This window comes from Natrix helvetica (genome assembly GCF_964273705.1).
Source record: "Natrix helvetica genome assembly, chromosome: 4".
NCBI lineage: Eukaryota > Metazoa > Chordata > Lepidosauria > Squamata > Natricidae > Natrix > Natrix helvetica.
Window position 1 is genome coordinate 105,654,880 of NC_138550.1, and position 288,358 is coordinate 105,943,237.

General features: G+C 39.0%; 9 protein-coding genes across 19 annotated transcripts; 2 read left to right on the forward strand and 7 right to left on the reverse strand.

The window, feature by feature from the left end:
- Window positions 1-252: 252 nt before the first annotated feature.
- Window positions 253-19,820, reverse strand: ADNP2 (ADNP homeobox 2). Of its 2 annotated transcripts, none has more exons than XM_081952114.1 (4): window positions 19,436-19,820; window positions 14,763-14,880; window positions 6,354-6,443; window positions 253-5,480 (listed from the first exon to the last, which is right to left on the reverse strand). In XM_081952114.1, exons 2-4 carry the CDS (start codon window positions 14,868-14,870, stop codon window positions 2,550-2,552), a joined length of 3,129 nt encoding a protein of 1,042 aa, XP_081808240.1. In that variant the 5' UTR covers window positions 14,871-14,880; window positions 19,436-19,820; the 3' UTR covers window positions 253-2,549. The 2 variants fall into 2 exon arrangements, with proteins under 2 accessions (XP_081808240.1, XP_081808241.1); XM_081952115.1 differs by lacking the exon at window positions 19,436-19,820 and adding an exon at window positions 9,995-10,170 and having other exon boundaries at window positions 14,763-14,881.
- Window positions 19,821-27,889: 8,069 nt separating this feature from the next.
- LOC309391302 (nuclear transport factor 2-like) lies at window positions 27,890-33,858 on the reverse strand. Of its 2 annotated transcripts, XM_081951613.1 has the most exons (6): window positions 33,786-33,841; window positions 33,492-33,550; window positions 30,861-30,968; window positions 29,469-29,540; window positions 29,174-29,272; window positions 27,890-28,801 (listed from the first exon to the last, which is right to left on the reverse strand). In XM_081951613.1, exons 3-6 carry the CDS (start codon window positions 30,957-30,959, stop codon window positions 28,688-28,690), a joined length of 384 nt encoding a protein of 127 aa, XP_081807739.1. In that variant the 5' UTR covers window positions 30,960-30,968; window positions 33,492-33,550; window positions 33,786-33,841; the 3' UTR covers window positions 27,890-28,687. The 2 variants fall into 2 exon arrangements, with proteins under 2 accessions (XP_081807739.1, XP_081807738.1); XM_081951612.1 differs by lacking the exon at window positions 33,492-33,550 and having other exon boundaries at window positions 33,786-33,858.
- A 3,311-nt stretch (window positions 33,859-37,169) lies between these two features.
- On the reverse strand, window positions 37,170-47,095 carry RBFA (ribosome binding factor A). Its single transcript, XM_081950122.1, has 7 exons — window positions 46,836-47,095; window positions 44,926-44,968; window positions 43,811-43,987; window positions 41,590-41,702; window positions 40,843-40,927; window positions 38,441-38,517; window positions 37,170-37,761 (listed from the first exon to the last, which is right to left on the reverse strand). Exons 1-7 carry the CDS (start codon window positions 47,039-47,041, stop codon window positions 37,404-37,406), a joined length of 1,059 nt encoding a protein of 352 aa, XP_081806248.1. The 5' UTR covers window positions 47,042-47,095; the 3' UTR covers window positions 37,170-37,403.
- Window positions 47,096-48,585: 1,490 nt separating this feature from the next.
- Window positions 48,586-56,284, reverse strand: LOC309390902 (putative 2-ketogluconate reductase). The gene is made up of 6 exons (XM_081950783.1): window positions 56,146-56,284; window positions 55,319-55,703; window positions 53,889-54,060; window positions 52,639-52,817; window positions 50,889-50,985; window positions 48,586-49,256 (listed from the first exon to the last, which is right to left on the reverse strand). The coding sequence occupies exons 1-6, from the start codon at window positions 56,164-56,166 to the stop codon at window positions 49,103-49,105; spliced, it is 1,008 nt and encodes a 335-aa protein (XP_081806909.1). The 5' UTR covers window positions 56,167-56,284; the 3' UTR covers window positions 48,586-49,102.
- A 6,361-nt stretch (window positions 56,285-62,645) lies between these two features.
- On the reverse strand, window positions 62,646-70,844 carry LOC309390900 (putative 2-ketogluconate reductase). Of its 4 annotated transcripts, none has more exons than XM_081950778.1 (7): window positions 70,529-70,844; window positions 69,988-70,144; window positions 67,957-68,335; window positions 66,552-66,723; window positions 65,355-65,533; window positions 65,091-65,187; window positions 62,646-63,030 (listed from the first exon to the last, which is right to left on the reverse strand). In XM_081950778.1, the coding sequence occupies exons 2-7, from the start codon at window positions 70,123-70,125 to the stop codon at window positions 62,874-62,876; spliced, it is 1,122 nt and encodes a 373-aa protein (XP_081806904.1). In that variant the 5' UTR covers window positions 70,126-70,144; window positions 70,529-70,844; the 3' UTR covers window positions 62,646-62,873. The 4 variants fall into 4 exon arrangements, with proteins under 4 accessions (XP_081806904.1, XP_081806903.1, XP_081806905.1 ...); XM_081950777.1 differs by having other exon boundaries at window positions 70,653-70,842; XM_081950779.1 differs by lacking the exon at window positions 69,988-70,144 and having other exon boundaries at window positions 70,653-70,844.
- A 311-nt stretch (window positions 70,845-71,155) lies between these two features.
- On the forward strand, window positions 71,156-81,213 carry TXNL4A (thioredoxin like 4A). Of its 4 annotated transcripts, none has more exons than XM_081950784.1 (4): window positions 71,156-71,305; window positions 72,902-73,075; window positions 78,935-79,038; window positions 80,839-81,213. In XM_081950784.1, exons 2-4 carry the CDS (start codon window positions 72,923-72,925, stop codon window positions 81,008-81,010), a joined length of 429 nt encoding a protein of 142 aa, XP_081806910.1. In that variant the 5' UTR covers window positions 71,156-71,305; window positions 72,902-72,922; the 3' UTR covers window positions 81,011-81,213. The 4 variants fall into 4 exon arrangements, with proteins under 4 accessions (XP_081806910.1, XP_081806911.1, XP_081806913.1 ...); XM_081950785.1 differs by having other exon boundaries at window positions 71,259-71,278; XM_081950787.1 differs by lacking the exon at window positions 71,156-71,305 and adding an exon at window positions 77,233-77,309 and having other exon boundaries at window positions 72,937-73,075.
- Window positions 81,214-84,331: 3,118 nt separating this feature from the next.
- On the reverse strand, window positions 84,332-87,897 carry HSBP1L1 (heat shock factor binding protein 1 like 1; the record flags this gene model as incomplete). Its single annotated transcript, XM_081950788.1, has 3 exons — window positions 87,737-87,897; window positions 85,638-85,736; window positions 84,332-84,424 (listed from the first exon to the last, which is right to left on the reverse strand). The coding sequence occupies exons 1-3, from the start codon at window positions 87,779-87,781 to the stop codon at window positions 84,332-84,334; spliced, it is 237 nt and encodes a 78-aa protein (XP_081806914.1). The 5' UTR covers window positions 87,782-87,897.
- A 6,251-nt stretch (window positions 87,898-94,148) lies between these two features.
- On the forward strand, window positions 94,149-170,057 carry SLC66A2 (solute carrier family 66 member 2). Of its 2 annotated transcripts, XM_081952538.1 has the most exons (6): window positions 94,149-94,304; window positions 96,471-96,814; window positions 109,265-109,398; window positions 112,218-112,271; window positions 141,171-141,387; window positions 166,499-170,057. In XM_081952538.1, the coding sequence occupies exons 2-6, from the start codon at window positions 96,585-96,587 to the stop codon at window positions 166,704-166,706; spliced, it is 843 nt and encodes a 280-aa protein (XP_081808664.1). In that variant the 5' UTR covers window positions 94,149-94,304; window positions 96,471-96,584; the 3' UTR covers window positions 166,707-170,057. The 2 variants fall into 2 exon arrangements, with proteins under 2 accessions (XP_081808664.1, XP_081808665.1); XM_081952539.1 differs by lacking the exon at window positions 112,218-112,271.
- Window positions 170,058-173,840: 3,783 nt separating this feature from the next.
- KCNG2 (potassium voltage-gated channel modifier subfamily G member 2) lies at window positions 173,841-233,144 on the reverse strand. 2 transcript variants are annotated; one of them, XM_081950272.1, is made up of 3 exons: window positions 233,077-233,144; window positions 192,276-193,111; window positions 173,841-176,457 (listed from the first exon to the last, which is right to left on the reverse strand). In XM_081950272.1, the coding sequence occupies exons 2-3, from the start codon at window positions 193,059-193,061 to the stop codon at window positions 175,645-175,647; spliced, it is 1,599 nt and encodes a 532-aa protein (XP_081806398.1). In that variant the 5' UTR covers window positions 193,062-193,111; window positions 233,077-233,144; the 3' UTR covers window positions 173,841-175,644. The 2 variants fall into 2 exon arrangements, with proteins under 2 accessions (XP_081806398.1, XP_081806399.1); XM_081950273.1 differs by lacking the exon at window positions 233,077-233,144 and adding an exon at window positions 207,417-207,468.
- Between the last annotated feature and the right edge of the window lie 55,214 nt (window positions 233,145-288,358).

Sequence of the window (288,358 nt, forward strand, 5' to 3'; positions counted from 1 at the left end):
CCAGCTGAGTGACCTTGGGCCAGTCACTCTCAGCCCAATTCATAGGGTTGTTGATGTGAGGAACATAGGGGGAGGAAGGAGTGATATATTTGCCACCTTGAGTTATTTGTAAAAATAATATAGGATACAAATAATTAAAATGAAATTCAGGAAACTTAAGCAAAAGCACTACTATTGTAACAACTCCATTTCCAATGTTGGCAAGAAATCAAAAGTTATACAGTAGTTTTAAAATAACAATAGAAATGACACCCAGTAAGTGTATTTATTCTCCTTTTCTAAAAATAAGACTATATTGTATGAATTTTGACCAAATAGCAGCTTAAACTCCCCTCAGTTTAATCTTGGAGTCTATCATGTTATCTTTAATTGGCTGCAGTCCTTTTATTTTGTGCGTGGGTTTAGTCAATGTTATTCTTCACTTCAGAATCTAATATTTATCTCAATAATCCTGAAAGATGAAGTGAGAGCCAGGAATGCTTTCAATGGCCAGGTCTTCCAAGTCCTTCATTCCTGCTACATAATTATCAGTGCTAGTGCAGGTGTGACCTTTCAGTTTCTGTTTCCAGCGATATTAAATTGTATTTAAATATCTCTGCCTTGATATAACTCTTAGAAAATGAGACTTTGTGAAAGAACAGAAACCAAACCAGTAAACCCTCTTACAATTCTGTCATTTATAGAAATCTAACAGCCTGCGATGTAAGTGCTTAAATTGCAATTATTTACATTTGGTTTTATCAAAACAAGTCTTGCCATAAGAAACATTTTAATAACTAAAATGCACTGTAAAGTCTGCACACAAAATGTTCTCTGATCGGGCAATAAGAAGCTATGCTGTTCAAATTAATAGCTAGCTATCTTCTAGGGACTAAAGACTAACCTTCTGGATCAGGAAACTCTTCAATCATCCAATGCCCCAACATATTTTAAAAAGTAGTAATAAAACTGCCACAGCTTTAGCCTTACTTTTGTTTTAAAATGTCTAACAGGCTTATATCTCTTGAATAATTTTAAACAAAACTGTTGTCTATTCGTAGTATCAAACCATCGACATGACAGAGGTTTTCACTCTGCATTTTGAAGAAAAATTATCCTAATCTTATAAATGGCAAGCATTCTTTCACATTCTTCCATTATCATATCCCAACACAATACCCAGTTACAATGCAACATATTCCCACACTAGATTGCTGAAGAAGTTGCCTTTAATCCCATATTCCAAGACAATCTTCACAGCAAGATAGCTAAGTGTCAAGAACTTATTTCCAATATCGCTCTTGACTATTTGTCAGCACAAGGGATTAACAGTCATGAATGCAATACCTATACTTTTCTGGAACAAAATGCAAACTAGAATGCTCACAGCAAGCTACAGCATTAAGTAAAGTTAGCTCTAGATAGCCATTTTAGACTATATCGATTTTTCCAACCTGGACATCTTCCAAATATATAAGCTTCGCCTCACAGAATTTCTAACAAGAATGGCATAATTAAAAATTATAGTAGCATATTTGGGGGATATATGATAAAGACAAATACATCTTAATTGAACATGTAGCTCCTAACTTTATTTAATCCAAGATGCATTATCAATACTTGGAAACCAAGGCTACAGAAAAACAATGGCACATCTATAAAGATCTAGAATTTCTTACTAAGGAAAAATTCAGAAACAGCATTTGAAATTATCCCATGAGTACCATTGTACCTACAGGAACAAGTAAGTGTTTTAATATCAGTATTTTTGCATCTGGTACTGCCTATACACTGCCAGGTTTGAATATTTTTAAGTGTGATAAGGTCATATTAAAAGCCAAGCATCTTAAACGCTGTTATAATCATCTACCCAATTTTGATATGTTACCAAAACTATACACTTTATTTTTTTTTAGAAAAAATTGTTTTTTTAAAAAAAAAGTCTAGAAATTTGTTACACAATTGTATAAAATCCCATGGACAAAAACTACATCATAAGCAAGGGAACAAAACAGAACAAAAGGAAGTAGAACTTCAGGTATTCTGAAATACACCCCACGGCAGTGATTGTGTTCACACAAAATAGTGAGCTATGATTCTAAAAAAATCTAGTTTATCATTCAGGAGCAGCACATTGCCTGCAACTCAACCTTGGTACCAGTCAGAACTACAGTAACTTGTGTTTACCTAAATGAAGAAACCTAAGATTCACAACTGTTATACATCTAATGAGCCAGAATTCAAAGTACACATCCAAGTCAGCTCATTTGGGAGCAAAAGCCAGGTCTAAATTTGAGTCTTAATTTGGCATTAAGCCTTTTCTTCTTGCTGATTTCTTATTATAGTCAGTGTTAGTGATGGACCAGAACTAAGGACTGATTTGGGCAAAGTAAAAATGCTTGTGAATGATAAATCTTTTTTTTTTGTAATTCTAATTTACTACTGTATGCAAATGTAGCCAGAGAACAGTAATATTTTAATATTACAACAAAACTAAGTAAGTGGAATAGTTTCTGATGTAATATGCAGTCTTGGTTGCCTGATATCAGGTCTACTTTTTTAAAAAAAAATTATACATCTTCCAGTTTACAATTTAAATTCAAACTGTGCTTTACATTTTTAAGTTCTGACATATTAAAGCCCAAAAGCACGGATGGCTTCAAGTTTTTTATTGCCTTTAGGCAGAAGTATCTCTTTCTCCCAAAAAATGATGCAACATCCACTTTCCATGCACGTAGCATGGACGACAGCAATTGTAGTTCTTTTTTACTGGGATATGGCTTCTTGTGAAAATAATCTGCAAGAAACCTTTTTTGGACTTCATTTGAGCTTTGTTGGAATGGCTTCGGATTCAACACCAACAGATGAAGATCTTCAACTGAAGTCTCTCCCTTGGTTTCAGTTTTATGATCAGACTTTTGTCGTTTTGAAGGCACACAATTCACCTCCTTTGCTGGAACTTGGGCTGTACCATTATTTATAATGAAGAATGGCGGCTCCTCATCGCTTTGGTCTTCTGAAACAGAAGCAGCATAAAGATGATCAGACGGTTTCCTCTTTGCTGAAAGAGGATCACCCTCATGGTTCTCCCCATTCATAAGTGGTAGATCCTGCTTCACATCAAGGTCAACCTGCATCTTCATATCTGGCGAGGTCTCTTTAGGAGCATTGCGGCATCGAAGCAAATGCACAGCTATAGCTGTTAGAGTCATGTTGCCAGTGTATACTCCGCAGCAGTGGATACATTTAAAAGCAGGAGTCTTCAAAATGGTGTGCACAGTTGGCATGATGTGGTGCCGCTCTTTCAAGTGCATCTCATAAGCATCTCTGCTAGTGAAAATACCGTAACAAAAAGGGCAAGTAGAAACTTTCTTGCTCTCTCTGCTCGTTTCGGCATCCTCTTGATGTAGTTTGATATACAACGGAATAAGTGTCCTTGAATTTACACCAGCAAGTAAAACAAGATGCACTTCTCTATCACAAAGTTCTTTTGAAATTATACTGAAGTCAAAATGAGGGAATACTAGCTGACCTTCAGAATCACTCGCAAGCTGGAACCCTTTATCATCGTAATTTGAGTGCAATTCCTTCTTTCCATTATGTGCAGTTTGTGTGTGAGTCACAAGGCATTTTAAATCATAGAAAATATTGGTGCAGAAGAGGCAAGTTAACCCATGGACAAAAATATGTTTTAAAAGCTCTGCCTGAGTTAGAAAGCATTTACAAGAAAAACATCTCACCGTCTTATCTTTTAGCCACCTCAGAAAAGGTGCACAGACTGCAACTTTGTCTATTTCATGAGTTATCTCCCTCTTAGATGTGGTACATTTGTGGGCCACTTGCATGTGCACTTGATAGACATTTGATGGGAAAAGCTCACTACAAACTGGGCAAGTCTTCCATTGCTTAGCCTGTTTAAGAACTAGATTCATTGCAGTACTGGTTGGAGAAGTCTTGGTAAGAGTATTTGTAGAGGAACTTACTGCAACAGGAGATGGCACAGTAGCAGCACCCTGAGACAGCTGGGCAACTGGGCCAGATGGCATCAACTGAACAGGTACCTGAGGCGGTGGAACAGTTGCCATGCCACCACCTGGTGGCCCAGGCAAAGTCACTGAAACTGGTGCAAGAGTGTATGTAGGTATTCCATTAACTTGTTTGCCAGTTGGAATTAACTGTCTGAGCATAGGTCCAGTGGCAAGTAAAGTAGCATTCTGAGACACTCCAGGTCTACCAGACTGATTTACTGGAAGAAGTTCTGGTGGAACAGGGTGATTAAACTGTACAATCCCAGGTCCAGCAGACGAGTTTACAGGAAGAACCCCTGGTGTGACTGGATGGTTAAACTGAAGAACTCCCGATGTAATTGTTTGGGGAACTGGAAGAACACCAGGCCCACTGCCAGTAGGCCGATTTACTGCAAGGATGCCAGGTGATGAAGGTCTGTTAACTGGAATAGCACCAGGCCCCGGCATAATTGGATTGCTGATAGTTCTGACTGATTGATTACCTACAGGAAGCAGAGTAGGCCTGATAGGTCGAGTGAAAGAAATTACTCCTGGAGGAACAGCTCTGCTTATGTTTCCTGTGGGTTGATTTAGACAAAAAACTCTGGGTCTTACTGGCTGTTTTAAGGGGAAACGATGAGAAACAAAGACTGGCTGAGAAACTGCAGGCTGAAGACCAACAGTATTCTGATTTGCTGGGCGAGAACCAGGAAGAAGAGCAATATGTAACCGGTCAACAGAAGTTGAAGCTGTCATACTATTGGTGCTACCTGAAACACTCAAAGGTGCAACCACGTTATGAACTGCTTTCGTCGATACCGTATTTTGATTCTGATTAACTGATGGAAGTGGAAGCTGAAAACATGATGTAGAATTTGATCCTACAGAGGTAGGATTCAGTTGTGAAACAGTATTGTTTGTAGATGGCTTTGGAGCAATATTGATAATCTGCAGTGACTTCATTTGTCCTGTTTTTTTAGGCTGAACTGAAATTACACGTCCCAATATGTTCTCCAGATCTTTATGTACTTCAGATGTTAAGACATGATATATTAAAGAATCCCGGCTATTTGCAAAAGCATTACACTTTTTACAGTAGTGGTCAGTAAAATTCTCTTCGCTCTCATCAGGCCTCTCCTCAAAATATGTACTTATTAGATTTTGAAAATGGCTTACCAACACATGTTTCTTTGTATTGTAGTACAGCATGTCAGAAAATTGACATTTCTGGCATACAAAGTTTACTGCATCATTCCGGAATTGTCTCATACCACCACTCACATTATAGTTTTGTATTTTCTTCTTGGAGTGAAACATTCGGAGGTGTTTTCCTACTGTCTTAGAATGAGAAGCAAATGAACATTCTGGACAAGGAACAACTAACTCTTGATCCATTTCATCTTCATGGTAGCGAGTCAGGTGATTTTTGAAAGAATTAAGAAATTTTGATGAAAATTTGCACAAGCTGCAGCAATATGGATTTGTTCTGTATCTCTGAAAAATAAGAAAAAGGGGCATCTTTTGTAGAACTCTCAAATAATATGTGTATCAACTGGTCAATGCACAGTACCAAAAAAGCATCACAGTCTTGTTAACTGGATATGAACTCTTCTCCAGGAGATTATAATGATCTAGCTTTCTTTTTTGTTTTAAATAATATTAATATAATAATACAAATAGTATGAGGACCAAGCTAAATGAAATCTAAGCTTTTTGTTGCTGTTCACTAAGAATAAGTAAAATTACTACAATACCAGCAGTGTGGACTCCAGCTTAGTCTAAGACCAGAAATAAATGAGGAAAGAAAGGGAAGAAGCAATGTCCTTCTATGTTATAAGTTTACACAAGAATTACCAAAATAAATATCAAATATCTATTAACATCTATGGTTAAAACAAAATTAAAGGAATATATCAATGGAAATCTTTAGTCCATCAAATTAAGATAAAAAAAATTAAGCAGGATATCAAAAAGTTGTTACTGAAACTGTAGAGGAATAAATATGCCAATTAGATGTTCAATATATTTAATTACTGAGTTATCAAAGAACTAAAAGCTGTAGTAACTTGTTTTCAAAATGCAGAAAAAGCAACTACTTATTCTGTATGCAATTCTGACTGTTTAATGAAGAAAACTATCATAAAATAATAAGGTGACTGACAAAATATAGAATAAATCAATTTTCTTATTCTATTTTCAGAACATTTCCCCCTGTTATAGAACATTAGCTTTTGAAATTAAAGAAAGTCTTATTATACAACGTAGTACTAACTTTTCAAATCAAAATTGTTTTTTTTAATCCAACAAAGCATGCTCAAACAACTGAATCCATTTAAATCTTCAAATGGTGATAACTATATTACATACCTTTCTTTTAGCAACATTGTCCCAATGAGATACATCATTCCATGAAGTACTAGAGAAATATTTTTCTCCTGGATCAAAACTTTTCAGAGTCTAAGAAAAAGCAAGGTGTGTTAAGAAAATAGCCCATAACTAAAATAAAATGTTGCTTAATGCAGTTACTTTAAAATTAAACTGAGATTCCAAAGCCCAGTGTAATACCCCTTTTTTTTTCAAATCGTATAGCCCAGTGGTCGGCAAGCCGCGGCTCGCGAGCCACATGCGGCTCTTTACACCCTTTAATGCGGCTCTTCTGTATGCCGGGCGCCCGCTTGCATGCAGAATATTCTCAATAAAAACTTATTGAAACTAAAAACAGTGTACCATCCTATGTATTTTCGGTTTTAAAAATGTGGCTCTCAAAATAAATTTCAATCGTGGTTTTGGCGAGATTTGGCTCAGTTGAAAAAAAAGGTTGCCCACCACTGGTATAGCCCAAGCAAACTACAATTACCAAAAAGCATAATGTATAACCTTTATTATTTTAATTTTTAAAAAGAATCCACTCCAAACAAAAGGTGAATTATGGTCTCACGGACATAATTCGGAATGCTTTAACATTCCTAAATGATTTTTAAGAATGGCTTTTAGCCAGCTAAAGTAGGCCCACGCATTTGAAATCAGTAATTTTATCTGCTTTGTGCCAATCCAAGCTCAGCACTTCACATTCTCACAATACTGGAGGTCTCACAATACTGGAGTGAAATTTCTGGCTCAGTTATGGAGCAGGAAAAAAGTATGGAAGTCACTGGGTGAGCAAGTCCCTATTGAGGAAAATTCTCACCTTGCCCTGTTTTCTCTCTCCTTTTGAAATGAAGATGGCAGGGCATTCTATTGTGGTTTTTAAATTGAGCAAAGAAATGGCATTGCATCTTTTCTTAGTGCTTTTGTCCTCTCTCAGAAATTAATAAAGAACAAGAAAGGGGATGGATTAAGTGAGATGTTGGTTGGATGCTGTTTTTTTGCATTTCCCAATTGGATGGCAAGCTAGCCTGGCTCATTAATAGCCCTAAATGTTTGTGAAGATGCTATTCTGGTCTCTCACCGTAATAAAGTATTGAAATCTTCTGAAGATGGCAAGAGTGAAAATTGTGCTGATGCAGAATTCCCTCTGATGGTTTGGGGAATGAAGTAGGGAGCACAGTGCAAGTACAAGTAAACCTTACAGCCATGTTTTCAAACATTTAGTAGTGATAATCAACCCAACAATAGTAAATTTTTCTCCCACCTACTTCTTAATTCAATCAAATTAATTGAGTTTTGAGGCCACCTAACTTCAAAAGGACTCAGAGAAGTTTACAATATTTAAAATTTGAGGAAGATGGGCAGTCTAGAAACACAAAATATAAATAAATATAAATAAAAGGTGAATGTTCAGACACATCAACAACATTCACAAGAGATTTGACAGGGGCTCCAAAATACCCTAGCCCCAATCCTGGGAGCAAAACTAGTCTTTTAGGGAATTCAAAAATACTTGAAGAGTGGGAATCATACATAACTCTGAGGGAATGCTGCTCAGGGAATGTATTCAGTATGTTTTTCCCTGGCATCAATTTAAATGTACAGTAAAACTAAACTTGAAGTATTAACTCAACCATGGATTCAATTTTTAAGGTTTCTCATCAACATTAGAAATCTATGATATTAAACACAGAATATATTTTCTTCAGTTAAAATGCATGACATCTAGTTATGTCGAATGCTATCTTATAGGATTGTAAATATAAACTACTACATTTTAAAACAATTTCTACATAGGTATATTTGACTAATCTGTATTCATGCACACATTATAACTGCAATATTAAAATATGTTTAAGAAAACACAGAAAACTATGAAACCTAAAATAATATTTATTCAGTTGTTTAATTTAGACTTCTACCTAGATGTGTACTGTAGTCAAGGAGACTAGGCAAAATAGATAAATTTAGGCTTAAAAGTAGCTTTTTTTAAAGTATGTATTTTTTTCCTTTAAAGACCCATACATATAGTCCTCATTTAACAGCCACTCGCTCAGTGACTGTTCAAACTTGCAGGAAAACTGAATGAATAGTATTTATGATCTATTCCTCAGAATTCTAGCCATTAGTGTTTCCATGATTGTAATTTCCAATTGGCTTCCCATGAACAAAGTCAATGGAGAAACCAACAGGAAGTCAAAAGTCATGGTCAAGCGAGGTCCTCGCTTATTGATGGCAACAGCACTGCCTTTGCTAAGAAATGTGGTCGCATAACATCACGCTTTACAACTGTATTGCAATCACCATTATTAACTGAGGACGACTTGTATTAAGTCCAAGAAAAGGGTATTTTATTGAACTTTTTGAAAAAGTATTGCCCCATGTGAAAAATAAATAAATTATGGATATAAAAAAATGAGGGAACATTTTCACTTTAGAAATAGTCAGCAATAAATGCAGAACAATAGCAATAGGTTTCCCTATTTGTAAGTTTGATTTTTTTGAATGGTCATTTATACATTCAAGTAAGCAAAGAACATTGCAGGAATCATTCTAGATTTGAATGATCTGACTATAGATAGCCGGCTTGTTCCTCTTCCTTGCCCTTTCTGATCCTCAGCGTGCACTACTACCCAAGTGCACTGCTACCAATGCGGTAAATATGGGCAACGAAAATCATAGAATATAGGCCCAAGGAGAAAAATGGGAGATGCCTATGATATTATAGGGAACAGCCACTCAAAAATAGCATTTGCTCAAGCCCAAATATCCAGTGTACAAAAATAAAAGGATTACCGGTAATTAAATATTTGGATGCAGAGTCTGTTGAGAAAAACAGAGACAGCAGAAATTACAGTAGAGGTGGGCAATTAATTTTCCCATGGGGCCATGTGACAAATTGGGACTATTGTGGGGGACTGCCGCCGCCCCCACTGCTATCCCCCCCCTCCCGCTGTAGGCTAGGAGGCACAATCAAAGACTTGGATGTGGCCTATAAAATGCCCAGGTCTGATCTAGCGCTTAACCAAAAAAGGCCCCATGTAATAATATAGCAATTGACAACTTTCTAGCCTAAGCAAAAAAGGGAAGATAAAGTATTTCAAAAGCTGAGACAAAGCTGGTTGAACTATTCTTCTATCTTTGTTAGGAAATGGATCTAAACAGCATAAATAGAAGAAAACTGCTTTATAAACATGAAGAAAGTGAAATAAGCTTTATTGGTCCCGATGAATTGAAAAATAAAATAAAGTTGATACTCTGGTTTAAGTTAACTGTAAAAGCCCTCTTCATTAAGATGTCTGATTGAAGAATGACTTGTCAGATAAAATGGTAAGTCCGAGATCACTTCATGAATGAAAAACACTAAAGAAGGAAGAAATCCACCAACTTCTCTAAGTTAAGAAACAAAACAATAAGAACAAACCATACATACCCAAGAACAAGACTACAGTAAAGAACTGTACTCTTGATTTATTCTATTAAATGATCATGTTCATCAAAGTCCCAAGTCTTCAGTACCTGACAATCCCAGCAAGTTGTTTTCAAAATTAACATGCTTCCTACCCATGTTTAGCTATGTCCCCAATTGCCTCATTCTCCCCCCAGTGCTAAATTAGATGCTATGTGGGAGACAGACTTACTTTGTCATCCAATCCTCTGAAAGAAGATCCTTATGCTTTGAACCCTTGGCCTCCCCACTCCTATCTTCCTTTTCACCATCCCTGTTCTGCCTCAGTTAGGGACTGGCAGATCCCCTCCCCGTTTCCATCTTGGAAAGTGAGAAAGATGTTCTCCTGCATCTCCAAAGAGAAAACACCTAAGAAAGAAAAGTTTGTGCAGTTTAAATCCTCACCTCTTCACAGAATGAGGAGGGTGTGAAAAAAAAAGATGTTTAAAAGAGAGGGTTACCAATTTTAAAAATAAGCTTCCAGGAACAGGAACGAAGCAGATAAAAAGTTTCCTTAGAACGAGAGAGACTTCAGTGCAGTCTAGGGCAAGCGATCCTGGAGCCAATATGGAGAAGAACCTCAGTCTTCCCAAGTGTTGCCTGATATCATCTGTGGGGGTTGGGATTGAGGCTTTCCCCTTCTTATCCTGCCTTCAGCAAAAAGATCTTCTGATTTGAAAACACACCATGATTTCAAGTCCTGCCATGCAAATCGAGTATGATAACCACAGATCATTTAAAAGAAAATTCTGCCCAAGAACACAACTTTTTAAAAGAATACTATGAGAAGACAAAGTGAGGATCCAGAACTTCTCCAAGAACAGCAGACTTCGAAAAATGAATTCTCCACTACAGAGGGCACAGAAGCACATGTTAAGCTAGGGATGGGATGATCAATTTCAAGGCTTTGTAAAGAGTTACATGGGTTTTGTCAGAAGGAACAATTTCCTTTTAGGTTCGCCAAGCTCCCTTAAAAAAAACATGGCTGCAGAAATCAGGGTTCCCTTGCAGACTGAATAGCACAGAAGTACAGACACTGAGCCTGAGAAGAGAAGCCGGAAGCGTCGCAGCGAGACCAGCTGGAAAAAAATTGGCTCTACTGAGCCTCGTGGAAATTCAGCCGGACAAACCACTTTCGGGAGGTCTTTGGACTGAAACCTGTCCTGGAGGGGCAGGGGAGAAGAAGTGACGGCTCTGATGATCTAGAGGAACCGGCAGTTTCTCGGGAGGTCGGAGAAAAACCCTTCAAACTGGCGGTGGGGGTGGCGGCCATAACTCAATGACTGCTACAAAGCTGGGGCATGTGGACTAACTTATTGCGCTGGAGCGGTGTTGGAAATGGAGTGTTCAAACCGAGTGAGTGATTGACCAACTCAAAGAAAAAAAGAAAAAGCTTATCTTCATCTTAAAAAGAGCAGTATTAGTGGCTAATTGGCTTTCGGGGAATGTTATTGAAAAAAGGAGGCAGAGGATGTTAATTACCAAACCCTCAGAGGATTTTGTCTTCTGCAATTTGGAAGAAGAAAAATTAACGACTAAAAGTCTCTTTTCTCCTTATCTTATTCTATTCTTTGTGGATTAAAAGTGCTTTTGACAGCTATTGACAGGTAGCTGTGGGATCGTATTGCAGTTTGGAGACAGCCATTTACTGACAAGCAGAAAATACTACACCGGCTAGTGAAGAAAAATAATAATAACAACAACAACAATAACAACAACAACAGAGGGGAATTCTCCTTATTTTATTTTTATTTTTTGTGGATTTAAAACTTTGAAAGAAAAGGGGGGGGTGAGCATTGCAGCCACAGTGTGACCTTGGATTGAGGAAGACTTTGAAACCGTGAGCATTATTAAGGAGTACCGTATATACTTGAGTATAAGCCGAATTTTTCAGCCCACTTTTTGGGCTGAAAAATCCACTTCGGCTTATACTCCAGTGAACAAAAAAAAGGAGGGAAGCTTCTGCAAAGGCGAGTGACAACAAGTCTCCCAGGCTTTAATTTGCCTGTTTTCCACGGCGTGGAGCAGCGGCGAGATTCTGGGCGGCGAGCGATGATTCCGGGGCCATCAGTGGGGGGGGGCAGTGTCCCCCCTCGCGTTCCTCATCTTCCCGGATGGCCCCTGGAATCATCGCTCGCCGCGCAGAATCTCGCCGCTGCTCCACGCCGTGGAAAACAGGCGCGTGCACACAGCTCGGCAAATTAAAGCCTGGGAGACTTGTTGTCACTCGCCTTTGCAGAAGCTTCCCTCCGAAGCGTTCCGAGGGAGGGCTGTAAACTTCCCTCCGAAGTCTTGGGATGTTCTGAGGAGCCCCCCAAGGCAAAACGCCGCTGCCAGGTAGTTAAAAGTACGTCTCTGATTCGTCTCTATCAGTCTCTCTCTGATTCGCTCTCTCTCTCCCTCTCTCTGTTCCTCTGTCTGTGTGTGTGTGTGTGTGTGTGTGAATGAGACAGACAGACAGAGAGAGGAACAGAGAGAGGGAGTGAGGGAGGGAATCAGAGAGAGACTGACACACACACACACAATTAAAGCAATTTTATTGTTATCTACCTGTATTTTTATTTTTGAAATATACCGTGAGCTGCTGCATTTCCCAGCCTCGGCTTATACTCGAGTCAATAACTTTTTCCAGTTTTTTGGGGTAAAATTAGGGGTCTCGGCTTATACTCGAGTCGGCTTATACTCAAGTATATACGGTAGCTGTCTTTGTAACATTGTTTTGACTACAACTAACTACAGCTGTGGAAGAGAAAGGAAACTTTAACGTGGACTGGACGAATTTTAAAATTGAGCCACAGAATCTGGAGTTTAAATTTGCAGTTAAATGTGGTATAACCCAAAAATTTAAAAATCTGTTAAAATAGTTAAATTTGCATAATGGAGATTTGGATGTATGATGAATTATTCATGATGCTGAAAAGTGTGCGTGAAACATTAATTGGTAAAGAAAATCTGGAAAATAAAAGGGAACATACAGAACAAGAAATAGGAGAGGAGGGGGTAAAAGAGAGCACAAATGAGGTACAGAAAGATAAGGTGGAAAAAAGAAGAATTGAAAATAAAATGCAGATAGAAGATTTCCCTGGGATTTACAGTCACAAAGGAAAAGTAGACAAAGGGGAGATCTCCCAAAAAAGAAACTACAAAATAGCAAGGAAAGGAGGAGAACAGGGAAAACCCTGGGGAAAGTTACTAGAATAATATATGTAAATACCCTGAAGAAAAGATACAATAACCACAAAAATAGGGAAAAGAAAAAGAAGTTAGGAGAAAGGGGGAGAAGAAGGAAAAGAATTAAAACTGAGATTTCTGAGAGCCCAAGAGAAAATGGTTAAAAGAAGAAGAAAGGAAAAAAGAGTTACATTAGTAGACTAAAGAGAATAGTAGTTTGTTATTGTTGTGTAACTAATTAAGAAATAAAGAAATGATAGCATATTGTTAATGGTGGAAAAAATTTGAAAGAAATGCTCTCTATGCTTAAATTGAATTAGAGGATGTATGCCGTTTATAGCAAAATATACCAATGGAGAAAATAAGAAATGAAAATTTGGTGTAACTTTGAAGGGGCAATTGAAGGTGTTGTTTATGTATTAAGAAAAAATAAATATAAAGATGAAAAATAATGGAAGAGAATAATTTGGCTGAAAGCGAAAACAAAACTATGATGTAAAAAGGACTATGTAATTGAGAGGATGTAAAAGAAAAGACCCGGACAACTCTTCCTTCCTATAATATGTATAATTTGTATTAAAAAATAAAAAACCTTGGAAAAAAAAGAAGTACAGACACTGAGCCAAATGACTGGGAAGAGGTTTGTACCATAGCAAACCAAATACCCTTTCTCCCCGATTTTGGTGACTAAAAATGACAATACAAAATGAAATCCATATTTCAGGAACTATATAAAAGTAACCAGTTTATATAAAAGGTTTACTTTTATATAAAAGTAAAAATAAATATATAAATATTACCCTTCCCATTAACACTTCAAGTGATCTTGATTCTATCCCTCTGTTTATGCAGCCTAGGACTGCATTGGCTTCTAGGCTGCATAAACAGAGGGATAGAATCAAGATCACATGAAGTGTTAATACCACTTGATAATGCCTTGGTAACATTGGAACATTGGAATACTGCATTCAGTTGTGGTGGCCACAATGTAAAAAAGATGTGGAAATTCTAGAAAGAGTGCAGAGAAGAGCAACAAAGATGATTAGGGGACTGGAGGCTAAAATATATAAAGAACGGTTGCTGGATATGTCTAGTGTTATGAAAAGAAGGACTACGGGTGACATGTTAGCAGTGTTCTGATATCTCAGAGGCTGCCACAAAGAAGAGGGAGCCAGCCTATTCTCCAAGGCACCTGAGGGCAGGACAAGAATCAATGGGTGGAAACTAATGAAAGAGAGAAGCAACTAAGAACTAAAGAGAAATTTCCAGACCACTAGAACAATTAATCAGTGGAACAACCTGCCTTCAGAAGTTGTAAATACTCCAACATTGGAAGGTTTTAAGAAGAGATTGGATAACCATTTGTCTGAAGTGGTGTAGGGTTTCCTGCCTAAGCAGGGGGTTGGACTAGGAGACCTCCAAAGTCCGTTCCAACTCTGTTATTCTAAAGCATGTCTTTAATTTCTGATAAAAGACTTTTGAGATATTAAATTTTAAGCATTAAAAGTTAGTGAAATATTTCTTGACCTATCCTAATTTTAATGAAATTGCTAATTTTATTCATGAAAAACTTGTACAAACTCGTTTATTATTTTACAGTCACAGTATTGCACAATTTGAAAATCCTATTATTTGAAGTATAGGAGCCTACTTTTAGTTTTTCCAGGACAAAGACTTATCTCAAAACATTTTTTCACAAGAGATCTCATGAGATCATTTCAGAATAGTCACAAAATTTTATATACGCAAACATAAAGGGCTTTCTCATTTTCAAAAGTTTTCTTCTTTACCTGAAGTAACTCTTGACAGCTGTCAAGTCCAATATCCACAAGAATACCCTTCACTTTCTTCCGAGATCGTCTTATATTGTCAAGATTTTGCACAGGAATTTGAAACATGTCAAACTACCTGAAAGACAAAGATACAAAACAGAGGTACATTTTTCAATATAACTTCACATGTGTTATAACTGTAAAGATAAACTTTGGTAGAAAGCTACATAATGCCCAGAACAATTGTAAGATTTAAATTTGAAGAACACGCAATTTTGTCTTAAGTGACTGCTACAGTCTAATTTCTTTCTTGGAAAGAAGGCCTTGCTACACTTTAAACATAAACAAGGGGATTCAAGAAATGAAAATGTTTTGGAAATGGAGCTTATCATGAAAACCAATCTGGAACAGCAGTGAATTAGCATATCTGGAGCTTTAATATGGGCTCAGTAGAGGACATTCATGCCCATGGTTGTTCTATATGTCATAAGTTAGATGTGGGGTGAAATTTAACTCAGATATAGTGGTAAGTCTACCTAATGAAAATCACCAAAACTTGCTAGCAACTATGGTTGGTCAAAATTAGTATATTCTTAAGGCCATCAAAGGTGATTCTAGCAATGGTTTTAATTACTCACAAAGCTTATTGGTATTAAAAACATATACAGAACAACAGTGAACCATGTTATAAATTTGCAGTGAACCATCTGTTTCCCTAGAGGCACATAGCAAAAACCAGCAGGAAGAGTTGAGGACAGCTTGTAGACAATATCTAGAATTGGTATCTCAATTGTTCCATTCTTTTTGGTTTGGTTTGGTTTGGTTTATTTGGATTTTTCATGCATTATGCTATTATAATGTAAACATGCATTATGAATCTCAGTTGATGTTTTCATCAATGGCCAGGCAAAGGGATATTTATTATATCTGATCAACTTGGAGACACTTGGTGATAATTTGTCACCTTTGCAATATACTTTAATCACCTCAGTAATTTAAAATTACAGACATGTGGAAAAAGTAGGTATAACCACATTGAATTTTTGCACCTTTTAAACATATTTGATCTTCATTTCAAGAATGAAGATAAAAGGGATACAATGTAACAAATATCATGTGCCATTTATATTTTGTAGCCCACTATCTGATTAAGATAAATGTAAAGTCTGCATGTGGAAAAAGTACTCCCCTATATTTATCACTACCTCGGATATCTAAAATTAGAATAGGATGTATGGATCAAGACATCCTTTTAGACAGGATTTAGGAGGAACGTGTCTTATTGAAACATCAGACATTTAGTTAGATTTGCTCTTTGTTGCTGAAGCACATGTTATCACCATGCCTAGATTGAAAAAGTTATCTAAGGCCTTCAGAAAGAACAGATGTGTATGTCTGTCGGAAGGAATTTTAAAAGATTGCCAAACAATTGGACATCAACCATTCCACTGGCCGGAATATTATCTACAAGTGGAGAAGATTTCAAACAATTGGTCCACGCCAAGCATCTCAGCAAGAACAGAAACAAGACGCTGAAAGAAGTCTAGAAGAACCCCAGAATTTGATCATTACTTACTGGTTGTTTTTCCATTATTGACAACAAAGTGCACGATTCTATCAGTAGAGGAAACTACACAAATTAAATCCATGTGGGAGGTGTGTGAAAGAATATCAGGGCAAGACTAAAGTTTGTTCATGAACACCTATGCAAAGACCAGGACTTCTGGGCCAAAGGACTCAAAGGGGACAAAGATAAAAGAACTCTTGCCACAGTACCAGAAGACACATTTGTCAAAAACCAAGACAGCATTTCACTGGAAGCTCCTGATATCATCAATTGTATTAATTGATGGTGGAAATATTATGGTTTGGAGATGCTTCACTACATCAGGATCTTTTATTATCATAGAATCCACTATGAATTATGCATTGTACTTACAAAATGCTTGATAACAAGAAACCATCTGTCAGAAGATTGAAGCTCAACCAAAAGTGGACCTTGAAACATACCAATGACCTTAAATATTCTAATAAATCCACAAAGTAATGACCAAAATAAAGCCCTGATCTAAATCCCACTGAAATGCTATTGGATGAATTGAAATGGGCTAGGCATGCAAGAAACTCCTCAAGCGTTACGTAGCTGAAAAACTGCATGAACAAATGGTTAAAAAGAAATCTTCCCATTCAATGTCAGAGACTGGTAAACAGTGATAAGAATGCCTTACTGGGATAAGATACATGCATTTGTCAAAATTTAATTGTGTCATTTACTTTTTACATAGATAGGACATTAAAATGTTGTGCAAGGCCTAGAATGCATGTAACATATTTAAGGAAACGGTAGGCAGGGCCCATCCCTATCGAATCCTTTGGGCATGAATTGGCCCCAAGCTTTCTATGCCACTCTTAACCTGCCAAGACTTCCTCCACCAGGTCTACAGGTTGACTCTAGTCAGTACCTAGTTTATGGCATTGGTAAAGTTCTGAGTGAAATACTAAAAAAATAAACAATTTCAATTATTATTACTACCCAAGGAAGGCAGGTTCAGAGAGGACCTCATATCTTGTTTTAGTTACAGTTCCAAAACCTGAGGATATAAGCCATTTTGAGTTGCTTAGTCCTTCAGCTAAAGCTGTCAATTTCAAACCCCTCTTACAATACCATCCTGCACAATTATTTCCTCAAAATTTAAGGTCATTAATTAAAAGAACAACTCTGGGCAGAAAAAACAAATGCATCTATAACTCAGTAAACTGTGCTAATGGCATTGTATTTGGTTTATCACTCTTATAATAACTGTTTGCTATTTTAGAAGAGGCTCTTAAGCACCTTCAACTCCTAAGGCAGGGATGGTGAACCTATGACAGGTGTGCCACAGGTGGCACGCGGAGCCATTTGTCAGGGCACGTGAGGTGCTGCCCTGTCAGCTAAGTTCACCCTTTTTTAAAGCCATTTTTCGCCCTTCCCAGGCTCCAGAGGCTTTATAGGAGCCTTGGGAGGGCGAAAAGAGCCCCCCCTCCTCCCCCGGAGGCCCTCCGGAGGCTTCATGAGCTTCCCTGAAGCCTCTGGAGCGCAAAAAACGGCCCTACGGCAAACCGGAAGTTTGGGAATGCACTTCCTGTTTGCTCGGAGGGTCATTTTGACTGCTTTGGAGGCTTCAGGGAAGCCTCCTGAAGGTCCCTAAAGCCTCCGGAGGGCTTCCCGGGGGGCGGGGGAGGCTGTTTTCACCCTCCCCATGCTCCTATAAAGCCTCTGGGCGAAAAAAGCAAGCAAAAATGGGGGAGGGGTCACGCCTGTAGTGCGCATATGCGCACTGGGGGATTGCACATTACATTATGGGTGCGGCACGCCTGCACACGACCCCCCCTGCGCTCCCCCCACTTATGACACGCAAGCCAAAAAAGGTTCGCCATCACTGTCCTAAGGTCTTCCTGCCCCAATCAGTCTCATATTTACTTGCTCAAAATCTCATTTTAGAAATAACAAAAGATAGAAATAAGGTTCCAATTTTCCCATCTCTGAACTTAAGATCTTAAGGTATTTGAATTAAATCAATGAATTACATTTTAAACTCTCAATCTTATATATAAGCGGAACATTGCAATGTTTTTAACAGAGTCACTTACCACTAGATTAAGTATGTCTTGTAGAACCACCTCTCATATTTGGTAGCCTGGGAACAGCTCTCACCTCATTTTTTCCTCCTCTGCACTTCTGTTTGTCTGGCTTTTCTTGAACATCTTGAAATCTTTCTAATCAATATTCTTGATCTACTCTGACATCACCCTTAGACTTTTTATTCATCTAGTGTGTTTAAATTGTGTGAATGGCTTAAATGTCACTTAGAATTTCCCCCAGCCAGCTGCCCTCTAAGTAGGTGGGACTACAACATTTATCTCCGCAGTCATCATTACCATGTTTTTTCTCCCATACCGGAGGCCTTGCAGCTTTGGGAGGCTTATTTGTTTTGGAAGTCGGGTCGATTGTGCAAGTTTACAGAAGAGAATACATCATGTTTTGACTGCCACAAATTCAGTTGTGAAGAATGCCGGTTCCCAACTCCAAAACTTGAATAATTTTGGCATAAATGTAGACTAAGATGCAGCTATGAGATAGTCTATTTATGCATGGAAATGTAAAGGTAAAGAGCTCTCATATGCAAGGCAGGGCCGTTTATTACGTTTACATAGTTTTACACACACACACACACACACACACACACACTGTAATCTGGTAGACAATGAAATATCACGAAGAAGAAACCACCAGTTGAACAGCACAGGCAGGTTATTTTATCCTATCCCTAGAAGCGAAAAACACTGAAGCTCCTTCCTAGTTTCTTCTTCTTGCCGATAGAAATATAGGAAGAAGTTTTCTTTCTCCAAACCGGGAGCTCCAGTCCAAACGTCAGGAGAGTTGACCGGATCACTTCAGTCACACAGAAAGCTTCAGGCCGAGTTTGGCGAACGGTGAACAAACGAGTTCGGGTCGAGCAGCCCGAGCCAGCCCCGGGGCGCAGTTGCCTTGCAAGGGCGGGCCTCCTTTCCCTCCATCGCTGCCTTAAAGACAGCGAGCAAGCCCGGGGGGAGCGGGGGGTTCACGGCCTGCGGGGCTGCCGGCCGAGCTTCGGGAAGGTGCGTTGCGCCAAGAGGTTCTCGCAGGGCGCGCGGAGTCCAGCTGCACTTACCTGTCCCGGCTGCAGGGGGCGCCCGCCGCCTCTTCACTTTGTTCCTCGACTGCGACTCCCCGAGGCGGGCGGACGCGTTGCAATCTCGCCCGGTGCCGGTGCCGCCGCTCCTCCTCCTCCTCTTCTTCCTCCTCCTCCTGCCTGGCTATCTGCTCCTGGGACCCTCAGTCAGCGGCCGCCCCACCCGGCTCCGCCTCCTCGCTTCGACCTGCAGCGCGCGTTCAATGCACCTCAGCAACCCCGGCGGCGGCGGTGCAGCATCATTGCCTTGGTGGCGTCGCCCAGCCGGCCGTGCAATATGGGACGCGGCTTTCCCCCCGGGCACCACTAACTGAGCCCCTCAGCTCCCATCCACCCACCTCCGGCTGCTCCTCCCTCCTTCCAGAGCCAGAAAGGGAAAATGGCGCTCGATTTGTCCCAGGAAGTGACGTTTCCCCTCATTTGCATATCAGTCAGTGGACCAATCAAGAGGCTCTGGTTCCACACCTCCTATTGGTTAGTTCCATCAGCATCAACCCTGGAGGGAAAGGTAAGGTTCAAAGGGTAGCTTTGGGGGAGCGTGGTGGGGTCCTCCAGGGTGCTCTCCCACTTGCTTACCTGTAGCCTCAACTTTCCCTCTCTTTACTTTGGCACTTTTTCATCTCAAAAAAAGTGACAAGAACAACGTGATTGGGTGCTGTGACGTCATCATTGAGGGTGTGGCGCGATGACGTCATCCCACGTGGTTCTATCACGTGGTAATGCAGCAGTGCTCTTGTTCATGTTCATAGAATGTTGTGGAAGGTTTATTTGCATCAGTGTATTCTGGAAAGCCCCCTTCATACCCAACAACCAATGAAATCCATCCTTGTCAAGATGCTGTGATTTTCCCTAGGACAAAGAAACCCCTGGACCCCTTTTTTTTCCACTTGGTGCCCATTCTACAGAAACTCAGAAATTACTGCTTTGAAAAGATGATCCAACCAGGATCTTCTTCCCAATTCACAGTAGGCAATCCTTTGAGCTTCCCTCAAAGAGCAGGAAGGCTAAAACCATCGTAATGTCATGTTAAATGTACTTAAGATTATTTCGAATCATGTTGAAAAATTGATGACAGGTTTTACTTTCCGCCCTATGGTGGATGATGAAAGCTGGCAATGCCATCACAAATAACTTTCATGGAGCATCTCAGTTGCAAACAAATCTCTTGCTCAATAAATTGCAATGGTATGACTTTGCTCTTGGACTTTTAAGGTCTATCCAAAGAACAATCAATAATTAATTAAAATAAATCCAAATTGCATAATATGAAATTCTATTTTCCATTTAATTGCAAACCATTGTTTCTACTTGTTGAATGTAACATGAAATTTACAAAACCAGCCATGATTATTACTGGTTTTATTTAGACTTATAGCTGCCCACTCTAAAAGACCCATCTTCCCAAAGCATCTATTTTTTTAGATAGATCATTAAATACTGTGCGTCCAGATGCCGTATTACATGGAATATTATTATTTTCCATCCTACCTCTAATCAAAACAGTGTTTTCACTGGTATGGAATTAGTCCAAGTAGGTGTAATTCCATACTTTAAAGAAAATATTTCTAGCATATTGTAGTTTGGCTTCCGAGATGGAATTTTAAATAAAGTGTAGACATCTGAAGATGATTCGGAAATGAAAAATAATTTTGAAGGAGCTTAGGATCATGCTACATGATCACCACTAGTGTAGACTTCATTATCATGTTTTGTTTTGTTTTTACTTTTTAGATCTCTTGGCTGTCATCTTTCTCCAAGATGTCAAACAGAAAAGATGGGTCAAGAACAAGTGTACAACTTTTAAGTTTTTCTTATCTTGATAGGAAAATTGTTAAAATCGTTTGGAGATGATCTTTCTGAAATAATCCTTCAGAGACTCTCCATACTTGTCTATTCTACAGCCTGGTTTTTGCCAACTACATAAAATACTGGTGCTTTAGAATGGATCATCATCAGAATGCTGGTGGCATTACTATACTTAAGGATGGCTTTCCTGTCTGGATTGCTTTCCCCTAAAAGAAGATATTAGCAGTTTGAAAGTACTCCTAGATCTATCTGTGTCTTTAGAAGCTTAATGGTTTTCTGTGGCAGAAAGCACTTGGAAGAGCTTAGGCCAGAGAGCCAATTACAACTATACTTGGATAGCCTTCCGTCAAGAATCCATGCCCTGGAAATTTCTTACTTGCAGCAATAAGTTATATTGCTATCTTTGAAAGTAACCCAGAAACTTCTGGATATTTCAGCAACGGTACCAACATATTATCATATTATTTTAATATTACACCACCTTCTCTAACTTCTACTTTGTTTCCAGTCTTAATTTAAGATCCTACTTTCAGTTACAAAACTCTTCATAGGTTGGCACCAATAGCTAAAGGAGAATCAGTGATGGCCATCAACTCAGAAAGCCTAATAGAATATTTGTGACCTATGTGCTGTAAGAAGTTAGCACCCACCCCTCTCCTAGAAAAATGAAATATTTTAGGAAATCTTAAAAAGAGCAGAATATTTCCTCTAAAAAGGAGGCAGAAACCCAGCCCCCACCCCATTTTTGTCAATGGGCCATTAAGGCCTGAGCCAGTCTATTCTACATAACAACAATCTACCTCTTTCAGACAGAGCCATAATAGGAATCCCAAAGCCCTTTCATTACATCATCATCAAGCAAGGCTCAACCAAGCCTGGGACACAGGACAGCCTACAGAGTTGCCCCTGCATGGCCCCATGGGAGTCTGGCAATCAATCAGAATACAAGCTCAAATTCAAAAGCCCAGAGAGGGCATACAACCCAGGGCACCCTCAGCATCTCTTCTCTTTTCCCACAAGAACTCAAACCATGTGGTCCTGTCCACCATTAAAACCATCTTTCCAAGCAGTCTCCATGTTTCCAGTGTCTTTCTCCCCACTTGGAACTGAACCCAGATGGACATTTCTTCCAACAATGCCAAATTTACTATTTTTCTGGCATGAAAGACATTTTTATTTTCTCTCTCTCAATATGTCAATATACTACCATTTTAAGATTACTTCTCATACTGCAATGGAGCATTTTAGTTGATAATTTTGCTGATGGTTTACTATTAATGACCAGTTTAGCTGTGTTTTTAATGAAAAATGTGTTTTAATATTTTGTGAACCTTACTGGAAAAGACAGATTGTAAGTTTTATTATAAATAGAAATATAATAATAATTGTGAAAAAAACTCAAATTCTTTTTGTACAACTGAACATTCCCCTTCTTTTTTCTCTTACCCGAATCCCCAAATATGGAGGCTTCCCAATTCTTCAGAGCAGAGAATGAGGAAGAATTTATTAACTGTACATATATCATTGTTAAACACAAATTATTGTCCAGAATCTCATTGTACTGGAATGCTTTTATCACAGTACTCACCTTATTTAGTTCTGTGCATAAAATTGAATTGTCCCAAGATCTGTACTAACGTTTTGATAGATTGGTCTTAAAAAGTCGGTGTCAATTCTTAATTACACATAGATAGTCCTGATCCTGGGTGATCTCTCCCCAACTTAGCCCTAAGATTACTTAATTTTTATTTCCTTCAGTGTTGTGTTAGCTCCTGAAAATAGAGAGTTCTCAATATACCTTAGATCAGGGGTCTTCAAACTTTTTAAACGGGGCCAATTCATGGTCCCTCGGTCTGCTGGGGGGCGGACCAGCTGTGGGGCATGGCTAGGTGGTCATGTGACCAGATGGGTGTGGCCAATGTAGTAGTCCAAACAATACACAAGAAACTTTAATTTGTTTTAGGCCTTGGGTGGAAAGGAGATTAGTGGAGGGATGTGGCTGCCATGGGGTGTGTATGAGAGACTTCTGTTTGTGTGTGTGTGTCTCACTCTCACTCTCCTACCCTCACTCTCTCTCTGGAGGCCGGGGAGGGGGAAAATGGGCCCGTTTTTGGCCACCCTGGCCTCCAGAAGGCAGGTGGTAGGCGGGGCGACGTGGGTGGGGCAGCCTTGTAGTCCTCCGCGGGCCGGATTAATGGCTTCAGCGGGCCATATCTGGCATCCAGGCCATAGCTTGAGGACCCCTGCCTTAGATAAACAAGATAATGGGACAAAAAGTATACCAAGAACTGACAAATTGTTTCAATAGAAGAGAGTATCTAACTCTAATGGTATGTGGGAATGATCTGGGAGACACGAAAAACAACTAGACTAGGCGATAATCAGATAAGTGGCAGCTTAGCCTGCAGAAGCAATGGACACCTGGTAAATGTCTCAGGAAGGACCCACTCTAGTTTTCTGGACTGTAAAGGTGAGTGGATAGAAATCTTGTAAGTCTGAAAGTACTTCTTGTCCAGTTTCTTTAAAAAAATCATTTCAACTAATCAAAATGAGGAAAGTCCAACTGATATTGTATGCAAACAATTTAGGGGGGGGGGAGGAGAATGTATCCTTTCTTGTGTTTTGTGATGGGATACTTGCTTTTCCAAAACTAAACAATTTCACAAATTCATCCTTGATGTTAAGATACTGCATCTTCCTTTAATGTCAAAGCTTGGTACAAGAAACATATATTCTGTGATGCCTTACTAAACGAGGAATATCTTAAAATTTCATTTCAATGAGTACGTTAGTAGAAATATTTTATCCACAGGAAGAAATCTATAATCCAAGATTATTGTTTACAATAGTACTTATATCTATTTTATAATCTTATATTTCAGAATATATGAATGGCACCTGATGTATATAGATGTGTTAATTTCCTTCCAAAAGTGCTGTTTCAAAAGAACCCTCATTAAATTATGTAAATAGGGTGAAACAATAAAATCTTTAAAGCATCTTTATTTTTTTAAAAAATAGTTAGGTTTAGTCAAAGATCTGTTTCATTTTATCAGAATAGCACCAGGGAAACATGATTGTTGACAATAAAGAATAGAAAAAAAATCTGAAAATTATCTAATCAGTTTAATAGCTCTGTTGAATTGTCACTTTTACCTATTTTCTTAATGTGGTAGAATTTTCCAGATAGCAAAGTTCCTGAAGTTATTAGTTGCTACCAGTGTAGATCTCAAAATGTAACAAAATTATACTTTTGTACCCTTATTTCAGTATTATACTGTATGTGCATATAAATATATCCATGTATCTTTCTTTATTTACTTGATGGAAAAATACTGTTGAAAGAATTCCTTCCTTGCTCAGGTCAAAACACCACACGCCACAATTTAGAATCCAAATTTTTATTTAGCACACAAGGCAAAATCACTGAGCACTGAGGGCAATCAACCTCATGGAGGGATGGAACATTTTTTATAATCAGGTATAAAAGCTTTTAGAGCACATCTAGTTCTAAAATTTTCAGTTTTTTTTTTTAAGAAATAGCCTAAGTTGTCACTTTCTAATTGACGTAACATTTGTCCTTACATTCCATTCTAATTGATCTACACTGGTTTCTTGCTACTGTGCAATGGTAAAGAAATAACTCCCCTTCTAACATGGCATTAGGTTGGCTTTCTACTACTTTCTAACATACCTACTTGAAAATTGCAGGAGTATCCCCAGGAAAGAATCCTATCCATATACGAACAACTGGTATCATTTATCAAAATAGACACCTCATCTTCGAGAGGCATGTGGTTCTGAAGGGTGATATATGAAATGAGTTATTTCATTTTGTAACTTCAAGACAGCATTGATGGTGGCATTTACAAAGATACTGAGCTGTTTAACAGTGCCTTTTCAAACTCTTATCCCAAAGATCAGCCAGTGAGCAAATGTGAAAATTGATCAGCTTTTCAACTAAAGAGGTGGCACTTATTTGAACCTAAGGGCCCTATTCTGATGTCATCCCTTCAACTCACCTTGAGAAAGTTATGTTTCCCAAGACATAGTACAGGTTGTTTGCCACCACTTACATTCTCTCCCCCACCATCTCCCTTTAGGCTACTCACAAGAGGACAAATAAGAGATAGTGAGAACCACTAAGAAATAAATCAAAGACAGTATTGAACATAGCCAAAATTGGCCACTGCAGAAAGCAATAGTTTATAAAGAAGGGATCATCACTGAATGAACTGCTGGTATCACTCAAAGAGACTGGCAGTTGTCCACTCATCTGTCCAAGCATGCTTCAAAGTCAACAGCTGTACGTCTGCTGGGTTGTGGTCGACAACAGCTGTTTTAACTATGATATAGACAGACTTACTTTCTAATAACTATTTTCCAACTTTTCCAAAGTTACATAATTGTTATATGACCGCAGAGGCCGGCATTAAGGGAGAGAGTTCAATGAAGGAAAAGAGTCAAAGCGCATAATTAATATCTTCTTCAGTTACAGTTGATGACAAAAATAGGAAGAGCTGAGTGATGTGATGGTTTAAGTTACAGTATTTAGAATAGTTTGGCTTTTGAAAAATGCTGGACAAGTTTCAAACCAAAGTATATGGTTGTTGTTGTTTTTTGAAGTATGTTGTATGTTCCTTTGGTTTGCTAATCCCTACCAACTTTTCATTATTAAACCAAAATATTCAATTATTTTTTTTCCTTTGGGGACATCTCTGTACTGAAGCCCCACTAATCAGGGATAATGTGCATTCAAAGGACAACAACCTATAGCTTCAGTTTAACTTGTTTTTGAGATATATATGTAACTAATATACCTATCTATTTGGAGAATCTACAAATAACTCAGGTGAGAAAGTTCTCTTGTGAGAACAGTCCACTGGACAGTCAAATTCAAGCTGTAATCTTCTAACAGGAGGCATCATTCACAATTAGGGAGGGGGTCCTCATCCTTTCTTCCAGTCCATGCATTTGGCCAGTCTAAAGATGGCTCTAAATTTGGAGCAATGAGATGGAGGATGTGAGCCAATCAGCATCCCACTTGTATATACTTTTTCTATAGCAGATATGCAAATACATTGATGCTGACGTTTCATATGGTTTCTAAATGGGGAGGTGGCCAGCATATATGTAAGAATCAAGAGGAACATCTCCTGAAATTAACAATGCTCTATTCTCAACCCATTGTTGGAAGAAATGTCCTTCTGGGTTCAGTTCTAAGTGGGGAGAAAGACACTGGAAACATAGTGGCTGTTTTGAAAGACGGTTTTTAATGGTGGACAGGACCACATGGTTTGAGGTCCTGGGGGAAGAAGGGGATCACATTCCTTGTGAAGATCCTGAAGAAAAAAGGGGAGAGATGCTGAGAGTCCCTAGGTTTTATGCCCTCTCTGAGCTATTGAATTTGAGCTTGTATTCTGATTGGTTGTCAGACTCCATGGGGCCATGCAGGGGCAACTCTGTAGGTTGTCTTTAGAGTCCCAAGCTTGGTTGAACTGTTGCTGGCTGATGATGTAATGAAAGGCCTTTGGGATTCCTATTATGGCTCTGCCTGAAGGAGGTAGATCTTTGTTATGTAGAATAGACTGGCTCTATTATATAATAGAAATCAAGATAAGATGTATTTCTTTTTCCTGGAATCTGTATCTTTCCTTGGAATCATGGATTAGCAAAAAATAAGAGGCCTAACATCAGGATTCATATCATTTCTGGAAAAAATATGTCATGGTAAATGAAGAAAAAATATTTATTTTGCTGCCTTCAAGTCAACAGTCCTTAAAAAAAACATTTAAAAGCCACTTTTCTGCTTTTTCTAAGCAAAGGATAAATAATGCAACGTCTGAGTTAGAGAGTGCAATGGAGCAGAAGGCTGTGTTTTAACCACTGCAAGCATTTTGGAATGTTAGATGGTTCCTTCTAAATCCAATTTAAGAGATATGCATTGGAGTTCCATCATAATATTTAGGTGGCAAACATTGCACCTCTCTTAATAAATCTAAATAATAAAATGGTAGCTAGTCTTCGGCAATCTCTTTCCAAAGGAAACTAAACCTGAGTAAGAAACTACTTCAAACATCTCACTGCTCAGAAAACAAGGTACAATATGCAACTGAATCACTACAAATTAACTGCATGTTTATATTCTTATGATCTAAGCAAAAATCTTCAAAATTTTTAGCAAGGGGTTCTCTGCCCGGTTGCTGCATGGGTGTGGTCATGGTGGGCATGGCCTGGTCGTCCTCCTGCACCATGGTTGGGGGGGGGCGTTTTTGCCCTCCCCACGCTCTGGAGGCTTTCCTTGAGCTTCTGGGAGGGCGAAAATGGCCTCCCCAGGTTCCCAAACCTCCTGTAGGCCTGTTTTTTGCCCTCCCCGAGCCTCCGCACACTTACCTGCATCCAAAACGGGCCACTTAGGGACTCCTGGGAGGGGAGGGGTCAGCCAGGAGTGGTATTTGGGGGTTATCCGAATATACAGAATCGTAGCTAGAGGTTCTCCCGAACTCCTGCGAACCCCCAGCAGCCCACCCCTGGAAGTTATTTTATTTCCTAAGAGAAGGCATTTTACTTTAGAAACTGCATTAAACATTATCATTTTTTAATAAAGTGAAAACAGAGTGGTGTAAATTTAAGGGGTTTTGTTGGCTACATTATACATGTAAGGGATTTTTGTTCAAAAACAAAGTACTACAAAGATGCAGTTGAAAGAGGATGGATGCAGCAGATGTTACGTGACTTCTTTGCTACCATTTTAAAAGAATAACTACCGTACGTGACTCCACGGTCTTTAAACTAAATCAATATTGTGGATGGGAAGTTTTCATCTTGGCACTTGGATTGAGTCTTGTAATATAGAAGGGAGACCCACTGATCGTATTTCTTTTTCTTATGGTGATTTACAATATCAGTTTAGTCAGCTTCAGTTTTCAATTACGGTATGTGCTGTTACATCACTGACACCCTTACATGAATTAACATCTATATGTACATGGCTACAGAACATTTGCAACAAACAAGGATTACTTTTTAAAGTAAACATCACATTGTTAAGAAATAACATGAAAATATTATTACATTTGAATCATGTGAAAAAAAAGGGTATTTAGACATAACAAATCTTTTTGGTTCACTAAAACTGCATGCAGATTATTTTATTGCCAAACTGTTGTTTGTATAAGAAATGTGTATACACTGATACACTGTGTTATCTCCACAAGCTTCATATAGTTAAAATGGACAAACTATTTTCTCATAAAGTATTAAATGTTTTACATTAAAGGGTATGTAATACTGCAACTATTTACAATTATTTCAATTAATAGATAAATGCTTTTCAGTTGCAGTTACAGAAAGAAAATAACTCAGACACACTTAAAAGCCAACATTGATATGATATTTGTAGTGTGTAAACTAAGAGCAGAAATTTCAGGCAAAATTATACAGAGCCAACCTAAATATGTCATTAGAACAAACCCATTTGTCATTCATGTTTTTGAGAACAAACATCTGGTGGAATCCCATTACTGGATCATTGTCTACCTACCGTGAGAGAATACAAGCTTAATGTTAGTGGTTTAACACATAAATACATTCCACACAGTAATTTACATATGATAGAAAAAAATAGCAAGCAAAAGCATGCATTTTTGAAGCTCAACAATTTCAACATAAACAAATCAAAAGGATTTAATGCTTTTGATAAGATTGTTCTGAATCTGATGTGATATTTTGATAAAGCTAGTGTATGCATTATATTGCAACTAACATATTTCGAGAAAAATAGTTTCTGTTTATGCAACAGTTAATACAGCGTTAAATGCATTCTGGATGCTTTAATATTCACAGTTTTATGTTAAATCTTAGAAGCTTTGAACAGATCTTAACCAAAGATAAAACAATAACAAATCTTACCTTCAATTGGCCAACAATCATACTAAGGATACAATTGTCAGGAGCTGGCTGATGATCCTGGGATGTTATATTATGCTGAATTTTTTGGAAAGGAAGCGTCTGTTATCCAAAAAACAAAACAAAACAAAAACACCATTGAGACCTAAAAAGATACCACATATCCATAGAAAACAAGGGAGTCCACAAGGACTCTTATCTGACCTTCCCAATAAGAAGCATGTTCCAAATAATTATTTGGAATAAGATGTTACACATAATATTGAACAATTATGTATTTATCTGATAAATAACATACCATTAATTTTTCCATAATTGAAGCTTTTCCTTGGAACTGCTGGCCTTCCCAAGACAAACAGGAAGCATCTGTCTGTGAAACAGGGACACATTTCAGTACCATGCGTATCGAAATTATCAAAGGAAAGAAAATATACAGATATATAATCACAGATCTGGACAGATCGTTCTTGCAAACTCCATGTGGGCTTTCAATAATCTCAGATCTAGGCATAGATCTAGTCTCGGGCATGAAATTCTCAATGAATTAGCCACCTACCCTCCCAAGAACTTTTCCAATATTTTCTACATATTGGACCTCAGAATGATATATAGAAATGATTCTTATCAGAACCTGTCAAGAGAAAGAAAGAAAAGGAGCTGGAGAGAGAGCAAAGAGATACCAAAAATGAAAATAGAAACATATGTACCAATATCCTTTTTTTTGCCACTGACATCTTCAACTCTTCCATTCATCACTTGACAGAAATTTCTTAAAAGTTTAGCCTATACGTCCCTCTCCAGAAAATAAAATAATAATAATTGTCCATTCTGGTTTCTAGATTTAATCTCCATTTGGCACACTCACAGTGTTAATGGTAGCAAAGATAGTGTAGCAGCAAAAAGGATGCTAATATAATGGACATGGACCGAAAGCCATAAAAAGGAGTTGGATTTCAAACCAAACTAGCCCAATCTCTCAGAGCAGCTAGTAAGAGCTCACCAGCCATGCCAACTCCCCCCAAAAATGTGAGTTATAAACACAAATGCTAAACTGCCTATTGAGAACAAGCTTCCAAACTTCTACTCTGGCCAGCATGAAGCAAAATAACTTAAAAGTGAAGCAACTACAGGCAGCCCTCAACTTATCAACCGAATAGAGCCTGCCCATTATGGTCATAACTCTTGATGGTCATAAAGTACAGTAAGTTATTCATGTGACCAATCAATTACACAACTTCTTTTGTGATTAATTGTAAAGCTATGGGGCATTTTTGCCAAAAATTGGAAGTAAACACTGGTTTTCAGCAAAAACATTGTAAATCACGGTCACTTGACTTCAGGATGCTGCAACTGGCTATAAATTTGGGTGCCTTGCCCAGTGCCCAAAACATGGTCATATAACTGCAGGGGGAGAGGCTGGGCTTCAGAATTCTGAACTGGGTGCAATAGGAGGGTAACTACTGTAATTTCAAACACTTGCTGAGAATCGATCATAAGTCAAGGACTAGCTGTAGCTGTTTTCCATCCAATTTCTTGAAGTTGCTCAATTAATGCCTGGGCTGGGAATTAGGCCTTTGAATTACAACTTTCGCTGCTTTAGTAGAAACAACAGCACCCTCGAGCCAATAATCCATTCATTGCATCAACAGGATAACCACTGTTTTGAACAAAGAGATGTTACTATACATACATAAAGGGCGCCTAATTGTTCTCTATTGGTATCAAACTGTTGATAATACAGCTGTACAAAACTTGTTCCAATTTGCTCCCACATAGGTCTTTCCGCCATTTTGCAGACCTGCAAAGAGAAAAAAAGAGGACCTTCTTTATTACTAAAATGCAAATACTGGTTGAAAATCAAGCAAGGTAATTGCAACCTCACCTTATGTAGAACCAAGTCTGCTGGTATAAATGTACTAAAATATCTTTCAATCACACTGAAGTTAAATGAAAGAACATATAGAACTCTACAAAATTTGAATCACTCATGTCATACACTATATGTACTTAAATTTAGTCCTGACATATACACCAACTCTTCTAACTCTTTCCAGTTGATTTTATATTATGTTTCTAACCAGGAATTTGAAAATTGATTGTTTTAATTCTGGATTAGTAAGAAGCCCATGGTGATAAAATCTTGGTTTGTGCATTTTCTGTTCTAAGAGCCTAAAACATATGTATAAATTTTTGAGTATTTTAATCTTCAGTATTTGTTTGATTTTTCATCCTTACTTTCCTTACTTTTTAAAATGGCATTTGTCATGATTTAACCACCCAGAAATGTTAAAATGGCAGTTAATACATTGTCTAGATAAATCAGTATGTCGTTTGCTTTTGCTTAATACACAAGTGCAGCACTGCAATCTGTAAATGATAGTTTATGGCAACTGGGAGACGTGAACAATATTTTCAAATCCCAGATATTTTTACTCTCATTTTTTTTCCGATGTAGCTAAAAATTTATCCTGAAATTATGGGCTAGATCCCTGGAATCTTGTAAAATGTGTCAAGGTTCTCAGATTTCAAACATGTTTCGTTTTAATTTGAGGAGAGTACAACAGGTGGTATTTTATTTGGTATTGGATTCCCTGGCTCTGCTAGATTGCTGATTCTTGTAGACTAAATCCTATGCTTCACAAAGAGAGTTTGGAAATCAAAAATCTTCAAAGATGGTTGTTGAGACTTTTCCAGAAGACTTCCGTTAGATTAAGCCTGCCATCTCCCAACTAACTGGTTCTACTGTCAAAATTTCCTTAATGATAAAGACATTTCTCCAAATTTCAATCAAAAATGAATTTTCTATACTTAGTCAATTGGATTTACAAGAGCTGCCTTTTTATCTACCTGAAGAAGGTGAGGCTGTAACTGCAGTGAAAATGCAGCTACAAGTAGTAAATAAGTGATAAGGTTTTCAGGCTGGATGCTTTGTTTATCTTGCCTTTCTTGTTTTATTCTCTTTGCTATTGCTGATCTTTGATTGTATTGATAAAATTTAATTGGAAGAATTGTACTACAGGCCGTCAATATCCATTTTTTTATAGATAAACAATAAATTAAGTCTCCTGTATTAAAATGCTGGCAACCAGATCAGCCTAGAATTACAACTAACATATAAACTTGTCCGTTATAACATCTACATGTGAAAGGAAAGGGTTGCTTAAAAATCCTGTCTGCAACTCGACCAATTTAACCATAAGTAACCCTATCCGTGTTTTATGAAACCAATTCTCAGGCTGTTATAATTATTTAGTTGAAAGTAAATTCCAATACCATGCAAGCATGTTTACTATTGCAACGCTGACAGAATTCCTAGGTATGAGTAAATCCCATTTAACCCAGTAGGATTTCATACTAAAAACCTGCACCGAACTGTGTAGAAGCTGTAGATCCATTGGATTCACACGTCCCGCAAGGCGGCTGTTTGGCTTTGGCTCAGCATGTTGAATGAACAGAAAGAACGGGTTTGTTCAGCATACCCTTAACTGCGCCATGCGAACCCCGCTATAAACCTGGCAAATAATTCCCAGTGAACACAATAGGTCAGATCGGAGTAAATAATGGGGGTGGAGTGTGTGTGTGTAAGGAAACTGGATAATCTACACATTGGGGGGGGGGGGATCTGTTTGCTTGAGTCTCTGTGCCACACGCTTCTTCCAAAGAACAAGCACTTTCCCGTTAATCTTGAAAATACACACTATCCTCGGACTTGCGTATTAGCGATTGTATTTCCTAGAACCGCTCTCCCCGTTCTCTGAATGCCAGGGGGCGCGTCTACCCGGAGCAGGCGGAAGCTGGCTGGCGAAGATGGTTTGCAACTGCCGGAGGCAACCAAACTCCTTGGCGCCTAGAAAAATATTGCGGGGTCTGGCGAACGTTAAAAGCAGCGCCTCAAAAAGTGCTTTTCCCAAAAGACAACTAAGACGATTCTTTTCTCTTTTAAAAAAAGTTTTGCTTTTCGTTTTCAAAGGAAAAGAAAACCAAGAAAAGTCCAGTTGCCTTTTTGGAACCTGCACGAGTGAGAATCTTCATAGACAGTTGGAAGCAGCGTTTCTCCAATCTGGCCACTTTTTAAATGTGTGAATTCTGGCAGATGACGTTTAGCCATCTCTGTGGCCAAGTTTTTTTTTTTTTAAAAAAAAACACCACCCTGCTTTAAACCTTTCAATCTCACGGCGGGCAATTGTCCTTTTCTTGGTTGCTGTTTTGTGGAAAGCCACACATACTCTTAAACTACGCAGACGTCCCCTAATCCTGCACCTACACCGCCGTTTGCACGCCAATCACTCCAGGCACCACCAAAGTGGCTCGAATAATGTACCTGTTGTAGACCTCCGCCTGAGCTGCGATCTGCTTTTATTCTCGCCTATCGCCAGCATCCTGCAGAAGAAGGGGAAATGGGGCACTTCCCTTGGTTTTGGGGGAAGGATTCAGCCACCCAGTGCAGCGGCTCGGCTGGGAAGCGTAAAGGGATCTTTCAGAAATTGGAGCAGGCAAGCAGGGCATAAAAAGCACACGAGATCAGAATGGTGTCCACCCCCCCCCCCTTTCCCCACTGTTTATAACGGGGATGAATAAAATACGGAACGAAGTCACGTTAGAAGATGCAACTCACAGGAAAGGGTAACTCTGTAAATCCAGAACCGCAAAATCGCGCAGACAACTTTCTTCCAAGTTTATCAGCCCATCTGCCCATTACATATCTCGGTCAGTAACCTTAACGCTCGACCGCCAGCAGGTGGCGTTCCGGCCGAGCGGCAGAAATAGGATACGTCACGCCTAGTTCATCCAATGGTGGCCTTGACCGCCAGCTCTTAAATAAAAGTACTTCGCAGGCGGGACGTTTCCGTTGATTTCTGTGCTGATTTCGGTTTCAGCCGGAATGGTTGCTGCAGTAGTAAATTAAGTATCAGTTGTATAATCTCTAAGATCCGCTGAATTCAGTCGATCATTTGAAATTGAATTTCTTGGCTTGCAGATAAGAAATTTTGCATTGAAGAATGACCGTACTGCCATTTTTGGAGTAAATTAAATTGGAGTAGAAAAAGGCATTTCTGGATGCAGTTATAATAAATGCTAGCACGTCAAAAAAACGAGGTTTGGAATAATGCTGATGCTTTTTAAAATATATATATATATTTATTGTTTACATATAAATATATTGAATACCGTGTAATTGTCCTGGCATTCCACTTGCCATCAAACAAAAGTAAAAACAAATAACATATATACTATTTTAAACAGTGCTAGTGTCATGCACTTATTTTTGACCATCATATTCTAAAATGTCAAGTTATCTATCATTCTAATACCTACATTCTAATACCTACATAGTACCTTTCCATGTCCACCTAACCTGATTCTTTCTCATTCCAACTTCTACCTCCTGTTTCTCACCATTTGTAGAATCTATCCCACATTGCATAGTATTCTGTATCTCCTTTATCTTTTATTTTTAGCCTTAGTCTGTCCATTTCCAAACAGACTAGTATCTATCATCCTTATCATGCTGATGCTTGATCACTGCTTCTAATATAGTTCTTGCAGGCTGCAGAAATGCTACTTAGTGAGTGTATCCTTATTAGGATTATATATTGCACCTGGTTTTCTCTAGGTAGTAACTTGAGTACTGTGCAGGTAATCCTCGATTTGCAACTATTCATTTAGTAACCTTTTGAAGTTACAACAGCACTGAAAAAAGTGACTTATGACCATTGCAGCATCCCCAAGATCAAATTGTTTTTTCATCACTCTTTTAGAAATAATACAAGAATAAATAAGGTTTCCTACTTCTTACACAGCATCTGATCTACATCTGGGAGAATGGTTGACGTCATTTGCTAGAACTTTCCTTCTGGAATCTCACTGGGCAAAGGAATCTTGCAGGAGCACCATGAAAATTGGATAATTTACTGTTTTACACAATTTACCCGTTAGAAAACCTCTCAACATGGATTGGTAAAAAGCCAAAGATATCTTCAAGTTTGTGTTCAACTCCTAGTGTCTGTATGAATGAAGCCCTACAACATTCTGGACATTATGATGGAGATTGTTTGCCTTGGTCGTTTTTTTAAAAAGTTGTTTGTGGGTACCTTCAAATCAATATGGATTCCTGAGAGCAATAGCACTTAAGACTTACATGCCATTTCATAGTGCTTTACAGCACTCTCTAAGCCAGGGGTGTCAAACTCGCAGCTTACGGTCCGGATGCATGACACACTGGCCACGCCCACCCCTGGTTTAGTGAAGGGGAAACTTGCAATGTGTCACATGACGTGTCATGAGTTTGACACCCCTGCTCTAAGCAGTTTAGAGAGTCAGCCTATTGCCCCCAACACTGGGTCCTCATTTTACCGACCTTGGAAGGATAGAAGGCTGAGTCAACCTTGAGCCAGTGAGGATCGAATTCCTGGAATGAGCAGTGTGAGTTAGCCTGAAATACTGCCTTTTAACCACTGCACCAGCAGTAAACATTTGTTAATAATAATAAAAGATACTGGTGTTCAATTCTGATTTGTATGCACTCTTGTAACCTGTTGGGAATCTACATTTAGCAAATCTAGAAGCATTTACAGGTCAGAATGAGGCCTGGTGAATTAGTCTGCCATACTGTCTTCTAACCACTGCGCCACCAGGGCTCCTGTATGAGTTGTGATATAACTGTATAGACCAGCCATTGTGGGTTTTCTGGCACCATTTTCTAAAAGTGGCTGCTCTCGTCTTCTTCCTAGGGCTGAGAGAGATTGGCTAATCCAACATTAGCCAGCTAAGGTGAGACTGATACTCACGATCTCCAGTTTCTAGCTTGTTGTTTTTAACCACTATGCAAAATTGTCCAGCCTGAAGTCCAAGCATTCCTTGGTAATCTTCTACCCAACAAGAGGCTGACACTGCTTAGCCTAAAATTGGCTACACACGGACACATGCAGACCTAACAAGGCCTCTGTCAAATGCTGCCACCGAAATGAAATATCCCTTTGATGCTTAAATAAGATCCAGCATTATTGTGTATGCTGGTAGGTGGGGATCCTTGAGCATTTCCTGATGCTGTGGACTATTTAGTCAGAAGGCGCTAGGCAAGAACCTAACCATGAGCTCTTGAGCACAAGACTAATTCTAACACATAAAAACTCTTAAGAAAATAAGGCCTTCAAGAGGCAGCAACATCGACAATGAAATTACAAATTATGATCAGCCTTGTCTACCTGCTCTTTACAACTAACAAGTCAGACTATACATTAAAACAAGTTTACCTATTGATTTACAGTAGTTCTCGACTTACAACCATTTGTTTAGTGACTGTTCAAAGTTACAGCAGCACCAAAAATGTGACTTACGACCATTTTTCACACTTACGTCACCATGGTCACATGATCAAAATTCCGTTGCTTGGTCTCTGGCATATATTTATGATAGCTGTAGTTTCCTGGAGTCATGTGATCACCATGTGTAACCTTCCCAACTGGATTCCAATAACCAAGTCAATGGAGAAACCAGATCTGCTTATCAACTACATCAAGGGTGTCAAACACAAGGCCGGCGGGCTGGATCCAACCCATGATGAAGTACGATCCAGCCCATGGAGGAGGCCTGGAAAATGTAAGGGGCCAGTCTGGGTTGCTTCAGCCCGGTCTACCCAATGCAAAGAGGAAATATCGGGCCAGCACAGCTTTGGCTCAGTCTACCCAATGCAAAGAGGAAACCTGCCAGCAGTTTGGGGAGTGGCATCAAGTTGGCCACGCCCCCCCAGCTGCCCCCCCAAGATCAACCACAGCCCTGATGTGGCCCTCAATGAAATTGAGTTTGACAGCCCTGAACTATATGACTCGCTTAACAACTGCAGTGATTTGCTTGACCATGGCAAAAATGTCATAAAACGAAGACAACTCACTGAAGTGTCTTGCTTGCCAATGGAAATTGTAGGCTACATTGTGGCCGTAAGTCAAGGCCTAGCTGTATTTTTTTTAGAGCTCATCTAACTCAAAAGATTCCACAAGGGTTATAGCAGGTTAACAAGTCAATTTTAATAAAATAAATGATAGGCTGCCAGAGTGGGATATAACAGCAAATTATGGTCATATAAATAAGGAAAAGGGGAAATGAATCATAAAGGAGGGGAGAAATGAGGGAAACTTCAGCTGCAATATATTCTCCACTCAACGATTGGATGTTTTATAATGGGGTAGTTCAAACTGACTCATAGTTTTATAAAATTCATTTAACGTTGAGAGTTCTACTTTTCTTTTTCTAATTCATTGCCATCTTCCTTTGGCTTGTACTCCAGTTCCTCATTCTCCGAAGATGAAATTTTACTGTCCCAATCATCTTTACTGTATCTCTCCATCAAATACGCCTCAGGATGAAGGTCGTCATCGTAAATTTTCCTCGCTTTCTTCCTCCTCATTTTCTTTTGGTGTTGCCGTATCTCAGCCAACTGCATTTCTAGTACCGAAGTCCCTTCCAGGACCTCCTTCTTTTTCATTTTTTTGTAATCCATTATTTGCTTATTTAATGCTTTATGATCAATTCCAAATAGATTGGTGTGGATGGAGCGCTCCCCGAGGGTATCAGCTGCGGTGGATTTTTCCTCACTGCAAGGAATGGAGTAAACAATGAAACATACAGGCTGAAGGTATCTGATGTTTGCATATATTCCTGATTTTTCCCGATTCCCTGCAATTTGTACCACTTGGGCAAGTCTCCCTTACCCTCCCAGAGTTTTTAAGTCATCCCTATAGTTAAAAGAGGGGATGGCTATAGAAAAACCATGCTATATTATCAGCTTTTCAACTGCACAATTGGAAATTTCTACAGTCTTCCAGTAAAAGGCATTTTAATAGATACAGACTTTAGTGACTACTTGAAGTTACAACGGCACTGGAAAAAGTGACTTATGACCATGTTTCACACTTATGACCCTTGCAGCCTCCCCAAGGTCATGTGATTTACATTCGGATGCTTGACAACGGTCTCATGTTTATGAGGGTTGCAGTGTCCAGGGGTCACGCGATCCCCTCTTGCGACCTTCTGACAGGCAAAGTCAATGGGGAAGCCAGATTCACTTAACAACCGTGTTAACTAATTTAACCACTTCAGTGATTCACTTAACAAATGTAGTAAGAAAAGTTGTAAAGTGGGACAAAACTCACTTAACAAATTTCTCACTTAACAACAGGAATTTCTGGCTCAGCTGTGTTTGTAAGCTGAAGACTACCTGTATTGAGGATATTTTTCACTAGCTCAGGATTGCACCTGCCTTTACTAATTTACCTGAAATCATTCTGAATTAATTCATTTTCTTCTTCTTCTTCAGGCCCCATGTCAGCAATTGCCAATAATTTCTCAACCTGTAACAACGTAAAAGGAAAGAAAACACTGAAATTGTCCAGAAATAAGACTTTTCTGTTCACAATCAAAATGAATAGTGTTTAGGGGGCTTGCAGAGTTCTCCTGGGGGGCGCCCTCCCCCCCAAAACGAGCAGAAAACGGGCCCGTGTTTTGTCAAAATAGCCTTTAGGAGGCTTATAGAGTAGTCCTGGGGGCTGAGGGGGGCAAAATTGAATGAAAAACGGTCCGTTTTTCACTCATTTCTGTCCTCCCCATCCCCCAGAAGCTCTCTGAAAGCCTTCTACAGGTTCTGTACGGACATGTTGGTGAAGGGGGCAGGGCTTCGGGAGGCAAAAAAATGCTGTATTCAGTGTATAAGACGCACCCAGATTTTCAGCCTCTTTTTTGAGGGGAAAATACGGTAATTATAAAGAATCCTCCTTGTGGAAAAATTATTTTTTTAAAAAAAACAAAGTTTTAAAAATTGAATACTTGAGGGTACTAAATATTATAATGAAAGGAGAACACATGACTTACAGCTACAAATAAAGCAAAATATTCTAAATTTTGAACATATTGAAGGCTATTTTTGAAGAACGGACTCAAAAGTTAATAGCATCAGCAGAAACATCTGCCTCTGACAACATCTGGTAAGACTGAGACAAATTTGAAAGTGGATTTATAAAAGTCAGGCTACAAGAACAACATGGAAAAAGATGCTACCATGGATGTACAAAAGAAATAGGCTGATGTATTAACAATTACGGGAGATATACAAATAACAAACCAAGAGGATAATTTTCCTTTATTGGATTTACAAGAGGGAGGTTTGTTAAGAGTTTTGAAGAATCTCATGAGAAGAGACAAAGAAAAAATGAAAAGAAATCAAGTTCTAGTCTAGAATATTATTTGAAAGAATTAAAAATTAAGATTAAGTGAAGTTAAAGGTACATATAATTGGTGTTTTTGAACTAGGTTAAAATAGATTATTCCTCTGATAATCCTTGATGGACTTTTATTGACATCAGGGCTAAAATGACAACGCATTATGGATGGCTTTATGGAAAGAATAGATCCTTTGTTGTATTTTAAGAGAAGCGCGATTAATTACTAAAAAATATATACTTTTGATAAAGGGGGAAGTCATTTCTTTATAAATTTGTTTTCTTTTTCTTAACTCCATTCTTAATTTTCTCCTTTTCCTTTTTTCTTTCTTTTCTTCATCTTTTACTCTTTATTCTTCTATATTTAAAACATGTATTATAACCTTTTGTAATTATAATATTTCATAAAATTACTGTTAAAAAAGGAATCTTTGAGGGAGTTATTTAAGATTTTTCTGTTGCCAAATGTATAAATAGCTCTCATTCATGAGTTCTGTTCCAGCATAAACCCAAAGGATTACAAAATGCCAAATAATGAGATCTTGAGCCTTGGGAGGTGGGAGTTAGGTTTTGGAGAGTATGGTCATACTCCTTGTGCAAGTACTTCCTCCACTTTGCTCCACACATAAAACTGCTTAAAGTGCAGTGTTGCAGACAAACTCTGCCCACAGCCTGGAGTTCGAACCTGATGGGGCTCAAGCTTGACTCAGCCTTCATCCTTCCAAGGTTGGTAAATGAGGACCCAGATTGTTGGGGGCAATATGCAAATAATACTTCTACATTGTGCTAGAAAGCGCTATTATATAAGTCTAAATGCTATTGCTATTCACCAACAGGCTCCTTAACATAGGTCACAGCAACTCTCACTAGGTGACTGTGTAGCAATATATGACTCTCATGCTGCAACTGTTTGTAACTCGGCACCAGATAGTAATCAGAATGAGCCATGTGGTTCTTTAACAATATTGGTTGTCTCTGGTGCAGACAACTTTTTTCCTCCTAATTATGTTACTCTACCTTTACAAAGCATAAGATAGCTATGTACTTTACATACATATTATACACATACTATAAACATTTAATATAAATGTAAATTGTATACATGTAAATAGTAGGTTTTAGCTATCTTAAGTTTATAGCCTGTTGTATAGTAAACTACAATTTTAATAGCAATAGCACTTAGACATATATACTGCTTTACAGTAATTTTACAGCCATAGTCAGCATATTGTCCCCAACAATTTGGGTCCCCATTTTATCCACCTTGGAAGACTGAGTCAACCTTGAGCCTGGTGAGATTTGAACTGCCAAATTGCAGGCAGACAACAGTCAGGAGAAGTAGCCTGCAATACTGCACTCTAACCACTGTGCCACCGTGGCTCGTACAAGAATTTCATTAAAGAAAAGAACTTCAATTAAATTACCCTAAAAACACAGACATATAGGAAATTTATCTCTTACCTCTCTTATAGCCTCTTCTTCTCTGTCTCTAACAAATGTTATTGAAGGAACATTTACCCGGATACGATACGATATCAGAAGATGTCTAGAAAGAAAAAAACGTTAACGCCCACATGATTACTTATGAAGACAACCTAAAAGCATTATCTGCAAGCTTCTCTTTTAAAGATGGAAGGAATAGGTTTAAGTTATAAATACATGTAATCCTCGACTTACGCCCACAACTGAGCCTAAAGTTTCTCTCACTAAGCTAGGCAGTGGGCAAATGAGTTTCCCCCCTTTTATTACTTTTTTTTTTGCCAGAGTTGTAAAGCAAATTGCTTCAGTTGTTAAGTGAATCATGCGGTCATTAAGCGAATCTGGCTTTCCCCATTGACATTGCTTGTCAGAAGCCAGCTGGGGAGGTTACAAATGGTGATCACATGACACACACACCCCTGGGACAGTGCAGCTGTCATAAATAACATGAGAATTGCCAAGCGCACAAATGTTGATCACATGACCAATTATGGGGGATGCTGAAATGGTGGTAAGTATGAAAACCAATCATAAGTCACTTTTCTCAGTGCCATTGTAATTTCCAACAGTCACTAAGTGAATAGTTGTGAGAATGACCTGTGGGCCATTATTCTGTTAATTCTGGATGTCCCACTGTATTTTTTTGTAAGTATCCCCCCATTTTACAGACCAAAACCAGCCAATTCTTTAAAGGATGTTTGCTGGACCAAAGATACACCATACCAGTACCTAATATATGATGCTTTTCTCTGTAAGGCTTGCTGAATATAGTCATCCTTTTCCGCATTGCCCGAACTCTTCCAATATATGCGACATATTGCAAAATCTGATGTGAGGGAAGCCTAAGAAATTTAAAATACTAACTTTAAATGCCCATTTCACATTTGAAAGGAGCGCGACAAACAATTCTATTACCAAACTGCATGCGAGTGAAATAAATTGCTATTAAAAATAGTGCTACCATATCAATCATTGAGAGTGGAAAGATTTTACTTCACAGACATTCAAGAAGGAATTATTAGGTAAAGGTAAAAGTTCTCCTTGCACATATACTATATACTAGTCATTCTCAACTCTAGGGGGCAGTGCTCATCTCCGTTTCAAAGCCGAAGAGCGAATGCTGTCCAAAGACTCTCTGTAGTCATGTGGCTGGCATGATTAAACGCCAAAGGCGCACAGAATTCCCACCAAAGCAGCCCCTATTTTTCTCCTTGCATTTTTACATGCTTTCGAACTGCTAGATTGGCAGACGTTGGGACAAGTAATGGGAGCTCACTCCGTTACGCGGTGCTAGGGATTCGAACCGCCAAACTGCCAACCTTTCTAATCGACAAGCTAGCGTCAGCCACTGAGACATCGCGTCCCTTATAAGGAATTATTACCAAGAATATAAACTGAAGGATAATCATTCTGCAAGGAAACGGAAGAAGGTGTCAGTTATATATCAATTCAGTTTTACCAAGAAGTACAAGTTCCATTTTAAAGTAGGGAAGTTCCAATATTGCAGATACAATTGAGTTTAATCTTAAGTCTGATGAATATCAATGGAAATTACACTATTAATGATGTGTTGAAGAAATCTAGATGTCAATACATTTCTATATATTTTATGGGATATATAGAAATGAAATAGTTATAAACATAGTTAAAAACATCTGAAAGTATCACACCCAACTCTCCAATGACAAAAGCAAGTTATCAATACAATTGGATTTTAAATCAGAGAAAGTCAATGTACACTGAATATAACACATGAACAGGAAAGCAAAATGCCCCATTACTGGAAGCATCAAATATCAGGTATTAAAAACTAACAAAAACAATGAAGACAGCAGTGTTGCCGGAAGTTCTCTGCAAAAGAGCAAAAAATCTTTCCTCTTCCCTGTTGGAAAAGAATGGTTAGGAAGTGATTCTTCCAAAGAAACAAAATCCTGGAGAAAAAATGTAGGGTTAAACACCAATGTAAAGTACAGGTAGTCCTTGACTTACGACCACAATTTCTGTGGCTAAACAAGACATTTGTTAAGTGCATTTTGCCTCATTTTACGACCTTTTTTGCCAAAGTGGTTAAGTGAATCATTGCCATTGTTAAATTAGTAATACAGTTGTTAAGTGAATCTGGATTCCCCATTGACTTACTTGTCAGAAGGTCACCAAAGGAGATCACATGAACTCAGGATACCGCAACTGTCATAAATATGAACCAGTTGCCAAGCATCTGAATTTTGCTCATGAGGATGCTGCAACAGTCATAAGTGTGTGAAAAACAGTCATTAGACTCCTTTTTCAGTGCTGTTGTAACTTTGAAATGGTCAGTAAATGAACTGCTGTAAGTTGAGGACTACCTGTAATAGCCTCTCTCAAAGGGATACATTTTTGTAATAAAGATTTTTTGAAGCCTTTATCTACGATCATTACTAATATATGAAAGGAATACTCTGTTTTAAGCCCTCCTAATACTAGATCACGAGTAATGGTACATCTATGTCTACAGAGCTTCTCTTCCATAACTTCCAGCTGAATAGGGCTGCAAATTAAATGTAAAAGCATATGCAGGTCTGGTATAAAATGGCATTATCAACTTATAACAAAGATGGGGAACAACAGACCTTTCATGAATTGTACACTTCAACTCCCAGAATTCCTGAACCAGCCATGCTGGCTCAAGAATTCTGGGAGTTGAAGTCCAGAAGTGATAAAGGGACCATCGTTCCCTACCTCTGATTGATAATACAGTACAACTGTTCTTGATACCTTCGCAATCCAATGCAATAAATAAAGGCAATAAACCATAAGAAAATACATGTAGAACAGTTCTCAATGCAATCCAAGGCAATAAAGTAAATCACAGCAACATCTGCACAGTTTCCTGGACGCAATCTCAAAATCAGATGTTTCTGCTTCAACACATAATTAAAGGATTTTGCAGACCAATATGATTTGTACTTGCCTTAAACACATCCACATTGAGATCATAAAGTTCTTGGCCAGCTAGAGGGGTGCTCAGTAGGTCCCGTACAGCTTGAAAAAACAGAACGTCCAAAGTTTTCTTGCGAATGCTATCTTGTTTCCTGATCTTTGCAGGTTGTAGTTTTAAAACATCTGTCAAGCTGGATGATTTGTACAGCTTTAAAAAACAAGGGATTGCAAAAAACAATTTTGTCATTAGATATAACTTTTTAGACAGTAGTGCATTTCTTTAAGGATCCAGTACAACTGCCATTGTTTCTCTGCTTTTCATTACCCTTATTTTCCCATACTTTTAATACCAATCTGCCTGATAATAATTAAGCAGAAACAGCAATCCCTAACTGGAAACAAAGTGCTGAATTTCAATTACATCTCATAAGTATACAGCTGAATTTAAATTTCAAGGATTGCATATCTATAATAATAAATCACATTTCATTATATTTTAACTTTTAAAAAGAACTGCCTCCTCCACGGGGAGGTCAATCATAACTCAATATTAAACAACAGTTCCAACTATATTTGTTTATCTTATGTCTCTTTGTGTACAGTATCATATTTTTAAAAAATATGTATATTGGTTTATGGAGGTAGCATAATTCTTCTATGTAACCTGATTATGAGCAAGACTTTTCAGCCCAGTTATTTCAAATACCTATATTCTTAAATTTTGATATTTTGTATAGATATCCCTTTAAAGAAGAGCTGCATAGCTGGAAATATAGTACAATAGCAAAAACCTAAAAGTAAATCAAACATAAATAATCACAAATAATTGGATACCTACTAAATGTCTGATAAATCTAAAAAGAAAAAAAAGTCAAATCTAAAAAATAGTCAAAATAGTCAAAAAATAGTCAAACAGACCACCATCCAGTCAGAGCTAAAGAATACAATACAACTTCAATGAAAACACAAGTAGCTGCCACTGATTTATGCAATTATGGCAACAAATGTTGCACTTTAGGGTTTACCTGAACCCCAAGAAAGCCACATGATCTAGTACAATGATCATAATAGAGGAATTAAACAAAATTTATGAAATCTGCTCATTAAGACATTAAGACATTAAGATTAAGGGATTTTTTTTCTTACCACTTCAGATCCAAGTGTAGGACTAGAATACCAAAACTTCTTCCTTTAAAGATTAGAGAAAAAATAGCGTTTATGCTTTAATAACTCTAAAAAAAAAAATTGGGTGCTATTTTGCAAAATCTACTTGAAAAATAATTTTAACAAGGGCACTAAATAGTTTAAAAAGCAGTCACAACTCGCTCATTAGTTATATATTGTTCATGAATAACGATGACATGCTTCACCATTAAATCATAATTTACTAATACCCCTTATAGCAGTTTTTCAACTTGGACAACTTTCAGATGTGTGGATTTGAAAATTCCCAGCTTGCACGCACGCTATCTGGGAAATTCTGGGAGTTCAAGTCCACACATCTTAAACTTGCCAAGTTAAGAAGAACTGTCTTACGAATCATTAAAGGTTCATATCACACACAAATAAAAGTCAATTCAGCAAAAGAAGATGGGAGTTCAGAGTTCCAATCCAAAATTCAGAGCTCCAAAATTTATGAGTTGAGAGTCAGTATTTTACAACACTCTGTCTCTCATCCCCTTGATGGATTACTGCCTTGTCGTGGCGAAGGGGCTTGCGTAGCTCAACGAAGCTATGATCTATGCCGTGCAGGGCCACCCAAGATGGACAGGTCATAGCAGAGGGCTCTGGCAAAACGTGGTCCACTGGAGAAGGAAATGGCAACCCACTCCAGTATCTTTGCCATGAAAACCCATGGACAGTATCAAAAGGCAAAAGAAGGCCTGGAGAAATGTTGTCCATGGAGTCACGATGGGTCAGACAAGACTTCACAACTAACAACAATGTCACAGTAGAACTAACTTAAATACAGACTTATTCATAACAGCTAAACAGGCAATAAAGCATGTATTTATTATTGTCAGATGATCGAGTAGTACTTAAAGCATTGGGCAATATGAACTTTACACAAGCGGGTATTTGTCCTAATCAGTGCAATTTACTTACTTGAAATGAGTCAAGTGAATCACTCAGGCTGCCTTCCAAAACCACGCAAAGGATGGCGCTGTTAAGGCTGACTCTTAAGTATTTTTAACTTGGAACCAATTTCATGTAACTACCGTAAGTACAGGTAGTCCTCAACTTACACAACAGCTCACTTAGTGACTGTTCAAGGTTACGTCACTGAAAAAAGAGTTATGACCATTTTTCACACTTATGACTGTTGCAGCATCCCCATGGTCATGTGATTTACATTTGGATGCTTGACAACTGACTTGCATTTATGACAGTTGTAGCATCCCAGTGTCTCCCCCCCCGTGACCCCCTTTTGCGACCCCCTGACAAGCAAAGTCAATGGGGAAGCCAGATTCACTTAAAAACGATGTTACTAATTTGACAACGGCAGTGATTTGCTTAACAAATGTGGCAAGAAAAGTTGTAAGATGGGGCAAAACTCACTGAACAAATTTCTCACTTGGCAACATAAATGTTGGGTTCCATTGTGGTATAAGTCGAGGACCGCCTGTACAGCTTGCTTTTAGGTATATTATAAGGCAGGGGTCCCCAAACTTGGCAACTTTAAGAGTTGTGGACTTCAAGTTGAAGTCCACAAGTTTTAAAGTTGCCAAGTTTGAAGACCTCTGTTGTAAGGCATAGATTTGCAAGTGCAACACCTATTTTATTATTTCAGAGAATGACGGGGGAATCGGGACATTCCCGAGAAATGGGATCAAACTTTTGTTAACCAAATTTTTTAAAAAATCAGCAGGGCTGTAATTCAGAAGGAAGAATTGCGACCAGGATCGTAAGGGATCTCAGTTTAGGAGAACGACCCTGCCTATCACGCCGCATAGGAGGATTAAGCGAGGCAAACATCTCCTACCCACGAAGCCATTAACGCTCCGCAGTTCAGCACCCATTCCGGTTCGGGAGCAAAAAAGAGAGGATCCACTCACTTTTTTTTAACGAGGAACTTTTTGATCAACTCGCTAGGGGATCGCCAGAGTCGTCTGGAACAGTGCAGAGCCCGAGAACAGCCGGGGCAGGTTATCCCGGACGGGCCTCCCAAAGCAGGAAGCAACCAAGGCAAACTCGCTTGTTTTCTCGTCGAGGTGAGAGCCAAAGTGGCAGCCGCAGAGAAGCCGTTCCGAACGTTCCACATTGTAAGCCAGAGTTCTAGAACGCCTGGGAAGGCGGGGCCGAGCCGCGAGCCGCGCTTCCTGCGGATGCTGCCTCACGACACCGCTTGTAGCAGAGCTCTTTCTACAGCGCCCCCCAGCGCCTAGGAAGGACTTCTTGGAGGCAGGAGCTTCGACAGTCACCACCTTTATGTTCTGTGGAGATTCTTCGTCATCCAGCTCCTGGCTGTCCCAAAGGAGCTTTTTTCAAGAGGCAACTGGACTTTCTGGTTTTTCCCTTTGAAGACGTTTCGCTTCTTACCCAAGAAGCTTCTTCAGCTCTGACAGGATAGTGGGGAATGGAAGGATTGATGTTCCTTGCAGACAGCTGGCAAAATTGAAAAACTACAGGAACCAGAAGCAATACTCAGGTGACCCCGAGGACACAGATAAACCTCCAAGTGCTTCAACCACCCTCTAAAAGGATACAAATGACCAGCTGTCTGCAAAGAATATAAATCCTTCCATTCCCTACTGTCCTGTCAGAGCTGAAGGAGCTTCTTGGGTGAGAAGCGAATTGTCTTCAAAAGAAAAAACAAGAAAGTCCAGTTGACAACTGAAAAAGCACCTCTGGATGACTGATTTGGTAGATTTACTGTCCGCTTTTATTCAAGGAGTTAAGGCAGCTTGGCTTCCTTCACTTTAGATTGCGTGCAGTCAGCCAGACTGGATTTGGCATTTATATCCAATTATTGAGACCTTCCCAAGGACATGAAATAGGCAGATATAGATATTTGATAGTATTTGAGGGATCATTGAAAGGTGTCAGCTGTTCTGAATAAAGCTGCCTTTTGCAATTGACTGATAGTAACTTTGTCAATGCTGATGGTGCTCAAGAGGTGCTCCAGTTGTTTTGGGATCATACTCAAGGCACCTATTACTGTGGTCCATTGCAGTGTCAGCCAGATGTTCAGACTGAATTTGGCATTTTAGTCCACCCATTGAGTCCCTCCCAAGGACCTGGGATAGACATTATTCATTATTATTTCTCCACACAAAAAACAACAACCTTGTGAAGTAGGGTGGGCTCAGAGTGACTGGGCCAAAGTCATTCAGGGAGATTCCATGGCTCAAATGTGGGTCTCTCCAGATCTAGTCTGATATTACACTATGCTGATGTATATATTTGTTCTTTTTCTGATTATATTATGGAACGTGTTTTCCTGTCGCCCAAACTGAAAAAGGGCAGTTTCAGTAATCTATAACTCCAGTCACATCTGAAAATTACTGCTCTGCTAATAAAGTTGCACATTTCACTTCAATAGTATTTTAAAGGATCAAAAGTCCAGGAGTTCTTCAGTAGCATCATAGAGTATTTGCAATAGTAGACACTACAAAAATTGAACATGTAGAATAGCTTAAACTATATGCCCCCAAATCTCATATGTATTATGCACTCCTAATTGCATCAATTATCTTTCATTTAGAATATATATTTATACATATATATTAGCCTTATTTCAAAATTTGACATATTTACAGTATTTGGGAATAAGTTCTGTTAATTTTAATGCTTAAATTTAATCTTCGTTAAGTCAGCTGCTATTTTAGCATAACAGCCTATCCCACAGATGATATTTGGAGAAATATCTCAGATACCTTTAGCAGTAATCCTTATTTGACAACAAACCCTTTAAATATTGAATACCACTGGGACACTCATCCGATGCATCTAGTGAAAAGAGATGACAGATACTTTTATTTTTCAGGTTTGTTTTGCTCTCCGTTTAACAAAGCCCTATAGAACAAACGGAACAATATAAATGAACAAAACATACTCAAAAGCATGCTCCCCCCTCACCCAAAAGCTAAATGGAGATCTGTTGTCAAAATCAAATTCATTACTTTGGTATAAACTAGGGACTTCCAAATCTGGTGACTTTATGCCTTGTGGACTTCAACTCCCAGAATTCCCCAGTCAGCATGGCTGGCTGAGGAATTCTGGGAGTTGAAGACCATAAGTTTTAAAGTTCCCAAGTTTGGAGACCTCTGGTATAAACATTTAAAGACAAATGTAAAAATACTTTATCTCATCAAAGCACATATTAATCATGGACTTCATTAGCGACTGGGAGCCCATTTACAGCTGCCAGAATATTTTCAACCATCCTTTCCATCATATGGCGGCGGGCTTGTGAAGTTGCAGATCCAATGTGGGGTGTTATGAGGACATTCTTTAACTCCAATAAAGCATGATCTCTGAAGGAAAGGAAAGACAAAAGTTCTCTGTTTTTTGTTTTAAACTTGATGTGCCATACTTAAGTAAAACAGAACTGGGCATTTATAGACAGTACTTTGGTCTTTCAAAGTTTTTAGAAAATAGAATCAGATCATTAATATTTTGCAGTTCTTAATTCAAGCATCTCCTCACTTCTGCCTCTGGTAGCACATAAGCACAGTAATGGGGAATACACAGACCTGTCCATTTTTTTCTTGGAAGGGTTTATTATCCCATAAGCCACTTTGTAAGAGAGTACTGGCAGGCAACATAACATGCAGCCAATCCATCTTGTAGAAGTGTGTTCTGCACTGCAAGCATTGGGAGTTCTGAAGAGGAGAGTTGAGAACTGTAGCATTTATCAGTGGACTCAGTTTAGATGTTCCCACAATATAACTGATTGTGAAGAACTAGGACATAGATTTGGACAGGGATGAATATAATCCTTTCATGGCTAGTTGACTGGATCTGTTGACCTTTTTTTAGTGTCCTCACAACATGTTCACCCAGTTACATGGGTACAATACTGTGTATACTATATGTACAATCATTCTTAACTACTGAGAAGACCAAGCTTAGCCAACTAAATGGGTGTATCTTGAATAAAGTTGAGCCATGGGGAGCCGGTCATTCTTAGCCCAGTCTTCTCATAGAATGAATGCTGTGTGAAAAATAGGAAGGAAGCTACACTGTCTTGAACTTCTGAATGCAAGGCAGACATAATCATATAAAAATAAATAATTGATCTTTAGCATTTAATTGTTACTCTCTACTACTTCCATTTCAGTTCCCTGTGCTTTCCTGTGGCCAGCAAGACCAATCAGTCCTTCTACGGTAAGTCCTTAGATTGTTTTGAGTTGCTCCATAGAAGGGGAAGCTAGTGTCCTAAGCATTTGTAAGACTTTCTTCTGGGGATATATCTCATTTGTCTTGGAACATTTAAAACTAACTTCTCAGTGTAACTAGGGAAATGACACATTCACATAATGAAATTAAAACCTATAAATACCTATAAATCTAATGTTTAAATACTTATAAATCTAAATGTAATTCTTTGTGTGCGTATTTGCTATTTTCCCTACAATATTAATTGATTTGGATTAATTAATATTTACATCAAACAAGAGGTTGAACGTGATTACCTATATGTATATGTGTTTCCTTTCAATGCTATGATTCTTTGAGTTTGAATTCAAAGCTTAGTGAACAGCTTCTGCCAAGTTAACTCCATAATTGTTGTCTATTTATCTTGGCTAAAATAATTATGCTACATTGCAGCTGCAGATTAATTTCACATTTGGAGAACTTAAATAAACTTACTGTATCATATAATATTCACTGAGACAATCTATCCACGTTGTCTCTAGGAGTCAACAACACACATAAATCAATAAAGGTGTATACTATTTAGTCAAATATAACCCTATTGATTAACATAGAACATTTGTTTTCTTTGGCATCAATGGTCAACTTTCTTATCTTAAATAACCCTCAGTCTAGATGAATCTCAGATGAATCAGAGTATATTTTGGGGTAGAATACCTAAAATGAAAGAATAAGCAGAGCCCAAAAGTTCACACTGACATTTTAATTCTAAATGCATAAATTTTTACCTTGGAAGTGGCTCTGGATATGTTACATCCAAAGCTGCAGCCTTAATTGTTTTTGTTTGGAGGGCCTTCAGAAGTGCATCTTGATCAACCACTTGACCTGAATTTAAAGCAAACAAGAGAATAATGGTTTTATTAGCTCTATCAAGAGATACTGCTTACCAAGCTAAATGGGGAGAGTAATTTATTTGAATGAGAGCAGTAAATCATTGCTAGATGCGACATACCACTTTCACACTAAAAGATTGGCATTTCTGGAGACAGCCATGTTGGAAACAAAGAAAAAATGCCTTATATTTTAATGAGGAGCATTTTGAATGAATGGGGTCTAAGCTAATGCAATCTTATCACAAAACGAATTTGGGGTTACAAGAATTGCTCAATACATAACAATAACTCAGTTTGAAATTGTTGGGAAAAAGAAAAGTTATTGATTTGAGGGTTAGTGGAGAAACCCTTTTATGACTTCCTACAACTCTATGAAGCAACCATAATCAAAATATTGAATTCTGTTTTGCTTAACACACTAGAGCACACAAATATTGCAAATGTGAAAAGGAGAATCAAAATGATTAGCAACTCCACATTATAGTGAAGAACCTGAATAATGTGCTGCTCCTTTCAGCTTCTTACTGTCAAAACATTAATTTTCTTGGCAGGAGAGGAATGGTTAAGGACTGTGAATTTAAAAAATATTTGACATTTCAGAAAATTTGGAATGGAAAGAAGATGAAAGTAAGCATAAGGGAAAGGAATACAAGAGTGCTTATTTTAGAAAAATGATAAAGGAAATGCTTACTGTTACCTATCTGCTTCATGTGTACATTTGGGTCTTTAATTAATATTTGTAGTTCTCAGGTTGACTATTATTTCAAGGAGGTGTTTTAGATATTGACTGATATTTACAAATTAAAGTGAACATTTCAGTATCTCTGCTGATTTGTTAACTGAAAATATTCACCATGTCCTATGTATGGTTTACTTCTGGAGATCAGAAGCCCAAGAGCAGTAAGTAGCAAGAAAAATAATCCTAATATAAAATGGATACAGGTAGTCCTCAATTTACAACAGTCCGTTTAGTGACCATTTGAAGTTACAACAGCACTGAAAAAGTTACCTAGGACCATTTTTCACACTTATGACCGTTGCAGCATCCCCATTGTCATGTGATTCACATTTGGATGCTTGACAACTGGTTCATATTTAGGATGGTTGCAATATCCCAGGGTCACATGATCACCTTTTGTGACCTTCTGACAAGCAAGGTCAATAACCATGTTACTCATTTAATAACTTCAGTGATTCACTTAACAAATGTGACAAGAAAAACGTAAAATGGGTCAAAACTCACTTAACAAATTTCTCACTCAGCAGCATACATACATTCTGGGTTCAATTGTTGGGCTACCTACCATGACTACCTATAATGGTAGTCTACATCTAAGTATTTCAGGAGAACATTCCTTAGAACACTAAGGAGATTTGCATTTAGGGAAATGTTAGCCAGGAATTCTAAAAATGGGATGGGGCATGAACTGGGAAGAACAAGTTTAATCCAGTATGGGTATTTGAAAATATTACAATATCTCAAGCTCTTTAATTGAGAGATGAGGCAGTTGAGTTATATTCTGTCTTAAATTTTCATGACAGAATTTTATTTGCAATTCCTTACTTTCCTCTGGTCATAAATGATTTTTATTTCATCACATTCAAGGAAAGTGTGGCTATAATGAGTTTGAAATCATTATACTACCTCTACAGATGTTGATAAGAGTGGCCGTGGGCTTCATCAGTTCTAGTTCCTTTCTCCCGATCAACTTGCATGTCTGAGGGGTCAGATTCACAGTCAGCATCACAAAGTCAGCTTGTGGAAGTAAATCTTCAATTTTCTGGCAATAAACTGCACCAACAGCCTGTTCATCTGCCTCATTCCTGCAGGACATAATCACTTAGTTCTAATTATTAATGCTAGCAATATTTCCACTGATGTTTCATACATCCACAGAACTAGTGACAAGGGCAATCTGAACATATATATATATATGTTCGTACATCCACAAGGCCTCTAACCTGTTACAAAGATGCCTTATTCTAGCCATTCTTGAAGAATACCGCTTCATGATACAGCCTTCTTCCCATTCTCATACCAGCGCCAATACTACTTAGGTCAGTGATGGCTAATCTTTTTATCGCCGCGTGCCAAAAGCGTGCACCCATAACGTAATGTGTGCGTGACCCCCGTGCTCCTCCACCCCCATGCATGTACACATGAGTCCCCAGCTCCCCCTGTGCATGCATGCGCAACCCTCCCCGCACTACATTTTGGGCCTACTAGACTTCCCTGCAATTTCCTGGGAGCAAAAACGGACCGCAGGAGGGGCACTGTAGCCCCCACAACCACGCATGCATGCGCCCCACGCATGCATGTGCCCCCACACATACACGGCAGAGATCCAAAAACCAGCTGGCCAATGGGAGGCGCATGCGCAATGGAGCTAAGCTGGGGCAACGGCTTGTGTGTCATGGGTTCGCTATCAAGGATTTAGTTTCATACTGTATTAATCTGATTCAGCGTTGAAAATGCTTTTTTCATATCTTCTCCCAACACAAATCTTGATACATGTACAATATACATTGTTTTACTGGCAAGTACAGTGAAAATGAAGCTCTAGCTTAGGAGCCTCCAAACTTGGCAAATTTAAGACTTGTGGACTTCAGCTCTCAGAATTCCTCAGCCAGCCAGCCATGCAAAAGTCCACAGGTCTTTAAGTTGCCTAGTTTGGAGATTCCCTGGTCTAGCTCCTATTTGTCTCTTTGGCTGACCTGCAACATTCATTTATGGGTTTAAAATGTACATTTGTGAAAGATTAGGAAAAACATACTGTTTTATACAGGTATCCCTGCAATGGGAGTTATTCATGGTGACCATAAGAGAAAGATAAAAATAGATAGGTTAAAAAAATTCTTTTAGTGTATCTATGATCTAATCTGAGAGCTGGTTACCTTTGGTTTCGGTTATGATAAAGAATTTTCATCTCAAAAGCTTTAGCTCTTTGAGCCACCTTGTAACCAATCCGGCCCATTCCAATGATTCCTAGAGTTGCACCAGTTATTTCTTGTCCCAGCCAGTCAACAGTAAAATGTTTAGTGTCAGGGGAAACTGCAATTTGATAACCTAGATGTTTAAAAACAAACCAAAAAGAAGTGGATTACGGTAGTACGAAATCAGCCAATACTCAATAGCGCAGGTCTCACTCTTTTGTGGCAAAGTATGTCGAGATTCCCTGGTCTAGCTCCTATTTGTCTCTTTGGCTGATGCAGGCATGCCTTCCCCTGCAACACTCATTTATGGATTTAAAATGTATATTTGTGAAAGATTAGGAAAAAAGTACTGTTTTATACAGGTATCCCTGCATTAGTAAGTGGTTGTTCAGAACACACTCTATGTTTTTATATTCCAGAATTGCATTATGGCATTAAAATCAGTCTATGGCGTCACTAGAGTCAAATTTAACTCTGCTGGGTTTGCAAGCTATGATGGCAGATGTCTGGGCAAATCTGTACATTGGATTGGAAGCAGGGGGGCGGGGAAATGGGATGCGGGCAGTACTCAAACCACGATCGCTCTGGTCTGCGGAAAAACCTCTCTCTACAGAATGTGTTCAAAAGGTTGGGGGGCCCTGATCTGATAGTTCATAAGTCCAGCAGGTTGCTATATCTTGAAAGACCACAATATAATCCTTAAGCAGAGGCAAACCTTGCTAGTTCTTGGATGGGAATCATGAGAACATTTCAGAGATGTAGACTCAACTGAAAAATTTTAAATTTTCTGGGTTAAAGACAATGGCAAAATACTTGGTTACATTGCACCTACAAGGGAGTTTTTTTAAAAACAATATGAATGCATCCAATTATGTCGGAACATACAAGGTTTAAACCAGTGGTAGTCAACCTGGTCCCTACCGCCCACTAGTGGGCGTTCCAGCTTTCATGGTGGGCGGTAGGGGTTTGCTGTAACTCTTGCTTTATAAATTTTATAAAGTTACTTCCCTACTTTATAAATCACCATTACTGTGGAACCGGTGGGAGGTTAGAAAATTTTACTACTAACAGAGATACAAAAGTGGGCGGTAGGCATAAAAAGGTTGACTACACCTGGTTTAAACAGTCTCTCCTCCCCCCCCCCCCAAAAAAAAATAAAGGAGAATATTTGTTGCTCAGAGTTGAAATAAGGGATCCTAGACATTCTCTGAGTTTGTTTTCTTGCAAACGTTTTATTACCCAAACAGTGCGTCAGTGCACTGATGATGTTACCTACTTGGGGTAATGGAACATCTGCAAGAAATCAACCATGCTCAGAGAGCACCAAGGACCCCTCAATCTCTCCCTTCCCCCATCGTACTGTCATTGGGTTAACAAAACTTAAATTTTACCTTCCACAACCCTTCTAGCGGAAGCCAGCATCAAAGCCATTCCTATATCAGCTGTTGAATTGGACACTGCAAAAGGTGTATTGGTTACTCTTATACCAAAGCCAAAGATCAGTTTTAAATCAAGGTGGTCTATTCCTACACCCGAGACTGCAATCACTTTTAAATTACGTAGCTCTTTCAGAAGATCCCTGGTAGCTCCAGGTTTAAAGGCCCACATGAATATTGCTTGGATTTTTTCATTAAGCACGTGCTTGTTTTTCAGATATTCCTGCATGGTGACAAGTTTCAGATGTTTTTCCAGAAACTCTATGTGGTCTTCATAAACTCCATCTGGACCGCCAATGACATTTATTAATGTATATGGTAGCTCCTGTTTTTCCACAATCTACTTAAACAAAACCAATAGATATTACTTTTATAACACATAACTTCTATAACAACAGTATACAATTATTAATCTACTGATCTTAGAAAAGCGTATTGGTAATAGCATTTTAACCTTTTAAGAGTTTTTGAGACTTATCACCATTAAAACTAATGTTCTTTTTTTAACTGATGCGAAAACCGGGACCTTTTACTTGTTTTCCTTCATTGAAATTAACACATTGTACAAAAATACACATCCATAAGATGCCAGGTTAAGAAAAAAATTGCTGCTATACTGTAAGTGCAGAAATAGCACTTACAATTGCCCCCTTTGCCCCCCTCAAAGCTCCCCAATTCTCTCTCCATTTCACTTGATTCAAAGCGCAAGTTTGCCAGAGATGATCAATGGCAGTTTTTGTTCCTCGTGTCCCTCTTTTCCCATCTTGACAAAAATAAATTACCTCGCTAAAAGTATCAGCCATTGCACAAAATAATGCAGCTTAGCTTGCTTCTGAATTGCTACTTGTTTCAAAGTACAGTCTGGGAAGATAATCTTTAAACATCTCCCAGCCAGAGTTCCAAAGAAGCCAACAGTGAAGGACTTTGGAATTTAGAGAGTATACAAAGTTTTCCACCTCTGTTTTATGTTCACAACCAATTTATCTCTCACGATGGGGATTGGCTCAGTTTATCCTGGAAGCCTGTACTGGTGAATGAGGATTTGAAGAGAAAGATCCTAGTTTGAGATTTTATTGTCCTAAGATGGAATATGGAATAATATGGGATGATAGGAATCTTAATATATGTGACGTATTTTATAATGGAGCATGTTAAGTGTTTTGTAAGAGGAAGTATCATAAGCAGGAAGTCACACATAGCCAAGCAAATGTAACCGCAGACTTGAAGACAGGAAACTTAGGCAGGAAACGTAGATAGATGCAAGAATCCTGTGACCTGCATAGCAACAGAGGGGGGGGGTTGAGATGAGTGGGCTGTCAGAAATGTAACCAATCAACAGATGTCAAAAGTATGTACAAAAGTACCTGCATTAGAATCCTTCGGGGTTCAGTCTTTGCTTTTTTGTGTAGCGACTGAATCTTGCGCAATAAACCTTTTCTGTTTGATCCCGGAATTCTGTGTCAGTTCCTAGAATTCCATAATAGTCCTATTTATGAAAACCGAGTCTCTCTCTTTAGTGAAATTCTTAATTGAAGGCTACCACCTCTCATAATTTTTCTATTGGTTATTTCTATTTTGGGAGCATTGTCTTAACCAGAAAATAGCTATTTTAAACTAGAATGTAAAAGAAAATATATCTTCAAGAGTACTCCTTTCAGTTGAAATTACTAATACAGTAGAAAAACCAGACAACTGGTATTTTAAACAAATATTTAAAAATGGTAGAGCACCAGCATATCAAGAAAAGCCTTTGTTTCCTGAATCTGTAAGTCTCTTGAAATACAAACTTTAATGTGCATTCTGAATTATCCAGATTCTATGTAATAACTCAAGCTATAGTATTCTCACTTCTATTAACAAAGAGATCTTTCATAAGAAAAGGGCAAAGTTTAATGGGCAACTTTGAATCAAGCTGTAATTTAATAAGTTATTTGTTAAACTTTTCTCTCTTAACCAAATGCAGCTGGATTATGGTCTTGATCATATTTCAGTCTTTTTATTTCAGTTGAATGCGTCTACTTAATTTTTTACTCATAAAATACAAGTGTAGTTGACTTTGTGGCAGAGGTGAGTTGCTGCTGGCTTGGCCCACTTCGGCCGAACCAGCAGTGGAATTCAGGCCTGGTCACAGAACCAGCAGCAACCCAGGCCTGCCACACCCCCGAACCGGTTCCCTCACTGCCACTTGGCCGCCGCCATTTTGGATTTTAGGGACTGCATGTGCGCAATTCACTGTAAATTGTTCTGCACATGTGCACAGAACAATTTAATTGATCTGCGCACGCACACATGAAACGCATGTGCACGCACTTTGCGTGTGGGTTGCGAACCAGCAGTAACACCAGCAGCAATCCACCCCTGCTTTGTTGGGCTTATGCCATTTAAAAAACAACAAATGGTAGAACCACAATGCATTTCTTTACTGGATCTTAATTTCATTGTTAAATAAATTATGTAGGTACAAACAAAGCAAAAATACTGCTTTTTAAAAACTTCCTAATTATTGCATGAGTGTTCTAAGTTATCATTCAAGTCTCTTTATAAATCAGAATGCAGTTTGAAAATATTGATCCTATTTGAAAATACATTTTTATTAGCAGCTTTATATTGCTGATTTTGAAAAATTAGATGAATCAAATTAAAAATAGAAGAAAAATAATCAATAATTAAACATTCCGTTGAGTACATCCTAAAAATATTTTTCTTTGAATAATTGGAATTTAAAGATATGGACTTTTGTTTTGGTTGCAAAATAAGAGTCACAATGGGCTTTATATACCTCCTATGAAGTGTTTATCCAAGACTGATCACCTATCTTAACTATATTATTTTGGAAACAGATCGCTCTTATCTTAACAAATGTTACATTTGTAAAGTTTAAAGTGCATTGTATTTCTTTCTCTTCCTGTCAGCAATACAACCATATATTTTGGTTCCTCTTCCTGATTTCCAAATTATGTCTTGAAATTTGTTTGTTCTATTAAAAACACATAAAAAGCAAGCTGATTTAGAACAATTTGTTTTTCAGGCCTTTTAAAATACCATTATCTAATCAATTATGTATCATTAATAGATGCAGCTTTTGAATGCCATGAAAAATTTGAAAGCTTCAGCAGTCACCACTTCCTAGTCAAGATCAGAAAATTATGTCTTGATTCACAACTATGTTTGGCAATATTGTTTTGCTTGTTTTTGTGTCAATTCAACCATAGCAACTAGTTAATCATATGTATATGGATTAATGGGTTTTGTGAATTCAGTCAACTGGGTTTTATTTAATAAATATACAATACAATACAATAGCAGAGTTGGAAGGGACCTTGGAGGTCTTCTAGTCCAACCCCCTGCCTAGGCAGGAAACCCTATACCGTTTCAGACAAATGGCTATCCAACATCTTCTTAAAGACTTCCAGTGTTGGGGCATTCACAACTTCTGGAGGCAAGCTGTTCCACTGGTAATTGTTCTAACTGTCAGGACGTTTCTCCTCAGTTCTAAGTTGCTTCTCTCCTTAATTAGTTTCCACCCATTGCTTCTTGTTCTACCCTAAGGTGCCTTGGGAAATAGTTTGACTCCCTCTTCTTTGTGGCAACCCCTGAGATATTGAATCACTGCTATCATGTCTCCCCTAGTCCTTCTTTCTATTAAACTAGACATACCCATTCCTGCAACCATTCTTCATATGTTTTAGTCTCCAGTCCCCTAATCATCTTTGTTGCTCTTCTCTGCACTCTTTCTAGAGTCTCCACATCTTTTCTACATCATGGCGACCAAAACTGAATGCAGTATTCCAAGTGTAGCCTTACCAAGGCATTATAAAGTGGTATTAACACTTCACGTGAACTTGATTCTATCCCTCTGTTGATGCAGCCTAGAACTGTGTTGGCTTTTTTGGCAGCTGCTGCACACTGCTGGCTCATATTTAAATGGTTGTCCACTTGGACTCCAAGATCCCTTTCACAGTTACTACTACTGAGCAAGGTATCATATATTCTGTACCTGTGCATTTCGTTTTTGTTGCCTAAATGTAGAACCTTACTCTTCACCATTGAATTTCAGTTATTAGATAGTGCCCAATGTTCAAGTTTGTCAAGATCCTTCTGTATCTTTAGCCTGTCTTCTGGAGTGTTGGCTATTCCTGCCAGCTTAGTGTCATCTGCAAATTTGATGAGTTCCCCATTTATTCCCTCATCCAAATCATTGATGAAGATGTTGAAGAGTATTGGGCCCAAAACAGAGCCTTGGGGTACTCCACTGCATACCTCCCTCCATGTAGATGCAGTTCCATTGAGGACTACACGTTGAGTGCGGATGGTCAGCCAGTTACGAATCCATCTGGTGGTGATGCTGTCCAACCCACATTCTTCTACTTCATCTAGTAATAGGTTATGGTCTACCTTATCAAATGCCTTACTGAAGTCCAAGTAAACTATATCGACGGCATTCCTCTGGTCCACTAATTTTGTCACTTTGTCAAAGAATGCAATATGATTAGTCTGGCATGATCTGTTTTTGACAAACCCATGTTGGCTTTTGGCTATTACTTTGTTTGCTTCTAGGTGTTCGCTAATTCGTTGCTTGATTATCTTTTCCAGAATCTTTCCTGGTATTTAGGTCAGGCTGATAGGTCTGTAGTTTCCTGGATCTGTTTTTTTCCCTTTTTTGAAGATGGGAACCACATCAGCTCTTTTCCAGTCCTCTGGTAGTTCCCCGGTGCTCCAGGATCTCTGGAAGATATAGTTCAGTGGTTGTGAGATCTCGTCTGCTAGTTCCTTCAGAACCCTGGGGTGTAATCCATCCGGTCCTGGTGATTTGAACTTGTCTAGGGTAGACAGGTGCTTACTTACCATTTTCTTCCCTATTTCAATTTGTGTTCCTAATCTGATTTTTGTGGTGCTGTTTTTGATAGGTTGGATTGTTTTATTACTTTGTGTAAAGACAGATGCAAAACATGAGTTAAATAGTTCTGCTTTCTCCCTGTTGCTTGTCACCTTCTTGCCACTTTCTCCTAGCAATGGACCAATTGTTTCCTTAAGTCTTTTCTTGTTTTTAACATGTTGGAAGAAGCTTTTTTTTATTATTTTTTACTTTTGTGGCAAGCCTTTCTTCATTGTGAGCCTTAGCTTTCCTCACTTCATCTTTACATGCTCGGGCTATTGCTGATATTCTGCCTTAGTTATGTCTACCCCTTTCCACTTTTTGTACTTATCTTTTTTGTCTTTCAATTTGTCAGAGAGTTATTTATGCAGCCATGCTGGTTTCTTTTGGGAGCTGTTATTTTTCTTCTTCATTGGCATTGTGCTAGACCGGGCTTTTGTAATCTAATTTTTCAAAATTTCCCAAGCTTCTTGAGTTGTTTTCCCCTTGAGGATTCTCATCCATGGAATTTTTCCCAAGCTCTCTCTAAGTTTATTGAAATTAGCTTTCTTAAAGTCCAAGACTCTAGTTTGACTTTGTTCTACTACTTGTGTTTGCATAATGTTGAATTCCAATATTGCATGGTCACTTGCCCCCAGGATTCCTGTGGCTTCAACACCTTCTATCATTCCTCTCTGTTAGTGAGAATTAATTCCAATATGGCTGATCCCCTTGGTCCCTTCTCTACTTTTTGGGAAACAAAATTGTCTGCTAGGTTTGTTAGGAACCTGTTGGATTTTCCACTTGGTGCAGAGTTTGTTTCCCAGTTGATGCCAGGGTAGTTAAAATCCCCCACTACTATTGTGGTGTGCTTCCTACATACCTTAGTTAGCTGACTAGCAAAAAGTTCATCTACTTCCTCTACTTGGTTGGGTGGCCTGTAGTATAGACCTAGGGCAATGTCATTTCCCCCCCCCCCAACCTTTAATATTGACCCAAATGCATTCAAGATAGTTCTCATCATTGTTGTGCTCTATTTCTGTAGAGAGGTAATTATTTCTTATATATAGTGCAACTCCACCTCCTCTTTTATTTGGTCTATTTCTTTTAAATAATTTAAATCCTTCTAGCTGTATGTTCCATTTGTCGGTTTCATCCCACCAAGTTTCTGTAATGGCAACAATATTGTATCTGCCCTCATTTACTTGAATTTCTAATTCACCCTGTTTATTCCTCATACTCTGTGCACTGGTTTATAGACATTTGAGTCCATTTTGATTGACCCTGTGTTTACTGTCTACATAACCTGTGTTATGCCTGACTGCCCCTATTTTCTTGCCACTTGTATGATTCATGCACATGGTATGGCACTCACTATTAAATGCTTGGTTTTGCTTGACAGCGGGAGTGATAATCTTACCCGCACAAACATCTGTGTTACATGCACTGATAACCCTATGAATTTTAGATTGCTGGGGACAGAAATGTTCTGTATCAATTAATTCTCTGTCCCTGCTGTTCAGTTTAAATGTTTATCCAGAAAATCTGTGAATTTAATGCCAAGTAACTCAGTCCCTTTCTTGGATGGGTGCAAACCATCTCTTTTGTATAGTTTTTCATTGGACCAGCTGCAGACATCATGACTAATAAAACCAAAGCCTTCCGTTTTACACCACTCCTTTAGCCACACATTAAACTCTGCTAAACACTGGCCCTTCCCTTTTTGTTCCTTATATACTGGTAAAACCTCTGAAAAGATAAGCCTACAACCTATACTACTAAGTTCATACCCCAAGTTCTGGAAATCATTCTTCACAGAAAGCACATCTTTTTGGGACAGATCATTTGTGTCAAGATGTATAATAGCATCAACATCACAGTCCTTACTTGCATTCTTAACTATCTTAAGAATACGCCTCTACTGGCAGTAGTACCTGGCAGACACCTGACCTCTTTTAAAACCTCCATATCCTTTCCTAAATTTACATCCCTTATGATTGAATCACCAACCAGAAGGTGACTTCTCTTTTTGCATACCTTGTTCTTCTTGTGCGACTGATGGGTGAATAACATTTGACATTTCTAAGTAATCTCTCATCTAGTCCAGCAAACCAAATGGGCAAGCCAGCACATTTTGTTATATTTGGGTTGTGCTCTTCTTTGTGTAATTGTCAAAAGACGGCAATAATTACCTGCAGGTTAAGAATGCAGGAGAAAGATCTTTTCAAACATGAAAACTAAAATCTCAAATAATATTTTATGTTGGAACTATTCATATTTTGTTTTACTTTTGAACCTTGATGTGATGTTTAACAGAGCCATAAACCTTAACTCTTCTGAATTTTCCAAAGAGGTGTATCTGTTTGTTACAAAGATGGATGAAGGAATCAGAAACCCAACCACCATGATCAAAAGCTCAGAACAAGCTTTTTTCCAATGGGATTTTATTTTTTTTTAATCAAATTTATTTGCCATCCGTTTTGTTTCAAAGTGACTCTGGATGGCTTATGGAATTAATGTAATTATAAAAAATAATCACAGTCACACATTTTGAAACTGATAGGAATATGTTGTCTGGCTATTTGTCATGTTTCCCAGAGGTTAATGTCCTGTTCTTGATCATTCATGATTTTCTTTTGTATGTTCTCTGTCAAGTCATTTTGAGATCACTTCACTTGGAATGGGAAGATCACTGAGAACTGCCAGGATATTTTCCACTGCTTCTTCTGTCATCATGCGCAGGGCTTGGTCTGTAGCAGTGCCAATGTGGGGTGTTATGATGACATTCTTCATCTGCAATAGCAAGTGATCTCTGCAGAGAAAGCAGGACAGGATAATTTAGGCTCACCTAGCCAGGGCAAATTGGAATTAGAAAACAACTGCTTCAAGACAGAAACCAACAAAAAAGCTTCTGCTGCCCGGTTTCTGCTCCGGAAAGCTTTCTGTGGGGCAGTATTTATACTATCCAAGAGGCACAACCTGCATACAGCCATTACTTGCTGCTTTGCTATTTCAATCGCTCTTCCTCTATTCTCTACTCCTGCTATTGTCAAAGAGAATGGGAATCTATCTCACAAATGTCTGCATTGGGATGATTGAAGAATGAAATGTTGGAAGCAACTGTGATCTTTTTTAAAACACCAAACCTCTAAAATTTTGTGTACTCCAAATAGACACTTTCTCAAAACTTAGATTATTTATTACACTTTTCCCCCACTTTTTCTTTGACCGCTCAAGGCAAACCTGGATGTATCATCTCATTTTATCCACATGACAACAACCCAGTGGTGAATTTTTTTTTACTACGGTTTCTGTGGGTGTGGCTTAGTGGGCGTGGTACGGCATGGTGGGCGTGGCAAGGGAAGGATACTGCAAAATCTCCATTCCCACCCCACTGTCGGGCCAGCCAGAGGTGGCATTTGCCAGTTCTCCAAACTACTCAAAATTTCCGCTACCGGTTCTCCAGAACCTGTCAGAACCTGCTGGATTTCACCCCTGCAACAACCCTATGAAATTAGTGGAGTTGGGAAAGTAACAGGCCCAAAGTCATCTACTGGGGCTAGTCATTGGATGGGAACCTATACCCAGACTTCTTCAGTTCAGTTCCAATATTTCAATTGCCAAACTACCTAAACTAAACGGAAAAGAGTGGCGTAAATTTAAACTATTAGGTGTTTTTGCTATTCTTTTAGTGGATCTTTGTTGATATGAATATGAAGAGTTTCAGATTTAGAGGTGACTGTATAGAAAGTAGGTCGAGTATGGAATGAAGAGCTATCTGGTTTATTTTAGGAGACAGTGATGAATTGTTAATGAAGCCACTTAAGAAATTTTTGTGAGAAACTAAGAAAATATAATTTTGATGTTGGGATTTGATGATTAGAATTATATGGGATTATAGAAACAATGCAGACTACTGTTAATATTAGAGTAAGAGTTGGAAGTATTTTTTTTTATCTGTATGATAAGGATAAAGGATAAATTCAGGGGTGAAATTCAGCAGGTTCTGACAGGTTCTGGAGAACCGGTAGCGGCAATTATGAGTAGTTCGGAGAACCAGCAAATACCACCTCTGGCTGGCCCCAGAGTGGGGTGGGAATGGAGATTTTGCAATACCCTTGTCCTGCCACGCCCACCAAGCCATGTCCACAGAACCGGTAGTAAAAAAAATTGAATTTCACCACTGGATAAATTGGCTGTACTAGTCGACTATAAACAGATTATTATACAGTAAACTCTTTAGGCTAGGGTATAGACTTGCTTCTAATTTATTTTCCATACTATCAATTCCTTGTAGGCTTCTAGTTTATTTAAATTAAAAGTCTGGATTTCAGTCTGTCCAAAGAAAATTACAAATTACGGATAACTCTAAAGCAATAGGGAGACAAACTGCAGAGCTCAGCGGAAACACCACTCACTCTTGTCAATTTCATAAACTTTCATAAACTTTGGAAACAACCTGCTGGGAAGGGGAGGAAAAGAGGTTCAAAATATGACGTAGTTTGGCTTACTATTGGCTCGGACTGCTTTAGATTCAGCCATTCAGATCTGCAGTCCCTAACAGTACTACAACATTATGGGGTTTTGGTACTCCTGAAAAATGATGCAATTCCTGCTGTAGCTTAAAGATGTCTGATTATAATTAATTCTCCTCTTCCTTCTCCATAACACAAAGAAAATGTCTCGGCCTTTTACCTAAGATCAAGTGTAGCATCAAAGAAAATGAGAGGGTGGCAAAGACAGTAAAGTGGGCCAACGTAGGAGCTCCTATATTAAGAATGTTCTTCTGAATCTATACAATATCACCATTATTTATTTCATGCCGGATTTATTGTCCTTTTATTCTGATCTAGGAATATTGTATTATTTTACCTTGGCAATGGCTCAGGATAGGTCACATCCAGAGCTGCAGCCTTAATAACCTTATTTTGGAGTGCTTCTACCAATGCATCCTGGTCAACAACTGCACCTAAGAGAAAGGGGATTTTGGAATGGCACAAATATATTTTGCATGACTGATATTTTATCAAGAAATAATCAAGCAAAATACAGAACACAGATCCACCAAGAAAGTTTTTTGAAACCATCAATGGTTTAAGCAACAGAAATATACATTTGGATAGTGTTGCATCCCACCTCTGCAGATGTTGATGAGCGTGGCTGTGGGTTTCATCAGTTCTAGCTCTCTTTTTCCTATGAGATTGTGAGTCTTTGATGTCAAATTTACAACCAGCATCACAAAATCAGACTGTCGAAGTAAGTCATCAATGTTTTTACAATACACGGCACCAACCTCTTGTTCTTCTTCCTCTTTTCTGGACGAAAGAAATGTGAAAGCAAACTTTTAAAAGAGTTTTTCTCTTAGTGGAGTTGTTTTGGAGGCTAATCACTGAACAGAATAAATAAGAAATATTTTAGAGTTATGGGAAGCTTGCTATGTTAAGTCTACAGGCAGCACCCTACACTTTTCTTTCTATTCAGTGCAACCTATGGCAGTACCTGTGGTTCTTCTTGCCTTGCATAATAAACTTTGTTGTTCCAAAAATAATTGCTGCAGAGTATTTGTTAAATCTGCTTGTTGTTAATAACAACTCAAAGTTCACACGTGTAGTTTACTCTCCATGATTTTTATGAAATACAAATTTGAAGAAAGGAAAGCATGTTTTTTCATACAGCATTATTTATATATCTAACCTCTTTTTTAGTATCAACCTGATGATGAATTAGTTCTTAAATTTGCTCCTAGAGAACATTCTTGCCAGAAACAGATATAAAATTAAAATAGTTTGAGATTATTGAGTTTAGAATTTCATGATTGCTATTTATAGGTAAAATGACATCTGGATGAATATATGCTGATGTCTCAGAAGCCACACTCCATTTTTTTTAGACCAGATCTGAAGTGAACTTGGCAACAGAGCTCACTTCTTTATTAATTGCCTGTGTTCAGTGGAATGGAATGTCCATAAACCAATAGCTTAATAACCTTTGGATTTAATTTGCCTGAATGTTTATGCATTTCTATTGCCATTGTAACAACACTAAGGAAATATATGCTTTATTGGACCAAGTTCCTGCAAAGTGCAAACATACCTTATATACTAGCATTCATACTTTCAGTTCTAGTCTGGTGCTTTGGCCAAAGATCACTGCTAAAAGGCAATTAGAAAATATTTTTAAAGGCTACTAAATGAGTTTCAAACTTAAATCCCAAAATATATAATATATCCTATACCATCCTATTCTATCCTACCCTGCCCTGCCCTGCCCTATCTCATATCAATCATACCATATCATATCACATCTACAGTATATGCCTCAAAATACATTTACCTCCGGTTCCTATTGTGATAGAGAATCTTCATGTCAAAAGCCTTTGCCCTCTTGGCCACTTTATAACCAATGTTGCCCATTCCAATGATACCAAGGGTGGCCCTGCTGACTTCTACTCCTAGCCAATTAACAGCAAAATGCGTAGTATCTGGAGATGTTGCCAGATAACAACCTACAATACAAAAATAGAAATGGAGTAAAACAATATTAAGAGGGATATCTATTCTAGTGAGATAACATTATTCTTCCCTTTCTCTCAGCAGTGGTTAGATTTATTATCTGCTTATTTGGGATTTATCCATCTCCCTGACTGGATTTTGGCCAAAGAGGAAATCTCTCCTTTTTCTGATTTCCAAGTATACAATTTCTGCAGAAAAAAACCTGACAAATAGATCTAATTTGCCTTGTGGTGTTAAGGGTCAAGTCCTTGATGAATGTTCAGAAATATTTTGATTTATATTACATGTTGATATTTACCTAATTAACTACTACAGAACATTGTTACAGAACTGAACATTGTTACATAGCTGATCCAAGGATAGTGCAGGGAGAGTATTGCTTAGTATGCACATTTAAAACATCCAAAGTATATTCTGCTTAATATCGTTCGCATATTGTTCACATTGGTCTTAATCACCAATATAATTCAGTGTTACAATTATAGCCAGTTGAAAGAAGCAGATGGTGGGCTTGAAATAACTAAAGGGAAAGTTCAATATTGGTGACTTGTTGTGGTCCACCTGCAGCCTGTGGAGGTGGCAGCAGAGTCAGACAGTGAGGAGGTTGGGGAGGAACATGGGCCAGTCCTGGAGTCTGGGGAAGGCTCGGAGAAGGGCTCTGCGTCAGAGGCAGAGAGGGAGCCAAGGCCATCTGGTAGTTATTTTCTGCCTCTGGAGCCTCCGGAGCCTGACATCACCAAGGCAGAAGAACAGCAGGAGCCTATTTCCAATGTGTGCATGCGCAGAGCTGCCAGATGGCAAGAACAATTAAGAAAACAAGGTCAACTCAGGGGTAAGGCTTGGAGATTATTGGCCCCTCCCATAAGACATAAAAGAGGAACAAACGGGACGTGAACTTTTGTAGGAAGCAATTAGTTCCTCTGGTCGGTTCAAGTTCTGTTTGACTCTGTGCTAAGTTTGGCCTTGCTCTGCATTTGGCAATTAGCTGTCTGGCAGCATTTCAAGGGAGATAAGGTGGGTGTTTATCAATATTCTCCTGAAAGACTGTGGCAACTCGAGCAGACATCTGTTGGAATCTTCACAGACTGTTTGTGAAGCCTTGCAGGCTGTGAATGACCATAATTCACAGCTGTATAAATAAAAGAGCGTTTTTGGGACTAAGATTGTGATTTATGCTTTCTCAGGAAACCTAGGTCAGAACACAGCTGCAGAAGAAAATTATTTACCTTCAACTAATCTTCTGGCAGATGCTAGCATTAATGCCATCCCAATGTCTGCAGTAGAATCAGAAACAGCATGTGGAGTATTGGTCACTTTAACACCAAAGCTACTAATTAATTTCAGATTCAAATGATTCACTCCTACTCCTGAGTTTCCAATCACCTTTAAGTTCGGCAGGCTTTCAAGAAACTCTTGGTCAATGACTGGAAGACACTCAAGTACAAAAACAGATTTGATCTTTTCATGGAGTTCTTTGCTTTTCTGAAATTCCTTCATGGTGATGAGATTGAAATGCTTCTTGAGAAATTCTACATGGCTTTCTAGTACACCAAATGTACCGCCTATTCCAGAGATCAGCATACTGGGCAGTTCTTTTTCCATAATCTGAAAGAGAACATAATGATCGGAAACATTTGATTGCGAAAGCAAGTGTTAAGAGTTTTTTTTTCAAAAAAAAACAAAAACCTTTTAAATAACCAAGGACTGAAGCCTCCTGATTCTGGAAATTCGAGATCATGGAAGGATTACTTGGCTTTTCACATTTGTATGTCTATAAAAATAAAACTCTGAGTGGGAAGAACATATTGGCTTTTCAAATACTATTCTTTTAAACTACTATTCTGTGGACTCTCTAGATAACATTCCCTAAAGAATGGTGGCAACTTCTGTTACTGATCTTAATGGACAGACAGTAATTACTGGGAATAGGTGATTAGATCCCCAAATCCTAAAATATGAAGGGCTTTAAGGAGATAACCATTATGTATTGTACTACATTATCTTGTGTCGTAAGCTTTATTACATTTCTGGGCCCAGGTCATTTTTGGTATTAGCCTATACATCTTAAATAGCTTGGAATCAGGCTGCTGAAGAAGCATCTCATCCCAATATACCAGTACTGCCCAGCACTTCAGATTCAATCCCTGGAAGACACTTTAGATTATGCCGGACCACAAATGTAGCACAGAAGCTTCATCTTTCATAATATGGATAACCTACTGCAAGTGGTCAATAATAGCATATTCTATACATTCCCATTCCCATCAAAGGCATTTTGAAAAGATAATTACTAGGCATCACTCATCTATTTTTATCTGCTCCCTTATTATGCAGGAGCTGAAAAATGGTTCTGCCAGATATTTTGCTTATAGAACTGGCCAAAAATCCCAAAGTTTCTTAAAATGATCTAATTGCATTACTTGAGATGTTGTCCTCCACTTAAATCTTTTTTAAGATTTCTAGAACCTGGAACAAGCTGCATTTCTGAGATGGTTATACTTGGTTTAAAGCCTATTAGCTACTGTCCCCTCAGTCAAGCCCTTCTCGCCCCATAGATAAAAAGCAACTTTAGCTATTTTTAATCCATGAAATAAACCCAAGCACATAATTAAGTAATGTTTTTGGAGCCTAACAAAAATCTCCTTTTCAATAAAGAATATGAAATACATTTTCTTTTAAAGATTGAAATTAGGTTTGTAGCAATCTTGATATAATTCCGTGTATCTGGGTTACACCGGGAGCTTCAATGTGGTGCCAGTACACATCAATGAACTCCTCACTGTCTATAACTTTCTCCCTCCCTCAATAAAAACAAAACAAAACAAATCCTTTAATTTTAAAAGAGTTAGCTAGCTGCCAAAACACTAGCAAACAATATCATCAGTAAGGTCTCTCAGCCCCATGTATTTTCAGGAGTTTTCAGAAAATAATATTTATGATTGGCTCCTCTCAATACTTTGCTAGGAAGTGTGTCCGTTTTCCCAGAAAAAGACAAGATAAGTTGGGGATGGTGTGTAACATCTTGAGAATAAGAAAGGGGGGGGGTTAGTGGCATGGAGTATCAGCAGTTAACTTTCTGATACATTTTGTAAATTGTGAACAAACAAGGCCCCCCTTCATGATAGCCACTTTGGGAAACTGTCCCATGACCAGTTTTCAAAAATCTAAATATATCCACTGATTATTCAAAGATTTGTGTGTCTTTAACGAAACCTTTAATATAGACTTTTGCAACATTTTGTTTTTCTGGTACTAACCGTGGGCTGATATGTACTTAATAGTCTTCCCCCAGTGCTCTTTTGGCCAGTCTTGTAGTGTTGAACACAAGTAATGTTTTTCTTTGCCCGTTTAAACCAATATATCTTTGCCAAGTGAAAAGCTTTACATCTGAACATAATTCACAAGTTTTAAATGCTGAAAAAAATGTGTAAACATTAGTTTAAGACATAATTATCTGAATCTGGTCTAATGTGGACATTCAACATACAGACAAAGCAACAGACATTTTAAAAGATATATTCTGCCACACGCTACAAACCCTGGAAATTTTGCATACAGGTAGTCCTTGATTTACGATTGTAATTAAGCCCAGAATTATGGTCATAAGTTATGCCAGGCATTAAGCAGGTCACCAGATAACTATGCCTAATTTTACCACCTATTTTGCAGTGGTCCTTAAGCAAATCAGACAGTTGTTAAGCAGATACTATGGTTGTTAAGCGAATCCATTCAATCCGTTTCCAGCAAAAAATCTGTCATAAATTGCAGTCCCGTGACCAGAGGATACTACTAACATACCATCCAAACACAGTCACTGAATCATAAATTAGCGAACATTTTAGCCCAGCCTATGCGATCTGCCAATCAAAGTGAGTCATCAGAAATAAATTATTTTCCCACTCTCCTAATGTTGTTTGCTTACGGATAGACCCGAAGAATCAGCCATAACGTGGGAAAGGAAGAAACCTAGAATTGCGCTACGCTCAGCGAATCTCCTTTTCCAACAACTGACGGCGAGGGAGGAAGAAGGGCGGGGACAGAGGCTGCCTGATATTTGGGAGGTGGTTTTTTTTGTCACACATTGTGCCCTCAATAGAAATAGATGGATTCCTTCTGGCGCTGACACGTATCTGTCCGCAAAAGGGCATCCCGGGGCTAAACTTTCCCCGGGTCATATGATATATGTGGGCTTATGCAATTTAATTTTGTATTTATTTATTTATTTTAGTCATGCTTATGTAGTGTATATTAGAGGTGGTGACCCTTTGAGAGCTGTATACAATGAAATTTCATTTTAATGTACGCCTATTAGTGTACATTCAAAATGACAATAAAGTCCGTCTAAGCCTAATCTTCCTACTTGACAGGTTTCTCCCGCTGACTGACCGATTCTTCTGTTCAATTTCACCCTCCCCTTTTTTCCCTTTGACCCTCTCCGGAAGTGACGGAGATAATGCTGGAATCGCTTCCTCGCCTTGTCAGCCTTGCGACGTTCTAGGGTTGTTATTTGGCGTGAGCGTTGTGGGCCTTCGGCCTTGGCCGTCCCAGGTTGTTTATTTCTTTGGTTTTTTTTCGGTGAGTGGTGGATGAGCTGATGAGAAAAAGGGGTTGTTGAACGCGACGGTTAGAAGGCGGTTGTGCTCCAGAGCGAGCGGGAGTGGTGCGGGCGGAGGAAAAGAGGAAGGAGGGGGAGCTAGGCGAGGAATGTTCTAGATGCCAATGTTCTAGAGTTGCGTTTTGTTCAACCTTAGCCATTTTAAGATGTGTGGACTTCATTTCCCAGGGTTCCCCATCCTGTTGGCTGGGGAATAAAACGGCCGAACACTAGAAAATGGTATGCTGCGCTCCAAAGAACTTGGAGATTAAGATCTACGTTTTCTGGGGCTGAGCTTTGAACTCGCCTAAAACGTGTCTTGCTCACAACACACTTTTTTTAAAAAATCGGAAATCACCCGTTTTTAGAGAGTGTCTAACTAAAAGGTCTTTAATTTCCCAGTGTGTTGTTCTCTAAGTTGTATCGTTGTTCGATAAAATCGGCTATATAATTGGTGTTCAAAAATGATAATATCCATTGCTTAACTAAATAAATTTTAAAAAAAGATGGGGTGCAAAGTTTTCAAAACTGAACCAGGCATCAATATGCTGGAAACACCAAGATATCTAAATATCGATGTGACATGTTTTGAGTGATTGCAAGAACCTGGTCAGCTCCAGGCCACCAAGATTAATGACGACTTCTTGCTTGGGAAGCCTGCAGTAAAATCCATATTAACCCAGAAATTCTGTCCCTTTCTGTCTGTCGCTTTCTGCATATTAAAAGAATGTACCCTCAAATACGTCAGTTAGCTGTGGGCTTGGGAGGATATTGCTAATGGAAGGCCAGAGAATTCACATGCTACCCTAAGCCAATATTGAGGAAAGAGACACTGATCTGGGATATTGTACTAGTAATCCTGAGCTCTGGTATCCTTATAGTGTAAAGTTTAAACCAAGTTTTCTCACTCTGCCTTTGTATGGAAATATACAAAAAAGGTAATAATGTTTTACCCTTGGTTTCTTATTATTGTTTTTATTCTTACTCTTTTTGAGGGACAAAAACTAAGCATATTTATTTGGATTAATCCAAACACACCTGTATGAGTTGCCCTATAAGTGCTTGGAATGGAAGGGAATACATTATTGACAACTGCAAATATAACAACAGTGGCTGTCTTTTATTCTGTTTTAGGTAATATGAAACACGTGACTAGTTCTCAGACCTCATGTTCTTCAAAGAGGTGCCAGACAGAACTTTAGGGGAAGAGAAAGTGAAGTTTCTGAAATTGTCATAAGATAATATTTAAATGCAAAAGAAACTGCTGTATAGTAGTTATGACTCCAATAATATTTTACATTGTAGCAAATCCCAGTATTCCTTCTCTGGGCCAAAAAATATTCCTCCAAGTTTGAAGGTTCTATTTTATTTCACCAATAACTCTTTCATTATATTTGGGATTCTAATTATAAATAGTTTGGGAAGCTAATCTTAAATTAAAAATGGGATAACTATAAAACAACAGCATCTTGATCTCTTATGTTTTTTATCACATAAAATGATGTTATTTGGCTGACTAAGCTAACCCTGAGTGTAAACATCAAAATTATAAAGTGCTTTCTGTACTTCTTTTACAGATCTGATCCAAGTTTTTCAAGATGTCGTACATGCTTCCACATTTACACAATGGCTGGCAAGTAGACCAGGCTATTCTTTCAGAAGAAGATCGTGTGGTAGTTAATCGGTTTGGGCATGATTGGGATCCAACATGTATGAAAATGGATGAAGTTTTATATTGTATTGCTGAAAAGGTATAACATTTTAACTGATTTGGAGAAATAAAATGTTAACGTGTTTTAATCAATAACGTGCTGAACATAGAATATCTGCTTAAGAAAAATGGTGTATTTCTGCTACTAGATATTATTTTTCAAAAATAGCTAAAAATAGCTGCAATCGAGAAGTGGGGGTTTTTTTTCCTGAAAAATTCCCTTAAAGATTCAAAAACATTAAATACACCTTTGCACTCGATGGCTTAACTCAGTGAATTACACTGTTTTATTATTTGCTTAGGGATGATGCTTTCATATCCATATATAACGTCACACTATAAAAAGATGCAGCGCATTTACCCTTTTTTTTCAAGCCACAGTTTTTTTCCAGCCACAGCCACTTCATCCAGCTTTGTTGCAATTCTTGCCCAGCATTACTTCTACAGAAATATCCCAGAGGGCATTATGCGTGTTGGAAGGTGGTATGTTAATTTGATGGAGAGTTCATGCACATGGGATCTATCTTATTAGAAAGGCAAAAAATTAGGGATGATATGGAGGAGCAGTGAAAATGGTATAAGAACTGTTGACAAGAGTAGTATGTTTTCTGAATTAGAAATCATGGTTTTTGCTCTCAAAAAGGTTCGGAATGGAAAGCGAATAATTTCCTTGCAGAAACCCCAAACCTGGCTTAGGTAGTACAATTTATTTATTTTCCATATATTTTAATCGTTTTCTCTGAAATACTTTTAAAGTACTTTATGTAACAATAAACTAGGATTCTCTCGATGTATTATGCTTGTGAACGTACCACCTGTTTGTGGCCACAGAAATCAGATGTATAAAAAAGACAGCAGAAGTAAACAAACTGAATCTTCATTTCAGTTGAAATTATAAGCAGAGAAGTGCAAAATGTTTTTAGTTTGGACTGTTTTAAGTTTTTATCTTCCAGACTTACTACCTGTATTTTAACCTTGGCCATCTTTCAAGCTTGAAATATTTCTGGTGAAATTGGAGCAGTCTACTGTGGGCCTAAATATTTTGTAAAGTGTATTTTTTGATTGTGTAAACAGTGTAGGGAAGATTGTGGTGATTTAATACTTACAGGTAGACCTCACTTAGCAACTGCCTCAGGCAGCCACTGTGCAAAGTTATGACAGTGATGAAAAAGTAACTTTATGAGCAATGCCCGTAAAACTTGCTTTGGACAGCAAGATGGATAGCATATAAATTTAATAAATAAATGAAATAAAATAAATTTACAACCTTTACAGCATCTCTTAGCCATGTATTTTCCATTATAATCATTACAGATTGTTCTGTATCTGACCTGTTGTTGTTTTTTCTCCTACCCTCCCTCCTTCCCCAGAGTGGAGAGATTGCCTAAACAAGCTATTCTTGAACTGCTTTTCTTCACAGCACAATGCATCCCTAAAAAGTGCTAACCGCAAGTCAACAAGGCCCGCTCTGTGACCTTAATTAGTTGATTGGAACCTTTTGCCTGGTTGCATATTCGCAGCTGCTTCCTGTACCTGATAAGACTTAATCAGTTCCACACCTTTGGTTTTTGCTTGCTCCTGTGCTGCTGGGTATACACTAGGCCAGGGGTCAACAAACTTAAACACTCAAAGAGCCATTTGGACCCATTTCCCACAGAAAAGAAAATACCGGGAGCCTCAAAAGTCCTAACCGGAAGCCCCCTGTTCAATTCTAGAGCTGACTGGAAGTTCAGTTCCCCCACCGTAGAGTCTCCTAGCGCAGCATACTTTTTCCTCTACCTGTCATAACCGAAAGCCCTATCAATTGTGGAGACAACTGGAAAACCCTCCCCTTGCCATAGTCTTCTCCTGGCACACTGTGCTTCTCTCCCCACCACCGGAAGCTCCTGTCAAAATTGTGGCACCAACCGGTGACGGAGCCACAGCAGAGGGAGGAAAGAGCCAATGCGGTTCCAGACCCACAGATTGCTGACCCCTGCACTAGGCAAACAGTGCTAGCATATTCCTTTTGATATGTACTCTCCATTGTGTGCCTGCTTATTGTCTTGTAATCCCTTCCTTTCCAATAAATGTAAGGACAAACATTAATTTTCTTCTTGTTTATTATCCCAGCAGAGGGATGAATGTTCTTTTGAGTGAGAAAGTTGGGAATAGGGGCTGCGGTATAAGATTTGCCCTATTACCTGGCTTCCTCATGAATCAAGTTCCAGCAACTTTCCCCGCTGTTTGGGCTCACCTGGCTGTTTGGGGGTTTATCCTTCTGACATTGTAAACCAAAGGAAAGTTGAAGTAAAATTATAAACCCAGTCACGGTGAGTTTCCACTTAGTTGCCAGTCCCAATTGTGGATGCTAAATGAGGACTACCTGTATTGTATTGCCTACAGGCTATAACCATAAAATTGTATATTGTGGTTAATTTTTTATACAATTCAACTAGTCCACAATTTGGTATATATATGTCTATAAGCTAAAAAAATAGGCTGCTGTTAACAGACTTCTCCTTATGGAGCTAGACATATTGTAAGGATCTCTGAAAATATGTTCCAGAGAATTAAAGGGCTGCCTTGAAATGTAGGGAACAATTTGGCTTTGTAAGGCAAAAGAATTGAATGTATGAATAAATAAGCCATATTCTTCTTGCTTGCTTTTGTGAAATACGTTGTTTCCAGATATTTCCATGACCTGAAAAACTTACAGGGAAAGTTCTAATTTTAACTTAACTTAACTTAACTTTATTGGATTTCTAGACCGCCCCTCTCTCAAAAGAGACTCGGGGCGGTGTACAGTCATATTAAAATAGTTAAACAGTAAATATACATGTTATAAGTATACAATAAATAAATTAAACATAGAACTGGAGGAGGTAGTAGAAGATTTCTAGACCGCCCCTCTCTCAAAAAAGACTCGGGGTGGTGTACAGTCATATTAAAATAGTTAAACAGTAAATATACATGTTATAAGTATACAATAAATAAATTAAACATAGAACTGGAGGAGGTAGTAGAAGTTCCCTGTACAATTTAGTTAAGTTAGATTAAAAATTTATAAAAATTTAAAAAAGTTAAGAACATTAACCTTAAAAGCTATCCCAAATATAATATCCGCCAGGAGGTAAGAGTAGAACTATAAGTGGGCCAGGCCGGCTAGTCGGAACAGGTGAGTCTTAAGTTTTTGTCGGAAGGAGCGGAAGTCGGTAGTAGTTCTAATATCGGGGGGGGGGGGGAGGTCATTCCAGAGGGTTGGGCCCATCACAGAGAAGGCTCTACTCCTAGGCATTTTATTTTATGTATGGTTCTACATTATAAAAATGTAATTTAAAAAAAATGCATTGAAGAAAATATCTAAACTTCTGCATAAAGTAAGAAAACCATGCAAATAGCAACAATGACTTCTAGTTTTATTGTTTCAGCAGAAAAGGAGAATTTAGTTTTGTTAAAATCCAGTGCAAATTACTTAAGCACTTGTACATTGCCAGCTGAGTTCTAGTTTATAGAGAATCAAATAATACATTTGAAAAATATAAAAAAGCCATAGTAAAATTTCAACTTAAAATATGGATGCAGAGCTTGTCCAGCAACTTTGTTAATGTTTGCTTGTTTGTTTTTTTCTGGGAATTTTGGGGCTCATTATGGCCTTTGAGAATGTCGTCATAGTGACAACCAAAGAAAATCTCAACACTCTTGTTAGAGTAAGCAAACTGAACTTAAGCTATTTAGGACTTTTAAAATTCAAAAGAGGTAATGTATAGACAGTCACCATCTCTTTGTACTTTATCTAGAAATAAAGCAGCAACCAGCGATCATTTCAGTAGAAATAATATGGTCTCACTGAGTTATGCAGGCACTAGTTTAGTCATCAAATTCTATGCAAGCTAAAATTTCTTAATTAGATATAAAGTCTTTAATACCATACAATAATGTGATAGAATTGAAATATTATGACTTGTTTCAAGGTGGTCTGTCTCAAAAAAAAATCTAAATATTTTATTTTAATATTTGTGAAGGGGAAAAAAATTTAAACGATTGCCTATGTAATTGTTTCAAGGCTGAGTTAAGGAAGAATATCACTTGAAATACTGGGTTGAAACGGGTCATAAAATAATAGGAATTCTAGTAACTTGGCAGACAATTTGGCACTTTAACAGAGGGAAGAAAGAGAACAATATAACTTTTGTATTTAAAAATCTCCCTCTGCAGAAATAGCAGATTAGAAAGGGTGACTCTTCCTCATGGTCAGGCTTATGAGCCCAGTTTGGATATCGCTGCTGTACAAAGTGAGTAAACAGTTCCAGTTGTACTACATATTTCTATATTATACCAGACTGTTGATATACTGCAGTTGCATTTTACGTTTAGGAAAAAGCAGTTAACCCCCATCAACATGGCCTGTTTCAATTCTGGTAACTTCTTTTCATAGACATTCTAGTAAGTAAAGCATTTTTTTCTGCTGGTTTGTTTTCCTTCTTTATTTGAAGTATGAATACTTTCAGGCTTGACACTTCTATCATGAAGTGTACGAGAGACAGATTCTGTCTATACCAAAACTGGTTTCCTGTCAGTTGAGGCAAAAAAAATGTATATTTTATCAAGCTCAGCTCCTCTACACTACCCTGTCTATTCTTAAAGAGTTTATTTATCTCCCTATGGGTTTTGTTTTTACTCATTAAAAATTTGAGACTGTACTTAAAATTGTTTCAATATCAACACAAACATTGTATATTCTAATGAATTACTTTCACGTTTTTAAAGATGCCTACGTGGGTTATGTCTGTGATGTATGGTGGAAGATAAGCTTACTTTTCATTGGCAGGTTTATTGCATGTAAACATATTATGACAAATGTTTGTGAATTGTACAATAAATTGTTCTAAAATGTTTTGAACACTTTGTTCATGTTGCTTCCACAAGAACTTTTATTAAAATTGTAAAGTTTGAACAAAAGAGAAATGTGATCTTTGAACCTTTAGATTATGTGTTTTATTCGAATTTCAGTTCAGTAGAACTCTACAGGAATGTGAGGCTTACAGCAGTATTTGCTACTTTCTCCTGAATTCTTTAAAAATCAATTAATGCAGATTGAGAGGTGATACAGATCTTTAAAAGAAATGGCATCCTCCATGAAAGGAAGAATATATTAAATTTGATTATGTTGTCAAATATATATTGCTTCCTATTTAAAATAAACTAACGGATTACTGTCTTTAAATGTATTATATATAATGCGTATTCAGTATTAGCAAAATGAGTAAGACTACAAAATAATAATGGCATGATCAAAATATGAGGTTTAATTTAAGTGGTAAGTTAAATAATGTATATAAATATTCATTCCTTTATTCTTTGTTTGCTCTTTCAAATATATATACTCCAATTTCATTCATTTTATTTATTGCATTTTTAGAAGTTCTCCTAAAATTATAAAAATAGCTAAAACAAAGCAAAAATAGCTGTCAGTGCTAGATAGGATTTTCCAGAAATAGGGTGAAGTGTTTGATGAGTAATACCCAGTAAGATGCACTTGCTTCCTTGTAAAAGCTAGCATCTTGTATCAGCAAATATGCTTACTACTGAAATTTCTGATTTTTCCCACTGAAGGAATTTTATTCTGAAAGAGACAAATGTGTGATATGAAAAGGGAGTATAAAATAATCTGATAATATAAAAATTTATGGAAAAGCAATGATCTGAACTCTGTTTTCGTTAGGAAATGGTTGTTTAAAAATAGACTGGTGATGAATGTACTTAAATATAGCTGTAATGGCTACCTGTTTCAAGCATCATGTTTGTGCATCTGCATGTTCTTGTGTTCTCTAAGAAGTCAAAAACTATGCATGTCTTTCTGTGTAAGCTTACAATATATTATGAAAATAATTTATAAATATATTCTTCTTTCCCTTAGGTGAAAAATTTTGCTGTAATTTACCTCGTAGATATCACAGAAGTACCAGACTTCAACAAAATGTACGAACTGTATGATCCCTGTACAGTCATGTTCTTCTTCAGGTATATTTTCATTCCTACATTGCTTTTTTAACCTTCATGTTCAGTAGGGTTTTTTTTCAGAGGGTAGGGGTGAGGTTTACAATTCCTGCCTAATTGTGTATGTTGTGTAATATCATTAAGCTACAATCTAAACCTGAAAGTAACTTCATTGGGATTGATGTTGTTATGCAACCGATATTATAGCTTACTAGCTGGCAAAACCAGCATTAGTAAGCATCATAAAGGTAAGGCAAATGGCATTCCCTTACCACAGGTCAGTGATGGCAAACCTTTTTTGGCTCGCGTGCCATAAGTGGGGGGGTGCGCAGGGAGGTCGTGTGCAGGCGTGCCGCACCCATAATGCAATGTGCGACCCCCCCAGTGCGTATGCGCGCACTACAGGCGCTCCCCCCCATTTTTACATGCTTTTTTTGCCCTCCCCAGGCTCCAGAGGCTTTATAGGAGCCTGGGGAAGACGAAAACAGCCTCCCCCGGACGCCCTCTCCAGGCTCCTATAAAGCCTCTGGAGCCTGGCGAGGGTAAAAAATGGCTCTTAAAAAGGGTGAACTCAACTGGCCAGCACGCCCATGCGTGCTGGCCAGCTTGACAGGGCAGCACCTCGCGTGCCCTGACAAATGGCTCCCCGTGCCACCTGTGGCGTGCGTGCCATAGGTTCACCATCACTGCCATAGGTAGCCTTTGCTTGCCAGCTGTCTGGTTTAGCAATCATTCAAAGTTACAATGGGAGGGGTGGGGGTGGACCACATAGCTTTGCAGTCAGTCCTTGAATTTATCACTGTTGCAGTGTCCCACAGTCATGTGGCTGCTGTTGGTGTGCTTGGCAACTGGCTTGCGATAAGCAGAGTTAATGGAGAAGGCAGACATGAAGTCATAAATCATGGTCACATGATGTTTCACATAATGCCCAAAGGGGAACTGAGATCATAAGCTTATCATGGTCATGCCATTTTTCTGTTTAGCAATTATGGCGCTTGGGTACAAAATTGCAGGTTGCAATTGTGATCGTTAAACTCGTACTACCTATAGTTAGTGTATCTCCAGTTGACCCATATTTCATTCCTATTACACACTGCTTTGGGATCAAAACAGGGCATGCAAAACAGCTTGATAGAGTTTGCAATGAACATGGCACTCCCAGTTAGAATTATATATTGGTTTTTGCATATAGTTTACAGAGCTATTCGGTATATAGTTACTAAGATGAAAATGCCAGCATAACTATTGGCCTTCTGTGGCAGTCAGAGAGAAGAGCTGATTATTTTCTGAAAAGAGAAATACTTCAGCCCCCACTACATTGTGTAAGTGTGATGGAATGTAGTGGGCCAGATTCCTAGGAGAGAAGGGAGTCATTTGTAGTCCTAGAAATACATAAATTTGTAGAATTCTTTTCTGTTTGGATATGAATATGGGTAGTTCTTTAAATTGGTCATTTGAATTTGTTATATTTTTAATATAACTTTCAAAACGACACTGTATCCCATGTGGAGATACATCCCGTGCCAGGTAATATAGCATTATTTCCAGTAAATATACATTGGTAATTTAAGAAAAAGAAAATTTGCAATATTAATACTGGGACACGACTGCTTTTTGATCTTATTAAAGTCAACTGCAGCCCACTGGATTGGGATAACATTCCAGCCTGAGTTAATCTGGGGAAAAAGGAAAGTTTGTCTATGTATGAATAACTATCTCACTGGCTATATAAATATGTACAGAAATACTTTAGAAGGTATGCATAGAAAATGTTAAAACAATAAAATAAATATTTGTATAATTATTTTTTCTCTTTTCTTAAAGAAACAAGCACATAATGATTGATTTAGGCACAGGTAACAACAACAAAATTAACTGGGCAATGGAAGACAAACAAGAGATGATTGACATCGTAGAAACAGTTTATCGAGGAGCTCGTAAAGGTAGAGGTCTCGTCGTGTCACCCAAAGACTACTCAACCAAATACAGATATTGACTTTTTGGCTATTTATTTCAAGTCACATTTCTTGGAAACTACTTAAAACCAAACTTAACATAAGAGAATTCTTCTGTGGTAATATTTCATGTGAATATATTGAACTGGGTGAATATGTTACCATATTTTCATTGGAAAATGACATTGATTTTGGAAATAAAGTTAAGTTTTCTTTTGAATAAAGAACTTAAAAATGTCAAGTGCTTTCTAAAAACAATTCTGTTTTTTGATAATGTATTGTCTCTTTTTTAAAATATAATTTATTCTAGGAAGGCGTATAAACCTCTGGAATAGACTAGTCATGTCTCATGCCAGTGTTTAAAAAGCTGCTGTAGATACCTAATCAAATGAGCCCAGTTTAGCTTTGGCACAGGTAGTCCTGAAAACTTAATTTATCTGGCACTTCACATTCTCTGCTATAAAATAAATTGTCATGAAAGCCAGAGAGGAAGCCTTGCTGGTGATACCATGACCTACAGATGGCATCTGGTTCTTGAGCCTTGATGTCCTCTAGTATTTAGGATCTCCTGATTAAAATGTTTTGGGTGCCTGTACAAGCAGTATCAGAAGCCTTCAATGTAGGAACCAGAGACAAGCTTTTTGCCAGGAATTAAGGGCACCTGCTACTTAATTCCCAGTGGGGCAGTTAATGAATTGTTGCCAAAATGCCTGCTTACAGAGGCAGCCGGTGATTGTCTTCTATCTTATGGACTAGGTGAATATATTTCTTTTTCAGATGACAGGCTGAATGACTGTGGGTAGGAGGCTACATCTGGTTTACAGGCCATAGATTGCCAATCCCTGAATTAAAAATTTCTCTCTGCACCCATGCTATTCTCTGAATGTTGAGCAAAGTGTTTTTCATCTGGGTGGTTTTCAGTATTTAATTTTTTTTAACTGCTGGAGATCATTGTGTAAGAAAACTTGAGTTCTTATAGGAAAGGTGAATCAGAAAACTAACAATACTTTAAACAACGTATTGAATATTAAACCAAAAATCCTGTCTTACTTGACAAAAAAAATGTGATCCCCAAATACTTAGTTATACTCCAAAAACATGAACATGTTTGTGTGATGAATTCAACTATGCGCTCCTTAGGCAATGCTATTAACATATCAAAAGGGGGTATAAAATGTATAGGATTACATATCGACATAAAACAGATCAGTTCACATACTGTAAACTACTGTGTGATCGTTTTATTTTTTGCTTAGTGTGATTGACAAATTGCAATTTGTAAATAATATTTTATAACTTAGAGCACACATATATCCAGTTTTTGCTTACTCATTAAACCATGGAGAACCAAACTATGACTCAGCATGGTATACGAAAAATGTCATCCAGGTTCAGGTTATATTTCTGACATTCAGTTATCTAATTTCCTCAGTTCATTTGCTGAAAATCATAATTTTGTTGTTAGTAAATACGTATGCTGTCCAACTCCCAACAATTTGGGCAGTTCACAAGCAAAAACACAAAAGAAACAATACAATGCAATAAAAACAAGGAACAAAAGTTTTTATAAAAGGTAAAAAAAGAAGGAGAGGACAGAAGCACTCCTTGGAAGATACTACACCCATCATAATCAAAGGTCAGGGCAAAGGGCCAGGTGTTCCAAGACCCTCTAAACAACAACATAAAAACCACCTAGTTCTTCTGGAGAACCTCATTCCAGAGGGCAGGCACTCCAGCAGAGAAGACTTCATAGGTAATTACCATCACCTTGAATCTCACCCAGAAACAAACTGGCAACCAGTGCAGTTCACAAAGCAGGGGTATTACACAGGCATCTCAAAGCATATCTGTTGCTGCCCATGCCTCTGCATTCTGGATCAATTGAAGCTTCTGTGTCGCCTTCAAGGGCAGTCCCATGTAGGATGTGTTGCAGTAGTTAAGCCACGAAGGGCTCCTAATCTAGGAATATTATTCTAAAAATCATATAAATTGTTCAGAATTGCATTAGTGAGATACAGCAATATGAGTTCAAAACACCTGATCCCAATAGAGGAGAACTAATCAAAGTAGAGATGACACGAATTTTATCTATTAGCATGGACTCTTACTCTGCTTTCTTCGTATGTGATAGTTTTAACGTGCATACATGATGTACCAAGAGAACGAACTTCAAGGAAAAAATGTAAACTACACTTGGTATGAAAGCTTATAAATATATTCATACAAAAAAGGGTATTTATTGTCATGAATTGAATGTTAATATGAAGCCAGTTTTCAACCTTTAATGTCACTCTTAAACAAACAAAAAATCAAAAGGAGAATCTATTTCTGTAATCAAATTACTCGGTGGGATTCAAATATTTTAACAACCAGTTCTCTGTCCTAGTGATTTCTTCCAACAACTAGTTCACCAAACTGCTCAGAAAGTTAACAACCGGTTCTCCCCGAAGTGGTGCGAACTGGCTGAATCCCACCACTGAAATTACTGCCCATCACACTTGCATGATTCTATATTATAGCAGAAGTATAGGCCAGAAATATTTACGACTTGATTTTTCTTTGTAGCCAGTGATGTAGCGTAGAAAAGCATTGCTTGTGTATCCATTAGTTATACTGTATATAGTCTTAACAAATATCCTAAAGTTGTATAAACGTAGACCATACTTAAAGGTCTTCAGGTTTCTTTGATTCCTTCAGTTCTGCATAAAAATAATTAGCATAGAAATTGAGTTAATATTAGGAAAGCCTGATATGAATTCATCATATAAATAACTACCTCAATCTTGGTACTTTCTTCCAACTGTGTGAATAAGGCAATCATTTATTGTCCAAAATTTTTAAAACACAGAAACATACTCTTAATGAGAGGTGATATTAGTTCAACGTGGGTTGTCTGCTAAACCTTTTAACTACCTGAATTATTTTTGTACAAATATGCATATTCATGCTTTCGTTACAAACAGGTGAGTCCTAGTATTCTTGCAGTAACTCCAAAATTTTGTGCTTAGCTGTAACTCTCGGAACTCTACTAAGCAAATGAATATGCTGTGCCTGAGTTTTTAAAAGCTAAGCAAAGATGGATCTGCTGAATTTTTAGATGAGAGATTTCAGGATTAATGGGTTACACTGGGAAATTGAAAGAAGATAGAGCAAATTATGTGGTTCTGTGGATTCATCAAGTATTGAGTTTCAGTTGTGGAATTTCTTACTCTACCATAAGCTAGCTGTGTTCTTGTGCTTCTATTAATGCAAACAAGAATTCGTTTTAAAGGCGGAGTTTCTTTACCGTTTTGAATTGGTTATGGTAAATTTGTCATAGCAGATTTTTAGCTATTGCAACAAGTTTATATAAAACCAGAAACTCACCGTTCAGAATCTTCACTAGTATTTTCTATTCCAGCTTCAGCCATTAGTCCAGCAACATGCTTTTCCAAATCATTTATTCGTTCACCCATCTCACCCAGTAAAAGGTTAAAGAGCACTGCGTTGTTAATTCATTTTTATTAGTTTATATTAATCTATCTGAGAAAAGAATACATGGTGCACATATATAACAGAATTCACATTTGGTTTCTTTCTATTGTAAAAAAAAATCCAAAGGGCTGTTTGTTTTATTTTATCTTATTGGATATAAAACAATTGTTTTCATATTTCTTGCCTTATCTGGTTTGAATGTATGCTACAGGATATTAAAAGCTTATAATGTGTATAATATTGTAGCTAAGTATTTCAAGACTGAACATTTTGATGTCTTCAAATATAATTGTTGAGGCAACTTTAGTTTCCTTTAAAAGACTATTACTATTATTTAATAGTTTCCTGTATACTGTCAATAGTCTCGATTCATAAAATTGGAGAGGAATATATCATCATAATTTCTATGTAGGAGGATCTAATATATTTAAATTGTTAATCATTAATGGTATTTAAGCATGATGCATAATTGTTGCTGTAAACTGTAAATTAATGTTTTCTAAAATTAATATAAATTTGCTAGGCTTACTGCCGTATGTAACATTCCATTTATTAGACTCTTGTGAAAAATTCAAATGGTGAGTTGACATGCTATACCAGTGATGGCGAACCTATGGCATGCGTGCCACAGGTGCACACGGAGCCATTTGTCAGGGCACGCGAGGCGCTGTTTTCACCCTCCCCAGGCTCCTATAATGCCTCTGGAGCCTGGGGAGGGCAAAAAAAGCATGTAAAAATGGGGGGGAGCGCCTGTAGTGCGCGCATGAGCACTGGGGGTCGCGCATTGCATTATGGGTGCGGCACACACACACATGATCCCCCTGCACTCCCCCCACTTATGGCACGGGAGCCAAAAAAGGTTCGCCATCGCTGTGCTATACTATAAATAACCAGCTTCTGAAATTCTATTTATAAAGACTTTTGATCCCCACATAAGTTCCATAAGTATTCTTAGGAAATAAAAATGAGTGGCTGAAATCTAGTGTTCTGTTTTAGAAAAATGCTCTCTTGTACAAAATTCTTATCAGAAAATAACCTGATGGATATACTCACTTCTAGTTGCCAAAATCATCCCCTATCTATAATCTCCCAGTTTACCTTTGCCCTGTTTTGTATTTGACAGGTGAACTCAAAATCATAAACATATTTTGGAAACATTTAGGAATCAGCCAAGCTGATTACAAATGATTTCACATTAATTTTAGAAAAGGATCCGAAAAGGATATTTTGTAGAGATAATTTATCGGTCAGGTCTTCAAAATTTTCTTGCACCTGTTGTAGGAGATTTTCTGCCTGTGGGTGAAAAAATACACGTATAATGTTTGAAAAGGTGCCATATTAAGCTACTTCCTGGACTCATCCAGCCTTAGTAGTGTTATTGTTTACAGTGGACAAAAAGAGATGGCAGTCTATTATTTGAAGAACTGAGCTTTATTTCATCTGCTGAATATGATAAAGGAGGGAATTCCCCTAAAATAGCTAATATATTTTGTGCAAATACTAAGATATACAAAAGGAGTTAAAAAAGGAAGTTTCACATAAAACAGAATATGAAATGCAGAGATTATACTAGAGGTGGTATTCAGCAGGTTCTGACCAGTTCTGGAGAACTGGTAGCGGAAATTTTGAGTAACTGGTCAATACCATCTCTGACGGGCCCCGCCCCCATCTATTCTGTGCCTCCCGAGTCCCAGCTGATTGGCAGGGAATGAGGATTTTGCAGTATCCTTCCCCTGGAGTGGGGAGGGAATGGAGATTTTAAAAGTATCTTTCCCCTGCCACGCCCAACAAGCCATGCCCACAGAACCGATAGTAAAAAAATTTGAATCCCACCACTGGATTATACTTTTTATATGGAAGTATTCTTATACATCGCTAATATATTGTAAGTAATTTTTATATAGTATTTTATTATTGTGTTTTATTGATTTTATACAATATTACACAGTACAGTATGTTTTTTTTTATTTAGACATTCTTGAAAGAAATCCCTTGGGTTAAAAATTGCCCTCATTCCCACTCCAAAGGCCTGAGAGTTTCTGGCCCCCATAAGCAACAGGCACTGATCGTCAGTGAAGAGATGTAGAAACTTTCTGAAAATCTTATAACTTTTCCCAAATGGGGTTCTCTCTACCGATACTGGATCTCAATGCCACAATCTTGGATTATGAGGACCAAAACGCACCACAGATGGGTTGTGGAGAATATTTTTTATGCAATGACCATCGCTATCTGCCAGCTGAGGAGACACCATGGTAGATTTGCATTACGGTAGGTAGGATGCAGTAGGTGAAAATAGGTAGGTCAAAGGATGCAGACGGTGCAGGGAGGTGGCTATAGATGCCATCTCCTGTATCGATAAAGGAGAATATTTGTTACCCAGGGTCGAAATGCAGACGGTGCAGGGAGGTGGCTATAGATGCCATCTCCTGTATCGATAAAGGAGAATATTTGTTACCCAGGGTCGAAATGAGGGATCCTCAGTGTTCTCTGATCTTGGTTGTTTTCTTGCAGAGATTTTATTACCCAAACGAGACAATACAATCTTGTAAAGATGTTATAACTGACTAGCACTGATGATGTTACCTAGTGCAGGTAAGAACCAATGATGTTACCTAGTTTGGATAATGAAATATCCGCCCAAAAACAACCAAGCTCAGAGAGCACCAAGAGCCATCGTCCTTAGCCCAGTACCCATCCTCTTCCTTGTTGGGTCACAGTGATTGTGTCCATCTCTGCCAAGCGACTTCTCCTCAGCTATGTTTGGTCCCAATTGCTAACACGGAGTTTATAAACCTAGTAACCTCGACTTACAACAATTCGTTTAGTGACCGTTCAAAGTTACAACGGCACTGAAAAAAGCAACATAGGACCGTTTTTCACAGTTACGACCTTTGCAGCCTCCTCATGATCCTGTGATCAAAGTTCAGGTGCTTGGCAACTGGTTCATATTTATGGCCGTTGCTGTGTCCCAAGGTGATGGGATCACTTCTGGTGACCTTCTGACAAGCAAAGTCAATGGGGAAGCCAGATTCACTTAACAGACGGGCTACTGATTTAACAGCTGCAACGATTCGCTTTAACAACCGCTGCAAGAAAGGTCGTAAAACGGGGCAAAACTCACTTAACAAACGCCTCACTTAACAGAAATGCTGGGCTCCCTTGTGGTCGTACGTTTGAGGACTACCTGTATTTATGTCTGGGGGCTGCCTGCAACAACCGCCACCCATCCGACTTGTGCGCGATACCCAGCGCGATCGGCAAAGCCTCGGACGAGCATCGGGCGTACTCACAAACTGAGAGAGCTCTTTGGCGCTCGGCGGGTCGTTGTCGGCCATGCCCTCTTTCTCCACCTGCGATGGGGGGGGGGGGGGTTTCCAAAAACAAAGCCGCCTCCCTGCCGCCCTCCGAGCTGACCAGGCGGGCTTTCTCTTCGCCGGCGCGGTTACACGGCTACGACCTCCGACGCTGCGGAGGAACCAATGCGAAAAGCGACAGGGACTTTTCCACTCCTCCTTGCCACGTGCCCGACGCGTCATTGTTTTGGTTGCCTGCAATTCCGGAGATTACAAAAGATGTCAAGTTTCCCTCTTGGGACTTTTACTCCCAGCTCGCCTCTAAGCAGATAAAATATCATTTTTTCCTTCCCAGTTTTTAAAGTTTGAACTATGTCATTGGTTACTAAGCTGAGCCTTGGGCTATGCTTGACGGTCAGTTAAATTAGCAGAGGAGTTACCCAAGGTTCGATGATCAGCGACCAGCAAAAGAGGTTCTTGAATTGTCTCGCTCTTGTTACGGTGCTATTATTATTCATAGGACTATTAAAATAGTATTCAACTGCTTTTATTGTTTTAAAAGGTGTTTTTAGTGTTTTGCTTGTAATATATTTTTAAATTGTAAGCCACTCAGAGTCGTTGACTGAGAAGGGTGGCTATAAAAAATGAATGAATGAATGAATGAATGAATGAATGAATGAATGAATGAATGAATGAATGAATGAATGAATGAATGAATGAATGAAAAATATTCCAGTAGCACAGTTGGAGTTTTCTCCCCCACTGTGGTAGGAGTCCTAAAAAAAAAACCAGAGATGAAATGGGTAAAAAGTTGTATCTTCAGGGACCCAACTTTAAACTGCCTGGGAATTTGATGCTTTTGAAGGTTGGTGTTGGAGAAGACTACTGAGAGAACAGCCCAGAAAACAAACAAATGGATCATTGAACAAATCAATGATAAAATTACTTTGCACACACATTATGTATGCAGAGATCTATCCTTTAGAAAAAGCTCTAATGCTGGGAAAAGTGGAAGGAAAGATAAAAAAGAGGACAACTGGCAGCAAAGTATATTGTTACAGTGTGATCTGTTGGAAGATCTGAAAACCAGGTTCGGGGTGGATTTTCATGGGGGGAAATCTATTTACAATATATGATTGCTAAGAGTTTATAGCAACTTAATGGCCCATAATCAGTAACCTATCCATCTGCACTGCAAATGCTTCTTTCAAGAGAAGAGCACATTGGTCAAATGGTGTTCCATCTTTCATTCACAAGCTCAAGATAGTCTATATACAATACAATACAATAGCAGAGTTGGAAGGGACCTTGTAAGTCTTCTAGTCCAACCCCCTGCCTAGGCAGGAAACCCTATACCGTTTCAGACAAAGGGCTATCCAACATCTTCTTAAAGACTTCCAGTGTATAATGCTCCCATTCTTCTTTTTCTCTATAGCAACTGTGTAGATAGTTCTGGATGTAGAAAGGTTGCATGTTGTCCAACCCAAAGGTTTCTGTAAGTGCAAAGCACGTGAACAGAACAAATCTGTCTTGTTGGAAACAGAAATATGTAAATTATTGTTTAGTATGTTTAATATGTACATCTAGAAAGCCTTAGGCAAATAACAAGTAGTCTATTGTAGTGTAAAATTTATTTTTTTGTCTGCTTTATTTGCCACCATCTCACCACAAGGAGATGCTGCCAAAATCCTTGTAAGAAATATTGTAGTGAAATCAACTAAATCTTAATTTTAATAACCAGGAGCTGTTTATTTGGAAAAACAAGGGTATTCTCAAAAGCTGTGCTGCCTATGCTGAAATTAAGATACACAATTGTTATCAACAGTGCATGTTCACATATGGAGACAACAACATGAAAGCAGGAAAGAAGTTTATTTACATATTTGCAAACACGGGTGCATCGAAGGTGAACGTGAACAAAGAATTCATCAGCTTTTATTCCCTTACACAAATGCATTTCGCCCTCCCCTTTTTGACACAGCATCCTACACAATTGTTCTAAAAGTCTGGCCCACCTTTGCTCATAGAATTTTAACAAGTTCACCATAACCTTTTTCCTTGCTAGCATAAGCTCTATTGTTATTTTTGTATTTCCTCTGCTTGGGGTTTCAGCTGATATTCAGGCTCACTAGGATTGTGGTTCTTAGCTGTTAGCTGCTACATACAGGTAATTTTGAGACAGCTTATAATTGTTCCATTTGACATATCAAACATTTACCTTTTTAGAAACAATACCAACTCCATTTTCTTATACAACATAATAATACATGATCATTATTATTCTTTTAAATGACCACTGTCCTTATCTTTAACACAATATAATTCAAATCAAGATGAAGAACTAAAAAATAAAAGCAGCCTGGAAGTAGGATAACATTACAGACATAGTCCAGAGGTGAAGATCAAAGATCAAAAAGTATATTTTTGCTAGTAGCATTTTAAGCCTTATAAACTATCGCATTAAAATATTAACTTTATATCACAAGTATTTTCAAAAATACTGTATCTGTTTAAAATATATTTTCTTTAATTTGGTAAGAAAAGAGAGACCATAAGAAAAGGCAAGACTAACACCCAACCACCTTAAACTCACAAAACCAGTAGCAGGTCTTTAAAGCCTGTTGCAAGAAAAGAAGACGACAGCCTTGCGTGACCTTGTTTGGCTTGAAAGCTAAGCAGGGCTGAGATTGGTTAGTCTTGTATTCTCCAAGGAATACAGACAGTCTTTGACTTGCAACCATTAATTTAGTAACCATTCAAACTTACAAGGGCACTGAAAATAGTGACATGGCTATTTTTCACACTTACAACTGTGGCAGCATCCCCATGGTCATGTGATCAAAATTTGGACGCTTGGCAACTGGCATGTTGATTGTTGCATTGTCTTGGTGTCATGTGATCATCTTTTGTGACCTTCTGACAAAGTCAATGGGGAAGCCAGATTCACTTTACAACCTTGCTACTAACTAAATAACTGCAGTGATTCACTTAACAACCATGGCAAGAAAAGTTGTAAAACTCACTTAACAACTGCCTTGCTTAGCAATGGAAATTTTGGGCTCAATTGTGGTCATAGGTCCAAGGACTACTTGCATCAGAACTATGGTCTAGATAGATTTCAAAGTTAAAAAAAGAAAACCTAAAAGCAAAGCACTTCCATGCTGTTGCCAAGAAAACTAGATGCATTTATCTAGTTTAATCACCAGGAATCAAGTTTAATAATTTACTCAAATGAAAGTGGTGAAATTTCAATGGATTTGCCATTGGATGGTGGATTTTTATTTTAACGTAAGAGCTAAGGAACAGAAGTGACACACCCTCTTAAATATTCCTAGTCACCCTTAAGTATATAGATGGCTTGCATGCATGAAGAAACATGAGACTGGCAGGACAGGTTTTACTAGAATAAGGGATTTTTAGAGTAACTCTGTTCTGGGTCACCTAACTAGGAAGTTAGGAAAGGACGACATCATGGTGCACTCAGAAGCATTCTGAGAAGCTGCCCGGGTCATCTGGGTAGTCCCCAACCAGATCGGTCCATTTCAAATTGATCTCTCTTTTTGCTGCTTCTTTCCCTGTACTTTTGCTGCAAATTTGGCTAATTCTGTCAGTATTCTGAGAGTTATCCTGCTGACAGACAAGATCTTAAGCTCATATACATATTTTCTTTTCAATTTTCTGTTGAATTGGAAAAGGTAAATAAGAGAATCCAATTAGATTAAGCAAGGAATTGATTTTTTTAAAAAACCAGTAGATTTAGGGTTTTTTTTATTTGCACACCAGAGAAAGCATTTTTTTCTCCAAATTACACTACATGCGAATTGAAGAAATCTTGTTTTCTCTAAGGATGCTGGGAGATGCTATTGAAAATCAACACACGGAGGAGTGTGCAATTGACTGCAGAGCTAGCTAATGAAAAGATGGGTGCCTCTGAAGATTAGCTGCTGCTTGGATTATCTGGAGTGCTTGCTCAATTGGAGCATCTTCACAGGAATCTGGAATTGATGAGAGAGGGAGGGAGGGAGGGAGGGAGGGAGAGAGAGAGAGAGAGACCAAGAATGATATTTTTTGCTGCTAGTAAATTAAAAAATATACTGTTTGTTATTTGTGGGGGTCAGCCAATGCAAAATCATTGGGATTACAGGAAAATGTTTGGTCTGGCTCTCTTCAAATTTGACAGTAGCACTGATATTTTTTTCTCAACATTTAAGTCAGTTGGATGGTTGCCAGTCTTTGTCAAAGGTTGAACTCTAAATGTACCTGTGGCTAAGGTCAGGAACTTTAAGAGGAAAATTAATGAAAAATCTGTATACTTTAACACAACCATTGCGACCTTTTAAAGTCCCCAGTATTCAAAAAAAAAGGCACTATTTTTTTTTAAATTCATCGATCTTGAAGGATTTATGGAGTTCACCAAGGGGAGACTAATTGATGGCTTTTTGCACTTGTTCTGTGGGGTAACTTGAAAAATGTTGTTCTTGGATCTTGAAGGAATAGGAAGCAGAAATAAGACTGTTATATCTTCTGGATTTTCTCCCAGATATTCTTTTGCATCTAGTTCTCCAATGGTAGAAATTTGACATGTTTAATTCCATGCTCCCACCCAGCTTCTGCACAGTAGAAAATCGGAGTGGAATTTCTTGAGCTTTGTGGATCCAATTGACATGCCAGAACCTAAGCTGATGTTTTAATTGCCAGTTTAGAAAGTAAATAGAGTTCCATTGATTGTGTTATTTATTTACTTGATTTGTATACCAACATGCTATGAGCCAGTTTGGTGCAGAGGAGTACTTCTCAACTTTGAGAACCTTAAGATATGTGGACTTCAACACTTTAAACCTGCCAAGATTGAAAAACACTAGTATAGAGGTTAAGGAATTAGATTAAAAACTGGGAGACGGTAAGTTCCAGTCCCACATTAGGCCCAAAGCCAGCTGGGTGTCCTTGAGCCAGTCAGTCATTCTCACCTCTAGGAGGGAGGCAACAGCAAACCACAGCTGAAAAAATTTCCCAAGAAAGCTGCAAGAACTGGTACAATTCTACCACCCTCCCAAACTCCCCTCTGTGAACTCAGGACATTGAGTTTAATGAAAAGATACATATCCTAACTTCAGCTCTTTCAAGGACTCCAAGTCAGCATCTGTGGGTTCCCCCCCCCCCATATACACACATTTTACTCTCATCATTTCTGCTGCTGAAACACTATTTCATTTTATTTTGTCTGATAAAACATTTGATAAAGGAAAAGCTCTTTTGACCTTGTAACACTTTTGAATATGAACTTCTCTCTGTATATTATCAAGTTCCAGGGTACATGATTTCCACTTTATGAAACAGCACGAGAGCTGGGCCTCTTGTTTTACATTTCCTTCCCCTCTCAATGGGGGTGATTTCTGCAAGACATTGTTGATTGAGGCTACTTCCTTGCTCCTGGTGCCAGTTCTACATAGTTTCTTAGAAGTAAGTCCTTTGAACTACGTATATTGGATTTATTGCTGGACTTAAATACAGTTTTACAGAACACTTAAAAACAACCAAACCCTGGAAGCTGCTAATAATGCCTTTTAGTTTTATGGAGGGGTGTTTTTTTAACCAGAAAGGTTCGAAGTTATTATACCACTTTTGATGAAGGATGCCTTGAATATTTCATAGGAAGCTGAGACATAATTACCAACTAGTAGGCAAGAATTTGCATAACAGTGGTTAAAATTTATAGTTTTGTACACCACCCAGTCTGTTGGAATTGGGATGCTGTAACAAATTTGAATAATACTAATAGGAAACAACTCTAAGGCATTTAGTGCAAGCACCAACCTGTCTCTACAACCCAACCCTCCCCCTCCCCCCATTTTCTTTCTTCAACACTTCTTCAGTTAAAAATAGTATATTACTGCCGTTGGTGATTATGGCATTTTAAAGAAGCGTTGGAAGCAGCTCCGATCTATTTTTATTCTACACGAAACATGCTCACTTTGTTGCAGGAAGACTTCGCGATAATATGACATTATTATTATATTCTATATTATACGTTAATATGACATTATTATTATATGTACTATTTTCCCAACAACTTTCTTTTCTTGTATCTGACGGGAAAGGGGGAAAAATCCCATTATTTTGAGTGGGTGGGTGGAGGTCCCCATCTAAATCCTTGCTTAGCAGTGAGAGAACGAGCTCGGTGTTCCCTTTTGGAAATCTGAGATTTTCCCCACGCGTTTCCCAGGATTTTAGCGAGTCTCCTTCTCTCAGGGACAAGTCGGGCGCTAAGACCCAAACGACGAAAGGCGAGGAAGGGCGGCTTTCTTCATAGACGGAGGCGCTTCAACTTCTAGTGATGTCACAGAGGCGGGGCTCATTTTCTCGCTGCTTGGGGGCTGCCGCTGCCAGCTCCTTGTTTCCAGTCGCCCAGGGAGGCGGCGGGAGCAGCAGCGGCGCCTGTGGCTTTGGGAGCAAAGGAAAAAGGCGCAGTCTGGGGCAGGAGCGGCGTCCCGGGCTGGGGTTCCCTCGAGCAAGAGGGGGAGAAGATGGGCGATTCTTGGGGCGAGGGGCCTTGGCGAGAGCCCAGGTAAGGAGAGAGCGAGCCCCCCCTGCCTTTTTCCCTCTTTGGGGGGGGGGGGGGGAAGGATGTAAAGGTTTCTCCTCCCGTTTGGCCGCTTCCTCTGCCTTTTGGACACTGGGCAGTTTGGCGGAGTTGCTAAGGGAGCGTGGAAGGGAAGCAGAAGTCGCGGTTGGTGTCAGAGCCGCGGTTGGCCATTCAGAGAGGAGTGGAGAAAAAAACACTTGGAGGAAAGTGGCTTTTTCACTTCCTCTCGCTTTCTCTCTCTCTCCCCTCGTAAGGCGGGGACTGGGGCTAAAATGATCTTCTGGCTAAAAGTCTCCGTAATTTGGGGTCCCAGTTACTGGCAACCTGGTCTCTTCAGCTGAAGAGGCGGAAAGTCTGAAAGGGAGTCTTCACTTTCTCCAGTTCCTGGGACCTCTCTCAGAGAAAGCAGACTTGTTTCTTTCATCTCTGCAATTCACTACTTTTCATGATTTCATAGATTCATACATTTCTCACCATTCTTCTTGTTTAACCGTACAGGTGATCTTTGACTTGCAACCATTCCTTTAGTGACCATTCAAAGTTACAGGGACGCTGAAATAAAATGGCTCATGACTCTTTTTCACGCTTATAACCCTTGCAATGTATCCCCATGGTGATGTGATGAAAATTCAGAGGTTTGACAACTGGCATGTATTTATGACAGTGTCATGGGGTCATTTTCCAATCTTCTGGCAAAGTGAAGGGGGAGCCAGATTCACTTTATAACTGTGTGTGACTAACTTAACAGTCACCGTGATTCACTTAACAACAGTGGCAAGGAAGGTTGCAAAATGAGGCAATGCTCACTTAACAGCACTACCTGTATTAATTTTCCTCTCCAAGCAGTTTCCCTGGCAAGAAGTTAGTATGGCATGTTTTGAGAATTATTTAGAACAGTTACATGAGTTTTTTAAAGTTGCATGCCCTGCAGCGGAATTGGGTCTACGGGTTCCAGAATTCCCTGCGATCTGACTGGGCATTCTGTTGTATTTGTAGTGTGTGTGTGTTTGGGGGGAAGGTGAGTGTTGATTAAAAACAATTTTGATTGTTGGAAATAACTCCTAATGAAAGGAAAACAATGACAATGTAATTTGCAAGATAAGAAAGTTATTTAAGAGTTCGATTGGCAAGTGAGGCATTTTGAAAGAGATTTTCTTCCTTGTGTACAAGGAGGAATGCTTCTTGTTTATTTTCTGAAAAGGGATATAATTTTAAAATACTCTATAACCATGCTAATTTGAGTAAAAAACTTGTTTGTATTGCTGTTGACTAGACACGTCAACAGCAGTTTATCAATCTTTGTTGAATTTCTACTCATTAAAACTCATGATTATAGGAATTCTCAACCAGGGAAAATCTATTTTGTAAGAGGTGAGCCATGTTAGTTTATGATGACTAAAAATCCAAAGGAATCTGGTAGCACCTTTCTCAATTAACACATCTAATTAAAAGCTAGATTGCTTCTGATTTGTCTGCCATTAAAATATGTGCCTTTTTATTATGAACAGTAGTTGTCTTAGAAGTATCAGTCCTAAAAGTGTTACATGTTTATGCCATTAATTATAAGTGTGCTATCCAACCTGTGGAATTTTTTTTTACTATATTATAAAACTATGCAGACCTTTCTTTAATGGAATTAATTTGAAAAAGCTTGCTAGGCTGGAACCAATAACTCAACAAATGAGCTCATTTTGTATCATGAGTATATTAACCAATAAGTTTTGGTAAGTATATTTTGTTAGAAAGCTTATTTTTAGGATTGATATTCTTGACAACTCTGATATTTTGTTTGAATGTCAGCATGGTGGAGCAAGCACTAGTTTAGACAAATAGATTGCCTTTTCCTCTAGATCAGTGGTTCTCAACCTGTGGGTCGGGATCCCTTTGGGGGGGGTCGAACCACCCTTTCACAGGGGTCGCCTAAGACCATTGGAAAACTCATATTTTTGATGGTCGTAGGAACTGAGACACCAATTTTATGGTTGGGGGTCACCACAACATGAGGCACTGTATTAAAGGGTCGCGACATTGGGAAGGTTGAGAACTACTGCTCTAGATCATTATGATTTGACTAATTACTTTCTAATTATGCAACTGAATATTTCCAGGCAAGTTTTGAGTTTGTCTTATCTCACTTTGCTTTTCTAGTTAATGCTTAAAGAATGGCAGACGGCCTATTGGAAGATTAATCAGATATGAATACAAGTCAGTAAGTCCCGAGGAAGTAATAAAGGGGCTTCCCTTTTGTTACCAACTGTCCTCATGCTCAGAGACATCATCCTGCCCATGATGGAAGCAGATGGCTGGGAATGGCTGGTAACTGCAGTTCAACAGCTGATATCTTGGGGGGCTTCGGCAGCCATGATGTTTGGAGGTGTAGTGCCATACATCCCTCAATACCGTGATATTAAAAGGACACAGAACGCAGAGGGCTTTTCAACCTACGTGTGCTTAGTATTATTAATTGCAAACATTTTAAGGATACTCTTTTGGTAAGTTGTTTCTTTCTTAAAAACTAAATTTCTCTCTGTACTTTTGGATGATCTATGAATATCTGAAAAAAGAAAAATGTGTGTGTGTGTGTGTGAGAGAGAGAGAGAGAAGTGGTGGGGAGAGGGAGATTGATTTACTGTGCTGCCAAATTCCATGAAACTCCTTTGAAGTATAAGTAATATATCAGCTGTATTTGGCCTCCCTCTGGGTCCTTTGTCAATATTTCATGAGTATATTCAAAAGGATATCTTGGCTGAAACCCAAATGGCATTTTTATGGTTGCCCTAAACCTGTGATACCTAATGAAAGTCCTAATTTTGTGATATCTAATATTTTGAAATATATTGCATATGCTGTATTGGAAAGCTTGCATATTTTAGTCAGCCTGCAGTTGCCAGGATTTGAAAATGTGTAAACCTAAACAAAAGCTCTTTTGAAATTAGCTGCGGAGGCTTTAGCAATATTCATCTAGCAGACATAGTATAAGCTTAACACACAATTAAATGTATTATGAAGAATAAGGCTTTGTGGCATTTTAGAACTGAAGGGAAAAAAGATCAAGAGCAGGCAAACACCAATCGGGCCTGCCTGCAACTCCTTAAATCAAAAGTGTCTTTACTTCAGATCAGATGGCAGTCTTGTGACTCTTGGGAAGTGACAAAGTTGTTTTAAGGGATTGCAGTCAAGTGCTGTGTATGTATTCCCATATACTCCAAAGCACTTTTTACCATGAACTTTGAAATTTGCTCAGCCCTACCAAAGAATAGCCCTGTGATGGTGAACCTAAGGCATGTGTGCCACAGATGGCACATGAAGTGTTGCCCTATGTCCGCTCCAATGCGCTTGTGCATGCTGGCAAGGTGGTTTTTGGCCTTCCAGAGGGTGAAAAACGGCCTCTCCCCGCCCTCTGGAAGGCCGAAAATCAGTTGGCCAGTGCCTGCATGCATGCTGGAACTGACATAGGATAACGCCTCGCGTGCCCTCAGATATGGCTTTGCGTGCCACCTGTGGCACGCGTGCCATAGTTTCGCCATCACAGGTCTAGTAGTTAACGCAATGCGTATGCACGCCCTTTTGGCACCTGAGCAGAAAAATGTTCGCCATCACTGGAATAGCCTAAGCTAAATAACTTTTTTAAAAAAGCTAAAAGTTTCCCCTGTCCATTTGTGTCCGACTCTAGGGGTCAGTGCTCATTTCTGTTTCCTAGCCTAGGGAGCCAGCATTGTCTGAAGGTGCTTCCGTGGTCATGTGGACAGCATGACTATATGCTGGGGTGCATGGAATGCTATTACTTTCCCACCAAAGTGGTACCTACAGTATTTATGGGGCATTTTATGCTTTTGAACTGCTAGGTTGGCAGGAGCTGGGGCAGGAATTGGAATTCACCCTCTCACATAGTGCTTGGGTCTCGGAGGGCCAATCTTCCGATCCACAAGCCGAGCATCTTAACTGCTAGGCCATCATACCGCCCCCCCCCCCAAATTATCTAAAATGAAATGATACAGTATTATGTAAATATTGTATTCACAGTATTCCACTAGTCCATTTCTTCAATCTGTAGATTGTTGTGGCTAATTGAGAAAGTTGTGGAGCTTTAAAGCCTCAATGCTCTAAAGGTTTTGTAGACTATTGTGATCAGCAAAAGTTTATATAATGTTAGAACGGCAACAACGACTTTCAGGTTTTTATTGAACAAGCTGTATCTTTCTGGAAACTGGCTGTTATGTGGCTGTTATGTGTTATGTACAATATACATTTTTCAATTATACAGCAGCATTGTAAGATTCTCTTGTACATGTCATACTCCTATGAGAAAGTGCCAGGCGTAAAATAAAAATAATGTAAAATTAATCTAATTTTAAAATTCACATATTTCCTGAATGCGTTTCAATGTAGCTCGTGCTAATCATGCATGTACTAGAATGCAGCAAAAGGCCCTGTTTGATGACAACTGTCTAGTTTGGGATAATTCACAAATTATCAGATTATAGCAGACTTAATTTATCTGTAGGAATTTATTATGTACTGTGTCTGTCATATAACATTTGAATTAAGACCAACATTGGTCTTAATATCAAATAGCTCTATGATTTAGTGGTTGGATGAATAGCACAGTCATCTGTCAGCCTTTTCTTCAACTTCAGAAGACTTTCATCCTGGTCTTGAAGCAAAGCATCTTTCATCACAATATAACTGATCAATGTTTATGACCAAACATAAAGGAAACCATTAGCCGTATACATTTAGTTTGATTCATAAATCTTTGTGGGAAGGGCTTTCCTTGGATTTTAATTTGGTTACAGATGACCTTTTAGGAAGTATTGCTATAACTTAAGAATGTAAAGTGTAATAAAGCACTTGGAGACAAATAGAAGTATTGTTTTTTCTTGTGATTGCCTTAAATTTATCTATCCACCATCTACCATATAAATTTATTTATCTACCATCCACCATCAGGATCTGCCTTCAAAAAAGATTGGCTGCTACTTACCTTTTTCTTTCTTGGCTGCCTGAGGAAGAATTACATTTTATTATTTGCTTTATAGTTGTGTTTGGAGATCTGATCGAAATTGACCTTTCATTAAACAATTCTGTGTAAAGGAATAATGAATGTTCATTGAATCCTTATTGAGCCATGCTGATCAAGACTTTAATTGAAATTAGAGATAAGAATGAAGCATATTGTCCCCTTAGAAGTTTGTGAAGTCTCTTTTGTTCCTCTCAAAGTGTCTAGTGTACAGAATGATGAGAATAACGGTTGGCATTTGGAGCATCATATCTTCCCTCTGCACCTTCTCTACCAGTTAGATAAATAATAGAGACTAGTTATCTTTATTTTTCCTATGGTGCTTCCCCACACAAACCAATGTAATTATTTCAGAGCCTCTGAATTACTGTACTGTAAATAGAATATTACTGAGACAATTTATGTACTTTCATTTTTTAAGGGACTATGTTTCCTGATTGTTATTACTTTGTTGTAATTATGAAATATAAAAAACCACAGCATCAAAGAATCTTGAAAATACAGCATCTTTGTGCAAGTCAGATATATTAGAATCAGATCCTTTTCTAATCCAAAGAATTAAATAGGTAGGGAGAAAAATAGTTTGTGTGCCTTTCTTTGCATCTCTCATCCTTCCAAATTTTTCCTCACAATAAACCTTTGAAAGTGGTTAGGCTGAAAGATGGTGACTATCCCAAAATCTTAATTCAAAGAATTTAATCTTGCTTCTTAATCTAGCATTATACCACATTTCCCCCCAAAATTTATTGGTGAATGCTAAAATGTTCCATGTTTAGCTGTGATATCAACAATATTTACTACTTCACATCTTGAGCTGGTCTAAATTTTAATTGGAGTATTCATGAGCAATTAAGGAAAACTTGAAAGTGAAGACAATAGGCAGAAATTTAGGGGAAAAAATGCCTAGGAGAAGAAAAAGGTTAAAATCTTTTAAGTAATAAAAATAAGAAATCTGCCTTAATAAATGTAAGAGAATAGATGCCTTCCCAAAACATATTCTACATCCTTTTATAGGAATATTATAGATAGGTGTTAATGAAATTTGAATATGTCTCTAGTTCCAATTATGCCTATTTAAAAGTAAGGACTTAATACAAGACAGACAAAATACATGTCTTATTATGATGAAAATTGGGGTACAAATTGTAGAATTAAATTTGGGCAGTTCAGCAGCATCCCTCTTTATGTAGTTTATGTGATGTTCCTTAGTGTAAAATCTGTATTTTATAATTCATATTTTTAAATCAGACCAAAGCGAACATATAATGTAAGCTTGGACATAACCATCTGTTTTTAAGCCAGGATTTAATAAGATTATGAAATATTAGGCTCTCTTTTTGCTAAGAATTTTTTTTTCTTGATGAAAAAAAAATGCACCTGAAGTATTCATAACATTAGTTGCTGAGCTGTTTGATTGGGTACAGTTACTATATACTCAGTTATATAGCTGCTGAGTTATATATTCCTTTAGATAATCATAATAATTGTATCTAAAGGAATGATCAGGTTTCTTCTATTGGTGTTTTGTTAGCAATGAAATCAGTTGAGTGCTTTCCTGTTTCTATGTAATTGGAAAGGGTGGGGACAGAGTTATTATTTTCTGGCCATTAGAAAACACAACTCCAACCTTGCCCAGCAAAGAATTATTGGCAAAAATAAGGAACAAGGAGGGCAGATTGTAGCAGGCAGAACAGGCTAGTTCGGTTATACAGCCTACCTAAAAGCCTTTCAGCTTGAGTGTTAGACAAGGGGAGCACTGAGTCCAGAAACCCCTCTTTTAAAACTAGACCTAAATCATATAATAGCACAAGGCTATTATAAGATGGGCTTTTCAGGTTGATTTATCAGTGACAGGTGTTTAAAAATACCAACTATGACCTTTAATCCTGCATTTCTTTTATGCCAAGTAGTTGCAGGACCTTCTTTCTGATGATGGTTGTATTTTTTGCTAGTGTTGAGTCCAGACAGTGCTGATTTCCTCTCCTCAAGCCTTTTTAGATTTTATAATTAATTATGGGGGAAAGGCTGTATTTTAAAGGAGTTTTAAAAGGTTGACTCATGCAAACATCTCCCTTCCAAGCTGCCCTGTTATAGCAAAGATCAAGAAAAGGCAGATAATGTTTTGAAACTCCCTTTTGCATTTTCTCTGGATATCTTTTGCCTGTCTCTCACACACGGGACAAGACAACTCTACATTAGCCTCTAGTAGATAATTTGATCAAAACAATTTACTGGCAATCCTATCGTTTATATTAATGCAGGCTGAGAGAAGGTTCAGGAAATGAAGAATTGTATTGGTGTTCATTATTATTGAATCCTTTTGTTGAATATTGTTAATGGGTTGCTTTTAGAGAAAGGATGTACAGATTTCTCAATTTACTCTGGTTTACAAGTACTCCTCGACTTGCAACCAAAATTGAACCCAAAATTTCTTTGCTGAGTGAGACATTGGTTAAGTGAATTTTGCCCCATTTTATGACCTTCCTTGCCACATTTGTTAAATGAATCACTGAAATTGTTAAATTACTAACATGGCTGTTAAGTGAATCTGGCTTCTCCATTGACTTTGCTTGTCAGAAGGTCGCAAATCACATGACCGGGGGCACTGCAACTGTCATATAGTTAGTTGTCAAGTATCTTACTTTTGATCATGTGACTAAGGGGATGCTGTAATGGTGTGAAAAAGGATCATAACTCACGTTTTTCAGTGCTGTTGTAACCTCAGTCAGTCACTAAACAAACTGTTGTAAGTCAGGGACTATCCCAATTATGCTACTGCTTTCTCTTTTTCCAACCAATAGGCAATATAATTGTGGCTTGTAGTTAAAAAACACTGTGAATGAAAATATTTAAAAATAGTTAAATAATAATAATAAACAGTTTGCCCTTGAAAGTGGAATATCCTGTTAAAAAGGCTTTAAGCATACATCTGTTCATTTGCTTGCCTAGAATCATAAGTCTTAACTATATATAGATCATAGTGCATTAATACTCACCAGCTGCAATAAGAGTAGAATTATGATTATCATAAATCCAACATGCTGCAGTAAAAACCAGTGCACGGTGACTATGTTTTACAACTTTATTTTCAAATATATATATTGTTTATCAGCAAGAATTATTACTGCTTATAGAGATTTCTGGAAGAACTTGAATAGCAAACATTTTGTCTTTATTTCATTTCTGTACTGGTCTTTCTGTTAAGAGAACCAAGACTTATTGCAAATCATACTCTGGGTTTATGATCATAAACCTGATGCTACACTCTGTCGGTTTTCAAGTCCAGTTATTCTGTCAACCTTACTAAATTAACACCAGCAAATCTCTTAGAGGGTAATTTTAATCCTGATTCTAAGGAATTGTTGAGTAGGCTTCATCTTAAATGTATCCTTTGCTTGGCTCACAATAATATTTGCTAGAGCTATGTTGTTAAAAACATATCACATTATTTGACTTTGATTTAATGTGTGGTGTACACCTTGTTTACGGGGGTTATTTACTAGTTCTCAGGTCATGTAGCATGATTAGTGATCCCAAAGAGCTGTTCATTTTCCTTGAATAATGAAAAATGGATTCTCTTATACTCCATGATTTTCAAAGCTCTTTTCCTTTCATGTTCTTCCTGTCAGATACACTTGATCTTTAGTTTCTATAGAACTCCTTATTCTGCACCTTTCTTTTTTCCCCTTCTATCTTCATCCCAAAAATCTTCCTTGTTCAGGATTTGACTTTTCAATCTACTGTCATTTTTGTTTGATCAGGCACCATGTTTCTTAGCATCCATCCCTTCCTCACTCAATGGAATCAGTATCTTCAATATCAGATTGATTTTTCAACTTGCTCAGAGATCTTTGCTGAGTAACTTGCTCAGTTACTTTCTTGACAAATCCAATTCTTTTTAAAGAAAAGAACATTAATTGTCATTCATATACACAGAGAGATGTGTACACACACACACACCCTAAATAATTCAGAGATAATTAGGGATCTGGAGGCTGAATCGTATGATGAGTGTGTAAGGGAACTAGGTATGTTTAGCTTAATAAAGAAAAGACTTAGAGAAATCTACCAATGCTTGAAGGGCTGTCATAGAGAAAGGGGGTCAATTTATTGTCCTCAAGGTAGGAGAAGAAGCAATGGGTGGAAGCTTGTCAGAGGAGATCCAACCTGGAAAAAGGGAGGAATTTCCTGACAATGAGAATCATTTATCAATGGAACGATTTGCCTCTGGAGTTACGGGTATTCTATCGCTGAAGATTTTCAAGAGAAAATTGGAGAACCATTTGTCTGGGATGGTATAAAGACTCCTGCCTTAAACAGGAGCTTGGATTAGAAGACCTCCAAGATCCCTTCCAGACGTATGACTCAATTACAGGAAGTTGATTGGAGTTAAGAGAAGAAAATAGTACAATATCATTTTTTAAATCAGTTTTTATGCTTTGTTCAAATGGAATTGACCTGGGTAGGTTTTTTTTCCCTGTGGATTTTGAATTAAATTACATTGCTACCTATCCATAGGACATGTGAATAATTATTTGTTCTGTGTGTGTAGGGTAATTCATATGCTTATGGCATAGTAAGAAAAATTGCCATTTCATGTACGATGTAAAAAACTTTTCTAAAGTTGGTGCTCTGTAGATATTTTGAAGAACAATCATACTTCAATTTTGGTAATTGCTTAGAGTGCTAAATACAACTGAAAAGTATTAAGTTGACGAAGACCAGTGTAAGATGGGATGCAAACAAGATTTTACAATGAATTTTATAGCACTCAACTTTATCTTTCCGGAATGGGTCATGCAATATTCAGAAGGTGGAACACATTTTGTTCTTGATTATTTCTCTAATAGCCTTAATTAGGTAAAAAAAAAACATCCCACGGGTTTCGTACTTTTAGGTTTGCTTTATACACTCATTTTATAGATTGAGGTGTACTGTAAATCCATGCAAACAACTTTAAATGTAGACAAAATTAACATTACTTTTTGATGGCTGTGTAATGTCTTAAATTTGGCTCTGGTATTTAGGGGAGGAGAATTGTCATTTATTGCTTGCCCCTTCGTTAATTGCATTCTCAGTTTGGCTTGCTGTTTGACCAAACCCTGAAGAAAATTAGATTAAGAAGGACTACTGTAAGAACGATACGCCCAAGCAAACAAAGTTAATATGGAGTCCTGGATGTTCTCTGAACTTGATTGTTTGGTTTCATATACTTCATTAGGCAACATCAACAACGCACTTTAACCACTTATGATGTTAACTAGTTAGGTAATAAAACACCTGCCAGCAAGCAAGCAAGCAAGCTCAGAAAGCACCAAGGAGGCCACAGTTTAACTCTGAGCTACAGATATTCTCTTCTAGTAGAAAAGCTTTTTCCTCCCAGCCTCTCCATCTATATGGTTCATTGAATTCAAGCAAGATAATGGGATGTATAACAGAAGCATATTTGTGTTAAATATGCCTGGCAAGCCCTTTTGACAGTTAAATGAGCAAGCAAATATTCACCTTCTTTGCAAATGTATTTTGGTCATTCTCAGAGGAAAAGCTATTATCCAAACCAGCAGTAAATTGTATTATGTTTATCCTTGAATCTTCTATTATATAACCGCTTACCCTATATTTTTTTTCATTAATAATTTCATACTAGTATGTAGTAGGAAAATCTTTCTTCTTTTCTTTTCAATAGCTTATTATATACATCTTGATTGATAGATTACGTGCTGTCAAGTTGGTATCAACTTTTAGCAACCACATTCATCTTCTCTGATGAACTGCCCCAAATCTGGTCCTTCAGGTCTTCTAATGATGCACCTGTCACCAGAGTAAATTAGTCCATCCAATTTGCTGCCGGTCATCCTCTTCTCTTTTGTCTTATCTTTCCCAGCATAAGAGCCTTCTTCAGAGTGCTAAGCCTTTACAAAATATGTCCGCAGTATGATCATTTGAAAAGGGACGCGGTGGTTCAGTGGCTAAGATGCTGAGCTTGTCAATCAGAAAGGTCAGCAGTTTGGTGGTTTGAATCCCTAGTGCCATGTAACCGAGTGAGCTCCTGTTACTTGTCCCAGCTTCTGCCAACCTAGCAGTTCAAAAGCATGTAAAAATGCAAGTAGAAAAATAGGAACCACCTTTGGTGGGAAGATAATAGCGTTCCGTGAGGCTTTGGTGTTTAGTCATGCCAGTCACATGACCATGGAGACGTCTTCGGACAGCGCTGGCTCTTTGGCTTTGAAACGGAGATGACATCGTCCTCTAGAGTCAGGAACAACTAGCATAGATGTGCGAGGGGAGCCTTTACCTTTACCTATGATCATTTGAGCCTGGTCATTTGTGTTTTGGGTGAGAAAACTGGGTTGATTTTTTGATGATCCATTTTTATTGGCTGTCTGTGGCATTCTGAGGAGTCTTTTCCAAAGCCGAACTTGAAAAGCGTCGTCTTTCTGTCCTGCTTCTTTCAAGACCAACTTTTGCTTCAATAGTTTGACACAGAGAGCACCATTTATATACTGTACTCAATCTGCTCTTAAAGTCTCATTTCTCTCACAGAAGAGATACTCAAGAATTAAAAATCGAAGCAGTATTAGAAAATAATGATACTAATCAATCATAGTATAACTCATATAAAAATAGTTTCTGATTCTTTTTGGTGGGAAATATTTCTTGGCTCAAGTACTTTGGTCACAAAATGAGAAGAGGAGACACATTGGGAAAGACTTTGATGTTGGGAAAGATTGAAGGCAAAAGGAGAAGAGGATGGCAGAAAATGAGCTGATTAGTTAATATCATTGACACAATGAACGTGTATTTGGGCAAACTGTGGGAGACAATGGAGGACGGGCTGGTGTGCTATGGTTCATGGAATGGCAAAGAGCTGGATGCAACTTAATGACTGGACAACAACAAACCATTTCCTGATTACAGGTAGCTTCTATCTGTTGGATTTCATATACCGTATTTTTCGGAGTATAAGACGCACCTTTTTCCCTCAGAAAAGAGGCTGAAAATCTGGGTACGTCATATACACTGAATACAGCATTTTTTGCCTCTCGAAACTCCACCCCCTTCACCAAAATGGCCGTGCATACCTTTTAGAAGGCTTTCACAGAGCTCCTGGGGGCTGGGGAGGGCAGAAATGAGCGAAAAACGGCCCGTTGTTGCCCCCCAAGCCCCCATCAGCACTCTATAAGCTTTCTAAAGGCTATCCATGCCCCCCCTTTTTTTTTTACAAAAATTGCGCCCGTTTTTTGCTCGGTTTTAACCCCCCCCCCCCGGAGCACTCTACAAGACTCCTAAGGGCTATTCGTGCCTTTTTTTTTAAAAAAAATGGGCCATTTTCACAAAAAATAGGCCGTTTTTGGGAGGTTTGCAGAGTGCAAAAACTTTTTATTTTTTAATTTTCCTCTTCAAAACCTTGCTGCGTCTTATACTCCGAAAAATACAGTACCTTTGAAGATAATACTTAGCGCAAAAGCAGAAGGAATTGGGACAGCATTTGACTGCTGGATATTATTGCCTAATATCCAAGTCTCACCCACAAAAAGAATTGTCAGGAAGCTCTCGCGTATGTTTAATAAAGGTGATTCAGATAGCTTGTTGTTGAAAAGAAAGATTCTATTCCACCGTGGGTACTTGGAGATTCCCTTAAAACTCTAGGCAAGATAGTCTCAGTGTACATACTTAAACTTCTGTAAGCACTCCCCCTGAATTCTCTACATGTTTCCGATTGACTGATTAATATATATCAAATTACAGATGTCTAAAAGCAAGAGAGACTGTGAGGGACGAGGTATGAGTTGGTTGCTGCGAACGTTGCATAAAGGAGGAATAGGCTCTACAGGTAGTCCTCGACTTACAACTATAATTGAGCCTAAAATTGTTGTTGTTGAGACATTTGTTACGTTCCATTTTATGACTTTTCTTGCCTCAGTTGTTAAGCGAATCACTGCAGTTGATAAGTGAGTAACCTGGTTGTCAAGTGAATCTGGCTTCCCCATTGACTGCTTGTCAGAAGGTCACAAAAGGTGATCACATAATCTTGGGACACAGCAATGGTCATAAATATAAACTGGCTGCCAAGCATCTGAATTTTGATCACATGATCATGGGGATACGGAAAAGATCATAATTGTGAAAAATGGTCATGTCACTTTTTTCAGTGCTGTTATAACTTTCAGCGGACACTGAACTGTTGTAAGTCGAGGACTACCTGTATAAATGTTTAGACCAGGGGTCTGGCCTATGGGCTGCTTAGATCTGGTCTGCGGGAGTGCTCGGGCCACTATAGGTGCCCTCCGACATGAGTGATGTCAAGCTGGCCAGGCCCACCGTGGCCATACCCACCCTGACCCCCGAGGTCAAACACAACCCTGATGTGGCCCTCAATGAAATTGAGTTTGACACCCCTAGTTCAGACACAAATATAATCTTAAGCAATAAATCTTGAGCTACTGAAACAATCTGTGATTCCTGTGGTGAAGTTAGTTATGCTTTGTTGCTGTTGTGAAACCCAAAATTTCAGTGAATGCTTTTGTTAGACTAGAAATGGAAAATATCCTGCTCATCATATATTATGATATTTTTCCTTTTCCCCTTTCTCATCAGTCCAGGAAACAAATCTTTCTGAGGGATATCTTCTGGATGATTTACTAAAATCCCCCCTTCCCAGTGCTGTCAATCACCCTGCATTTTAGAAGAGAACACGTTTCTCCCCTTTTTCTTGCTTTCTCTGTTTCCCTTTTGTTTTTATCTAGTGGAGACCGGCAACTCTCCTTTGTCTTTTTATTCCAAACATTGGATAGTACAAAGAGCCGAGTCATGCAAATGCAAGCAAATTCTCTCTCTATTTTGTCCAGAAATCTTGTTTTCTTTGCCTTGTTTTTTCTCTGTTCTCTCTATTCTATTTTCTACGCCTATGGGAAGCAGTGCAAAAAGTACTTTGCCTTTAGGACATTTGCATGTATATATGTGACAATGCTGCATTTGCTAAACGTTCTCTTTTTACTATGGGAATAAGCCAGGATGCTACGTTCACACTGCCCTTCTTGGAACTCACTTTGTTTCCCCAAACTTGTACGAGACAGAGACAGTTAAGTTCTTTTATGTTTATCAACAAACTTGCAAGCACAGTTCTTAAATATCAAGTGAGTCTTATTGCTTTGTGTGCTGTTAGCTTCCAGTGTTCTTTAAACTGTATTTCTTTATTACTGATTATAGTTTCATTTTTGGATTGTCTGAACACATGCCTTGTTAATCAACTGCAGAGGTTAGACCATTGGAATTGATGCTGAAGGAAGCACAATTGGTCACAGCTGCCGTAGTACAAATGACTATTACAGGGCTGAGGTTTTGTTTTTAATGATAGTAAACATGAATATTAAGTGTTACTTTAATATATTTGAAAATGTTTTGCGAAGCTGTTCTAGGTGTATGATTGCATTAATGATCATTTAAGGCTTAAGAGGAGCATGGATCTCCCTCTAGTGGTTTTAGTGGGAGAAACTGATTTTGAATGTATAGATTTAGGTTCATTGGCAAAAAAAAATTGTATTTAAAATTAAGAATGTCCAGTACCACTATTTTACAATCTTCTCTTCATTGTGTAAGGTTAGGAAACTCAGACAAAGGTTACTCTTAATTTGTTAATTTTGTCATCCATTATTTGTTATATTTTTCTATAATTATCCAGAGCAGTTTATTTGGCATCTGACGTGACTTTATCAAAAGATTATCTAGTTAATAGATTTATATTCTATTTCATATTCATATTCATATATATAATGTTCCCTTCCTAGAATTAAAACGGTGACCAGCTCTTGGAAGAATTTGAATATATCAGTAAATTTATATCCATCCTGGAATTTTGTTTTATGAAAGTGTTTTTTTCTTTTAGTGTTCAACCACTTGATATTTCTTTTTCTTCTTTTAGGTTTGGGAGACATTTTGAGTCACCCTTACTATTGCAAAGCATTATAATGATAGCCACAATGTTATTGATGCTGAAACTGTGCACTGAAGTACGTGTGGCCAATGAATTGAATATAAAACGACGTTCCTTTTCAGGTTGGTTGAAATCCTTGCATATTGGTTCTGTCTAACATTATTTCTCCTCTCTTTTCGTTGGCTCCATTATATTCTGGTAAAACTCTGTTTTGATGGTTCAATATTTGAAGAGCGTCCCAATTGAGGACATGTGATTTATTGTGAAAATATTTGTTTTTATTTGTGAGTATATGAATATGCCAAATCCTAATTTAAGCAATTCTCATCCAGTGATCCTATTTATTGGAATAGTGAACTATAGAGTTGGTTCTCCTTTGCAAAATTATAGAAGAAAGATCTTCCTGATTGCTGCTATATACTCCTATGCTTCTTGGTGTCACATTCATTGCTCTAAACTCATGTGGCATCCACCTGAAATATCCTTTTGTACTCATTGTTCCGCTCAGAAGCGTAACATTCCATCGTTTTATGGATCAGTCTTTCCATCTATCATGAATGTCTGGTGGTGATAACAAACACTGTGATATATTAAATGATGAATCGCAGGACAAGCTAGTCAGCACTCTTATCTATTAGAGGTTCAGATGGCTTCCATTAAGTTATGTGTGACCTTCAAAAACAAAATGTGGGAATAGGGTACGACTGTCACATGCATATATATTTCCATTGCAGTAGAAAAACATTCTATAGTTTTCTCATTCTTCAGCTTTTGGGTGTGTTCATTCTTCATTTTGTGATAATAAGAAAGTTTGTCGATAAAAGAAATGAGAGGAAGAGCTGATGTCATGATCCCATGAAAGATATGTATAATTTACAGACCTGTGTATGCTTTTTTCCTCTTCCTCTTCAGATACGGCAGTGTTTCTCAAACTTGGAAACCATTAAGATGTGACTACTTCAACTCCCAGAATTCCCACTGGGGAATTCTGGAAGTCCACACGTCTTAATGTTAGATAGTGAGATATGGCAATGCAAAGAAAGCAGACTTGCTAGATTTCCTTCCTTCCATCTGTCCATCCATCTGTATGTGCATTCATTCTATTAATTCTCTTAAGTTCATATTTTCCACTTTCTGATTGAATGCTTAGCTTCAGTGTCTATACCAGTGGTGTCAAACTTAAGGCCTGCAGGCCAGATCCATCTTGCAGGATGCTTAAATCTGGTCCACGGGGCTGCCCTGGAAACAGTGAAGGATCGGCCCTCAGTGCCTCTGCTAGTGAAAATGGAGCTTGGGAGGAGCAACGTACAGCCTCCCCCCCCCCACTCTGTTTTTCTGCTAGAGCACTAGCAAAACAAACTACTAGCAAAAGTGGATCCTCGCCCAGGCCACCACAGGTGCCCCTGACACGAGTGATGCTGACCTGCCTCCACCCCCCCCCCCAGGTCAAACACAACCCTCATGTGGCTCTCAGTGAAATCGAGTTTGATAGCCCTGGTCTATACAACCATGTTTCTTCACGCATGCAGCTGATTCTGGGTGGGTATTAATGATTTTCACATTGCCTAACACTGACAGAATGGGTAGTTGCACAGAAAAATGTGTTACATGAAGCAAATCTTGAATGGGAACATCTCAGAGGATCAGTAAACAGTCTGCTCTGTGCTGGTTGAAATATTTATTAAATTGTTGCAAATTATTGAACCTTTCCATAAGCTTTTAATTAAAGAGTAAGATGTAGTCTCCTCTCTGCTTTTTAGTCAATATTGAGCCTTCATCCTTGGACTTTTTCTTGAGTCACCTGCTTTATGACATTAAACCCAAACTGTAGCTCAGAGCCGCTTTATTTATATAGCCTACATTTCTGGCCTGTTTATACAGGCCTGTATATGAAATCTGTCCTGCATAAGAAGAGTAATTCACTTAAATATATCCTTCTTATGATTACCATAGTGAGCAGTATACATTAGAGGTTTTTCTGAAATGTCTGTTTCTCATTTTAATGCAATTTCTTTGCGTGTGTCATGTTCTTACATGATTTAAAACACTGAGTTCTATGAATTAATGATGTGAAATATCCAAAAAGCTGTGTTGATAGTTTGCAATGTTGGCTTTTTGTTTTGAATCCATGCTTTTTATTTTTATAAATGAATTTGGAAATGTGAATGTTTGGGTTGGTGTGTGTGTGTGTAAGAGATTACATGTGGTGATTGAAGGCAATTGTTGGCTTTATTTCAACATTCATCATATAGCAATTTCCTAGATATGCAAAATTTAGAGAGAATTGTTTTGAACAGAATTTAGCTGCTTTTATCAAACAATAGATCTTGTTGGCTACAGAGAACGAAAACACTTGCTGCTTTTGTAGCTTTATACCACTTTGGCTAAGTGAATATAGCTTAAGATTTTATTTGTTATTCATATTGTAATTCAATTATTGACATTTTAGATAAGCTTGTTGTACATATTTATCTCTTGAATTATTGGCTGGATTGTAAAGCATCATTTATCAACAGTCTCAGATGAACTCTTTCAAGCTTTTTTGATTTTAGCTAAGCTAAACCTTTGCTTAATTTTTTTTCCACAATCCTCTTAGCGAAAAAAATGTAATGCGGTATAAAATAGATAACTAATATAACTTCTTGATACTGCTCTATGCATTCAACATTTGCTTAAGGTACGGTTCTTGTACATTTATGCTTTCTAAATGTTGTTTTTTTTTGCTTTTCTAAATTTTGGGGGAGCACAGTATGAATGACTAATATCGGAATCCAGCAAATTAAATTGGTTTTTTAAAAATATAAAAAAGTATTCTAGCATGATGACTGCCATCAAGCTACCTTAACTTTAAGCTAATTTAGAGCACTTTCAGCACTTGCTATTATGAGGAGTCAAACTACCTTTGTTTTGTCTTTGCTTTCTCTTCAATATTTTAATATAGCTGCAGATAGTAAGGATGAAGAAATCAAAACAGCTCCCAAGAGAACTTTTCTAGGTATGTACTTTAGAAACCCTTGTTGCATGAGGGTGCCATTGAAACACCATCTGTTCTCCACTGCTTTTTTGTTTTTGCTTGGGATTTAGTTTAGCATGTTGGGGTTGGTTGGTTTTTTTGCCATTTTAGAAATGAATGCATGCTTATCATTTCTAAGAAGAAACTATCCATGCTACATCTTTTTAACAGCAACATGTTCATTTGGGTTTTATGACTAAGGGAGAAAGCACATTCAATGTGGCTCCTTATGTGTTTCCCATATATCCCCCCCCCCCGTTAGTTCCATGACCAGATTTGACATTATAGAATTTATCCTGTTAAGTTTACTTTATTCATCGTATTTCACTCAATAATTCGTGTTTCAACAATTTGTGACAATTGGATGAGAGTGTGTGTGTGAACAATATGCAGACACATTTAAAAGCATTTGTATGCATGAGTGCGCATGTGTATGTATTATATGAATCAATGCACTACAGGGTGAAAGTCTCATTTGAAGGTTATGAGCTAATCTATCACAATGGTGCATTGTGTGTTGATGGATAGATATTTTTGACTTCCCAGTCTAGCGATAAGAACTGGCCCAAAGCCATCTATCTGCCTTTTGTACCTAAGAAAGGACCAGAGCCCTGATTTCCCTATCACTGTCAAAGTTTCCACTGGTTTAGGTTTATTTTTAAATTTTCTTTACTTGATACATAATCTGTGCTTTCCCTAAGTTGGAGTGTTATTTTCCGAGTCAGTTGAGCATTTTAGAAACTATTGTGTAGAAACTGTGGATAGTAATAATTATCATCTTGAGATAATCATATTAAAATGCACATATGGCTGTAAAATCATATTACAGCGCACATATTTCAAATATCAGACTTTCAAATGTCATACATGATTACTTGCACTGATTACCTGTCAGCTTCTGAGGGCTGATTAAAAGTCTGGTCTTAACATACCAAGTGTAGTAACACCTAGTGGCTGCAGGACCACCTCTCCCCACTACAGTTTTCCAGACTATTTTATTCATGCTAGAAAAATCAGCTGGTTATCCTCCAATTTGGAAAGGTTAGTGTCAACTCTGAAGCGAACCTGACTGGGGCCATTTGGAGGCTTCAGGATTGCCACAACGCGAAGAAGGGATACGGAGGGAGGACATAGTTAGATGGGGTTTTATAGCCAAAACAAAATAGCTTCCTGTGGGAACCAAGGACATTCGAACAGGTGGCTAGAAAAAGGAGGAGTTGGGTAACCAGGCAACTGGCCAGCACCTTGATTGGACAATGTGACTGATTGTTTGGGGAGGGGGGGGTGTTCACTTTTAATTAGGTGAAAACCGCGGAAACTTTCAGAGTCGGTTTTTACCAGTTGTGCCAATATGATATCTCCAATAAAATTGTTGTTTGAGGAATCTGTCTGCCTCGCAGTTCTGCTTTCTATGGGGTTATTACTTAGAACGCTGACATTTAGGGGACCATAGCCAAAAGCACTGCCTCCCAGAGATGGAAAAGTGACACTATTGGAGATTGGACTTTACTCAACATCGTGTGCAACGTGTATACAGAGGGGTTTTGGGACAATACCTGTTGAATTATTGCTGAACAAGATGCCACAAGAAATGACTGTTTGAAATGTAACTCTTCTGGAAGGAGTTTTGGACAATGTGTATAATATGTTGTTCTTTCCAGATGTGCTAGATAGTAACTTCTAGTGGCCACAGGGGCTCAGAATTTTGGGAGTTGTAGTCCTGCACATCAGAGTGCTCAGAACTATATAGCGTTATTTGGTTTATATAAATCAAAGGACAGTAAAAATGATAGATTATTTGAAATAGTCATTTGGCATTCACTTCAGAGTACAAACTGCTGAAAGGGAAGTACAAACTTCCCTTTCAACAGTCCAGAAAACTACTTAGTGTCCTTAATTGTCCCCATCACCACTACCAAGAAAAGCAGTACAAAGCTTTTATCCACATGCTTTATCCAGAAATCTAATTGCTGTAATGCCAAGCAGCAGCTACAATATCCATTTTTCAAATGGAAACAAAATATTGGTCAGGCTTATCTATGCAAAAGTAATAGATAAAAATGGATTCCTGTGCAGATTTCTGCTCTCATTAAGCCTTTGGCTTATTTGGAGCTAATTTAAAAAAAGCACAGTTGGTTGGGCTTAATCATTGAATCTCTCTAAGAAAGAAAATTCAATTAAATAACCTTCAATGTGTTATCTTAAAAGAACCTTTCTCTAAGTCAAGAGATAGTGCACAAACTTTTTACTGTAGAGTTGCTAGCACCTGAGAAAGTTGTTCTGTATTAATGCTATTGTGATTTTAGTTGCATTTTTGTTTGATGGCTAAACATGATTCATCTAATAAAGCTGTACTTCATTCTCAATTAGCTTTTAAAATTCTTTCCAACTTTAAACTTAACCCAGAAGCTGACTAGTGTGCATTGTAATCCTCACTCAGCAGTGCCAGTGGTTGAGATTAAAGAATCAAGGTTGGGAACTGTTAATACAATACAATACCATACAATACAATAGCAGAGTTGGAAGGGACCTTGGAGATCTTCTAGTCCAACCCCCTGCCTAGGCAGGAAACCCTATACCGTTTCTATCCAACATCTTCTTAAAGACTTCCAGTGTTGGGGCATTCACAACTTCTGGAGGCAAGCTGTTCCACTGATTAATTGTTCTAACTGTCAGGAAATTTCTCCTCAGTTCTAAGTTGCTTCTCTCCTTGATTAGTTTCCACCCATTGCTTCTTGTTCTACCCTCAGGTGCCTTGAAAATTAGTTTGACTCCCTCTTCTTTGTGGCAACAAAGATATTGGAACACTGCTATCATGTCTCCCCTAGTCCTTCTTTTCATTAAACTAGACATACCCAGTTCCTGCAACCGTTCTTCATATGTTTTAGTCTCCAGTCCCCTAATCATCTTTGTTGCTCTTCTCTGCACTCTTTTTAGAGTCTCCACATCTTTTCTACATCATGGTGACCAAAACTGAATGCAGTGTTCCAAGTGTGGCAGTATTCCAAGTGTACCAAGGCATTATAAAGTGGTATTAACACTTCGCGTGACCTTGATTCTATCCCTCTGTTTATGCAGCCTAGAACTGTGTTGGCTTTTTTGTGGCAGCTGCTGCACAGTGCTGGCTCATATTTAAATGGTTGTCCACTAGGACTCCAAGAGCCCTTTCACAGTTACTACTGTTGAGGTACCACCTATACCAGCGATGGCGAACCTTTTTGGGCTCCCGTGCCAAAAGCGGGGGGAGTGCAGGGGGGTCGTACGCAGGGGTGCCATACCCATAATGCTATACGCGTGACCCCCCCGTTGCGCATGCGCGCAAACACACCCTGCGCATGCGTGTGACCCCTCCCTTTTGGCAAGCGATAGACCTGTTTTTCACCCTCCCCAGGCTCGAGAAGCTTTCAAGGAGCTTGAGGAGGGTGAAAACAGCCTCCCCCACCCTCCCGAGGCTCTTTGCTGTCTCTCGGACTGCACTGGGGGAGAAGCATTTGCAATTGGTGTCTGCCCCACCCACCTCCCCCACGGCAGCTTCTCCTTCTTCTGGCTGCTCCAGCATCCCAGCCAGAAGCAGCACTGTGACAGCCGCTGGGGGTGAGGGGGCGGCGCTGGCAAGCATGGGCAAGGTTTCCCTCCCTCCCCACACGAGCGGGCTGATTGCATGGGTCTAGCCCGCCGCTCTAATAAAGATCTGCAGTCCGGAGCGCTGCTACTTCCAGCTGGGATATATTCTGCCAGACCCTTGGCAGCGTCTTTATGCGGGTAGCTCGCCTCCCTGCCAGCAGCTCATCCAGCATCCTGGCTGGAAGCAGCAGCGCAACAGCTGCTGTTACCAGGGGCGAAGGGGTGGCGGTGGAGAGAACGGGCGACCACCGCCCCTTCATCCTCTCCCCAACAGCGGCTGTTGCGCTTCTGCTTCCAGCCGGGATGCTGGCGGAGGAGCTGCTGGCGGAGAGGTGAGCTACCCGCATAAAGACACCACCGAGGGTCTGGCAGAATATATCCCGGCTGGAAGAAGCAGCGCAACAGCAAAGGAGTAGCGATGGCAAGGACGGGCGGTCCCAGGCATCCCTCCCCCCCGCCTGAGCAGACTTCTTCAGAGCTCCAGCCTGCAGCTCTGATGAGGATCCACGGTCCGGAGCGCTGCCGCTTCCAGCCGGGATAGATTCTGCCAGATCCTCGGCGGCGTCTTTATGCGGGTAGCTCGCCTCCCTGCCAGCAGCTCATCCAGTGTCCCAGCTGGAAGCAGCAGCACAACAGTCGCCTTTACCAGGGGCGAAGAGGTGGCGGTGGAGAGAACGGGCGACCACCGCCCCTTTGTCCTCTCCCCAACAGCGGCTGTTGCACTTCTGCTTCCAGCCGGGATGCTGGTAGAGAGGAGAGCTACCCGCATAAAGACACCACCGAGGGTCTGGCAGAATATATCCCAGCTGGAAGAAGCAGCGCAACAGCAAAGGAGTAGCGATGGCAAGGACGTGCGGTCTCAGGCGTCCCTCCCTCCCCTCCCCCCCTGCCTGAGCAGACTTATTCAGAGCTCCAGCCTGCAGCTCTGATGAGGATCCACAGTCTGGAGCGCTGCCGCTTCCAGCCGGGATATATTCTGCCAGACCCTCGGCGGCGTCTTTATGCAGGTAGCTCGCCTCCCCGCCAGCAGCTCCTCCGCCAGCATCCCGGCTGGAAGCGGAAGCGCAACAGCCGCTGTTGGGGAAAAGACAAAGGGGCGGCGGTCGCCCGTTCTCGCCACCACCACCCCTTCGCCCCTGGTAACGGTGACTGTTGTGCTGCTGCTTCCAGCCGGTGGCTGCCCGGTTGCTTCTATGCAAGAAACCCACTCACATGGGGGAGGGAGGGAAGCCCCAACCACAGCTCTACTAAGAAGCGATGGCCAGGAACCCCTCTCTGTGTCTTTGGGCACGCGCGGCCGTTGCTCTTCCTGTTGCTGGTTTTTGGTGTGCATGCATGCCAGGAACCAGATCACCAAATGGCCGACATGCATGTGCACCCTGGAAACAAAAAGATCATTTTCCTAGCGTGCGCATGCGCACCGGGCGGCTCCACTTCTGCTTTCTGGCACGCCAATGTGTGTCAAGACCAGCTGGCTGCTGCGCCCGAACCCGGAAGAGGAACTGGAGATGGCTCCGCGTGCCAGGAGAAATGGCTCTGCGTGCCACTTCTGGCACGCGTGCCATAGGTTCGCCATCACGGACCTATACTGTACCTGTGCATTTCGTCTTTCTTGCCTAAATGTAGAACCTTACTCTTTTCACCATTGAATTTCATTTTATTAGATAGTGCCCAATGTTCATGTTTGTCAAGATCCTTCTGTATCTTTAGCCTATCTTCTGGAGCGTTGGCTATTCCTGCCATCTTGATGTCATCTGCAAATTTGATGAGTTCCCCATTTATTCCCTCATCCAAATCATTGATGAAGATGTTGAAGAGTACTGGGCCCAAAACAGAGCCTTGGAGTACTCCACTGCATACCTCCCTCCATGTAGATGCAGTTCCATTGAGGACTACACGTTGAGTGCGGATGGTCAGCCAGTTACAAATCCATCTGGTGGTGATGCTGTCTAATCCACATTCTTCTACTTTATCTAGTAGTAGGTTATGGTCTACCTTATCAAATGCCTTACTGAAGTCCAAGTAAATTATATTGACAGCATTCCTCTGGTCCATTAATTTTGTCACATTATCAAAGAATGCAATAAGTTTAGTCTGGTATCATCTGTTTTTGACAAACCCATGTTGGCTTTTGGCTATTACTGTGTTTGCTTCCTCTCTTTTACTGAGAATTAAGTCCAATATGGCTGATCCCCTTGTTCCCTTCTCTACTTTTTGGGAAATGAAGTTGTCTGCTAGGTTTGTTGGACCTAGGAACCTGTTGGATCTTCCACTTGGTGCAGAGTTTGTTTCCCAGTTGATGTCAGGGTAGTTAAAATCCCCCACTACTATTGTGGTGTGCTTCCTACATACCTTAGTTAGCTGACTAGCAAAAAGTTCATCTACTTCCTCTGCTTGGTTGGGTGGCCTGTAGTATAGACCTATAGCAATGTCATTTCCCCCCCCCCCCCAACCTTTAATATTGACCCAAAGATAGTTCAAGATAGTTCTCATCATTGTTGTGCTCTATTTCGGTAGAGAGGTAATTATTTCTTATATTTGTAGTGCAACTCCACCTCCTCTTTTATTTGGTCTATTTCTTTTAAATAATTTAAATCCTTCTAGCTGTATGTTCCATTTGTCGGTTTCATCCCACCAAGTTTCTGTAATGGCAACAATATCGTATCTGCCCTCTTTTACTTGAATTTCTAATTCGCCCTGTTTATTCCTCATACTCTGTACATTGGTATAGACATTTGAGTCCATTTTGATTGACCTTGTGTTTACTGTCTACATAACCTGTGTTATGCCTGACTGCCCCTATTTTCTTGCCACTTGTATGATTCATGCACATGATGTGGCACTCACTATTAAATGCTTGGTTTTGCTTGACAGCAGGAGTGATAATCTTACCCGCACAAACATCTGTGTTACATGCACTGATAATCCTATGAATTTTAGATTGCTGGGGACAGAAATGTTCTGTATCAATTAATTCTCTGTCCCCGCTGTTCAGTTTAAATGTTTATCCAGAAAATCTGTGAATTTAATGCCAAGTAACTCAGTCCCTTTCTTGGATGATTGCAAACCATCTCTTTTGTATAGTTTTTCATTGGACCAGCTGCAGACATCATGACTAATAAAACCAAAGCCTTCCCTTTTACACCACTCCTTTGGCCTCACATTAAACTGCTACACGCTGGCCCTTCCCTTTTTGTTCCTTATATACTGGTAAAACCTCTGAAAAGATAAGCCTACAACCTATACTACTAAGTTCATACCCCAAGCTCTGGAAATCATTCTTCACAGAAAGTACAACTTTTTTGGGACAGATCATTTGTGCCAAGATGTATAATAGCATCAACGTCACAGTCCTTACTTGCATTCTTGACTATCTTAAGAATACGCCTCTTGTCTCTGCTGGCAGTAGCACCTGGCAGACACCTGACCTCTTTTAAAACCTCCATATCCTTTCCTAAATTTAAATCCCTTATGATTGAATCACGAAGCAGAAGGTGACTTCTCTTTTTGCAAACCTTGCTCTTCTTGTGCGACTGATGTGTGATACCTGGTTCCCCATTTCGCCCTTCCGAAGTAAGTTCTTCATTTTGGACTACGATCCCCTGCTTATTTGAGTCATTATTATCACAACTACCTTGACCTGTTTCTTTAGTGTCCCCATTAGGGTCAGCAAGGGCGCTATATCTGTTATGCTGGATCACAGCAAAAGCTTTGTGTTTATGGTTCACAGCTCTCACCCTGCCAGATCCCATGGTTGTCCAGCCTGTTCTTCTCCTGCAGGATCTTTGCGGTGTGGGGGCTGATAGCGTGGCATCTCCATAGAGTGGAATGGCCAAATTTAGGTAGTTGCTGCATCAGGTCTTTAGCTTTTAAAGCTAAAGACCTTTTTATCTGAATGGAGAACAAGCACTTGTGTTACATCTCTTGTTTTGTTGTCATCATGCTTTGAAGTTACTCTCTTTTTATGATTTGGCTAGTTTGATATTTTTTCCTACTTAGTTTTTCTGTTTCTGTTTAGCATCCTGCTTTAGGATCATTAACATATATGGTGATAATATTGATAAATAACATTTTTCCTGGTAGTAAACACTCTTGGGGAGTTTCAAATGTGGTAATGGTTGTCATCGAAAGATGCCTCTTGCTTCAGTTGGGATCTGTATATGATAGAAGTGTGTAAAGAGAAACTTCACAATATATGGGAGTTCAAATGAAGTTCATCTCTCATCTTTTTGTTAAAACTGCATATTTTGCAGGCATAGTTGCTTTGAGATCTGCTTTGGCTGTTTCTGTGTGCATGTGCATGCACAGCGAGTTCTTTCTTGTTCATGCTGAAACAGTCAGGAACAGCTTCCAGAACACCTCACGTATGAGCCACGCAAGGAACATGGCTGCTTTAATTTAGAGCAGAGGTCTTCAAACTTGGTAACTTTAAGACTTGTGGACTTCAACTCCCAAAATTCTCCAGCCAACTCTGCTGGCTGGAGAATTCTGGGAGTTGAAGTCCACAAGGCTTAAAGTTGCCAAGTTTGAAGACCTCTGATTTAGACTGAAAGAGAAGAGCTTCATTTGCATCCTGCAGATATCAAAGCACCTCTTGAATTTGTTGTTGTTAGCTGCGAAGTCATGTCCCACTTATCGTGACCCAATGGACAACGTTCCTCCAGGCCTTCCTGTCCTCTAGCATCCTCTGGAGTCCACTTAAGCTCACACCGACTGTTTCAGTGACTCTATCCAGCCACCTCATTCTCTGTCGTTCCCTTCTTCTCTTGCCCTCAATCTTTCCCAACATTAGGCTCTTCTCCAGTGAGTCTTGAATTTGGAATATATAAAATTAGTTGCACGAGCATTTCATATGCGGAACATTTATTTTGGATGGTCTGTATCTAGGCTGAAACTCACAAACTTGTGTTTTGAGTCGGGAGATAAAGGGAACAGGCCAAAGGCATTAACTAATTCAAAAGGTGCACAACATGGCTTAGTGGAGGTAAGGAAAAATGTGCTGGGAAGATGGGAGGCAGATGACTGGTTCAGTAATGCTATACTTAAACCCAAGGACGTTGGTGGCTAAAGAAGAACTGAAGGGAGAAAAAGAGAAGGAGGTGTTAAGAAAATCAGCAGATGAGATATAATCCAAACCACGAAGAGAAGAGAGGGATGGGATGTACTGGCCATGTCATCTTTGCCTGAAGATTTAGGCTGAAAAAGAAGAAACAAAATATGTCGGAGTACTGTTCTGCTGAACTGCAGCCCACCTGCAGTTTCGGAAGAAACTCCAAAATACAATTGGGGGTGGGGGTGGGGTGATGAGGGTAAAGAAAATACATATTCTTTTTTCATATCCAGCTTTATTATAAATGATAAACTTTCCTGTTGATTGCTTTCTGCTTTCAGAGCTGGTTGATATGATTTGTCATTTTGGCTATTGCCAACTGATTTATTGTGCAATATTCTTGACCATAAATTTGTTATGTTGTTCTGGGATATTAACATCTATTGTTATAGCTTTAGTGGTATTATATTTCTTTTTCTTATTATATATATTTTTTCTAATCATTATTAGGGAAATTGTTTTTTTAGTAATTCCTAAAGTGGGATTATTATAAAAGATTGCAACATATTCATCTGGGGAGAAAATTATTGTTGCTCTTATCAATTCAGCTCAGGTACATAGATATAACTTGAATTGGTAAAGATGGTCTTTTTAAAAATAACTTACTATTTTGGAGGGGGGAAAGCTGTTCTTATTTAAAGCCAGCCAGGTGGGGTTTTTTCTAGCTTTTCCTGTATTTGAAATTTCACTGCCCTGCACTTCCTATAACAATGTCCTTTTACTCTTCCTTTCCATCTGTTGAAATTACCAGCCAGTTTCCAATTATGAATGTTAATCTAATTATCACTTTGCATAGATTAGTGTAAGATTTTTCCCGCCTAAAGGAAATCTCATTTAAAAATGCAAGATTAAATATAAGTATCTTAATTGCTTGGTATATGAATATTTCATACTGTTGCCTATTTTGCAGGATTCTACTTTTGCTAATGATGATATAATGTAGTCTGTCTCTGTAACTATTATATTTTCCATTCCTTATTGCTCTGAAGGAGGCCAGTTTAAACAGTACGTGAGAGTCAGAACTGTGATTTTTCTAACAGAGTACCATTAAGCTAGGACTCTTTCAATTATAGGATATTTTTTTTTGTCTTTGGTATCTAATGCTGTGATTTTGCTGAGTATGCGGTTCTTTGAGATTTCATTCTAGCTTTTAATTATATGAATCTTGCATCTTGAAACTGGAAAACAAGAGAGACGATTTAAAAAGGAAGTGGAATGAAGACATATTCTGTTTTAGTGTTCCCCAAATTAGAACTGCATCTCCCCAAACCACCAATGGAATTGTTTATCGATTATTGGAAATTTTACTTTTAGAGTGCGCTGTAATTGGGTACTCTGCCTTAACTTGTTGCTCCTTATGGTTTCTTTCTCCTGAAATTTCAGCTGTATAAATAAAATGTTACATTGGATCAATGATAATATTCAGCAAGGATTATCTTTGCCCATTTAGAGTAAAGAGGATGAAACATCGGAGGATTAATTTATATTAGTCTTGAAACTAAAAATGATAAAGCAAGGTACCACAGATACAAGTGTTGTTATCACAACTATTATAGTCTTTATTAGTTGTGGTAAAGTCATGGCCATTGGCTATAGCAGGGAAGTTCAAATACAAAGCCTCTAGCAATAGACTTATATACCGCTTCATAGTGCTTTCTAGCCATCTCTAAGTGGTTTACAGAGTCGGCCCCCGACAATCTGGGTCCTCATTTTACCCACCTCAGAAGGATAGAAGGCTGAGTCAACCTTGAGCCGGTGAGATTTGAACTGCTAAATTGCAGCTAGCAGTCAGCTGAAGTAGCCTGCAGTACTGTACTCTAACCACTATGCCATCTCGGCTCTAACTAGTTTTTCCTCTGAGTTGATGTTGTGTACAAAACGTAACCTAAGAATCTAGGTAAGTAACAAGAAGGTCCCAAAACATTTCTCTAGCTTAAGAAACAGAAGTGAAAAAGAACAGATCTGACTATGCGTTCATGACCCCAAATACATGCGGCAGGTTTGTGTTTTTGTCTCAAAACAAGCTCTCCATGAGGCAAGTGCAGGCTTGTGCTGGAAAGTAAAATCGTGCAAAACCATGCTTCAGCTTATAAAACAGGATGAAGATTTATTAGATGTAAACAAAACAGGAACAACAAAAGGAACTGAAAGAGAACATAAAGATCTATTAGAATAAGAATCAAACAAAGCAGTGAGGAAAAGTGAGAAAACCAAGAGGTATAGAAGATAATCTTCCACACTGTTGGAATTCGTCAATAAGCTCTCCGAGAAGGGCCTCAAATTTCTGAGTTTGCAAGGAAGAAACAAGAGACTGGGCTAGGCAGAAGATGAGAGGTTGGACAGCTGAGTAGCAGCGCAATGCAATTCCTATCTACAAGAAGGCAAAGAAGACAGTTGCGTGGCTGATGACTCCTTATTATGAAGAACAAATATGTACAATCTGGATTCACTGGCTCATGAAGTACAGTTGGGAGCAGAGCCAAGAATGAGAGAAAGTTGCTATGACTCATTAAGCAATTGACATGTATCCCTTCCTGTTCTTTTACATCAGAACAAGTGATAACTATCAAGATCAGGTATAACCATGTCTTGGGCTGTGAAGATCTGGGAAGAAAACTGGAATATTTGGGTGCTTGGTAGGCATTTTCATACACTCTCCAATTAATGAAAGATGATGAAGAGGGAAAGAAGAATTTTGCAAATGATTTGTTAGAGTAGTATTTTTCAAACTTGGCAATTTTAAGATGGGTAGATTTCAATTTCCAGAATCCTGGGAGTTGAAGGCCACACATTTTAAAGTTCCCAAGTTTGAAAAACACTGTGTTAGAGCAATGGTCCCTTAGGAGAGATTGGGTCTCAGCTGTGCTTGACCAAATCATGTGAAACTTGATCAGAAGGACCTTACATTGAATCTTGGGATTGGGGAAGGAAATCTATAAATAAGAATTTATGTACTATAGAGGCGAATGGAAATAACTATACTAGAACTTATTAAATGGTTCCATGAATAATCGGAAAAAAGCATTAATTCATGAAGTTCACTGCCTTAATTATCTACATACTCAAGTTTGGATTATGGGAATTAAATGGAATGAGCTTGAATTTTTATTATAGGGCAAGAAATAATTTAAAGATGTAGCAGAGACTGGTAGGATGACAAATGTTTTGAATGTAGTACATGACTTACTCAAGAAATAGCAGCAATAGAAAAAGAGAAAGAATTGCACTGCATGTTAAAAATATTGGCATTTGTCCACAAATCCATGGGAATGGATTTGATGGCACTATTGAGAACATCACAGTTAAAATATATGGAAGATGGAATACAAATAGCAGTATTGTTAGTATCCATTTCCAACTCTCAAGGCAGGAAAAGTTGAATAGTTTCCAAAAAACAAAAGAAGCCTGAAGAGATAATAATGGTGAATTTAGTTAGCCCCACCATCGGCATTTCTGCCAAGCATGGTCCTTCTAGAAAATTCCTGACTCGTGTTGTTGAGAACTTTCTCCTTCAGTCAGTTTAGGCCAGGAGTGTCAAACTCAAGGCTGGAGGCCGGATCCAGCCTGCAGGGTGCTTAGATCTGGCCCACGGGGCCTCCCTGGAAACAGTGAAGGACCGGCCCATGGTACCTCAGCCAGCAAAAATGGAGCTTGTGCCTCCTGAGCTGCGTTTTCACTAGCAGAGGGTTGTAGGAGGCCGTCTCCGTTTTAGGCTTTAGGAAGCCTAAGACAGAGTTCAATAGCCGGTTTTCGCTGGCAGAGCGCTCAGGCCACCACAGGTGCCCCCGAGGTGAAACAGAACACTGACGTCGATCTGGCCACACCCACCCTGGCCATGCCCACCACAGCCTCCCAAGGTCAAACACAACTGTGATGTGGCCCTCAATGAAATCGACTTTGACACCACTGGCTTAGGCAGACAGAAGGGGATGGATTATCCTTGACTTATTTCTAACAAAGCAGTTTGTTTAATGAAGTGGAAGTAGTGGGAATGTCTGACAAATAACCAGGTAATGCTGTAACCTCTACAGTCTCTCGTCATTGGTCATGTAAGCTGGGTCTGATATCAATCCAAAACATTTGCAGGGCACCCGGTTGCCTTAACTGCTGGATCTCCTTAGCCACAAGATAATGTGCATATCATAAGTGTATGGGTAGCTCCAGGAGGGTAATTGTAGATACAAATATGCATGGATTATGATAGATGCGAATGATAAAGATTCGTACTTTTGGAAAGGGGCAATTTAGATAAAAATTTAGTCTGGACAAAAGAGCTTTTATGCCAAGATGACAACTTTGAAGTGACATACGGTATCTGAAAATGCTACGAAAGCTGCAATTGCTATATTTGAACACTTGAGGGTGCCCCTAGATTTTCAAAATATTAACTTCAGACTGTTTGAGTTATATTGAAAAAAACATGTATTCTCAAGTCTTAAGGGAAAGAATGGAGGTGCAGCAAAAATACCAAGAAGCGTGTTCTGACATCTGAGATGTGATTGAATCATTATCTGGCAAACATTTAGACAGTTGTGTGGAATATACTTAAAGGCAGAGGAATGAGAAGAGAAACTGATTTTTTCCCCTGTATTTGGAACTTTTGAAAGAAAAAGATATTCAGTATGTACTGAAGATATTTTCATAAAAGTCGTTCATGGAAAACGATGTGCAGATTTTGTATTTTCCATCAGTGAGAGAGAGAGAGAGAGAGTGAGAGAGCTAGGGTTACAGTTAGGGTTAGGGTACAGCCCAGGGTTTGTTTTGGTGTGTGCTGTGTACCCAGGAAAAAACCAGGCCCCCTGAGAGGAAGTGTTTTAATTTCACCCAGTTTGCCTTCTGGTAAATGTGCTTCCTGACCTTGGGGGGCATTTTTTAAAGAATGTCCATAACATACACTTGAAAATTAAAAAAAAATACGGAGAGTCTTGATCTAGGTCTAGTGATAACATTTGTCAGGTGCGAGAAACCAGAATTCAAAGCACTAAATGTTTATTCCATGCTACCTATACATAAGAATCTAGTCTATTAATGGTCTAGCCAAATTGGTCCTCCTTGATAAGGGTCAACAGAATTCAAGGGATGGGGGCAGCACTGGACTTAGGTTTCTTGTGGGAAGGTAATGACTCCAAACTGGTGACGTGTTTGATCCCATTCACGGGCTCTGCTTGGTCATGTCCTACCCATTGATTTCAAATAAATAAAAGTGTTTAGTGGGGAGAACAGGCTGTATCTTTTTTTTTTCTACCTGACTTCCTTCAAAGATGGTGAGACTCAATTGTCCTGAAGCTTCAGTCAACTCCCATGGTGCCTTAGACATTGTCGGTCCTGCACTTTCAAGGAGACCAGGTTAGAAAGGGTTTGGTGTACAATGGCTGCCTTTACACTGATTGTAGATGTTCCCATTACTCCACCATTCTGGGATTTTATGGTGTGATTTTTATACCCAGGTTCTCTCTGATTAGTAACTAAGGCTCTGTAGAAAGAATCTTCTTTTTGGAAAGGTAAATGATCTTTTTAGCTGGAATGTTGCAATCTGCTGTTGTCTATCTATTGGATTCGGTTGGGATAAGAGGACTTCCTGTTGCAAAAGCTGTTTGACAGTCTCCTAGGTACAGTGTATGCACTGGCTACAAATGAGATATGGGTTTCTCAAGTAGGATCATGGATGGATGAGTAGGGAGCTAAAGTTTCTATCAGCCAGCAGTGTATTTTCCTGAATTTGGCCCCTCTCCAGGATCTATTTTGCTTTAGTATTCATCTGTATTTAAGAGATGTCCCCAACATTTGCCCTGATTGGTATAAACTAAATAATAAGACTGGGTTGTGTTGAGAAAAATCTGGGAGCTATTTGGGGGACTCTTCTGCGATAGGATAATAGTAATTCATTCAATTAGGTATCATATTTTATTCTAAAAACTATTGCTTTATATGTGGGACTTGGAGAAGAGTCAAGTTTAATCAAGCGGAATTGCTGCTTTTTATCTGTAGGTTGTTCAGTACAATTAGGTCATAATTGACCAGAAAGCAAACAGCGCCCTCTTAGGAAACGAAGCATTCATTTAGCATCATGCGAGTGGATTTTTGCTTGCCTGATGGGATTTATCTTTCCTGCCTCACATCCCCAGACCTGTTCTGAAGGAACTCCCAACCTTCCAGAGCAGATTTTGAATGCAAGTAGAACAAGGTGAAAATTATTAGACATATTATTTATATGTCTGGCTATCATCCAAGCATCACACCTGGTATTTAGTGTGAAAACAATATTAAATAACTCAAATTCATAAGGGAAAGAGCTGGATGGTGGCAATTGTTTAAACTAAATGTTGTAAATCAGGGGTCTCCAACCCTTGGGCCACGGACCAGTACCAGTCCATGGCCTGTTAGGAACCGGGCCACACAGATAGAGGTGTAAGTTGGGGGTGAGAAAAACTGCATGCGCAAAGGATCTATGTTGTGTGCTCCTCCACCCCCTCCCCGGTCCATGGAAAAATTGTTTTCCACAAAACTGGTCACTGGTCCTGAAAAGGTTGAGAACTGCTGAGGTAAATGAATGCAAAATTATTTAGACAATGTTAAATATTGGTAAATATGTGTGAAATGTGCTGAAATGGATCTTGCTATCACCTTAAGGTACCACTATAAATATAATAAAAGGGACGCAGTGGCTCAGTGATAAGACGCTGAGCTTGTCGATCAGAAAGGTCAGCAGTACAGCGGTTCGAATCCCTAACGCCGCTTAACGGAGTGAGCTCCCGTTACTTCTCTCAGCTTCTGCCAACCTAGCAGTTCAAAAGCATGTAAAAATGCAAGTAGAAAAATAGGGACCACCTTTGGTGGGAAGGTAAAAGCGTTCCGTGCACCTTTAGCATTTAGTCATGCCGGCCACATTACCACGGAGATGTCTTTGGACAGCGCTGGCTCTTCAGCTTTGAAACGGAGATGAGCACCGCTCCCTAGCAATGTTCCCTCTAATTTTTTTTCAATGTGAGCAGAAAAGTATAGTGTTTGAGCGGCACATTTTCATGCCTGAGCACCTGAATTTTTTTCACAGATGTCACCTAAGACAACAACGAAATCAGTATTATTTAAAACTCAGTTATGTTTCTTCAAGGTACCTGCTTAATTAAAAGTGTCAGTATCACTTAACAACGTTCCTGGTTAGCAACCAAAATGTTGGCTCAGAAACTCTTGCATTTGAAGCACGCAAGTCTTAAAGCTGTCAAGTTACAAGATCCTTGCACCCCTAACCCTTTAGGAAAAAGAAATGCAGGGGTCTTCAAACCTGACAGCTTTAAGACTTGTGGACTTCAACTCCCAGAATTCCTCCTCCAGTCATGTTGGCTCAGGAACTCTGGCATTGAAGCACGCAAGTCTTAAAGCTATCAAGTTACAAGATCCTTGCAACACTAACCCTTTAGGGGGAAAAACGCAGGGGTCTTCAAACCTGACAGCTTTAAGACTTGTGGACTTCAACTCCCAGAATTCCTCCTCCAGTCATGTTGGCTCAGGAACTCTGGCATTGAAGCAAGCAAGTCTTAAAGCTGTCAAGTTACAAGATCCTTGCAACACTAACCCTTTAGGGGAAAAAAACGCAGGGATCTTCAAACCTGACAGCTTTAAGACTCGTGACTTCAACTCCCAGAATTCTTCCTCCAGTCATGTTGCAGCGACATCATCTGCATGGATCGGCTCCATCTTTGGTTTCTTCATCGTGGGCAGGGCTGCCGCTGAAGATGCCGACGAGCCCCCGCCGCCACCAGAATAACTGCTGCCACCTCCTCCTCCTCTTCCTCCAACAGCACCACCACATTTGCTGCCCGGCGCTGCGGCTGAGGTGAATCCGGCAAAGCTCTCGCTGGCGCCCCCACCCGTGGCAGCGGCGCCTCCCCCTCCGCTCGGAGCACCTGGGCTCATCCCCATGTTACCCCTGCCTTCTCCTCCTCTTCCGCCGTGCTTTTGATGAGCCATGAGGCCTTTTTTTCCTGTGCTCCCCCCCGCCGCCTTCCTACTGGCTCCCGCAGCCTCATGGCTCCTCAAAAGCACGGCAGAGGAGGAGAGGGGCAGGGGTAATGCAGGGCTGAGCTCAGGTGCTCCGAGCAGAGGGGGAGGCGCTGCTGCCACGCACGGGGGTGCCAGCTGGAGCTTTGGTGGCTTCACCTCAGCTGCAGTGCCGGGCAGCAAATCCGGCAGTGCTGTTAGAGGAGGAGGAGGTGGCAGCAGTTATTCCGGGGGCGGCAGGGGCTTTGGGGCTCCACAACTACTCTCAGTCGCCCCATGCTCATCAAAACAAGTCCAGGGAGGTCCTTTGTGGGCGGCCAGTTCTAGCCGCCTGCAAAGGACCTCCCCAGCTTCCGGATCCTGTGACAGTAGAAATCACTGCGCGGCCGTTGCAAACTGCTGCGCGGTGTTTTCTTGCCACGTGCGCGGCCGCGCAGCCGCATACCTTAGAGGGAACATTGCTCCCTAGAGTCAAGAACAACTTGCAAGGTTGTGCGAGGGAAACCTTTACCTTTATAGACATAATCTAAGGGCCAAAATAGAAATAGGGACTAAACATTCTGGATTTTTTTACATTTGTTTGTTGCTAGCAAAGTGTACAGGTATTCCTCGAGGTACGACCATAATTGATCCTGCAAAGTGAAACATTTGTTAAGAGAGTTTTGCCCCATTTTCCAACTTTTCTTGCCACAGTTGTTAATCATTGCTTTGTCAAGTTAATCATACAGTTGTTAAGTGAATCTGGATTCCTTATTGACTTTGCTTGTTAGAAGATAGCAGAAGCTGATCACATAACCCCAGGATACTATCATAAATATGAACCAGTTGCCAAGCATCTGAATTTTGATTATGTGACCATGGGGATTCTACAACGATTGTGAAAAATGATCATAAGTCACTTTTTTCAGTGCCATTATAACTTTGAATGTTCACTAAATGAACTGTTGTAAATTGAGGACTACAAGCGGGACTTGTTCGGCTTTCCCCAGAACAATTAACAAATCTTCAATCCTTGGCACGACACGTCCGCGCAAGTTGGTCAGTTTCCATCCTGACCTTGGCCCACTTGCTGGGCAAGATGGTGTCGTGCATAGGGATAGTTCATTGGGCCTGTCTCCATTCTCGGACACTTCAATGGACGCTCATTCCTTACCCACGCCAACGCATGAGCAATTCTCTACGTTCAGTCACCCTGTCACTGGGGCTTCGCTGGTCCCTGAGGTGGTGGCTGTCCCTGGCCTTGTGCCGTGGATCCGAGTTTTGGGAACCGGATCGCATCTCAATCACAACAGACACGAGCCGTTATGGCTGGGGGGCCTTGATGGAATCCAGGCTGGCGCAGGGTAGTTGGACAAACTCAGACCTGCGCCACAATATAAATTGGCTGGAACTGAAGGCTGCTCGCATAGCCCTCCTTCATTTTCGGGACTCAATTGCCAATAATCATGTACTCCTCCTGACCGACAATGTCGCTCCAAAGGCCCGCATAAATCATCAGGGGGGGGACTCATTCCAAGTGCCTCTGGCTGGAAGCTCAGAAACTCGGACTCTGGGCGGAGAAGAACCTAGCGTCAATAACATCAGAGCACATCTCGGGCATAGCCAACCATCAGGCTGACTGGCTTAGTCGGACAACAGTCGGCCACGGTGAGTGGCAAGCTAATTCCAGAACTCTTCCACAGAATTTGCCACTGCTTCGGGAACCCGTTGTTGGACTTGTTCGCGAGCCTGACCAATGCTCAACTGCCCAGTTCTTCTCCCGCTTCCCAGCACGTAACGCAGAAAGAGCGGACGCCCTCAGAAGTCCATGGCCCCCGGGCCTTCTTTATGCCTTGCCCCCTCTCCCTCTAATCCAAGGGACCTTGAGGAAGATAGTGATAGAGAGGGCACACATCATACTGGTGGCTCCATATTGGCCGAGGCGGCCTTAGTTTGTGGACCTCATCCAACTGTCCATATCTCCTCCCTGGAGGATTCCTCAGGAGGAGATCGCCCTGTGCCAGGGGGTCCTGTTCCATCCGGAGCCCCAGTGGCTCCAATTGACCACCTGGCACTTGAGTGGCACCTCCTGAGGGACGCTAATCTGTCTGCCAAGGTCATTTCCACCACTGAGGCTTCCAGACACCCGTCGACCACTCGGATTTATAATTCGACTTGGTTGACGTTCGTCTCCTAGTGCGGAAGGACCAATGCCTCGGTTGCCCGAGTTCTTGAGTTCCTACAACACGGCCTAGACCAAGTTCTTTCTCATAACACCTTACGGAGACAAGTGGCTGCCCTCTCCTCCATTCTGGCGGGGGATGGCCGATTTTCTTTGGCCCAGGCTCCACTAGTTAAACAGTTTCTAAAAGGGGCAGCAAACCTGTGCCTTCCTCCAGTGCACAGGTTTCCAATGAGGGATCGCTCCCTAGTCCTTAGAGCTCTCATGGGGGCCCCCTTTGAACCATTGAGGACAGTACACCTCAGGTACCTAACTCTAAAGGTGACCTTTCTTGTCACCGTTACTTCGGCTCGACATATATCTGAGTTAGGCACCTTGTCATCCAAGGACAACCTATGCAATTCCACCAAGACAGGGTCGGCCTACGACTAGACCAGACATTCCTCCCGAAGGTCAATTCCCTCTTTCACAGATTGCAGGTCATCCTCCCTAATTTCTATCCCTCTCCCTCCCATGAGAGGGAAATCCTTTGGCACAGGCTTGATGTCCAACGCGCTTTGCGTATTTATATCAGGTGCACATCCCCCTTTCGTCGATCAGAGGCCCTCTTCCTGTCCTTTCAGCCCAGTACCCTGGGGGCTAGGGTCTATTCTGCTACTATAGGCAGATAGTTAAGACAGGCCATCATGGTGGCCTACGAAGCCTTAGGTCAAGTTCCGCTCAGGGAATAACGGCCCACTCCACTCAGAGTGCAGCTACCATGGCCGCGTAGGCCACTAGAGCCCCTCGAGGACATCTGTAGGGCGGCCACTTGGGCCTCTCCAATGCCCTTATTCAACACTATCGATTAGATTGTTTTGCTTCGGCGGACGCATCCTTCGGCCGTCGGGTCCTCCAACAGGTGGCGACCTACTCTCTCCCAGGGTCTACATCCCGCCCTGGGACTTAGCTTGAGTATGTCTGTAGCCCCTCCTGCCATATCTACAGGAAAAAGAACATTGGTCCTTACCTGAATGTTTCTTTTCTGTAGAGAGGCTGGAGGGGCTACATCCCACCCTAGTGTTCTAGTTAATTCGGGTTAGGGGCAGTCGCGCGTGTGTGTGTGTGCACTGCCTTTTTCCTTACTATTTCGCAGCTTTTTCCATTCGACCTCGTGGAAACTGGGAGCCTATAGGGAAGGAAGGATACTTAAGAAAATTCTCTCAGTCTCTGGACCAATCAGGCTGTGACTAAACCCAGCTGTAGCCCCTCCCACCTCTCTACAGAAAAGAAACGTTCAGGTAAGGACCAATGTTTTTTTTCTTAAAACTGCGTATGCGCGTGTAATCACCAAAGCGGTTATTAAACTGGCAGGATCCCACCACTGGTTGTAAGTCAAAGACAATCTGTAATCTGCTTTCTAGGCAGACAAACCACCTCTCCAGTTGTGAATTTTTTAAAAAAAATAGAAGACAAAAGTTTCCTTCCAAGTTGTCGAAGTTTTCTATTCATTCATAGACATTCATAAAAGTTTTCCTTTGAATTCCCTTTGGTTGCCTTATGTTTAGGCATGCATTATAGTTTTCTATGGTTTGGGCCATATGTTCCCTTCCAGCAGAGCCACAAAAGCTTTTGCACATACAATGAATGAAAAGCCTCAGAGGCTCCCTTCAGCTTTTCTTCGCTCTTCAGGTATTTGGAAATAAGTTGCATAGGGAGTAGTTCTCAGCACACTGATTATTATTATTATAATTATATACTTTATTCATTAAACATAAAACTCAGCCAACTGAACATTCAAAAATGCATTACAAATACCAATGCCTGGTGCTAATGATTGATACGGTTTGCTGCCAGCATCCTAGGTATCAACCAAGTATTATTATTATTATTAGTATTAGTATTATTATTATTATTATTATTATTATTATTATTATTATTATTATTATTATTATTATACAATTGTTTCACAGCGGCCAGTTGTTTCGCCGGATTTGGCATTGATTACTAGTCGGGCCCCACCCAGGGGCTTAGGACGTCGTAACGTATTTTCGTAATATATGTGCAGATCCAAGCAGTGCAGCTTTTTGCATTTGACTGATGGTGATTTTGTCAAGTTTTAACTGTTTTAAATGTAATTCCAGTGCTTTTGGAATAGCTCCCAGTGTGCCGATTACCACTGGAATTACTACTGCTGGTTTGTGCCATAATCATTGAATTTCAATTTTTAGGTCCAGGTATTTCGCGATTTTTTCATGTTCCTTCTTGTCGACCCTGCTATCACCTGGTATTGCGATGTCTATGATTGTAATGTTATTTTTCTCAACCAGTGTGATGTCTGGTGTGTTATGCGCCAGTATTTTGTCCGTTTGTATATGAAAATCCCACAGGATCTTGACCATCTGATTTTCGGTGACTTTTTCAGGCTTATGTTCCCACCAGTTTGTTGTTGTTTTAATATTATAATTTTTGCACAAATTCTAGTGGATCATTTGTGCTACTGAATTGTGCTGCAATTTATAATCAGTCTGCGTGATTTTTTTACAGCAGCTGAGTATGTGGTCAACAGTTTCATCAGCCTCTTTGCAAAGTCTACATTTGGCATCATCAGAGGATTTTTCGATTTTGGCCTTAATGGCATTTGTGTGGATAGCTTGTTCTTGCGCAGCCAGGATTAGTGACTCTGTTTCTTTCTTTAATGTACCTGTTGTTAACCATAACCAAGTTTTTTCACTGTCCACTTTATCTTTTATTTTTCCCAGAAATTGACCATGCAATGCTTTGTTCTGCCAACTTTCCATTCTTGATTTTATCACATCTTTTCTGTATTCTTGTTTCGTCTGTTGGGCCTTCAGTAGATTTTTGTTCTTTTTTTAAATTATTATTGTTATTATTATTATTATTATTATTATTATTATTATTATTATTATTATTATTATTAGTAGTAGTAGTAGTAGTAGTAGTATCATTAGTATTATTAGTATTATTAGTATAGCCACCCATTCCCATAGATTTGGATGGCTTCCAAATATAAAACAGTAAATACATATAACTTCACAGGCAGCCTGGACCAAAACAAAATGCAGTATAACAAATGAAGCCAGAGGAGAGGCTAACAACGAAGAAGGTTTTCCGTTTTGCTTTGCATGTAGTTGTCCTTGAAGATATTACTCCTTGCTTATGATTTTGAAGATGGTTGCAATTACATTACTTCATGCAGTGCATGGAACAGAGACTATTCTTTATTCCAGCATCCAATTCCAGTTTTGTCTACAAGAGAGAAAAACATAAAGCTTTCTTCTCCCGGATTTCTCCTCCCCACCAACCCCCAGAAACAGATGCTGCATGTTTAAGAAACACAAGAAATTGGTACAAAATTCACAAGAAAAAGCAGCCAGGTTTTTTTTTCCTCATTAATCAAAATACTTCTTTCCCTCTCCCTCCCTCCCTCCCTCCCTCCCTCCCTCCTTCCCTCCCTCCCTCTCCCTCTTTTTTAAAAAAATGCTGTGTTTGCATTTGCAGGTGTTTTACTTTGCTTCTCAAAATGTTGAACCCCAGTTATTCCCGAAAGGCTTATCTCAATAGATTCTGGTGGTATCTGAATGGTTATTGAACTCAAAAACTGAAACTTGTGTTTATAAAAATAAATAGTAATAACAAAAGCACTAGCAGTCTTATATACTGCTTCACAGTGCTTTACAACCCTCTCTAAGTGTTTTACAGAGTCGGTATATTGCCACCAACAATCCGGGACCTCGTTTTACCAACCATCGAAGGATAGAAGGCTGATTCAACCTTCAGCAAGTCAGGATCGAACTCCTGACAATGGGCAGAGTTAGCCTGCATCACAGCATTCTGCCTTCAAACCACTGCACCACCATGGCTCTTAATGTACTGATATTATTCTACTTTCTTACCCACTTCTTTTTCCTTAGTAATTATTAATTTGGGGGAGGGGAGATGGGTAATGTTTTAAGATATTTCCAGCTTTTAACTTGAGTCTTTGGAAATTAGGTACCTGGCAGGGAAGATACTTGGCATGGTCATGATTTCAAGTTTTTTAAAAAACCCAAAGAACAGGGCACTTGTACAGGATCTAGGAAGTGAGTTTTATCAGCATTATATTTATCATTACATCTAACAACAGATGTATTTGTGCAGCTTTTATGCAGAATGCAATAGTCACTAATGCCAAAGTACTTCCAGATGTATCTTTCTTTTTTCTGATCTCCAAAGACTGCTTCATTGCAGAGAATTTAGACCTGTAGCAGCTTGTATTTTTCAAAATATTACAAGAGTCCCATGAAATATTTAAGCCCTGGTCTATTTAGAAGCAAGAACGCAATGTGCAAATGACTACTGAAAATCATGAAAACCCGCAGTAATGCTTACTTGCACACTTACATGTGTGTGGTTATGTTCAATGATTGCAAATACTTCTATATTCTTGTTTGTGTCTGAGCATTAGAGTCATTGGTTATTGGGTCTTACTGTTAGGTTCAAAGAAAATTAGAAACAAAACTGACAATTAAAAAGACTATGGTCTGTTTTCTAAGAAAGTGCAATTGTAAGTTTTTGTGTGTGTGGAAGGTAGACATTTTTAGTAATTAAAATAAATACATGTCAAACAAAAATTGCTGGAGCAGCAGTAAAATGAAGACATCTAGTTTTCTCATTAAGCTTACCTTTTTTTTTTACTGTTTTCTGTTGTTTGCTATCAAATCAATAAAGCCTATGTGTGCAAAATCTTCTGGATTATTTTTGTTCACTCATTAGAAGAAAATAGTTGCAAATGTATAAACCAGAATTAATTTTAGTGCCTTCTAATATGATACTGTAATTTGATTTTATAGAATTTGGCTTTGGTTAAATGTTTAACATCTCACTCGGTGGGGGTGTTGCACTTTTGGCATTAGTTTGTGTTATCAGCTAGGCTTGTTCCTATCTCCCACTATTTTAAAGACAGTTTTCCTAGATACCCAGTTATTTTTCCATTGGCAACGGATGGTACATGACCCCAGCACTGTCGTCGGATTAAAAATTATTTGATGGCATTGACTTTTTTCTTTTTCTTAATTCTCCAGCTTTTATAGCAACAGGACAAGCAGTCCTGCTGTGAAGAGTGCTGAACTTGTTGACATCAATATGCTTGCACAAGGCAGAACATAATTCACAGAATAAGCTACAGGAGCTAGGGTTGGCTTTTTTAAAAGGTCTCCCCCCCCCCCCCCCCAGGTTAAACTGTGAACATTTATTTTTCTGTTTTCTTATTGAACCACACTGTAATGTTAAGATAATTATCTTTTATCACCTGGGTTAGGGCTGGAAGAGCCAGATTTAAACTCACACTCAATCATGAAGTTTTCTAACTGAGATTGGAGCAATCATTATCCTCAAATGGTTATTATGAGGATTAAATAAAGCCGAGAATTACGTAGACCACTGTGGCTCTTAGATGAGGCAAACTGATGCCTGCAGATGCCAACTAAACATCATACTCCATTTATCTTAAGTTTATAAAATCTTCTTTTGCTTTTTTTAAAGGAACTCTGGCATCTTATAAAACAGAGGTGCCTTGAAATATAATTTAATTTAATTTAATTCTTATTTTCAGTTAACTTCAAAGGCCTATTTTCTGAGGACATCTGTATGAAACCCAGAGGAATTTATAGAAATGACAACATTGATTCATTTGGTGTCATCAAGCTCCCTCTTGACTCTTAGCAATTGTAGCTAGATTATGTCCAGGATTTTCTGTCTTCTACATCTGGTCATCCTCTTTTTCTTTCTACCTTTCCCAGCATGGTAATTTCTTCAGAGAAATAGTTCTTCGCACGGTATGAAAACATTAAGAGGGCAGAAATCTGCTTTCAGCAGGTTAATTTGAAAGTTAAAAGTTTTTTTAAAAAATTAAGTGAAGGTGGGCAGGGAATCTCTTGGAATTGTTTCTGGCCATCATGTTTGGGAATATCACACTGCTTTGATATCCCCAAACAAGATGATAATGAATTTTGAAAATTACAGAAGGGTGTACAGAGGGACATATAGTGGACTGAGTTGGCACTTAGCTATTTCTGTAGAATTTTTCTTTTCTTTTTTGTTTTGTAAATTATTTGAAGATGATTGAAAAAATGTGTTTCCTGCAAATTAAATAAGGCTTAGAAGCTTAATATTTGAAAAATCGATACGTTTAGTGCCATTCAACTCCTTGCGTTAAGATTAGCTGGGGAGCCCCTGCTATTTCCTGCAAGTTGGTATAGCTCAAGGGTCTCCAAACGTGGCAATTTTAAGACTTGTGAACTTTCACCGGCTAAGGAATTCTGGGAGTTGAAGTCCACAAGTCTTAAAATTGCCAAGTTTGGAGACCTCTGGTTTAACTCACAGAGTGGTTGTTGGAACTTCTCAATAGTACCACACTTATTATGGAATTGATTCTCAAGAAACGCCCCCCTCCCCCATCTTCCCCATTCCCAGCTGCCCGCCATCTTTTTTTAGACAGCAGTGGAAAACATTCCAGTTAACCCCAACATTAATAGGATAACAAATACTCCCAAATTAGACCTTCAGGTTTATATTGGTTTTTAATGAAATCTTTTTACAATTATTTTTAAAGATTGTTGATTTTATTGTTATTTCTAGCTAGAATTTTATTCCTTAGCTAGAATTTTATTCCTTTATTCCTTTGCTAACAGAAACGTCTTCCTCCCTGAGGATGAGCTATATAGAAATAAAATGTTAATCATGTAAATGTGTCAAAAAAAATTGAATAGGTCTTTGCTGTTGCGCTACTACATTTAATTATTTTTTTATTCCTTCTCCAATTTGATAATGAATTCCCCCCACACACAGGATTGAACACCGCCATTTGGACAGATAACTACTGTGAAGGCTGATGAAATTACCTTTTCTGCTGTAGAAATGGGAACCCACACATAATCAGTTTTCTTTACTCAACCAATTGATCATTCCACGGGTGTACCTAGCTTAACATTAAATTCTTCTTTTTATATAAGATCTGAAAAAGATGAAAACCAGAGCAGCTGTATTAGACTTAGATCATTAGTGGCAGTAGATAAACAGTGCAGATCATTCACGGTTAAGCTCTTAGGTAACTTCATGTCTTTTCCTAATTTCTACCTTAAAATCTCATATCAATATTTGATGTAAGAAGCTAACTTATGAAAAGGGTTAAAGTTTTGTTTAACATGAGATATCGTGCCGGGCTTTAGTTTTCCAAGGGGGAAGTAAATGGTCACTGAAAATTTCTTACCTGACAAAAACAATTTCAATTTACTCTTAGGAAGGATAGCATAATTTCCAACTTCATTTTTTTGTTCAGATTTTTATTCCTTCAGATTTCATTTTGAAATGGCAGTCCCACTTGCTAATGGAATGGTGGGAGATAGTATTTTTTTTCAGAAAGAAATTACATTTGACAATCCTTCAGATGGATATTGTCCATTCCCAATTGAGTGATCATATGTCTCTAAAAGACAACAAACAGGATAGGAGTCTGTTTTATGGCTTTCTTCAACCTGTAATGTTCTAAACAAAAAATAAAGACCCCTGCAGTTATCTTATTTATATGTGAATAATGTATTAATTCTGAGCTGTAAGAATTTAAAACATTCCTCAAGAATTTTATGGGGGGAGGGGGATAATCTAGAAAAATGAGATCCTGTATTTGGGTTAGATGCCCTTGACTTTTCCACTAATCTTTTAAAGCTCTAAATCTTCAGTGGGTAGACAGGATGAAACTTCAGTTTTATCATAGGAGTCCTAATCTAACCTTATCTAGCTTAAGTTAATCACATTTTATGGCTTAGATGTAGATGGAAAAGTTGGATCCTGATAAAGTAATTGACCTTTACTTTCGCATTGCCATTTAAAAATCTCAGAAGAAGTTTTCCCTATCTTGAAATATCAACTTTGTTATGGTGTGTGTGAGAGAGGGAGGGGGAGAGAGAGATTGAGAGACTTATTTTCTCGTACATTTAAGATTGGCAGATGGATTTTCTAGATAGAATGTTGATGATAGATAGATGATAGATAGATAGATAGATAGATAGATAGATAGATAGATAGATAGATAGATGATAGATAGATAGATAGATGATAGATAGATGATAGATAGATAGATGATAGAATGAATTTCTGCAGATACCTGAAGAAACTGATTGTTATTCCCAGTTGAATGAACTAGATCACTAATTGGAGAAGATTGTTCCCTTAGTCTGAACTTCATACTATGAAGATAATACATATTTAAATTAAGTTTCCCTTTATTTTCTAAAGGAGTCCTATTTGAATAAGCAAATCCTTTTAATGAAAGCATCCCTCAGAGTATAAAGCTTTGATAACATGTACTGTTTGAGGGATAGGATTTCAATGTCTCTTGTTCTCTTTAAAAATATGTAAGGCTTGGTCTTTCTCTTTATTAGAATAATTTACTTTTTGGGAAGCCCAAGTACAGAGCTATCTGGTGTGAATTGAGCACTGCTCTCATACATTATTGACAGAATTAAGCTTGATCCTCCCCCAGATCTATCAGGCTGGGTTTTATCTTGCAAACCCACTGGGGTCTGGCATATTGCTCTCGGCTAACAGTTGTGGACCAGTCTATTATGGGGTGAGGCTTTCATTATAACTGAAATATAATTAATCTCGGCTAGGCAGTGCTTATAGAGAAGGGATAATAAATGACTTCTATTTTTAATGCTCTCAGAGAATTGTTTTATGTCCCAGCTATTTTGATGGGAGATGGAATTGGCAATAAAAGAAAGCTTTCCTATCTGTTGGCGAATAAGATGGCTTGCAATAGTGAAGAATGCTTTTTGCTGCAGTAGATGCAAGCAAGAGAATGTCAAGATTGCTATTAAAAAAAAGAAAGAAAAGTCTCACACAATTTTGCTGCCTTCTAATAAGGCTGATTCCGCCTCAGATTTGTTCCTTTTTTTCTGTTTGTTCTGATTAAGACAAAGGCAGGAGGCAGGGGAGCTTTTTTACAAACAAACCTGGATTTTGCTTGCGGTCTCCCATTCAACTTCCACCTCATTTTAGTTTTTGTAGGAATGGGGAAGGACTATTAGGTGTAGCCACTTGCAATCTCTCTCTCTCTCTCTCTCTCTCTCTCTCTCTCTCTCTCTCACTCACTCACTCACTCACTCACTCACTCACTCACTCACCATTCCAAGGCCCTAGAAAGCAATGTTTTCAACCTGTTTTTCCCCCCATTATTCTTGACTGATCATTTAATGGCTGAAGAAAAGGGTGAGGCCTCCCATCCCTGAGTCTAAAGATTTCCCATTTAATTGATAGATATTGATTTGTTCCTTGCCCCAAGTTCTAGTCCCAGAAATGTGATGAATATTCTTAGGACAGGGAGAATGTACTTTTCTTTCTTGCCTAGACAGTATAATCAATAAAGAAGGTAGGAAGTTCTTCATTTGAATCAACTCTGAGATTCTCAGAATCCTGCAAAAATCCTTTGAAAGAAATGTTGTGTTTTGTTGCACGACCATAGCTATTGGATCCTTGTGTCTATTTAATGTGTCTTCTGATTCTATTTTCTTGTCCTTCGTCATTCTCTGAATGGATAGCTTTAGATTGTTATAGAACTTGGCTTTTGTGATACATCAGTTGTTGGTAGGACAACTGTTGTCTATTTCCCTCCCTCCACGTCAGACTTTGCCACAAATGGTATTCCTTATCATGGTTCATGTCATCGCTTGCTCTACAATATTTCACGAAGGCAGTTTTCAATTTGAGTTGCATTGTGCATTTATTTTTCCATGTCACCTTCTCTCCCAATTGTTATAAAATTATGATTTATCAGTGATCTTAAATTACGCTCTCAGTTAATTTGCCAGCTTTTATTTTTTAATGACGGTTTCCTTAAACTTTCCAAATAATCCTGTATTCCTCTCTCTCTCTCTCTCTCTTTTTGGGAAGTGCAAGTGGCAAAGCAGTCAATTTTGTTTTTTATTTATTTATAAACATTGTTTTTCAGATTTTGACTTGAACTCTTTCTGGCACTGGAACAAGTTTGCAGATTATGTGGAGTGCGTTCTGGCTTTCACTGGGGTAACAGGATGCGTCACTTACCTTTCCCTTGACTCCAGTATCTTTGTTGAAACCTTGGGTTTCCTTGCTGTTTTCATTGAAGCCATGGTGGGCATCCCGCAGCTCTACCGTAATTATCAGAATAGGTCAACTGAAGGAATGAGGTAAGATTGTATGCATGTACCATAATTTCTGCCTTTCTTGATATGTGGTTATTGTCTTTGCCTAAATGACAGCCCCAGAATTTCTTCGACAAAACAACAACAGCAACAACAACACAAAAACACCATATATGCTTGTGGACAAGCCCCTCTGCTGTTAAGTCAACCTTCACATTTGTAGCGTTGGACACCCTGAAAACTCTGCCATGTGCAGATAAGCTAGCACCATCAAAATGTTCATGTTTTATTTTTTCACAACTGAATTATCCACAGGTGGTTCACTTTTCATGGTATTTTGTTAAAAATTCAAGGGTCAGCTTAACTCTGAATTGGCTTATTTGCAAATATACATATAGTGGCTTAGTGGCTAATACAACTGCCTGATATGTAATACAGCCCAGGTTCGATTCCTAGTAAGGGTATGGCTAGCTGATGAGAGCTAAATAGCTTGAAATAGATCTATACTCGTCTCCCTTTATTTATTTATCAGCACAAATGCAACACAAATGTAACAAAGGCAACATAAAAAATGGCTTTCTGCCTGGATGGGGAGGGGGAGGGCCAGGGAGATAGACATAGAGAGATACAGGGAGAGAGGGAGAGGGAGAGACAACCGGTTCTCTGCCCTAATGACTTGCTGGGTAGGCGTGGCTAGAGGGTTCATGTGATTGGGTGGGAGTGAGTGACATGGATTTGGCCATGGCCACCCAGGTTTTGTAGCTCCCACTGTGTTTTTTTTTCCTGTGGGAAACTGGTCCAAATGGCTCTCTGAGGGTTTACGGTTGCAGACCCCTGTTCTAAGAAGAACTTCATTGAAAACGCTTTTTTTTTTCAGGGTCTCATTTGAAGGGTCTCTTTTTTGCCATTTTTCCCATATTTTTCCAATCAGAGAAAAACTTTTGAAGTTTAGGGGCTCAGCTCTCTTTCCTCTCTCATGGATGGATGCCTGAGGCATTCTTTGAATTTGGCAGAGCTCTTGGCTCTGAGTGAGCTGCACAATTTCTTTCTGAATTCTGTTTTTCAATCTACTTAGCTGTGGGAGCATTAAAGTCTTTTACTGTCAGCCCTCTGTCTTACTGTTTTGATGCCAAACCTGCTTGCCCTCTGCAATGCTATCTTAATTGCACCTTTCATGAATTCCTTTCTTTGTTACTTTACGCTTTCTCTTTCTTAATGATATATTGGGAACTGAATTAATGCATTTTTTTCTCCAGTTCTGCTGTTATTTTAAAAAAAAGATAGAGCTCTGCCTGCACCAGTGTTTTTTCTTTACAGCACTGCAAAATAGGGGCACAAAATTTATATTCTAAATGGCATGTCTTCTAGAATTAAGAATGATAATATGAACACGCTGTGTCAGTTATAGAGCATTGTAGCTTCAACCTCTTTTTTCGTAGTGGGGAGTTCTATTTAAAATCCATTTATTTAAAATACGTGTCATCAACCATAGTGGGGTGGAAAGAGATTTCTTTAGAAGCTCCTTTAAAGAGGTTTTACTGTTTACTTCAAAAATTTCTGGAGTCTATTTTATCTTCCTTTCCCCCCATTAAGTTGAATCCTCACGTGTTTCAAAGGAATGTGGAATTGACCTTGATGAAGGGATGGATGAGCCTTTAAGGGAGGAAAAAGGGAGGAGAAAGTTACTTTGAGGAAGAGATCCCAAATAACTGCCTTGATTCTGCTTAATTTAAGAGAGGGCAGAGGGAAATGCTAGCAGCCTTTCACAATTTTCTTACTCACCCCTAAAACAATAAAGCAGGATTCCTGGTGGTATCTCTTTCCTGACATGGCTACCTTAAAAGGCTGACATCTATGGACTACAATTGTCCTTGTTGCTTTTCATCAGTTCAGGACAAAGCTGCAATGTATGTGATGGTTGAGTTAGACTAGGGTTGTCAAACTCACATGGTCATGGTAGCATCATGTGATATATCAGGGATTTCCTCCCCCCCCCTTGCTAACCGGGCATGGCCAGTGTGTGACGCATCCATCCTGCGGGCCAGGAGTTTGACAGCCCTGGGTTAGACTGCCCTCCCATCTCATCTACTTTACAGGATTATTTTGTTAATAGCATTCTTAAAGAGTTTAGAAAAGAATATTCCTGAATGCTAGGAATTTGATAAAAGGATAACATACGGATTATTTTTTTGGGGGAAAAATCCAATTAGTGATTGACAGCAAGAAATTAAATCATAAGAGCTTAGTATTTTGCTGATAATTTTCCATCATATGTTAATTCCCTTTTTCACAGCTGCCAGAGAATGTACAAAATTTCTGATAGGAACATGCATTTGTGAAATGTATTACAAATAGCAATGGCATGGCCGTTTCTATGGTATAGATCAAAGAAGCTGGATAGGTCAGCTCAAATACATCTTTAAAGTAACTCACACTTTTTTTTCCTGAAAATACGTTAAGCAAAATCTGTTTTGATATACACTGATAATAAACTCTGACCATTCAACTCTCTCTGGCTACCAAATGCTCAATCTCTCAAAATTACACTTTAGCCACATCAAAGAAACAATTACTGAAGTTCTTTCCGGTCAAGATTCCAGTACATCAGCAATCATTTTCTTACTATAAAAGAGCATTTAATTTAAATGAGAGTTAATTTTAGACTTAATGAGGCCTGTAGCATCTGATTTGTAGAATCTGGAAATAAGTATGTCATTTCAGGCTTCTTTGATGTTAACATTAAGAGCTGTTCAACCCTTTGGATTCAAGTTTCCTTGGACGTTTTCCTTGCGGGGAACACAGTAAATAAACATAGCTCCCTTTTCCAGGATTGTGTAGCTGCTGTAGTTCTCATATTGTGACAATCAGCATTTCAACTCCATTTCTCCCAAGGCTGACGCCTCCTCTAACTTTATTTCCCCCTTCCTGCATTTTGTGTAACCAATATATTCTCCTCGGCTGCCACAGTTATGACTCTTTGCTTTGAACCAGTGCTGTGCTTTTTCTGTCATCAATGCTTTCATCACCCTCCTGCTTATTCAGTAACTCCCATGCTTTTGATATTGGTCTCTGTCATCCACATGGCCTTATTTAATAGCCTTTCTATGGCTCCCTTGTCTACCACCTTGACCTGAATGCCTTTTGGTTAGTATTGCTGCATCTATTTCTTTCTTCTGACTTTTTAATTAGGATAACACCAGGTTGCCTCGAATGAGAACCTGGTGAGCCAACTCATTGTCAGCCCAGGAGCATTGTTTGACTATATAGCATGTAGGAAAGCATTTGGAATAAGAATTCTTTTTTTGAGCATTAAAATGCAGCACCTCTAGCAATTATTTGTTGAGACTATGTATAATTGGCTGTCGGTGTGGAATTCGGCAACTCTCGCTGTATAAGGAATTCGGATATGGGATTTAATTCAGTAAATAAATCTCAGCTTTTGATGTAGGCATACAGAATAAACTTGATCCTTGCAAAGTGAGACAGCATGATAAAACTTCACATTCTATCAGTAAACTGATTTACTTTTTTAAATATTTAAAAAAGTAATGATTGAGCAAGCACAGAAAGAAAATTAGCTATTTATAAGTGCAATGACTTTCTGTTTTAGACACGGCTTGGAGTGAGCTTTTATTTTTCATATCGTTGGGGTTGTTTTGCATAGAGATAATTTTTCTGCTGCTTAGTAAATACTGCTCAAATGTATTTGGTTTATATTAGGAGATTCTTCAGCTTGAAAATACACACATGTAATAACAAATAATAGTGAACACACGGCTTGCTCTTTCATAAAAGAAGGTGCTGCTTATAGTTTATCACTATGTTGGTAACCATTATATGGGATTTAGTATTACAAAGAACTCAATGGAAGCAGTTTCTTGTCAAACTATTCCAGAAAAAAATAGGGAAAAACCTACATTTATTGAGTTTTAGATCCCTCTTATGCTTAATATGTCAAGTTAGGATAGTTAGATTAAGGAAGGATATTATTACATTTTAAAATACCTGATTCAGATTCTTGCAAGTAGTTTAGTTATACTTGGAGATAATGGGATCCCAGAAGGGACCTTAGAGATAATCTAATTGAATCCTCTGCCCAATGAAGGAATCTACTATTATACCAATTGTGATAGATGATATCTTAGCTCTATACAAACACCCTTGGAGGAAGGAGAGACCACCCACTCCTGAGACAGTTTTCCTTCATTCGTATCACTCTTACCATTATGAATTTTCTTTTACTGTCCAGTAGAAATTTCCATGCCATTGAAGTTCTATCTTCTGTAAAAAAAAACACCTCTGAACAATTTTTAAAAATATATTTTTATATATTTAAATATAATTCTTAAGAATGGATGTACAGTATGTATGTTGTGCATACTTTGATACATATTTATCAGAGTTAGTTTGAAAGACAGACTCTGAACAACTGCTGTGGATTAAAATCTAATATTTAGTTGTCTAGACTGGTCTTAGGATCATTAAAATAAAACAACAGTATGAACTACTGACATGATGTCCCAGTTTAAATAAATGAAGAACTTAATATACTGCATTTTCTTAAGGGATTTGCAAGACAACAGTATTAAATTAATCTTTGTTGATTATTATGAGCTTTGGTGTGATCTTCCATTTCCTAGAATGGTTCCCCACACAAGATTAATCTCTAATTAAATGGTAGATTATTGCCTCTTTGGCATTCTAAATTGTCTCTGAATTTTGAAATGTGCAACTTATGGATTTTTCTTAATGTGCAGCATGGTCTCAAATTAAGTGTACAGTGTTTGATTTCCACCTAGTCATGGGCTTAATTCAAAAGTGGCATTGCTTTTGCATTCTGTGAAAAATTAACTGTTTGAACTCATACCTCTGCACTGAGTAATGAAAATCTGCAAAATTTTCAAGGTAAGCAGCGCCTTAAGAAAAACAGCATTTCTATTTTTATCATCCTTTGCCCATTCAGAGGTGGAGATCCACCTATCAATAGCAGAGTTCCCCAATCTTTTTGGCTTTGTGGACTGATGTGTGTGTGGGGGGGGGGCGAGGGGATGGTTTTGTGCGAATGGTAGGCAAGTGTGCATGTGCACAGCTTCATTTGTGTAAGTGGCGTTCAGGTGTGCCAACTGCTCATGCAAATGTACCATTGCCCGCCACTTCCGTGGCCCATTTTCGAACAGCTCAAGGCTCAGAAGTGGCCCTTATGCCAGGGTTTGGGGACCCTTGATCTATAGTTTCCATTTCTAATAGCAGAACCAAATGTTCTCAAGGCAGTGTGGGTAGGAAAGTTGCATTGTTTGAAACATAAATAACACAATCGAGGGTCAGAATTCTTGTAGTCCCCTTTATGATGCTTGAAGTGAGATTTCTCCTGGAGGGCCCCTAGTGTGTGGGTTTCATGCTGTATGAACACTGCTAATTTTATGAATGCCTCAGGAACCTCCTGAAAAGGAAAGCCCATATTTTCCAGCAGATCGGCGGGAGGGGCTACAGCTGGATTTAGTCACAGCCTGATTGGTTCAGAGACTGAGGGAATCCCCTACTGGCTCCCAGTTTCCTCTCAATCTCTGGTCCAAGCACTAGTTTTGGCTCCTTGAGGTACTGATGGTTATTATATTTAATTCGATTAATTGGGTATTCTAAAATTCTTAAATTATCGGACTGCCGGCCATCGAGTCTGCTAGTCAGTCTCATAAGGAGGCAGGGCTTCACGGTCCTTGCCTTCCGGCCTCAATATCTGGCCGTGATGCGGGCTGAATAGTGTCCTGCCTCCAGGTCTCCTTGAGGCCCATCCCTCTGCCCTCTCCTTCCCCATCTAGGGGCTTCAGTCCTTCCTTTCCATCCGTGTCCCCAGCTAGACATTGCAGGCAGGTGACCTCACCTTCCCCCCTTATCTCCCCTAGATCATTTAGGGTGGCAAACCTTCGGAAAGAGGATCCGGGGGATTATCTACCCTCCTCTCACCTAGCTCCCTAGGGTCCGGCTCCCATGCAACCCTCAGAGGATGACCTGGAGGATTTGGACCTCCTGCCTGAGAGCTTCAGGAGGCTTATCTCCTCTGCAATCTCTAGAGGCATTGCCTCAGGATTAGTCCAAAGGGACCATTCCTCTCAAAAGGCATCTAGATCTCATTCTGACAATAGACATCACAGATCTCCTTCTTCGTCCCGGGTCCAGGGTCAGCCTAGGGCCCCTTCTCCATCGGTGGTCAGCGAGACCTCAGCACTAGGGGAAGGTACTCATCCAAAATTAGGCTTCTCAGATGACAAGGATACTATTCCTCCACACTCCCAGGCCTTTCCAGGCCTCTTTACACCACTGGCTTTCAAGCCTCTCTTACATAAGGCCAAGAAGACTACTCAGATTGGCACTGGGGCTCCGCCAATCAACCCAGAGACCCCAATCTAGCTATGTTTATCAATCCCAATACAGATAAGGAGGAGGTCCCAGCCCCTCCTCTCTTCCTGGAGGTGGTTCAGAACCAGTGAGCCGGAGCGTCTTCCTTGCCCAACCCTGGGAGTAATGATCGCCGCTTCTACAATATGGAGCAGGCTTTTTCCAAGGTCCTTCAATTGCCAACTGTAGATCCCCCCATTGCACTCCTGGCCAATGCCTGCACCATAGTTTCCGGTGATGTGGTGGATAAAAACGAGTGGAGCTCACCTTACGCAAAAAATTCACTGCTTCCAAATTGGCCGATCAAATCAGCGGCTGCAGCTTCCTATTTTAACCAAACAACCGTCATGTGGCTTCGCCAGCTACAGGATCGCATCCCGATCCAGGATGAACGTGTTCATCAAGACCTAGCTAAAATTATTGCGGCCACACAATTTTCTGCAGATGCTACTCTAGATTCCATCAAGTTTGCATCCAGAGCGCTGTCCACTTCAGTCATGTCTAGACATCTCTTGTGGCTTCGCAACTGGCAAATGGACAACAAGTCCAATTGCAGGTTGGCTGCAGCTCCTTTCACCGGCCCCAATCTTTTCGGGGAATCTCTTGACCCGATCCTTGTGGAGAACAAGGATAAGAAAAAGGTTCTCCCTTCTAATTCCAAGAAGCTGGACTCTCGTCCCTCTTCTTACAGGAGACCTTCTTCGCACCGGCCTCCCAAACCTGACTTCCATCAGCAGCGGTACGCCCCCTATAGATATGACAGGCAGAGTAGGTAGGTTTCAGGGACAATCCAAGCGTCCCTTTCGAGGGGGGGTGGCCATCCTTTCCGCAGAGGGAAATGACTCCAATCCGAGTCAATCCATAGGCGGACGCCTGGCATCCTTCGCGGATCAGTGAGATCAGATAACGTCAGATGCTTGGGTCAGGTCCACAATCAGATGCGGCCTCTGGTTGGAATTTCTCTCCCTTCACCCGAGCTCTTCAGGACCTTCTCTCCATCTTGGGATCCGGAACGCTGCCATCTCATGAGCCTAGCCATCCAATATCTGGTAGATATTTGGGCCGGGGAACCGGTTTCAAAGGAAGATTACAGGTTGGGTCTGTACTCCAACCTATTTGTGGTCCCGAAGAGCTTGGGGGGATGGAGGGCAATACTGGATCTGAAGCACCTGAACTCTTACCTGGTCTACAGGTGCTTCAAGATGGCCTCCCTCAGGTCTATCCTCCTGGGGATTAGGCGGGGCGACTTCATGGCCTCAGTAGATTTAACAGAAGAGTATCTACACATCCCAATACTGCCAGCCCATCGCAGATTCCTCTGCTTCTCCCACAAGGGATGTCACTTCCAATACAGGGCGCTCCCATTCGGTCTAGCCTCTGCCCCGCGCATGTTCACAAAGGTCCTAGCAGCTCTGACGGCTCACCTGCATTCCCATTCGGTGAGACTCCATTATTATCTGGACGACGTGCTCCTCCTGGCCCAATCCCGCATGCAGGCAGTCCACAACCTGAACCTGACCATTCAGACTCTACATTCCCTGGGGTTTTCCTTCAACTTCCCCAAAAGTCATCTCTCTCCCTCAACAAGAATCCAACACCTAGGAACAGTGATAGACTCTGTAGTGGGACTAGTTCGGGTCTCTCCCGATTGTCTCAAAAGTCTTCATTCCTTGACATATCATGTCCATGCAAGTCGGTCAGTTTCCATCCTGACCTTGGCCCGCCTCCTGGGCAAGATGGTGTCCTGCATAGGACTAGTTCCCTGGGTGCATCTCCACTCTTGGACGCTTCAATGGATGCTCATCCCCTACAATGTCATCGCATGAGCAATTCTTTACGTCTAGTCAGATTGGCTCCGGATCTCTGCTGGTCTCTGAGGTGGTGGATATCTCCGGCCCTACTCCACGGTTCCAACATTTGGGAACCGGATTGCATTACTGTCACCACAGACGTGAGCCTTTATGGCTGGGGGGTCTTGATGGAATCCAGACTGGCGCAGGGTCGTTGGACGAAATCGGACCTTCACCACAATATAAACTGGCTGGAGCTGAAGGCAGCTTGCCTTGCACTCTTGCAATTTCGAGACTCGATTACCAACCAACATATGCTCCTCTTGACGGACAATGTCACCACGAAGGCACACATAAATCATCAGGGGGGTACTTGCCAGTCATCAGGCATTGCCAATCATCAGGCCAACTGGCTGAGTCGAGCAACAGCCAACCACGGTGAGTGGCAGCTGCTTCCAGAGCTCTTCTGCAAAGTTTGCCACCGCTTCGGCAACGAGCCCGTCCAATGCCCAACTGCCTCGGTTCTTCTCCTGCTTCCCAGCACGCAATACGGAAGGGTCCGATGCGCTCAGAAGTCCATGGCCTCCAGGCCTCCTTTATGCTTTCCCCTCCTCTCCCTCTGATCCAAGGGACCCTGAGGAAAGTAATGATAGAGAGGGCACACATCCTCCTAGTAGCCCCATATTGGCCGAGACGGCCTTGGTTTGCAGACCTCCTCCAACTGTCTATCTCTCCCCCATGGAGGATTCCTCAGGAGGAGATCACCCTGTGCCAGGGGGTCCTCTTCCATCCAGAGCCCCAGTGGCTCCAGCTGACCGCCTGGCACTTGAGTGGTGCCTCCTGAGGGAGGAACATCTATCGGCCAAGGTCATCTCCACCATCGAAGCGGCCAGGTGACCATCAACCACATGGATATATAATTCTACGTGGCCAGCGTTAGCCTCCTGGTGCAAGAGAGTCAATCTATCTCCGGCTAATGCGTCAGTGGCCCAAGTCCTTGAGTTCCTTCAACATGGCCTAGACCATGGCCTTTCCCATAACACCCTACATAGGTGGCTGCCCTCTCCTCCGTTCTGGCAGGGGATGGTCGTTTCTTTGTCCCAAGTCCCCTTAGTAAAATGGTTCCTTGGAGGGGCGGCGAACATGTGTCCCCCTCCTGTCTATCGTTTTCTGACATGGGATCTCTCTATCGTGCTTAGGGCCCTCATGGGCACCCCCTTTAAACTGTTGAGGACAGTTCACCTCAGATTCCTCACTTTGAAGGTAGCCTTTCTCATCGCCGCCACCTCGGCTCGATGCATATCGGAGTTGGGAGCATTGTCGTCAAAGAACGACCTTTGCCAATTCCACCAAAACAGGGTCGTCCTTAGATTATATCCAACCTTCATTCTGAAGGTCAACTCCCTCTTTCATAGGTCGTAGGAAATCATACTCCCTAACTTCTGCCCCTCTCCTTCACACGAGAGGGAACACCTTTGGCACCGGCTGAATGTATCCCGTCCTTGTGCATCTACCTTAGACGCACATCCTCCTTCCGTCAGTTAGAGGCACTCTTTCTATCCTTTCAGCCCAGCACAATGGGTGCTAGAGTTTCGACTACCACCATTGATAGATGGTTGAGACAAGCAATAAGTGAGGCATATTTAACTTCAGGGAAGACTCCTCCCCAGGAGATCACGGCCCATTCCACCCAAAGTGCTGCTACCACGGCCATGTGGGCCACGAGGGCTCCCCTGGAGGACATTTGTAGGCGGCCACCTGGGCCTCCCCAACGCCCTTTATCCGACACTATCGTTTGGACCGTTTTGCCTCGGACGCGTCTTTCGGGCGTCGAGTTCTACAACAGGTGGCAACCTCCTCCCACGGGGTCTTCATCCCCCCCTGGGACCTAGCTTGGGTATGTCCCAACTGTAGCCCCTCCCACCGATCTGCAGGAAAAAGAACGTTGGTCCTTACCCGAGCGTTTCTTTTCTGCAGAGAATGCAGGAGGGGCTACATCCTCCCCTAGTAAGTTCAGTTAGGCTCAGCAAGGACCGGTCATGGTGTATATATGTGTCTCCGGTTGTTTTTGCCTTACATAAGATTTACAGCTTCTCCATTCGACCTCGAGGAAACTGGGAGCCAGTAGGGAAGGATGAGGTAATTTAAGAAAATTACCTCAGTCTCTGGACCAATCAGGCTGTGACTAAACCCAGCTGTAACCCCTCCCGCCTTCTCTGCAGAAAAGAAACGTTCGGGTAAGGACCAACGTTCTTTCCCATTGTTAAATTTGATTTAAATATTTAACTACTGTGGCAGATGTCTGTGAGATTCTTGGTAGTTTTCAGTTACACGAATCTGCCCTTAATTATATTTAAAAAGCTAAGTCTATCAGTCCTGAGCACATTCCAAGATGATGCTGTATTTGCTTAGCGGATGTGATCCAGGATCGTCTTTCTCTATGGTCTGTTGCTAAAGAGTCAGGCATGACATCTCTGCTCCTGTCCCAAAGTTAGCTGAAACAAACCTCTTGTATTAGGTCATCCTTTTACTCGGGGATACAGTTTCTGCTTCATACCAGAGTTCCCAAAATAACATTGGAGCTCTTCTTTCTTTCTTTCTCAAGCCCAGTTAACTGATTTTTCTGATAGATGGGACTGGACATCTTGCTGGCTCTTGAGATTATCAGTGCTGCTGAAACGCCAGACGGATTGCTGCAAAGTGACATAAGAAATTCCTACTCCGAGAGGTTCTACATCGGCATTCTGGAATGAGCTTTGAATTTAGAACTCCTAAGTGTTGCCCAGTGATCCCAGGATTGGCCTCGAAAGAGACTCTTATTACCTGCTCGTTCAGGAATTCCATATTTTTAGGTGCAAGTTGGACAGACTCAGATTTTAAAAGTATAAAAAGATAGTTCTTTTTTTAAATTACTCTTTTCATAAAACTACTGTTTAGAATTTTGGGAATAGGTTGCATCAGTACCTTCCTGAATTTTTGGTTGCAGTTACATTCATACCAGATTCTTTAATTATCATGCAATTTCCTTCCTGTCTTTAATTTTAGAGCAGATGCAAATCTGTTCTTTATTATCGTCTAAACTGTCATATATGGTAAAGACATATTTAGGGAAACAGCATAATTTTATAATAAAACAGGTTCAATTTGATATCAGTTAAATTCATTTTAGTGAAAAATAATTTAATTAATAGTTAAACTATTTAAATCCTGATTTACACATTGGGCAATACAATTCTATTGTTTGTTGAGTGGGAGTATTTGAATGTGTATTTTTTACTACTCAGTTTCTTCTAAAGTTATTAGGGGAATACAGTGATCCAATTCATATTGAGGATTTGAAGCCGTATGTCAAGCCGGCCTCCTTCAGCAAGTAAGAAAGAAACCATTTAACTCCATTTTACAGAATTAAGAGTACTTTTACTGGCCATGAAAAGATAGCAGCAAAGGCAAGGCAAAAGCGCGTGAAATCATACATATCAATATTTGTCCAACCCCCTCCCCCCCGGCAACCCCCATTTCATTGTCCAATCTGCATATCCCTCAGGTGTCATGTGGGTTGCATCTCCAAGAAGCGTTATCAGGTTGGTATGCGGGACAGTTGGCCTTGACCAACTCTAAACATCAGCCATCAGCATGCGCAGTAGACGGTGAGAACAAAACTCCCTCTTAACAATCTCTTCTGTACCAAATATTCCCCTCCCAAATACCATGCCCCCCTTCCCCATTTCAATGGCAGCCAAAAGCGAATAGTGAAACAGAGGCTGACACCGTGCATCTTTCATGCGATTTGATTTAAAAGTGCATCAAAAACTACTTTGGCTGCAAAAATTGACACAGCAAAGAACTTAGTTGAATTCTACATGAAAGGTAAAAGCAAGTTACCGCTGTGCCATTTTCATGGCAGTGCCACAGAAGTTGGCTTGCTGTTGATTTCTTCTGGGATGCTTTCTGACTCCCCAGTCTAACCTGCAGCTATGATATCTTGTGGTCATTTCCTGTCCAAATGCTAAACCCACGGGTGTCAAACTCGTGGCGTCACGTTACCATCACATGACGTATCACAATGCTTTTCCTCTTTGCGCAGCTGGGGCGGGTGTGGCTTGTGCATGATGCATCCGGCCCACGGGCCACCAGTTTCACATCCCTGTGCTAACTAGACCTGCTTAAACCTCAGTCCCATAAGGTTGACCAAATGCTGCCACCTGCTCAGGCAGGGAATTTACGCAAATCTGGTCATCGTTCATGATTAGTAAGAGTTTTCCCAATTCTAGAGAACATTTGTAGCTTGGATTATATGGAGGCAGAGATTTGTCCTCCAAGCTTGCTGCTTAGCTCCTGGATGTTTCGTTACCAGACTAGGTAACATCTTCAATGGGTTTTTTGGGGTGAAGTGTCTTGTTTGTTTGTATACTTTTCCTAATATTTCTTAAATATTCAGTGCTGAATATTGAACACTGATCGTGGTGATTTCTGAGCTGATCTCAGGGTAAACAGAGCAAGCAACTAATAATTGATTGGGGGTATACCACCCAGAATTGTTGAGAGTTGGATATCCATCCAGGTATCCATGAATCATCTATGTCTGTCCATCATCCAGCCAGCCAGCCAGCTAGCCAGCCAGCCAGTCTATAGACTAGATTGGGAAGATGCAAAGTCTTAGAGCAAGGCAGTGGCTAACCACACCATTTTCCCAAGAAAACAACATGGGTAAGCTAGTGTATCACCAAAAGTTGACCTTGACTTGAGGAAAACTTTGTCTGTGTTATTTCTGCTTAAGATTTCACATATATTTGTGTCTCTGTGTGTGATAGAAACAATGCCATGTTTTTGTCATTGGTTATTTTTTCCCCTATGCTATATCTTTATTGACTTTTTCTCTGTGCAAAAAATAGGTTAAATAAATCACCAGCATATAGCTGTATTTTCTGAACAGGGGGGCTTTTTCTTTGACATGAATTACTATTGGTATCTTGTTACAGTCAGCATTTGGAAGAATAGATGCCCGTATTGTAATCGGTTCCTGTTTCATCAACAGATAAAGATTGACTGAATAGAAAGTATTGAAAATATTGCTAAGAAAATGAGCAACAGATGGTACTGGTTTCATTCTTTCTTAGTGTCTATGGTCTACATGTCCTTGGCCATCTTTCTTTTTAAGGACATGTTTTTTTCTCAGATTTCGGCAGGATTAAAAATAAACATTATCTCTGCTTGTTGTTCAAGACAACTGAAAAAGACTTGGGAATAGTGATTAAAGATTGAATATTTCTTTTGAAAACCACGTTAAGAACTTTGGCCAGCTAACAGATCCAGCTATTTCTTCATTGCTAAGTTCAGGCTCAGCTATTAGAATTGGCCAGCACTCCAAATATTTCATATTGGAGAATTTGTGGAAAGAATAAAATGGTTATTACAAAAATACTTGGCAAAGCAGGTTCATTAGCTTTTATTTCTGAAGCACTAAATCTTTTGCTAAGAGGGACATTAAGGGGCCATTACAATTGTTCACCCCCAGTTTGAAAACTTCTTCACTTTGTTTTAAATTTCTTCTCAGATTCCCTAATTGACAGCATTGTTTGTGAACAAGCAGCACACGAGGCATTTGAAATTCTTTTAACTGTTTTTCAATTTTCATTTCTGTTTAATTTAGTAGTGTATGTATTTTCTTGACATATCGCTTATTTCTGGGGAAAAAAATATGCTCTCCTTTGTTGATATACAAACCCATTCTGGATGTTGCTGTACTCATCAAGTCTTAGGATATAAATTTTCCTATCTGGTTTATTTTTTTGATTACTTGGTTTCTCTATCTACTTCATCAGTTGTTCTTCTGCAATGTCTGCTGTTTCTGTTATCCTGTATCCTGGTTGAAGTGGCAGAAATGTGGATTTAGTGTGCATTCTCATCTATACCAAAAGAAGAATTGCATAAATCAGCAGTCTCCAACCTTTCCGGCTTTGCGGACTTTGGGGGACAGGAAGATGATTCTACTCAAGCAGTGGGTATTGTACACATAGCTCAATTTGTAAAAGTGGTACATATGCTGCTTGCATAAATGGAGCTATGCGCACATGCTTGGCTGTCCACTTTGCACGCAAATTGCCACTTTGGTGGCTCGGTTTTGAACAGCCTGTGGCCCGGTAGTTGCCTGCAGCCTGGAGGTTGGGGACTCCTGGCATAAATAACCTGATCTTTGGTGTGTATTTTTAAACTGTAATTATTGATTTATGTTACAATCTTATCTATCACTATTTCTGTATGATGGAGTTTCTTTTTAGAAGCATCTAACTCAATGGTTCCCAACCTTTTTTTGCCCATGCCCCACCTTAGCATCTCTAAAATCCTGATGCCCTTCCCCCTGTGACGTATAATTCTTACTATTCAAAAAGTGAACTCCTACTTATGTGGAGGAAACCTAAAAGGCCAAGTTTAAACTTGGTTTAAACAGGGCTCCAAAGAACATGGCATCCATAAAAGAGAAAAATAAAAGAACGATAGACAGTAGAAGTTCTGAGGAACTTAAAAAATAATAGCATGAAAGGATATGAAATAAACCAGCAAATAAAGTTTCAAAACATAATAAGGAACGGAAATGCATAAATATAAAATAATTTTAACAAAAACTTTTTCTGTAATACTTGGATCATATTAATTACTATACTGATCTTGACTAACTAAAAAAACTAAACTGGGTTGAATCACTGTTTTGTGGAGGATGGGAAGTTATCAGGCAAATACCAGGCCTGTGTATTAGACTGGGAAGTTGGAAACATTCCCAGCAACAGGCAAGGCCAAAAACACTTTGGCAATTGCATGTAACCTCATCTGGAATCAAGCTTGATTCCGGATGATGGAATATTTATTCACTTGAAAATCCACCCTTCTTTGAAAAAATGTTTTATTACTACATTTGCTTTTTTATCATACACATTGATGGACTGATTCTTTGAAAAGGTTTGTCTAAAAATATGGCTCTCAAAACCTGGTTGTGTTATTAGACCCTGGGCTCCCAAGGAACCAGAAAGATGCTTAGACGGCTTCATTGCTGAGTTGGCTAGTCTTATTCGTGTGTGTGTGTGTGTGTGTGTTTTCATTCCCCTGAAACGTGTTCTCTGAAGGACATCCATTCTATCCAGCAATTACACAGACCTAGAAATGAAGCCAAATGTTGGGGAAATTAGGGCAGATTTATGAAATGTGAAAGCTGCATTATTAAATAATCAGAATTACATTTAAAAATTCACCATTACTATTTCGAGCAAGGTTTTTTGACTGCAGTGTTTAGATTGACAGAATTATATTCTGTAACAGGGACTTTACTCTCTGCTGCATAAATTGTGTGGACTGGATGTAAAATTGATTTTGAATGCAGCAGAATAAGATAAGTTGATAGACAAATTGGTGCTTGTGCCAAGGCAGCTTCCTGGTGAAATTGTTCAATGCATACAGAATTCAGAGGAACAGTTTTCTGCTATGCCTCAATACATCATTGTCATCAGTGCAAAGATCTCGGGCGTTTTTCCTCAGTATTGCAAGGAATGGAACAGCACCGCTTCCTAATTCTCTCTTTGCACACAGAGACTAGATAGAGTTGAGATGCTATATTGGAAGAGGGGGCATCACATCTGTCCCCCTGACATTTGGTCAGATTTCTATTGTCTAAATCACTTTTAATTCCTCCAAGGAAGGAGATTTCACCTCACAGTGAGGCAGCTTATTCCTGGTAAATAAATGAGGTGAAATAAATCTTTTCCCCACTTATGTAATTATTAGATCTGCAAACTTCAATGAGTGTAAAGTTTCCCCTTCAGTTAGATCAGGAGTTCCCAACCCCCAAGCTGCGGACTGGCACTGGTCCACATCCCGCCAGGAACTGGGCCCTGCAAGTGAGCGAAGCCTCATCGGCACATGCATAGGGTCCAGGTAGTGTACAAAACCATGTCCACCCAAGTCCACAGAAAAACTGTCCTCTATGGAACCGGTCCCTGGCACCCAAAGGGTTAGGAGTCACTGAGTTAGATCAGGGATCCCCAACCTCTGGTCCATGGACCAGCACTGGTTCGTGGCATGCCAGAAATCGGTCTATGCAAACAAGCGGGATGCAGGCAGCACGTGAAACCTCGCCCATTCTGCTCCACAGAAAAACCTCTCTCCACAGAACCAGTCCATGGTGCCCAAAAGGTTGGGGGCCACTGAGTTAGATGATTATACAACTCTACTCTGAATATTTTAAAGTGTTATATGTAGTCCTCCAGTAGGAATAGTAATTGGGACCAGTATTGCCATCCCTAAGCAATGCAGTCATAAAGCACGATGTCACGTGACAGCATTGTGTAGCAATGACAAATCGCAGCAGTCTGGTTGCTGTTTTAATCCTAACTTGTTCTTAAGTGTTAAGCAGCAAGAGCAAAGAGTTTAGGGGTAATGTGAGAGGACCTGGGAGAGCTAGTGCAGGCCCTGCATAAATTGGGGGAGGTGGAGAGAGACCAGGGAAGGGGATGCAGCGCATCTGCAGGAAGGCCGGGGGCGAGTGGGTTAGCATGACAAGATGCAGAGACGGAAGCCCAGATGTGGATGTGGTGTGGCAGGGCATGTGTTCAGGAAGGCCAGGGGGGACTTACCAAGGTAATCTTTCCTGCTGGCTTCCCCAGTGACTTTGCTTGTGGGAAGCCAGCAGGGAACTGGTGATCACTTGACCTTGGGATGTTGCAACTCTCTTGTGAACCAGTTTTTAAGTGTCTAATTAAGACTACATTCCTGCAAGGATGCTGTGACAGCCAGAACTTCAAGGACCAGTTGTAAGTACCACTCGTTTAGTACGGTTGCCACTTCAAACAGGTGCTGAATGACTGGAAGGCAAGGCAGGGTTATCTGTATTTTTCCAGGAGGATGAAATTAACATTTCCAGTTTTCAAATATCTGTTTTTTGGAGGCAGCTATCCCAATACCACCCTCCCATTTTCCTTTTCTGAAATTTTACTATATTTTAGATAGTGGAGGTATTGACCTACTTTTAGAGCACATGTTTGAAGTAATCTAAGATCCTACAAAATTTAATTTTGTGGTCAACAAGGCTGATAGCGTCTTGCCAGAAAATGGGTATTTCTGTGATTTGATTACATTCTTGTTAAACTGCACCACAGAAACAACTTATCCCCCCCCCCCTCCCAAAAGAAAAGTAAGTATGAACAGACCTGTGGTGTACTTACTGGACTTTTAAAGAGAAATTGCTGTATACCTCTGGGATCTATTCTCTGCCTCATGTGTTTCTCCATTTCTCAGAAAGGACCCCTAGGAAACGTCAAGAAATAGCTAAGCAAAAAGTTGAGGAATTAACAACAAAAAACCTTGTTCAGGAGATGAATTTGGCAGCTTTAGACTATAGACAGATGAGTCTAATAATGGAGAAATTTCTGCTGAGAATCTTATAACGGACTAAAATGTTTAGGAGGGAGACTAATAAAAGAATACTTTCCACAGTTAGATATTACCCACACTGTTTTAATGACTCACCTGAGGGAGATAAGAGATTGTGTGTGCGAGAGGAGATAATGATGAAAAAATCATGTATGTTTTGAAATGGTTAATTTCACAGTTTATATTGTAAAAGTCAGTTACCATTATCCTAGCCTTAGAAATCAGAATTAGAAACATTTATTTTTGCTTACTTTACACCTTAACTTCTTGATTTCTTTTTAAAGTTTCCCTGTAAAATGTGTTCTGAATTTGTCATGAAGTTTACAGAATGAGCTGTGTGTCTCTGGTGCAATAGGTAATCTTTTCTGAAACAGTCAAGAGTTTGTAGCTCTGTTACATGATAAATAAAATAACCTTTCTGCAGGTAGATGGAGCAGAGATCTAAATAGGTAGTTACATTGCATGGAAATGCCATTTTTGTTGCTTCAGCCTCTGGCCATCTTGTGCATTGTTGTAAAATTGGATGCTCCGCTTGAGCCTCTTGCTACTTAACTAGCCATATTGTAGTACGTTTCAGTATTTTATAGATCTGATTCCCCCCTAATATGAATTTGTTTTTCTGATCATCCTGGAGCCGGCAGCATTTCCTAATTGGCACCCGTGGTTTTGGATGACACTCTGCCCCGCCCGCCCACCATTATATCTGGGTCATTTAGGTGATGCACCTTAGAAGATTTTCAGAAAATGTGCTCGCAATATTAGCTATAATGTGAAGATGACAGTGTTGTGATTGGGGTATATTAAGGCTTGCATTTTTAAAAAAGATATAGAAAAACTGATTTTGAACTTGCCAAGTTCTTTGCTGAAGAAAACTGTCGTTTTCTGGCTTCTAAACTATACAAGCCTGAAAAAAAAAGATCTGCTTTCACATTTGTTTTTTTGGATATATATTTAATTTCTTTTTAACTTTTGGGATGTGTGTTTTTTAATGTTGTACGCCACCCTGAGTCCTTTGGGAGAAGGGTGGCATATAAATCCAATAAAAACAAAACAAACAAACATTTAAAGGGTTGACTTCTTAAAGCAGCAGCAAAGAAAAATGACGGGCTGGTTCATATTTATGACGGTTGCTGTGTCCCAAGGTCACGTGATCCCCTTTTGTGATCTTCTGACAAGCGAAGTCAATGGGAAGGCCAGATTCACTTAACAACTGAGGCAAGAAAGGTCATAAAATGGGGCAAAACTCACTTGACAAAGGTCTCAGTTATCAACAGAAATGTTGGGCTCAATTGTGGTTTTAGGTCAAGGTCTACCTGTAGAGGTTAGATTGCTATAAAGATGTAGCTCTGAGTATTCATAGAATATTTGCGTACTTTGCTTAGGTTTTTGTTTAGCAAAAACAAACTTCTGTTTGTGTCTCTGCAGGACAGGGTCAAGAAGCCAAGATGGTAGTTGCAACCACACAAAGAAAGCTCTGCCTCTTTGTTATGTGCGACACAATGCCTGGGAATAAAGGGCAGTGCTTTGATTGCGGTCACAGCTGCCATCTTGACTTTTTTGACACTATGACTCCTGGCACAGACGTCGCCTGTGGTTTGTGAATCTGTTTTCCATTTGTCCTCAATGTGGTGCAAGCATTATTTTTGCTTCAACACTTTGGGATTTGATGGCCACTAAATGGTAGTGTTGCATACATGCCTCTATTTTTATCTTTTTGTTTCACTATTTACATACTCTGCCATTCATGAATGATTAATACAATTCACTTGGTAGTGTTTTGGACATAATCCTATTTCAGGCTGGTCCGTGAATTTCCAAGCTACATTAGTGTCACGTCTTTTGTGCAGGGAAAAATGTGACATGAACTTGGCTAGCCCGGAACACAGACCCTTCTTAGCATATTTTTAATCCTTCAAAACACTTTTGGATTTTTTTCCAACAGAATTACAACCCTGCTTGCTACATATCTCCCTTTTTAAAAAAAAATTAATGGAGAGGAAGACTGTTTGGCGGAGCAGCTGTTCAAAATGGGGAAAATAATCTTTGTGTAATAAAACTCCTATCTGTCCGCGCACTTGGCTTTCTTTCTTGCTTCCAGGCAGATTGTGTGTTGTTTCTAGCTTCCTGCAAGTTGGGGCTTTTGATCTGTTTTTTTCCTCTTCTGTCCCTCAGAATAATGAGCCCAAGCAGCTGTTCAGCTTTTGTAGAAAGCCACATATTTTTCCCCCCAGTTCTTTCTGATTGCAGAAAGTTAGCTTGATTTTCTTGATTACCTTGATTTCCTATGCAAAAGTTCCCTTATTTTGAAGGAGGAGGGCTTGGAGGATGTGCAGTGACAGGGCAATAATATCTTAAAATGGGAGTGTACACGAAGCAGAAATGTTCACGTCATGGGTTGTACCATAGCGAGAATAACTTCATTGTATTGTAGAACTATAGGTGCAGAATGAAGCAGTTGCTTAACAATTTGTGCTTTTTTGATATTGGTCCTAAGCTTTTTGTGCATAAATACAGGAGGGGGGAAAACTTTTCTTTTTAAATAAAAGAAAACACTTCATGGTTATAAATAAGAAAGAGAACTGTTAGCAGTTTCCTTTGTTTATTTAGAGGGGTTGTCATTAACCAAAAACACCTTTCAGTTTTGTAACCGCTTCGTGCGAAAGTGTAGGATTGGATCCATAGGAAATGGTACCCAAACTGTGCACTAAATGTAGTTTTGTGTTTCTTTAAAAGAAGACTACAGTTCATTAACAGTTATCTTTAATCCCGCTGTTACATTCCTGGAGTTTATGGATGTATAAAAGCTTCATTAGTATCTATAGTGTTCCTTGTTGCAGTTTCCCATACACTGAATGCGGGAAAATGTTCCAGGCAGACACAACAACCATCTTTCTTTAGGTGAAACTCAAATAAGATCTCAAGTACAAATTGCTGCCTTGGTTCCCAGTCATGCAGAAGACCATTTGTCCCTTTGGAAAATTTGTGGACATACACAGTCATCTTGAAACGTATTGCTTCCTGGATAATGAATCTCTTCGTGGAACCTTAAAGCTGTTGTTATTTGTGTGAACCATGGTTGCCCATGGAAGATACTTTCTATTTTTTGCGATGTCCATTGGCAAAGCAGAGTTTGACACATCCATTTGCAACATCCTATCTTTGTGAAGCTGCGTTTCTGGCAATCTTTTTGGCCTGTGAAAATATTAGTGATGCTAAAATGTCGCGAATCAAGAAAGTTTGGTGAACCTCTGATGTGAAAATCTCTGACATGAATTGATATAACTAAATACAAACTTCCTTCTGAAAATTTCAACACTTCTCCAAATTACTGGGGATAGTTTGCCTAAATAGGCAGGCTGATTCTTGGAATGCTTATTTCTAATCCATATGAATTACCAGGAGAACCAAATGAAGTGTGTGTATGCATAAGTAACTTTCAACAGGCAGTGCATTGAATCATGATGTGAGATTAGTTGAATTCAAGTCCAATTGAAATCAAGTTGCATTGCAAAATAATTTATTTCATTTAGGGGAAATCTACCATATGTTTAATTAATTTAGCCTCCTTTAAAATATATTTTATATAAACTACTTGAATTTTTGAACATTGTCCTTAGGGATGTAGCATCTTAGTAAATAGTAAATAGCTCATCTCTCATGTAAAAGATAGATTTTTAGTCTCAATCATCAGATTTTGGTAATTCACAAACACAATACATATTTTTGCTACCTTCAAGTTTCAGTAAGTCCTAACAACGTTGCATAATGAAGCTTATTCTTAAATGGTAATATTGAAGATTGTATACCTCTCTTTCATCAATTTTAAAGACATTTTTGGGTCTTAGTATAACGTTTATCCTTTCTAACCCATATCTCTGGCTCTCTTTCTTATTTCAGTGGTTGGATAAGAGCTGGACCATTTCTGAATTCAGTCATGCCCATGGCTGCACATCATAAATTGTAAATAAGACAAGAAGTGCTCACGGTTTTCAGTTATATTTTGTGCATGACGCACAATGTATTTTAAAGTTATTCTAACAGCTCTGAAGCTTTTAGTGGGCATTCCTTATAATTTAGTGGGCATTCCATTTAAAAGATTATGCATTTATGATGTATTAAGACAAAGTCACTTAAAAGCTGGCAATGCCTTTGTGTTGCTATATATAATGCATTAATGAAAACATTTAGTGTTTAAATGATAAGAGCTATTTAACATTGCTTTCATGTTAGTATTATGTGACGAGAAAAAAATATTATTATGCCTTAAGCTAGAAAACAATGACTTGGAAAATAATGTTATATATTCCTTTCTTTTTTTTTTTAGTTAATTCTATAGTTTTGGATATTTGCTTTATTTCTTTGTTTCCACAAAATCTGATTATCTGGTAGCATAGGACAGAGTTTGTGTTCAGTGATTCCCATGTGCACCATCCTTATTTAAATGCTGTCATTAAATCAGGAAACCTCTAATTAACGTAATTTTCCATTTGGGGAAGGTGTGTCTTAGCTTTGAAATCACAGAAAATGTTCAAAAGGGATTTGCATGGAACAGGGAGATTCAGTTGGTCCACATACTGACCAAAGTGTTCATTTTAGTCATAAATCCAGAACAAGTATGCTAGATCTTGGTATTGATGTTATATGATGGAAGATAGCAGGTTGATGGTAAAGTCATTGGCGGCAACAGTTAAGCAAAGATACCAGAGAATTGTGTTGGGTGGGAGGATCAAAGGAGAGTCTATTTTGGTTATGCCACCTTTGAATTCAAGCATGGTAGCTAAGGACAGCGAAGATTTGCTGCCCAAACCATGCAAATACAGAGGACCAAGGTGCCCCACGCTTGCTCTATTCATCCTGCAGGACCCACCTGAAACATCCCTAAGCTGAATCAATCAAGATGTACCCCGTTTCATTTCACGATGTTCCACAATTCATCCGGAATGGTTCGGTTGATCTCCTAAACACAACACATTTGTTGTATAGTCGGAACAAACAGGTTTTCACACACACTCTAAAACTAACTCAGAATTTTAAAGGTACCGTATTTTTCGCCCTATAAGACGCACTTTTTTACTCCCCAAAAGAGGGTGAAAATCTGGGTGCGTCTTATAGGCCAAATGTAGCCACCTGGGCAGTGGTGGGTTTCCGCGGTTGGTCAATGAACCCGGAAGCTCCGCCCCTGTCACTCACTCGCAAGTCCTTGGTGTTTTTTTGCATCGGGGCTTGCTGCAAAAGAGAGGGAGCAAAGACCTTTTCTCCCTCTCCAACGTTCTTTCTTTCTCTTTCTATCTTTGTCTCTCTCTCTCCCTTCCTTCCTTTCTCTCTTACTCTTTCTTTCTCACTCTCCCCCCCCCTCACACACACATACGTACCTTCCAGTTGGCAAAAATTTCTGTTTTGCCAGCTGGGAGGCTGGCAAAGAAGCCTCGTTTTCCCTGCCGCCCGTGGCACTTCACTTGCTGCAACTCGGACAATGGGGAGGTGGGAGTAGCGCTGTCCGGGTTGCAGCAAGAAGAAGGATTGGCTGCGGGAGTCCGGCAGAGCAGCGTGCGGAGCCGTGCGGAGCCCCGGGGAGACGGGCTCTGCGCGCTGCTCTGCCGGTCTGCCGATCATCCGCTGACCCCTAAAGAAGAAGGATCGGCTGCGGGAATCCGGCAGAGCAGCGTGTGGAGCCGCGCTGCTCTGCCAGACTCCCGCAGCCGATCCTTCTTCTTTAGGGGTCAGCGGATGATCGGCAGACCGGCAGAGCAGCGCGCAGAGCCCGTCTCCCTGGGGCTCCGCGCGGCTCCACACGCTGCTCTGCCGGATTCCCGCAGCCGATCCTTCTTCTTGCTGCAACCCGGACAGCGCTACACCCACCTCCCCATTGTCCGAGTTGCAGCAAGTGAAGTGCCATGGGCGGCAGGGAAAACGAGGCTTCTTTGCCAGCCTCCCAGCTGGCAAAACAGAAATTTTTGCCAACTGGAAGGTACGTATGTGTGTGTGAGAGGGGGGGGGGAGAGTGAGAAAGAAAGAGTAAGAGAGAAAGGAAGGAAGGGAGAGAGAGAGACAAAGATAGAGAGAAAGAAAGAACGTTGGAGAGAGAGAGACACAAGGAAGGAAGGAAGGAAGGAAGGAAGGAAGGAAGGAAGGAAGGAAGGAAGGAAAGAAAGAGGGAGAGAGAGGCACAAGAAAGAAAGGAAGAAGGAAGGAAGGAAGAAAAAGAAAGAAAGAAAGAAGAAAGAAAGAAAGAAAGAAAGAAAGAAAGAAAGAAGAAAGAAAGAAAAAGGAAGAGAACTTATGATCACAATTGAGCCCAAAGTTTTGGTTGCTAAGCAAGAGCATTGTTAAATGAGTTTCATTCATGAGTTTTTACAATCTCCTTTCCAGCAGCATTCACTCAAACCAGATGCATATGAGGGGGTTAGAGAGCACCAGATGAAATATGGGGGTTAGAGAGCACCAGATGAGATATTAGGGGTTATGAGACCACTAGATGAAATATGGCTGGATAAGAGAGCACCAGATGAAATATAAGTGGGGAGGGGAAATGAAGAACATGTTGGTAATATTGACAGTTCTTTCATTTCTGGATTTCTTGCTGTTTCTTGCTCTGACTGTTAATGAGAGTAAAGATAGTTCTTAATATGTTACATGGTTGACATAAAATTGTTCTTAAACTGCTGTTAACTTTATACAGTTGATATAAAATATTTTACTATAGTATTTGGTTCATGATCTTTTTTGTCTAGATTTTCCTCCTTTAAAATTGGGTGCGTCTTGTATTCCGGAGCGTCCTATAGGGCGAAAAATACGGTAGTTTAATATCCTGGTTTATTTTGAAGCTGGAACCCCTATCTCTTGCTTCATACAAAATGAGGAACACTGGTAAATTGTGTTCCTCATCTAATATCTTAACCAATTAAAACATAGTTTACAAAAGTAGAGCGAGGAGGTTTTATTCATGGGGGGGAGGGTTGTCTAGAGCTTGCTCGTTAGGTCATCCCCTTTTTAGCCTTCAGCAAGTTGTCAGACTTCTTTTTCCCATTTATAAAATATGAAGTACTGTATGACTTAAGGAACACTTGTGTGCATGTCTGTAGCCAGCAGCACTCCACATTTTAAACTGGTTCAAAGTTAAGTACATCTGTTTATGTGGCTACCTTTAAAAAAGAGAGATGTATCTGAATTATGTGTGTGTGTGTAAATGAATCTGTTTGGCTGTGTATCGTATGAAGTTCTGATCTGAAGGGCTGATCTGGATGAACTTGATAGGTTTGTAACCTATTACTTTGCAGAAGAGTAGACTAAGGATATACCTTGTATATTATCCGCATTACAATGGCATTTGATCAAATTTTTATTCTGTATATTCGAACACTGATGACAGTGATTTGTAGTTTGTTTCATTTACCTTCTTGGCCTTGATAGGTATTTGGATAAACATTGTAATATTTTCATTCTTCATGAAAAGGACATCTTTGCTTTGCCATTAGCAGAATTGCAAAAATCTGTGTCGGGATACTTTTATTACTGTTTTTTTTCTCCCTTTGATTTGTTTTTCTCTCCCTTTTAAGTGTAAAGATGGTGCTAATGTGGACCAGCGGTGACACCTTCAAGACGGTGTATTTCCTCCTGAATCAAGCTCCATTCCAGTTCTCAGTGTGTGGACTTCTCCAGGTTTTTGTTGACATGGCCATCCTTTTGCAGGTTTACTTCTTCAGCTGTTACCCACAGAAACCTGTTCCACATTCATCACATCCAGCCAGCACGAAGGCACTTTAAGGCACAGGATGGAAGCGATTATTTGTTGAGATTTGTAGAAGAGGCTGGGAGCCAGCCTTAGCTTCAGCTCTGCTTGTACCTACTGTGTTTCTGAGGAACTGGAAATAGAAGAATCAAAGATGCCTACCTACATGGACACGTCTTCTGGCACTTTTTCTCCTCTTCTTTCATTGGGTTGCATATCTATTGAAATGGGTTTGTTTGGGATTGCAGCAAGGGGTTTTCTTTTATGTTCTTGTGTTCTACTTAGTTCTCTAAAATATCTGTGCACGGACAAATGTGTGTATCACAAGGGCTGGTTGTTAATGTTCTCAATGCTATTTTTTCAAAGGTCAGTCATAAAAGTTGGAGTATTTTGTCTGAAGCATTTACCTATTTATATGCATATGGGGTATGTATTTGGAATATTTTACATTCCTTAGATAAAAGTGCAGAACTTGTTTTTTTTTTTTAATGTGGTAGGCCACACTTGGTAAGATTGTAAGAGTCGATACTAGGAAAAGATGGTTTAGTGAATAATGTCAAGGAATAGATTTTGTGCAACTGTGTTAAATATATATGTACACACTGCTGGGCCAGTGTGATGTATAAATACATCAAAGTGATTAGTGATTTTGATACAAATGCTACTACAGCCAAACAGAACAGACTAATGCACAGTAAGTCTTCAGAGAGCTCAGAAGGATGAGTAATTTCGATACCTTGGAGAAATTACTATAAAGTAATTTCTTTATGGATCTATAAAGGATTTAAAGTTAAAGAGGATAAGCTTGAAAGAAAATCAGTGTTTATTTGCATTCTGTCCCTGTATTTTTGTTTGGTGGAAAAGCCACTTTTAGTGATATAAATCTTGTCTTCGCAGTGCGAGCACAATGACATTCTTAAAGTTATACTCTTCAGTTGCACAGGTCAACTACAACTGCACTGCTTTTTAAGCTAAAGACATTATCTGAGTAACCTTCCCTCTGTGAAAGAGGCGATTTACTAGACTAGGATAGAGAAGAGAGAGCAATACTTTAGTGTTGGATAATAGGGCCAACTTTTTTTAAAAAAAGAAAATGTTTGTGTATGATATTTTTCTAAATATTTAATACCAAATGTCATTTCATGTTTGGGAAGAAATGGGGCTACTGAAAACGAGGGGAAGTATGATAGTGATTCTGAGTCCATTAAAGTTTTGCAACTTGCTTCATTTTAGCAATGTCATAGCCAGTACCTGAAAGGGAGGAATGAAAAAGCACTTAGGGAGGCACATTTATAAGAGTGGAAGATCTATAAAATGAGTTCACCAGACTTATGTAAGCCTATTCTGGTATTTGATTGGGCTGCAAGAAAAGCATCGCTTGTATTGTTTTAAAAGTTCCTTGACTAACTTGTCAAAGCAAATTTGCTTCCATAGCTATGAGATATATATGCATTCTACAGTGATTCAGGAACTGCTCTCTTCTCTTAGCCATAAAATATACTATATGTGCTTTTGTTGTTAGATGTATCCTACTTGGACGGCCATTTTACGAAATGCCGATTCAACTGTAACCTTGATTTCCCTCAACTATCCCAGAAAAATATATTCAAATCTGATCAGAACTCTTCAGCTGGATCTCTTCCTTGCTTCATCCAGCTGCCTGTCTGTCTGTCTGTCTGTCTGTCTGTCTGTCTGTCTCAAATCTGGGATGACCTGAAGATATCAAAATCCCATCTTTGCAAGAGTGGGAATCTTATCAGAAGCTTTGCTTTAATCCCTTCCACTTGCACATCTATATTTCGGGTCCTCTCCTATATTTCGGGTCTGAGGGACAAGTGTTTCACTGTGGCAATTCTAAATGCCCAGGAACTCAGTCCTTCCCTTCAACAGCAAAAAAAAAAAAGAGAGAGAGACAAGGATGAGGCAATATATTGACTGGCTATCGCTTTAGTGGAGGTCTCTGTGCCTGGCTGGCAAATAAATAAAACCTCAGGAAAGCTGCTTTAATGAGGGCTTGGTGTGAAATGTTGTAGTTGAATAGACTTGTGCTGTTGATGAGCTTTGCTGCTTATTCCTTGGTGCCTGAAGTGACCTTACCAAGCTGATTTTATGTGGCATGGCTGAATGTGAATGTTGCATTGCTCTTTTTCACAAGCGTTCTAACTGTTAGAACAGGGTGGCAGTCGTCTTTTAAATTATACATTTTCATCCTAGTTTTTCCTGGTGTGCTGCTGTAGCGAGGATTGTATTTTACTCGTACAACAGAATTTATTAAAATTGCAATGCTAGTTTTTATTTTTGTATGGGGTAATAGTCTTTGCTTTCCCAGTGTCTTTTGAGAAGAGATACAGGATTAAACTATTATGTTAGCATAGCCTGAATATATACAAATACCTCTTTTTTTAAACAAGTGTTATTGAAGATAAAATTAATAGTATTCCACAAACACACCTGCTTTTTTTTAGATGAGTTACTGTCCACAGATTCTTAACTTCTGATGTTAATATTAAAATATAGGCTCAGAATATCACAACACAACTACAAATGACACCAGAGAAGTTTACGCACTTGTGCAGAATTTAACTGTGTGAGTCACTCACGGCTGAACTCCAGATAGCCATGCATTTAAGAAAAGGGCCATTGTAACACGACCCACATACAGTTTTAGGCTCAACATCAATTGATTCCCAGGGAATCATAACTATCCATCACGTAAAAGAGAGCCAATTGCCTGTCCCCCCCCCCCCCCCATGAAACTTCTGTTGCTATGGCTTGAACATTTAAACCAAGGGTGTCCAACAGTGGTAATTTTAAGATTTGTGGACTTCAACACCCAGAATACCCCTGCCAGCATGAATTCTGGGAGTTAAATTCCACAGGTCTCAAAAGGTTGCCATGGTTGGACACCCCTGATTTTAAACCATGAGTGCCCGATCTTTAATTAGATAATGGTGAAGGTCACTTCTGATCAACTAGAGAAGTGCAGCATGCCTTCTAGTTATGGTGGGAGAATCAATTTTCCCTTTGTTTTTGGGGGGTGGGTGGGGACAGGGGAGGATGGATGACCCATGTCCTTCAAAACTGGCTGTTTTGCCATCAAATTTCAAAAGTTCTCAAGATGCTAAGAGGCCAAATTTCACCGCAGGACACAGGTTGTCCATCACTTGCTTTATTCTCCTACTCACAGGTAAACTCTTCATCAAGTAGCAGCTCTGATACATCTGTAAGAGTATTCAAAGAGCATCTCAGTAATTAGGAAACTATTTCCTAAAAAAAACTTTTATATATATTTAGCTATATGTTGAATGTATGGAAAAATCCAAATGCACTCATTAACGATCAGTTTGATTTTTTTTTTAAAAAAATAAAGTTATACATGAATTCATTATTTGTTGTTCTTTTCAAATGTAACGGAAGAAATATTGCTAGCTTCCTCCTCCAAAGTGTACTGAACTTAAAGAAAACATTTGTTAGCTTACATATACATAGAGGAGAACTTTACAAAGTTCATTAAGTTTCTGATATTGAAACAAGACTATTTATTGTGTTCAGGACTGATTGTGCACCACTGAGAAAGAAAGTAACATACTCATTTCCAGCACAGCATCTCATTTATACTCAATAGCCAGTCTTCTTAAACTGACAGTTTTAATAATTTAATACTTTAAAATAATGCATTTTGATAACAAATATAGTTTATTTCTCCACGATACCAATTATCTAATAATAAAAGAGATGTTAGTATATGCACTTATACGCTATTCAGACAGAACCAGACCTCTGGATAACAACGTTCTGAATAGATGTTTGGCCTATTCCAATAGACCTCCTGTTCTGATCCATCAATTACAGCCAAACACTGCTATTTTATAAGTTTTGATATGTAAATTAAAACATTTAACTATTTGCCCAGAGTACAGTATAAGTTTTTATGATTTGCTGAACTCAATGAACGATGAATTTTGTTAGGACTATAGGAATGGAACAACTATTTCAAATTCTAATTTTAAAAATTGCAGGAAAAGTTTTATTTCTTCAAAATTTTTAAATCTAGTCTTTCTTTGCAACACCTGAATGTCTTCACAAGCTTTCAAATGTGATCTCTGAATCACCTCTACAATCCTATATATGATGCTGTGATAATCTGAAGGTTTCAGTTGCTCCCTACTAAAGCACACTGCCCTAGCCTTTCTGCCCTTATTTTTGTCAAATTGTGCTGCTTTAATCTGCAGGTAGTCCTTGACCTACAACAGTTCGTTTAGTGACTGTTCAAAGTTACAACGGCACTGAAAAAAGTGACTTATGACTGTTTTTCACACGACCATTGCAGCCTCCCCATGGTCACGTGATTAAAATTCAGACTCTTGGCAACTGACTCGTACTTACGATGGTTCCTGGGTCTTGAGGTCATTTGATCCTCTTTTGCGACCTCCTGACAAGCAAATCCAATGGGAAAGCCAGATTCACTTAACAACTGGGTTACTCAGTTAACACCTTCAGTGATTCACTTAACAACTGTGGCCAGAAAGGTCGCAAAATGGGACAAAACTCACTTAACAAATGTTTCACTTAACACACATTATGGGCTCAATTGTGGTCATAAGTCAAGGACTATCTGTATTTTGTTTTTGGATGTACAAATATAAAAATGATACTGTTTCCATCTCGAAGACTGGATCCCACAGAAAAAGTGCTGCTTCTGGCAGTTGCACCAGGGTTTCTATTGGCAGAGCGCTCCACATATCCCAGCAGCGGCTATGCTCCTCCTAGCTTGATACAATAATTGAAGAGAGTCTTTGAGTAAATTGCTGATAACTGATGTTCTAGTTCAGACCCCCACGCAACACTAGGTACTACGCATCAGGATTCTGCCAGTTTAGAGCCAGTATTGGAACACTGTAATTCAGGGGTGTCAAATCCACGTCATGGTGGCGTCACGTGACATATCGGGACTTTTTTCCCCTTCAATAAACCAGGCATGGGCATGGCCAGCGCGTGACGCATCCAGCCCAGAGGTGGTATTCATCCAGTTCTGACAGGTTCTGGAGAACCGATAGCGGAAGTGGGGAGGGAATGGGGATTTTGTAGTATCCTTTCCCTGCCACACCCACAAAGCCCCCCCCCCCCGTGTGTGTGTATTGGGGGAAGGAAAGATTCTGGTTGGCCAATGAAGAAGAAAAGGCACAAACTGCCCTTACACTGAGTTCCACTTCTTGTAGCTTAAAAATTACACATTCCCTCCTTTCACTGCTATAATGTAAAATGAATCGTTTCTAATGGTGGATGGGATTGCACTGCCCTAAACAGACCCTGTGCACAACCTGGGGTCCTCCTGGACTCACAACTCCTGCTCAAGGAGCAGATGGCACTCATAGCTAGGAGGGCCTTTGTGTAACGTTTTATACAATGGTCCAGTTTAGTCCGTTCTTGGATCAAGGGGGCTTGCTCACAGCCATTCAATGCCTTAGTGATCTCCCAGTTGGACTATTGCTACATATTCTACATGGGGCTGCCCTTGAAAACTATCCAGAAACTTTAGCTGGTGGAAAATACAGCAGTCTGAGCAGCTATGTATGTTCCTGGTAGTACTCATGTTACACCTCTGCTGTGCAAGTTGCATTTGTTACCAGTTTGTTTTTGGATCCAATACAAGGTGCCGGTATTGACCTAAATGACACGGGACTGGGATATTTGAGGGACAGTCTCTTCCCGATTTCTAATGAATCTAATAGAGCAGACCTATTGTGGATTCCATCATCTAGGGCAGTGTTTTTCAACCACTGTTCCGCGGCACACACTTGCCTGGTGTGCCGTGGGAAAAATTGAAAAATTCAAAAAATTCCACTTTTCTGATGTCCGGGCTGTGATTGGTCCAGACTCCAGCCTTCCTTCCCGCCCGAGCACAGTGTGCGACGTCGCGACTCGAGTCACCAGGAGGACCGGAGCAGGAGGAGACGGAGTAAATATAAAAGTAATAATAAAAGTAAGGGCTCGCCTCTTGCACACGGGCGTTCTGATCAGATCCGCCTGGAGGGGACAAGAAGCGAGGAGGCAGAAAAAGAAACGGGAGGCTAAGGAGCTCCCCCCCCGCCTCCTCCCAGCAAAAATTTGCTACTGCCCGCCGGCTCCCTGATAAGATTTTTGCGGGGGGGGGGGGAACTCCTTGCCTCCGTCTCTTTTTCTCGCTCCTCGCTTCTTGGGGCAAGGTCCCTTCCAACTCTGTTATTAGGTCGTTGCAAATTTGATGCAGGAGAAGTTTCTGACAAGTGGAATGACGAGAAGCGAGGAGGCAGAAAAAGAAACGGGAGGCTAAGGAGCTTTCCCCCCCCCCGCCTCCTCCCAGCAAAAATTTGCTAATTTGCTACTGCCCGCCGGCTCCCTGATAAGATTTTTGCGGGGGGGGGGGAGAAGCTCCTTGCCTCCGTCTCTTTTTCTCCCTCCTCGCTTCTTGGGGCTCCACCAATGGGGGAGCAAGGCCCGCCCAGCGCCAGGCTTTGGGCTAACACAGAGGTCTGCAAAGGTGGCTGTTTTAAGACTGGTGGACTTCAACTCTCAGAATTCTGGGAGTTGAAGTCCACCAGTCTTAAGAGCCAATTTTGCAGATCTCTGCCTGGGCTAATATGATTGATGCCCTTGGTGGACTTCAACTCTCAGAATTCTGGGAGTTGAAGTCCACCAGTCTTAAGAGCCAATTTTGCCCAGGTTGCGCACTGAATAAAGTATTTTATAATTTTTCATATTTCTGTTTACTTACTATTTCATAATAAAGTAATTATAAAATACTTTATTTGTGTTTATTTGATTCCTATTCAAGAGAATTACTTTATATATAGTCAATATAGGCACAGAGTTAATTTTTTAAAAATTTTCTAATGGTGGTGTGCCTCATGATTTTTTTCATGAAACAAGTGTGCCTTTGCCCAAAAAAGGTTGAAAAACACTGATCTAGGGAGCCACATTTGGTGAGCCCTAGGCAATGAGCCTTTCTGCTGTGGCTCTTGCATTATGGAATCTACTCCGCCCCACCACGCTCATGAGGTCAGCGCCATCACTCTGGAGCTGTTGCAGATCCTTCAAGACCTAGTTATGCCAGCAGGCGTGAAGACACCAGGGGACATGTGAACTTGTGAAACGGTAAAAGAAAACTAGTTTTAGATTATGTGCACAAAGTAATTTTATTTTCCTTTCTTATTTTCAAAATGAACTGGAATAAATGAGACTCAGGAAATAGAAATTAAGAAGCTTTTGTTTACAATGTTCCTTGCTAACAGATGACATGTTTAATATAGCTCAGCCACACAAAACAAGACTGCATAAAACTCCCAGCGTCATCACAATCTTGCGGACCAAGAATCAATACAAATGGAAAAGTAGACTTACTGCTAGTACTTCCGGCACGAAGACCCTCCATTTTCAAAAGTGGTAAGGCTTTTAATTTTCACTTAGATCCAGGAGTTGGAATTCACCACAATTCTTAATTACTGTAAAAGGCTCCTGCCTTCTGGTAGCAAAATGTACTTCAAAAATACTGCTCATTGTGACTCTTGTGTGCTTATTTCCGACATAATGGAGAAGTCATTTTAAACTATGAGGAAAAGATTTGCATGGTCAAAATCCATCCAAACCCAAAGCTTTTATCTCACGTTTGGTAAATCTCACATGCTGCATGTAACAAAACCTTTGTTGCAAATACAGAAGAAATTAAGAAGTGCAAATACTTTGTGCTTCCTCCTTTATTGTGCATCTTTGCAATGGCCAGGCCTAACTTAACTGGATGTTTTGCAGTTTGTCTCATATTCAACTCCAGGCCAATAGAATTATTTTTATTATTGATAGCTTTAATTTCATTATTTATTTATTTAGAAAGACAAGAGCCAAAGCTTCCCAGATTTTTTAACCTAACACTGCAGGAGATAGTTATTGGAATAAAATGAAAGCCCAATTTTGCTGTTTAGTTTAAAGCCAGCTATAAATGCCTCATAAGTGTTGTCTTCCATTTGAAAAATATCATAGCTTTAGAACCAATGTATCAGACATACAGGGAAAAAATCTACTAGAATCATTTTAAAGCAATGCACATTTAAGTCTGAGCAAAGGAAACACCATCTAAGCCAGCACTGGACAACTATGGCCCCTTTATGAGCAGTGGACTTCAAATCCCAGAATTCCTGAGCCTAGCATACTGGCTCAGGAATTCTGGGAGTTAAAGTCCACAAGTCATATAGGGGCTATAGCTGCCCACCCCTGATTTAAATTAAAGTGCAAAGCTTCCTGTGGCCAACAGCAATAATGCATAAAGAACTAAAGCAGGCCTTTTTAAACCATGGGCAACACAGGGATTGGCTTTGCAATTAATTCAAAATAATAATAATTCATACATCAATTTCCCTTTTTAACTTCTATGCATATTTCATGATGTACACCGCAACATGAATCTACTAGGGATGAAAACAGCTAGAGAGGACAATATTGCTGGACAATCTGTCAGTTTCTTTAGCTCTATGCAATATGAATGGAACAAGAACTACCTGAATCTGGATATTTTTAAAAATACATTAGCTGTGTTCATTCTTCCCACATACATACAACAGAAAGAAGTTTGAAAATGGCTCTTGAAAAGCGCAATTAGCAGCATCGCTAGTTCTGGAGAGTCTCTGAAATTCTAAAGGATGTTACATTAAAGCCAACCCGTCTTCAGCGCTATGATGGATCATGTAAGCTGTTGCTCAAAAGGCAGTCTTTCTGGTTGCAAAAGGAGATCTAAGCAGCTTGGTTACTTTAAAGGGGGGGGGGTCTCCTAACATGCCAACCTTAAGACTTGTGATGTTCTGCTCCTATGCTGGCTGGGGAATTCTGGGAGTTGAAGTCCCCAAGTCTTAATGTTGCCAAGTTTGAAGACCTCTGCTTTAAGACATAAATAGCCCTCCATCCACTTTTCCTCTCCTGTTCCCCAAGATTCCAATTTCCTTTGCGTCAGCAATTCTTAGCGCCTTTTTCCATTTCAGCGGGAATCGCTGCTCCGTTATTGCCCCGCAAAGAGGAGGAGTCTTCTTCCTGAGAGCTGCTGTCTTGTGGAAGGTTGTTGCTTTCTTCCAGGTCATGAGGTTGCCTATTAGAAGCACGCTGCTGTTCTTCCTTAAGCTCAATATACGAGCGCGAGAAAGTGTGGAAAATGGAAGTGACTGGAAAAGCCATCAGGAGAATGCCACTCAAGATACTGCTTAGGGCCACTACCTGCCCTGGAATGCTGCGAGGCACCATGTCACCATAGCCGACAGTTGTCATGGATATCACAGCCCACCAATAACTGCTGGGAACACTGGTGAATTCATGCTTGGCACCCATTTCATTTTCTGCCAAGTAGACGAGAGGTGAAAAGAGCGCCATAGCGACGCAAAGAAAAAGGAGGAGCAGTCCAAATTCCCGGGTGCAGCGGCGCACGGTGAGTCCCAGGGTCTGCAGCCCCAGAGAGTGCCTTGCCAGGCGCATGACATAGAGGATGCGAAGGGCTCGCAGGGTGCGCAGCACCAGCCCCACTCTCTCCAGGTACTTGTTTCCAACACCTACACCCCCAGGCTTGGTGCTGGTTTTGGGAGAAGCCATATCTACAATCAAAGAGATGTAGAAAGGCAAGATGGCCAAAATGTCTATAATGTTGAGCGGCGTCTTCAGAAAGGCACACTTGCTCTCCGCCTGGATAGAGCGCAAGAGGAACTCGAAAGAAAACCAAGCCACACAGACCGTTTCCAGCACAAAGATGTCATGGCACTTTTGGGAACATTCCCCCTGCAAAGAAGGCGGAAAATTAAGAGTTATTCAACAAGCCAGCCAAAAAAAAAAAGTACATGAAAAAGCCAAACATGCTCTTGTATTCTGTGCTTCTATGTTCTGTTACAGATTTAAAGCTGCAATATAAAGCTAAACTAAATGCATTTCTATGCATTGGCATCTCTGAGACCAACAGCTTTATTATGGGATAGACCTGCCCAGACAATAGCCTCCTTATCACATGAACTGTTCAAATTACTCATTTTCCAAATGAATTTGAAAAGTTTTTGGTGAACTTTTTTAAAAATAATGATTATTTTGACTTCATTTTTATAAATGCCTAGCTCATTCAGAGCAGTTTTTTTTAACGTTGACAACTTTGAGATATGGGGACTTAAACTCCCTCCAGCCAGCATGAATAATGGGTTTAAACTAGCTCTTTTCTCCAAAGGCCAGATCCTAAATTCACACTATATCTGGGACTTGATTCTGGCATCATCACCACCACCACCACCACAACAACAACAACAGGTACCATGTCCAAGAAATTTATAAAATACATCAAGAAATTGCAGCTTCCTGCAAGAACACCAGCAGAACTGCAAAAACCTGTGCTACTCAGAATATCGTATATTTTAAGAAGATACTTGGTTGACACCTAGGATGCTGGCAGCAACCCATATCAACCATTAATGCCAGTCAATGGTATTGGTGATACATTTTTAAATGTTTAGTTGACTGTGTTTCATGTTTAATGAATAAAAGTGGTGATAATAATACTAATGTAGTAGCTACTCTACACTAATCAATTATGCTGGAAAAGCTTCTAAAAAGCTTGTTCTATAAAACAATTGCCCTTAAATTAAAACGAATAACTGCCATTTAAAAAAATCCAAAATGTAAGAGAACTGTTTGAATAAAGTTATTTAAAGGTTGCAATTGAGCCCAAAACTTAAGCAACAATGAATAATGATTTTTATTTGGTTGTTTCATCCCCACTTCCAAATATAGCTACAGTTCACCCTTACCGTTTTCTTTATGTTGACTGTTAATCACTCCCAGCAAGAAGAGAGAACAAATAAAGGCTACTGGAATAAACATGAATTATTTTTCCTTAAAAATTCTATGTACTTGATGAGAAGAGCACAGGGTTTAAAGGTGGAACAAGGTTTGCCTTCCACATTTCCATTTCTATTTTTATTTTTGCTAAAAGAACCACACAAATTGTACCACTGGAAACCAGCCTTTTTGCTGCTGAATTTTGACAACGTGATTTCTGGGCGCAAGGCATAGGTGGGTTCCTACCGGTTCGGCCAAGTAGGTAGTAGCTCAGCTGGGCCCACACCTGAACCGGTTTGATATTGTTTTTTGCTTCTGAGCATACACGCATAGCGCATATCAAGCGTACGTAGCTCGCATCACACATGTGCCCGAAGCACGTCCCTGAGTGAACCGGCAGTAACAGAAGCCGGAACCCACCTCTTAGGGCATAGGTATCATATGGGATAGCAAAGGTGCTTTTGCCAAAAGGCAACTGGACTTTCTTTTCCTTTTTGAGAACAGTTCACTCCTCATTCAAGACGTTTGGAAAAACACCTTTTGAGACAACCATGACCTGGATAAGGAGTCTCCTAACCTGGCAACTTTTAAGACTCGTGGTATTCCAGACTTAAGTGTGGAGACCCCCTCCCCAACCTGCATGATTGAGAATCTCAATCAACAGACATATGGTAGTGGAACTCACACTACTAAATTGAATTATATACAGTTGATGTCTGTTTCCCAGTAACGCATCTTCATTTTCTCTGAAGATAAAAGAGTGTTGCCTTGATGAATTTCTAAAATCCATCATTATTTGGAGGGAGGGGAAGGAAGAAAGGATTTAGACATTCCCTACAAGTCTGCTCAAGGAACGGCTGAATGGCTGTAATGGTATATGGGAAGGACCTTGGAAGACAGGAGGAAGAGCCACAACTTATACAATGGTTTGATAAAATTTGAGACTGAAGGAGGACAGAGGGCAAAAGTATCTCAGAAGGGATCTAGTTTTGGGGAGTGTAAAAGTGAAGGGTGTGTGTGCAGGGGTGGGATTCAGCCGGTTCGGAATGGTTCAGGCAAACCGGATGTTAATTTTAATCTGGTTCGTGGAACTGGTTATAAGGGCTGGCTAACTCCGCCCACCTCGCTCCTCCCAGGAGGCTCCACATGACCCATTTTGGATACCAGGTAAGTGCAGGGTTTGAGCGGAGGCTCTGGGAGGGCGAAAAATGGGCATACCGGAAGTTTGGGGGAGGCCGTTTTCACCCTCCCGGAGGCTCAACAAAAGCCTCCAGAGCCTGGGGAGGGCAAAAACGCCCCCCCGCCGCGGTGCAGGAAGCCAACTAGACTACACCCACCCAGCAACCGGGAAGATAACCGGTTGCTAAGAATTTTCAATCCCCCCTCGGGGAGGGTGCCTTTCAGAGTTGCAAGATTCTGTTAATGCAACCTTACAATAAAGATAGAGATAGTATCTGCTTGTCTGGAATACCTTGAAGGTCATAATGGTATTCTATTCTCTTCACTACCAGTTTGGTAGCAGGAGCACGCACATGCCCAGAAGGTCCGTGATGACATCCGGGTGGGTGAGCGGGGCCTTGCACTGCCACCACTACCGGTTCACCCGAACCGGTGCATACCGGCAGCATAATACCATACTGGAATATTATTAAGAGTTGTTACGGAAAGGAATTATTTTAAATGATTTAAATGATTTGCAAAGATAATTTGGCAGAGAACTAAGTGGCCCATTCATACATATTATATATAAAATAGGGTGATCATGAAGAACTAGTTCTAGGTGTGGAGTGACTATTTTAAACAAAGAAGCCTCAAGTAAAAAACATGGGAAAAGCACACGTAATTCAGGGAGAAAACACGCAGCTGAAATACCTCTTTTTAAAATTCACCCACTTTCAATTTCTTTTGGAAGGAGAACCGAGAATTATTTCCTCATTTCATTGTTCATATATTTTATAAGTTTATAGCTGGCACAACTAAATTTTGGATTGGAACAAAGATCCATTTAGCCTTGCATTTGGTTTTCAAATAGGATTAGCTATACAAGCAAGACGCTAGTAATCTTCCTTCCCTTCTTCCCTTTTCCCCTTTCGCATTTAGTTCTTAAGGGTTATAGCCACCAATGGACTCATTCTTCATAAATTGCTTCAAATGACAAAACTAACAACAACTGTCTGACTAATAATTATGATTCCAGTGGTAGTGAATTACGTTAATTATACATTGTGCAAAGTACTTTATCTCCATCTAGTACATTTTATTGCTTGCTCCTAAAATTTTAGAAAAGGATTAAAATATTCAGTGCCAGGCATAATTATATAATTTCTATAGTAAAATATCTTTCTAGCCATCATTCTTTTCTCCTATAAAGGCTTTTATTCTGGAACTAAAAACCAATAACTAACAAAATTATCAAAATATAATAAACGGGGAATCCTGGGAGTTAGACCCAGAGTAAGAAATTCAAAATCTCTTACCAGGATTTGCAGGATAGTGCTGTATTGTTTTCCTGAAGCAAACCTAACTTATTTTTGGAGTGAGGGCACTTTAATGAAATAGAAGGCAAAAGAGTGAATTTCCCCCCTCTCTTTTGGCTTCTTGCTACTGCAAAGATTTTGGTATAAACATGCTCTAGCAAAATCTTTTTTCCTGACATGTCTCCATTAAGTTAGATTCACAGTACACCAGGCCATGAGTGAAACAAGTTATAGTTTCCTTAGCTGCATCCATATTATTATTGAATATCAACAATTCAAGGAACCAACACTAAAGAAGGATGCTATAAGTGTAGAACAGGAGTGTCAAACTCGTGACGACATGTTGTCACGTAACATATCACAAGTTTTCCCCCCTTCGCGAAACTGGGGGTAGGCGTGGCCAGCGCATGACACATCTGGGCAGCAGGCTGCGAGTTTGACACCCCTGGCTTAAAACTTGCTAAAATAGCAATGAAAGTACTAGAAAAGACATTCAGATATTGCAATGGGTCTGTATCTACAAAGATCAGGCTCATGCAGGGAATGATTTTCCCGATGCTTTTGAACTTTGATGTTGGAAAAGACTCTTGCAAGTGGTTTGGGCAGCTGGTTGTGATTGTTTTTAGCTTTGTTTAAAGAAACTTTATTCAGTCTTGGTTATGACAGAATGCAGTGTAAGTAATAATGGTGTAGGAAGAAGGTTAAAGGTACACGTTCCCCCGCACATGCGTGCTAGTCATTTCCGGCCCCTATGGGGCAGTGTTCATCTCCATTTCTAAGCCGAAGAGCCAGAGCTGTCCAAAGACGTTTCCTTGGTCATGTGGCCGGCATGACTAAATGCCAAAGGCGCATGGAGCGCTGTTACTTTCCCACCAAGGTGGTCCCTATTTTTCTACTTGCATTTTTTACATGCTTTCGAACTGCTAGGTTGGCAGAAGCTGGGACAAGTAACAGGAGCTCACTCCGTTATGCGGCGCTAGGGATTCAAACCGCTGAACTGCCAAACTTTCTGATCGACAAGCTCAGCATCTTAGCCACTGAACCACCCCATCCCAGGAAGAAGGTTAACAGTTGACAAAACCCTGTAGGCTTCTTCCCTTCCTGATAGAACACTGTGATTCAAGCACCTTAAAAGCAGGTCATCTAGGCCTGTTCCCAAGCACCACACCTGGCACAGGAGAGTCATTCCTGCACACATTATCCTGAGTCTGGATTACTGCAATGTGCTTGACATGAGGCTGTTCTTGAAGACCACCCAACAGATTCAATTAGTTCACAATGCAACAGCCAGCTCACTGTTGGCAGTTGCTGTTATTAATATATCATTATACCCTGCACTGGCTTCCAATTAACTTCTGAGTGCAATTTAAGATGCTGGTGATTATCTCTAAAGTTGAAACCCTCAGTACTTTCTTCAATCAGAATCAAGCTCACCAGCTCATTTATTTTGAGAGAGAGAAACTGTGGGTAGTCTTTCAATTCCACAAGCTTTGGAGGCTTGTAGGTACTGTTTTCCTTATACTATTCATTAAGCCATGCTTCAACTGAGGTACCCTCCCAGTTTTACTCTTCCAGGAACAATTGAAAATAGAACATCAACATGACTGATGATGATGATGATGATGATGATGATGAAGAATATCATCTGGTGGATGAGTTGGGGATCCAGTTATCCAGAAGATTATCTTTTGTCCCTCCCCCACTTCATAGTCAAAAATTTAAAATCACTACACAGATTATCTAAGTAACAGTTCTTTAGTCAGGTAACTATCCTGAACACAGAGCACAAGCCTATCTGATCTCTTTCTGGGATCCACTCCTTTTAACCCCTCTACCTGAACTCCAGATTGTCTGTGTGCATCTGTTCCCCCAAGTGACTGAAGATGTATTTACGCAAGGAAGTAGTTATGCTGCTACCACTTGTGGGAAAATGCCTACCCCCCACCTCCATCTTGATTTAGTATCTGAATAGTGCAGAACATAAATTAGGCTTTTCTAAAAATGGCTCCAGACTCTCCTTTTAAAAGGGGATTATGTCCATGTGGCTTTTGAAAGTGTGATAGTAGAACACACACAAACTCACTGAGGACTAGGGGTAACATGACAACAGTGTTCCAATATCTCAGGGGCTGCCAAAAAGGAGGAGGAGAGCAACCTATTCTCCAAAGGATCTGAAGGCAGAACAAAGAGCAATGGATGGAAACTAATCAAGGAGAGAATAAACCTAGAACTAAGGAAAAAATTCCTGACAGTGAGAACAATTAATCAGGGGAACAACTTGCCTCCAGAAGTTGTAAATGTTCCAACACTGGAGGTTTTAGAGAAGAGATTGGACAAGCATTTGTCTGAAATGGTATTGGGTTCTCTGCCTGGGCAGGATGTTAGACTAGAAGACCTCCAAGGTCCCTTTCAACTCTGTTATTATTCAATAGTAATATTCAATAACAGGTATTGTAACCTAACATAACTAGTAATTTTATAGTGTGGTGTGGTATGGTTTAATAACTTTTATGAAGGACTTTTATTTTTCAAAAATACAATTAAGAGGGTACTTGGGAAATAAGGGGAACTGAGTTCTTGCTTCCTAGATTTATCTGCATCTAACAACTATTCAACAAGCAAACAAACATACGAAAACATAGAGAAACAAAGGCATTAACACACAGCTGAGCAAAGTAGCACTGCAAAGAAATAAAACATCCCTGATGTTTCTGCCTGTACCTTCCCTGGCAGCTTTATCCCACTGGTTCCAGTTCTTCCACGGTTTTTGGGCAGACGGCCCGAGTCACAAGGCCAGCCAAGACATATGCTCTCATTCCTGGTTATTCTGAGGATTGCAGCCAGAAAGGCAACTTCTAACTCTATCTCTGGAAGTGGTTTTCTAAAACTAGGTGGTATCTAGAGTCGCTAGCCAGCCAGCACCATATACCATTCCTTGTCAACAAATGCTAAAATATGAGACCCTGGTAATGCGATGATTTTAAAATCAATTTTATATTCCATTCTGAAGACACTGTAATCAATTCTTCAACTTCTATTTCCCCCCCCCCCCCATTACATTTACTGATAGGCGCTTTTCTGAAGCAATTCTGAGGTGGGATTCCATATTACCGTGAACATGCAAAGAATATATCTGACCCAATAAAATAAAGTGAAAAATGGCTTGTGATGGTATGGTCGTACTACTAAATGCTTGAGGAACAGCCAACATTTCTCTTCTGAGGGGCTGAAGGACAAATGTAAATAAGCTGAAGAAAGAACGTATTAATGTGAGGGGAAAACCATTATTAATACAATTTTAAAAACCCAGTTCCAAAATGTACTCTTGTAAGCCACTTCTGCACAATCTTAACCACAGCAATAGATTGTAATCCCCTTTCTTAGAAGTGTCCAGGACGTTTCATGCTACTCATTTGCTACTCATTTGCTTTGGGTTTGCTCTCCAGAAGCAGGAGGAATGGGGGGTTTCCTGATGGATGTCTGGTCATGTTTCCTGCCATTGAACAAGGAGTTTGACATTTCTCTTGGATACCGTCTGTTTCAAATGAGTCATCTGGCTCATGAAAAACCCGCTCCAAGAAACTAACTAAGCAGCAACCAATCATTTTGATTGAAAATATGCAATTAATCCTAGGACTGTATCTCTGTGCCAAGACATTTCCCATCCCATACACGCTGTTTTAGTCCAAGTCCTACATTTAAAGGACAGAAATTTGTAACAGCTCTCTCAAAAATCCTTAGGAAATAGCCACCTGCCTAAAATATTAGGTAAATGTCTGTTTGAATAGTTTTAGTTTACATTAGTTCTTGATTCCTGAGGTCTCTTAAGAGCTTTCTCGCATGATTTGACAGAGTTTATGACTTTGAGAATGAGACCTTACAGTACAAGATTAAGTCACGATTAAAAGCACTCCTGTACTCTTCCCTTGTATATTGAATAGCAATATTTCAATCTTTAGGCCAATTATTTTATACAGGCTCATAAAATGATAAGTAGCATATTTAGCATAAATGATCAAATATGCTGATGCCTAGTTGAAGAAATGAAGGCAAATTTCCAATCTCAAATGGTTATCTAGCATCATTCTCATGGACTGACAGAAGTTCATGTATTTATAAAGCACTCATGAGCAAATAATACTCTAAAATAGATTGAAAATAGGCAGTTGGTGTTTTAGAAAATAAAAATTCTCAAGCTAGAACTTTTACCTTTTCTTGTTTAGCGCTACATTTTAAATTCATGCTGCTTCTTTTTGGTGCTACTGTCCGGCGCAGGAAACCTGGAGCCAGAGTTAGGTCGAAATGAGTACCAGGTTATTTCAGTTTACCTCTAAATAAGAATCTGAACTACTAACAGTCAAGACAAACAGCCAATAGTTAAGAATCAATGGAATTCAAGGAGGACTGGACATAGGTAGGTCTCTTGTGGATGCGAAGGGATCCAAATTGATGACGTGCTTGACCCCTTCTATGGGCTCAGCCTGGTCATTGCCTACACCTCTCCACCAATCAAATTTCTCCAAGCTGTAATCTCCTCTCCTCCAGGAAGGAAGAGAATCTCCAAGAAGAATTTAAAAAATTGAAGACAAACTAAGATGTTGCCCATAGATAATTCTTTACTTGCTCCTGTCAGGCCTGCAGCTGGTTCCTTTTGGGATTTTTGATCTGCCACACTAATATTCTATTCTACTATGCTGTTACTTTAGTGGGGAATTGGGAGGGGAATAGTAAGGAGTAGAATGTGATGTTGTCAAAATAAAATTCCTTTCTAAATCCAAGATCATCCTTTTGTCTCTACACCTCTGCACCTGACCGGAACTGGATGGGTGGAACTGCCAGCATGGCAGTGGAAGTTTGGACCATGGGCTTGTGGGTGTGGGGGCAGGTTCTTGAACTTTCAACTGGGTAAACGGGAAGCTTTCAGATTCAGGTTTTCCCAGATGTGCCAACATGACTCTCTTAATAAATTGGAACTTTGAGCAATACTTTGCCTTGGACTCTAATTTAATTTTGGATGTTATTTGGAACCCTGACAGCTCCTTGTGAAGGAACAAGCATAGAAGTACATATAAATGGCAAATATATTTACACATATCATTCAAGGATGAGAGGAACTAGCACCTTTAGCAAAGTAGGTTTGATAATGGGAGAAGAAGAATCTGGATGAGATGGGAGAAGAGAGCGCTGTCATTTGCTCTCAGTCTTAAAATGTGCAGTCTGCCTTACCCAATTTCTTGTTTTCAGTGTCATCACTGGATAATGTTGATTATGATGAAAGTAGAACAACTCTCTACAATTTGATGGGGCAAGCCGACTTCTAAATGTTTATTATCAAATTACTAGATACAACTATCAGCTTAAATTGTCCTAGACTGCACCAATATAGCAGTCAGGCTAGCAGCAAATATTGAAAATGTAATCCTCTGAGGATTAGTTTGCTTGTGATGGAAAGTGTTAAAATATAACCATCTGAGAGATGCAAAACTATGTTAATTCATTGTTCATTATCACTAGAAGTCACTCCAGTAGCATATTTAGCATTAGACAATGAAGTATTGTACATCATGTGTGAGATTAAGTTAGGCATACTATGGTAATGTATACATACTACTATGTTTTATTTTTATTTTTATTATTTTTTTATTAATGGAAAGCTTCACGAATTTGCGTGTCATCCTTGCGCAGGGGCCATGCTTTACTTACTTTACTTTACTTTTATTCATATTTATAGACCGCACCCTCTCCCAAAAGGGACTCGGGGCGGTGTACAGTCAATACATAAAAAATACATAGATAAGTCAATACTAAAATATTTAAATACATAGTTAGATACTTAGATGGAGGAGGTTAAAAGAACTGTACATAAAGTAAAGTATTTAAAATACAATCTTTAAAAAGACCCCTAAAAAATACCCCAAAGAGTTAAATTTAAAATGGTTCCCCAAAAATACCAATTAAAATATATCTGCCAGGAGGTAAAAGCTATGAGTGTGCCAGGCCAGCTAATCGAAACAGGTGAGTCTTCTCTGTATCGTTCCAATTTTAGTATATGTGCTGCCGAAGCGAATACTACTAAGTTAATGTACTATGGGAGACCATTTTGGTGAATGAATGGAAGAACTAAGGAAAACGTAGAGTAAATCAAGTCCAGACTGAAAAGCTGAAAGCAGATGAAAACAAGTACTGTAGTAGTGAGTTGCAATACTGGCAGATAAGGCCAACAGACATAAAAAATGGGTTCTGGAAAAATATGGATCAATTTAGGATATGCAAAGGAATCCAATCATAGACAAAAAGAACTGAATCATCTCCTGAGTACAGATTAATGAATTGGTAAATTATTATAAGATAAATGAGGGAATATAAAAAAAGAACTCAGAATATTGTGAGAGGACAGCAGTAAAATATGACAAGATGGCTGTCAAGCCGGCCTCCCTCAGCAACCAAGAAAGAAACCACTTAACTCCATTTTGCAGAATTAAGAGTACTTTTACTGGTTATGAAAAGATAGCAGCTAAGCAAAGCAAGATCTGAGGCAAAAGTGCGCGAAATCATACATATCAATATGTGACCAACCACCTCCCCCTGGTAACCCTCATCCCACTGTCCAATCTGCAAATCCCTTAGGTGTCATGTGAGTTCCATCTTCAAGGAGCATCATCAGGTTGGTATGCAAGACGGTTGGCCTTGACCAACACCAAGCACTAGTCTCCAGCATGCGCAGTAGACAGTGAGACCAAAACTCCCTTTTCACAATCTTTCCTGTACTTAAACTTCCCCTCCCAAATACCCCCCTCCCCGTTTCAATGGCAGCTGAAAGCAAATAGTGAAACAGAGGTTGACAATGGCAAACAATACATTGCTCCAGATAGTTTGAACGATCAGTGAAGATAGAAAGTGACATTGTCCAAAAGAGGGAACAGCAATCAAATGTCTTTCCAAGCACGAAATCATATAAAAGTGGCAAATAAAATAAACAACAAACATTTGGTAATTGATAACAAAGGACTATAACTAAAACCAAATAAACAACAGTAAAACTTTTCAACTCCCTTTTTTCTAAAGGTGAACTGTTTAATACAAAAATAAAGTGAATGAAAACAAACGAAAACAAAATTGCCATAATATTTTAAAAGCTACAAATTTGACAAGCTTTCACTGGCTGTTAACTTGTTATCTTGGCAATTCTGAGCGAGGATGCCAAAGTTAGATAACAGAAAAACTCACTTTTCAAATGTTTTTAAAATATATATTTTTTTAGTTTTCTTTCCTACACTACAGGTCATCTGCCTAAACCAGTAAGTATATTTAATTGAATATTAACTATGTAGAGCAGTCTTTGGAAGAGTCCAAAAAGCTAGCTGTAATTATTATAATAATCTATGCTTGGGAAGCAGGCAGGTGATTACAGGCTGCTTACAAGCATTTTAATAGTTCTTTTTATTTGACACCTAGTATCGTCTTAATATTGGCTTGCTCCCACTGATCTGCAAAGCCAAAATAGATTTGCTCCTCTTTCATAGTTATACTAGACTAGAAATAGACACTACAATTCAAGGCTCTTTATGACGGTTTGCTTTACTTTTCCATTGGCATATTAATAAGCGTCCTATCATTTCTTTGTTGAATTTTAACTATCTCCACCATTTGGTTGCTACCACTAATTATATTAGTGTGTTATTTTAGGGAGATTGCATTTTGACAATGGCTTATTATCAGCCATGTAAGACTAACAGTTTTATCCTGAAACTATATTTTTGTAGTTTTCTTGACAGCACTGGCTGTCTAAAAATTATTATACCACATTCTCTGATGCTTTGATTATAAGTGCATTTCTTTTTAGCTATCCTCAAGTCATATCTTGGACTGAAAGCATAATTCCTGTGCTCTGTTTTAATGATGTTGGGTTGTTTATTTTACTTCTAGTCCCATCGCCACCATCTCACATGGAATAAAAATAAAAATCGAAGTAATCATGGCAAGAAGCAGAAAAAGAATGACATCACAGGAGCATCAAAATCTTCTCCTACACAACCTGCATTAAATGGCATTTAACTTATTCAGAACATGCCCGTGTTATAAAACTGCTGTTGGAATAGGAAGGGGAATTTAGTGTCCCATTTTGCTGCTCTGAACTGAAGAGTCTGCCAGTGAAAAATAATAACAAAGCCTGCAGAGCTGAGGAAGTGCAGTCTCCCAAATAGCAGGAAAACATTTGTTAATCATCAGGTACAGGTTGTGTAATTTAATCACTCTGACAAAACCTTCTCCCGCAACATTTTTCAAACTAATCAATAAAGTGGTATCAAGTTACTATTTTTCAGCCTTGCCCGCAACAAATGGAAAAAAATCCATTTGCTAAATTACCTAAGAATAAAGTGTTAATACCACTTTATAATGCCTTGGTAAGGCCACACTTGGAATACTGCATCCAGTTTTGTTTGCCATGATGTAAAAAAGATGTCGAAATGCTAGAAAGAGTGCAGAGAAGAGCAACAAAGATGACTGGAGGCTAAAACATATAAAGAACGGTTGCTGGAACTGGTTATGTCTAGTTGAATGAAAAGAAGGACTAGGGGAGACATGATAGCAGTGTTCCAATATCTCAGGGACTGCCACAAAGAAGAGGGAGTCAAGCTATTGTCCAAAGCACCTGAGAGCAGGACAAGAAGCAATGGGTGGAAACTAATCAAGGAGAGAAGCAACTTAGAACTAAGGAGAAATTTCCTGCCTAAGCCAGGGATTGGACTATAAGACCTCCAAGGTCCCTTCCAACTCTCTTATTCTATTCTATTCTATTCTATTCTATTCTATTCTATTCTATTCTATTCTATTCTATTCTAAAGTGTTTCTTGAGGGTAGAGGTTCATTCTCTGAAGTTGTGGGTTGGTTTCCGAGCATTTTGTTGCCACACTAGGTAATGTCTTCAGTGGACTTTAGGGAATTCCCTAAATTTCACTGAAGATGTCTCCGAGCCTGGTAATGAAATGTTCGGAAACCAACCCACAAGCTTGGAGAACAAACCTCCACTCTCATCTTACACCTGAGCTATAGATATTCGCCACTATCGCAAGGTATTTCAACAATGGTGCAATGCAGGAAGTCCTGGATTTTTGTGCAATTCAGGAAGGCCCTCTAGCTCAGGGGTCTCCAACCTTGGCAACTTTAAGACTTGTGGACTTCAACTCCCAAAGCTGACTGAGGATCTCTGGGAGTTGAAGTTCACAAGTCTTAAAGTTGCCAACGTTGGAGTCCCCTACTCTAGCTCACAGACCCAGCCTTTTCAGGAAAGCTTTGTTGAGCTAATGAACTAATTGAATGCCTTTCGATCCATGTGTCTGAGATTAACATTAATTTTTTCACTTACTTTTTCCACATTTTTACAAAAAAACCTTGTGACCAAATCTATGAGTTTAATCAAAGCTCTACCTATCTATCTATCCATCCATCATCTATCATTATGTCACAAGAGTAAGCATCAAAACACTTCTTACAAAGATCTTAGCCACTGATTTATGAGAGTTTATATTAAGTCATATAATAATTTATAACTGTGCAATGTTTTTATAAAAATCTGCTCCCTTAGATTACTTGAGTCAAGCAAGTGTTGTTCCTTACTTTGGCTTGTTTGAAGACAACATATTTAATTAGTATTTTTCACTAAATTTTGGCTCCTCCCTTGCTCTGTGCTACATCCTGCTGAAACACCCTTTTTTCTTCTTGGAACAGTTCTCATCTTTCTCGGAACAGATTCTGCCCATCCGATGAAGAACTATTTTCCTTATTATTTTTTTAAAAATATTATTTATTATTTTATCATAAAAATAAAACACAAAACAGCAAAACAAACAAACAAAATGAAACAAAAGCATACATTCAACCCTAATATCAACAAAAAAGAAAAAGGATGCAAAAAGGAGAAGTAATCAATTACATGTAATATTGCTCAATATTAAATGTTAATATTGTATAGTAAATGTATATTAAATGCACATGGGTGTGTGCGTGTGTGTAAAAAAGCAGTCAACAGGTTGAAGTAAACATTACACTAATCTTCAAATCCCCCGGTTAACCATCTGTTCTAATATTTAGCGCGTAGAAAAACCACAGTTTCAGTCTCTTATCTAGCTGCCTAGTCCATTCTCTCTAATCAAAGCAGTGATGAAGATCTATTTTCATGTGACAGACACCTTTCTCTATTGCGATCTTGTTGGAAAATTGGTACCTACAGGTAGTCCTCGATATTCAACAGTTCGTTTAGTGACCATTCAGTTATAATAACACTGGAAAAATGACTTATGACCATTTTTCACACTTATGACCACTTCAGTATCCCCAAGGTAATGTGATTTACAATTGGATGCTTGACTACTGGTTCATCTTTATGACGGTTCCAGTGGCCCGGGGTCATGTGATCACCTTTTGCAACCTTCTGACCGGCAAAGTCAATGGGGAAATCTGATTCACTTAGCAAACATATTACTAATTTAACAATGGTAGTGATTCGCTTAGCTGTTGCCAGAAAAGTCGTAAAATGGGGTAAAACTCACTTAACAAATTTCTCACTTAGCAATATAAAGTTTGGGTTCAATTGTCATAAATCAAGGATTACCTGTATTCTATTTTGTATTTCTGTTTATTTATTTATCTAGAAACAAAAATACATTGTTAAATGTTTTATAGCACAGGAGTCAAACTCGCCATGTCATGTTACTGTCACGTGACATTTTGCAACCTTCTCCCCGTTTGCAGAGCTGGGCTGGGCATGGCCTGCGCGTGATGCATCCAGACCGCAGACTGCCAGTTTGACACCCTTGTTTTACAGTTATTAAAACTGAATTTTCAGAGTGTGACAGATCTTTCACTTCTAATTACCAAGAATGGATGAAATTGGTTTGTTATGAACTATAAACAACATATGGTGATATAATATTAACAGTTTGAAATAAATGCTATATATAGAAAATGCCATTGACCTTAAAAAACCATTAGACAAGGTAGAGGTATACTGTTAAGGTTTCAAGAATTACAATAGGAAACTTGTACTTACAGTATTCTTAACTATTGAGATACAGATCTTAAAACGTTTTGAAAAAGAACCTAATGTTGCAGGATAACTACCAGTAATAAGAATGAATATTTCGGTATGCACAGCATTATAAAATCTAAAATATTTAAACAGAATTTAAAGTAAGAATTTTGTAGAAGTATTCAAACCTCTTTTAGAATTTGGTGAGGTTCACTAATATTTTAATGTTGATTTTGCTCTTCCCATTTATGTCCTCAAAACTCTTTACTGTAACTCTATCATCAGTAACACTAGTATTCATTGAGCTCAAGCAAAAGGAATTATATAAATTTAATAATTAAATAATTAATCACGAATTTTTCATAAAAAGAAAAGAAAATTGATTACAAAGTTTTCTACCCAAGGGAGAAATCTGTATGGAACTATAAAGCAAATTGCAGATTTCTGTTTACATATGAACTGTGAGTTTCAAAACTAGCTCGGAGACAAGACAAGTTCTTGATAATAAAAAGGATTATGTCACACTAATTACTTTTTTATGCTGATCAGATGAAACTATAGACAGTCAAAATTAATCTTGCTCAGTTTGCAATTCTATTAGAGTTTCACAAATACTTCCTTTGAATTTGCTGTGGTTTAGGGCCCTCATCATCCCAGTTAATTTATCTCCCTTTACAGCAGAAGCCAAGAAATCCTCTTTCTGTCTATTGTAACTTCTTCGGTCAGAAAGAAAATCCAGCCTTGATTTAGCTAAAGTTTTTGATAGAAGAAAACAAAAAGAATTGGGACAATGTCCAAAATGCAATTATTGAGATATCTGTCCTAACTAATTCATAAAGTTAATATATAGGATCCAATCTGACTCGGTTATTGGGACCAGAGGTTTTGTCCTCTGAGTTTCAGACTCATGCTGGAGCCCATCTTCCGGGAACTTGGCACAGCCTGCTAGAGAGATGTTCCCTGCAGAGGGGCTCCAGCACAAGTCCAAAAGCTCAGAAGACAAAACCTGTGGTTATGGTGATCTACCTAGGTTGGATCCTGCAACATCATCCTGGGACATGTATATTCACCTTCCTTTGTGAGTTAATATATAAGACCGTATTAATTAAACACAGAAAAGCAATTATAATTATGCTAATCACAATCACGACATCTGCTTGGGATAAAATTTGTGTTACTGCCATATGCATATATGAATAAACGAATATTGACATAGACGTCTCTGGCAATGTTTTCAATTGGGGAACATCATTTTTATAGGGTGCACTTACCCGATCTTCTTCTTCTCTGAGGTCTGGCATGGTGCTAATGCAGAGGCTAACCGCAGTGATGACGACAAAAGAAACCGATATACAAGCAAAGATCTTTCCTGGGATCCCTGAATGAGGATTTTCCACCATGTCCCTGAGCTTTCTCATGCACAAATGCAAGCGGCTGCTGTCCTTGAAGGCACATTGGGGTGCTTCGTTAGCTGCTGCTGCTGCTGCTGCTTCTTCTTCTTCTTGTTCTTGTTCTTCAAACAATGCCGCCTCCGCTATCTCTTCTTCTTTTTGTCGTAGTCTTCTTCTACAGCACCACTCCAGATGTTCCTCTTCTATCCCCCAGTAAACCAGTTCATCTTGGAAAGAGAGCACACACATTTCCCTGAGGAGCCTTAGCTTCCCAGCGGTCAAAAAAGTCATGATGGTCCTGAAGGCACAAGGATTGCGGTCAAAAAAGAATTCATTGCAGTTGACATCATAATCATCACATATATCCATTATTTCGTCATAGTTGTTGCATGATTTTAACTTTCCAAGCCTGGTCAAGGGACAATTCTCTAATGTGGTCCATGGAATTTTGTATTTTATGCCACCTACATTGATTATCACATTCCTGGTACGATCCTCCCTACAGGCAAAACAATACAAGTCTTCCCCAGGACTGAGAAGTTTTGCTTTTTTGTAGAAGACGCCTTTCTTTGTCTGCACATCACAAAGTGTCTCCAAGTTGTTGTAAGAATATGCAGTAAATTCGGGCTCTGCATTCCCAGGCAGCAAGGCCATTTCCTGATACATTTGTTACATTCATGAAGGGGCCGAAGCAGTTGAAGAAATGAGAGTATTGACTAGTGAGGATAGAAAAGGTGAATACATTAGTGTCAGAAACTGCATTTTAATAAAGGCAAAACAAACCCCTTCTGATGCTCTGATCTATATTAGGATTGAATTTTTCCTCAAGAAACCTTGCTGGTTTCAGAAAACAACTAGGAAAACAGTTTTCACATTTTAGAATCCAACAAATATAATTAACTATATGTAAACGTATCTATACCTATAAATCTTCAATAAATTTTGACGTGAGAATCTTCAACATACGTCACACAAGTTAAACATTCAAAATAGGAAAAGCAACTTTAAAAAAGGGGGGGAGGCGCTCAAGATGTAGTGTGTTGTTAATTTGTCCCCGTAAACTTTGCTTTGTCTCCTTGCAACATCAACCACATGCCCTACAGCAGGGGTGTCCAAACTTGGGAACTTTAAGACTTGTGGACTTCAACTCCCAGAATTCCCCAGCCAGTCCACAAGTCTTAAAGTTCCCAAGTTTGGACACCCCTGCCCTACAGTTCTCTACACAGGTAACCTAAGGAAGAAGGAACTTGGATGGATCACATGTGAACACCTCCATGGGCCTGAATTCCCACATATTTTCTATATTATAAATTTCCATAAATACCTTCTGTATCTTTCATTCTATAATTGCCATGAAAGTGTGTGTGGGGGGGGGGTTGTAACCTTGCAACTCTTCACAAGAAACAGGTTGTCCACAGGTACCCAAATATATCAGGGTAAAATGTTTTTGTCTTTTATTGCAAATTACCAGACAAGGTATTTATTTTCAAAATGAAACAAATATTCATTAAGTCTGGGCAGACCGAATGTAGAATTTTATTTCTGAAATTTGATCACATTTTAAAGCATTTCTTTATTAAGAGGAAACTATATGACCATGACTTTCAGTCCTGCCTTAGGCACAAAGCCATCTGGGTGTCATTGGGCTGGTCACTTTCTCTCAGTCCTAGGAAGGAGGAAATGGCAAATCATTTCTAGAAAACATTGTCAAGAAAGCTGCACTGACTTGTCCAGGCAATTTCCAAAAATTGGACATGACTGAATAGAAAAAAAAAGAAATCTTAGGACAAAATAGGAAAGTACTGTTTTTTGTTATAACTTTTTAACCCATAAATTAACCCATTTAATTTTCAATTGTAATTATCTTTAGAATCTTAAAATAAAGCCTGGAATGTATCATGGTAAATTTGTAATATTAACTAGGATTTTTAAAGCTAAATAGCCAAACTATTGATAGCATATAAAAGATATTCATATCAATACGTCCTGTGGTATAATCAGCTCATTGCTTGGTTAAATTTCAGTAGCAGTTATTCTGAGTATTGGCCCAGTTTGAATTGTATGCCATTACAATATGGCTGGACTATACTATTTCAAAATATATAAAAATATTCTCCAAATTTATCTGCTAATGATATTATTTCCAGCAAAAGACAAGAACGTTTTTTTTCTCATGAATTCAATACCTCCAAAAATCAGTTTCTCAGTTATTTTCCCTTTATGGCAGTTAAATATAAAAATTATTTATATATTTTTAAATTCTTCTTATTGTCTTCAGCATATTTAAGCAAATAAGAATCTGAGTCTGATATCAAGATTTACATTTGTGATCATAATATTCTTATATAACTTTATGCACTTTGTTCCTTAAGGTCCTACGAATAAAATATACAAATGAAAAAATCCATGCAAAGTACTAATAATCTAATGTAGCTAATAATGTTGGCATCCTTTCATATAAGATAATTTTACCAAGAAATATTAACATCCTATCTATGATGTCTGTCGAATGTATACTATTAAACTGTGTTTTTCATTATTTACCAGAAAAATTTAATGTAATCAAAATACAGTATCAAGGTGCACAAATTTGAATTATCCAAGATACATGATTCCTTATTGTGGCAATATATTGGCTACGCTGGTGAGTTTTTTTCTAGATACCTACCAAGCTTCCTCTTCCACCTCATTTCATATTACTGTATTTTAATATTTTGTTTAGAAAAATGAATGCGAATCTGGCAAATTGTGAAGCAAAACATCAGCCACTATCATTGTCCTTTTCAGTAATGTTTCTAGATCCTATATAAATCCTGTGGGCAGTCCAATATTGTAAAACATATTTCAACACTTCTACTAGTTCACTACACATAGCATGCCTCCTTGTTTTTTAAAAAATCAGAAGCTAAAAAAGTTAGTAAAAATAATATAACTGCAATAAAGAACATATAGATTAACGAGATAAAATATTCAGAGCTAGATGTAGGAGCATCATTTTCATCCCCAGGCTTTGCAGTATTCTTTAAGTTTACTTTAGTTTTTACAGTCAAAAGGCCAGGAGATTTGTTCTTTTTCTTGTTCCATTTCAGCATGCTTAGAACAAAAGTTGAAAACTTTTTAAAAGGTTTTATTTTTAATGAAAAACGAAGACAGCATTCTACCAAATTCCTTTTTTTAGTGTACATACTATTTTCCATTCTCTGCTTGTCTAAATTGTGGTAATGCTAAGGATCACTTCTGTATGTAAATATCATATCAATTTAATGACTTCAGCTATCAGAAGGCCAAGCAATGGGTAATTGGTATTTTAACCATGCAGATATATAGATGAACATGTAAAATATTGAGGGTTTTGACAAAGAAGAAAATTTAGGAAGGGGAAATGTTCCAAAGGAGAATGGTGTATTTTTCTTATGTAGTGATATATAATATAGATCTTTATTAAGCACTAGCTGCAGTCATGCCTAGCTACTATTCTTGGACAGGAATCTGCTGTTACTTCATCCAACGGGCATGAGAAGAATGGTCAAGACAAATGATGCCCAGGGTGTCATCGTTCAAATGACACAACCTACATATTTCTATCGGATATCATGATATTACACAAACATTCCATTCAGATTTACATGTTATCATTTTGATGGCACTGTAATTTGTTGAACCACTGCTGGGAGCTCTATTGCTATTAACAACCTGATGATACCACCTCAGGAATTCCCCTTCCGTTATTTTTCCTCAAGAATAGTAAGGTATCTCGGCTTTCAAAACACTTAAATCAGGGGACTCAACTGAGGCTCCAGGCTGCCTATGTTAAGCTTGCAGTGTCCATACAACCAAATTGTAATTTTGACAGAAAGAGAAAATAATTAAAGATATGGAAATCATCATATTAGTAGTACTGAGCTGACTTCACCACATTTTAATTGAATCTAAATCAATGTTAGCTTGTCCTGACTCTATTCATTTTTCCTCCTGGTTATTTTTAGTATTTGGAGTTTGTTTTGATTTCTGTCACCCACAATCTAAAGGCTAAATGTATTTCTTAGCTCAAAAGCTGCACATCTTTGGTTGAAAGGTGACTTAGCTGTATAGCTGCTGAATTTGTCCAAGTTAAAATGGAAAATAAGAATAAATTAGATACATTTTTATAATAGTAATAACAATCAATATTATGAAGCCAAAAAGGAAAAAGCTAATTTGCATGTATTATTTTCCTTTCAATTGTAATTTTTCTCCTACTTCCCCAATATTCCCCCCCCCCCGCCACATACACACACTTTTCACTGTGACTTGCAATATGGATGCATCTAAATTGACTTCCACGTGTCAATCTACTTTCTGAATCTGAACAAATATATCTGTGTTAATGCCATTTTGTCTCCTTTGCCATGAGCTTAAAAAGCAGATACTGAAACAGAAAGCTAAAAATATGTACAGCACAATGGAAGCCGTTTTCTAATACCAGATGGCAATATAAGGCTATTAGGATCATTAAACAACTATAGCCTGAAAGGTAATTATGAAATTTAAAAACCTTATTATAAAGCAGAATATGGAAAACTATCTTTAGATCTGCAAGTGAATTCAAACAAAATATCTGGTTATCTACAACAATCAGTAATGGTAATTTCTATTATCACCCTGTCTTGCCTCTTATTAATTTACATTATAGTGGCAAAATACTAGAAGATCTAATTGAAGTACTGAACTTCCATTGGTGACCTAATATAAAAAATATTACCTAAAAAATTATATTCAACTCACAATGTCATTAAGCTCTGAACAACTTATAAATAAGAAGTAAAATCAAGAATGTCACGCCCCTGTGCATTCTTATTGGGTTTACTATATTTTTTCATACCATTGTTGTATAATATACCACTTCAGATCTACTTCATTTGATCATGACCAATCTACATTCTGAATTTAAATCAATAAATTATTATCCTAAATAAATTGTATACAATAAGCAAGCGTGATTTTCTTTTCTTTCTTCCTTATAGCTGAGTTGGACAGGTTAACCTCTAAAGGCATAGGTACAGGATTATACTGTAATCAAACAATGATATATATTTAATCTGCAGAGTTCTTTTACAACTGCAAAACTGAAAGAAGCACATTCTAGCCTTTAATACCAACCACAGGTCGAATGATTGTGAGATTTACTGCGTATGCTAGATTTTGTTTATTTACAACAATCTACTTAATCTTTCTTAAAATATTTTGATCAAAAGACTGGTTATCAAATCTTTAAATAAATAAAATATTTAAAAATACTTTTGAAAATTGAGTAATGCTTTAGGCTTCAGAAAAATCCAAAAAGTTGTGTTATGCACATTAAAAAAAAAACTTGGAAGATTACTTATATCGAAGGAGCTCCTAACATTCATATATGTGATAAATTAACAACTCCTAATAGAAGAGCACAATAAACCCATACAAGCAAAACAACAAGAATTGATCTCATATTAAAGAATTCAGAAGTCAAAGTTAAAGATAGAAACAGGTTTACAAATAGCAAAAAACAGAACTGCATAAAAATATTGGTGGTTTGGAATTTGGTAGAGAAGACTTAAATGGAAAATTTACTCAAATAGAGTTTTGGTTTTAGATCACCATTTTTCAAACTTGGCAACTTTAAGATGTGTAAACTTCAAGCTGGCAGGGGAATTGTGAGAGTCCACACATCTTAAAGGTTGCCGAGTTTGAAAAACATTAATCTAGATCAAGAGGAACACTGGAAATTCAATAAATGTACTGACTAAAAAACAAACAGCACAAAGAAGAATCATATTATGTACTTTAAGACAAAAAATGCAGTATTGGAACAAAGGAGCATAATACTTTAAAATTTGGAGACACAATAAATGAAGTTTTATTAGAAAGAGAAGAGATTTAAGATTTCTGACAACTATTTCTCAAGGAAAAAAAGATCAGATTAAGGTAGGCTACTCAGATTTCTTTGTGAACTTTTATGGATTGCAGGAAAGCATTTAATATTCAATAGAGAATATGAACAATTGAATCAGAGGTGGTATTCAGCAAGTTCTGACCAGTTTTGGAGAACCGGTAGCAGAAATTTTGAGTAGTTCTCAGAATCGGTAAATACCACCTCTGACTGGCCCCACCCCCAACTATTCTCTGCCTCCCAAGTCCCAGCTGATCGGGAGGGAATGGGGATTTTGCAGAAACCTTCCCCTGGAGTGGGAGGCAATGGAGATTTTGCAGTATCCTTCCCCTGCTATATCCACCAAACCACGCTCCCAGAACCGGTAGTAAAATATTTTTTTTGAAAACCATCACTGAATTGAATGTTTGAGTCATGAATAGTAACAGAATAAATACAAAAAATTACCCAGAATCAATTGATTAAAAACCAGACTAATCTATTTTCACTAATTTAGTATTAGGCAGTCTTCACTCAGCTCTTGGAATATCTTATAGGCTAAATATTTTTTTAGCAGTGAACCTCTTACTTATTAGTCCTTCCAACAATCTTCCCCTATCATTTAATCACATCCAACATTTCTCCTGCTTCTAAATCATTACTTTACCAATCCTAGACTTAACTCCTGCGCATGTGTGTGTATAGCCATTATGCTTAGAAATATCCAAAATAAGAAAAATTTGCTTTTATCAACATTAAGTCAAAGTAAACGTTTCATTTAACTAATGATGAGAAAGTTAATATAAGCCCATTAACAAGTTAGCAATCTGAGCCAATGTTTCTGCCTGGTCACTTGCTAAATTGGTGCTCAGAAAAGCCCTAGAGATATGATCAGTTTGGAACGAGATTCCAAAATTAGAAAGAAAAATGTAAAATAATATTAAAAGGTCCATAATTTGAATTGTTAATTTAGTTTCTTCATATACTGAAATTCAGCGTCTATGTCTTAATTACATTTGAACCTTTTCCAAAAAGCATGGTTCAAACAGCAGCAGAATAAGTGGTGGGGTCGGAATCACAACTTAATTCTTAAGTTTGTGCAAGAAGCCATGATCTTAATTTTGTCAATAGGCAAAAGATTATAGAATACCCTTCAGGTAGCCATTTCTGGGCAAGTGCAAATCATTCTAATATCCACCTCAAATATTAGTTACCGGCATATTACATAGTAGTAGTCTTTAGGAATCCTGAAATGGCAATCAAGTGGTGACCTTGGAAAGAAATACTTGGCTCAAGAAATAACCAGGAGTTCTATGAAACACAAAATGATTTTGCAGAATGAATGGATAATTTTCAAGTTTGTATTATGAATGGTCCATGTTCTGCATTGGGTGAGCATTCCTGTTTGAAAATGTAATTTAATGCAAATTACCTGCCTCCTACTATGACATGTCATTATATATATATAATGTATATATATATATGAAAATTTGAAGAAAAAAATAGCCAGGGATGGCAACGGAGTTGTTGGGGTTTTTTAAAGTCCAAAAAATATGGAGAATCGACTTGACATGTTTTGTTTCTAAGCAATGCACAAGCTACTATAATTCAGATACAACAGGTATTGTTCTTCTATCTAGACATATTTAAGGCACTGTGTGTCAGTTTCCAACACCATATACACATTTTACTCTTGCCAGGATTTTATTTTCCTCACCCTGTCAAAGGGTGCTATGTTTTCAAATCCTATTACAACGGGGAAATAATCTGAAGTTTTGATTCTTTCAAACAAACAAACAAAAAACCCACGTTTATTTTCCTTTGAATAGATTTCTGAGAGCGTTATCTCATACCTGTATCATATTCAAAAACAGAAATGGTTTTAGAATAATTTATCCACAGCTTCTATCCATTCAGTTATTGCAGCCTGGCAAGCCTCAAACTGTTCCCAAAGCCTCATCTGTTCGTCAAATAATGAATTTTCCTCCTTGCAATATGCCTGTTAAGTGTGCATATCTCTTTCTTCAATCTGGACTGTACCCGGTCCCTGAACCAGATATCTCAAAATAAATATGTCTAATGCCTGGCAAGCTTAATTATCCATAGTTAAAGTGTGTCCAGTTGACTCTATCAGAATATTCATTCACATGAACCCAGTGGCGTAGCGTGGGTTGTCAGCATCCGGGGCAAGTAATTTGCGCCCCCTAACCCGAGGGCGGCCCGACTGCAGCTGCCCCTGGGTCGGCATCAGTCAAGTGAGGCTCTCCATGCTGGCCTCCTGCCTTCCTCCCGAGGAGGAGCTCGACAGGGCAGCGGGAAAAGGTTCGACTGAAGGGAAGCAGGTGCCGCGGGGGTGGGAGGCGCACTGGGGGCTTCGGGAAGGCGCCGGCTCCCCGGGGTGCTCCAGGCGGAGCGGGAGGACGCGGTGGCGTTGCAGCCGCGGGCAGACGGAGCGCAGCGCCGCTCTCCTTCGGCTCCCGCGGGGGCGGCGTGGCGGGTCTTGGCGGCTCCGCTGGGAGGTAGGCGGTGCGCAGGAGGGGCCTGGGCGTGCCAGGGCCGGGAAGCTTAGTTCGCGGGCCAAGCCGGGTGCGGAAAGAGGCGGCCACAGTCCGGCAAAGGGCGGCGCGGGGCGAGTCAGGGCGCCCCCCCCAGATGTTGCGCCCGGTGCGGCCGGCACCCCCTGCACCCCCCACGCTACGCCACTGCATGAACCTGAAACTAAATTACACATGCAGGATCAGGACCCTAGGAGAGCATACAAAGCCACTAGGAAATGTGAGTTCATAAAGAGATAAGACAATTTTATTCCAGAAAAATTGTCACAATGAATTCCATGGAACTTATTTCTGCACAGATTTGTGCAGGACTCCAATGAAAAGCAACATAACATCTGCACCAAAAATTTGCATAGCAGTGCAATGATTGATGATATATTTCAAACAAAAACACATGTGTAGTCATATTACAGAAGTGATAGTACTGGATACTAGCCTATTTCCAGGATTAATTTGAAAACTATTTTTAGCTTTTTAAACCTTTTTGGTGTTTTTTTTTTGCAAAAAAACTCCTGACTTACGCCCACAATTGAGCCCAGAATTTATGTTGCTAAGTGAGAAATTTCTTAAGTGAGTTTTGCCCTATTTTACAACCATTCTTGTCCCAGTTGTTAAGTGAATCACCACAGTAGTTAAATTAGTAAGAGTTGTTAAATGAATCTGGCTTCCCTATTCTTTGCTTATCAAAAGGTCACAAAACGGGATTACGTGACCCCAAAACATTTATTATATGAAAGTAATTAACAGTATAACAAATAACAACAACAATAACTAAATACTAGCTATATCAAACTGATCTTCAGGAAAGACCAAAGGAAGAAACAGTGGACCACCTAGTTAGCTGCTGCAAGAAGATCACACAGACTGAGTGAAAAAAAAGCCCAACATGACAAAGTAGCAACAATGGTGCATTGGTGGGACTACAAAATAGACAAAAGAAGCAGAAAATGAAGAAGCTAAAGTGCTCTGAGTCTTTAGAATTCAGGCAACCACCTGCCACATCATACTCCTGTTGATAAGAAAGGCAAAAAAAAAAAAGACTGAATAGTGGACATCTGAGAACAGCAGAATAGAAAAGAAAGAACTGGTGAAAATCACAAAATACCAAAACTTGCAAACAGATGAAGGACTAGTGTTTACAGGGGGTAGTACCAATAGTGATAGGCACCTGAGGTGTAATCCCAAAGTAACCGGAGTGCTACTTGAATACCATCGGCATTGTCATCGTCAATCAATTGCAAAGGGCAGTTTTACTCAGAGCAGCTTACATCCAGTGACGATGGTATCTTTAACACCGTCAAACATCAGCGTCTGCCTAATCTAGGTTGTTGGGAAAGACTCAATAGGTGGATAAAAACTCCAGATCCAGTATAAACATTTGGCTGACTATGTAACCAACAATAACAACAATAATAATAGATAGCCTCGTCGAAATTTGACCAATTTGGGAATCCCTGATATAGAGGAAAATAAGAGGATCCTGGTAGCCCATTCAAAAGAATAGGCAAAACCAGAGATTGGAGTCAAGGTAAAAATTGTTTGACTTAATCTAGATAATTATATTTTATATACACTTAATATTTTTCTCCATTTTAATAATTTCCGCTTCCAAGCGCACTATAATTTAACAGCATGTGAAAGAGGTTTCAGAGATTTAATTTTTCTTTAGAAGAAAACTATGTACTTAATATTAGACTATGTAAATATTAGAAATGAGAGATATTGTGCTGTGCACAAACGCAGTAAATTTTTGCTATTCATTAGCAGCCTGGCTTTTTCAGACTTCCATGTGTTTCTATTAAAAATGCTGCTATATTAAGAATAAGCTTAACTACTGGACATCTTTAAGTAGCAGCATTTAAAGCTTGAATGGAAGTTTGAAAAAAAATAGGCTGTTTTATTGTACAGTAGAGGGGAGCTATGCTCATACAAGATTCAAAATACTACTTTAAAAATTATTCTCAAAATATGCATAGACCTATTAGATATTCTGAGCAGTCATTCAAGTGAAATGCAATAAATTTTGGCTATACTTTTTATACGAAGAGTTTCATCTACATAAGAAATTCTGATTGATGTATATATAGCAGGAATTAAAATCCCAAGCATAGCATTGGGAACAAATACCTTAGCCAAAAGAAAAAGAGATAAACTCACATTTCCCCCCCAATAAAATATAACAGATTTTTAAAATCTGTACTTCCATTATGTCAGCAGCAAAATGATGGATACATCTAAGATATGGTGATTATTATAATTTTATTTGTAATGGTTAATGCTGAATAGGAACTAAGTCAGTGGGAGTAAAAAAGACTTGAGACTCCAGCTTTGCTTTTTATTAAGCCAGCTACATACCGGTACTACATAATAAAAAAGCCACCCACTGACTTACATATCTAAGAAAAATTGACATAAGTCTACATACAGGGGTAACCTTTTGGCTTGCCTGAGCCACTTTGAGTGAAGAGGAATTGTCTTGGGCCATATATAAAATATATAATATAGTTAATGTATATAAAATTACATACATAATAATGTTAAGTTTACAATGTTGTGGGGCCACATTACTAGCCATTCAGAGCTGCATGTGGCTCATAAGCCACAAGTTAGACATGCCAGGTCTAGGACTTTAACCACTACCCTACACCAGCTTACAATTCTTCAGCTATTGTAACATTTTATATGCCGTGCTAATTGCAGAATGTATTTTCTACAAAATATTACTTGTTGGATGGAATCAAATATAAAACTCTTGAAGACTGAAACGTAACTCCATTAATATGTTTTACAATCATATCTCATAGTTTTAATGCAGTCTTAAGTGTTGTCTTTTACCTAATATTTGATGCTGGATAGGAGGAAAAAATCCCTCTTCATTCCCGCCTCCCAAAGAATGTTGTATAATTCGATTCCTAATGTTTTATGATAAAGTTTTACTTGATATATGGCAGAGGATTTATTGTATACTGCAAATAAACCAACCATGTACTACCCTGTAGTGAATCATACATATCAGATTAGTATTTTTGACTTTGAGTTTTGTACAGTAAGAGTACAGTAGTTGAAAACAATGAACAAATCAAATGACAGGTTACCAAAGTGATGAATCACTTACACTGTAAGCTGTCAAATTGGAGAGCTACCAATCAGTATATGCTATTGGTTACAGGAGTTTTGAATGAATATGAAAACTTTTTTTATAAAAGTTTTTTTATTTTTTATTTTCAAAACAAACACAACACATAAAATCTTCCTTCTTTACATACTGTAGAAAGTGTATCAGTTGGTTACAAAAAGGCTTACGTGCATCTCTTCCACAGTCAACAAACATAATTCATATTAACTCAAATATTTTAACTCAGATATTTATACGTTACCATCATCATACCTCCATTTTCATTTGACTATAATTGTTTAAACGGCCTTCATCATAAAATATACCAAGATTTAATACATAACCACATACAAGCATTTCATTTACTATTTCTAAAATCCTCCAATAACAATAAATCCTTATGTCCTCTTCTAGCTAAACATCCATAATATTTAATAACAAAGTTTTCTAATCCTTCTTTCCAAATCACTGTTTACAATTTATATCCAATTTCCTTATGTTGTATCCATACATATATATACCTTGTTATCATTATCCCTCCTTTATTTTACTATATCCTGTATCATAACATTTCCCCCCTAATATTCAAGACTTACCTGTTATCTAATTTAGTTCTTTTTTATTAAACTTTATATACAATCCAAAAGAATTTCTAATCTTCCTTTCATGGGTACCATTCAATATTCATATCTCATTATTGCTTATCATAACACTACACATTGTATACATTATCATTATCAATTATTTATTTAACTATATCTATTGTCACTAAATTTCACTAGGTTTAACTAGTTTTAAATTATACTCTATCAACCTGTATCTTTCCAGTAGCAAAACAGTCTCATATCTTCTGCCATTTGTGGTGTCAGTCTTCTAATCATCTCCTTAATCAACTTTGTATGGACTCCTCTTAGCAACTCTTTGCTTATAAAAACTCTTTGCTTATGCAATTTCGATGCCCTTTTTCTGTTTCCTTAATCAGCTTATCTTTGATTTTCGGTAGGTGTTATCAATGCTATTGCTAATAAGATTTCTCTCTTTAAATCCATAAATTCTTTTGTTTTTTTCTTCTTCTGTATCTTGCCATTTGGGGTAGATTTCCTCTCTATTTAATTCCTCTTTCAGTATTCCACTCTTTCTATTTTCAGAAACAAACCAATCACCATAAATATCAGCAATTTTAATTTCTTTATATTCATTTTCCTCTTCGATTTTTAGGATTTTAACCGCCACTTTTACCATTTGATGAACATCTTCATCATATTTTGCTGTTAGATGCACTAAATCTTCCAACTTCTTCTCTATCCTTTCACATGTATTTGATAATTTCTGTATTTCTGAGAATATCTTTTGCAGACTTAAAACTTCTTTCTGCTGTTGAAATTGTGCCATTATCTCCAGCTAACAAATACGGCTGCTCTAGTTTAGAAGGTTTTAACAGGATTAAGCATATTCACAATAACATTTCATTTTCACCTTTCTCTGGTTAAAAATATACTTCAAAGGAACATCTGTGTGCTTTTGTTCTTATCATTCTCTATAAACAAGCAGTGAGACCTTGAAGTGCCAAGCCAGGATAATCAGTGAAAAAAAAATAAAAGGTTTCATTTCCAATACACAAACCTTCAGCCTCTGATTAAGTATTATTATTGCAATATTGCATTTTTCTTTGTTTCTTTTTGTATCTTTTTTGTATTTTAAGTTTAAAAAAAAGTCCGATTCTTAAATGAGTTAGAAAAACACCCACAGTAATGAAAGGAGAATTTTAGTCCATAGGTTACAAAGAATAGTAAAATAAAAAAAGAAGAAGAAAACCTAATCCATTCGTTTTAAAAGGCTTGCATAAATTCCATCCGTGAAGATAGCATTTAAAAAGATAACCCACTGTCCAAAACCATTCCAAATTTAATTCTGCCGCTTATTTCTTCTGTTCTCCAATTTAAATTAATTTTTAGTTTTTTATAGGCAGTCACTTTTAAAATGGTAAAAATTCCTCACCAGCTGGAAACACTTTCTTTCCGTATCCTTCTGTTTTGGAGCCGCCCCGACTTCATTAGCCTAATGGCTGTTTTTTTTGTCACCGGCTTGAAGAACTTCTCTTGGATCAATCAGGGACTTTGCGATGTTCCTGAGATCAGCAAGACGTATTCTTCCTGTTCACCGTCTCTGCGGGACGGTTTAGGTCCGTTTCGACCACCCAGGGCAAAAGTATTGACTGCAATCTCAGATCACACGTCGTTTAGTCGCGACTTCGGCTCCTCCTCCGAATATGAAAACTCTTATAACACTCTAAAAATAGGAGCCTTGAGCAACATGCAATTGTTCAATCAGATCTATTTCTAGAATTGTTTAGAGGCTAAGATAATGTCCTAAGCAACTCACAAATACAGTGCATAAATAAATTTATCCTAGGAAAACATCAAGACTTTAATATTTTATTTTTATCCAAGGCCCTCCTTCCTGCGATGCCGTCTCATCATGGTGAAGATAGAATATAGAAGATAGGAAATAGCCTCAGATAAGATGTGTAGCAGCTATTATTGAAACTTGAAGTTAACCTAGAAAGATAGGAGAGAATGAGAAAGAAATCCAAGATTGCCAGGCCTTGACTCTATTTGGCATAACAAAAGAAACTTAGTCAGGCTTTCAATATTTTTATCATGCCCTATAACAGGGGTCTGCAACCTTAAAGACTCAAAGAGCCATTTGGACCCGTTTCCCACAGAAAACACTGGGAGCCACAAAACCTGAGTGGGTGTGGCCAACTCAACATTATTCACGCCCATCTAGTCACATGACCCCCTAGCCACACCTACCCAGCCAGTCATTGGGGCAAAAAAATGTTGTTAAAAAACATTCAGAACAAAAATCTTTCCCTCCCACCCTCTGTATCTCTCTCCCTATCTCCCCCACTCTCTGTATCTGTCTCTTTCTCTCCCTCTCTGTATCTGTCTCCCTGTGTCTCTCTCCTCCTTTCCCTATCTTCCTCCCTCTCCCCCTCATCTCTGTCTCCCCCTCTGTATCTCTCTCTCTGTCTCTCCCGTTTCATTTTGGGTCTCTCTATGTCTCTATCTCCCCCCTCTCTCTTTCTATCTCCCCCCATCTCTGTATCTCTCTGTGTGTCTCTCTCTGTCCGGCTGTGGTTGCGAGAGAAGAAGGGGGAAGAGGAGGGTCCTCCTCCAGACTGCGAAAGTCCCCCAGGCAAGTTTTAAAGCTATGGCTAGATGCTGTGGGCCTGATCCCCTTTCTGTCATCCCCTCTTCCCGGATCCCATTCCCACCTCACCAGCCCTCGTTAGTGAAGCTGGTGTCAGTTGTGGCTGGATTGGGCCAGTATCTTGTGGCAGAGAGCAGGTTGTGCAAGTGACTGAGGCACGCCCAGCACCAACAAGGGCCAGAAGAAGCTCCAGCAAAAGTGAGGCGCCAGAGAATCAACCCTGGCTGCTTCTCCACTGCTGCCCTTACCTTCTCAGGCCAGGCAAGGAGTGACTGGGAGGGGGGGCAGCCAATGATGGGGTCACCTGACACAGAGCCACAGCAGAGGACCCAAAGAGCCGCATGTGGCTCCGGAGCCACAGGTTGCAAACACCTGCCCTATAACAATAAGAGAGAATTACAGAAGTTCATGCAAGGTCCAGTTCTTGACCTGTCTAGCTTGAAGGATTGACATCAGATTAATATTCCTGGGGGGGGGGGGTGAACAAAAAATTCTGGGAATGTACCCCAAGAGTATATGCTCCCAAAACTGTCACCCAAAGGATGAAGGTCATCGCAGCTGCTCAACTGAAGTGGGCACTTTCATTTGTTACCTATAATACAGGAAGATGATCACTTTAATGACATTGGCAAAGAAATAACTTCATCCTGCATGGAGAAGGCAGTGATAAGCCACTCTTGTATTTTACCAAGAAACCCACCTGGTTAGGCAAAATAAAGTAACCGGCAATATCTGAAGATGGCCTCTCAGGCCAGATGGCACTCAATATACTACTGAGGAACTGCTGGGCATCTTTTAGAGTACTAATGTTGATAATCCCAGATTAATGAAAAGTATAATAACCAGTATTGTATTGTTGTAAAGATCAGATCAAGCTGGAGCTCAAGAAGCAGGATTGGAAGAGTACTGGATGAATTTTGGTGATAGATAAAATCCCTGTGAATAACATGGATATCCAAAGAAGCAAAGTAATGGATCACAAAATTAACCAATCCAAGTTCTTCAAGCATCCATGAGCAGGCTCAAATTATTACATTTTGGACACTTTATGTGAAAACCCTGTTCCCTTGAGAAGGACAACAATGTTGGGAAAGATGGAAGGAAAAAAAGGATGATTAGCACCAAGGTAGATTGACTTAATTAAATGGCAGTGAGTGCACAGCTGGAATATACATAGGGTCAAGTTGGGGTCAGATTATCCTGGAGAAGGTCTGTTTATGTGGGTGGTAAGGGTCAATGTTGGCTTAATGACACATACAGGAAGTCCTCAACTTACGACCATAACTGAGCCTAAAATTTATGTTGCTAAGCAAGACAGATGTTGACTTTTACCCTATTTTTTGACCCTACTTGTCATTTGTTAAGTGAATCACTGCAGTTGGTAAGTTAGTAACATGGTTGTTAAATGAATGTAGCTTCACTATTGACTTTGTTTGTCAGAAGGACACAAAAGGGATCGCAAGACTCTGTGACATTGCAACAGTCATAAATACATGCCAGTTGCCAAGCCTCCAAATTTTGATCACGACCTCAGGGATGCTGTAACAGTCATTAGTGTGAAAAACGGTTGTAAGTCCCTTTTTCCAGTGCCTTTGTAACTTCGAAAGGTTACTAAATGAATGGTTGTTAAGTCAAGGACTACATGTAATCAATCAGTTGGATTTTTAAGAATTATTGCTGCCATAAGCTATAACTATTTGGCATTATTGAAAGTTGATTTCAAACTTAGTGATATATGCATTTAAGGAGAGGTATGCAACTCTCCCAACCCTGCAAACTAAAAATACCTCAAGCTCACTCATCTTTTTTCTGTCAAGTTAAAAAATATATTTATTAGATCAAAATTATCTGAGTGCTAAGGCTCATGAGCTTTTATACTTCTTAAAATTGAGGCTGCTCTTCCTGAGAGAGAAACAGCATTATTTGAACTAAGACCCTCACAAACACTTGAGCAGTTCTAGAGAAAGAATGATATTGCACAGAACTGTAATACAGAGGGTGTTCTCATATACACAGTAGTATCTCAGTACTCATTGTTAATTGGTTCCAGGAGGCATGATGAGTACCAAAAACAATGAGTACCAAACAATCCCCCCCGCCCCCCCATAAGGAACAATGTAATGGGATACAAGACAGATGCCATTGAAAAATTCTACATTGGGCATTGACAAAATTTTCATATCAAAATGCGTTGAGTACCAAATTCAATTAAGTTTCAAAGCAATTGAGTACCAAAATAGTACTGTAAGCTTATGAAAGTAAAGTCTTCTATGAGACCCGAGGCTTCTGAAAAAAAATGAGGCAAATTCACACATGGAATTTGAAAATGTTTTTATATCTCCTCAATCAAATTCAAACGTTCCTCGTTATATACTTAATGCCTTTTATTTTACACAATGAATTTCACCAATTTTTTCACTGTATTTTACTTTAAAACGGCTGTTCTCGTTTTAACTATGGAATTATTGTAATTGACTTTGAGATTTAATAAATAGAATAAGGATTAGCAACCTTTATAGATGCCCAAACTAGCATGGGCATTAAAATAATATTTTGAAAGACATGTTTGAAATTTTGGTCATTATTAAAAATAATAATTTTGACATTCCACAGATACCATCTGGGATACTGTACATGCCAAGACACCCACAAATATCATTCTAGCAACTTCTAAAAAAATGAAACTGTTATGTGGATTATGAAGGCATGCAATATACTTAAGAACATCACTCATCCTGACTGTATGTGAGGAACATTATATTCTTACTACCTCCTGTAGTTTACAAACCTTATGTTTGATGGCAAAAATTAATTCAAGCTCTAACAAATTGTTCCCATTTCCTTTATCATCATTAATATTTTCAAAGCTTTATGTTTCAATCCTGAAACGTATGGGTTTTTTAAAAGGATTTTCACTGCTTTTTTGAAGTGTCAGATACTAATTATAAAAGTGCACACTATAATCAAGCATTTCTAAGTAATGTTGTAATTATGTGTGAATTATTATCCTTTACTGGAGCATGCCGTCAACTGGCAAATTATTTATTTTTCTTATATTGTAAACAAAATATTTAGGAAAAGTAGGTCATATACTTAGTCAATATCTTCATGCAGAAAAATAGTTTTAGTATAACTTAATATGATATACTAAAAGACAGATGATCAAAGTATATTCTCTAGTTTTTCATTCTTACCCCTTCAAATTACCACCGTATGTGCTAAGCAGAGAACTCTTGGAAAATTATCAGAAAACATACAATCTTGATTTTTTTTTTTAGCACCAGCTTTAATAATATAATACAATAGAAGAAAACCAAAATCAAGAAAAGCTTTAGAAACAGAATCCTAAATAAAAAGTTTCTATTTGCTGAATGTAATCTATAACGGTGATGTAATATTCTTTTGATACTATGAATGAGATCTTTTATCTCTCTTAGACAACATTTAGATTTTAAAAATAATAACCATATAAATATTAACAATTTCATAAAACTCTGAAATATCATGCTTTTTAGCTAGGAAATAAATACATGTTATTTTTAATGATGTTAAGGGACAATATGCTTTTATGTTTCAATTTTGAGAATGCATTCCTAAATATCCTAAATAAAGTAACATTCCTAAATATCAACTGTACAGTTTAGAAAGTTGATAAAGTATGACATTCATACCTAGTTTATTGCTAAATGTATGTTGAAGACAAAATCATAACACAAAATTTACACAAGACACATTTTGTGAATAACAAATTTCTTTTAAAATAACATTTCTCCCTTTATCCTTTTCTTATAAGCAATTCACCTTTTCAAGTTAACATTTCTATAATGCAGTTATCATCAATTAGATATTCAGCCCAGTGGTGGTTTGCTAGCTAATTTACTACTGGTTCGCGCAGAAACGTCCGGGTGGGTGGGTGGAGCCTCCCGCCGCCGCGTCTATCAGTTTGGCCGAACCGGCCCAAATCAGGAGCAACCCACCTCTGATTCAGCCTAAATACAAAAAGAACTAATAATATGTGTGGTTCCAACTCAACAATATTCAACGTGCAAATAAGAGAAAATTAGCTTTCTCCAATTTAAACACATGTGCAATCTGAAAGTTGAAATGGAATTGTCTTTAACAGTAATCATTTGGTGTTGTTCGCCATGTCAACATTCAATCAGACCTATATAGGAAATAGCAAACATATTCAAATAGTCATCATTCTACAAAATTGTATTCAACTAGCATTTACATAATACTGAAGTTAAGCAGTATCCCACAATTTACTGTTCTTGGGAATGGCAGCCACTGATTTTTATTAATTTCATCTAAATGTTGACAGCAGCACCTTAATGCACATAGAAAGGAGGGGCTTTCATTGTGACATCATATGCTTCATTCTGATATCCCTTGCCTGTGTTGTAGCCTGTGGGTCGCTGGCCCCTCCAGCAGCTGAATCAGATGAGGTGTCGTGGGAGTCAGGGTTAGCATCAAGGCAACCTGAGAGCTCCGAGGGGGGAGAGGGAATAGAGCTGGCAGAGAGAGAGAGAGAGAGAGACAGAGGTGGAGCCTGGGCCATCTATCAGCCCTCAGATGGAGAGTCAACAGCCCCCAGGTCTGGAGGTGGCTGATGAAGAAGAGGAGGAACAGCTGGGTCTAGTGCCTGACATGCAGATGCATAGAAGGCAGAGGAGAGGAGAGCAGTGGAAATCTGTGGGCTGATTCTTGGGACGGAAGAGTCACCGCTGCTAACGAAACCCCACCCTAGCTCTGGGGATAAAAGGCAGGGGGCAGAGATGAATAGATGTGGCAGACAGCTATTCATCTCCCTGCCGACAGACTTGTTAGCCTGCTGTGAGAGAGAGACATTTTACCAAGGCTGCCAGCACTCCTAAAAAAGGAATCTTTGAGTTAACTACAAAGGGTTTGTCATGTTTGGGGAGCTGGGTCAGAACAGCCTGTCTCTCAGGTGCCAGTGGTTCTTAGTTTCCAAAGAAAGGTAGGCAGTCCATCAGCTACCTCAAATTCAATAGACTTGAAGAAGACAATCAAGTAAGAGAATAGACTTACAAATAAGAAATTGAATTGTGTCATGAATATCAAATTGAACAGAAATCATGGAAATACATATTAAGAGTTCAGATTTTACTATGAAAAAGCTTCCCTGATTCTGACTGCTATCTATATTCTTCAAAATTATTTTGAATCCACTTCCTAGATAGTTCTTGGCCCTTTCTCTGTAGAACGACGTCCAATTATTTATTTGTAATAAATGTGGTCCAGTGCTTAGCTCATCCTTTTTTGCGTGGAGACAACAAGTTGGAATGAAATTCTTTTTCTCTTAATGAAGTGTAGTTCCCCAGAGAACACTTCACAAGAGGAAGAACAAGATTTAATGCTCTCACCTTTGCAAGCTTATTACAGTTCCTCCACATAAATGAAATGGGGTAGCATTGCCTCAGCATTTTCTTGTTCAGCATGGAAACCTATGCTCATTTTTAGCACCCTTTTGACAACCTGACAAATGTCTCTTTAGTATAATGTTTGCAATGCAAAATCTTGCATAATTAAATAAACATAATGGCTTTGATCCCAATTTACTTGTATCTGAACTAAACCCACAGAACTCAACTGAGAAATTTAATCATGATTAACACATTAATTTTAATGGATCCATTCTAAGTGTGCCTAAGACTGAATCCATGCCTACAAATAAAGTCGATCATTTATTACAAAACAAGAAGTTTTGCTTTTTGTAAATGTTTCACCGTTCTAACTAATGTTCTCCTGCCACAGATGTGTCATTTCTAGGAAATTAAACGATTAATGTTATTTCTTTAGCAAAAGTTTATATGCTGCCTGTATATATATATATATATATATATATCAAAGGGAATATCCCAATCCCCTTTCATTTCACTAGAGGAAATGGTGCCAGGAGTATTGGTAGTTTCTTTCTATATCCACTATTAAGTTGAAACATGGTTGAAGGAAAGTAATACTCAAGATGGTTAACTAAATTACATAAACTCCCTTGTAACTGTAAGCCAAATTAGTTGATAGATATTTCAACATAAATATATCATGAGTAAGGCTGGATTAAAAGAAAAAAGAACTGCAAATATGCTAATGATACCACTCTGGAAGTAAGAAAGGCATAAGAAATGTCTAGCTATAGGTGAAGAAAGAGAGTCTTTTTCCTCAGTGTTTTGGGATGTCCTATCCAAATCTTGAAATTATTACAAATTCCCTTCATCTTGCCATTAATAAAAAAATGTTGAAGGATTTGGGGCCCAATCAATATTTTGTTACACTTTTTTAAACTAATATTAAATTGAGTAGCAAAACAGAGGGTATTTTTTCAACTACATCAAATTATTCAGTAGAGATCTTTATTATTTTTCCCTTCTTTCTTTCTTTCTTTCATCTTTCTTTCCTTTGCATTTCTTAAATCATGGCTGAAATCTATCTTGCAATCCTAAATTTTCTCCCTCCTCTTTTTGATTTCCAAACCAAATTTTAAAAAATTGAGAGTTTTTGTCTTTTTAAATGTCTTCTGTTCCTACCACTTTCTTCGTTGTCTTCTTCTTAGAAAACTTAAATTACATCCACAAATGAACCTCCATCTCTTTTTCCAAAAAGTACTCTCAGATAATTGTGCAACTGCTACAGTTTTTTTATTTCCATAATTTCTAGAAAATGACAGCTGTTTTAAGTTTAAATGTAGTAATTCTCTTATACTGTTTTAGAAATATGTTCAGGCCCTCTCTTCCAGGCAGAAAAGCTATTCTTTACTGTAATGGAGCCAGGATTGCAGTGGAAATGAAACGTATTTAAGAACAACTATCAGTCATCCAAGTTTTTCTAAAGATTTTTTTCTTTGTGTATGAAAAAACAAACTATAGAATAAGTTAGATGTGAGCCATGAGCAAGGAAAGCTGAGCCAAGGAAAGCAGATGGGCAATAAGTAAATTATTGACAAACATGAGGCCCTCTATCATCTTTTTGGTAGTGATGGTCCTCCAGCAGCCCAAGAATCATTGCCGATGCCAACACACCCAAAGGCCCTAACATTGGTCAAACAAATTCAGCCACAATGTTTATGATGATATCATAAACACTTCCAAATGGCATCCTGTGACCCTGTCAGGGGAAATTTCACCCTGAGCTAATGAGGTGTAGACCGTCAGCTTTCCTAAAAAGTATATCTTCAGAAAAAGCGAAAATAAGATCCGATAACATGTGCTAATTAAAAACAAACTTTTAATATGAAAATAAAATGAAAACAAATCTATCTAATTGTTACATTTTGGCAAGAGCAATTGTCGTCCACCTTCTTGGCAGACGAACAGAAGATCAAAAGTAAAGAGTTCTCTGGAATGTGTGATGTATTAAGAAATGTGTTAAGAAGCATGCGCAGTAAATCATTGTCAGATAAGGCCTATGACCTGCGCAGTAACTATTCAGTTCAGCTAGCAAACAATTAACGCAGTGACAGACCCTTCAGAAAGTCAGGAAAGTTTTCACACACCTTCTACATCTCTTCTTGACCATGTTGGGGATAATGGGATTACTAGCAGTTCAGTCCTGACTGTCTTTGTTTAGCCATGTCAAAAACTTTCCTCTATATTCTCTGGAATGATATTTTGTCAGAAAAAAATATTCTGATTTAAAAATGTAATTTTTATTGGAGAAGGAAAAATCACATAAAGCCTTTATTTTTAGTTAATAAACTACAAGTGGCTTCAGTTTAACAAGTGTCAGATGCAAATTATCTTGGGATAAATTGCAGTGCCACCTTCAAGAATGACTACAGAAGATTCATGAAAACGTACCTTTTTATAGAAGATCTTATATATATTACATGTATTAAAATGGGTTCAGAACAATAAGACAACATTAAAACCATTGAATGGACCAGTTTAGCATAATTCTAATTTCTTTCCTGTAAATGGTTAGAAGAAAAAATGAATGTCATATAAATTTGCATCAGGTTGTAGGCCAAGTAATGCCATCTGTGTACAGAAGGACTACACAAATTAAATAAATGTTCTACATTATTCATGACTATTGTTCCTGGACATCTTGCATGATACGCTAAAACAGAGGAAACTTTAAGGTCTCAAGGCTGTAGATTAATTATGGGTGATGGGATAGAAAGGACAGAAGCCTTCAGCATGCAGGTTACAGCAAAAAAGCCTTTCTAGGTTTTTTTTATTAAAGACTAAACTATATCAGAGCAAAGCTTCAGCTGAATCAAGTTGCATTGAGACTATATTTGGAAATGGGTATTTTAGATAAGATTTGGTAAATTAAGAAATTATCTTTGTCTTTGTCATTTCTGTTTGTACTTTCCACTCTCTTATATACCCCAGGTTTAAAACAGAAAATGCTTAGAATCCATGTCTACTACTGTTACTTCTACTTAATTGAAAAAAGGTGCTAATGAGACTTCCAGGAAAGAAATGACAGGGTGAAAATAGCTCTGCACAAAGCAGAACTGACCATCTCATGGAATGAGAAACCAGTGAGTAGACATGCTGTTCCATAATTCCTCATGGGACAGGGAAAGGACTTGAGATTGCCCACAATTTGTTGTCAAATTGGGTCAGTCACATGATGACCCACTAAACAACCATAATTCTGGGCTCAATTATAGTCGTAAATTGAGAATTAACCACATTGCAGAACTAATCTAGTCTACCAGTTAAGGGGCTGAACTAGGAGTGGAGAAGGCAAGTTCCAATTTTGCCCTAGGGATGGAAGTCAGCTGAGTGGGCTGCTCAATCTCTCTCAGCCTGCGAATAAGGCAAATTGCTTCCAAGAAAGCTGCATGGAATTGTTGGTGTCGTTTCCAGGAGTCAAGTCTGACTGGTAAGCAAAAAAAAGTAAAGAGTTAACCTTCTTAATTTCAAAACCTCTGTGTCACAGTTTACAAGATAACTTAGACCCCTTGCAGATTATAATGATATGGCAAAACACATCTTGAAGCTAGATAACATTCAGATGAATGTACCATATATTTTCATTGAACTTTAAAAAAATAATTTTAATAATGGCCAGTCTTTTAAACAACACCATGAAACATACATTGAAGTTGTTTAGATTAGAGAATAAATAGATAAACAGTAAATCATAGAGATTTAAAAAGAAAAAAAATAATGTGAGTGATGTTCTGTAATATAATAGGCATTTATATTTTAAACTATTTTATGTGGCCCATGAGATTTAAGTAAGCATCTTTCATTAAACACACATGGTGCTCATTAAAAGTATTCAGTCTACTTATTGGCATAATAAAATTTGAGGATCTTAAATGATTTACAGTGATAAGACTGCATAAATTATTTATTCCTTTTGAAATACTTAGGTCAGTTTAAAGCTCCATACATTACTCCATTACTGTATACATTAACATTTGTGTAGAAAGTTGACATGCTGACAACAGGAATCGGAAGAAATACAATGGGAAAGATTGCATCTTTCTGTTTATGATAACCTCTTAAAATCTGAACCCATTTTATCCTTGTTCTGATATAGTAGAAGACAGGACAATGGCTATGGCTATTTCAGTATTGTTTACCATCTTTAAAATTAATATTTATACCATAGTATTAAAAAAAACTCTAAAATTTGTGAGAACGATGTCAACTGAGTTACATAATACTGAGTTTAAATATACAATAATACAATAATACAATAATACAATAGTAGAGTTGGAAGGGACCTTGGAGGTCTTCTAGTCCAACCCCCTGCCTAGGCAGGAAACCCTATACCGTTTCAGACAAATAGCTATCCATCATCTTCTTAAAGACTTCCAGTGTTGGGGCATTCACAACTTCTGGAGGCAAGCTGTTCCACTGATTAATTGTTCTCACTGTCAGGAAATTTCTCCTCAGTTCTAAGTTGCTTCTCTCCTTGATCAGTTTCCACCCATTGCTTCTTGTTCTACCCTCAGGTGCTTTGGAGAATAGTTTGACTCCCTCTTCTTTGTGGCAACCTCTGAGATATTGGAATAATGCTATCATGTCTCCCCTAGTCCTTCTTTCTCTTAAGCTAAACATACCCAGTTCCTGCAACCGTTCTTCATATGTTTTAGTCTCCAGTCCCCTAATCATCTTTGTTGCTCTTCTCTGCACTCTTTCTAGAGTCTCCACATCTTTTTTACATCGTGGCGACCAGAACTGAATGCAGTATTCCAAGTGTGGCCTTACCAAGGCATTATAAAGTGGTATTAACACTTCACGTGATCTTGATTCTATCCCTCTGTTGATGCAGCCTAGAACTGTGTTGGCTTTTTTGGCAGCTGCTGCACACTGCTGGCTCATATTTAAATGGTTGTCCACTAGGACTCCAAGATCCCTTTCACAGTTACTACTACTGAGTAAGGTATCACCTATACTGTACCTGTGCATTCCGTTTTTGTTGCCTAAATGTAGAACCTTACTCTTTTCACCATTGAATTTCATTTTATTAGATAGTGCCCAATGTTCAAGTTTGTCAAGATCCTTCTGTATCTTAAGCCTATCTTCTGGAGTGTTGGCTATTCCTGCCAGCTTGGTATCATCTGCAAATTTGATGAGTTCCCCATTTATTCCCTCATCCAAATCATTGATGAAGATGTTGAAGAGTACTGGGCCTAAAACAGAGCCTTGGGGTACTCCACTGCATACTTCCCTCCATGTAGATGCAGTTCCATTGAGAACTACACGTTGAGTGCGGTTGGTCAGCCAGTTACCAATCCATCTGGTGGTGAGGCTGTCTAACCCACATTCTTCTACTTTATCTAGTAGTAGGTTATGGTCTACCTTATCAAAAGCCTTACTGAAGTCCAAGTAAACTATATCATATATATGAATCGTATGAATGAACAGCGCTGAAGATTTGCACTCATCCTCATATGCAGATTCAGAGACTGAATACATTCAGTTTTTAGTCACAGGGAAGATATCCTAGAAATCAAAGATGATCTGACACTGGTCTTTCGATGAGCTTAAAGAGTAACAAAAAGTCTATGTTAGCAGCCAACTAAATAGCTGAATTCTGGCTTTGCTATGAATCAAGTGAGAGCTGGTTTGGAAGGCAAAGCATAAATGAAGGCCAGCAACTGACTGAACTAGCAGACCCACCAGAGATTGTTGTAGATGACTCAGAAGAAAGAAGAGCAGAATTTGGAGGAACAAGTTGTGAGGGAACAGGATCTAAAAACATAATCTGTTTCTGGAGACAAAAATGAAATTCCATCAGGAATTTGTATTTAGTTCCCGTCAAGAGAATTCAGAAGGTCTGATGTGAGAATTAGGATCTGCACTATTGCTTCTGTAAGAAAACCTTACCATTACCAGTGTGGATTTAATATTTACTCAATTTAGAAGTATAAATTAAGGAGGAGACTGTGCCAAGAAGATCAAGATTAAAGCAGCAGGGATTTCAAAGATTCATAGAAAAAAATTAGTCTGTATTTTAAGGGGAAAAACCTGGCATCTTTCTAAATATCTGAACTTTTTCTGCTTCCAGTATGTGCAACTATAATGAAGCAAACTGATATACAAGGATCATCTGAATTTATAAATAATCCTTCGCTTATAACTGGACTCAAAAAATATCTTCAAGGTTATGACTACCATACTACCTTTGCAGTCATCTGATAGCATTTGGGGAGCTTGCCAATTGCCTTGCATTTATGACCAACTGCAACATCCTGCAGTCAAGGGATAGCATTTTGTCCTTTTTTTTCCTCTGGAAAAAATAGGTAAAAATGCCCATTAGATAAACTGGATTTGGATTTATAACCATATGATTTGCCCAAGAACTATAGTGACTTGTTTAATGGATGTGAGTCTCTCAACCAATGGCTATAACAATATACAACCAAAATTCTGAGCTCAATTGTGGTCGTAAGTTGAGAACCTCCTGTATTTTTGTATTGTTACAAATAAACTCTATCTCTTTAAATATGTTAGCTGTATCCCCATTTCAAATTGCATGCTATTTTATTTTATTTTATTTTACTTATTAGATTTACGTGTCGCCCATCTCATCTACTTATGATTAAAAGATTTATTTTGGTTTTTTTTCCTGAGAACAAATGAAATGGCAGCAAACATGTTTTAAAAGGAAAACTGATATTCCTAAACAGGTTAGGAAAACTTTTCGAGTTATGGTAGAGTGATGTTGTCCACAAAGTTTAGAACTCCTGACAATGCCTTTGATGAGATTGAAACAATTTTTAACTCATTAACTGCCTGTTGTTAAAAAACAAAAAAGTAGGGATCAAGACTTTTTTTAGCAGAACCAGCAAACTTGACAATTTAAGATTAAGTGGCATTGAAGTCTTCTTTCTTAATCCAGAAAATGAAGAAAATGGCTTTTATCAAAAGATACATCTATATTTCTGAACCTTTCTCTACCTCTACCTCCTCCCATGGGATACTCTGCTTTGATTAAAGAGACACTGAAAATTTTCCAAGTAAACTAAATAAAACTGTTAGGAATGCCGTTATTTATTATCATAATTTGTGTAATGCTCAGTCATGGGGCTCCAAGCAGTTTACATAACACAATACAGATGACACCAACCCACTAATTAAACTCCACATTATAAAACACATAAGCAAAATCAGAAAATTTAAAAATAAAAGCAAATTTCAAAAGGCAGCATCACAAACTAATAGAACCCAAACAAGAACATATTAATGGCCTGACATTAGGTTAAGGGCTGTCCCCAAGGTCTATCTCTCTTATGAGTTGGAGGACAAGGTCCTGGAATACGTTGATCACAAGCAAATTATGAATCCTACCTATCTACATACTATTAAGATTTTTGTTCCCATAATATTTAACTAGGCAAAACACTACATCTTATGACAGCCATTTTTGAACTGAGTTACCTCAAATAGGCTAACTTACAAATGTCCCCAAAATCTGGGATCCATAAAATTGGAATTTGGCAAATTTTATAAAACACTTGGCTCTAGTTTATGTTATAAAATTTACAATACAGTATCAATTGCAAATTGTGCTTTACGTTATTTGATAAACAGGATATGTTGGATATGTTGCCCTTGACAAATGATCCTAACAAAACACATTGAGCTTTTGAATAATATAATAATTTCGAGGGCATTCAGCATTTTCTTCTTTCCTCTCTTATCTTCTACCTTTTGTACTGCTAAGGAAAAACAAGGAAGGAAAAGTGTTTTTTTGAAAAAAATTTATTGTTTTAATTAGACAAAAATACAAAAAAAACATTCTTCATTACATCTTGTAGAAAGCATGTCGATTGGTTACAAATGAATTTCGTGCGTTACTATTCATCCTTCATATTTTTAATGTACATTTTCAGATCGAAGATCTTTATGTATTTTACCATCAATATACCATCATTCTCATTTAGCTGTAATTATTTAAATATGCTTTTATCTAGAATCATTTGCACTTGAAGACACAACCATCTACTGGCATTCATTAGCTATTCCTATAAACCCTTTTATAGCATATTCCCTTTTTTTTCCAACTCACTATCTAAGGCTTATATCTAATTGCTTTTACCAATGCCAAGACATATAAAAATCATTAAACATTATCCATTAACATTTTCTTATTATTATAGTTATCTAAAAAAAAAAGATTTTTTTACATTTATATCACATCTCCTCCCCACCAGCCCATGAAAAATTACATCTTTATAATAAAGTCTAACCAAAAGTTTGTTAATAGAGTTTATAAGTGCCCAAGAAAAATTGCATCTTTATAATAAAATCTAAACAAAAATATATTCGTGGAATTGATAAATCTTTTCCCCAGGTCGTAATTTACAGTTTATATCCAAATTATTTTTACTAATTGAGATTTTTACTTCGTTGTTGTTGTTGTTGTTGTTATTATTATTATCATCATCATCATCATCATCATGAATTATTAATTAGCAAAAAACTTTTTAAAGAAAACATTCTAAAAGTGTCTAAGAAATCTACTTATTAATCACCAAAAGTTAACTAAGTTTTGAGTTATCAACCTTCATCATCAGCCTGTATTTTTCCAGAAACAAAACTGTCTTATCTCTTAAGCCAGTTGTTGTGTCAATTCTCTTATAAACATCTTTATCAAGTTTTTAAAAACTTCTCTCTGCACTTTTTTGCTTGAAAGATCTCTCATATAGTCTTGTTGCCCTTGAATTAGTATTAAAGTTGGCATGTCTTTAATTATCCAATGTCTTTCTAAAGCTGTTTCTCTACTTAATTCCATCATCAAATGCATATCTTGACAGGGGGGGTAGAGCTCCAGATCTTCAAGTATGTAATAATAATCAAATTCACTTTTCCATGTTCCCTCCTTTCTACTTTCACTCTTAGGTGCTCCATTATTAGGTTCATCTGTTATCTTGTCTTTATCTTCTATATCTTCACTCTCTTCTTTAATTTTTGAGGCTCCAGTCCCTTCATCTTTTGTTGAGCCAGACAATAATCTATCTAGCTTCTTATCAAATCTCTCAAATCCTTCCAATATCTTTAAAATTCCATCCAAACAATCCTGGTAGCTTAGGGTTTCTTCTTCTGTATACGAATGCATATTTCCCAGAAGAAAAGAAAAAGTTTGAAATCCACTGCCACTCTCGCCTTCAATATCTCTTTTATGTATAAACATTTTTTTTGTTTTAAAATTGCTTAAACATAAGATCCTTTTAATTTTTTCAAGAAAAAAGAAATGAGGGTTCTATCTTTTCTTTTCTTTCCCTTCCCTTGTCCAAAATATTCCACAAGGACACCTGCAAGAAAAGCAGTTTGTGTCCTTGAGCCAGTATCCGTCTCTATAGACAAGCTGCAACCTCTCTAGTTACAATGTCAACAAACTCAGAGAAAATAGAGCAAAGGATACTTTGTTTCAAAAGGAGAAAAAAACCAAGTTCTGGCTTCGGAATGGCAGATTCAACTTTCTCTTATTCGTATCAAGCTTAAGGAGAACAAAGATCTCTAAGTGTCTTTAATAAAATTTAATAGTCAGATTAATAGTAAAATTTAATAGTCAGAAAGAGGAAGGATTATTAAAGTTTTAGATCAGCCAAAAAATAAAGGTAGCACAAATTAGGAGGAAAAATCAATTCATTCACTGAAGAGGAGAAACAGGAAGCATTCCAATCACTTCAATCCACAAAACGCTGCTACATAGAAGAGGAAAAAAAACTTTCTAAGGCAGTCCAATAAAGATAAATTTCGCCGCTTTATTCTTTTGCTTAAAGGACTAATTTATCTTTTTAAAAAAATTCTTTGGGCAATCATTCTCAAAGAAAAAAAAACCTCACCAGCTGGATTCACTTTCACCTTCTTTCCAGAGCAGTCTCCGACTTTGTCAGCCTGGGGGCTGTCTGTTTACCGCCGGCTTGGAGAACTTCCCTTCGGTCAATCAGGGACTTTGCGGTGCCCTGAGACCAGCAAGGATTTGTCTCCCTGTCACTGTCTCTCCAGGATGATTTAGGTCCCTACGGACCATGCAGCAGATAAAAGAATTAACGGCGGTCTCGGACTGTCGAGACCGCACGTTGTGTCGTCGCGACGTCTGGCTCATTCTCCAAAAGTTATTTTTTATATATACACTGTGTTTCACCCAAAATAAGATAAGGTCTTATTTTCTTCTGATCCCCGAAATAAGCACTTGGCCTTATTTTCGGGGAGGTCTTATTATTGTTGAGATGCAGGAGGCCGGGAGCATGGCTACCTCATGGTTGCTGCTGTGTTGCATTATTTTCCGGGGGGGGGGTATTTTAGCGCATGCACTCAAAAGCCCAATTGGGTTTATTATCCGGGGAGATCTTATTTTCGGGGAAACAAGGTAAATATATAAAATATGACTAACACCCATGAGAATCTTGAAGTCCAGTCTCACATCTTTCCAGTTTGTCACCTTCAGATAATTCTTATCATCAATTAAAAGCAATATATATATATTGATGTTTGTCCCATGACTCTGACTGATCAAATAATCTCATCATCTACTCATTACTTTTCTATACTGTAGTTGCTTTGTTTTTTGCTTTCTTTTCAGCAGTCCTTAAAAAAGTTTTAATATAATAAAATATTATTTTAGCATCAGTAGGACTGAACTTGCATATCTATAGCCTACTCCCACAGACTATCTAAAATTGTAACAAAACATAGCTTGAATCTGCAATTCTTGCTCAAATGTTTTTTAATCTGGTGCAAATAATTTTTTTAAAGTCCCCCCAGTTTTCTTGGCAACGTTTTTCAGAAATGGTTTTGCCCCTGCCTCCTTCCTAGAGCTAAGAGAAAGTGACTACACTAAGGTTACCCAGTTTCTAGCCTGGTATCAAATTGCCTCTCTGCTCGAAGATAGAAAACAATACTATTTCTACAACAAAATGATATATATTGGGTATATATTTTATTTAATGTACTTTACTTTAGACTATTAGACACAATAATTTGGCCAAAAATCTGCCTAAGACAAACATTTGAAATCATCAGCAGAAGCAATCATCTTGATTACTTTACTGTAAACAAACTAAACAAAAATCTCAACTGAGAAATGTCCATATAACATCACTCCAAATTTAAGACCCTATAAACTTAATCTGCTTAATGCAAAGCTATGTCTCTTCTTCAGTTTTTGATTTCTTCATTGACAGTTGGCCTTGATGACAAATAATTGAAATCCTTCCCCTCCAAAAGGCAACAAACAAATCTGATCAATTTTCACTTCAACTTCAAAAAGATTTCAGAGTAGCTGAAAGCAAAACAAAAATTGATTCACGTGCAGATATGATTCTGGATTCTCATGCAAAATGACTTCCATAATGGATATGACTTATCGCAAAACTCCTACACACTTGAAGGAAAACGAATTACAAATAGTGCCCAACTTAGGACTGCTTAATCACTCTTTGGAGTTGCAATAGCCTCTGAAAGAAGGTGCTTTGCAGCCAACATTTGGCTATTATAAAATGTAGCTCAACCACTGCATTTCATGCACTTGGTAACCATCTAACATTTATGATAGGTTACAACATCCAGTGGTCATGTGACCATAATTTGCAATGTCTTTTGCTAGTTTGTGGTGAGTTTTGCCAGTTTCTAGTTAAAAAAGGCCACCTGGATTCAGACTTGCAACCACATGATTCACTTAACGACCAGTGTAAAAACAGTTGTAAAAATCAGGTCATGTGGGTGCCTTGACTTAAAGCCATCATAACTTATGACCAAAATTACAGTCCCACTTGTGGTTGTAATTCGAGGACTAATTGCTATCTACAACGCACTCATCACCCCAGATTACCTTTGCCTTTTTCTTGGCAAAAACCCAAATTTTTGTTCCAAATCAACTAATGTTCCAAATCATGTATAGAACTGCATGCAGATATTACTCTAAGAATATTTGTGAGGCATTTTTGTAAATATAAATGATGTTAAGAGGTTGATGCTTTTGCCTTGCAACGTGCCAATTTCTTACTTCTCATTTATTTTAATTAAAAAGATTATTTTTAGAAAATAGGCAAAAAAAATTGTCAGACAAAAAAGATTACTACCAACATTATACAAGACCTAAAGAATGTAATAACTGTCTTTGTTGATGATGCTACGGAACCATCTGGTTCTGAATCTTGACTCCAATGGCGACTCGTTACATGGTGTGGATTATCATCATAACAGTGAAAATCAACTACTCTACACAATCTTTAATGCCTCCTGAAAAGGGAGCTTCCTAAAGGATTGAGAGAATAGCAGCCACTTGCAGAATGGTACAAAACCATCTCTGTAGAAACCCATGCCTCACATCAGCTAGGCGCATCTGTCAGAAGCTGAGGAAAAACGAAAGATAAGTTGCAAGCAGTAGTGACCAGGAGTCAAGGTTCCTGAGTATGGCTGGGTGGGGAGCACGTGGAATGTGTCCAGGGTTTACATGTGCCCGAGTTGGTTGAGGCTCTCACACGTGGCTGAGAAGAGGTGTTCTCTCAAATAACCTGCTCCCAGGCCATGCAGACTTTTAAAGGTCAAAACCAGCACCTGGAGTTGGATCCACAAACCATTCTGGTAACCATTAATTGTGTGCAGTCCTCAAGCACACATAACTGCCCGCACCGCCAAAGTTTGCACCAGCTGAAGCTTCCAGATATCTTTCAAGGGAAGCCTCATGTAGAGTTTTTACAGTAGCCTCTTCAACAGAGTCTAATCCAGGTGGTGACTGGGACATACGCGACTGTGAATAGAGTTTCCCAATTTAGGAATGGGCACATAACATGAAGCTATGGAAAAGGTCCTTCTGGCCATGATTGTCACGTGCTCTTTGAGCGGGAGTTGCAAGTCCAGAAAAACCCCAAATTAGGTACTGGGTTGGTAAGGTAGTGTGACTCTATTCAGACCAAAGTTGGTAAAAACCCCGTTACAGAAGGTCCTGAACCCCAAAGCCATTCAGTTTTACCAGGGTTGAATTGAAGAGTGTTGTTCCCCATTCAGACCCTACAGCTTCCAGGCACCAAGAAAGGACATCAACAGTATCACTTTCATCGGGGGCTGAGCTATGCAACTGATTTCACCCAAAATCTTCATGTAGAAGTTAAACAAGAATGGAGGAAAATATTGAACCTTCCAGCATCCCACACTCTGAGTAGGAAGTTTTGCTCTCAATCAACATGAATGGAATCAAGTGGGTATACTTCAGGGATGAGTAACACATGGCCTATGCAACTCCCTAACTCTGCTACCACATTGTATTTTATTTTTGATAGGATTTCCCTCCATGAATAAACATAGCAATGGGAGTAGAAACCTCTTGGAAACACGCTGTCCCCATTTCTGTTCACAGACACTCAAAATGGTAATTTTGAATATTTTTTAAAGATTTGGGGGCATTTCAACAGTGGAGTTGAGAGCAAAATAGATGTGTTTCTCATCTCTTCTAATGTCATTTTATCACCAGTGTCTCAATTGTCTTTCAAAACACCAAGATTCTGAGTTCCAGTCCTCAAATATTTTCCTTTTTTGGGGTGCTGTAATTGAGGGGGGGAAATTCTCTGTGGGAAAAGTCTTGCAGTAGAAATCATCCGCTTTGATGAACTACATTATCATAAAACATTTGTGAATTTCTGATTACAAATTTTTCTTGTGATTTTTTTCAATCACAAACTTCATAGTTAATGTAGTACTACAGAGACACAGTACTACATGTACTACAGAACAGCGTTCCGTGCACCTTCGGTATTTAGTCATGCCGGCCACATGACCACAGAGACATCTTCGGACAGCGCTGGCTCTTCGGCTTTGAAATGGAGATGAGCACTGCCCCCTAGAGTCGGGAACAACCACCACATATGTGCGAGGGGAACATTTACCTTTACGGAGACAATACACTGAATTTGTTATTTTTCATATTGTTAATATTTTATCTAAACTGCAAGAACATTTAATTTCCATATACAGGTGAAACTCGAAAAATTAGATATTCTAATTTTTCGAGTTTCACCTGTAATCTATGCATAACTGACAAATCCATTGCTGAAAAATCCTGAATATTAAAATCCAAATTACATAAAACACATTCTATCATCCAATTAAAATTTCATTTTAACACCCCCCCCCCCCAAATCCCTCTTTCCTTGTACATCCAATATACATGTTTTCCTTTGGTCTATTTCCATGTACTTTTTGGGGGGGCCTACACAATCTTTTTCTTCTTTCACAATGATGCTCTAGGAAAGCTTTACCCAGCCTAATACCTTGTAAGTTACAACTGATCATGACTGGGCCAGAGGCTACTGAAAGCTTTTCTCTGTCTTCACATGAGTGGATTAAATTGGTTATTTCCATAACTATAATAGAGTGTACATTGGCTAAAAATACATTGCAAGTTTAAAAATAGCATTCTTCCACCTTCTATGCCACATTAAAAGTATACACAAGTGACTTCTTTAGGTTAAAAGCTGTTCTTAGCTTTTGAAATTGCTGTTTGTCATTAAGTACTAGACTCCAGACTTCTAAGGCAAGCAGCTTTAATTGCTTAACAAAGACAACTGTGCATTAGAGAGAATTATCCTGCAATAAAAAATAAGCCTTAAATTATGGGATTCATATTTAATGGCTGGTCATTCATCCCGCTGGGATCAAAAGCAAACCCAATAGATCTTCTCAGTTCATCTTGTCATGAGCCTCTCGTTTATCTATCCCAAAACGCTTTTAAGATCTGAGGCAATCCATGAGTTATACAGGACTGTTAGCAGAATGCAAATTCCTAGGATATGTTGTGGCAGGCATTTTTTGTCTTATTCAGCTTTCCTAGCATATTCTAATATGCTGTTTTCTCAATGAGGAACTGAAGAGCTTGCTAGACGTTCTTCTTGCAATAACCTCATTCAGTATTAAAAGTGGCATGTCCATTAATGAATGTGATGATTCTCTTTAGGGTGGAGTAACAGCCATAAGATGATACTATATATGTACTCGGCTTTATTGCATTAGGAAAGGGAACATAAGTAAAGGTATGGCATTTCACAGTGCAACCTTGAGGAGTAACGGAGCCAGAAAGTTGCCTGCTGTTACACACACTTTTCTCTCCCAGGGAAGTCAAAAAATTAAACTGTACTTCAGAAAAAAAGTAAAATATCAGCCTTTTAAAATCCATTCCATGCTAAATAAGTAAATATGAAAGCCAAGTGCTCTCCAACAGTTGTGTTCAACTACAATTCTCCTATCATTACCTGGGAAAGCCTAAAATTAACATTTAGAAATTAGTGTTCCTGAAAATTCTGTTTCATTGTCCTCACACTGAAAGTTGTTCCCATTGCTGAGTGTTTCCCTCCCATCTGTGAGCAGGAGGAACAGACTGGTTCTCTTCTGCCTTATAGCCAGAGAAGAGTTGCTCTTTTCCTGTAATGGAAAGGCCACCCTTTTTCTATCTCAACTTTACCAGCCAGCCCTTCAGTGACTGGCAATACTTTTAGTAGTTTTCTAGACACATATTTTCACCCATCTTCCGAGGCTGCCCATTCATCTGGTACAACTCTAATCATAATGATCAGTTCCAAAAGTTTGAGGATGTGGTAGGAAAAGTGGAAGAGGAGGTTCCTGAGTTGCCAAATCTTTGATTTAGACCTTCTGCTCAGATAGGTAGACCATGTCAGATAGTTAAATGTATCATGAAATAACTGGCAATTGAAACAATAGTTGGCAGGGCCAATAGGACGACTGTACAAACATTTTCTCCTATTTCACCTTGTCACTCCCTCATATATCAAATCTGTTTTCCCCCAAAAAAGCACTACATGGTTGTTCAAAAAGCAAACTGAACAATTGGGCAGACCTGGATATTCAAATTAGGGATCAACTCAACTATTGTGTACAGTATGATGAAACAAACTCTTCCAAAGCAGAACCATCTTGGAAGAGAGTGCCCAAGGACCAGAGTAAAGAATACACTTGCATCCGTCTAAAGTGGTCAACAGAAACTAACCTGATCTCAGTCTCACTCCCACCCCAAAATTATCTCACAGTGCCACCCCAAAAAAAGGTTAGTGAAGCACATTAGACTGTACCTACGGTAAAACCGCTACCGCTTGTTGGCTGCCTTATGAAGAAAGCACTGTCTTTAACATTGAACAGCCTCCTTCATGATGGGTTGAGACAAACGGAAGACAACAACATGGATACATGTAGCAAAATGTGTAAATTGCTGAGGCATGTCGATGTCATAGTTAGGCACAAGTGGTCAAGGTGCTGAGACATTGGTGAATGGCATAATAATGCTCATTTCCAGTGAATACTGACTTAGTTGCACTTGGCCTAGATTACCTATATTACATGCTATATTGATCAGCCAAAAAAATAGGAATGATTTTTTTTAACATGTCACTGAAAGAATGTTTAACTTATTGCTCCCTTTCCATGCCAATGTCCCCTAAATTGAGACATTTATAATGATGAATGCTAAAGCTTTTTGGAATAATCAGTCAGAATCCCCAACACGAATAACACGCAAAAAGAACATCTTGGTAATACAATAATAGTAATGAGAAAAGCTAAGGAAGAATGAAGGAATTTTATATACCCATACCAAACTCATTCATAGTTAAGGACCTGACCCTTCATTCCATACAAAGTTGATAATTCTGAATTTAAAGAGAACAAAAGTGAAGCTTTTTAGAAACTTAAATTTTGTACATATACTGGGAATGTCTTCATGGTAGAGTTTTATTTTCATAGTTTATAATGTGGGATTTTTACACTTGACATTTAAGCTACGTTGGGAAGATAATTATCCAATAATTTTGCAAGCAGTTTTTGTTCCCAAATTGGAAAAATTATGCCATATGGAGGAATTAAAATTTGATTCTAATTTCTGAGTACTATCTACAAATATCTATCTTTAAATGTGTACTCCTGCTGCTAGTCTATGACCTGTTTGGCATAGAAATAATTCTTTACAATATATACATTCACTTAGATTGTGTATTATTATTAGCTTTTCTAAAGAAAGAACAAGACATTTTTCTTTCAGAAGGTCTTTTGTGACTGGGAAATTATTTCATTGTTGCTATGATTTTTATTAGAGGTGCTCCATAGGTGAAATCCTTTTCAAACTGTTTTGCAAACCATATTTCCTTTTTAAACATAAAATGTATTCATTTAAAATATTAATATTCTACCTCAAGGATCAGTGACCTTTGCATTTACTTGCTTTTTTATTCCAACTAAGTATCAAATATGACTCTATAACTGTGATGGCGAACCTATGGCACATGTGCCAAAGGTGGCACACCGAGCCCTCTCTGTGGGCACGCAAGCCATCGCCCAGGTCAGCTCCACCATGCATGTATGTGCACTTCCCGACGGCCAACTGATTTTCAGGTCTCTGCTGCACACGTGGGAGACACATGCGCATGTGTGAGGGTGGGGGAGTTGCACACACATGTATGGGGGTGTGAAGGGAGCATAGGGGATGTGCAGCGCCCCACCGCAACCCATTTTTGGTCCCAGGAGGCTTCAGGGAGGCCTGCTAGGCCCAAAATGGGGTGTGGGGAGGTCATGCACATGCACAGGGAGAGCATAGGGGGTCGTCTGCATGTGCGGGGGAGTGCATGGGGGTTGTGTGCACATGCACAGGGGGCGCATTGCATTATGGGTGTGGGCACACACGCATTGCATTATGGATGTGGGCATGCATTCGTGTGCTGGCTTGTGTGCGCGATTTTGGCACATGAGGAGAAAAAGGTCTCTGCTCTATAACATACAAAGGGTGCAATCTTATATATACATGTACCTATGAGTTATTCAGCACAGCACTGAATTTGGTTTGGCTTGACTATGAAATATTGTGAAAGAATAGTTCCATGTGCCAGAGATTGTGATTCATGAATAAGGTAATGAAAGGAGAACACAATTTTCACTAATTTTTTCTACCCTAAACAGCCCACTGCATTATCCAAATAATTCCCAATATTTGAGACAAGCTTGTGGTGGTTTAGAGAGCTGTAGGAAATCAAATAATGAACTAATATTAATTTACCCCATAGCTCAACTTCCATCAATAATATATTATTTAGGACTCTCAGATGATGTGATATGTATTTACACTAAGAATTTATGCTGATATTCTTTTCATGGTATTTTGATTTGTAGATGTCTCTTCCAAATAAATCCATGTATATTTTAAATGCATAAGATACTATAGGAATAAACTAGAAACCATAACTGTAATAAAATACCATTGCTGTGTCACTGAGTAAGTATAATAATGGATAAAGTATCTAATAAATCTGAATAGATTTGGGTTCAAGTGCCTGCTAAGCCATGAAATTCTTTGGAAGAGTTGGAGCCAGTTTATATGCATCCAACTTCATCATAGAAATTCAAATGCTTTTCATACAAATTATTTAAATACCTTTTCTCCTTTAACAGTCCAACAAGACATTCAAAGTGGAAAGTTATTTCGTGTTACTGCAAATATTTTTTCCTATATTAAAAATGAAATTATATTGATTTCTAAAATTTGGGACACTTTTACATTACTGTGTGATTAAAATAGAAAACAACATACATTTTTAAAAAACCAAGGAAAGAGTGTTATTATAGTAAAGTACCTATTCTTTGAATGAAGTCAAGTTTTTGGGGAGGTAATTTTAATCTCATTTCTGAAACTGAAACTAAATTTAATTTCAATAATTTTGTATCAGATAAGGGAATATTATTAACAAAGACAAACATTTAAGGAGAAATGTTAGGATGATACTGGCACTTTTTACATAGGAGTTTCATAAGATAAGTTATTTCACGAGAAGCTGTTTTAAGTTAAAAACTTCCTTAACTTGATTAGGACTTGATAAAGACCATACAGCTATAAATAACAAACATGAAATACTACACATTCTGAACCTGAATAAGAAACTGACTTTCATGCTTCCACATCTATAAACATCAGGTCTTATTGTTAGAAAGAGATCAGGCATTATTTATCACTTAAATTGTAAACAAAAGTTTATTATTAGGCATCAAGAACTTCACGGTATGCAATAGATCTCCTACAGAGATGGAAGCTTAAATTGCAACACTGTACATAGTACAATGAACATAACTTATGCTTCCTGAAAATATCATCTATAAACACTATAACATATAAAATATTTGGGTATCTTTTTATTTATTTAAAGAAGTAAAGCTTGCTTACTGATTTGTTCTAAAGTTCATATATTTTACTTAGCGTATGTTTAAGATAAAATAGCATTAAATACAGAGGTTCGTTTAAAAAGGAAAAAATAGTATTAGAATGCTCTAGACATGTATATGAACCTCCGATCAGTTATAGTATGCATCCTTCCAAAAAAGTGAAATCCACCAATTTCTTATTAGGAAAGAGCCATTGACAAAACATTTTTAGAACTGAGCATTAATATCACAATTAATTAAATTACACTACATAATTTTTTATTTCCCTAACCCAGGTCTAGGAAAATATATTTGCATATGGATAATCTTTCAAAACAGTCAAGCTGTATCATTTTTTTAATGTTATTGACTAGTGGTCCGAATAGCTATTATTACTCCAGCAGCAGGATCTAGTTGGTATTTTACTCTGTGCCTCAAAACATTACTGTAATTGATGCTCCCATATCCAAATTATAGTGCCATAGACTTACTATGCCACACATTACAATTATAATTGCACATATTTTGCTCTGGCAAATGAAAAGATAGTTTAATAAAATAGGAACTGGTGTTTCCACAAAATGGAAAACTAAATTATTCCACTTTTTTCCCTTATGTATTTCTATAGTCTGCTTTACAAAGTGGGAGTACAAATACAGCAATTAACAGTTGAGACGTGCTCTTCTGAAGTTTGCTTTGCTCCTGCTTAATGGAATATAGAAGTTAATGGGAAGAGACACTTGCCCAAAATACGACGTGAGAGTTCAAAGGATGCAAGCCATTTACTTAATGGAGGAATTTATGAGAAGAGGGATGGAGGAAAGCGGATGAAGTGCCCGCAACCCTATTTACCAAGGAAACGGTCACATTTCTAACCCTGTTGCTATAGGAAGAAGCCATAAGTTCGAGGCTTCACAAGTTAAAACCACCTCGAGGCGGTTTAACCCTCTTCTCTGCAGCCACCATACACAGCTGCCCTACAAGCAGGTGCATAACGGGCGCGCAAATGGAAGAGCGTTTTGCTAAGGGAATTCGCGCTTCACGCTGCAATCCTATCCTATCCCTACGTACTTTCTCTGACTCGTAACTTGCTCAATAAGCTTACGCGTGCATAAAGTTGGGGCTGCGTTCAGCTCCACGGCCCCGATTCTTCCGCTCAGGTGGATCCACTTGCGGTCTCCACCCAAACTTTCCCCTTGTTCACCCCTAGTTTTCTATTCATCCTTGCCTTCCGCCGCCCTCGAGAGCTCGCTTGCATTTGCCGGGGAGCCTCAAAACCCACCTCGGAGTTTCTCTTTGGTGCCGCGGATGGAAGGCAAGGGGTCGCAGGGAAGACTCGGCGCCTTTCCCTCTTCCCCGATGCTTCAGCTCCGGAGACTGGGCGGCGCGCTTGCACCAAAGCGCTTCCTTCCCGCTCGCTTCCCCCAAAACAGAAGCTCCTGAGTGCTACGCGCAGCAGCCGCGAAATGAGGCGGGTGGGAAGAATCCCGCCCCGCTCAGCCTGGCCTCAGGCACCGCCTTCTGCGCCCCCTCACGCCGCCAAACCCCCAGAAGAAGAAGAAAAAAACCCGCAGCGGGTTTGGCTCTTCTTCGGGTTGGCCTTTCTTTAGCCTCAGAGAAGTACCTGAGCCCCACCTTTGGGTGCGAAGGGGTCGAGGGCCGCCTCAGGGACCGCCAAGTCTCGGCTAGCTTGGAGGCGAAAGAGCGGGGCGTTGTGGAGGTGGCCCGGGCCCACCCTGAACTTTCGGGGCATGAGATAGATAAAGCAACCTAACACTTTTCTTCCCTCGCGACCTTTAATTCGGACCGGATTCTTTTGTGTGTCCCCGTCCCCCCCTTCACTTCATAAAGGTGAACGGCTTTTTTGTTCATTTCACAACCCATGCACACAATTCAGCGGGCCCGGCTCCTTAGATTTTGCATCCTGCCATCAAAGGAAGCTCAAGATAAAGAGTTCATCTTGGGGGGGGGGGGGGGGAATCTCTAGGTACCAGACAAGTGAACTGCAAGTTGTTACTTCAAACAAGACGTGTGGAATATTCTGAAATAGAAACAGTTCAAAAGAATGACACCTAAAATAAAAGTGATGGTAGCAGGATGACCTACCACAATTAACATTAACCATCTTAATATCTTGGAGCTTAAAGGGGGGTGGGGATGTTAAGCTTGCCTGCATTTAGGCATGCATGCATTTGGGTGTTGAGTTGTAGTGACTGCATGCAAAGATCCTTGGAAAATTTTGGAAGTGGCTGGGCCTTATCTTCTTCCTCAGTTTGAGAGACAGTGATGGACGGACGGACGGATGGATGGAAGGAAGGATGGGAGGAAAAGGAAGGAAGGCAGGAAAAGGAAGGAAGGAAGGGACCTTACTATGAAATAATGGCACCATAAAAGTACAATGCCAGTGAGATTTGTGCACCAATCAATTAAATCCACCAATTTCAACCATCTTGTACTTTCCCATCAAATGAGTTAGGACCAAGGTTGTCCATCAATGGTTGACAGTTGTCTCTCATGTGCCCCTGCTATAATCACAACCAAGGATATTACACCAATCAGTTACTTCTGTAGTGAACAAAAACTTGGATGTGAGATTGTAACACTAGTGGCGGAGAAAAAAAGAACAAGTGCTTTCCCATTCAAAGAATGGGAACTGCATGTTTAATAGGCTTAGTTGTTTGATTATTTAAATTGATGAATCAGAGCCATATATAACATTTAAAAATAGCTGCAGATTGTATAAAACTATTTATTGTGCAAAAAGAGAAATTAACCTTAATAATAATAGTTTAAAAACTTCTAGAAGGTGTTATCTATACCATATTCTTTAAAATCCAATTTCACTATATTTTCATATCTTTCACTCTATGTAGATATTTGATGCATGTACTTCAGTGTTTCTATAGATATTTGATATATCAAAGCTATTGACGAGATTACACACACACACACACACACACACACACAAACACACTTTTTGTTTATTTCTGGTGAGGTTAGGGGGGGAAAGGAACGAATGGGTCAACTTGTCATGTCTCTAGACCGCATAGGCATCAACTTACATTATTAATTTTCTTTTTATATTTTAGCATTTTAATTGCCAGAAAGAAAACATAGGGTGTGAGAGTCTTGTCTGTCACACACAAGCATTGGGATCAATGGCAGGTGTAATGTTCCTTAAAAGAATGGTAGGAGCATAAGGAACTACCAAGCTATTATCCCAATTAGTATTTAGAAGTTGGGGGCAGAGTATGAAATTCCAGAGGGCTTGTAGGAAAGAAGGTTGAAGACCTCTGGCATTCTACTCTTACAGGGTCATCTGTTTTGCCAGAAGTTGAGTAATATTTCAAAATCAACTCTTTAATTAGAGATATTTAATACATTTTATTTCATTCTCCTATTGTAGAGCTTTGGTTTGAACTGTCTATGGATGTTCATTATTATTCACATTTAGCTTTAATTTTCCAGTTTTGTAATTGAATGCATGGGTGACCTTGAGCAGGGAGAAGAGATAACGCCTAGGAAATGATCAGACAAGAGGGGCAGGGGCCAGTAGTCACAGAATGGTCAGGGGAAAAAGAACCCGCCCTAATAAATCAAGTAATTAAAAGTGGAAGGTAGAAAGTTTATACATTCTAACTCAAAATATTCGTGTAGCCTTACAATAAAGTACATTTAGTTCATCTGATTAAGTTTTCTGTCTTGTCTACCCAAGAGGGATGACAAGTTTCCACTCTGTAAACTGTTTAAACATTTAGTTAGCAATAAAAGTGGAGACTCTTGAAAAAAGAATGCAGAGAAGAGCAACAAAGATGATTAGGGGACTGGAGGCTAAAACACATGAAGAACGGTTGCAGGAACTGGGTATGTCTACTTTAATGAAAAGAAGGACAAGGGATGAGATGATAGCAGTGTTCCAATATCTCAGGGACTGCCACAAAGAAGAGGGAGTCAAGCTATTCTCCAAAGCACCAGAAGGCAAGGCAAGAAGCAATGGATGGAAACAAATCAAGGAGAGAAGCAACCTAAAACTAAGGAGAAATTTCCTGACAGTTAGAACAATTAATCAGTGGAACAATTTGCCTACAGAATTTGTGACTGCTCCAACACTGGAAGTTTTAAGAAGATGTTGGATAATCCTTTGTCTGCAGTGGTGTAGGATCTCCTGCCTAAGCAGGAGGTTGGACTAGAAGACCTCCAAGGTCCCTTCCAACTCTTCTGTTTCTGTTTCTAGTATTTAATTTTTCTATTATAGATATTGACCTCCATTTTGTATTCAAGTTTCCTGAATAAATTGTTTCCTTGATCTCCTTCCTTATGAGTAACCTTTTTGCCTCTTTCTTTATAGGTTCTGTAAGTTTATCCTTGGACTCTTTTATCAACATGTACCAATACTTTAATTAAGTCTATTGTGTATCTATGTACTTCTCTTTTTCCTTAAAACTTTTCAGCACTAGAATGCTTTTGCATCTAAAAACCAATTCTCCTTTCAAACATTTGAGTACTTTAGGTCACATCTGTTCACCTTGGTTTCTTTTTTTCTGATTCACTTTTTTCCTGCTTAATTAATTTTTTAGAAAAGCTTCTTAAATTTTTGTACAACATCTATGATGTGGAGGTGGATGAGATAGAGAAATAATAGTAATTTAAGCTCGTTGAGCTCATGAACTTGAAGTAAAATACATATTCATAAAGGTGACCCAAGTGGTAACTTCGAGTGAGAACATGGTGAGCTGGACATCCCTGAAGGAGCAGGAATGATATTAGAATGGAGATGGTAACCAGAGGATGGATTCTGGCCCACAAAAGCTTTCCAGAAAAAGGAGAGATTATGAGATTGTCCATATATACTTTGGACAGCAGCTCCTCAATAGAAGACTGCAGGAACCAAGATTTTTGTGGTTCGCTAAGTTAAGATCATTTTCTCTGTTTCATGCAAAAGCATAAAATGTGTTTCCAGTCAGCAATAAATATAGATACTGTTTTTTAATTAGTCAATTTAGCCATCTCTGCAGTTCCATCTTCATCAATCATTGTGGTAGTGCTAAAACTTTCTACTTTTGTGCATATATCTTGCTGTAGTTATCATATATAAAAACAAAGTTCCATGACTTTTTCCAGCAATTTATTCCCAATAAATTGCAACAAATTCTTCTGAGATTGCAATAAATTCAATTTCAGAAGAAAAGCATCGAGTTTCAATTGAAAGGTTCTTCACTGTTTAAAATCCTCTGAATTAGTGTATGTATTTGTATTCAAAATTTTCTGCATGATAAAATGTCCCTTTTTAATACAATAATACAATAGTAGAGTTGGAAGGGACCTTGGAGGTCTTCTAGTCCAACCCCCTGCCTAGGCAGGAAACCCTATACCGTTTCAGACAAATAGCTATCCAACATCTTCTTAAAGACTTCCAGTGTTGGGGCATTCACAACTTCTGGAGGCAAGCTGTTCCACTGATTAATTGTTCTCACTGTCAGGAAATTTCTCCTCAGTTCTAAGTTGCTTCTCTCCTTGATTAGTTTCCACCCATTGCTTCTTGTTCTACCCTCAGGTGCCTTGGAAAATAGTTTGACTCCCTCTTCTTTGTGGCAACCTCTGAGATATTGGAACAATGCTATCATGTCTCCCCTAGTCCTTCTTTCTCTTAAGCTAAACATACCCAGTTCCTGCAACCGTTCTTCATATGTTTTAGTCTCCAGTCCCCTAATCATCTTTGTTGCTCTTCTCTGCACTCTTTCTAGAGTCTCCACATCTTTTTTACATCGTGGCGACCAGAACTGAATGCAGTATTCCAAGTGTGGCCTTACCAAGGCATTATAAAGTGGTATTAACACTTCACGTGATCTTGATTCTATCCCTCTGTTGATGCAGCCTAGAACTGTGTTGGCTTTTTTGGCAGCTGCTGCACACTGCTGGCTCATATTTAAATGGTTGTCCACTAGGACTCCAAGATCCCTTTCACAGTTACTACTACTGAGCAAGGTATCACCTATACTGTACCTGTGCATTCCGTTTTTGTTGCCTAAATGTAGAACCTTACTCTTTTCACCATTGAATTTCATTTTATTAGATAGTGCCCAATGTTCAAGTTTGTCAAGATCCTTCTGTATTTTAAGCCTGTCTTCTGGAGTGTTGGCTATTCCTGCCAGCTTGGTATCATCTGCAAATTTGATGAGTTCCCCGTTTATTCCCTCATCCAAATCATTGATGAAGATGTTGAAGAGTACTGGGCCTAAAACAGAGCCTTGGGGTACTCCACTGCATACTTCCCTCCATGTAGATGCAGTTCCATTGAGAACTACACGTTGAGTGCGGTTGGTCAGCCAGTTACGAATCCATCTGGTGGTGATGCTGTCTAACCCACATTCTTCTACTTTATCTAGTAGTAGGTTATGGTCTACCTTATCAAAAGCCTTACTGAAGTCCAAGTAAACTATATCAACGGCATTCCTCTGGTCCACTAATTTTGTCACATTATCAAAGAATGCAATAAGATTAGTCTGGCATGATCTGTTTTTGACAAATCCATGTTGGCTTTTGGCTATTACTTTGTTTGCTTCTAGGTGTTCGCAAATTCGTTGCTTGATTATTTTTTCCAGAATCTTTCCTGGTATTGAGGTCAGGCTGATAGGTCTGTAGTTTCCTGGATCTAATTTTTTCCCTTTTTTGAAGATGGGAACCACATCAGCTCTTTTCCAGTCCTCTGGTAGTTCCCCGGTGTTCCAGGATCTCTGAAAGATATAATTCAGTGGTTCTGAGATCTCGTCTGCTAGTTCCTTCAGAACTCTGGGGTGTAATCCATCCGGTCCTGGTGATTTGAACTCGTCTAGGGTAGACAGGTGCTCACTTACCATTTTCTTCCCTATTTCAATTTGTGTTCCTAATTTTGTGGTGCTGCTTTTGATAGGTTGGACTGTTTTATCCCTTTGTGTAAAGACAGATGCAAAACATGAGTTAAATAGTTCTGCTTTCTCCCTGTTGCTTGTCACCTTCTTGCCACTTTCTCCTAGCAATGGACCAATTGTTTCCTTAACTTTATTCTTGTTTTTAACATGTTCTTGTTCACATTATGAACATTTGAGATAGCATTACCCATTCTAGGCAATATTTCTGGTGATATTTACCAAAGATACAACATTTTATATAAATTATCTTCAAGATTATTTTAACATCATGTAAATTTCAATCCTCTCATGACATATTTCCCCTTTGTGTGTTATAGCCAAAATTGTATATTACAACATCCTTGTCCTAGTCCATCCCAGTCCCTCAAACAATCAACTTCAAGCATGACCAAGGGGTCTATAATGCTCTTTCTCTGGTGTTCCTTGCTGTTATAGAGCCACTATCCTCTCCACCATCTGTCTAAGAAAAGAAGTTGGAGACAAGTTTATAATAATTACAGGCAAGTCTACAATTGTCTAAAATAGTTGGATCAAGATAAGAGTCCTGAAGCAAGGGACATACCTGTCACGATGTTAAAAGGTTTGCTAGGCCTGAACTGAATGAATTGACACTCAAGAGTTAAACTAAGAAAGCTTTATTGCGCAGGTCATAAAACAAAAAAGGTTCTTATCTGAAAGTGATTTATTGCGCACGCATTACACATTCCAATCTCTTCTCTTCTTTGTTCGGCAGCCAACTTGGCAAACGTAGCTTTCATTATCAAAATGTAACCATTAGTTATTTTCTGTTTTATTTACTTTTATTATTTTCGTATTAAAGTTTGTTTATTAATTAGAATACTTAAAGACTTTTATTTTTCTCAATATCTCAAAAGATATGCGGAAGGGAATCAGCCACGGTCCATTGATCTCAGATATCAGGCGTTTTTCCCCTGACAACTTGGTAGCAGAGGATGGTTTTGATGATACCAGCTGAGATGGCTAGAATTTATGGCTGTATTTTCTCTTCGTGCTATCTAAAGATAACCGACTAAGCCTAATTAGCAATGTCGGAGAAAAAGAAAAAAAAGAAAAGGAAAGATGGGGCGAGCACAGATGAATCAGCTTCCTCTGACGAGGAGGCTTCCTCGGACACAGAGAAGCAAAAACCTTCAAACGTATTCCAGGAGCAACAAAGTGCCGAGCCAAATATGGGGGAAGGAGCTACAGGACGCGACATCCACGAAACGAGGTCAGTGGTTCCTCCTTCTAAAATATCTCCAGGAGATTATGAATTTTTGGGGGCCAAGCCAAAACTTCCCACTCTGCCAGAGCCACTCCATTCCCAGACCCTCGCAGATTATCAAACGATTGATGAATGGCAACTGCCGGCACAAAAAAAATCCTCCCACGCAGAAAGCAGATTTTATGAAATCCTCCCAGATAATGAGCAAGAAATGCAAAGCTATCTTGATCAAATAGAACGTTTCGAAAGATATGCTAGGGAGGCGAGAATGTGCTTTGAGGAAATAAAGCAAAGTAGGAGGAGCTCCCCCACTCCCAAAATGTCTGAGGACGCCATCTTGTCTTCAAAACAACAGCCTAAGACACACCCCACAGAGTTCATTGGTCAATTAGAACAAAGAGACATGTACACGTCACCGAGGTCACGTGGTCCCTTTGAGTCAACTGAACTTCCGCATACGTATAGACGACTGCAGCCAAAAAGTGAAGCTGCACTGCCATCTGCTGGCGGAGAAAAATTATTACAGCAAAAGATGAAGCAGTTGGACCAGATCTTTAGAGATCTGTCTATGAGTTTTACAGAAGCCCAAACTTTGCCCTCAAAGGTTAAGTCTTCAACACCCCCTGGCGGCGTTGAATCCTCCCTAGATGGAAAAAGGCAAAGCCAAAGGCGAATTCGAGGAAGCCAATTTGATGTTGCCACGCAAAGGCCAATGATGCAACCCCAGCATCCCCTGGTTCAACAACCAGATTTGCAACCAGAGCAACAAATTGTTCCTCAGCAGGTGTTCACAGTCACCCCCTTGACTGGTGAGTCCAAATTAAAGGAGTCAGGAGAGAATTATAAAGCCTGGGTCAGTGAAATTGCGCTCTTGCTTCGAAGAGAAGGCACGCATTCCATGGTTTTTAATCCTCCCCCTCAGCCCTGGACACCTGCGATAAGAGACCTCGAAAACAGAGCAATCACGACTTTACTCATGTCAATGGAAATTGAGATCCAAGGTATCTTTCCACCTGATGCAACTGCCCAAGAAATTTGGGCTATTTTGGAAGATTGCTACAGGCCCGTTTCAATTGAATCTTCATGTTTGCTCATGTCTGAGTTCCATGGTTCGAAGTTGAAACCTGGTGAATGAATTGGTGGACATTTGACCAAACTGAAAAGAATGAGAAGTGAATTGAGACAAAATGGCCATGTAATCGATGATATCCAAATGATTAGCATCATCATTAACTCATTGAATTATGAATGGAAAGATGCTGTTGCAAAGATTAACTACGTGCCTATTGCTCAACGCACAGTTAACCACGTTTGCAGACTTTTAGTGGAAGACGAAGCTATCAGGTTAGCTACCCCGCATCTGCAACGACCTCCAGCGTCAAAGGCTCCAGCCAGACGTCCCTTCCGAGGAAGAGGCTATGCTCCAAGGATGCCAAAATGCTACACCTGCAACCGTGTGGGACATGACACCCGGGATTGTCCCCAACGAGTTCCAGCTCCCGCCACGTACCAGCCCAGAGGAACAGATTCCAGAGGCAGAGGTAGAGGCGGAAGACAAGGTCGTCGTGGTCCAAGGCGTGATTCACAAGCTCCACTTGTGACACTGGCCATAACCAACGTTCCACAACCTGATCCAAAGTTCGACAGACGTCTTTTGTGGACTTTAGATAGTGGAGCAGCTGTGCACATTACCCACAGAAGGGAACTTTTCACAGAGATGGGCGAACCAGAGCCCGAGTATCGAGAACTGTATTCCTTCACCAACCACACTTGCAAGGTCATGGGAAAAGGAACTGTTTACATTGAAGAGCTCGATACACACATCCCTGATGTTTATTACATACCTTCAGCAACCAGTAATTTGCTTAGTCAAAGTCACTTGTCTAGAGATTTAAAGTTCCAGGTTCACCACCTCGAAAAAGCAAGTTACTTAGTTAAAGATGGAGATATTGTTGCTGAAACCATGCTGATTGGTGGTGTTTATTACTTAAAGCCAAAGCCTAAAGGGCAAGCACAGGCAAGTATGCAAACTCCAAAAAGGCACAACGTGAACCCAGAGAGAGTTGTCCCAGAGAGAGAAAACGTTACTGTGCCAAAGGCTCCTAAAGCCAACAAACAGACAAAACAGAAACAGATTGCTCAAAGCAAGCCTGAGGGTCCTCATGAAACTGTTAATGTTGAGAATTCACTAACTGGTAAACCTTTGCATTCCAGGTGTATTCACAAGTGGCACAGAAGATTGGGACATGCCAGTTTCCGTGTTCTTAGAAAGATGCCGGAGTTCGCAAAAGGTTTGGATCTAAAGGGGTGTAAGGTGTTTTTGGATTGTGCGGTTTGCAAAAAGGCTAAATCCAAGGCGGCTGCAATTCCAAAACACGCTACACGCCTGTCAACACGCATTTTTGATTTGGTACACACTGACATAGTGGGTCCTTTCCCACCAACACTTGGTGGCAGAAAGTATTTTTTAACAATTGTAGATAATCATTCTAGATATGGATTTGTATATCCTATGAGAGAGAAATCTGAGACTTTTCAGATCTTTAAAGACTTTGCAGCGTTTGTTTCTACACAATACCAAGTTCGCATCGCCAGAATCCAGAGTGACCGTGGTGCAGAATTCATGTCTCAGCGTTTCCAGGACTGGATGCGTAAGAATGGAATTCTTCATCAGACATCTGCTCCATATACACCGGCTCATAACGGAGTCGTAGAAAGAAGACAAGGGGTTCTACAAACCATGATGCGTTGTCTTCTAGAAGATGCCAATCTCAGTAACGCATACTGGGGTGAAGCAATCAAATATGCAAATTACATTGTCAACCGTACTTGGAGCAGTGTAAATCAAACTCCTTTCTACATGCTGTATGGCTACAAGCCTGATCTCAAGAACCTACACATTTTTGGTTCATATGCTATGGTGAACACTCCCTTAAGTCAAAGAAGAAAGGGAGGTACAGTAGCAAAGAGATTGAGATTTATGGGTATTGATGATAATTCAAAATGGTACAAATTCATTGATACTAAACATGTGATTGTCATTTCACAATCTGCTAATTTTGAGGAAGACATTGACTGGTCCAGGATTCATTCCAATGATCCTGAAGTTTATTTTCCTAGAGATGGTGTTCCAGATGCCACGCAGCCTGATGACAATTCGCAGGCAGATATTCCTTCTACCAGTTCTTCACAACCTGATGTTCCGTCTTCGCAAGCCGCAGATGCTGATGCTAGCGACGAACGTGAGGACGATGATGATGATGATGAAGAAGAAGAAGACTGGTCTGTTGTTCCTAGATGCTCCAAGAGGGCCACAAAAGGAATCCCTCCACAACGTTATTCATGGCAACTGACAAAAACACCAGTACCTTTGATTTGCAACGTTACTCTTCCTCCAGAGACATTCACACAAATCAAACAGCTTCCTGATTCAGAACAAGACAAGTGGTATGATGCAATGCAGGATGAAATGGACAGTTTAAAGAAACTTAATGTATTCACACCTGCAAAACCTCCAGCAAACAAGAAAGTCATTGGCACCCGATGGGTCTACAGAATCAAGAAGAAACCAAATGGTGAGTCTTTATACAAAGCCAGACTGGTAGCTCAGGGTTTCGCTCAACGTTATCCTGAGGACTACACAAACACTTACTCACCAACAGTCAGAACTGAAAGTGTAAAAATTGCTTTAACCACTGCAACTATTCTTGGTTTAGAAGTTTTCCAATTTGATGTGGACACAGCTTATCTACATGCAGACCTAGATGAAGAGATCTACGTGAGAAGCCCTCCAGGATTCCGAAAGCAAGAAGGGGATACCTGGTTCCTGAACAAAAGTCTTTATGGTCTGAAACAGTCAGGTTTAATGTGGTATTTATGTCTTACTGACAAACTAAATTCAATGGGCTTTATTAAGTCCGAAACTGATGAATGCGTGTTCACAAAAAGATCTAACAATGCATATGAGATAATTCTTGTTTATGTTGATGATATTGTTTATATTGGTCCAAATAAGAAAATGAGTGAGATTTTTGCTAAAAGTTTGCAGAGATACTTCACACTAAAATCTTTAGGACACATTAGCACTTATTTAGGTGTTCAAATTGAAAAGACACAGAAGGGGTTTAGTCTTTCACAAGAAGAGAAAATTGACCACATTCTACATCATTGCAACATGAAAGATGCTAGCACAACAAAGACACCCATGCAAACAGATTTTCACAACTTAACACATGAACCAAGTCCTGAGTTCGAGGATCAAACACTCTATCGTTCAGTCATTGGTTCACTATTATACATTAGTAGTTGGACCAGACCTGACATCGCACTTAGTGTTAATCTTTTATCACGACACGTAGGTAAGGCAACACAATTTCATTGGTCATGCATTAAGAAGTTGTTGAAATACCTGAAACACACTAAACACATGAAGTTATTGCTAGAACCAACACACACTGATCAACCAAAGCTGATTTGTTTTGCTGATTCCGACTGGGCGAGCGACAAGAAGTCACGCAAAAGCACTTCTGGTTACATGATGTTCCTAAATGGTTGTCCTGTTTACTGGCAAGTGAGAAAACAGAGTTTTGTTTCATGTTCATCTACTGAAGCTGAATATGCTTGTGTTTCAGATGCTTGTAATTCTCTAACGTGGTTTGATGCTTTGATCACAGATATCTGGACACGTCTGATTCGACCAATCACCGTGATGGAAGATAATGTATCGGTTGTCTATATTTCTGAGTCACATTTTACAGGTTCTAGGTCCAGACACATTGACATTCGTTATCAAAACACAAAGCAATTAGTTAAGCAAGGTTTTGTTAAATTGCAATATGTTTCTACACATGATCAGATCGCAGACATGCTTAACAAACCACTCGCCGCAAATCAACACGAGTATCTGCGAAAGAAGATGTGCCTTAATTGATGATTTGATGACATCAGCCCAGACTAGCAAAAGAAGGGGTGTCACGATGTTAAAAGGTTTGCTAGGCCTGAACTGAATGAATTGACACTCAAGAGTTAAACTAAGAAAGCTTTATTGCGCAGGTCATAAAACAAAAAAGGTTCTTATCTGAAAGTGATTTATTGCGCACGCGTTACACATTCCAATCTCTTCTCTTCTTTGTTCGGCAGCCAACTTGGCAAACGTAGCTTTCATTATCAAAATGTAACCATTAGTTATTTTCTGTTTCATTTACTTTTATTATTTTCGTATTAAAGTTTGTTTATTAATTAGAATACTTAAAGACTTTTATTTTTCTCAATATCTCAAAAGATATGCGGAAGGGAATCAGCCACGGTCCATTGATCTCAGATATCAGGCGTTTTTCCCCTGACAATACCATTGCCTTCTTCAAAGTGATGAGAAAACCTTTGTCTCTTTGTTTTTAGGTACCCACCCTGTCACAACATATGATGTGCCCAGGTTCTGGGCAGTAGCACTTAAAATCCATCAGATGATGATGATCTGTGCCATTAACTAGACTAAATGAGCAGCTGGTTTGTCGTACCAGAGTGCTCTGTAATTTGATAGATATAGTCTGCCATATATTAACCTTTATGCTGCTCTATATCCATCTAATGTTCCTACTCCACTTTTTAGATTTTTTAAAACATACAGTACACACACATAGATCAAACACACACACACACACACACACACACACACACACCAGTGTTGGGTTTCAAAATTTTTTAGAACCTCTTCTGTAGGTGTGGCCTGCTTTGTGACCCGGCCATGTGACCAGGTGGGAGTGGCTTGCCAGCCATGTGACTGGGTGGGCGTGGCCAACTTGTAAAATGTGGTGAAACTCACTTAACAACGCTCTTGCTTAGTAACCAAAATGTTGGCTCAGAAACTCTGGCATTTGAAGCACGCAAGTCTTAAAGCTGTCAAGTTACAAGACCCTTGCACCCCTAACCCTTTAGAAAAAACACCCCAAGGGTGTTCAAACTTGACAGCTTTAAGACTTGTGGACTTCAACTTCCAGAATTCCTCGTCCAGTCATGTTGGCTAAGGGACTCTGGCATTGAAGTGTGCAAGTCTTAAAGCTGTCAAGTTACAAGAACCTTGCACCCCTCACCCTTTACAAAAAACCCCCAGGGGTGTTCAAATTTGACAGCTTTAAGACTTGTGGGCTTCAACTCCCAGAATTCCTCCTCTTGCTCTTCATCTTGATGATGTACGGATGGACGGGGGGAGGGAGCTGGAACCGGTTCTAAACGCCACTGTAGATTTGTGGAACTTCTTCTATAGAAGAGGTTAGAGCTGGCAGGAACCCACCCCTGATACATACATACACTGTTTTATATCTTTTAGCATTTTAACAATTATTATTTCAGACTTTGATGTACCTTTTATTCTCTTTAATTGGTGTTACTCTCCTTTATGAGCATAATAAAGTTTTGATTTTATTTGATTGGTAAATTCTACTGAATTCAAATGGGATTGTTTGCATAGGTGTGGGTATCTCTCTCTCACTTGTGTGTGCACACATGTGTACGCATAACACACGCACACACATACACCATACTAACTACTGAATTCATGCAATTGGAGCCAAATTTTATTTTTTTATTTTATGATGATGTAATGAACTCAAATATTAATCAGTGTTATATAGCTGCTTTGTAATTTTTGTAAGATTGACCTATTCCTCCTTTAATACCAATTTAAAAAGACATTATCCACTTAATATTAGTTCAAGTTAGCTTGTAGGCAGCACAGTCTTCAAGAACTATTATTTTATCTGAGGTTCATTTCCCCCTTAGGCCGATATATTATATTTATGTAATGGGCAAAAGCTAGCTGAATAACATCAGACTTATATTTCAGTAGCGATACATACAATTGCACAGTCTAATGTTTAATTCATAATCAATCTCTGTTTTTGGATGTTTATATGAATTTTAGCAAATCCAAATGTAGAATTTGCTGGTGTTTATGAGTATTTTTGGGCCACTTAAATACACTGGAGGAATTTAAATCTACACTCTGCCTCTTCCAACTAATCTCAATCTTGTTTGCTAGCTGATGTATTTTCCAACCAGCAAGCATGTTGCCACATGTAATAACATCAGTATGTACTGATCTTTGCAGGCATCTTAGCTTGACTTCTTCTGTAGTACAGGAGGGCACATGAATAATTTAAAAGGTATATACTGACCACCAACCATGCAAATTGTATTATAGCTGTTGTCTTTTTGGAATTTTAAAATACATTTTAACCATTGTTTTATTTTCTAATGCCTTTTTCCTTTTAGGAAAAAGGAAGCAAGCTAACAATAAAATGCCAGTTTAAAATATTTTCCAAAAATGGGTGATTCTTTGACACAGGTTTTATACAGTTGTAATATCATCTTGTGTTGCCCCTTCTATTTGCATTTGATTTTAAATGTGACAGGAAAAACTGCATGCTGAGTTGGAACTATATTTAATGTTTCTCTACTATTGTTAGAGAAAAAGCTTGCCTCCAGAAGTTGTGGGTGCTCCAACATTGGAGGTTTTTAAGAAGAGAATTATTTAATACATTACTAGGTCTGCCCAATTTTGGTTGGTTCCCAATAAAAAATATAAACAATGTAAAAACCATAATAAAACTAAAAAAATTAATATGTTAACAAAACCACCCACCCACAAAACATAGGAGGCAAATGATAACAAAGATTGGACTACACATTATTTATATGATTTCACTCTTTTAAAAAAATACAATAAAATGCTATAATTATCAGATATATTGCTTAATCTCTCATCTTTTTTCCTGTATCATTTGTCCAAGTAGTTTAAATATACATTTCTGATGTTAAAACATTCAGATGATTACTATATTTTCCTAATGCATTTCCCAACTATAACTGATCAGTCATTGGTTTTCACCATTTTAATTCAATTAGGATCAATACAAACATTTTGTGAGAGAATCTCATTATAATCTGTTTATGGATCTTTACCAAAACTTTATTAATGCATGTACTGTTTAAATAAAAACATTAAAATACTTCATAACAATGCATTCTATAATTCAATCTATCTATGTGGATCATACACTGAAAATGATTAGAGACACTATGTACGTGGTAAGCTCAATGCAAATGACATGCTGCTAATTGGGAACAAAGGCACTGTATAGCTTCTACTCTATTTTAAAAGGTTCAGCAGGGTAACACTCAGCAATATTATTTTACCATTAAAAAAGTGAAAAAAGTAGGCAAATTGTCTAAAAAACATAATAATATGGCAATTATAAGGTAACTATTTTCCAACTGCCTGATTTGGCCTTGGTTATTATGAACTTTATTGGTTATTGTAGCTCTCCCAAATATTCACATCTTTATTGTCACTTCTCCAGTTATAAATGTAGCACAGAAAGAGGAAAAGGGAAAGAGATGAAAGAGAAAGAGACAGAGACAAGATGTGCCTTGAATCTTCCAATTTCTTGAAGCTCTAAAATATGTAGAAAATCCAGACTATTTTTATTCTATTTCTTATTGTCTTGCACAGTAACAACAGGCTTGCAGGAATCAGGTTGACACAAAGCAGTTGACACCCATACTTACCTGATAAACACAAAAACCTGACTTTTGGGACCTACAAAAGTATTTAAAGATATGAAGAATATTCCATAGTTTTAATAATATACGAAAATCAAATTAAATTTGCTATAGGCCACGCTTCATGTTATTAAAATATATGAAATTCTATAGGCTGGAATCCTATATCCTTGTGAGAAAGCTGCATGCTTGAAAGGGAAAATTTATTTTAAAAATCTCCTTAATCCCATTCTTACCAGCCTCTGAGATTAATTGTGTTGATATCAAAAAATGTAATATTGCAGAGACAGATGGAGAGATGGAGAGAGAGAGATGGAAAGAGAGAGATGGAGAGAAATGCTGAGCATCATGTCAGGAATGATTGTATATTCAAAGGATAAAAAGCCTGCCCAGAAGGCGAAGATGACAGCTGCTGCATGCGCAGTAGCCGCTCCAAGCCGGCACGCAAATTCGAACCATGTTTCCCGCCTTGCACAAGCTGCAGAGGAGACCATGCCAGATCATCTTGCCGTTTCTGCAATGCTATCTGCCAGCGCTGCGAGCGAAAGGGGCACATCGCCAAGGTTTTCAGAAGTGAGCACCCCACAACGACCTGGCAGCCAAGAAGCCGACATAACCGCCAGAAGAGGCCCAACTGAGGGGCATGGCAGAAGCCACCATGGCGCTCAGAGGGCGGCACCAGAGTCACCTACCACACCTCAATCGGCCAAGTCTGCACTAAGCGGCCAAAAAACCTGAAGGTCACAATCCTCATCGAGGGCTCTCCATGTGAGATGGAGATCGGCACATGGTCATCACTGACCATCATGCTGTGGTCTACACTCAAGCGGGTTATCCCTAGCCTGAAGAAGAAGCATCTTCGCGCCCCTGACATCCGCCTTCGTGATTACCAGGGGAATCGAGTCCCCAGGTGGGCCAGGGCACCTTCCGGGTGCAATTCAAAAACTACAGCGGCCAGCTCCCAGTGACGGTGATCCGCGGCGACCTGCAGAGCCTCCTGGGGCTTGACTGGTTCGAAGCCCTGGGCCTAGAAGTGACCGGGATCAACGCCTTGAAAGGTAAGAGCACCAAAGCAATTTTTAAGGAGTTCAAGGACGTCTTCAGCACCTGTCTGGGTAAGTATATGGGGACTCCAATCTCTTTTAATTTGGACCCCAACATAGCCTCCATAAGGCTAAAACCCAGGAGAGTACCTTTCGCTCTCCTCCCCAAGATTGATCTGGAAATTGACAAGCTCGTAGGCCAGGGAATCCTATAGCCGGTTGATCACGCACGCTGGAAGACCCCTATAGAGACACCTGTCAAATCTGACCGGTCTGTCCGCATCTGCGCGGACTACAAATGCACAATCAATAAAGCGTTAAAACAAGGCGCTTACCCTGTACCAATGTTCCCTCTAATTTTTTTTCAGTGTGAGCAGAAAAGTATAGTGTTTGAGCGGCACATTTTTATGCCTGAGCACCTGAATTTTTTTCACAGATGTCACCTAAGACAACAACGAAATCAGTATTATTTGAAACTCAAAGTTATATTTCTTCAAGGTACTGGCTTAATTAAAAGTGTTATATAATGTCAGTATCACTTAACAACGCTCCTGCTTAGCAACAAAAATGTTGGCTCAGGAACTCTGGCATTTGAAGCATGCAAGTCTTAAAGCTGTCAAGTTACAAGACCCTTGCACCCCTAACCCTTTAGAAAAAAAACCCCAGGGTCTTCAAACCTGATAGCTTGAAGACTTGTGGACTTCAACTCCCAGAATTCCTCCTCCAGTCATGTTGGCTCAGGAACTCTGGCATTGAAGCATGCAAGTCTTAAAGCTGTCAAGTTACAAGACCCTTGCACCCCTAACCCTTTAGAAAAAAAAACCCCAGGGTCTTCAAACCTGACAGCTTGAAGACTTGTGGACTTCAACTCCCAGAATTCCTCCTCTAGTCATGTTGCGGCGACGTCATCTGCATGAATCTGCTCCATCTTCAGTTTTTTTCACAGGAGGCAGGGCTGCCGCTGAAGATGCCGACGACGAGCCCTTGCCGCCACCAGAATAACAGCTGCCACTTCCTCCTCCTCCAACAGCACCACCATATTTGGAGTGAAGCCGCCAAAGCTCCCGCTGGCGCCCCCCTCCACTCGGAGCACCTGAGCTTGGCACCGCGTTACCCCTGCTGCCTTCTTCTCCGCCGCCGTGCTTTTGAGAAGCCATGAGGCCTTTTTCCCCTGCTCCCGCCCCCTCCGCCGCCTTCCTACTGGCTCCCGCGGCCTCATGGCTCCTCAAAAGCACAGCAGAGGGGGCAGGGGTAACACGGGGCTCAGCTCAGGTGCTCTGAACGGAGGGGGAGGCGCTGTTGCCATGGGCGGGGGCGCCAGCGGGAGCTTTGGCGGCTTTTCACCTCTGCTGCAGCGTCGGGCAGCAAATGTGGTGGTGCTGTTAGAGGAGGAGGAGGCGGCAGCAGATATTCCGGTAGTGGCAGGGGCTTTACTTTAGCTGCAGCACAGAGCGCAAGCAGCTAGGATTGGTTGCCCACAAAGGACCTCACCGGGCTTGCTTTCCTGAACTAGTCAGTCGCCCCGCGCTCACCAAAACAAGTCCGGGGAGGTCCTTTGCGGGCGGCCAGTTCTAGCCGCCTGCAAAAGACCTCCCCAACCTCCGGTGCCTGTAACAGTAGAAAACACTGCGCGGCAATTGGAAACTGCTGCGCGGTGTTTTCTTGCCACCTGCGCGACTGCGGAGCCGCACACCTTAGAGGGAACAGTGCCCTGTACCCATTGTACAGCATTTATTAAATTCTTTAGGCCCCGGCAAAGTATTCGCTAAATTGGACATAGTGCAGGCATACCAACAATTGTCTGTAGATGGTGCTTTGCGAACTGTTTTGACCAGACCGAAGACAAAGGCCTCCGTCTCAAAAAAGAGAAATGCCAAATTAACGTGCCAAGGGTTGAATTCTTAGGGTACCTAATTGACAGCTCTGGGATTCACCTGACCACTAAAAAAATTCAAGCAATCAAGGACGCCCCTACACCTCGCAATCAAACTGAGCTGCAGGCGTTCCTGGGGCTCCTTAATTTCTACAGCATCCTTCTTAAACAGAAAGCCATCGTTGCTGAGCTCTTACATCGTCTCTTGGTGAAGAACGCGAAGTGGTCCTGGGGCAGAGCCGAGGCAGCCGCATTTGCCGCGGTAAAAAGACTTCTGTCAGCAGATACGTTCCTGGTGCAGTACAGCCAGACCCTGCCACTGGTGTTGACTTGTGACGCTTCCCTGTTTGGCGTCGAAGCCGTCCTCAGCCACCGCATGCCCAATGGAACCGAGGCTCCCATAGCCTATTACTCAAGGACCTTGTCCGCTGCCAAGTGGAACTACAGCCAGCTGGACCGTGAGGCTTTGGCTGCAGTGGCCGGTGTAAAAAGGTTCCATCAGTACCTCTACGGCCGTGATTTCGAATCAATTACAGCTCACAAACCGCTACTGGGCTTGCTGGCTGGGGACCGACCTACTCTTGTGTCATTATCGCCGTAGATGACCAGATGGACTATTTTCCTAGCGGCTTACACCTATCGTCTCGTCCACCGATCAGACTCCATTTTGGGGCATCCTTCTTATTGACTGCTTAGAGACTGGTCCTGTCTCGTCTAGTGACATTGCCCACCACTCTGCAAAAGACTCCCCCATCAAACAAATTTTGAACTGGGTGTGGAGGGGGTGGCCCAAGGGGCCTGTTGGGTCTGATTTCAAAATGTACTATTGTAAGAGAGATGAATTGTCTGTTATTAATGGCTGTTTGCTGTGGGGGGACCGGGTCGTTGTTCCACCCAAACTGCGAGTTGCAGTATTAGTGGCTTTACACGTAGGGTACCCTGGAATTGTCAGGATGAAGACTTTCACCAGGAGTTATGTGTGGTGGCCTAACATGGACAGGGAGATCGAAGAATGGGTGGCTACCTGCACACTGTGCCAGGAGTCCAGACCAGCTCCCCCAGAGGCGCCCACTGAGGAGTGGGACCGACCTCAAGCACCGTGGTCTAGGGTGCACATTGATTTTGCTGGCTCAGTTCATGGCCAGACATTCCTAGTAGTTGTGACGCCTATTCGAAATGGCTAGAGGTAGTCCTGATGACCTCCACTATGGCAGAAGCGGTCATCTCCACACACGGCCTGCCTGATGTCCTGGTCTCTGACAATGGGTCCCAATTCATGGCCATGCAATTGGAGACCTACTTAGCAGCACAGGGAATCAGACATGCCCTGGTCGCACCATTCCATCCAGCCTCCAATGGTCAGGCGGAGAGAATGGTGAGATCTGCAAAAGAGGCCCTATCTAGGATGGGCCTGGGAGATTTGCAAACACGGGTTGACCATTATCTTCTAATTCAACACATCACGCCAAGTGCCACTACAGGGAGAAGCCCCTCCGAGCTTTTCATGGGTCGCCAGCTAAGGTCCCACTCAGACCGGTGTTCTGACCCCCCTCTTCATGCCTGTGAACAAACCAGAACACAGGCTTGGCTGTTTGCCACTGTTTAATTACTGAGATAACGAATCCTTTGGCTGAGAGACCAGACAACTCACGTTCAATAAAGCAACCCAGATAATTCAAAGGAAGCAATGCAGATAGTCCAAACGAGCAGACACGGCTAGAATACACAGATAGATTTTTTTAACTACTAATTCAAACATTTGTTTCCTGCAAATGTCCCCTCCCAACGCCTCACCTATAATCTCTCTTGGGAGGGGCCAATCCACAACCACCTGTGCTTAATCATCTTCTGTGAGCTTACAGAGTTGCTGCTTCCGTTTCTCAGCCCTTCTCAATCTAGCATCAGGGACAAACTGCCTTTGATCCTCCCCACTGCTCCATGCCTCACGTGCCTCCTAGTGGCCAACCAGCCTCTCTGGTCCCTGCTCTGAGTCTGAACCCTGCACAGGGTCCTCCACATCATCCAGAGCAGACTCATATGGTTCCTCGCTATCCAAATCCATCAGCAGCTCAACCGGATTCTGCTGGGCCACAACAGACTCCCCACTGCTCCATGCCTCACGTGCCTCCTGGTGGCCAACCAGCCTCTCTGGTCCCTGCTCTGAGTCTGAACCCTGCACAGGGTCCTCCACATGGTCCAGAGCAGACTCATATGGTTCCTCGCTATCCAAATCCATCAGCAGCTCAACCGGATTCTGCTGGGCCACAACAGACTGGCTACACCCAAACTATTCTGCCGCATCGCCCCCAGACTCCACAAGCAAAATTCGGAATTTTAGCGTAGGGGATTCAGTTTACGCCCATAACTATGCCGGGGGAACTCTGTGGATTCCTGCCACAGTGATAGGCATCACCGGGCCTCGTTCTTTTCTCGTAGAGCTCGAGGATGGTCGGAATTGGAGAAGGCGCATTGACCAACTCCGTGGCCGCCTCTCCAACTCCACTCTTAGGCAGCCAGAGGTAACTCCTGCACAAGTTAGCAAGGCCCTACCCAAAAGGAGCACGAAGTCACTCCTTCCACAGCCAACTCAAACCCGAAGACACCGGGATACTTAGCTACTTGTGTTGCAGGCCCACAGTGACCTCCAAGTGAACTGGCTCTAGAAGCTCCAGCTGCGGCCTGTGAAAGGTTCCAGGAGCTTCCACCAAGTGAAGCTGCAGAGCAAACAGATCCGTCCGACCTGTCCGAAGAACACCCTCTGACTGAACTGCGCAGGTCTGGCAGATCTACCAAAAAGCCCACCTACCTCGTGACTATGTTACCAATAGGATGATTCCATCTAAGAGGGGAGGGGTGTTAGATACTAGCTACAGTTATAATGGTTTCCACCAAGGTCCTCTGTTCTGGCGGGAACAGAGGTTTAATCTCATTGGTCGAAGGGTCTGACAGCTCCCTATAAAAGGGCTGCTGTCAGACTCAAACTTTGCTGGATTGTACATACTTGTTCTGTTACAATAAAGAGCTGTTGTTGCCTTTAGCTAGCCTGAGTGTGCCTTTCCATTACCCGATCTAACACATTGAGCAGGTCTAAATTTCTTCCCTTATAGCTACTATAAGGGAGGATTTTTTTTTAAAAAAGTCTGTTGATAAGAGCAGAAACCAACTGACATTTGTACTGGTTAATAAAATGTCTACAAGCTTCCATTACTGGAGCCCATTAAGTCAAACCTTTGAATTGTTCTGACTGAAGGATACCCCCCCCCCCGAAATGATGAATAAATAAACTCCAATTGATTTCTGTAGGTCTGGCCTAAATGTTAACATTTAGATTTAAGGCATTGTACTGAGATATCAATCACAATTATATACAAGAGCAGTATTTCTCAACCTCAAGAAATTTAAGATGTGTAGATTTCTATTTCCATAATTTCCCTGCCAGCATGGATGGAACCTATTTCTCATATTTTGGACATTATTATTTCTCAGGTTTTGGATTTATAGCTGCTTGTGATGCAGACTAACCTCATCCTCCACTAATCTGTCTGTGCTGTTGCTGGATACTCTAGTTCTTCAATTCCAGGTTTCAATTGGAATGCAGTCATGAGATTTTCCAAACAGCAGATAGTGCCAATAGCAGCTGCGTCTTGTTTTATTCAGCTGAACATTGTAGTCTGTGCTGCCTAGCAATTCTTGTTTGTTTGTAAAGAGATTTGATTTTCAGCACAAAACTGAGTGGTAGAGAAAACAGTCATGTGTAGCGATCACTGGCCTGGATTGAAGCTAGGCCCAAGTACAAGATAAGTTTCGTTTTTCCATAAGTTTCTATTCCTGAATATTTACAAGATTTCCTGTAAATCAGGTCACCATGAAGAAGCTATGTGCAGTATCATGTTTCTGTATATGTGGCAGTAGTTATCTATGCTTATGCTTGGCTCTTTAACCAATAGAATGTTACTTCTTTGTGTAAGCTTCCTAATAAAAGGGGTCGGACGGAGCAATCTGCGTGCACCCCACCTCGAGGACTTCATGGTGTCGAGTAGTTCTTGAGCCAGGTGCCCCCGTGCTATGGCACGCACCCTTGCGAGGGTCCCCGGAGAAGCAAGCCTCCCCCCGGTCCTTGCAGGTGGCAAGGACCCCCTCACCAGTGCAGCTTCGCAACTGGTGACCCCGACGTGATTCCTGTCTAGGTCTGCGTCGCCTCCACCCCCGTCTTACGCACCTGGCAAAGGATTGATCATCATAAGTATGGGCCCCTCACTTTTCAAAGCTTCGTCAGTGCATAGGGACGAGCTTCTTATCTTGGTGGAGAAGGAAGATTGCTTGCAAAAGGTTAACGGCATCACTATTTATCCTCTTTCTAAAGTCTCTTTAAGTAAATTTTTCTAGTACTTAGAAAAACAATGTCCGGCTTATCTGGAAAAGGCTCCATAAAAATGTCTATGTGGAAGATTGGGATTTATTTCCACAAGACACAAAGAGCCCCTGCAAAAGTGTTATCTATCAAGTAAAAATTCTTTTTACAAAATTATTTTCAATTGGCCTCTCAACTTCTCATGGAGATGTTAATTTTTCAGCTCCTCCATGGTTAGAGAAACAATTAGCAAAAGAGGAGGGGAATAAACATAAGTTTTCTGCCTCTCCACCTAAATTTATTCCACAAGATCATGAAATAATTAGTTTAAAGGATTGCTTTTTTCTATCCTTCCTTGTCCTGCTTCGCAAGAAAAGTTTGACTCTGTGTGTCTGCCTTTTACCCCCCCTTCTTTTCTTTTAAAAAAGTTTTTGCTGGTTTCTGTTTCCTCTCCCCCCACCTCCCCCTCTCCGGGATGTCTGTTGTTTCCCCCCCCCCCCACACACACACTTTTCCCTCTTTAGAAACACTCTGTGTCGGCTTCTGCTTGTTGTCCCCCCCCCCACATTCTTTTCTTTTGAAATGTTCCCTCCCCCCCCACACACCTCCTCCCTTTTTTTTTTTTTGAAAGAGCCTGTATCGGTTTAATATATTGTAGAAAAACAACACAGAGATAATTTTGAGGCTCAAATTAAGTTTGGTAAAATTAGCAAAGGGAAATGTTATGTTTGAATGCTAGAGAGTATAAATAAAGAAGTGATTTTTTATTGAAAGTAGTGTAGAGAAGGGTAACGAAGGTGATTGATGGAGGCTAGAGCATGTGAGGAATTGTTGCAGGAACTGGGTATGTTTAGCTTGAGAGAGAGAAGGAGTAGGGGAGACATGATGGCATTGTTCCAATGTCTCAGGGATTGCCACGGAGAGTCAGGCTGGTCAAGGAGAGAGATGGCTTGGAGCTGGGGAAAAATTTCCTAACAGTTAGAGCAGTTGGTCAGTGGAACGGCTTGTTTCCAGGGGTTGTGAATGCCCCAACATTGAAGGTCTTTGAGAGGATGTTGAATGATTCTTTGTCTGAAATGGTATAGGGTTTCCTGCCTAGGCAGGGGGATTGGACTGGAGGACCTTTAGGGTCCCTTCCAACTCTGTTATTGTATTGTATTGTATTGTATGAATTGCAGATTGTTCCAGTAAAGCATAACTGCATGAAATGTTACAATCCTTTTTGTTCCAAATTTCTTTGTTTAAATAAACACGGAGTTATTTTGCTAATTAATTTATGGCAGCTATTGGGGAACCTTTATTTGGGTTCGTCCGTTTGTGTCTGCCGCTATCTAAAGTTTTTTATTTGATTTATTTTTTTTCTTTTCCGTGCCCTTGTCACAGTTGAAAAGATTAATGAGATTTTGAGCATTCCATTTGTGGTTTGCGTAACTTGTCAGCTAATTCTTTTGATGTTTTTTTAAAGATAAAAAGGCTCCGTTTTAAAATGTTTTGTCATTATTTTTTTTTTAGACAGTTGTCAACTTAATGACCTTGGGTTTGTTGTACAAATTGGACTGATTTAATTAATATTATTTTTCCTATTCCAAAATCTGATTTTTTATTTTATTTTCAGAAAAACTTATCTTTTCAGTGTGCTTTAACTGACTATGTGGTTTCTATGACTTTCCTGCTTGCCTCCTACCTTGCAATACTGTTGTTTTTGCAACACTAAAAATTGTCTGTTGCTATTTTAACTTTTATATCTTTTTTTAACAAGCTTTTAAACTATATTTCTGACTTTCATTATGTGTATCAATTTATTTTTAATTTTCTAGGTATTTTTTTTTAACTATGTTTTTTTTTCAGATTTATTTTTTGATTATTTTTTTTATTAAAATGCCTGAGAACCGGCACAATCTTGCCATATGCCACTCAACCAGGCCAAACAAATTGTTTCATTTTGCCCCCAGTGTTCTGGGGCATCCCCCTCTGGGGACAAGGAAGTTAATTTTTATGATTTGGCGTTTAATCACTATAGCAAATGGATGTCACCTATGGTTTTTTTTTTTGGCTTTTTAGAAGTAAATTCATTTATCTAGGTAGGGGGTTGGACTAGAAGACCTCCAAGGTCCCCTCCAACTTTATTATTCTATTATTATTCTATTATTAATTTTTTAATTTTTGGCCACATTTTTTCATTTTTTTTTCAGCCTTTACTGCCTTGGGCAAACTTTTTCTTTTAAAGACTAACAATGGCCTGGCCTATTTTTCATTGGCTTTTTGTAATTTTGTACTAATTGCAACAGTTTTAATTTTTGGGGTTTTTCCTTATAATTCCACAGGTTATGCCATTGTGGAACGTGTTAATTGGTCCTTTAAGGACTGTTTTTTCAAACAAATAAAAAAGGAGGGATTTTGGGTACCTAACAATTTGGTGTACCCCAATTTGGCTAATTTGGCATAGATAACATAATAGATTTAAAAAGTTTGTTTGCCTCCCCCGCAAGGGGGACGAGGATATGCTGTGCTTGCTTCTACAGGTCTTTGTGGATTCTAGCACGTGGTGTTTGTCCAGCCAAAAATATTGTCGTACCAGTTCCCAAATCCAGTTCCAGAGATGACCAAGATGACTTTACAGACAGCACAGTGGCCAATACGATCTTGCCAAAACAGCTGTCCAGTGATATGAAAAACCAAAAACCACCAAAGCAGTGCTGAAACAACGACACGACAACTTATGTGCTGCCATTTTTGCCAAGTTCTTAGTTATCATTAGTCATCATTTGTTTATGTTTACTTGTTTTGTCATCTCACCAAAAAACTCATTTGAACAGTGACTGCAATAAAAATCTATGGGTGCAACTAACATTACACACACTGACTTGAACTGTACATGAAACATTTGTTTTCTACATGTTTGGATCCTGTTTGAATTTTGTCTGCAGTAATTCAACATTTCATTGGTTCGAATTATAAGACTATCTCTCATTGAGGATTAATTGCTTATGATCCTCCCCCTGATGCAATTGCTTTGTATATACTGATAGTAGCAGTTCCTGAAAATGTAACATGTGCTAAAGTAGTTAACTGTATATTTTTAAGTAATAAGCTTTATTGTCTCTTATTTCTTCCTCCTATTTTGCTCTTAATAACAGTCATGCCTTTCCTAATGCTGATCCGGAGTGTTGGATGTGCCTTTCTTCCCAACCACCATTTTATGAGGCCGTTGGCTCACCCTTCCCCTTTGTAAATGCTACTTCAGATACCACATGTCGTTGGAGTAATTCTTCTATCACTGTTTCTTCTATTATTGGTCAGGGTTGTTGCATAGGCTATGTTCCCTCTAATTATTTACAATATTGTATTAATGCCTCTACAGATTTATATCATCAATGTATGATTTATTTGCCTAAAATCTTGGATGTCTTCTTCAGTCCAGTCATCTGATATTCATGGGGGCTGGGTGACTTTGTTTTCTTCCCTCCCCACTGTTGATTTTTCCAATTATTTTACAGGATACTTTTTTATTCCCACCAATGGCTCCATTTGGGTTTGCTCTACAGGAGCCACTGCCTGCGTCCAAGGAGACATTCTTCAACAACAACGCTCCTTTTGTATCCAGGTCCACTTGTTGCCTAAGATATCTGTTTTTTCTAACTCTCAATTCATTGATGTCATGGCCCCCTCTCACTATTTTTTGAAAGCCAAACGAGAGATCGTTACAGCACTCACTTTGTCGGTCCTTTTGGGCCTGGGGGCAGCAGGAGCCGCCACTAGAATCGCTGGTCTCGTGGTTAACGATCAGCAAATTCGCCGCCTTAGCACTGACGTTGATGCTGACCTCCAGCGCGTAGAAACATCCATTGTGGCCCTCCAAGACTCTTTGACCTCTCTTTCTGAAGTTGTCTTGCAAAACAGACGTGGGTTAGATCTTTTGTTTTTGAAAAGCGGGGGATTATGTGTTGCCCTAAAAGAAGAGTGTTGCTTTTATGCAGACAGCTCAGGTATTGTACTTGACTCCATGGCAGAATTGAGCAAACGCCTTAAAGAACGAGAAAGGGAAAGGCAAGCAACACATAGTTGGTATCAAGGTCTGTTTACTCTTTCTCCTTGGTTGACTACTTTACTTTCTGCCATCATAGGCCCCGTAATATTCCTCCTTCTTGTTTGTACAATAGGACCATGTGTGCTGGAAAGATTGCTTAAATTCTTAAAGAATCGCTTATAAAATTTGGATGATAATGTTGCTGAAACATGTAAAACGGTTCAATTTCTTAGTCATGTGGTTAAACATTCAGGTGATGATGTCAAACAACCGCTTTTAAATTTCCTTGATAATGAGAGCAACTTAGAGGGGGAACTAGATGCCAAAGAGGTGTTTGGTGAGAGCGGTAGGTTGGAACCGAAGGGTCTCAGCCTGCTACCTCAGACCTGCACTCTGGAGGCATCGAAAGCCCCTGGTTTTGAACTGCTTTAAGAAAATAAAAACAGAGGATATGTAGCGATCACTGGCCTGGATTGAAGCTAGGCCCAAGTATAAGATAAGTTTCGTTTTTCCATAAGTTTCTATTCCTGAATATTTACAAGATTTCCTGTAAATCAGGTGACCATGAAGAAGCTATGTGCAGTATCATGTTTCTGTATATGTGGCAGTAGTTATCTATGCTTATGCTTGGCTCTTTGACCAATAGAATGTTACTTCTTTGTGTAAGCTTCCTAATAAAAGGGGTCGGACGGAGCAATCTGCGTGCACCCCACCTCGAGGACTTCATGGTGTCGAGTAGTTCTTGAGCCAGGTGCCCCCGTGCTATGGCACGCACCCTTGCGAGGGTCCTCGGAGAAGCAAGCCTCCCCCCGGTCCTTGCAGGTGGCAAGGACCCCCTCACCAGTGCAGCTTCGCAGTCATGTTTAGTAGCTTAGTACTTATTGACTGAGACATCACTATGCGCAATCTATTGGGTAGGAAGAGTGAGTTTTGATGGGCTCCGTATTCAATCTGAAGCATCCATGCTTCCTCCAGAATGTCCTTTTAATCTAAATAGTCAGGATGAGTTAACGCGAGCCCAATTTCATTTAAGTTATGAAATCAGAAGATTTTGGGGATGATTACCTGCAGTACCCTTTGTTGCACATTGACTAATTACTATTATGTTGGTTTCAGAAAATATTTCAAGTTTATGTTGCAGATAGTTCAGTGTTTACAGTTTACCAGCCAGGAAAAAGTCACCGTGGCTGAAAATTAAAAATGTTGTTTCAAGCACAAGATTGAACAAGATTATTCTCCTAGTATATGGATGGAAATCTTAGCTCAAATTCATCAATAATGAGCAGAGTAGGTATGCTGTCTTGGTTGTTATGTAAAATGCAAAGTAAAAACTGATTGGCCCATCATCTGACATTTTACCATTAAAAATAAACATGATATAGAGAACAGCTAATAATATTTTTCCTCTCAATTATTTACTTTTGTGAAGTTTGTGCATAGTGATAAAAGCAGATCTGCAATGATTTTAACAATGTTGAGTTGAGTGAAGTATTCTAAGTTGAAAAGGAACACAAATTAGTTGTTTTTTCTTGGGAAAATGGGGGAAAACTGGGCTTTCTTCAAGACTAATATATATATATATATATGAATCCTGTGTGGAAGGAAAAATGTAATGATGAACCTGGCTATTTTGACTTCCTCTTCAGCTTCTTCATTCCTTCCTCCCTCCCTCTCTCCCTCCCTCCCTTCCTTCTTACCTTCCTTTAGTTCAAATGGAGAATACATTATCTATATTATTTTCCGAGATGGAGTACTTTTACATGAGACTCAAGCTGCCTCCAATTCTCCTGAAATGAATATTACCATTAAATTTTACGCAATATGTGTTAACATATTATCCTCTCTCTCTCTCTTCTCCCTCCCTTTCTTTCGCATCACATATAGAGATAATGTCACTAGTATCTATAAATTACCATTCAGGAGATCTTCCATTGGCAGATTCCCCCCCCCCCGATAGAAAAGAAATCATATTTAGCAGCCTATCAAGAAGGACAGGATAACATCTGTTATTTTTCCATGAATTCTCTTTGGTATACATTTCCTATGACGTTTAAACTACTCTTAAGCTTGTCTTAATTAAGAATAAAAGAGGGAAAATATTTTTCAAAACCTATAATGACAAGATTACTTCCATCCATTTGTAGAATTGGATTAAGAATGTATTATGAACATGCCTAATGAGAGACATAATCCACAGTCATATTCCCAATAGCTTTATCAATTTTTAATCTAAAGTTCAACACCAGTCTAATGTATCATTATCCTAATCTTCCTAAAGATATCTAAGGTCTTTGAGTCCATGGTCATTAATGAACTGGTAGATGGTACCTTTGGTTTTATGCTAATATTCCTCCTACTTTTTTATTTTATGGCTGGCCATTCGCTGTAGAAGATATTTTGAGAAATTGGTAAATTCCACCTATTTCTGTAACAGTCACAGCAGTATATATGTATGTATGTATGTATGTATGTATGTATGTATGTATGTATGTATGTATGTATGTATATTGCCCTTTTGTCCAAAATATTTGGGGATCTTTGCTTTAAATTCTGACAATCAAAATTACATAGAATGTCATTTGGTTTACTAATCTGCTTCCACTATTTTACCCATACTTTTTTCTCTATATAATCTCTGTCTCAGCATTGGGCTGAACTCATGATACCAAATCGACAGAGTCAGTGAATAAACTATTGGCTAGATCAGTGATGGCGAACCTATGGAACGTGTGCCACAAGTGGCACATGGAGCCATTTGTCAGGGCACGCGAGGCGCTGCCTTGTCAGCTGGCCAGCGCGCATGCGCGCGCTGGCCAGCTGACTTCACCTTTTTAAAAGCTATTTTTCGCCTTCCCCAGGCTCCAGAGGCCTTATAGGAGCCTGAGGAGGGTGAAAAGAGCCCCCCCGCCCCCCGGAGGCTTCAGGGACCATCCGGAGGCTTCCCTGAAGCCTTTGGAACGCTTAAAACCACCCTCCGAGCAAATCGGAAGTGACTTCCAGGTTGCTCAGAGGGTCGTTTTAAGCGTTCCGAAGGCTTCAGGGACCGTCTGGAGGCTTCCCAGGGAAAAATTCTGACCCAGGGACGGTCCTTGAAGTCTCCGGAGGGCCTCCGGGGGGGGAGGCTCTTTTCGCCCTCCCCAGGCTCCTATAAAGCCTCTGGAGCCTGGGGAGGGTGAAAAAAAGCATGTAAAAATGGGGGGGTGTCGCACGTTGTGCGTGCATGTGCACTGGGGGGGTCGCGTGTTGCATTATGGGTGCAGCATGCCCACACACGACCCCCCTGTGCTCCCCCCACTTGTGGCACGCGAGCCAAAAAAGGTTCGCCATCGCTGGGCTAGATTATTGTTTCATGAAAATTAAGGATAATGGCTGACTTTAGAGTGTATTAGTACAGCTCGGGTTAACTTGGAAGAATATTTCTATATTTAATCTAATTTAAGTATTGTACACAACTGTGCAATTCCAGAATTGCTATTTTTATTAATACAATACAATAGCAGAGTTGGAAGGGACCTTTGGAGGTCTTCTAGTCCAACCCCCTGCCTAGGCAGGAAACCCTATACCATTCCAGACAAATGGCTATCCAACATCTTCTTAAAGACTTCCAGTGTTAGGGTATTCACAACTTCTGGAGGCAACTTCTGTTCCACTGATTATTTGTTCTAACTGTCAGGAAATTTCTCCTCAGTTCTAAGTTGCTTCTCTCCTTGATAATTGTTTCTCTCAGCTCTGCATGAAAAGAATAGAAGATTGTTTTTATCATACAGTTGCCATCAGTGGGCATGAAAGAAAAAATATTTAAATTGCTAAACATTTCAGAAATTGGGGGGGAAAGTATGTATAACATTTCAATTTGCTAGCATAATTGATATATAGGAAATCTCATCACTCTTCTTTTAAATATATGTTATACTAAATAGTCAGGGAACAAAGGCAGCTTACAGTATATGTACACCTTTTCTGACCTTATAGTCTAATATAATAAATAAAACCAAGAGGAAACACGTCTGCAGCCCTCAGAAATGCATAATATAAATAAAAGGTTTTCAACTCTTCAAGCATAGACGCTTGTTTGTATTTAGCTTTAGGATCTAGAGAAAGACAAATTTGCAATTACATAAAGAGAGTAAATTGCTAGAGTTGATGGATTGCTTTTGTATTAATGTGAAATATTTCAAGTAATTTTTATGAAACAGCCTCACTTCAAGTTTCTTAGAAATTAATATATTTCAGGATATGCCTGGCAAATCCCTGATCATGCACCTACCTTGCTGAGAGGCATTGCTTGGTATCATTTTTTATATCCTGTTGTTCTAAGGTACACCATAATATCAAACGGCATAGAATAACTTCCAATTAAACTTGGTCTCATTTATAAAACACCAAGAAAAAGCTCATGTAAAACTAAAAGACTGTTCAGAAAATCCTATCCTCTGTACACTTTAACATTAAAACAGTGCTTCATTATAACATATTTTGACTAAGTAGAAATTTATGTAAATTCAAAATGATAAAAAATAAATGCATTAAGAAATCATGTGCATTCATTATCATTTTTATATGGACTAGCAAAATTAATCTGTTTGGGATTTAGGAAACTTTGATTTTTTCAAATCTCCATTTTATCTATTAATGTACCTAAGTAATTACACTGAGGTTGTATAATTCCGTTATGATAATCCAATTTATGTTGCTTGAATTTAGTTCTAGCCAATATAGAATACAGTACATTTTAAAATTCTGTTTATGTTGCAGAAAGCAACTTCACAATAAAATAACCAGAATAAAATTAGCAGGTAAATAGAGAGGAAGAGGAAAAAAGAACATTGGAGATAATTATATTAAGAATTACGTTTAACCTTTCAAAATCATAGAAGCATCCAGTTTTCTTAAGCATGCCTATATTATATATTTATTGCTGAATACTATTTTCTCAAAAATGAAAGAATGATCCTATGTTATTGCATGACTAGAATCCAAAAATGAGATCCAGCTTCTGGAATTTTAAGTATTGCTGTTATCTGAGAACAACTAATGCTTAAATTCAGTATCTATGGAAGTGCTGCATCTTCTTTCTTTTCATTTAAAGAAAGGAAAAAGGATTTCAACCTTGAAAAATAATATAGAGACATAACACTTCATAACAAGTTTTAGGAATCATGTCAACAATTCTAAACAGAATGATAGAATATGTCCGCAATTTTTCAGATCATTATGCATGTGAATATTTAGCCAGATAAAAATATCTAGCAGGTTGAAATGTTTTACATTTTTCTGTTTAATCAAAGAGAGGGGAAAAGGTTCAAATAATGTTTTCCCATCTTTATAACAGAAAATGCAGTGGGCCAAGAGAACGCAGTTTTTGAAATTTCATTTCATAGGATCATAGAGTTGGAAGAGGCTATTCAGGCCATTTATTTCAACCCTTGAATTGAAAGATTAAATTCTTATCCTAGACTGTTACGATATGGTATTGTTGGGACCAGCTGTGCTTACATTCTAACCCTCATCTGGTTTTTTTAAAATCTCCTTCTCCACAACTCCAGGAACTGATTTGAGAAAAATCCTATGTATTGTTCTGATCAGTCCAGATAAACCATGCCCTTTCATCAATCTGAAGCCTTCTATTTCCATTTCTGTTTTAGTTTAAATCAGACAAAGTCAGGAAAAGTTAAGGCAGATAAATTAGCTATAAAATTCTTAAATCTCACCCTGCTGGGACAATACTCATTAAAACAGTGATTGTTGACTAGTTCCCATTGGACAGATCAGGGGGCATGTCAAATTTTTCAACTTTCAATTTCCAAACATTAGGGGTGCTCAAAAGCTGTGACATGCCTTGAGGATTGTAAAGATATTCTGGTTACTTTAATATAATTTAGATGTGCTTGGTAAGTAACTACTTAAATATCATAACTTTTTAACATTTTGTTTGTTTCATTTGACAGGTGCATACAGTATATAATATTGGTTGTAATAGCTCATATCATGCTGGATTCTGTTCTTGCTTATGTCTTAACCTTGTGCCAGGAATTGGCAGAAGTGAATGTACAACTACAGTACCTATTTACTATCAAAGGGATAATAAATCAATATCAGAGTTGTAACATTACAAATTACATGTTACTAAATGTTCTTCCCCACAACACTTTTTCTCTGTAAGACTTGAGGAAATAACTAGGTACATGGAAAACATCCAGTCAGTCGATCCTAAACCCAAAGCTTGAAATGTTAGAGACCAGTGTTTCTCAGTGTTAGCAATGTTAAGATGTGTGGACTTCAACTCCCAGAATTCCTCATGCAGGCTGGGAAATTCTTGGAGATGAGGTCTCAGAGTTTCACTTCTTAAAGTTGTGAAAGTCAAGAAATGCTGATCTAGGTACTTCAATATTAGCTAAATTTAAAATAAACAAATAAGTAAAAATGACATGAGAGAATATCTAAAGGGTTGTAGTGTGCAGTCCATGTTATACAGATATACTTTGCAATGTTCAGAAGAATTGCAAAAATGTCCAAGTCACTAATTAGATTGCACCCTGGATTTGTAATGAATTTTAAGGGCATTAGACTCAGACAAATTACATGCTTGCCATGATGTAAATTTTTGCCTTTCCTTTCTTTTCATTTGTTCTTTACATCTAAGTCTGACCCACAGCATGCTGTTCATCATTCTCTTATTTTTAAGATCACTTTGTTTCTCCTTTGACCATCATCTGACTAGCTTTGTGTTTCAAAGGAAACAAAGTACTCTAGGAATTCTATGGAATTTCCAAATAACATTGGTCTTGTAAATCCTTTGCTATCTACTTTGCCATCTCAGACAATGCAACTTGTTCAAGCCGCAAGACAGCTCTGTGTAGAATACAGCTGAAACAAGAAACTGGACAAGATGGGCACATACAAGTCAACTAAATAAACTGACACCATCAAGAGAAAAATTACTACCACTGCATTAAAATGTGGATGCCTTTATAGACATCAAAAAGAGGTTCCAGTTATATAAATAAAAATGTAATGGGGCTCCTCCAACTAAATTCCTGGGGAGGGGGAGATGCTATTCATGATTACTACACTAATCATTGAAAGTGTGTGAGGTGCAGTAGTTAAAGTAGTTAAAATGATGGACTAAAGAGCAGGGAGACCAAGGTTTTAGTCTTCTGTTAGACATAGAATCTGGATAGGGGACTTGGGTCCAATCATTCTCTCTTTCCTGGGAAGCTGGAAATCTTAAATCTACCAACTGGCACTGGACAAACAGATTATGGTCCATAGTCTTCTGTGACTTTGCTCAGGTTGCCGTGTAATACTATACTGTATACTAGTTGTTGCACCAATTTTTGCTCATGGATAGCAGTAAAACTGAAAAGTGAAAAGTGATATGAATAATAAGAATATTACAGTATGGAAAGATCAGATATGATACATTAAATAAATACCAATGTTATTTTTGGCTTATCAAGTGAAAATTTACATATACAGAATATTTGCCTGATCACTAAAATATTAGAGATTATTCTGGCTATACTTTTGCCTGTGCACTGCCATCAAGCAGCTATTCAGGACTTCTGGTTCCGGCTGTTGACAAATCCCAAAGAAAGTTAGAGATAAAAGAAAAAAATATTCGCTCTTAGCGAAGAAATTATACCAGAAAGGGGTTTGGTTTAGATGGCTCATGCTAGAAGGTATGCTGATATTCAGGGCCTTCTTTAAGTTTTCCATTAATGGAAAGGAGTTTGCAAATAGAAGTACATGTAATTTGCAGGAATCCTTCCTATAAATTAAAACAAACGTAGCAAATTGGCAATGGTGTCCAAATATTGAGCAGTCAATAATTTTGCTTGGCCTTTAGCACTCTAGTTTTAAAAGTTTTGTTTTATGGTCACTAACCAACATTATTGTGGTCACTGATCACCACTTAGCCTAACCTTTTGAGTACTTGAGAACCCTAGAATAATAACAGCTCAGAACTCACAGTTTCCTGGCTTCTAGCACTACCCCAAACCAGTCTTCTATTTACATATACACATAACTTATGTATTGACTTATTTACCTACACACATACAATTCTGATACAGAAAGTCAGTCAACCCCTCAGTCGCTCACTCACTTACCCACTTGAGATAGAGAATAAATGGAATGAATAATTTCTAATGATGGTTGTAAGATTGGGACATACAGGACACGGGAGGTGCTGGAGCCTTGCTGGTGGGGGGAGAAGAGGCAACACCGAGAAAACTTAGATCACAAAAGTGAATTAGAAAAACAATGCAATTGCTAATACAGAGAACTTTTTCTGTTTGATATAAAATAGATTGAAATCATTTGAAGATAAAAGGCTATAATATGCTGTCAAAATATTGCTAAGTAGTAACAACTTAATATATTAATAAGTGAAAGTTATGAGAATTGGGGGGAGTGCCATTTCCTGCATAATGTAGCTGTCAAAATTTGTAACCCTATCCACTATCCCTTTTCCTGAAATTTTTCGTAAAACCAATAAAAAATTTGTTTGAAAAGCAGCTATTCAGAAACAGTCCTTCTTTGTGGTATTGCCTACTTCATGGAATAAGCCCCGGGGAGTTGAAAGGCCTTCCTATAGCAGAAAATACAAGGAGAGTAATTACTTATTGAGTAAGCATGAATTACTATAGCTTTCCCCGTTTGATTTTCAATTTGGGGATAAAAGAAGTCTTAGGTCTTATTTTTTTCTCCTTGGTTAGAATAGGCATATATCTGGCTGTAAAAATCTGGATTACTGTAGTATGCCATGTTTTTTTGTATTCTCTTCTTAACAAGTAGTTGTTGAGATTTATGCAGCCCAGAAATAATAGCTGTAAACGGAAGGCACTGTTAATATTCGGCTGCATTATTTGATATAGTCATATTAATTTCAAGATATAAGGCCATTACTCTGTTTAGTTTTACTATATTGGATGCAAACACTTCATTAACCTAAGCAATCCTATGTAAGCAGTTTTATATAATTTCTGCTTCTGAAAAATGCATCTTTGCAGGATTTTATTTTTGTCTCCTATTGTAACAAGGAGCAGAGATCTTTACTGAATAGTTTACAGTTACTGTCAAGATCTTCTGCTGGGTGGAATAGCTAATTTAGAAACCAACTGTGTGCATCCAAAATGGAAATTAATCTTGCCAATGCCCTTGAAATAGCTTATATTCATTTCTATTATGACCATAGAGAATACTGTAGAAACAAAGCAGTTACATGAATTAAGAACAACACTTTTCCTCTAATTATTTTCCTTTCTGTTTTCTCCAGACTTTTGTTTTACAAATATTTCTAAAATGTTATGCAAGGCCAGTGGAGCTTTATGGATCACATTTATTGAATAATAAAATAATAGATAATTAATCAATCATTACTTATTTTTAATTTAGGAATGGACACTTTCCTACAGTATTTCTTTCAACTTTAAGGGATATTAAATATATTCAGAGGACTGTGTTCATGATTTGCTGGTTTTCACAAATATCCAGATTAGATTTTAAATCCCCAAAGCATCATTGCCTGTTCCGGGCAATCCAATAGCAATATTATTATCTCCACTGAATTGCATAGGGGAATCTTAAAAGGCTACATCCTGGGAAGGAAGAATTAATAACTTTACAGTTCTCTTTTTGTTGTTTCCAAGTGCCCAACTAAAGAGGAATGCTATTGAAAATGTTCTTGAAATGAAATCAAATGTCTTTTCTGAATGTTCTGTGTGACCTGAATGTTTGGATACCCATTAACATAATCTGAAAGCATCTCTTCAAATCAATAAGTTTCTACCTGTCAGTTGGATACATCATGAAGATCTCTGAGCCATCACAGCTATACAAATGGAGTTGCTCTTCTAGCCTAGGTGATAGACCTGTCATCCTTTCTGCGGAAAATCTTGCTAGAGTTCATTGACTTTTCTGCATACAGCAAGAGTGGAGGACAGACCTTAATACAGATATGAGGAAGAGCCCATAATTCACTTTTTTTGGCACTTTTTTGGCTGTGTACCAGCATTTGTGAGGAAAATAGATTGAAACAAGGCCATATTTGGAAAGGGAACAAAAAAAATGTCAGAGCACTGAGAAAAACAGAAAAGGTTAGTTGAAATGATCCAGATCTTGGCCCATTTTTCTAATTAGGACAGAGTGTTATTTTAGAAGAAAAATAAAAGATAAAGCAGAAGGTTACAAAAGAACACTATGGAGACAGAACATGAAAGAAGTTTCTTCTGTTTTCTACTGGAACTCACGGCCATCTGCCGAAATTGCTTATTAACAAGTTCAGGATGACAAATGGAGAGGTTCTTATTATGACACATAGTCATTAGGTCACATGGCAGCAGAAAAATGTTAGATAAATGAATGGATAGATCTGGCATTTATTAACACAATATTAACAGAGTAATATTGCCCTTCTTCCTGATATTTAGTTGGGTTTATATAACAAAAATGCCCTTTTTTATAGCTAGGAGGAAATTATTAAATGCCTCAAGGAAACATTGATGTTTATGAATGTATAAAGAAACTTTGTGAAAAAATCCCTAAACATAAGTGGTTTCCAAAGCATTCTGATGCGAATGGGGCACGATTGTCACTGAATGCTGACCTTTTAAGAGGATAAGTGGAAAAGGGCCTGTAAGAGAATGTAGAATAGTTTTTTTTAAAAGGCCATAGTTGTTCCATCAGCATTTGAACATAAAGATTCTGCACTGGAACATGTTTTTACAAGTCATACAAATGAAAGATTGTGTTTCCTGTGAATGTTTCATTCGCTTTTATTTATTCTTCTTTTTTGTATATAACTTTACTTACACAAGAACACTAACACAAAGTAATATAAGGAAGAAAAAGAAAGAAAGAAAAGACAAAAATGCAAAAAAAGAAAAAGTTGAGGAAAAATAGGAAAAAAATAAGGAAGTGGCTTCTGATATTCTTCACAGCAGTTGTTGTACAAACTTCTATTTATACTCCCAATTAGAAATTGAACAGAAGTTCAGATGATTGTCTCGGGGACTTACAAGTGCTGATTGAGGGAGACAGATTGATTGGATTTGGAACAAGATATTTGTTCAGAGGTAGATCTTTAGCACTTGAGAGCTGACAACTCCTCCAATATGTCTGAAGGTTCTTTGGGCAGCCATAGTGTGTGGACTACTAGTTTGGTGAGTTGCATACCAACTGCTAGGGGTTAGCTGAATTACTATCACTTTATTCTGATCCCAGAGCAAGGCATTGTTGACTTATCCAACAGTTAAAAGATTTGCTAGAGGCTCTATAGCCACAATATAATCCTAAATTTAGCAGTAAACTAGAATTTTCCATGCATTTAATCCCTAATTCGGCCTTTGACTAGACTTAAAAGGAAACTCTCAGATATGAATTACCTAGCTTCATTGCAGATGAGTATGAGCCTTACACTCAACAGTTGATTCCTCCTTCAGTGGAAATAAATCAGAGTATCTGTCTAAATACGCTCTGGGGTTTAAATTATAGTGTTTTTCCTCTCTTTTTTCCTGAGTTAATGGATACTTAGCTAGTCTTCTGATGACTTTTGGAACAACTGAGTTGCGCTTACACAACAGTTCTGCTTAGCCAGAATCTGCTGGTTCTTGTCTTACCAGTCCCAGTTCTTATACAACATATATTAGAATCTTTATTGTGTCAGGAGATGGGAGGTGGGGGAGGGGAAGGAATTCACATCACAGTTTTGGTGTGTATCCTGATGATAATGGTGAGGAATAAAAATTAAAAACAACAACCTTATCTTTGATCATTGTTGGATTCTTGTCAGATCTTCACACTTGGCTGCCAACTTCCATGTTGCAATGATACAGAATATGCTGTTAAAAGCCATTGGTTTCCAGTCCTGTCTTAGTCTCTCTTGCCAAAAGGTAAGCCCTCATGCTGTTGTGGTAGTGGTGGGAGCCAGAGGTTGCATATGGAGTAGCAGGAGTGGGAAACAAGGGTATAGAGCAGCTTTTCTCAACTGTGGCAACTTAAAGATCTATGGACGTCAACATCTTGGCTAGGGAATTCTGGTAGTTGAAATACACATCTTTAACCTTTACCAAAGTTGAGAAATTCTGGTATAAAGAGGCCTGGCCATCTTCGGCATACTTACATTTAAAGTACTTCTGTTTTTTTTTAATATTATGATGGTCCTTGGGAAGGCTCATTTGAAACCATTCAGATTGTGCTGTATATATTATCTTCATGTTAGCTAGTTAAGTTGAAGCAAAGAAGCAAAAACACGTATTTGTGCTTCATAAGTTTCTTCTTCCAAGTAGCTTCTGGGAATGGCTTATTTCTCTTTATCTTAAAGTTATTTAAGAGTTGCTAATAGTAGTCAGAACCTGCTTCTTAAATTTAGCCAGCCTTGAACTGGGCATTCTTATTAAATGCTAACAAAGTAGCTTTGGAAGGGATTTTCTCATTATGCATCCAGATAAAAGACTTTACAGTGCCTATTAAAATGGACTATTGAGAATAATGGATGATTAGGTACTCGGTATCTCAGAGAGAAAAAAAGGAAACTTTGGATGTTGAGGTTTTATAAAGCAACAAATTGAAGCATCCTTACAATACTTCTGTTTAGAAAGAGATGCATCTCAAAACCCTCCACTGTTTAGAAACACTCATTGGCTAAAAGCTTCTCTCTGTCTGGTATAATGAGAGCTATTTAAAACGAAGGTTTTACATAAAAGCCATTTTAACAGCAGCAAAGTATTTTCGGTTTAAAATTAGACCACATGAAATCCATGTTGACTTTGTGGTAAGTAGTTTGCAAAACTTCTCAGAATGTATTTGCATCAGTTTGTAGAACACTTTCTCTTTCTAAGGTCAGAAAGTGGCAGGACCGCACTTAGCTGTCTTGGTTGATACTGAAAAAGAAACTTAAGTGCAGATTCAGACCTGGGGGAGAGCGGGCAGGATTTCCCAGGGATAGCAGGAAATTCAAAGGTTTTGGACTATTTAGGGATTTTTAAAAAAATTCCCTGGAAAATAAATGCTGGAAAAAGGCAACTTACTTCGTTATTGCAAAGAAAATCAGTCACATTGAGATTTTCAACATTTAGAAAAATGTCACATTTTAGCATTCTATAGTTCCAATGTCTGTTATACTCATTGTTTGTGTAAAAGGGGTATGTTGGTCTAAGCAACTTCTATTGTTCATTCCTCAAAACACAATTCACAATTATTTAGTACAAACCTTTCTGGCTTACTTAAACGGTATAGGGTTTCCTGCCTAGGCAGGGGGTTGGACTAGAAGACCTCCAAGGTCCCTTCCAACTCTACTATTGTATTATTGTATTACTGAGCAGGACTGAGAATTCAAATTTCAAATCCATTTACTTCAATTCTCTGCAAGACCATTGGCTGTAGCTTTGCAGCACCATTGCTAATCTTCCTAGCCTGAGAATTGAAATCCCCCAGGAATAAATATTTATAACTATACCTAGGTTTCTTCATGAGTCTCTCTTGCTTTAAAAAGTATTCATCCATATACTCTGAACCACCTTTTTCAAACACATTTTGAAGTATATAAACCTTTAAACTCATTTCTGTATCAATATATCACTGCAACTCTGGTTCTGGATTCTTAGATATTTAGGTTAGCTGAAAGTTTTAAAAAAATATTTAAACGATTATCTCAGCAAAAATTCAGGAGCTGATATTGTTTTAATTGCCTCCAGGCATCCTTATCAGAAAGTTGCAGAAGGTTTATAATCAATGTAAGCCTGTCCTGAAACTTTCATCAAAACTTGGAAAGCTTTTTACTTTAACTACAAATGGAAGAAAAATGAAAATGATTCATTCATAAGATAGTGGTACAATCTTAAACATATATGGCTAGTGCCAGTTTACCACATTTTAATTATCAATTCACAGTAAATATATGCTGAATGTTAATCTATAAAATAAGGTATATTAAGGTAGCCCTCTTTCTCCAAAGAATGATTTCCCTTTTTTATGTTAAATTTCATCATGGCTTCAGTATGTGGGGGGAAAGTATACCAGCAGACATGTAACTAATGTATTCAACTAAATATATAGATATATATAATATATAAATATATACATATATATATGTATGTATGTATTTGTGTTACAAGCCCTGGTATGCCCAAATATGGGAGGGAACTCACTACTCCCCCTTTCTGTCTATCGGCTCATTGCAGGAGACCATCCATGCAGAAAACCATATTTTTTTAATGTTGCCTTTTTATATTTGTGTTGTATTTGTGCTGATAAATAAATAAAGGGAGACTAGTATAGATCTATTTCAAGCTATTTAGCTCTCATCAGCTAGCCATACGCTTACTGGGTACGGTTACTGGGTAAGCCCAGGTTTGAATCCCAGTAAGGATATAGCTAGCTGATGAGAGCTAAATAGCTTGAAATAGATCTATACTAGTCTCCCTTTATTTATTTATCAGCACAAATACAACACACACACACACACATATATATTTATAAATTATGTTGTACTTATCCCATTTTACTGATTAGCTCTGTATTTTGTGCCTTAATCCCATTTAATTTAGCTGTGTGTTGTTACACAAGATAAGACTTCTAAGATATTTTTTTCTATTTAATTATTCATTTTAGTTAGAGAGCTTCTCTAGGTACCATCAACTTTCACCAAATAACTAACCACTAAATTCAGATTGTTCAGCTGCCCTATCAGCCATATTTTAGCTATTTATAGTCAGGGGGGCCTGTTACAAAACCTCCCTGCTTCCCAGCTTTCCACACTCACCTTTCTTGCTCTCTTCTTTCTTTGAGCAACCAAAATGGAAGCTCATTTTGGTGCCTTAAGGTAAGATTTTGATTCTGAATTCAGGAATTGTTATTACTTGTTCATAGCATTGTAAGGCTCAATACCATACAGAAGCTACGTGGACAGGGCATTTGAATAGCATTAGTCTGTTTTTCTGCTTTGTCTTCTTGCTTTCTTTTCAAAAAAAGCTGTTGTAGAATTACTATAATAGGATAATGTTGCTTTGGGTTGGATCCAATGGAATGAAACATTGTATAGAAATAGAAGGGAAAATTTGGACCACATCCTGAGTGCTAAAAGAGTGCTGGCACAATACAAGTGATAGAAGTGATATTTTACGAGGGCCAATCTTAATTAACAGTATGGGATGGCTTCATCTATGAACCTTTCTTCACTTTGTTTTTCCATGCTTAATTGCTTGTGGAACATCAACATATTCATCTCTTATTTAATATTTTATTGTAAAGAAATGCAATGTGATAACTGCATAACTATTTTATTGTAAAGAAATGCAATGTGATAACTGCATCAAGAAAAATCTCATAGTGGCAACATCGTCACCATTTAATCATGTCCGACTATCAGCCATTCTATGGATAAGCATTCTCCATGCCCCTCTGTGTTGCATTGCCTTCTTCAGTTCCACCATGGTCATTTTCAGTGTCATCCTTTATAGTGTCCAGCCAACAGCTACTAGGGTGGCCCCTTCTCTTTTTACCACTGATCACTCCCAGTATGATTGGCTTTTCAAATGGGTCGTCTTGCATGATCAAAGTATGATAGCCTTTGTTTGATGATCTTGGCTTCGAGTGATATCTCATGGTACTATGTATTAAATCTCCTATATACAGTAGTTGTTCTGCCCCCAAACGTTGTTGAATAGAATGATAAATATGAAAATGTATAATTCTGTACTTGTTTATGTAGCTTTATTAAAAAAAAATATTTTTTTTAAAAAATTACTTCAACAGGTATCCTTAAAAGTGTTAGTATTCTGCATGTATCTTCTAGGGATTGGAAAAAGGGGAAATGTCATAGATGAACATGGTCCATTCCTGTAGAGTTGGTAAATCTATGCATGAAAATAAAGACCTAAGCTTGACTGTGAACAAAAGGATTAACATATATACTGGTATGTATCAGAAAGCATGAACTGTTGTGGGTGCTGTAAAATGGGACTTCAAAACTTGGTGATAGTTTAATATGATGTTCCAGTGGAAGGCAAAAATGAAATAAGCAGGATAAGCACTGGGAAACATTGTACAACATTCTGAATAAAAGGTAATGGGAGTAAATTGCAGTATATTCGATCAGGTGAGATAAGCAGAGAGGAATAAGCACAGTAGAAGTAAATGGACAATTTGGAGACCCCAGAATGAAAGAAAATGGAGATAGTTGATGACTATCTAGTTAGAAAAAGATCCGTTTTGAATACCTGACTTAGGACAGGCCTACTGAGAATACATAGTAAAATAATTTGGGCAGCGTATTGTGTAAGATTTAGAGAATTAGTGAAGAATAGAAGAAGGGTGAGAGGTTTCTGAATGTGGACGATCCATTTTGTTTTTAATGGCAAAAGTAGATCTGGGAACATGTGCATTGTCAGTTGATGGGCAGGAAGCATACAAATTAAATGTGTTTTTCAGCAAGTCTGAGGAATGTATTGATCTAAGATGCAGAATTAATTACAGATCATTTGATTTAGAGAAAAGATTTGGCAAAATGAGTAAATTTGAATTATGAAATGCACTACACATATATGTAATTGAAGGTTGCTTTCTGAATACAATAAAAGAATGCTTAGGAAATGATTCAACATCTAGCCTTCAGTAGGAAAGGATATATTTAATACATTTATTGATCAATGCTTTATTGATTATTAATCTTTACTATTTATAAGAAATATTTGCACTGATATTAGAAGTGTGGGATATATAAATGCCCTATACTGTTGACTGTGAACCTGAATAATTTCCACCAAATGATAGATTGCATAATTCAGTGAAGTAGGTATCCACATAAATCATTTAAATAAATAAATAACCTCACCCAAAAACAGAGGAGGTAAATATCCATATTTATATACTGCCCTATACGTTTTGATAATTCAGAGTGTTACTGGATTTTACTAATTATACTATAATTATTTTACTATAATTAAGAGTGGTAGGTTCTTGACATAATTTCAAAATAATTGATATTTTAAGTGACCTAGAGAAGTTTGAAGTTTACACGCTATTATCATATATAACTAATTTCAACAGCTAATTTTGCCAATACTTAGAACTTGTTACGGATTGTTTACTAAAAGAAGAAAAAAGTGAAATGATTTATGGATTTAATGATTGAAATAGATGAGAGTTAAGTAAAAGGGTTGAAGGGGTGTGGGGAAGACTCAAGAGGGAAGGGAGACAATAATGTTAACTGTTGAAGAAAAGGTTAGATTATATTTCATAACTATGGATTTTTTCTTTTCTTTCATCTCTTCTATCGCCTTTCTTTTCTCTTTAGTGTAAAATTCTCATTATTAAAAAGAAATAATATATTTGACTAAAATTAATTGAATAGAAATTAATAGAAATCTGAATGAGTTTTTGATCTGATGTTTATAATGTTTTAACACAGCGTAAGTTAAGCATTAACAAAATGGATTCTTGTTAACACTTCATACCGCAGAAGGACCAACAAATATTTCTAATAAATACATCTTTAACCTTATGCTTAAATCAATAGTTTTCTTACCTAAGAAAGGCATAACTGTCTAGTTAATCATGTGAGATAACGAGCTCATGTTTCATCAAGAAAAGCTAATAATTAGAAGATCATTCCAGATAAGCCTATGTTTTTAAATGAGCTATTTATCAGAATTTGAGAAAAGGAAAGAATAAACACACAACACAAAAAACCCAATCAGGATCAGAAGCAGAAAAAGATAATATCTTGAGGGAGTTAGCTGAAATAAGAATGCAATAGCATTGCTTTTGGTGATCCTTTTGGATTATAATTTTAGAGAGATAAATTGAATTGTAAATAATTGACAAAACAACTTCATTCCTAAATGCTACTATATTCACTACTCCCAGCCCAGAACAAATCTGAACACACAAGCTTTTATAATTCTTTGCATTGGCTACGCTAGGTGCCATAGTTGGAAGCTGAAGTCCTAAATAAGAACATTTTGACAGTAGCAGAAATGGTAGGCAATGTATGTGTGCAATGGCTAAACAGATCTTCTTCAGGGAAGCCTTAAATTAGTCTCCTGCATGAAATCTGAGGCTAGTCAATAGCCTTTCCACCTATATGAGTGTAGGATTACATCAGCTTACCTATCTCTGCTATAACCAGCAATGTTGACTTTGGAATATTTCCCCTCTTGGCAATCTTGTGCTTATGGAGCTTAATGGAATGCCCTCCTAGTTAAAAGAACATAGGCTTGCTCTATAAGGTAAAATCACCACCAAACTACTGTAGGTCTATACTTTGCACTAAGGCATACGTTTAATGTATGAACCCAGACAATGTGAATCATAAATTATTCTATATAATAGAAGCAAAAAATGTGTAGCCAAGAGAGAGAGAGAGACCACATTGCGCCCCTTGTTTTTTTTTTTTCATTAATTGAGAAAGTCATCATCCAAGCCTAAAGAAACACAAAGATTATCGATATCTAATTATCAACGTTCATTCCCTATCAACTAAAAAGATAATTTCCCCAAGCAATCATTTTCTAGTGTCAGTGCTGTGAGGTGAATATAGAATTACGGTAGTCTTGCAGAAATGAAATGGAAATGGGGAACTGAGAAATATGCTTTTTAGCCCCCCTTCCTGTCAAGTGCTGAACAGAATTTCTTTTCTCCACTATAACTTTTTATTAGCACAATGCGTCTTGTTCTCTTTAAAGTTTTTAAGAGCAGGCTATCGAGAAGTCCAGCTGACCAAAGATATAGCAAGATTTCTGAATGCACTGTGCATAGTAGCACTGCTTTCATGTTGAATGGAAAAGCATAATAATTAAGCTGCTATTCAGAAATTGCCATTTGCTGTACAGAAAGTGAGATTGCTACTCTGGTTGGGGACTAAGAATGCAATTAAGTCAGGACACGGGTGAATAGTTTGTATTGCTGAAATTCAACAATACTCGTTAATGTCCTCTCTTTAATGACCATGGAGGAGTAGTTGGTTGGTAGCTAGAATACCCAGCCTATCCAGCTAGTCACCCTTTTTTCTGGTTTTATTACAGCAAGATCCCTACCCACCATTATTTAAGTGGTTAGAGCATTAGAGTCGACTACAAAAATATACAGCATATGAAGTAAGGTTACTGGGGTTTATAATTTCTCTCCCACCGCCAGTAAATGCCTTTTCTTTAAGTGCTTGTGATGCCACTAGAAACTGTTTGTTCTTCACTAAGGCTATTACTAACACACCATTGGCAAACTCTACTTCACTATCACTACTGAGTTAATAACACAACTATATTCTATTTAATGTCATAAGGACTGTAGGAAATTGTGTGTGGGTTGAGAACAAGAGAGCGACTAGCCGGCCAATTTAAATGATTCAATCTAAGCTCCTGAATCCATTTTAAAAAGCCTGTGGCATGGAGTACTGAACTATTGTTGCTCAAAAATCAGCTTCCAGGAAGAATTCTAAGCAGCAATGAAGTAAAAATGACACAGTAAAGGAAAGCACTGATTGCATACTTTGGAGTGCAAAATGCAAAAGAATGTGCTATTGTCTCTTTTGGGACACCTTTAAATAATATAATAGAGCTACAGGTTTCCTATCAAATTCTTGTCCCTTCTTGACCCTTGGATTGTCTCCCTAAGTGAAAGATTGGGATCAAAAAAATAATGGCATTTAATAGAAAGCGACATGTATAAAGAATACATACTGTATGTAATTAGATCTTGAGTTATGATCATAACTGAGCCTGGCAATTAACGTTTGTAAATTGTGATGGTCATAAAGCGGAACATTGTCTAATTTTATGAATTTTTTGGGTGGTGGTCATTAAATAACTCTGCAGTTGTTAAATGGAGTATGTGCATGTGTGTGTGCATTCAATGTTGAAACTTCAACACTGGATCATAAGTAGTTTTTCAAGGGCTCATCTTAACTTTGAACAATCTTTAAGCATATATTCCCGATTTGCTTTAATTGCCCTTTCATAAAGTAAAAATAAACTAAATTGTCTTGCTATGTGATTTTCTCCTTCCCTGCTTTTTCTTTTGACCAGCTTCTTTAAAATGAGTCAGGTTAGAGAGAGCAGATTCCCCTCTCCTAGTCTGTTACAAAAATGATTTCCACTAACGGAAGCTTAGAGTTGGATTTCCCTTTTTGAAGACAATGGAAAGATTAGCTAGATCTTAAATATGCAGGAATATTAGACTAGACTTCTCGTTCTGTTTTCCCAGAGTAATGGCGATCATAATCAGTGACGTGCGGTGAGGTTTATGGCTGGTGAGGCACTGACCCAGTAGTGGGTTTCAATTTTTTTTAGATTTGTAGACTTCAATTCCCAGAATTCCACAGCCAGGCATGCTCAGTTCCAATTTAAAGCGACAGCATTTGTTTTTCTCCTTTGCAAAAGAATTTTCCTTCTTTCTTTTTCTTCTCCCTTCCCCTCCTTCCTCCCTCTCTCCTTCCCTCCCTCCTCTCTAAAGCGCGCGTGCATACACACACACACACACACACACACACACACACACACAGAAGTTGGATTGGATTACACACACTTTCCCCCAGTCCCAGAAGGATCCACCCAGATTCACTGATTACAGGTTTGAAAAGGCAATGTGGTTCTGCCTGCAATCAAACCCTAACCCCTCTCTCCAGCCTTTGCCCAAACCCCGCACCAGGAGGATGAAGTTTGAATTCCTCCCCCTCCCTCCGACCCACACGTACCTTTTCCAGCTGTTTCAGAGAGGATTTCAACTCTGCTCTTGCCTCGGGTCCTCTGAAGAAGCCCTGCCCAAACGAGCGCCCTCTACTATGAGGCAGGAGAACTGCGTGCCTCACCTACGTCAGGAATTTTTAGGCTTTTAACCCTTGCTTAACTCTGCTCGAGTGATCATAAAATGCCTAAAGTCAGACTAGATGAGGCATGTAGTTCTCCTGCCTCATAGTAGAGGGCGCTATTTAGAGGCTTTTTTAAACAGTTAAGCAGAGTCATCCACGGTGAGGCAGCAACTAGCTCAGCCTGACTGACCTCAGCTCTCGCCTTTTTCCTTTTACATTTTCTTTTCTTTTCATGATGACAGTGGTGAGGCTATGACTCCCCTGCCTCCCCTGACTGCACGTCACTGAATAATGATCCACTGTAAGGCAATGATCATCACAGATTATATATATTTTGCATCCCCCAGCTGTTAATCTATCTCCCAGATGGCATAGGCAGTGCAAGTAGGGGAAAATGCTTTTCATATGAACACAATTCTCTGCAGAAAGTTTCATATTTGAAGGCATTTGTTACATTTATTTTTTGAAAATGTTGCTATTCAGTTAATACAAAACATTTGTGGAGGTGGAAATCCTTCCAGGCCTGATATATGCTGTCTAACAATGCTGTTTGCCAGATAATAACAGATATTTTTAAAAATTGTTATGACTAAGAAGAGCTAACAACTTTTAAAAGGGGGGGGGAGATGAGGGCAGAAACAGCTGTAGCACAAACTTTCAAAAAATATTTTTGAAAAGGCAATTGCCGTATGCTAGATGTGCACTTGATCCAGGATTCTAAATTGAAACATTAGAATTAAAGTTAGCCCATGAAGTCAAGCTGGCTTCAAACCAAACTGTGGCTGACTTAACTCGGTTATGGGTTAAGATGCTCTGCGAAAGAATCTATATATTTCTGGGCAAGCTGTTTTATCAGTTGCTTCTAAAACAAAATCCCCAAAAGACACTGCTGAGTCTTAACAAAAGCATATAATTAACTTTGGCTATAAAAATAAGGGCCACGTGTTAGAACCAGCTTTTTTCAAACTTGTCCCCATGTGCAGGAAGATTAGTGGGGTTTTTTTGTGTTTTTTAAAGCCCAATGTGGAGGATATTGTGTGTCTCTTGCCTGTTTTTGATTTCATCCAGAGGGTTTTGCCAATCTGGAGCCATTTACAAGGGCTACAGTAGTCTATTTTTCCACTAGAGTTCTCCCTAGCCAGAAGGCCTTTCTTGCTCTGATAAAACTTGGGGGAAATTTTCTCATTTCTTTGCCATAGCTAAATGGCCCATAAACGAAGTAATTTGCCAAACACTTTCTGCACCTGTGTTATTTATAGAGCAACCAGATGGATCAAAGCTTCTGGCAACTTGGGAGCTGGATAGAAGGCTAGTCCTTTCCTCTCTATGGAAAAGAGGGCATGTAAGATTAAAGCTTACTTTGTGACATCCAAATATTTTTGGGATTGAAGAGCTACAGCTTAGTAATGCTCTGAATGCAAAAGTTTCAGATCAAATCTGATATTTTTGGTGCATAGACTGGAAAAAACATAAGAAAAACTTTGGGTCAGATTAATTTAGAAAATCCAGACTTCTCTTCTAAATCTCTATAAACTATTGTAATATTTAGAGAGAGTTGACGTCTAATATTTAGCCTTTACTTACCCCTTTTTTGTGAAAGGGATCTTGACAACTGTTAATGAAGAAGGATATTCTTTGGACGAATGAGGTCACTGGCTTGCAGAGCTTCTGCTTTGCCTAGTAATGTGGCTATTTGTCATATAAAAAGGGATGTAATAATACAATCCACAAGAGCATTTCTATGGTTTCTGGCACTCAAGAATTGCAGCACCCAGAATAGAAACAGCGGTTGCAATTTTGCTATTTCTTCCCAAGCGGCGAGAGAAGTGTCTTGATTAATTTACAGTTGCCTACATGCATGTCACACTTATTGAAAGAAAGAAATTGATGTACTAAGATCGCATTTGGGACAGAACACGTAGAAGCAGGTGATAGTTTCTTTCAGGTACATTGTTCCACCCTAGGCATTGCTATCATAGGTCAATCTTTACAAATCTGAATTATTGAATTATTATTTTTTAGTATAGTCCATTACAGGTAAACAATTACATTCTTGAGCCTACAACTATGGATGAGGATAATAATGACAGTGAATTTCAGGTGGAAATGAGAATACAGGCAGGACACATCAAATTATTTTTCTCAATCTTCCATATTCTGATTGGCAGCAGCTTTAAGGAGAGATCTGTCCTACCATTTCTTACTGAAACAGTTGAACATACAGAAGTTTGTATCTTTTGTACCTGGGTTCTTCCTAATTTGAAAGAGGAGCTTGTGTTAACATTCTGGGGTAGGAGCCTATGTCCAAAAGGATACCTGCAAAAAAAGAAAAACAAAAATCTTCCGTCAGCTATCATTCTTCTATTTTCTACTGAGTGTAGTGTGGGCTAGGGACGATTAATGGAGTTTAAAAGCTCTATTGATCTCCAGAACTGGAGTGATTACTAGTAAAACTTTTGTCTGGCTCTCATTCTCATTAACAAGATTCAGAGGTATAAGAAGTACAGAAGGAAGTGTTAGAGTGCAGCATCCCTGGATGCTATACTGTGTCCAGGTATTGAGTAGTTACGTGTTGGAACACAAAAGGATGAAGGATTTTATCCCAGTTTCCTTTCTTATATTAAATGGAAAGGTGGATTCTGAAAGCCAGAAACGAGTAAGTCATATAGAAAAATAAAAACCGGTAGCTCCCAAACATATAGGGCTTTAGGAGCAGATCCCAGAAAACTCTACAAATCTGAACTTTGCCTATTCATTAAAATCTTGATGAAATCTGAGCTGGCAACAACTGATAAAAGATCCCTTTTTTAATGTGACAAGGATCCCTTATTTTATGTGACAAAATGAGAAGACAATCCTGGAATATCCTGAGAGAACATTGTACCCATGGTGATGTAATCAAGTCTTAATCCCCATCTTAACCATATGTTATCATTTTGAAAGACTGAAACCTAAAATCTCGTGTGCCACCAAGCCCAACATTTCTGCTTTTGCTATGCCATTCTAAACAGATTGATAATGACCACACAGTCATTCAATCTATGTTTTTGTTTGAGTCCTTTTTGATTCTTCCATTTGGTTCAGAACAGCATTTTTGCTTTGGACCCAAAAAATGTACTCCATGAATATGTGAGCGAAAGACAAAATTGCATCTTTTTTTTTCTGCCCCAGCAAACCCAAAGGGTGGGCTTTTCATTATGCATTCTCCTTAATCTTCTGCTAAATTTGATCAGATTAATTCAACACATCTTCTCAACACATCTGGCACGCAAATTTTTAGGTGGCAGAAGGGCCACAAGATCTGGCTCATATATACATGTTTCCTAACCAGGTGTTTGTTTTTTAAATCTCCATTATCCTTCAGCATTGGTTTTTGCATCTAAAGTGGACATGAGCAAAGGCAAGGGTGATTTAATTATCATAGAGATAGTTGCTGCTAAGAAGGGGGCAGAAACTCAAAAAAGAAGGTAAACACATTATACTATAAATGTTTCACATAAATTAATATTTCATACAGTAGGTCCCAATTAGCTCCTAAAATATTTGCTGTTGTAAATTAGCAGTGTTCATTACTGCCTTGTAAGTATATTTAACTAAAGAGCTAAGTGCCCAGCTGGATGCAATCGTGGTTTTTTTTTTTAAGTAAAAGAGGTCTGCTGCAAAGCAAAACTCTCATCCTTGACAAAATAAACGCCAGGCACTCTTGTCTTTCACTGCACTGGCAGATACTTTACTCTCTTGAAAATGGTCTCTAGCACAGATAAAAGCAGCCCAGCTCCATTGCAGCAGCAGGTCATTAATTGTTCTAAATTTATTTCTGTGTTCACATGCCGATCACAGCAATAAAAAAAACCCTTTCTTTTGATTGCCTATGAATCGTTGTTTAGGGTTTTTTTTTTTTTGCCCTCCTGATTTTCTAATCTTACTCTTTTATTCACCCAGCCTTGTTACATTTTTAGAAGTGGTGTTATGTCTGTGATGGACTGTGTGCGATGTCTATCTTTGTTATTAAGCACCCTGAATGAAAAACCAAGGACACAGCTATTGTTACTGTTGCCATAGGGAATCAGGAGTGCTAAATATTCCATAGAACCATTATTGTCTACAGGACCTGTGTTTTGTATCAATATACTATAGCAGACAAAGACAACTATGTGGAAATGGAGTTGGGAACATCCCATTGTCTTCCTTTATGTAACTATGAGCAAGGGTATCATCCAGTCAGTTGGTTGTATTTTTGTAAACCAGTTATTACACTCTTCCTCTGAGGGAGAGACAGAGGCTTAGTTTGAGTGAAGAAGTCAGGATCACCAGTATCAAAACTACACTCAGGCTGCCAGCACATGCTTTGGCTTTCTTCTCTATAGCTGTAGTGGCTTGACTGAATCTACAGAGTGAAAAGTTGAGAGGTTTCCTACTTCCTGTCCCAGAAACCTTCTCATTCTATACACCATCTAGCCGTACTTCCTACTTTGATGCAGTGGCTTGGTGTAATTCCTGTTGCCATCACCCAAGAGTAGGCGTTTTTTTAGCAGAATTTCCTCCATCCCTAGCCTGTGTGGGATAATGCTCCTACAGTCTGTATGGCTTATTGCCAGGGAAAAGGGAAGTATTGTGTGCATGGTTCAGGAAATTAGCTCCTTGTTCTCCTCTTCTATGGAGGGATAGACAAATCCTACAAAAGAGAAGGTGAATCAAAATATACACTATATTGCCAAAAGTATTCACTCACAACTGATTCTGATTATTTGGATGGGTGAGTGAATACTTTTGGCAATATAGTGTATATTAAAGAGATCTGCAGCCCAGCAGAATCACAGCCTTTTGATAACTCCCTAAAGCAAGCTAATATCCCAAACAATTATTTACATAAGCTGCAACCATTCTGTGAAATGGCTGGATTCTTGATATGGTTAGGTCTAATTACAAGGAGAGTCTAGAGCAGGGCTATCAAACTCCTGGCCCGTGGGTCGGATGCAGTGGTGGGTTTCAAATTTTTTTAGAACCTCTTCTGTAGGTGTGGCCTGCTTTGTGGGAGTGGCTTGCTGGCCATGTGACTGAGTGGGAGTGGCTTGGCAGTCATGTGACTGGGTCGGCGTAGCCAACTTGTAAAATGTGGTGGAACTCACTTAACAACGCTCTTGCTTAGCAACCAAAATGTTGGCTCAGAAACTCTGGCATTTGAAGCATTCAAGTCTTAAAGCTGTCAAGTTACAAGACCCTTGCACCCCTAACCCTTTAGAAAAAAAAAACCCAGGGATGTTCAAACTTGACAGCTTTAAGACTTTAAGATTTAGATAGGACTCTTAGAGGCAGGCGGGGCGATTGGTGAGCCAGCCAATCAGTGAGCGATGGGTGGGGCAAGCGTGGTGCAGACGGGCAGGGGGAGGGAGCTGGAGCCGGTTCTAAACAGCATGGTAGATTTGTGGAACCTCTTCAATAGAAGAGGTTGGAACTGGCAGGAACCCACCCTTGGTCGGATGTGTCACGTGCCGGCCACGCCCATGTCTGGTTTAATGAAGGGGGGAAATCTGATGCCGCCGTGACGATGTGAGTTTGACACCCCTGATCTAGAGGAACATGTAGAACCAGATGAACAGTGTTAGAAGGGAATATTTACTCTTCAGAAAAACAATTCCTGAACCTATATTCATATGCTTTACTGAGTCCTGAATTTTAAGTACAATTAAAAATGCCATTTAAAAGACTGATTAAGCTAATCAGATAATGATATAACTATGTTGCCACAAAACCCGGAGGGGAAAACACTGCAAATTGCTGATTTGCTGTGTGACTTCTAATAGAGGAATGTATAATGAATTATTTCTGGAAAAGGAGATCATTATCAACTGCCCTAGGAAGACTATAGTGGAAATTTGTAAACTGTGGTCTGATATTTATCCAGAACTCAGTAACACTAGAATCAAACAGGTTTGTGCAAAAATAAGTGGTGGTTTATTTAAAGATGTTTTACTAAATACTATAGTCAACATATCAAAACATAAACCATGATTTACAAACTGCAGATCTCTTTCTAAAGAGATTTGATATATTTTAGCTTAAAGTTTAAATTAGAATTCACAAAAGCTTGGAGATATAGTGGGAACTGCAAAAAAACTCTTGGTGCTGTATCAGTTCTGGGTCATATAATTTTCCTGGACCATGTGCCCCTATGCTGAATATAAAGGATGGTGACGTGTTTCAAGCATCTTTCTATATAAAATTTTGCAAAGTGCAAAAATACAGAGGTTCTCTGAAAGTCAGTCAGTCAAATAAGTGGCCTTCAGCTGAGGAATAACTGCTACATGTAAACCCACGCTAAGCTCTACTATGGAGAAAAGAACAAAATATAATTGGTATTCTTCAAAGTGACATTTCAATAAGTGTTGTTCTCAAATAAATCACTGCACAATAATTTTCAAGAACGGCCTGCCTGTGTTTCTTTATCACATAGCTTGCTGAAAAAGTATATTTCAAAATGTGTTATGAATTTCAATGGATGAAAAATGCAGCCTAGATTTATAAAGTCTACCTTTTGATATAAACACGGAGAATGCTAATAACTTCTCAGTGCTATCTAGTTTGTTAGCTTCCAAGGTGATACATTACTAGGACCTACAGGACTATCAACTTTCTTTTATCAGTCACAACACACTTAGCCTCAGAGAGCCTCACTGCGATTGTTCTCTTCTGCAGTGCTGCATAAACTTTGTGTTGTTATTAGCCATTATCACCTTTTTCTAACAGCATGTCATCCTTGTTATTATGGAGGGCTGTTAAAGAAAACAAGGCAGGTTGGAAAATGTCTTTAGGTTCCAGATTCTGTTACTGGTACCTCTAAAGGCGAGCCATCTGCTCTAAGTTAAAGGAAACCAGGCTTTGCAGTGCTTCATGACCTTATCCGCAGTGCAAACGCAGTTTCATTTCAGTTCAAGGAAAAAAGCTTGCCAAGATAACATAAGCACTAAAGGCTGTAAAAATATGAGAAACAGCCAAAATATAAAAACGAGGAGAAATTGCTTACAAGAATTTTGCTCTGCGTTTTCTAAGAACTATAGTGAACAACCCTTCTTCTTCTTCTTCTTCTTCCTCCTCCTCCTCCTCCTCCCCCTTCTTTCCCCTTCTTTCCTTTTTCCTCCTTTTCTTTTCATCTTTCTTCCTCCTCCTCCCTTCTTCATCCCTCCCCTCTTCTTCTACAACAGGGTGTCAAACTCAATTTCATTGAGGGCCGCATCAGCATTGTATTTGACCTCAGGAGGCAGGGTAGGGGTGGCCAGCTATATGTCTCTCATGTCAAGGGTGCCTGTGGTGGCCTGAGAGCTCTACGGGTGAAAATGGGCTGTTTCCAGGGTGGCCCTGTGGGTCAGATCTAAGCACCCTGCGGGCTGGATCCGGCCCCAGGGCCTTGAGTTTGACACCCCTGTTTTACAACATATAATGCTCAGTCTTACACAGGTAATATCTACATATTCACGATACATTGTTTCGTTTCTTCACATCTGAGAATATGTATCAATTTGCTGAAGTTGGGGCAAAAATAATTCCCCACAATTCCTAATGATATGCATGCTCTCAGAACTTACAGGATGTGTAGTTCCAAGTATCTGAGACTAATTGGCCTGGCCCAAGTTAGTGCTTCCATACACAGTAGTCTTGAATTAACATGCTTCTTATAAGTTGCAATTCAGAAAATGTTATTGAAATGTTATTTACAGTGTATATATATTTACCCCATTCCAGGGAACTCAAGGCTTCTTCTTCTTTCCATGTAA

Excerpts from the sequence above, each read along its gene's own strand:
- LOC309391302 (XM_081951612.1), bottom strand. The coding sequence starts at position 30,959 with ATGGCGGAAAGACCTATGTGGGAGCAAATTGGAACAAGTTTTGTACAG. Across the intron at positions 29,273-29,468 it reads CAATTATGGAAAAATTAATG|ACGCTTCCTTTCCAAAAAAT; the intron begins GTATGTTATTTA and ends TTTGGATAACAG. Across the intron at positions 28,802-29,173 it reads TGATTGTTGGCCAATTGAAG|GTAGACAATGATCCAGTAAT; the intron begins GTAAGATTTGTT and ends CTCTCACGGTAG.
- KCNG2 (XM_081950272.1), bottom strand. The coding sequence starts at position 193,061 with ATGTATCAGGAAATGGCCTTGCTGCCTGGGAATGCAGAGCCCGAATTT. Across the intron at positions 176,458-192,275 it reads TCAGAGAAGAAGAAGATCGG|GGGGAATGTTCCCAAAAGTG; the intron begins GTAAGTGCACCC and ends CCTTCTTTGCAG.
- ADNP2 (XM_081952114.1), bottom strand. The coding sequence starts at position 14,870 with ATGTTTCAAATTCCTGTGCAAAATCTTGACAATATAAGACGATCTCGG. Across the intron at positions 6,444-14,762 it reads GCTGTCAAGAGTTACTTCAG|ACTCTGAAAAGTTTTGATCC; the intron begins GTAAAGAAGAAA and ends GCTTTTTCTTAG. Across the intron at positions 5,481-6,353 it reads ACAATGTTGCTAAAAGAAAG|AGATACAGAACAAATCCATA; the intron begins GTATGTAATATA and ends CTTATTTTTCAG.
- SLC66A2 (XM_081952538.1), top strand. The coding sequence starts at position 96,585 with ATGCTCAGAGACATCATCCTGCCCATGATGGAAGCAGATGGCTGGGAA. Across the intron at positions 112,272-141,170 it reads TCCCAAGAGAACTTTTCTAG|ATTTTGACTTGAACTCTTTC; the intron begins GTATGTACTTTA and ends ATTGTTTTTCAG. Across the intron at positions 141,388-166,498 it reads AGGTCAACTGAAGGAATGAG|TGTAAAGATGGTGCTAATGT; the intron begins GTAAGATTGTAT and ends CTCCCTTTTAAG.
- TXNL4A (XM_081950784.1), top strand. The coding sequence starts at position 72,923 with ATGTCGTACATGCTTCCACATTTACACAATGGCTGGCAAGTAGACCAG. Across the intron at positions 73,076-78,934 it reads TATATTGTATTGCTGAAAAG|GTGAAAAATTTTGCTGTAAT; the intron begins GTATAACATTTT and ends TCTTTCCCTTAG. Across the intron at positions 79,039-80,838 it reads ACAGTCATGTTCTTCTTCAG|AAACAAGCACATAATGATTG; the intron begins GTATATTTTCAT and ends CTTTTCTTAAAG.
- LOC309390900 (XM_081950778.1), bottom strand. The coding sequence starts at position 70,125 with ATGTTCAGATGTAAAGCTTTTCACTTGGCAAAGATATATTGGTTTAAA. Across the intron at positions 68,336-69,987 it reads TAAGTACATATCAGCCCACG|ATTATGGAAAAAGAACTGCC; the intron begins GTTAGTACCAGA and ends GTTCTCTTTCAG. Across the intron at positions 65,188-65,354 it reads GCTCATCAACATCTGCAGAG|GTGCAGTTGTTGACCAGGAT; the intron begins GTGGGATGCAAC and ends CCTTTCTCTTAG.
- LOC309390902 (XM_081950783.1), bottom strand. The coding sequence starts at position 56,166 with ATGGCTGATACTTTTAGCGAG. Across the intron at positions 50,986-52,638 it reads TCTTATCAACATCTGTAGAG|GTCAAGTGGTTGATCAAGAT; the intron begins GTAGTATAATGA and ends CTTTAAATTCAG. Across the intron at positions 49,257-50,888 it reads TATCCAGAGCCACTTCCAAG|AGATCATGCTTTATTGGAGT; the intron begins GTAAAAATTTAT and ends CCTTTCCTTCAG.
- RBFA (XM_081950122.1), bottom strand. The coding sequence starts at position 47,041 with ATGTGGAACGTTCGGAACGGCTTCTCTGCGGCTGCCACTTTGGCTCTC. Across the intron at positions 41,703-43,810 it reads TCAATGTGGATGTGTTTAAG|GCTTCCCTCACATCAGATTT; the intron begins GCAAGTACAAAT and ends TAAATTTCTTAG. Across the intron at positions 37,762-38,440 it reads TTAATTCAGAATGATTTCAG|TGAGGAAAAATCCACCGCAG; the intron begins GTAAATTAGTAA and ends CATTCCTTGCAG.